Source organism: Ornithorhynchus anatinus, chromosome 7 (assembly GCF_004115215.2).
Source record: "Ornithorhynchus anatinus isolate Pmale09 chromosome 7, mOrnAna1.pri.v4, whole genome shotgun sequence".
NCBI classification, from domain to species: Eukaryota; Metazoa; Chordata; class Mammalia; order Monotremata; family Ornithorhynchidae; genus Ornithorhynchus; species Ornithorhynchus anatinus.
This window is the reverse complement of record NC_041734.1, coordinates 65,945,832-66,204,906: the sequence shown is the minus strand read 5'-3', so window position 1 is coordinate 66,204,906 and position 259,075 is coordinate 65,945,832. Positions and strand designations below refer to the sequence as shown.

The 259,075-nt window shown below is 53.0% G+C and overlaps 7 protein-coding genes and 2 non-coding genes across 27 annotated transcripts; 5 read left to right on the top strand and 4 right to left on the bottom strand.

The window, feature by feature from the left end:
- The first annotated feature begins 45,815 nt into the window (after positions 1 to 45,815).
- On the top strand, positions 45,816 to 51,239 carry CCND3 (cyclin D3). Its single transcript, XM_029069506.1, has 5 exons — positions 45,816 to 46,100; positions 46,282 to 46,497; positions 49,356 to 49,515; positions 49,793 to 49,929; positions 50,367 to 51,239. Exons 1-5 carry the CDS (start codon positions 45,900 to 45,902, stop codon positions 50,520 to 50,522), a joined length of 870 nt encoding a protein of 289 aa, XP_028925339.1. The 5' UTR covers positions 45,816 to 45,899; the 3' UTR covers positions 50,523 to 51,239.
- Positions 51,240 to 51,344: 105 nt separating this feature from the next.
- BYSL (bystin like) lies at positions 51,345 to 56,743 on the bottom strand. Of its 2 annotated transcripts, XM_029069504.2 has the most exons (8): positions 56,422 to 56,743; positions 55,427 to 55,601; positions 54,077 to 54,215; positions 53,808 to 53,941; positions 53,185 to 53,345; positions 52,704 to 52,806; positions 51,641 to 51,986; positions 51,345 to 51,600 (listed from the first exon to the last, which is right to left on the bottom strand). In XM_029069504.2, the coding sequence occupies exons 1-8, from the start codon at positions 56,693 to 56,695 to the stop codon at positions 51,550 to 51,552; spliced, it is 1,383 nt and encodes a 460-aa protein (XP_028925337.1). In that variant the 5' UTR covers positions 56,696 to 56,743; the 3' UTR covers positions 51,345 to 51,549. The 2 variants fall into 2 exon arrangements, with proteins under 2 accessions (XP_028925337.1, XP_028925338.1); XM_029069505.2 differs by having other exon boundaries at positions 51,345 to 51,986.
- Positions 56,744 to 61,018: 4,275 nt separating this feature from the next.
- Positions 61,019 to 70,561, top strand: MED20 (mediator complex subunit 20). Of its 4 annotated transcripts, none has more exons than XM_029069909.2 (4): positions 61,019 to 61,156; positions 68,181 to 68,335; positions 68,712 to 68,965; positions 70,037 to 70,561. In XM_029069909.2, exons 1-4 carry the CDS (start codon positions 61,143 to 61,145, stop codon positions 70,271 to 70,273), a joined length of 660 nt encoding a protein of 219 aa, XP_028925742.1. In that variant the 5' UTR covers positions 61,019 to 61,142; the 3' UTR covers positions 70,274 to 70,561. The 4 variants fall into 4 exon arrangements, with proteins under 4 accessions (XP_028925742.1, XP_028925743.1, XP_028925745.1 ...); XM_029069910.2 differs by having other exon boundaries at positions 61,022 to 61,156; positions 69,924 to 70,270; XM_029069912.2 differs by lacking the exon at positions 61,019 to 61,156 and adding an exon at positions 64,633 to 65,074.
- Positions 70,562 to 75,898: 5,337 nt separating this feature from the next.
- On the top strand, positions 75,899 to 163,323 carry USP49 (ubiquitin specific peptidase 49). Of its 12 annotated transcripts, none has more exons than XM_039912574.1 (8): positions 75,903 to 75,953; positions 77,207 to 77,298; positions 138,320 to 138,469; positions 145,617 to 146,970; positions 155,146 to 155,350; positions 158,196 to 158,304; positions 160,971 to 161,176; positions 163,075 to 163,323. In XM_039912574.1, the coding sequence occupies exons 4-8, from the start codon at positions 145,645 to 145,647 to the stop codon at positions 163,290 to 163,292; spliced, it is 2,064 nt and encodes a 687-aa protein (XP_039768508.1). In that variant the 5' UTR covers positions 75,903 to 75,953; positions 77,207 to 77,298; positions 138,320 to 138,469; positions 145,617 to 145,644; the 3' UTR covers positions 163,293 to 163,323. The 12 variants fall into 12 exon arrangements, with proteins under 12 accessions (XP_039768510.1, XP_039768508.1, XP_039768507.1 ...); XM_039912573.1 differs by lacking the exon at positions 75,903 to 75,953 and adding an exon at positions 76,005 to 76,072; XM_039912576.1 differs by lacking the exon at positions 77,207 to 77,298 and having other exon boundaries at positions 75,899 to 75,953.
- On the bottom strand, positions 126,614 to 126,751 carry LOC114813523. The gene has a single exon (XR_003761240.1). It is a non-coding gene; the product is annotated as a small nucleolar RNA SNORA7 (small nucleolar RNA).
- Positions 163,324 to 170,524: 7,201 nt separating the features above from the next.
- TOMM6 (translocase of outer mitochondrial membrane 6) lies at positions 170,525 to 175,640 on the bottom strand. Its single transcript, XM_029069660.1, has 3 exons — positions 175,498 to 175,640; positions 172,054 to 172,162; positions 170,525 to 170,878 (listed from the first exon to the last, which is right to left on the bottom strand). Exons 1-2 carry the CDS (start codon positions 175,638 to 175,640, stop codon positions 172,066 to 172,068), a joined length of 240 nt encoding a protein of 79 aa, XP_028925493.1. The 3' UTR covers positions 170,525 to 170,878; positions 172,054 to 172,065.
- A 2,871-nt stretch (positions 175,641 to 178,511) lies between these two features.
- Positions 178,512 to 186,446, top strand: FRS3 (fibroblast growth factor receptor substrate 3). Of its 2 annotated transcripts, none has more exons than XM_029068357.1 (8): positions 178,512 to 178,571; positions 179,346 to 179,419; positions 179,577 to 179,798; positions 180,180 to 180,259; positions 181,340 to 181,526; positions 183,972 to 184,139; positions 184,518 to 184,678; positions 184,925 to 186,446. In XM_029068357.1, exons 4-8 carry the CDS (start codon positions 180,194 to 180,196, stop codon positions 185,918 to 185,920), a joined length of 1,578 nt encoding a protein of 525 aa, XP_028924190.1. In that variant the 5' UTR covers positions 178,512 to 178,571; positions 179,346 to 179,419; positions 179,577 to 179,798; positions 180,180 to 180,193; the 3' UTR covers positions 185,921 to 186,446. The 2 variants fall into 2 exon arrangements, with proteins under 2 accessions (XP_028924190.1, XP_028924188.1); XM_029068355.1 differs by having other exon boundaries at positions 179,346 to 179,466.
- A 9,730-nt stretch (positions 186,447 to 196,176) lies between these two features.
- Positions 196,177 to 196,314, bottom strand: LOC114813427. The gene has a single exon (XR_003761147.1). It is a non-coding gene; the product is annotated as a small nucleolar RNA SNORA7 (small nucleolar RNA).
- Positions 196,315 to 206,012: 9,698 nt separating this feature from the next.
- On the top strand, positions 206,013 to 255,452 carry TFEB (transcription factor EB). Of its 3 annotated transcripts, none has more exons than XM_029069837.2 (9): positions 206,013 to 206,177; positions 249,636 to 249,865; positions 249,961 to 250,218; positions 250,516 to 250,596; positions 251,744 to 251,864; positions 252,267 to 252,323; positions 252,827 to 252,902; positions 253,475 to 253,622; positions 253,917 to 255,452. In XM_029069837.2, the coding sequence occupies exons 2-9, from the start codon at positions 249,662 to 249,664 to the stop codon at positions 254,358 to 254,360; spliced, it is 1,389 nt and encodes a 462-aa protein (XP_028925670.1). In that variant the 5' UTR covers positions 206,013 to 206,177; positions 249,636 to 249,661; the 3' UTR covers positions 254,361 to 255,452. The 3 variants fall into 3 exon arrangements, with proteins under 3 accessions (XP_028925670.1, XP_028925671.1, XP_028925669.1); XM_029069838.2 differs by lacking the exon at positions 206,013 to 206,177 and adding an exon at positions 219,623 to 219,812; XM_029069836.2 differs by lacking the exon at positions 206,013 to 206,177 and adding an exon at positions 246,735 to 246,856.
- Positions 255,453 to 259,075: the final 3,623 nt, after the last annotated feature.

The following is a 259,075-nucleotide window of genomic DNA, read 5'->3' as shown; positions in this document are numbered from 1 at the left end:
GCCTAGGGCCGGTTGGGAATAAGGTCTGGGGTCCGGTGGGAATGGGGCCTAGGACCAAGTGGAAATAAGGGCTGGGCAGGTGAACTCGGGCAAGTCACTTTGCGTCTCTGGGCCTCAGTTCCCTCCTCTGTAAAATGGGGATGAAGACCGTGAGCCCCTGTGGGACGGGGGCCGTGTCCAACCTGATTATCTGGTATCTACCACAGTGCCGGACACATAGAAAGCACTTAACGAGTGTTAAGAAGCAGCGTGGCTTACTGGAAAGAGCCCGGTCTTGGGAGTCAGAGGTCGTGGGTTCTGATCCCGGATCTGCCACTAATCAGCCTCGTCACTTTGGGCAAGTCATTTAACTTCTCTGTACCACGGTTCCCTCGTCTGTAAAATGGGGATTAAGGGGAGTGCCCCACGTGGGGCAACCTGCTTACCTTGGATCTACCCCCGCTTGGCACATAGTAAGCGCTCAACAAATACCACTGTTACGATCATTATATTATTGAGCCCGCCGTCTCCGCTGCCAGTTGGGTTGCCGGCGGCCCGGGGGAGATGATGACCGCGACGTGATGACCTCCCTCCAGTCCGCGGGCTCGTCGTGGGCGGGGGACATCTCTCTTTATTGTTGTGCCGTACCCTCCCAAGCGCTTAGTACGCAGGAAGCAAACGGTAGGCGCCCAATAAATACGATCGAGCGGATGAATGAACGGGTCACACCACTGGGCCCGGTGAGATTGATGGACACGAACTGCTCTCGGAAGGTCCGGATTGGCCCGGGTGGTATCGCCCTCGGGCTAGATATGGCCAGAAGCCTAGATGGTGGCGAGAGAGTAGAGATGGGGGGAGTGTGGGGGGTGGAAAGACCGACCCCCCTATCTCCCCTGCCCAGGAATGCCCTGAGACACAGGGAGGAGATAGGGCGCTGACTCGGGACCCCGAGATAAAAGGAACCGCCCCACCCCAAGAAGAATTATGTCCATACTCCCCTCTCGGAGTCCTCAAGTCCCCTTCGTCCCCCAAGGCGCACGTATAGCTGTACACGTCTATCCCCTCCCATCCGCAGCTTTCTCTCCTACAACCTCACACGTCTATACCCCCCGATTTACGAATACATGATGTATTCAAGGGCACGATTTATATATATATATATCATTACATGCATATATAGATGAATGGTCACATCCGGCAATAATAATAATAATAATACCGTGGGTATCTGTAAAGCGCTTACTATGTGCCGAGCGCCTTTCTAAGCGCTGGGGGGAGACACAGGGGAATCGGGTTGTCCCACGTGGGGCTCCCAGTCTTCATCCCCATTTTACAGATGAGGTCGCTGAGGCACGGAGAAGTGAAGTGACTTGCCCAAGGTCACCCACCTGACAAGTGGCCGAGCCGGGATTCGAACCCATGACCTCTGACTTCAAAGCCCGGGCTCTTTCCACTGAGCCACGCTGCTTCACGATCATCATAATAATGATGATGGCATTTGTTAAGCGCTTACTATTTGCCAAGCACTGTTCTAAGCGCCGGGGGGGATACAAGGTCATCGGATTGTCCCCCGTGGGCCTCACAGGCTTCATCCCCATTTGTCAGAGGAGGCAACTGAGGCCCAGAGAAGTGAAGCGAATTGGCCAAAGTCACACAGCTGACAAGCGGCGGAGCCGGGATTAGAACCCACGACCTCTGACTCCCAAGACCGGGCACTTGTCAGCTGTGTGGCTTTGGGCAAGTCACTTCACTTCTCTGGGCCTCAGTGACCTCATCTGGAAAATAATAATAATAATAATAATAATAATGTCGGTATTTGTTAAGCGCTTACTATGTGCAGAGCACTGTTCTAAGCACCGGGGCAGATACAGGGTCATCAGGTCGTCCCACCTGGGGCTCACGGTTTTAATCCCCATTTTACAGGTGAGGGAACTGAGGCACAGAGAAGTGAAGTGACTCGCCCACAGTCGCCCAGCAGACAAGGGGCAGATCCGGGATTCGAACCCATGACCTCTGACTCCCAAGCCCGGGCTCTTTCCACTGAGCCACGCTGCTTCTCCGTGAGTCCCACCTGGGACAACCTGATTACCTTGTATCCACCCCGGTGCTTAGAACAGCGCTCGGCGCATAGTCAGCGCTTAACAAATGCCTTTATTATTATTAATGCCCCCTGTGTGACCTGGGGTGAATCACTTGACAGCCCCGTGCCTCAGTTTCCTCATCTGTAAAATGGAGATTAAATACCAATTCTCCCTCCCCCTGAAACTGGGAGGCCCATGTGGGAGAAGCACCGATGATAAGGAGGTTGATATTTGTTAAGCGCTAACTGGGTGCCAGGGACTGTACTAAGTGCTGGGGTAGATACAAGATAATCAGGTTGGACACAGTCCCCGTCCCACATGGGGCTCACAGCCTAAGCGATAAGGAAATTTTGTATCAAATCCCCATTTAGGGCCAGAGAAATTGTGCGTTGCCTGTGGTCACACAGCAGACCAGTGGCGGAATCAGGATTAGAATCGTCCATTCCAAGCGCTTAGTACAGTGCTCTGCACATAGTAAGCGCTCCATAAATACGATTGAATGAATTAGAACCCAGGTCCTTCGACTCCCTGCTCTGTGCCTTTTCCCCCAGGGCACCCTGCTCCCCAGATCTGATCATAGTAATAATAATAATAGCGTTGGGATTTGTTAAGCGCTTACTATGTGCCGAGCACCGTTCTAAGCGTTGGGGTAGACACAGGGGAGTCGGGTCGTCCCACGTGGGGGGGGGGGGGGCTGTCACAGTCTTCATCCCCATTTTACAGATGAGGTAACTGAGGCACCGAGAAGTGAAGTGACTCGCCCACAGTCACCCAGCTGACAAGTGGCCGAGCCGGGATTCGAACCCATGACCTCGGACTCCGAAGCCCGCGCTCTTTCCACTGAGCCACGCTGTTCCTCTATCTACTCCAGCGTTTAGCAAAGTGTTGGGCACATAGTAAGAGCTACCTGGTGTAGTGGATAGAACCCGGGCCCGGGAGTCAAAAGGACCTCGGTTCTAGTTCCGGCTCCTCCACAGCGTGGCTCAGTGGAAAGAGCCCGGGCTTGGGAGTCAGAGGTCATGGGTTCGAATTCCGACTCGGCCACTTGTCAGCTGGGTGACTGTGGGTGAGTCACTTCACTTCTCTGTGCCTCAGTGACCTCATCTGTAAAATGGGGGTGAAGACTGTGAGCCCCACGTGGGACAACCTGATTCCCCTGTGTCTACCCCAGCGCTTAGAACGGTGCTCGGCACATAGTAAGCGCTTAACAAATACCGACATTATTATTATTGGCTGCTTTATAACCTTGGGCAACTCACTTGACTTCTCTGGGTCTCAGTTACCTCAGCTATAAAATGGGGATTAAGCCCGTGAGCCTCATGGGGGACAGGGACCGTATCTACAACCTCATTACCCCATATATTCATTCATTCATTCATTCAAATCATTCATTCAATAGTATTTATTGAGCGCTTACTGTGCGCAGAGCACCGTACTAAGCGCTTGGAATGGACAATTCGGCAACAGATAGAGACAATCCCCGCCACTGACGGGCTTACAGTCTAATAATAATGACGGTATTTGGTAAGCGCTTACTATGTGCCCAGCACTGTTCTAAACGCTGGGGTAATAATGACAATAATAATCATAATAATCATGATGGTGTTTGTTAAGCACTTACTATGTGCCAGACACTGTACTAAGTGCTGAATAATGATGGCATTTGTTAAGTGCCTACTATATAATAATAATGTTGGTATTTGTTAAGCGCTTCCTATGTGCAGAGCACCGTTCTAAGCGCTGGGGGAGATACAAGGTCAGCAGGTTGTCCCACGTGGGGCTTACAGTCTTTACTCCCCATTTTGCAGATGAGGTCACTGAGGCCCAGTGAAGTGACTTGCCCAAAGTGGTAGAGCCGGGATTCAAACCCACGCCCTCCGACTTCCAAGCCCGGGCTCTTTCCACTAAGCCACGCTGCTTCTCACCGCAGCGCTCAGAACGGTGCCTGACACATAGTAAGCGACTAACAGATGCCATTTTTAAAAAGTGCTAAACCCATACCTCGGTTATTCTCATCATCATCTTCCCTTCGTCGGGATAATAAGAGGTTGAGGCCCAGATAAGTCCTCTGAACTGCCCGGAACTGGGGAATCCGAGAACCTCGGGAGAAGAGAAGCAGCATGGCCTAGTGGACAGAGCCCGGGCCCGGGAGTCAGAGGTCTTGGGTTCTAATCCCGGCTCGGCCGCTTGTCTGCTTTGTGACCTTGGGTAAGTCACTTAACTTCTCTGTGCCTCAGTTACCAGCGTGGCTCAGTGGAAAGAGCCCGGGCTTGGGAGTCAGAGGTCATGAGTTCGAATCCCAGCTCTGCCACTTGTCAGCTGGGTGACCGGGGGCGAGTCACTTCACTTCTCTGGGCCTCAGTTCCCTCATCTGTAAAATGGGGATGAAGCCTGTGAGCCCCACGTGGGACCACCTGATTCCCCTGTGTCTACCCCGGCGCTCTGCACATAGTAAGCGCTTAACAAACACCAACGTTATTAGCATTATTATCATTATTATTCTCTGGGCCTCAGTCGCCTCATCTGAAAAATGGGGATTGAGACTGTGAGCCCCACGTGAGACGGGGAACTGTCTTCAACCCCATTTGCTTGGATCCATCCCAGCGCTTGGTACAGTGCTTGGCACAGAGCAAGCGCTTAACCAATACCGTAATTATCATTACTATTAGTATTTAGCGCTCGGTTCATAGTAAGAGCTTAACACGTACCCTCATTATTATTAAGAGGTGAGGCTGTGGGGTTTCAAGGTCTTCACAGGGTCATCAACAGTCTGTTTTCTCCTCTTCTTGTAAAACAGGACAAACTGTTGTTGGGGCACACCCATGTAGTCTAACCCACATTCACACAAACTCACACGCACACAAACCCCTCCCCGCCCCGTTCTCTCTGAGGACAGCCCCCGTCTCTGCAGCAAAAATGGATAATAGAAATGATGGTATGTGTTATAAACACTTACTCTGCGTCGGGCACTGTACTAAGCGCTGGGGTGGATACAAGCAAATCGGGCTGGACACTGTCCTTGTCCCAGGTGGGGCTCAGTCTCAATCCCCATTTTCCAGCTGAGGCGACTGAGGCCCAGGGAAGTGAAGTGACTTGCCCTAGGTCACACAACAAATGATGGAGGCGGCATTAGAACCCACGACTTTCTGACTCCCAGGCCCGCGCCGTCTCTATTACGCCATGCCGCTTGTCTAAGAGAGGCCCTTAGAGAAGTAGCGTGGCTCAGAGAAGCAGGGTGGCTCAACGGAAAGAGCCCGGGCTGGGGAGTCAGAGGTCATGGGTTCGAATTCCCACTCTGCCACCTGTCGGCTGTGTGACCGTGGGCAAGTCGCTTCACTTCTCAGTTCCCACATCTGGAAAATGGGGATTAAGACTGTGAGCCTCACGTGGGAGCACCTGACTACCCTGCATATCCCAGCGCTTAGAGCAGTGCTCTGCACGTAGTAAGCGCTTAACAAATGCCAACATTATTATTATTATTATTATTACTGAGTTTCCCCCAACCGTCCGGCAGCACCTGACCCCACCGCTGGCTCCAGCGCCCGGGTGCGGCCCTCCCCGACCCCTCTGAACAGGGACGTCACTTCTGAGCCACTCAATCCATCGCATTCGTTGAGCGCTTACTGCTAAAAATGGTGGTATCTATTAAGCACCTACTAGGTGTCCATCCCCGTTCTAGGAGCTGGGGCAGATTCAAACTAATCAGGCCGGACGCAGTCCCCGTCCCACACACGGGGCTCCCAGTCTCAATCCTCATTTTACAGATGAGGTCACTGAGGCAGGGAGAAGTGACTCGCCCGGGGTCACGCAGCAGACAAGTCGTGGAGCCGGGAATAGAACTCAGGTCCTTCTGACCGCCAGGACCGTGTTCTTTCCCCAAGGCCACGCTGCTTGTGGGGCCCCCCAGGATTACCCCCGAACTTGTTCCCGGGCCTTCGCATTTCCTCCCCAGCTCCCCGGAAACACGAGGGCCACTGCCGAGTGGCGGAGAGGCGGAGGGAGGCCGGGCGCTCCAAATGAAGAGATGGGGCACCGAGGCGTCTGGTGCGGGGTAAGGCAAGGGATGGGCCAGCTGGAAAACCGGGTAAATGTTGGTATTCGTTAAGCGCTCACTCTGGGCAGAGCACTGTCCTAAGCGCTGGGGTAGATACGGGGGTCATCGGATTGTCCCACGCGAGGCTCCCAGTCTTCACCCCCATTTTCCAGATGAGGGAACTGAGGCAAAGCGAAGTGAAGCGACTCGCCCCCAGTCCCACAGCTGACAAGTGGCAGAGTGGGGATGCGAACCCACGACCTCTGACTCCCAAGCCCGGGCTTTCTCCACTGAGCTGCGCTGAGGATGAGGAGGATGGAGGAAGTCAGCAGTCTAGACAGACGTGCTCACCTCTGCCTCCCCATCTAGACTGTAAACTCGTTTGGGGCAGGGAGCAGGTCTTTTAATGCTGACGTATTGTCCTCTCCCAAGCACTTAGTACAGAGCCCGGCACATAGCAAGCACTCAGTGATTAAAGGATTAATGCGAGCCTTAGATGGGACAGAGACTGCGTCCCACCTGATTGTCTTGTATTTATCCTCCTGCTTAGTAAAGAGTTGGGCACCTCGCGGTAAACACTTAACAAATACCATTCATTCATTCATTCATTCAATCGTATTTATTGAGCGCTTACTGCGTGCAGAGCACTGTACTGAGCGCTTGGAATGGACAATTTGGCCACAGATGGAGACCATCCCTGCCCAACAACGGGCTCACAGTCTAAAAGGGGGAGACAGACAACAAACAAAATAAGTAGCCAGGCATCAATACCATCAAGATAAATAGAATCATAGATATATGCACATCATTAATAAAATAGAGTAATAAATCCAGCGCCATCCCCCCGCCATCTCCTCTTTTCTCCTCTGTCTTCACCACTCCCCTCCTGAGCTTGTGCTCTCTATTTCTCTCTTTTTCTCTTTCTCGCTCTTTCTCTCTCTCCCCCTTTCTCTTTCTCTTTCACTCTTTCTGTTTCTCTTTCTGTTTCTCTCTCTTTCTTTCCAGAAGCAGCAGCAACTTTTTTTGAAGAAGCAACATGGCCTAGTGGATAGAGCAGGGACCCGGGAGTCATTAGGTCATGGGTTCTAATCCCGGCTCCGCCACTGGTCTGCTGTGTGACCTTGGGCAAGTCACTTCCCTTCCCTGGGCCTCAGTTCCCTCGTCTGTAAAATGGGGATTGAGACTGTGAGCCCCACGTGGGACGGGGACTGTGTCCAACCCCATTTGCTGGCATCCACCCGAGTGCTTAGTGCAGTAAAGCGTTTAGTAAGTGCTTAACCAGTACCACAATAATAATAATAATTATAATTATTATTTTCTCTCTTTCTTTCTTCCGGGCTGGTTTCCTCCCTTTCTCCCGTCCTCTTCCCCACAGAGCGGGAGGGGTCCAGTTCAGGTTCCACTTTTGCCTCTGGCTACTCCTTCCTTGGCAGGAGGGAGGGTTTTGGGGTCCTGGATGGGGTGGGGTCGGTCAGATTGTACAGAAGCGGCATGGTTTAGTGGCAAATCAAGTTGGACACAATCCCTGTCCCACATGGAGCTCACAGTCTGAATCCCCATTTCACAGTTGAGATAACTGAGGCCCACAGAAGTGAAGAGACTCGCCCAAGATCACCCAGCAGACAGGAGGCGGAGCCGGGATTAGAACCCAGGTCCTTCCGAGTCCCAGGCCCGCGCTCTATCCGCTAAGCCGCGCTGGCTGCCGCTTCTCGGGAGGAACCCATCCGTGCCTTGCCGAGGGGTGATAACGATGAGAATGATAACGATGATGGTATTTGTCAAGCACCTCCTATGTGCCGGACACTGTACCAAGCCCTGGGGTGGATTCAAGCGTATTGGGTCGGACGCGGTCCCAGTCCCCTGTGGGGGCTCACGGTCTCGATTCCCATTTTCCAGATGAGGTAACTGAGGCCCAGAGAAGGGAAGTGACCTTCCCGAGGCGGAGCCGGGATTAGAACTCCCGACCTTCCGACTCCCAGGCCGGGCCTCTGTCCGCTAGGCCCCGCTGCTTCTCCGAGGCCCCGGGGAGGAGTCGGGGACCCGGGGCCCAGAGGTGCGAGATGCCCGACGAGGCCGGGCATCCTGCCCGGATGGCATTTCCCGGAGCCTTGGGTTCCCGGTCCTCGACGGGCCCCACCGGCTCCCCTCGCCCTCAAACTGCCCCCCTCCCAGCCCTCGGCGCCATCTCCCACTCGGGCCCGCGCATCCCCGTGACCGTCTGAGCCGGGGGCCGGCTTTCCCACGCCTTCTGGGGGCTGGCTGGCGGAGGGCCGGGGAGGGCGAGGGGGGCGCGTTGCGGTTTGGGGGCCGAGGAGAGATGCTCACCTGGGAATAACTGTCACCTCCTCGCTCTTGGGTGCCGGGACACCTCCCCCACCCATCCTGTCGCCCCCTTCGCCCGCCTCGTCCCAGCCCCCGAAGCCGAAATGGGGGCAGCGCGAGTCAGGACGCACCTCTGCACCCCGTCCCTACCTCCCTCCCACTCCCGGGGAGGAGAATAATAAAAACTGTGGTATTTGATAAGCGTTCCCTATGTGCCAGGCACCGTATCAAGCGCTGGGGCGGATACGAGGAACTCGGGTTGGACGCAGTCCCCCTCCCACGCGGAGCTCACGGTCTCGATCCCCATTTCACAGATGAGGGAACTGAGGCCTAGAGGAGAGAAGTGACTTGCCTAGAGTCCCACAGCGGACAAGTGGAAGGGCCGGGATTAGAACCCAGGCCCGTCCGAGTCCCAGGCCCGCGCTCTAGCTACAGTGAGCCTCACGTGGGACACCTGATGACTCTGTATCTACCCCAGCGCTTAGAACAGTGCTCTGCACATAGTAAGCGCTTAACAAATACCAACATTATTATTATGATTATGATTATGATTATTACGTCGTGCTGAGGAGGCTCATCTCTGGGGATCTCAGCCCTCCCTAGCCCTCCTTCCCCCGGCCCCCACGGCCCGAGCAGGAGGCTGAAGGGCACGTGAGGCTCCCAGAAGAGAAGCCTTGGTGCCCGCCCGTTCCTGAGCGGAGCCCACGTTAGCCCGGGGTCGCTGATCACCTAATGATAATCAGAACTGTGGTATTTGTTAAGCGCTTACTCTGTGCCAGGCACTGTACTAAGCACCTGGGTGGACACGAGCCCGGCTCTGCCGCTTGTCAGCTGTGTGACTGTGGGCAAGTCACTTCACTTCTCTGTGCCTCAGTTCCCTCAGCTGCAAAATGGGGATGAAGACTGGGGAGCCTCACGTGGGACAACCCGATGACCCTGTATCTCCCCCAGCGCTTAGAACAGTGCTCGGCACATAGTAAGCGCTTAACAGATACCAACATTATTATTATTATTATTTTCTTTCGACACCTACTGTGTGCTGAGCACTGTACTGAGCAGTGGGAGGAGTACGACAGAATGAGCGGATGAGAACCCGGCCCTCTAGGAGCTTGGAGGTTACCGTGTGCAGAGCTCTGTACTGAGCGCTTGGGAGAGGACAGTAAGCGCTTAACAGATACCAACATTATTATTCGATTAGACTGTAAGCCCGTCAAAGGGCAGGAACTGTCTCTCTCTGTTACCGATTTGTCCATTCCAAGCGCTTAGTACAGTGCTCTGCACATAGTAAGCGCTCAGTAAATACTATTGAACGAATGAACGAATGATTATTATTACAAGCAAATGGGGTCGGCTACAGTCCCTGTCCCACGCGGAGCTCACACTCTCGATCCCCGTTTTCTGTATGAGGTCACTGAGGCCCAGAGAAGTGAAATGACTTGCCCGAGGTCACACAGCAGACACGCGGAGAAGCCGGGATTAGAATCCAGGCCCTTCTGACTCCCGGGCCCGGGCTCTAGCCGCTCGGCCGTGCGGCTTCGTTTCGTTGTCCGTCTCCCCCCTTCTAGACTGCGAGCCCCTTGTTGGGTAGGGATCGTCTCCGTCCGTCGCCGAATCGTACTTTCCGAGCGCTTAGGGCAGTGCTCCGCACAGCAGCGAGCGCTCGATAGGTGCGATCGAATGAATGAACGCTCCTTCGACCATCCCTCGGCCCTCCGCCCGCCACCGTGGCCTAGTCTTGCAACTGGAGGATCCAGAGATCCCAGCGGGCCAGGCAGGACCACGAGGGACAGGTCGGAAGGTCCTCGGGGCCGGGCCGTGGGGGTCAGAGATCACGAAGCCAACGGGAGACCCCAGGCCTCGCGGGGAACAGGATGGGCGCGGAGGGGAGGAGAGGGGAGGGGAGGGCCAGTCTAGGCTGCTTGGCATCTCAGTTTCGCTTCTCTGTCACCAGAAATGGAATTAGACTTTTTTTTGGTTTCCTCCTGGGCAGTGAGGTTTAGTGAGTTCCGATCTGAGAGTGGGGGTGAGGTCCCCGTAGTCATTTCCCACCTTGTTGACGGTGGGACGGGGAGGGGGAGGAGGAGGCAGCCGTGGGTAGCCTTTGTGGATCCCGGCAGTGGACACGCACGGGATGTCCCGGCTGCCATTTCACTATTATTATTATTATCATCATTATTATCATCACCATCATAATTATTTGCGGAAGAACACTGACTTGGTGGGAACCCCTGAACCCACATTAGCTCCAGAACCTCTGGGTTCCCCGGTCAGTGAGATCTCTGGCACCGCGTCCCATCCAAAGGACTCTGACGGAAAGCGCAGCAGAAGCAGTGTGGCCTATTGGAAAGCGCACGGGTCCGGGAGTCAGAGGACCCGGGTTCTAATCCCCGCTCTGCCACTTGTCTACTGTGAGGCCTTGGGCAAGTCACTTCACCTCTCTGGGCCTCAGTTCTCTCCCCTGTAAAATGGGGATTAAGACTGTGAGCTCTAATGGAACAGAGACTGTGTCTGACCCTTTCTGATCTCCTTTTTTGATCCGATTTCCTTTCTGATCTCTCATCCTCCCGTCTCTCCCCGCTTCGGTCTATACCTCACTCCGCCACCCGGATTATCTTTCTACAGAAACGCTCTGGGCATGTCACTCTCCTCCTCAAAAACCTCCAGTGGTTGCCTGTCGACCTTCGCATGAAACAAAAACTCCTCACTCTGGGCTCCGAGGCTCTCCATCCCCTCGCCCCCTCCTACCTCACCTCCCTTCTCTCTCTCTCCTGCCCACCCCGCACGCTCCGCTCCTCCGCCGCCCACCTCCTCGCCGTCCCCCGGTCTCGCCTATCCCGTCGCCGACTCCCGGGCCACGTCCTCCCGCGGTCCCGGGACGCCCTCCCTCCTCACCTCCGCCAAACTGATTCTCTTCCCCTCTTCAGAACCCTACTTAGAGCTCACCTCCTCCAGGAGGCCTTCCCAGACTGAGCCCCCCCTTTTTCCTCTGCCCCTCCTCCCCTCCCCATTCCCCCTACTCCCTCCCTCTGCTCTTCCCCCTTCTCCTTCCCACAGCACTTGTGCATATTTGTATATATTATTTATTACTCTCTTTTACTAATGATGCATCTATATCAATGATTCTATTTATCTTGATGGTATTGACACCGGACTACTTGTTTTGTTTTTGTCGTCTGTCTCCCCCTTCTAGACTGTGAGCCTGTTGTTGGGGAGGGATTGTCTCCATTTGTTGCTGTATTGTACTTTCCAAGCGCTTAGTACAGTGCTCTGCACACAGTAAGCGCTCAATAAATACAATTGAATGAATGAATGACCCAATTATTTTGTATCCACCCCAGCACTTAATACAGTGCCCGGCTCATAGTAAGCACTTAACAAATACCACAGTTTTTATTATTATTATTACTAAAACTATATCGGACCAGCATCCATTCCTCTCCCAGACTGGGATCCAGCCGCAGACCGGACCAGCATCTGGTCCCATAGCGGATCAACGTCCAGTTCCAGAACAGTCCGGCAACCAACCCCATACCGTGGCTTCGTCCAAAGAGCCCGGGCTTGGAGTCAAAGGACGTGGGTTCTAATCCCCCCTCCGCCAGTTGTCTGCTCTGTGACCTTGGGCAAGCCACTGAACTGCTCTGTGCCTCTGTTACCTCGTCGGTAAAATGGGGATGAAGACTATGGGCTTGTCCCACCTGGGACAACTTGATTACCTTGTGCCTACTTTAGCACTCAGAACAGTGCTTGGCACATAGTAAGGACTTAACAAATACCATCATCATTATTATTATCATGTGTCCAGCATCTGGTCCCATACCAGACCGGTGACCAGCTCTGTATCTCATTGGCATCCAGCCCCATATGGGTCCAGCATCCAGTCCTGCACTAGACTGTCAAACAGCTCCTTAATAATAATAATGATAATAGTAATAATTGTGGTATTTGTTAAGTGCTTATTGTGTACCAGGCACTGTACTAAGCACTGGGGTGAACACAAGCAGAGCAGGTTGGACCCTTTCCCCGCCCCACATGGAGCTCACATCTCAATCCCCATTTTGCAGATGAGGTAACTGAGGCACAGTGAAGTGCAGTGTCTTGCCCAAGGTCACACAGCAGACAGGTGGCAGAGCAGGGATTAGAACCCATGACCTTCTGACTCCCAGGCCCGTGCTATGTCCACAGCGTCGTGCCGCTTCTACCTTATTGGCATCCGGCCTCGTACCGGATGAGGGTCTAGCCTCGTATGGGCCCAGCATTCAGTCCTGAACCAGACTGGCGACCAGCTCTGTAGCATACTGGCATCCAGCCCTTTACCGGACGAGAGTCCAGCCCCCTAAAGGGCTGACATCTAGCTCATTTTTGCACCGGCGTCCAACCCAGTATTGCGCCGACGTTCAGCCCTATTCTGGCCCGGCACCCAACCCCCGGCACCTCAGCCCAGCGTCCAGCCCCGTGCCGGACCGGCGACCGGCCCCATATCACGCCCCTGTCCCGCCCCCACCGGACGGACGTCCAGCTCGGTATCGTACCGGCGTCCAGCCACGGAAGGCATCGGCATCCGGCCCCCTAACAGACCGGAGTCTGGCTCCGTTTCGAACGGGCGTCTAGCTCAGTATTGTACCAACGTCCGGCTCTGTGCTGGCCCGACACCCAGCCCCCCGTCAGCTCGGCCCAGCATCCAGACCTAAGCCTGGGCATCCAGGCCCATAGAGGACAGGCATCCGGTGCCATATCATATCCACGTCCGACGCGGTATTGTCCCAGCGTCCAGCCCCAGGCCGGATCGGCATCCAGTCCCGGACGGGGCCGGCATCCGGCCCCGTATGGGACCAGACGGGGGAAAAGCTAGCTGAAGGCCAGACTGTCTAGCACGAAACCAGTTGACGGGTCACCCTAATGGGGTGGTCCCTAGAGGACCGGTGTCCAGTTTGGACCACAACCTGGGCAGGCTCTGGTTTCAATCTGGACCACACGAATGAGTTAGTCCCTTTGGAGAAGTCCCCTCCCCCAGGATTCTGATAATATTAAATAGTGATGGTATTTGTTAAGCGCTTACTGTGTGCCAAGCACTGTTCTAAGCACCGGGGTAGATACAAGCTAATCAGGCTGGATTAGCTCGGACACAACCCCTGTCCCACGTGGGGCTCACAGTCTTCATCCCCATTCTACAGATGAGGTAACCGAGGCCCAGAGCATAATAATAATAACTGTGATATTTGCCGAGAGCTCACTACGTGCCGGGCACCGTACGAAGCACTGGGGCGGATTCAAGCAGATGGGGTCGGTCGCCGTCCCTGTCCCGTGTGGGGCTCACAGTCTCAATACCCATTTTAAGATGAGGGAACTGAGGCCCAGAGAAGCGAAGCGACTTGCCCGACGTCGCACGGCGGACAAGCGGCGGGGCCCGGATTAGAACCCATGACCTTCTGACGCCCGGGCCCAGGCTCTGTCCACCACGCCATGCCGCTTCTCAATAAATTCGATCCGCCGGTCGACCGGCCGAGCGATCGACCGACTGATTACGCCTCCTCTCCCGGTCTCTGTTCCCTTGCCGCTCGGCAGCTCGGTGTCCCTACCAGCTCACCGGAAAGGGCGAGGCTTGGCAAGAGGCTCTTGACCTTAAAATGCTCTCGGTTCTTGGGCCAGGGCCCAGGCATCCTCTTGTGAAGTTCCGATACACCAGCTGGGCAGATAAGCCCAGACCCCGGGATAGAGAGAAATCAGGCTGCGGGTGGGGGAGAGGTGAACGCCCTGGGCAGCCCCGTTCTCGGCCCTATCCTCCCGAGGCCTCTGACAAGGAGGGGAGCCCGGCTGGGGAGGCATTGTGTGGGCCGATAGATGGTTTTATCGGCCTGCGAGGCGGCGATAAAGGGCCCTGGGGAGTTCTCTGGGGCCGGAGGGGCCGGGGAGCCATCTGGATGCTACGGGGAAGGCCCTGCCCTGCCTAGGGAGGGGTAGGTGGCAGTGGGGGGAAGGGACGGAAGGACTTCAGAAGAGAAAATGACCCGAGGCTCTAAAAGGCAGAACGCCCTCGGGCCTGCAGTGGTGGCCGACCAGCCTGGAAGAGGGGCCCCGGCACGGAGGATGGGCCGGATTCGACCCCCGGGGTCTCCCTCGGCCCCAGGAGCCATTCACGCCGTGCGGGAGACGGACGGACGTATCGGCCTCCTCGCCGACCTCCCAGCCTCCCGTCTCTCCGGTCCATTCTTCACTCTGCTGCCTGGGTCGTTTTTCTACAAGGACGTTCGGGACGTTCAGTCTTATTTGTTGAGCGCTTACTGCGGGCAGAGCACTGTACTAAGCACTTGGGAGAGTACACTAAAATAAACAGATACGTCTCCTGCTCACAACGAGCTTACAGTCTAGAGGAGGGGAGACAGACGGTAATATAAATAAATAAGTTACAGACACCTTCCCCCCCTCCACAAGAAACTCCAGTGGTTGCCCATCCACCTCTGCATCAAACGGACCACTCCTCGCCATTGGCTTTAAAACAGTCGATCCCACTGCCCCCTCGTACCTCACCTCTCACCTTTCCTACCGCAACGCGGCCCAGACGCTTCGATCCTCCGCTGCTAACCTTCTCGCTGCACCCGGATCTCATCTCTCCGGCCATCAACCCCTCACCCGTGTCCTACCTTTAGCCAAGAGCGCCCTCCCTCCTCATCTTCAACTTACAATGACTTTCCCCACCTCCAAAGCCTTATGGAAGGCACATTTCCTCCAAAAGACCTTCTGATGCTGATTAATCATCAGCAGGACTTAATCAGAATCAATTAATTCCTCTTCACCCACTCCCTTCTGTGTCGCCCTGACTTCCTCTCTTTCTTCACCCTCCCCCGCCCAGCCCCACAGCACTTAGGTCCATATCTGTAATTTCTTTATTTTTATTCATGTCTGTCTCCCCCTCTAGGCTTTAAGCTCATAGTGGGGAGGGACGGTGTCCGTTTAACGTTATACCGTCACTCTCCCAAGCGCTTAGTACTGTGTTCTGCACACAGTCGGTGCTCAATGCATACGATGGAATGAACGAATGACCACCGAGGCAGGATTTCCCCCCCGACCCGCCCCAGCTCGCCTCTCCGGGGTCCCTCTGAGGCGGGGAGCGGGAAGACCGAATCAGGATGAGTGTGTGTCTCTGTGTGTCTGTGTGTGGGAGGTCGAGGGAAGCGGGGGACGCGAGCTGGTCTCCCTCACCCACTACCCAATTTCCTTCCGGGCCTGTGCTCCGCGCTCGCCTGGTCAGCCCCACTCCACAAACCGAGGCCCGACCCGAGTTCTGCCTGTGCGTCCGTCCGTCCGCGATCCTCAGCCTCTGGGCCCGAACGTGGAGTCCGAGTCCCCCCCCAGGCCCTCCGCTCCCCATCCCAACACCCCTTCCCCTCCCTCGGCTCTACCCCTTGCAGGAGAGAGGAGGTCGACAGCGAGCCCCCTCCCCAGGGGTGGGCGTCCAGACCCACCTCGCTTCCATTACGGTGGGCAACTCGGAGTAGAATTCTTGTGTCCCCAGAGAGGCGATAGCTAATCAATCAGTGATACTTACTGAGCGCTTTCTATGCGCAGAGCACCGTACTGAGGCCTCAACAGTCCAGACCCACTGAACAAACCAACCTTCAGAGTCTTCTCTTTCATTCGTTCCTTCGATTCGTTCGATCGTATTTATTGAGCGCCTACTGGGTGCATGGGAAAGTACGATATCTGCCCCCACTGCGGCAAGTTTGCCCCCGACCCGGGTTCGGGGGGGGGGGACCCCCGTGGGACCCCGGAGTCCCGGAGGGGCGTTGCGGAGAGATGGGGGGATCGGCGAGGGTCCGGCCGGTCCCCCTCCCCACCAGGCCTCCCCGCTTGTCCCCCACCCCAGGCTGAGACCCTGAGCTCCTGACTCAACTGCTGCTGGCCCTTCCCCCCTTCCCTCGGAGAGCCCGACCTGCACGTGTCGGGCAGGGGAGGGGGCCGGGGGGGAAGCCAAGCCGGTGGCCACCTGGCTGCCTCTGCCCCCCCGGATGCTGAGCCGGCACCGGGGGGACCTGAGCGGTTTGGGGGAGTCTGTTTTTGGATGCTCTTTCTTTACCCCTCACAGGAAGTATATAAATAGCCCAGTGTGAGTGTGTGCGTGTTTGTGTGGGGGGTGGGGGGGTGCGTGCACCGTTACAAACGGTGACCTAGACCCTGGGACGGGTTGGGGGTGACAGAACGAACGGCCGGCCCCCATCCGTCCCCAACTGCTTCCCCCACCGGCTCTCCGGGGGCTTCTCGGCCCCGGCGCCCCGGGCGGAGCGTTTCCCCGAGGAAGCCCCCTCCCCATCCTGACCCCCTCGTACCAGTGGCGGTGGGGGAAGGCAGAGGCCCGGGGTCCCAGTCCACCTTGAGAAAGCCGTCCCCGGCCCAAAGCCGCTCAAGGCCCAGTCTCCTTCCTGGGGGTTGTTGGGGCCTGGTCAGCCAGGTCCAGCCAGGGGGCCTTCCCCCTGCCCGTGCGGTGGGTTTTCCCTCTCTTTTTAGGCTGCACAGTCTAGAGAGGCAGCGTAGCGGAAGCGACGAACGTATCTGTTAAGCGCTTACGATGTGCCAGGCACTGTCATTATAATAATAAGGATGGCATTTAAGTGCTTAGTGTGTGCAAAGCACTGTTCTGAGCGCTGGGGGAGATACAAGGTCACCAGGTTGTCCCGCGTGGGGCTCACAGTCTTAATTCCCATTTTACAGTTGAGGGAACTGAGGCACAGAGAAGTGAAGTGACCGTACTAAGCGCCGGGGTGGATACAAGCAAATCGGGTTGGACGCGGTCCCCGTCCCATGTGGGGCTCTCAGTCTCAATCCTCATTTTAGAGACGAGATGACGGAGGCCCAGGGAAGTGAGGCGATTGGCCCAAGGTCACGCAGTTGACAAGTGGCGGAGCTGGGATTAGAACCCATGACCCTCTGACTCCAAGACCTGTGCTCTATCCACTAGGCCGCGCCGCTTCTCATAAAGAGCCCGGGCCTGGGAGTCAGAAGATCTGGGCTCTAATCCCGGCTCCGCTATTTGTCTGGCGTGTGACCTTGGACAAGTCATTTCACTTCTCTGGGCCTTAGTTTACTTTTCTGCGAAATGGGGATTCAATACCCGTTCTCCCTCAGCCGATCAATCAATGGTATTTGTTGAGCGTGCAGTGTACTAAGTGCTCGGGAGAGCACAAGACGGGGAGCTCCACGCGGAACGGGGACCCTGTCCAACCTGATTGACTTGTATCTACCCCAGGGTTTAGAACAGTGCTTGGCGTATACTAAACGCTTAACAAGTACCATTAATAGGAGAGAAGCAGCATGGCTTAGTGGCAAGAGCAGGGGCTTGGGAGTCAGAGGACGTGGGTTCTAATCCCGCCTCCGCCACTTGTCTGCTGTGTGACCTTGGGCAAGGCACTTCACTTCTCTGGGCCTCAGTTACGTCATCTGGAAAATGGGGATGAAGAGTGTGAACCCCAAGTGGGACAACCTGATTACTTGTATCTATCTTAGCGCTTAGAACGGTGCTTGGTACATAGTAAGCGCTTAACAAATACCATCATTATTCTTTTTGTTGTTCTTACGGTACAACAGAGTTGGTAAGCACATTCCCTGCCCACACCAAGCTTACAGTCTAGCTGGCTCTCCCTTAGTGTTGGAGCATCATGAGGGCCTGACACTGTCTCTGATGTGGTGATCTTGTATCTACCCCAGCACTTAGGGTAGTGTCTAGCACATAGTACACAGCTAACGAATACCAAGATCGTGATTATTTTCTGCCGGCGTGTCCCTTGTCGATACGGATATGACACCGGGCACCTTTCTTTTTTTTTTTTCTCCGCTGTTTTGGAGTTTGGACTAGTGCGGACGGCAACTGTGAGCTGGGGTCTTCACGGGATCCACCTTCAGTCCGCCTTCTCCATTCTGGGTGAGACCCTGGGCCGCCCACTTAATAATAATAATACTAGTAATAATAATGATGGCATTTGTTAAGCGCTTACTATGTGCCAAGCACTGATCTAAGCACTGGGGTAGATACAAGGTAATCAGGATGTCACGTCGGGCTCGCAGGCTTCACCTCCATATTCCAGATGAGGGGACTGGGGCCCAGAGAAGTTAAGTGACTTGCCTAAAGTCACACAGCTGACAAGTGGGAGAAGCGGGATTAGAACTCACGACCTCTGACTCCCTAGCCCAGGCTCTTTCCACTAACCACGCTGCTTCTCACAGCCACGCTGCTTTTAAGCGCTTACTACGTACCGGGCACTGTACTAAGCCCACCACCACCTCCAGGGGCACGGTTCTCTGGAGTAAATGTACTGGGCCTCAGACCATCGCTGGATAATAATCATTTGGTATTTGTTAAGCGCTTACTATGTGCCAAGCACTGGCGCTGGCTAGATGGAAGGTAATCGGGTTGTCCCACGTGGGGCTCACAGTTTTAATCCCCATTTTCCGGGCGAGGTAACTGAGGCCCGGAGAAGTGAAGCGCCGCCCAAAGTCACACAGCTGGTGAGTGGCGGATCGGGATTAGAACCCACGCCCTCCGACTCCCAAGCCCGGGCTCTTGCCACTGAGCCACGCTGCTTCTCTGCTGGAGGAAGGAGGTCCGGGCTACCGTGGGTGGGGCAGACTGGAGGGGGTCAAGGGTTCCTCCCTGATTAAGCCCCCTTTTTCCCCGGTTCCCTCTCCGTCCTGTGACATCTATGCACTCGGATCTAGGAGCTGTGGGCGTTTGGTATTCGCCGCGCCCTCAGACCCGCAGCTGTTATGTACATATCTGTAAATCGTAAGTTATACATGATTTATTTTTATTAATATTTTATCTCCCACTCTAGAATATAAGCTCATTATGGGCAAGGATATACCAGCTGTCATATCATACCCTCCCAAGCACTTAGTGCAGTGCTCTGTACACAGAAAGCGCTCAATAAATACCACCGATTGTTTTTTTATGGTGCTGAGTGCTTACTCTGTGCCAGGCACCGTAACAAGCGCTGGAGTGGATAGAAGCAAATCAGGTTGGAAGCAGTCTCTGCCCCTCATGGGGCTCACAGTCTTAATCCCCATTTTACAGATGAGTAACTGAGTCACGGAGAAGTGAGGTGACTTGCCCGAGGTCAGAGAGCGGACAGGCGGTGGAGCTGGGATTAGAACCCAAGTCCTTCTGACTCCCAGGCCCGGGCTCTAACCAATAGGCCATGATGCTCCTCATTCTTGCCTCTCTCCTCTTGCTCCCACCCTCCCCGTTTCACATCCGCCAGACTTCAGCTCTCCCCCGCTTCAGAGCTCTTCTGAAATCACCCCTCCTCCAGGAAACCTTCCCTGATTAATAACTAATCTCCCCCAGGTTTTATCCCCCCACAGTGGCATTTCAGAGAAGCAGCGCGGCTCAGTGGAAAGAGCAGGGGCTTGGGAGTCAGAGGTCATGGGTTCAAATCTCGGCTCCGCCGCTTGTCAGCTGTGTGAGTTTGGGCAGATCACTTAAGTCCTCTGTGCCTCGGTTCCCTCACCTGTAAAACGGGGATTAAGACTGTGAGCCCCACGTGGGACGACCTGATCACCTTGTACCCTCTCCAGCGCTTAGAACGGTGCTTCGCACAGAGTAAGCGCTTAGCAGATGCCATCATTAATTCATTTCAGGACCGCCTAAGTACTGGAGTCCTCGCAACACCCGTAAACGTTACGTATGCATTTTACAAACCCTATTGAGAAGCAGTGTGGCCTAGTGGATAGAGTCCGAAGGACCTGGGTTCGGTTCTAATCCCAGCTCTACTACTTATCTGCTGGGAGACCTTGGGCTAATCACTTCACTTCTCTGTAAAATGGGGAAAAAGATGGTGAGCCCCATGTGGGACATGGACTATATCCAACCTGATTAGCTCATATCTACCCCAGTGCTTAGTACAGTGCCTGGCCCACAGTAAGCGCTTAACGAGAAACAAAACAAAAAATCCTATTACTTAAGCACAAACTCATATACTCACCCCCTTTTCCTTTTTCTACCCATCTGTAAACCATTTTAATAGCTGTCTCCTCCTCTGGAGGGCAAACTCAGTGAGGGTAGAGAATTTGCCTACTAATGCTGTTTGCTCTCCCAAGTGTTTAGTACAGTGCTCGGCCTAAAGAGATGATCAATCAATAAATAAGTGCTTAGGAGAGTACGACAATAAACAGACGCATTCCCTGAACATGTATATAAATTATTGGTATGTACATGAGTTATAATTGATTAGCTTGTCTCTACCCAGCACTTAGAACAGTGTTTGACACAAAGTAAGTGCTTAACAGATGCCATTATTATTACTATTATTATTATTATTATTATTAGGTCCAGGGAGTAGGCTCACTGGAGAGGATTGTGCATGGTCCCCATGGAAATGGCTATGGGAGTAATAATAATGTTGGTATTTGTTAAGCGCTTACTATGTGTAGAGCACTGTTCTAAGCGCTGGGGCAGATACAGGGTAATCAGTTTGTCCCACGTGAGGTTCACAGATAATCCCCATTTTACAGACGAGGTAACTGAGGCACAGAGAAGTGAAGCGACTTGCCCACAGTCACACAGCTGACAAGTGGCAGAGCCGGGAGTCGAACCCATGGCCTCTGATTCTGAAGCCCGCGCTCTTTTCACTGAGCCACACTGAGTAATAATAATAATTATTATTATTATGGTATTTATTAAGTGCTTACTATATGCCAAGCACTGTTCTAAGCACCGGGGCAGATACAAGGTAATCAGGTTGTCCCATGAGAAGCTCACAGTCTTAATCCCCATTTTACAGATGAGGTAACTGAGGCACGGAGAAGTTAAGTGGCTTGCCCAAGGTCATACAGCAGACAAGTGGTGGAGCCGGGATCAGAACCCACGTCCTCTGACTCCCAAGCCTGTACAATTTCCACTAAGCCATGCCGCTTCCCTTAGTAGCTGCGCTCGTGTGTGTCCCCAGTGATTAGTACAGTGCCTGACACCTAGTAAGTGCCTAACAAGTGCCACAATTATTATTATTATGTATGGTCCCAGGGTCTCCCCTGGAATGGAGAAGGGGGGACTGAAGGTGGATGAGGTGGCACGAGCCCTCGTAGTCCAGTCCGGGCTGCTGGGAGGAGCCCTGCCCGCCCACCCCAGACCCTGGAATCCTTGGGGAGCCGGTCACTCCCGGTCACCTCTTCCGGGGGCCCAGACCCCCCCGCCCCAAGAACGACGACCCTAGGGAGGCCCCAGGACTATTCACCTCCCGGGTTCTGATCCCGGTTCCGTCCGACACTTGTCTGCTGCGTGATCTTGGGCAAGTCACTTCACTTCTCTGTGCCTCAGTTCCCTCATCTGTAAAACGGTGATGAAGGCTGTGAGCCCCACGTGGGACAGGGACTGCGTCCAAACCAATTACCTTGGGAGGTTATAATATAACAATAAACAGACACATTCCCTGCCCACTACGAGCTTACAGTCCCACAGCCTACACACTGCGCTCCTCCTACACAAACTACTCTCTGTTCCTCCATCTTGTCTGTCTCGCGGCAGCCCCCCTTCCCCCATCCTCCCTCCGGCCTGGAATTCTCTTTCCCTTCATATATTTCAGGCCACCACTCTGCCCACCTTTGAGGTCTTACGAACATCACATCTCCTGCACGGGGCCTTCCCTGACTAAACCCTCAGCAACCTCATCCGTCAAATGGGGATTGAGACTGTGAGCCCCGTGTGGGACAGGGACCGTGTCCAACCTGATTAGCGCGCATCTAAATCTAACCCGGTGCTTAGAACGGTGCCCGGCACAGAGTAAGCACTTAAATACCGTAAAATAGATGAGAAAGGTGACCCTGGAGTCCGCAGGGAGCCGGGCGGGGATGGCAAAAGAGGCCGGGGGGAGTAGAGAGGCCGGGGGGGGTCCTCCCGACGGAGAGAGGTTGTAGGTGCAGGAGGCCCTGGATGGACTTCTCCCAAATCGGGTGAGTGCCATCATCACGTTGCACCGTAATCCTGGCAGATGCTCCTGGCAGAAGCGTGAGGTCGAGGGTCCAGCTGGCTGGCTGCTAGTTGTAGAGGCTTTCGGGGACCACCCTGTTTTCGCCCCAGCAATGGAAGCGGGAGGCCACCGACCCCTCACCCACGTCCTGCCTCTGCCCCGGAACGCCCTCCCTCCTCAAAACCGACGGACGATTACTCTTCCCCGCTTCAAAGCCTTATTCGAAGCCGTTCACATCTCCTCCAAGAGGCCTTCCCTGATTTAGCCTCCCTTTCCTCTTCTCCCTCTCCCTTCTGCTTCACCCTGACTTGCTCTCTTTTTCATCCCCCCCTCCCGGTCCCACGGCACTTTATGTCCGTAACTGTAATTTTAAAATTTTTTTTATATTGATGTCTGCCTCCCCGACTCTAATTAATTAATGTTAGTATTTGTTAAGCGCTTACTATGTGCAGAGCACTGTTCTAAGTGCTGGAGTCGATACAGGGTAATCAGGTGTCCCTCGTGAGGCTCACAGTCTTAATCCCATTTTGCAGATGAGGTAACTGAGGCCCGGAGAAGTGAAGTGACTTCCCCGCAGTCACCCAGCCGACACGCGGCGGAGCCGGGATTTGAACCCATGACCTCTGACTCCCAAACCCGGGCTCCTTCCACTGAGCCACGCTGCTTCGGGATACTGGGGCTGAATAAAAGGAGCTAGTCGGGGCGACACAGAAGCGAGTGGGAGAAGAGGAAAGGAGGGTTTTAGTCAGGGAAAGCCTAGACTGTAAGCTCACTGGGGGGAGGGAATGAGTCTGTTTATTGTTGTATTGGGCTCTCCCGAGCGCTCAGTAGAGTGCTGTGCGCACAATAAGCGTTCAATAAATATGATCGACTGAATGAATGAATGAATTCAGGACCCGCGGGGCTAGGAAGGATGGAGAAGTTTCCATCATTGCCCTTCTGCTCCCTAAGGCGACCTCCAGAATCCTCTGCTCTCACCGTGCCCTTCTGGAAGACCACCTGAGCTACCGATCGATCAATCAGTGGTATTTATCAAGTGTTTGCTCTGTGCAGAGCACTGTACTAAGCGCTTGGGAGGGTACAATACAAGAGAATTAGGAGACACACATTCCCTGCTCATAATGAGCTTGCAAGCTGGAGGGCCTCCCACGATCTGGAGGCCTTGCCCTCAATTTCCTGAGCAGAGAGACTTCCACTGGGGCAGAGCGGACGGGGCAAGGTCAGGCTGCCTCCGGGGTCCAGTACGTTCCGCGTGGCCGCCCTCGGACACGTAGCAGGGCGCTCTTCCCCACTGCTGTGGCACCGTCGGGGGGAAGGGCTCATTCCAGCCGCCCTGCCCTGTCCTGGGCATTCTGCCACTCAGTGGGGCAGTGCCAGACTGAAAAAGGCCAGGGAAGCCTGAGTGTTGAAGGGGCAGCGTGGCCTAGTGGATAGAGCACGGGGCTGGGAGGCAGAAGGACCTGGGTTTTTAATCCCAGCTCCGACGCTTGTCTGTTGGGTGACCTTGAGCATGTCACTTGACTTCTCCGGGCCTCCGTTAACTCATCCGTAAAGGGGGGATTGAGACCGTGAGCCCCGTGTGACACCCGGACTCCGTCCAAGCTGATTAACTTGTTTCGACTCAGTGCTTAGTACGATGCCTGGCACGGAGTAAGCGCTTAACAAAAAACTATAAAAAAAAAAGGGGGACAGGGGTTCATCCGTAAGCACCTTAAACAGCAACCAGGGAGGCAGATACTTGGTAGGGTGACCTCCCACGAAAGCCCTCGAGGATCCTAGATGCTCCTTTGCTGACAGGAAAGTAGCAGACACATGGAAAGTTACCGCACGTGTCAGGCAAGTCAGCCGGTCAGTCATTTATTGAGGGCTTATTATGTGCAGAGCACTATACTAAGCGCTGGGGAGAATACGGTATGACAATATAACACATTCCCTAGCCCCAGTGAGCTGACAGTCTAGAAGGGGAGAAAGACATTAATATAAAGAAATAAATGACAGGTATGCACATAAATGCTGTGGGCTGGGAGGAGGAATAAAGGGAGCAAGTGAGGGTGATGCAGAAGGGAGTTGAAGAAAAGGAAAAGAGGGCTTAGCCAGGGAAGGCCCTCTTGGAGGAGATGTGCCTTCGATGCTAATAATAATGATGGTATTTGTTAAGCGCCTACTATGTGCCAGACATAAGCACCGGGGTAGATACAATTAATCAGGATGGACGGAGTCTCTGTCCCTCGTGGGCCTCACGGTCTTCATCCCCACTTTACAGATGAGGTAAGTGAGGCCCAGAGAACTGAAATGAATTGCCCAAGGTCACACAGCAGACAAGTGGCAGAGCGGAGATTTGAACCCAAGTCCTTCCAGCTACCAGGCCCGTGCTCTATCAACTACGCCGAGGCTTGGAAGAGGGGGAGAGTAATTGTCGGACCACTGTGAGTGCAACTGCAAATTCATTCATTCATTCAATAGTATTTATTGAGCTCTTACTATGTGCAGAGCACTGGACTAAGCGCTTGGAATGGACAATCCGTGCAAGTGGCATATGATGATGTCATATGGAGCCTTTTCCAGAGAGTCTCAGAACGCTCAGCGTGTCCCCGGGAGACCCCCGACTCCCCCCCGCCCGCCCCCAGCTTGCCTCGGAGCCCCGGCCAACAGCAGTTCAGGACCTTCAAACGAAAACTAGCGGACATCGTGACATCTGATACCGTAGCCATCTGGGGCAGGGAACGGGTCTGCCGACTAGCTTGCATCGTACTCCCCCGAGCATTTAGTACAGTGCTCGTTACGTAGTAAGAACTCGATAAATAATAATAATAGTAATTGGGGTATTCGTCAAGCGCTTACTATGTGCCAGGCACTCCACTAAGCACCGAGATGGACACAAGTCAATCATTTGTGTCCCACACGGGGGTCCCAATCTCAATCCCCCTTTTATAGATGAGGTAACTGAGGCCCAGAGAAGTGAAGTGACTTGCCCACGCTCCCACAGTAGACGAGTGTAGAACTCGGAGTAGAACCCACGACCATCTGACTCCCAGCCCGGTGCTCCATCCACTCTGCCATGCTGCTCCTCATAACATTGACACCTTGGATAAGTCACTTCTCTGTGCCTCAGTTCCCTCAACTGCAAAATGGGGATTAAGACTGCGAGCCCCACGTGGGACAGGGACCGCGTCCATTCTGATTAGCTTGTATCTATCCCAGTGCGCAGAACAGTGCTTGGCACATAGTAAGCGCTTAACAAATACTCCTGATGGTGAAGATGATGATGATAGCCGTTAACAAATACCCCTGACGATGATGATGATGATAGCCGTTCTGGACAGGGGACGGACCAGCTAAAAACCGGACCAATGGCCACTTTGGGGCTTAGCGTGGGGGAGGCGCTCATTAAGCAGCCCATCGTGGGCCACGCAGTTCACCCTCTAAACGCGCCTTCGCGAACCACTAGGAGTCTGGGAAGTCAGAAGTCTGCCCGTCTGGCCTCGGCTCTACCGCAGCCCCCATCTTTTTGGCCTAGTGGAAAGAGCCCGGGCCTGGGAGTCAGAGGTCGTGGGTTCTAATCCTGGCTCCGCCACGTGTCTGCTGTGTGACCTTGGGCAAGTCACTTAACTTCTCTGTGCCGCAGTGACCTCATCTGTAAAAATGGGGATTAAAAAACGTGAGCCCCGCGTGGGACAACCTGATTACCCTGTATCTCCCACAGCGCTTAGAACAGTGCTCAGCAAATAGTGAGCGCATAACAAATACCATCATTATTATTATTATCTTTTACTGCCTCAAGGTCAGGACTAAAGGACCTTGGTGGGTCCATCCCTGCAGTCCCCCTTCTTTGCTCAGTGGTGGGGCTCCAGTGCTCGGCGATTCTACCCCCAGAAGAGACGGTGGCTCTTCTCTTCTTCTCCTTCCTTCTGCATTAGACAGTCAATCCGCTGTGGCCTAATGGTTAGAGCACAGGCCTGGGAGTTAGAAGGACCTGGGTTCTAATGCCAGCTCTGCCAACTGCTTGCTGTGTGACCCTGGGCAAGTCCCTTCGCTTCTCTGTGCCTCAGTGTCCTCGACTGTAAAATGGGGCGACCTGTCCTCCCTCCTAGTTAAATTGCGAGCCCCACGTGGGACAGGGACTGGGTCCGACCTAATTAACTTGTCATCATAATTATAATAATATTTGCGGTATCCGTTAAGTGCTTACTGTGTGTCAGGCACTGTACTAAGCACTGGGGGGTGGATACAAGCAAAGCAGCTCAGTGGAAAGAGCCCGCGCTTGGGAGTCAGAGGTTGTGGGTTCTAATCCGGGCTCCGCCACTTGTCAGCTGTGTGACTTTGGGCAAGACACTTTGCTTCTCTGTGCCTCAGTTACCTCATCTGTAAGATAGAGATTAAGACTGTGAGCCCCACGTGGGACAACCTGATCGGCTTGTATCTATCCTAGCACTTAGAACAGTGCTTGGCACATAGTAAGCACTTAACATGTGGTTCAGTGGAAGCAGCACAGCCTTAGGAGTCAGGGGTCATGGGTTCTAATCCTGCCTCTGCCACCTGTCAGCTGGGTGACTTTGGGCAAGTCACTTCACTTCTCAGTGCCTCAGTCACCTCATCCGTACAATGGAGATGAAGACTGTGAGCCTCACGTGGAACGACCCGATTACCCTGTAGCTACCCCAGTGCTTAGAACAGTGCTCGGCACATAGTAAGCGCTTAACAAATACCAACATTATTATTATTAAGTGTGATGGGAACAAGGTCCGGGGGCATCAGGTTGCCGGTTTGTCCAGGCAGCCGGGGGTCGTTCCCTCTGCCCCCTGAGCCCCAGTTTCCCTTTATCGCCCTACTCGCCGCCCTGGCACGGGACGGGGCCGGGCGCAGAGCGGCGGGTCCGGAGTCCGGATCCCGGCCCCGTGCTAAGCTGAACTGGAGCCAAGGAACTGGGAGTTGGAACATCCTGGTTCCATCCAGGAGGAGCAGCACGGCCTAGTGACAACGGCCCGGGCTCGGGAGTCAGAGGACCTGAGTCCTCAGCCCGGCTCCGCCACCTGTCTGCCGTGTGACCTTGGGCAAGTCACTTCGTTTCCCTGTGCCTCAGTGACCTCTTTTGTAAAAATGGGGCTGAAGACTGTGAGCCCCTTCTGGGGCAAACTGATTACCTCGTATCTACCCCCGCGTTTAGAGCAGTGCTCGGCACATAGGAAGCACTTAACAAGCACCGTTTTTGTGATTATCATCATTATCCCTTGCCCGGTCGCGGCCCCTGGTTTCGGGCCTCTTTCAAAGACTTCTTTCGCTGCTTGGGGCGATGGCTGGGGCCTCCAGACCCCCCTCCTTTCCCTCGGACCCCTCAACGGAGACCCCCAGAGGGACCTTGGCGTAGAAGGTCCCCGTCCGGCCCCGGGGGCAGGCTTCCCGCTGAGGATTTCTCCCGGTTCTCGGGGTCCAGGGAGCCGGCTAGGCCCAGACCCGGGCCCATATCCAGACCCAGACCCGAGCCGGTGCCCCCATCCCCTCCCCCCGGCACCCAAGAGCCACCAGCTGCCCTGCCGGCCTCCGGCTGGGAAGGGGTTTCCTGTCGGTTACATAGATGTAGACGGGGCAGGGAGGGGGGCCTCCCCTGGGGGGCCGGGGGGATGGAGGCTGTGGTGAGCGGGGGTTGGCGGGGGGGACGGCGGGCGGCGGGGAGGGAGAGGAATTCATTCACATACTTCGAACTGAGCAGGTGCCTGGTTCAGCTGGGTGAAATGAGGACATCCCTCCCTGCCCCCTTCTCTTTGCTCGGAGGCCGCGAGGGCCACAGGGGTGGGGCCTTGGCAGGACGGGACAGGGCAGGGCAGGGCAGGGAGGGTGGCGGAAAAGTGAAAGCCCCGACTGGTGCCCGGGCAGCAGGGATGGGGGAGGAGGGAGGAAACGGGGCACCTCGGTGTCTCCCAACCCTCAGAGGCAGGATGTTTCTTCCTCATCATCAGCGGTGGTATTTTTTGAGCAGTTACTGCGTGCAGAGCACCAGACTAAACGCTTGGGAGAGTACAATATGACAGTTGGTGGACACGTGCCTTGCGCACAGAGAGCTTCCAGTCTACAGGGTGTTTAGAACCTCCATCACTTGAGGTGATTTCTGCCCAGGTCTTTCCCAGCCCGACCCCGCTTCAAGAGAAGCAGCCTGGTCTAGTGGTAAGAGCCCGGGCTTGGGAGTCAAAGGATGTGGGTTCTCATCCTGGCTCCGCCACTTGTCTTCTGAGTGACCCTGGGCAAGTCACTTCACTTCTCTGTGCCTCAGTCCCCTCACCTGTAAAATGGGGATTAAGACCGAGAGCCCAGCGTGGGACAACTTGATTACCTTGTGCCTACCCCAGGGCTTACACAGTGCTTGGCACATAGTAAGCACCCGAATACTATAATTGTTATTATTATTGTTATTAGTGAGTACTCAGGTCCCCGAGGCACTCATAGGTCAATCGTATTTACTGAGTGCTTCCTGTGTGCAGAGCACTGTACTAAGCACTAGAGAGAGTACAATATAACAGACACATTCCTAATGCCTTCATTTTTAAACCTATTGGTTCCTTCTGTCGGCAATAATAATAACAATAATAATGTTGGTATTTGTTAAGTGCTTACTATGTGCCAAGCGCCGTTCTAAGCGCTGGGGTAGATACACGGTAATCAGGTTGTTCCACGTAGGGCTCACAGTCTTCATTCCCATTTTACAGATGAGGGAACTGAGGCACAGAGAAGCTAAGTGACTTGCCCAAGGTCACACAGCTGGCAAGCGGTGGAGTGGGAATTAGAACCCATGACCTCTGACTCCCAAGCCCGTGCTCTTTCCACTGAGCCACGCTGCTTCTTCAGGGTCCCCCTCCCTCTGCTAGATGGGATGCTCCTTGAGGGCAGGGATTTTGTCTTTTTGTATTGTATTCTCCCAAGCCCTTAGTACAGTGTCCTGCACAGGGCAGGTGCTCAGTCAATACAACTGATTGACTGATTGCTTCACCTGCAGTTCCACCATGCACTCTCACTGCCCCAGCAGCTAATTCTGTAAGTCTGTGTCTATTTCTAGCTTTTGCATTTTTCGGTTTTATGCCCTCGGCAGTGGTCCTTTTTTTAAAAAAAAAAAAAATCTAATTGGGCATTCATAAATTTTTCGTCTGCTCTGGTTCCGTCTTCCCCCTTGAGACCGTCGGCACCTCAAGAGCGCGGGGACCGTGTCTTCTTCCTCAGCCTCTCCCTCAGGTGCCCAGTACTCTGAGTGTGTGTGTCTGTGTCCGGTCTCCCCCGGCAGTCCGTCAGCCCAAGGATAAGACTATGTATTCTCCTTCTTCTTTCCTCTTTTCCTCCAAGACCTAGTGGAGAGAGAGAGGAGAAAGACAGAGAGAGACAGACAGAGTTGTTTTATTTTCCCACCACAGACTGTCAGCCCAAGGGCGAGACTGGGTATTCTCCTTCCTCTTCCCTCTTTTCCTCCAGGGCCTAGTGGAGAGAGAGGAGAGAAAGAGAGAGAAGAGAAGAAAGAGAGAATGTCCTGTTCTTCCCCTTCAGACTGTCAGCCCAAGGGCAAGACTGTATTTTCTCCTTCTTTCCTCTTTTCCTCCAGAGCCTAGTGGAGAGAGGAGAGAGAATGTCCTGTTCTCCCCGTCAGCCCAAGGGCAAGACTGTATATTCTCCTTCTTCTTTCCTCTTTTCCTCTAATACCTAGTGGAGGGAGAGGGGGAGAGAGAGAGAGAGAAGAGAAGGAGAGGAGAGGGTCCTGTTTCCCCCACTGAGACTCTCAGGCCAAGAGCAAGACTGTGTATTTTCCATCCTCCTTCCTCTTTGCATACAGTTCCTAATGGGGGGAGAGAAAGACAGAGGGAGAGAGAAATAAAGAGAGATGGTATGTGTGTGTGTGTCCTTTTTCCCCCCTTCAGACTCTCAGCCCAAGGGCAAGACTGTGTATTCTCCTTCTTCTTTCCTCTTTTCCTCCGGTGCCTCGTGGAGGGAGAGGGGGAGAGAGAGAGAAGAGGAAAGGAGAGTGTCCTGTTTTTCCCACTCAGACTCTCAGGCCAAGGGCAAGACTGTATTTTCCATCCTCTTTCCTCTTTGCATACCGTTCCTAGCGGGGGCAGAGAAAGACAGAGAGAGTGAGAAATAAAGAGAGATGGTATGTGTGTGTGTGTCCTCTTTCCCCCCTTCAGACTGTCAGCCCAAGGACAAGACTGTGTAATCTCCTTCTTCTTTCCTCTTTTCCTCCAGTGCCTAGTGGAGGGAGAGGGGGAGAGAGAGAGAAGAGAAGGAGAGGAGAGTTTTCCCCGCTCAGACTCTCAGGCCAAGGGCAAGACTGTGTATTTTCCATCCTCTTTCCTCTTTGCATGCAGTTCCTAGTGGGGGAGAGAAAGACAGAGAGAGAGGAAAAAAAAGAGAGATAGTGTGTGTGTGTGTGTGCCCTTTTTCCCCCCTTCAGACTCTGAACCCAAGGGCAAGACTGTGTATTCTCGCCTTCTTCTTTCCTCTTTTCCTCCGGTGCCTAGTGGAGAGAGGAGAGCGAGAAGAGAAAGGAAGAGAGAGGGAGAGACAGAGTGTTGCGTGTGTATACGTGCATGTGTTCTGCTTCGCCCCTTCAGGTTGTCAACTCCCGAAGGTCACGAACTCTGCCGCCTCCCTCTCAAGGAATCCCACAGGACCCAGCCCAGGATCTGCGTGTCCAGGGAGCTCAGCCCAGGAGCCCAGGGTCTGAGGCTCCAGGGAGCTCAGCGTGGGCTGCCGCCTGTGATGTTCATCATCATGACGTTCACGATCGTGATGTTCACGACGGTGGTGTTGGGTTAACGGTGGGAGTGTCAGTATGGACACTACCTCGGCGGAGGGGCCGAGCAGTTGGGTCAGGAAACCGGGGCAGCCTTCCTGGAGGCTGTGGGTCCGGGGGAGGGGGCTGCAGAGCTGGGGAGCTTGGGGCTTCCCGGACCACAGTGAGGGAACGGGCACCCGTCGGCCACCGGGGCCGCAGGAGGGGCGGCCGACCCCGTCTCTTGCAGCCGAGCTGTTGGCTGTGTGACATCTGCCCTCTGGGCTGACGGGACCCGGCAGGCCCCGTCCGAGCCCGTGGCGGGGAGAGGACACCTCCAGGGGCGGCCACTGGCCCCACCATTATGGCCCGGGCAGGGAAAACCCAGCTCTCAAGCGGGGACCAGAAGGAGGGAGTCGACCGCCAGCCCAGGCTTGGGACGGGGCGGCCCTTGTCTCAGATGAACCGTGGCCTGGCTCGTCGTGAGAACTCCCCAGAGGCAGCCAGCCCCGGAGACCTAACGGCGGCTGCTCGGGGAGAGAAGGAGAGGCTCACGGGAGAAGGGAAGGAAGAGGAAAGCACACAAGGACGACAGGAAAATTCGTAAAGAGCTCCATGTTTTCCCCCCCTCTAGACTGTAAGCTCCTTGTGGGCAGAGAACGTGTCCACCAACTCTGCTGAATTGAACTCAGCCTGTCAGTGAGCAGGGATGGTCTCTATTTGTTGCCGAATTGTACATTTCAAGCGCTTAGTACGGTGCTCTGCACATAGTAAGCGCTCAATAAATACTATTGAATGAATGAATGAAGTCTACCAGGCACTTAGTACAGTGCTCTGCACACGATCTGTCGAGCGCTTACTCGGTGCAGAGCACCGTATTAAGTGCTTGGGAGAGAATAATAGGACAGAACCAGCGGACGTGTTTCCTGCCCCTAAGGGGCTCACGGCGTAGAGGATAAAGCACTCGGTAGATACCCTTGATTAATGGATTGATCGAAAGTGAGAGGTAAGAGAGAGGAGAGCAGACTGAAAGGGAAAGGGAAAAAAAGGGCAGAAGAGCAAACAACAGAGGGAGGGAATGTGCAAGAAAAATCAACAGGACACACAGAAATCGAGACAGGTGACATAGATCCAGAGCCATTGTCAGACTGAAACATACAGGAAGACACGGGGCTCTTCCAAGGTGGACGTTCGGACATTCGGACCTTCCGAAATACACCAACACAGAGACACGTGAACACATTCGTCGAGAGTCACTGACACAGAAACAGCCAACGGACACAACAGAAAGAAGCGGCGCGGCCTAATGGAAAGACCAAAGGACTGGGGAGTCAGAGGGCTTAGGTTATAACCCCGGCTTCGCCACTTGCCCGCTCTGTGACCTTAGGCAAGTCACTTAACTTCTCTGGGCCTCGGTTTCCTCATCTGGAAAATGGGGGTTCAGTACCCATTCTTTAGACTGTGATTGATTGAAGTGGGCACTCGACACACGCGGCGGCTGCTGCTATTAGTCCTGTTACTAGAAGCAGCGTGGCTTAGTGGCAAGGGCCCGGGCTTGGGAGTCAGAGGTCGTGGGTTCTAATCCCGGCTCCACCACTTATCAGCTGTGTGACTTTGGGTCAGTCACTTAACTGCTCTGTGCCTCAGTTACTTCATCTCTAAAATGGGGATGAAGACTGTGAGCCCCACGTGGAACAACCTGATGACCTTGTATCTACTCCAGCGCTTAGAACAGTGCTTGGCACATAGTAAGTGCTTAACAAATACCATCAGTATTATTCATTCATTCAGTCGTATTTGCTGAGCACTTACTGCATGCAAAATTCTGTACTAAGCGCTTGAGAGAGTACAATATAACAATAAACAGACCCATTCCTTATTACTGCTACATCTAATAATAATAATAATAATAACAACAGAGCACTGTTCTAAGCGCTGGGGTAAACACAGGGGAATCAGGTTGTCCCACGTGGGGCTCACAGTCTTAATCCCCATTTTACAGATGAGGGAACTGAGGCACAGAGAAGTTAAGTGACTTGCCCACAGTCACACAACTGACAAGTGGCAGAGCTGGGATTCGAACTCATAAGCCCTGACTCCAAAGCCCGGTCTCTTTCCACTGCGCCACGCTGCTTCTCAAATCTACACCAAATCCTAATGCTAAAACCACCAAACCCCTCCCTTCCCATATCAATCTAAGCCCCCCTTTTCTTCTGTTCCCCCTCCCCACCCCATCGCTCCCACTCCCTCCCTCTGCTCTCTCCCCCTCCCCCCCACAGCACTTGTGTATATACGTACATATTTATAATTCTATTTATTTATATTAATGACGTGTATATGCCTATAATTTTATTTATATTATGTGTGTATATCTATAATTCTATTTATTTATATTGATGCTATTGATGCCCGTTTACTTGTTTTAATGCCTGTCTCCCCCCACTAGACTGTGAACCCGTTGTGGGCGGGGATTGTCTCTCTTTGTTGCCGAATTGGACTTTCCAAGAGCTTAGTACAGTGCTCTGCACACAGTAAGTGCTCAATAAATACGATTGAATGAATAAATGAATGAAAACTGAGTGTCTGAGCCCTTTCCGCCCCCAAGGAGGGTGGGATTAATGTATAGTAGTAGGAGAAGGAGGAGGAGGAGAAGGCTGTAGACTGTTTGCTCCTTGTGGGCAGGAATCAGGGCTACCAACTCTATAGTACTGTACTCTCCTAAGCGCTTAGCACAGCCTTCTGTATATAGTAAACGCTCAATAAATACCACCGATTGATCACGTGAAGGGACCGTGTCTACAAACTCTATATTGTACTTTCCTAAGTGCTTAGTACCGTACTCTGCACACAGTAAGCACTCAATAAATACCACTGATTAACTGACAGAGGGCAGGGACTGACTCTATTATATTGTACTTTTCTAAGTGCTTTAGTACAGTGCTCTGTAGACTATAAGTCTCATGAGGGATGGGAACTGAGTCCAACCTGATTAACTTGTATCTACACCAGTGCTTAGAACAGTGCTTGGCACATAGTAAGCTTTCACAAATATGATAATCATAATCATAATAAGGGCTCAATAAATACCATCGATTGATCATAGGCAGGGATTCTCCCAAGCACGTAGTACAGCGCTCTGCACACAGTAAGTGTTCAATAAATGCCATTGATTGATAATAATAATAATATAATAATAATATTTGTTAAGGGCTTACTATGTGCCAAGCACTGTTCTAAGCACTGGGGTAGATACAAGCTAATGAGGTTGTCTCACGTGGGGTTCACAGTCTTAATCCCCATTTTAATAATAATAATGTTGGTATTTGTTAAGCACTTACTATGTGTCAAGCACTGTTCTAAGCACTGGGGGAGATACAAGGTAAATTAATTCAATCATTCATCCATTCATTCAATAGCATTTATTGAGCACTTACTCTGTGCAGAGCACTGTACTAAGCACTTGGAATGTACAATTCGGCAACAGATGGAGACAATCCCTGCCCACTGCCGGGCTTACAGTCTATTCGGGGGAGACGGACGGACAAAAACAAGACGATTTATTCAAGATAAATAGAATCAAGGAGATGGACACCTCATTAACAAAACAAATAGGGTAATAAAAGTATATACAAATGAGCACAGTGCTGAGGGGAGGGGAAGGGAGAGGGGGAGGAGCAGAGGGGAAAGGGGTTTAGCTGAGGGGAGGTGAAGGGGGGGCAGAGAGAGAGCAGAGGAAGCAGAGGGAAAAGGGGGTAGCTCAGTGTGGGAAGGCCTCTTGGAAGAGGTGAGCTCTCAGTAGGGCTTTGAAGAGGGGAAGAGAGTTTGGTGGAGGTGAGGAGGGAGGGCATTCCGGGACAGAGGTAGGATGTGGGCCAGGGGTCGACGGCGGGACAGGCGAAAACGGGGGACGGCGAGGAGGTGGGCGGCGGAGGAGCGGAGCGTGCGGGGTGGGCAGGAGAGAGAGAGAAGGGAGGAGAGGTAGGAGGGGGCGAGGGGATGGAGAGCCTCGAGGCCTAGAGTGAGAAGTTTTTGTTTCAGGTGAAGGTTGATAGGCAACCACTGGAGGCTTTTAAGAAGGGGAGTGACATGCCCACAGCGTTTCTGCAGGAAGATGATCCAGGCAGCGGAATGGAGAATAGACCTGAGAGGGGAGAGACAGGAAGAAAGGAGATCGGAGAGCAGGCTGACACAATAATCCAGCCGGGATATTACGAGAGCCTGTACCAGTAAAATAGCCCTTTGGGTGGAGAGGAGAGGGCGGATCTGGGCGATATTGTAAAGGTGAGACCGGCAGGCCTTGGTGGCACATTGGGTGTGTGGGGTGAATGAGACAGCTGAGTCAAGAATGACACCGAGGTTGTGGGCTTGAGAGACGGAAAGGACGGTCGTACCATCCGCGGGGGCTCACAGTCTTAATCTCCATTTTACAGGTGAGGTAACTGAGGCACAGAGAAGTTAAGTGATTTGCCCCAAGTCACACGGCTGACGAGCGGTGGGGCCGGGATTAGAACCCACAGCCTCTGACTCCTGACATAAAGTCCGGGCTCCTTCCACTAAGCCGTGCTGCCTCTCTGTATGTAACCATCCTCCATGCCTACTAAACACAGAACAAGAAAAATGGGCTTATATTAGCCGAGGAGGATGGAGGTTAGACATTAGGAAGAACTTTATGACCGTCACAGCTGTGGCTACAAGGTGTGAACAAGGGAGGCCGCTCTGAGCAACAGGGTTGCGGCTCTTTAGACTGCAGAGCACTGTACTAAACGCTTGGGAGAGTACGATATGATAGAATTAGCACTGTACTAAGCGCTTGGGAAAGTAGGGATTGTCTCTGCGGCTGAATTGTACTTTCCAAGCGCTTAGTACAGTGCTCTGCACACGGTAAGCGCTCGATAAATGCGATCGAATGAATGAATAGAATCACACTCCCTGCCCGGAACGAGCTTAAAGTCTAGAGGCAGACATTCAGATAAATAAATCATTTATAATTTAAAGATATGTCCATAAGTGCTGTGGGGTTGGGGGCAGTCATGGCTGGAGGCAGTAATGATAATACTGGTATCTGTTGAGCGCTTACAAGGTGCCAGGCTCTGTACTAAGCACTGGGGTGGACAGAAGCAAATCAGTCCCTGTCCCAAGTTGGGTTCGAAGTCTCAATCCCCATTTTACCGATGAGGGGACCGAGGCAGAGAGAAGTGAAGGGACTTGCCCAAGGTCTCCCAGCAGTCCAGGGGCAGAGCTGGGATTAGAATCCGTGACCTTCTGACTCCCAAGCCTGTGCTCTTTCCACTACTCCAAGCTGCTTCTGCTTCTGCTGCTGCTGCTAGCCAGTGGGGAGGGCTAGTGGCCTCCAGGAATATCTTCCAGACCTTGGATTGGGGGATTCTTGATGGTGAGGGGTGCAAGGGGAACTGAGTTTTTTACAGAGTGTCCATCTCTGAGGGGGTCTTCCCATTCCAGTCGCCCGACCTCCCGGGCCCCCTCACTCAACATAATCCATCCCTGCTGGGTGAAATCTGGGAATGCAAAAAGCCCTCCAAAGCGTTTGATTTTCCCAGAGGAATTTCCTTTAACGTGCTTCGTTTCTCTGCCAAGGAATTCAGAAATCTGCCCTGCCTGGGCCAGAGGTGAACTGTAGTTTGATTTCCCTGGAACTCTTCCGTTTCCTCCTCTGCGTAGCCTTCTCAACCTCTCCTCCCTCTTCCTGCTACTCCTCGCTCACCCCACCATCCCTCCCAGGAAGGCTGGAAAGGTTGGGATCGTTCGGATCTAGGACGGCTCTGTGAGAGAAGCTCAGGGATTAGCCCTTCCTAGGAATTAGACGGGACTGATAATGATAAGAATAATTGCGATGATGATAAGTGGAGTATTTATTAAGGACTTTCTAAAATAGTAAGAATTGCGGCATTTGCTCAGTGCTTTTATCTGTTAACCACTTATTATGTTTCAGGCATTGTTTTAAGTGCTGGGGTAGATACAAAATAATCAGGTTGGACACAGTCCATGTCCCACATGGGGCTCCCAATCATAATCCCCATTTTACAGATGAGGTAACTGAGGCCCAGAGAGTGAAGTCTTCTGCCCACGGTCACACAACAGACAAGTGACAGAGCCATGATTAGAACACAGATCTTTCTGACTCTCAGATCCGGGCTCTATCCACCAGGCCACCCTGCCTCTTAATGTCAGACACTGGATTAACGCTGGGGTAGAGACGGGATAATCCCACGTGGGGTTCACCGTCTAAGTACAAGGGAGAACAGGTATCGACTCCCCATTTTGCAGATGAGGGAACTGAGGCATAGGGAAGTGAAGCGATTTGCCCAAGGTCACACAGCAGACAATTGGAACTGGAACCCAGTTTCTCTGACTCTCAAGCCCGTGCTCCTTCTGTTCTATGTGCCAAGCATTGCACTGAATGCCGGGGATGATACAAAGTAATCAGGTTGGACACAGTCCATGTCCCACGTGGGGCTCCCAAACATAATCCCCGTTTTACAGATGAGGTACCTGAGGCCCAGAGAAGTGAAGTCTTCCACCCGAGGTCACACAGCAGACAAGTGGCAGAGCCACGATTAGAACACAGATCCGTCTGACTCACAGAAGAATATGAGTCCAGACACAGTGCCTGTCCTATGTGGGACTCGCAATCCATTTACTTATTTTTGCCGTTGTTGTTTTTCTGTATTTTCACCGTTCTTTTCCCATTTGCCCGTGGTCCGCCCCACCCCCTCCCCCGCCACCCTGAGACTGTAAACTCACTGTGGGCAGGGAATGTGTCTGCTTACGGTTATATCGTATTTTCCCCAGCACTTAGTTCAATCTTGCGCACCCAGTAAGCACTCAGTAAATCCGATCGACTGACAGACTGCGGTGCATGTTAAGCACTCACTGTGTGTGCTGAGATAATCTGGTTTAGTGGAAAGAGCCCAGGTTTGGGAGTCATAGGTCATGGGTTCTAATCCCAGCTCTGCCACTTGTCAGCTGTGTGACTTTGGGCAACTCACTTCACTTCTCTGTGCCTCAGTTACCTCATCTGTAAAATGGAGATGAAGACTGTGAGCCCCATGTGGGACAACCTGATTACCTTGTATCTATCCCAGGGCTAGAACAATGTTTGGCACATAATAAGTGCTTAACAAATACCAACATCATTAGTATTATTGTGGGCAGGGAATGTGTCCGCTTATAGTCATATTGTATTTTCCCCAGAGCTTAGTTCAATTTCGTGCACACAGTAAGCACTCAATAAATATGACTGACTGACAGATTGTGGCATTTGTGGTATTGACTGACAGACCGTGTGGCTCACAGTCTACGGGGAGGGAGATCGGGCACTGTATCCCCATTTTACAGACGAGGGAACCGAGGCCCAGAGAAGTTAAGTCACTTGCCCAAGATCACACAGCAGAAAGCGGTGGCGCTGAGATTAGGCTTCCAGGCCCATGGTCTTTCCACTATGGCAACGCTGCCTCTTTCAGCCTCCCGAAGGCTAGGGACCCTGTCTGAATGATCAGTCAATCAATCGATGGTATTTATTGAGTGCTTACTACTTGCAGAGCACTGTGCTAAGCGCTTGGGAGAGTACAATACAATGGAATTAACAGTCACGCTTCCTGTCCGCAACAAATTGACTATCTAGAGGGGAGGCGGACATTAATATAAATAAATAACTTATAGAATTTAAAGTTACACACATAAGTGCTGTGGGGTTAGGGGTGGGGCGACTAGCAAATGCCCAAAGGTCACAAATCCAAGTGCACAGACGACACAGAGGGAGAGGGAGCCGACCTCCAGAGGCCCCATCCTTTGGGTCTCACCACCCCCTGTGGAGAGGCCGATTTCCTGGTGTGACCGGTGGGGAAACCGAGGTAACCGGGGCCACAATACTAGACAGATAGGAAGCTTGGAATGGAGCCCTATTGTGCATACATCTATAATTCTATTTATTTATATTGATGCTATTGACAAGCCTGTCTACTTGTTTTGTTTTCTTGTCCAGCTCCCCCCTTGTAGACTGTGAGCCCGTTGTTGGGTTTGGATTGTCTCTATCTGTCGCTGAATTGTACTTTCCAAGCACTTAGTACAGTGCTCTGCACACAGTAAGCGCTCAATCAAGGCCACTGAATGGATGAATGAAAAGAGGGCTTCATCGGAGAAGCCCTCTTGGAGATGGGCCCTTAATAACGCTGTGAAGGTGGAGACAATGGTGGTCTGGCATATACGGGAGGTGAGGGACACGGGAAGGGGGTCGGCGGCAAAATGGATGAGATCGGGGCCCGGTGAGTAAGCTGGCACTAGGGGAGCGGAGTGTGTGGCATGGATTGTAGCAGGAGATCAGCGAGGTGAGGTAGGAAGGGGTGAGATGACCGAGTGCTTTAAAGCCGATGGTGAGAAGTTATTTAATGATGTAGAGGTGGATGGTCAGCCATAAAAGGTTCCTGAAGAGTGAGAAGACATGGATTGAAGGTTTTGCTATCTTAAACTCTCTCCCCCATGCTTAGGGCAGCGCTTCACACAGAGTAAGCAAGAAGTGACTGTCAAAAATAATCATAAAAATAAATCTGGAAGGAGACTGGTCAGTCGCTGAGTGGATCCAGTCCCGTGACCCGTCCCTAGGAGTGGGAGACCCTCAGGATGTGTGGTCAGGTCACTTCCAGATACCCCTGGACAGTTGACTGAACAGGGAAGCAGCATGGCCTAGTGGAAAGAGCACGGGTCTGGAAATCAGGGGACCTGAGTTCCGATCCCCGCTCTGCCACTTGTGTGGAGTGTGATCTTGGGCGAATCATTTCACTTTTCTGGACCTTGTTTACTTCATCAATAAAATGGGTATCAAGATGGTGAGCCCTATGTCTGTGTTCAACCCGATTATCTCGCATCTTCCCTAGCACTTAATACAGTGCCTGGCACGTAGGAAGCACTTAAGCGATACCATTTTTCTTAAAAAAAACAAACATCCGTAACCCATCTGGAGGGGGTCTCCACTTGTTTGGGTGTCAGCGTCCCACCTCACAATGTAGAGATAATGCCCCCCCACCCCAGCAAACACATCTTGGCACTTCCATTGAGATCTAACATCCGAGGAGAGAGAGGAAAAGTGGGGGCAGGGTATGGCTGAGTAGGTTATCCGTTCATTCGATCATATTTATTGAGCGCTTACTGTGTGCAGAGCACTGTACTAAGCGCTTGGAAGGTACAATTCGGCAACAGAGACGATCCCTACCCAACAACGGGCTCACAGTCTAGAACGGGGAGACAGACAACAAAGCAAAACAAGTAGACGGGCATCACTACCATCAAAATAGAGAAATAGAGCCATAGATAAATGCACATCACTAATAAAAGAAATAGAGCAATAAATATGTACAAATATACAGAAGTGCTGTGGGGAGGGGAAAGAGGTAGAGCAGGGGGAGGGAGTAGGGGCGATGGGGAGGGGAGGAGGAGCAGAGGTTATCTTCCCACCCAAACCCTGCCCTCTCTCAGACTTTTCCATCACTGTAGACGGCACCGCCGTCCTTCCTGTCTCCCAAGCCCATAACCTTGGCGTTATCCTTGACTCCTCTCTCTCATTCAAACCCACATATTCAATCCGTCACCAAATCTTTTCGGTCCCACTTTCACGACATCGCTAAAGTCCACCCTTTCCTCTTCATCCAAACCGCTGCCACGTTAACACGATCACTCATCCAATCCCCCCTAGATGACTGCATCAGCCTCCATGCTGACCTCCAACCTCCTGCCTCTCCCCACTCCGGTCCGTACTTCACTCCGCCGCGCTGATCATCTTCTACAGAAACATTCAGGACGTCAGGCCCCTCCTCAAAAATCTCCAGTGCTTGCCTATCCACCTCTGTATCAAACAAAAACTCCTCACCATTGGCTTTAAAGCTCTCCATCACCTTGCCCCGTCCTACCTCACCTCACTTCCAGCCCTCACATTCCCCTCCTCTGGTGCTAACCTTCTCCCGGGCCTCCATCTCGCCCGTCCCACCGACGGCCCCCGGCCCCCGTCCTACCTCTAGGCCTGGGATGCCCTCCCTCCTCAAATCCAACAGACGATTATTCTCCCCGCCTTCAAATCCTTACTGAAGGCCCATCTCCTCCAAAAGGCCTTCCCAGACTAAGCCCCACTTTTCCGCATCTCCCACTGCTTTCTGCGTCTCTCTTTCTCCCTTTGCTCTTCCTCCCTCTTCCAATCCCACAGCACTTATGTATATATATAATCTGTCATTTTACTTATTTGTATTGATGTCTGTTTATTTGTATTGATGTCTGGCTCCCCGGCCCCCCACCCCCAGGCTGTGAGCTCACTGTGGGCAGGGAATGTCACTCTTTATTGTTGTATTGTACTTTCCCAAGCACTTAGTACAGTGCTCTGCCCAAAGTGCTTAATGAATACGATCGATTGAATGAATGAATGGACCACACGGTCATAATCCCACCCGCCCAGAGCTACTGCCTCTGACCAAAAAGGGGAAGCCCCTCCCCTCCCCACCTGCCCCCCTTCCCCCAGACCTCCTTCTCCTCGCCCCTCAGCCCGCTCCCCGGCGGTTCATAAAAACCACCTGCAACATTTCTCAAAGGTGATGCAAATGCGGTTGTCTTGGCTTATTAAACTTGTTTATCCACCCATGTGTGAAGAATGGCCCGAATCTCCTCGTCCGAAGCATCATCGTTCACACTGCTGTCGACCCCCGGGGCGGACTGGAACTCCCAGGGGGCGGGACAACGGTAATAATAATTGTGGCATTTGTTCAGTGCTTACTGTAAGCCAAGCCCCGTACTGAGTGCTGAGGGTAGACTCGAGATCATCAGGTCCTAAGTGGGGCTCAGAGTCTAAGTAAGAGGGAGAAGAGGGATTGAATCCCCTCAGATGAGGGAACTGAGGTAGAGAGAAGTGAAGTGACTCGCCCAAGGTCACACAGCAGATAAGATCCAGGCCTGGGCTCTGTCCACTGTCCGTTGTTTCTCAGGGCTCAAGGCTGTATGTCCTTACAGGAGCTGAAGACGAAGACGATGGCATTTCTGACTCTTCCGCTCTACCGGTCAGGATCCTTTCCCGGCGGAGATCCTGCAGTGCAAATACCGGAGACAATCTGATGAACAGCTCAGAATCCAAACTTTTGCATCGGAGGTCCGGCCACACGTCCTAAGGGAGTCAGGCAGAGAGTCCTTATCTCTTCAGCCTTCCCGGACCCCTCAGTGGAAAACTGGATTACAGAGGATTTTCTTTTCTCAGAAAACTCATCACTTTCTTTAGAAATCTGGGTTTAAGCAGAATGCCTTTTCCACTCTTGCTCAAGACTTTTTTGACTGTTTCTGTTTGGGTTAAACTTTAAGGGAAATATTGTCACTGGGTTTGGGATGAATCACCAAAAAACCCCTCTGAGAAAAATTATTCAGGTATGAAACTCCTTGAATTATTTGTTTATATTAATGTCAGTCTCCCACTCTAGAATGTCAGCTCACTGAGGGCAGGGAAAGTGTCTACCAACTCTGTTGTACTGTACTCTCCCAAGTGGTTAGTACAGTGCCCTGCACACAGAGAACGTTCAATAAATATTACTGATAATAATGATGATGATGATGATGGAGAAAGCAGAGTGGCCTAGTGGAAAGAGCCAGGGTCTGGGAATCAGAAAGACCTTGTTTCTATTCTGCCACTTGTCTGCTGTGTGACCTTGGGCAAGTCATTTCACTTCTCTGGGCCTCAGTTCCCTCATCTGTAAAATGGGGATTAAGACTGTGAGGCCCATGTGAGACAGGAACCGTGTCTAACCTGATTTGCTTGTATCCCTTAGTACAGTGCCTGGCACATAGTAAGCGCTTAACAAATACCAGGGGTGATGATGATGATGATGATGATGATGATGATGATGATGATGATGATGTGATTTACCCTATTTGAGCTAACTCCCAACAGGCCCACTCCTGGCCTTCTACAGATCTCTTTCTTGCCTCAGGACAGGAGGAGCGCCAGGTCAGTTAATGATAACCGTGCTATTTGTTGAGCGCTTACTATGTGCCAGGTACTAAGTACTGGGGTAGATACAAGCTACTCAGGTTGGACACAGTCCCTTTCCCCCATGGGGCTCGCAGTCTTCATCCCCATTTTACAGATGAGGGAACTGAGGCCCAGAGAAGTGAAGTGACTTGCCCAAGGTCACCCAACAGACAAGTGGCAGAGCCAACAATAGAACCCAGGTCCTTCTGATTCCCGGGCCCATGCTCTTTCCACCAGGATGCTTACTCCGTCATCATCGTCACCATCATCAAGAACATTTATTGAACGCTTTCTAATAATAATAACGATGATGGTATTTATCAAGCGCTGACTATGTGCCAAGTACTGTTCTAAACATTGGGATAGACACAAAGTCATCAGGTTGTCCCACGTGGGGCTCACAGTCTTCATGCCCATTTTACAGATGAGGGAACGGTGGCACCCAGAAGTTAAGTGACTTGTCCAGAATCACCCAGCTGACAAGTGGCGGACCTGGGATTAGAAGCCACAACCTCTGACTCCCAAGCCCGGGCTCTTTCCAGTAAATCACATTCCCTCCAAAGCTAAGAGTAGTAGCTGTGTTATTAATAATAATAATGATAATAACGGCATTTCTTAAGTGCTTACTGTGCGCCAGGCACTGTAGGATGGATGCAAGCAAATTGTGTTGCACACAGGCCCTGTTCCACATGGGGCTCACAGTCTCAATCCCCATTTTACAGATGAGGGAACTGAGGCCCAGGGAAGTGAAATGAGTTACCCAAGCTCACACAGCAGAGAAGTGGTGCAAAGTGGGCACCGCACTACCCACTTGGGAGAGTACAATTTACTTGTTTCGAGGCCCGTGTCCCCCCTTCTAGACTGGGAGCCCGCGGTGGGCTGGGATCGTCTCCGTTACCGAACCGTGCTTCCCGAGCGCTCGGCTCAGTGCTCTGCACACAGCGAGCGCTCGAGTAAATACGACCGATGGAATGAACGAACGAGACCGAGAGTTGGTAGGCGACTTCTCCGCCCACAGCGGGCTTAGGGTATAGAGCGGGAGATGGACGTTAATGGGAATAATTATATTATAACGAGAGCCAGAGAAGTGAAGCGACTTCTCCAAGGTCACCCGGGGGACAGGGGCGGCGCTGGGATCAGAACCCGGATCCTCGCGACCCTCGGGCCCGACTCCCGGGCCCGGGCTCTCTCCGCTAGGCCACGGCCGCTCTCCCGGCCGAAGTCGAAGCTTCCCGGATTGGGGTGGTCCCGGGCCCCCTGGAGCCCCCAGACCCCCAACTCCAATTCTTCCTCCCTGCATTCGTCCGATCGTATCGATTCATTGATCAGTTAACGTTGGTGTCTGAAGCAGCGTGGCTCAGTGGAAAGAGCCCGGGCTTCGGAGTCAGAGGTCATGAGTTCGACTCCCGGCTCTGCCACCTGTCAGCTGTGTGACCGTGGGCGAGTCCCTTCGCTTCTCTGTGCCTCGGTTACCTCATCTGGAAAATGGGGATTAACTGTGAGGCTCAAGTGGGACCACCTGATTCCCCTGTATCTCCCCCAGCGCTTGGAACAGTGCTCTGCACAGAGGAAGCGCTTAACAAATACAAACACCAACTAAGCGCTTCCTCTGTGCAGAGCTGGGGGAGATACAGGGGAATGAGGTTGTCCCCATTCTCAGTCTTCCTCCAGATGAAGCCAGCTCTGCCACTTGTCAGCTGTGTGACTGGGGGCGAGTCACTTCACTTCTCCGGGCCTCAGTTCCCTCATCTGTAAAATGGGGATGAAGACTGGGCGCCCCACGTGGGACAACCTCATTCCCCTGTATCCACCCCAGCGCTTAGGACAGTGCTCTGCACATAGTAAGCGCTTACCAAATACCAACATCTATCTATCTATCTATCTAGGAGGGAACCCGAGGCCCAGAGAAGCGAAGTGACTCGCCCCCCCAGTCACACCGCTGCCAGGCGGCGGAGCCGGGATTCGAACCCGTGACCTCTGACTCCCCAGCCCGGGCTCTTGAGCGTTTCCCGTGCGCCCGGCCCTGTTCCCAGCGCGGGGAAAGTGCGATTCGGCAGCAGAGTGGCCGGGCCCGGGGGCGAGGGGGCCCGAGGCGGGCCAGGCCCGCCCCCCGCCCCCCGCCCCCGTGGGGGGCCGCCCCACGGGAGAGGGCCCGGGGGTTGGGGTGGGGCGGAGGCCCGCCTTCTTCCGCGGGGGCCATGGGAGGGATCGGGGGCGGAGCAGCTGCCAGGGCCAGGCGGGACGCCCCGGAGCCGGGGCCGGCGGCACGGGGGGACGGCCACCGGCCGGGGAAACGGTCGGAGACCAGCCGGGAAGACAGCCGGGGGACCGGCCGGGGACCAAACGGGAGACCATCCGAGGGACCGGCCGGGGGGCCATCCGGGGGACCCCTCAGGGACCGGCCGGGGCCCCTCCAAGACACTCTCGGGGGGCCGTCCGGGGGACTCGTCGGGGACCATCCGAGGGGCCATCCGGGGGACTCTCCGGGGGACCGGCCGGGGGGCCGTCCGGGGGACTCGTCGGGGACCATCCGGGGGACCAGCCGGGGGGCCGGCCGGGGGGCCATCCGGGGGGCCGTCCGGGGGACTCGTCAGGGGCCATCCGGGGGACCAGCCGGGGACCATCCGGGGGACCAGCCGGGGGCCAGCCGGGGGGCCAGCCGGGGGGCCATCCGGGGGACTCGTCAGGGGCCATCCGGGGGACCAGCCGGGGACCATCCGGGGGTCCACCCGGGGGACGATCGTCGTCCCGGGCCCCGGCCCCCTGCTCCCCCCGGGCCATGGAGCTGCTGTGCCCCGAGGGTGGGCGGCGGTGGCCGCCCCGGGCCGGGCCGGACCCCCGCCTGCTGGAGGACCGGCGCGTTTTGCAGAGCCTGCTGCGCCTGGAGGAGCGCTACGCGCCCCGCGCCTCCTACTTCCAGTGCGTGCAGCGGGACCTGCAGCCGCACATGCGGAAGATGCTGGCCTACTGGATGCTCGAGGTACCGCCAACCGGGACCGGATCCCCCCTCCCCACCCCCCAGCCCCCGGACCCGGGCGGCGGGGACCTCCCCACCCCGCCAAACCCCCAGGCCCGACCCCCGGCGGCGGGAGGGCCTCTCCTCCCCGGGCCCGGAGGGTGGGGAGGGGTGACCGCCGCCTCCCCCCCCCCCGGCCCCGCAGGTGTGCGAGGAGCAGCGGTGCGAGGAGGAGGTCTTCCCCCTGGCCATGAACTACCTGGACCGCTACCTGTCCTGCGTCCCCACCTGCAAGAGCCACTTGCAGCTGCTGGGCGCCGTCTGCATGCTGCTCGCCTCCAAGCTGCGGGAGACCACGCCGCTGACCGTGGAGAAGCTCTGCATCTACACCGACCACTCCATCACACCCCACCAGCTCCGGGTAAGCCCCTCCGGCCTCTCTTCCCGGCCTGGAGGAAACCTCTCCCCCCCCTCCCCCTCTCTCCCCCTCTCTTCGCACCTCGCACACCCCTTGGGACCGTCAACCTCACCGACCGCCCCTTCCCCAGAGGGGCGGGGTGGCAGGGAGGGAGAAACTCTGGGCGGGGGGCGAGGAAGGTCAAACCGAGGCCTGCCCTCCTTTCTTTCGTCTTCTAAAATACGTGGGAACGCTTCCCACCTCCTCGAAGTGACCCGGCCACCGCGATTAAGGCCGAAGCCTCCCCGAACCGATTGGCGGTCGGTGCCGTCCCCGGTAGGCTCTGCCCGTCTCCGAGATGCCAATCGGCCGATCGTATCTACCGGGCGCCGACCGGGTGCGGAGCACTGCGCTAGGCGCTCGGGAGAGCGCGACGTAACGGAGTCGGCGGAGGGGTTCCCCGCCCGCCACCAATTTAGTCACCGGGCAGCGGGTCTGGAAGTTGGCGAGGTGGTGGATGAGATCACGAGAGCAGGGCAGAATCCCCGATTCCCCACCAGACTCCCCGGAAATGGGCAAAAGGGGCGGCTTTTTCCCCCCCTCCACCCCGGCCTGGCACAAGCGCCCGAATGCCCGACGAGGTATGTGCGTGTTCTGGTGCCATCTGTCTCGTCACCTGATTTCCCCGCTCCCCCCGGCAGGCTCGTGCTGATGATGATGCTATTGGTACGTGGAGCGCTTTACTAGGTGCCAAGCGCTTTTCTAAGCGCTGGAAGCACTGATGGGAGACGACCCCCCCCCCCCACCCCCCACCCCAGGAGAGTCGGGGTGGGATCGAGGCCAGGGACCAGATACGATTCCCAGGGCCCGAGGAGAAAAGAACGGGGCCCAGGAAATCCAGAAGTGCCACCGCAGTCTCTCTTCTGCTTTGTGTGTTGGCCCAGGCCACGCCCAGGGGGAACGGGCAGTCGAGAGGTCATTGAGGAGCGGGGAGGTCCAGGGGGTCCAGCTCTGGCACCCAGTGGGTGGACGGGATTTATCCTCCCCTCATCCTTCTCCGAAAGCTCCAGCTTCTAGACCTAGGGGTCGGGTACAATCCCCGTGGCAGATGAAATCTGGGCTGGGTTGTGGAGGCGGGAAACCTTCCCCCTGAGATCTCGGGGAGCTAGGGCACCCCCTCCCCCCCATCCTGCAGCCGATCCCGGCACCTGCGTCTCTGTAAGGGGTGGGGAGGGGAATTCCCCTCCCGTGGGGGAAGAGAAGCCGGTCTGAGCCGAGCCGGAGAGATGGGCGGATGCCTCGCTGAAGGATACTGTCCCATCCGGGAGGAGAGTTGGTTGGGTTAATCTTTTCTACGAGGCAGAAAGGCAGATGGATCAACTCTTCATTGCTGGGGAGGCGGGGCTGCAGCTGCTTCCGATGTGATAATGCGCTACCCCCTTCCCCCCCCACCGGGCTTTCACAATCCCATGAGGTCGGGCAGACGAGTTGGCCTTGCGGCTCGGGAGACCACACCCCACCTCTCCTCTTCCACCCTCCCCCCCCCCCCCCCGACTCAAGGATCTGGGCTGGCAGGTCCGTTCGGGCCCCCTCCCCCGGCCCGGCGGTCAGAGTCAGGAGGGGAGGCCGCTCCGGCCAGCTGGCCGTCGGCCGGGATGCCCGCCACTTTCCCGGGGGAGGGGTAAGGAGGGGCAGCATCTCTGAGCCCGTGACCCTCGTGGCCCACGATGGTTGGAGGAAGTACAGAGCGGGGGGAAACGGGAGGTCTGGCGGGAAAGGCAGGCCGGGGGACGGCCGGGCGACGGCCGGGCCTACCTCTCACGATGCACTCGGAATTCCTGCTCTGAGGCTGAGCTGTAGGCGGGTGGTGGGCACCCGGGCCCGGACCCGCCGGGGAGAGGGGATGCCCAGACCCGGCCTCAGGCTCCTCGAGCCGAAGGGGCCCGGGGCTGAGGCCGCCTGGACCACCAGGGCGGAGACCCGTCGGCAGCCGCCCAGCCCCTAGCAAGAGGTCCGGCCTGCGGCGCTCGCCGGGCTAGGAAGGAGGGAGAAATGGACGGGTGTGCTCCGGAGCCGGAGGGGTGAAGAGTGGGAGAACCTGGGGGAGAGCAGAGGTGAGAAGGGAGTTGCCAACTTGGATCGGTGCAGAAGGGACCCCCGGCCGGGCTCCAGGAAGAAAGTGCCGACGGGAGGCCTACCGCGTGGGCCTCGGCCGAGGGTCGGGCCTACGGGCTCCTTCCCCCGATGGGTGCGATTTAGAAATCCTCGTGTGCAACTCGGAAACGGAGCCCGGCCTGGAAGTGCAAGACGAGAACGCGGGGGAAGGTGTGGGAGAAGCCGGCGGGCCGTGGGTCCGTCCCGACAGGACCGGGACGGGGAGGGGGACGCGCCCGGATCCAAATTGTCGTACGGGGCCCGCTCCGGCCTCTCTTCCGGTCTCCGACCCTTTCCCCTCGACGACCCCGTCCCGCTCTCCATCCTGGGCGGTGAGCGGGTCACATTGGTGGGGCAGGGGCAGAGTGTGTTGGGCAACTCTACCCCTTTGAGCAACTTTGGGGTGGGAGGGAGGGGCTGTGGCGAGATACGCCGGCAGTCCCACTTCCCCAAGCCCCGGGGGGGGGGGGGGGGGGGCGGGTGTATTTCCTCCCACCGGGCCTCTCCCCTGATCCCCACCCCAGGCCTGGGGCAGCAGAGGGTGGGGCCGCCCTCTCACCCCCCCCCCCACCCGACAAGCTTCTGCATTTTGGGGTCGGAGGGCACCGGAGAGCTGAGAGGTTTGAGGGGGGGGGGGCGCCGACGTGGTGCGCGTGCGTGGGAAGGCAAGGTGAAGCACGGTGGACGGCTGACCGCCTCCGGCCCCGACCGCTTCGCTCCTCACGCAGGACTGGGAGGTGCTGGTCCTGGGGAAGCTCAAGTGGGACCTGGCAGCAGTGATTGCCCACGACTTCCTGGCCCTGATCCTGCACTGGTTGCCCCTGCCCGCCGACCGGACTGCCCTGGTAAAGAAGCACGCCCAGACCTTCCTGGCCCTGTGTGCCACAGGTGAGCGCCCCCTCGGACTTGCCCGGGCCCTTATCCTTCTCCCATCTCTAGCTGGGACGACCTCCCATACCGGGCTCATCGGGAATCTCTCCCCCTCTTAGCTGGCCAGGGCTGGAAGGGGATGCACAGGCACCTTGCAGGGGCACTTAAGCGACCTCATCCGCTCTCATCCCCATCCCACCTGCCGCTTCCAGTTCTGGCGGCAGGGAGGGTGCCAGATTGGCGCCGAACCGGCACCTCCCGGATCCCGCTCTCAACCACCCCGTCCTCCCTCCAGATTACACCTTCGCCATGTACCCGCCCTCCATGATCGCCACCGGCAGCATAGGGGCCGCCGTGCACGGGCTGTCGGCCTCCCTCACGTCGGAGGACAAGCTGATGGAGCTGTTGGCCGGGATCACGGGCACCGAGGTGGTGAGTGGAGGGCCCGGGCGGCCCCCGGACGTGCCGGGGGGGGAGCAGTTCTCAGGGCGACCCACCCAAGGGGACGTTTTTGCCCACTGGAAGCTGAGTCCGTGCGTGTGTGTCTGTGGATTGGGTTTCCCGACCACACCCCTTGGAAGATGAGGTGGGATTTGGGTGGGGGAGAGGAAGAGGGGAAGGAGGAGAAGGGAAGGGCGGCCCTTAAGGACCCCTCCCTGGGAGGGAGGTGAAGCGGAGGGGAAGGGCGCAGTGCTCCTCTTCCTCACCACATCCTCTGCCTTTCTGAGAACCGCCGGTGGATTTCTGGGGAGGGCCTGGGGCCGGAGCCTCCCAACCCCCGTGGCCAGATAGGAGGGTGCGGCCAGGAGCCCGGCGGAGGCTCCCTCGCTTCCCCCAGCTGACGGACCCTCTCTCCCCGCCCCCGCCAGGACTGTCTAAGGGCGTGCCGGGAGCAGATCGAGGCCACGCTGAGGGAAAGCCTGAGAGAAGCCGTCCGGGACGAGCCCGACGCCGGCCCCAAGGCCGCGCCCCAAGAGCCCAGCCAGACCACCACCCCGACAGAGGTCACCGCCGTCCACCTGTGACCCCGGGGCCCCGCTCTCCAGCTTCTCCCTACCGAGGACGTGGCTGACTGCGGACTCTGCGAGAGCGGCGGAGGAGGGCGGGGCCCGAGCCGGCCGCATCGGCTCCAGGACGGGGCAAGCTGGCAGAAGCGGGGGTGGGCACGGACCCTCCCCCCACGCTCGCCCTCCCGGCCCCGGGGCCGCCTCCCTCGGTTGGGACCCGGGCGGGGGATGACTAAAAGTTCTAGCACCCGCTCGGCGGGGCGGTGGTGGGAGAATAATTTATTGCAGTGGATCGCTCTGGGTGCAGCTGGGGGGTGAGCTTGCGGGGACGGGGTGCTCCCGCCTGCTTGGAGGCTGCCGCCTCCCCCTCGGGGGAAGACTCCGCGTCTGCTCGGATGCTGCTAGAAGCCAGGAGCCGAGCCCTCTCCGTTTCCCACTCGTCGCCGCTCCGGACCGGGGTCGGGTCCCGGCCTCACGGAGGAGGACCGGGACCCGGGCTCCCTCCGGGATGGGGGGGCGGGCCGCCGTCGGAAGAAGCGACTCTGGCGGGGGTTGGGGAGGGGGGAGGCTGCGCTTCCTTCCGCGCTCTGGGAGGGGGCCCCGACTGACCGCCCCGCCTCAGCTTTGCCAGTTGATGGCAGGCCTAAGCGAACCAGAGGTCCGCCGGGCCCCCGGCACCGGTTTCCGGACTGGTCGCGGGGCCTGGCGCCGCTCTAATAAAGGTTCTGGGCCGACTCTGGGCTTCGGCTCCTTCCTGGTTAGGAATCGGGGGGGAGGAGGAGTCACGGCCGGCACCCCCCGGCCCACCGACGCGCCACACTCAGAGCCACACGCGGGGCGGTGGAGATGAACACACGGCTTTGTTCCGGGGCCCCCGGCCTCGACCGTCCACCTCGCGCGGGGTCACGACTCCCCGCTCCTACCTGGGTCCCCAGGCCAGGCTCCGCTCCCCGGTCAGGCGACGGCGTACGAACCGGGGCCGGCCGGCCCCCGGCCCCCAAGTCGAGTCTGCGGGCCAGGGCCCAGATCCTCCTCCTCCGCTCCCCTAACGGGCTCCGGGTTGCCCCGGCTGGCGGCCGGGAGCCCGCGCCCCTCCCCGGCTCGGGGGAGCCCGGCCTCGGGCCCACGTCCCCTCAGGACACGTCTGTCCCGGAGGGCGCCTCCACGTCCCGAGCCGTGGCGCTGAGCAGCTCCCGGCGGATTTCGGGGCTCAGCTGGGGATGGGACTGCAGGCGGAGCAACTCCAGCAGCGCCTCTTTCTGCTCGGTGGCCAAGTCCGCTTTGTAGCGCTGCGCCAAGGTCAGGAGGCTCTGGTGCCACAGGACGGGCAGGCGGCGCCGCTCCGAGCGGAAGGACAGGAAGTGGAAGACCAGGGCGTCCAGCACCCGGAAGGGCAGGGCGTATTTCTTGTCCAGCAGCAGCCGCAGGAAGATGCTGTTGGCGCCGCTGTACTCCATCTCGGCGATCTTCAGCATGGCGGCGCTGAGGGAGGCAAGCAGAGACGATGGCGACGACTGTACCTGTTAAGCGCTTACTGTGGGCTGAGCACTATTCTAAGCACTGGGGTAGATGATAATAATAGTAATGCTAATGATACTAATAATAATGATGCCGTACGTGCCAAGCACTGTTCTGAGCACTGGGGTAGACCCCAGGTCATCAAGATGTCCCACGTGGGGCTCACGGTCTCAATCCTCATTTTACAGATGAGGTAACTGAGGCCCAGAGAAGTGAAGGGACTTGCCCAAAGTCACACAGCTGACAAGCGGCGGAACCGGGATTAGAACCCACAACCTCTGACTCCCAAGCCCGGGCTCTTGCCACTAAGCCACCCTTCTCTGTGATCCAAGGTTATCGGGATGGATGCAGTCCCTGTCCCACGTGGGGCTCACAGTCTCAATCCTCATTTCACAGATGAGGTAACGGAAGCGTAGAGAAGGCCGGTGACTCGCCCAAGGTCACAGAGCGGACGAGTGGGGGAGTCGGGATCGGAACCCAAGCCCCGCCGGCTCCCTGGCCCGGGCTCTCTCCACTAACGCCACGCAGGGGAGGGGGCCGGAGGTCACCGGGAATCCGGTTCCGCCCTGGGCTCCTCGAGTCCCCACGGTCCTTCCCGGGGGGCCGGAGGCCCAGGGCCCCGTCCCCGCTCCGCTCCCCCCGGAGCGCGAGCGCCAGCCCGGCTCCTCCCAGCCCAGCTACCTGGAGTGCAGCACGGGGATGGAGCACTTGGTGAGGATGCTGCCCACGATGATGGCCTCTCGCAGCGTGCAGGTGCCCGACTCACACAGCGGGATCAGGATCCCTGGAGGGGCGCGGGACCAGGGGAGAGAGGACAGCGATCACCACGATCCCTGTGACGCTTGTTTAGTGCACGCTACGGGTCCGACGTTGTTAGGTACAAGTTCGACGGTCCCCACCTTCACCGACGAGGCCCGTAAGCTAAGTGGGAGGGAGGACAGACGTGGAATCCTCCTTTTCCAGTAAGGAAACTGAGGCCCAGAGAAGTGAAGCGACTTGCCCAAGGTCACGCAGCAGGCGAGTGGCAGAGCCAGAATCAGAAGCCGGGTCCTCCGACTCCCAGGCCCGGGCTCTTTCCGCTAGGCCACGCTGCTCGGGGTCAGCCCCGACCACTCTCCCGCATCAGATGGGGCCCCTTGGGTCAGCCCTCGCCCCCACGGACCTTTAAACCAGGCGCCTGGCTTGAACAGGGCCTTCTTGAGAGCCATGTAGAGGTGAAAGTTGAGCCTCTTGTACTCGGCAATGTCATCCCGGATGCGTGGCAGCAGCACCAGATTATAAAAACGCTGGGCCATGCGCTCCTTCAAGTTGGAGGAGAAGATCCTGGCACGGAGAGAAGTGAGACCCACCAAACCGGCTCGGAACAGGCCCGTCTTCCCCTCCACCCTGGGGACCCTTCCCCTTGAAACGTTCGACGAGCTGCCCGCTCCGCACAGAGGTCAGCACAAGAAACCCCCCGCCCCACCCGCCACCCCCGCGGAAGTCCCCAGGTGCTAACCCGTGCCTCGCACCTCCCGTTCCTCCAGGACCCCCGAGTTTGCAGGGTGGCCCCAAGGCTGGTGAGGTGGCTGAGCAGGAGAGGGAGACGGACGAATAAAGCCGGGGGGGGGGGGGGGGGGAGAATGGATGACGAGGGCTCGGCCGTGCGAACGGCAGGGATGGGGCAACCCGGGCGCCTCCTAGACGTGCCAAAATCTCAAACGGGGACGGGGGGGCCGTCTGGAGAGAGGGGGCGACGTGGCCGTGCCCTGGTTAATAGCTCCCCGGCCGCTCACGTCCCCTCACCTGGTGGCCTGGTACATGGCAGCCGCGGTCCAGGTCTCGGGCTCTGTGATGTAGAGAATCTGCTCCCAGTTGGAGAGAGCCGGGATGATCTTAAATGCCTTGGGCAGTTTTCCGCTCCGGTACTTGGACAGCACCTGAGGTTGGGGAGAACAGGGGCGGAAGAGGTTAGAAACAGCAGGGAAAGGTCGAGGCCAGGGAACTGGGGCCGAAAGCACTTGGGGCCCCGTTGGCTCCCCCCGCCCTCCCGGCGCGGGCCTCGTCACCCTGACCTCCTTGACGCCCTTGTAGACTTCCAGCACCCGGGGGTCCAGCTGGGGCATGGGGCAGCCCGAGATCTCTGACATCACCGTCTCCACTTCCGTCTGCTTCTCCGTCAGCTTCTCCATGATGATGTCGGCCAGCGTGCGCCTGGGCGGAGAGGGGTTGGCGGGGAGGGGCCGGGAATCGTGAGGCTTTGCGAGCTCCGGCCGCAGACCGGCCCCGACCTGAGCCGGCTCCCCGGAGCGTAAACCCCTCCGGACCCACCCCTGGAAGGGAGGAGATGGCCGGGATCCGCGGCGGCCCGACGCTCCCGGCGACTCAGTGGGCCCGGTGTCACTTCAGCCAGGACAAGGAGATGTCTGCCTCCAGACTGTAAGCTTGTTTGTGGGCAGGGAATATGTCTGTTATATTGTACTCGATGCTTAGTACAGCGCTCTGCACACGGTAAGTGCTCAGTAAGTATGATGGACTACCGTAAGGAGGCCCAAGTCCACTCCACCTGATTCCATGCCTTTTTTGGGGGGCCCATCGCTCGCACTTTCAGCCTCATGAATCATCCATCCATTCGTATTTACCGAGCGCTTACTGTCTGCAGAGCACTGTACTAAGCGCTTGGAAGCTACGGTTCGGCAACAGAGACGATCCTTACCCAACAACAGGCTCAAATCCCGTTGTGGCAAGCCCACAGAGTAGAAGGAGTTCGCGAAACACTCTTAATTAATGATCCCTCCGGGCCCCCAACTCCAAGAGATACTCAGAAGCTCATGACATTGATGCCCTGATCATGGAAATGTTAGTCCCGGGAAACTGAGAGACGGTTGTGATGTCCCTCCCTCACCCCCACAAATCTAAGAGTTCAGTCCTCTCTGGGGTTGGCTCCACCCCTTGGCTGCTGTGGGAGCTCGGGCAAGTCACTCAACTGGTCTGCGCCTCCCTTATTATCCCATCTGTAAAATGGGGACGGAGACATGTGGGACACGGGCTGCGTCCAACCCGACTGACTTGCATCTTCCCCAGCGTTTAGTTCGGTCCCTGGTTCTCCCATTAAATAAAAAAGTCCTGTCTCTATCCGTCGATGACATCTGTGGCCGAACTGTACTCCCCAAGTGCTTAGTACAGTGTTCGGCACACGGTAGGCGCTCAATAGAGACAATTGAACGAATGAATGAACGCAGGCCCCAGGGTCTGCCCGGAACAGATCCGAACGCTTCCCTAGGTTCAGACCCAATCTGCCTTTGGAGTTTGGAGGAGCCCCCGGGGAGGAGGGGAGAAAGAAGAGGCCGAGGGGCGGCTCGCTCTCCTCCTCGGAGAGACCCCCCCCCCCCCCCCGAGGTCCGGCCTCCCCAGCCTGACCCTACCTGAGCGGGGGGTTGTCGTTCATGAACATCTCGATGGCCTTCTCGTCGTCGGGGTCCACGAGCACCTGCCCTCCGCACTCGGGCCCCTCCAACGCCGCCGCCCTCTCCAACGAGGGCCACTCGTCGTCGTCATCCTCCTTCTCGCCGTCGCTCTCGCCCTCCGGGCCGCCGGGTCCTGGGGAGGGGGGACCGGGTCAGTTGGCGGTGGGGGGAGGGGTGGCAAACCGCTCCTGTCCTGGGCCTCCCCGGGCCCCCTCCTCCCCCAGACCCTGGGGGTCTGCCCCCTTTTCCCCCAGACCTCGGGGTCCTACCCCTGCACCCCCACCCCTGGACCTCCTCTTTCCCCGGACCCCGGTGTCCTGCCCCCCACTCCCTAACCCTGGGCCCTCTTTTCCCCCAGGCCCCGGGGTCCTGCCCCCGGCCCCTCTTTTCCTCCAGACCCCAGGATCCTGCCCCCAGCTCCCCTTTCCCCAGACCCGGGGTTCTGCCCCCCGCCCCACTTTTCCCCTAGGCCCCGGGGTCCTGCCCCCACCCCTGGACCCTCTTTTCCTCCAGACCCCGGGGTCCTGCCCCCGCCCCTATTTCCCCCAGACTCCAGGGTCTTGTCCCCACCCCCTACCCTGGACCCTCTTTTCCCCCAAACTCCAGGGTCCTGCCCCCGGCCCCTACCCCTGGGCCCCCTCTTTTCCCCCAGGCCCCGGGGTCCTGCCCCCCGACCCCCACCCCTGCCCCCCTTTTCCCCCAGCCCCTGGGGTCCTGCCCCCCACCCCCTACCCTTGGGCCCTCATTTCCCCCACCCCCCACCCCTGGACCCTCTTTTCCCCCCCACCCCCGGACCCCCTTTTCCTCCCGCCCCCCGCCCCTAATACTGACGCCACTTGCAAGCCCTCACTATGTGCCAGGCACCGTTCTAAGCGCTGGGGGGAGGCGACAGGTGGAAGGTGATGGGGGGGGGGGTCCCCCGTGCGGCCGCCGGGCCGGTCCCTGCCGCTTACCGAGGCGGGTGTGGGGGGGCTTGGGCGGCGTGGGGCGGGGTCCGGGCCCCTGCTCGGCCTCCAGCTCCTCCTGCTGCCGGCGGGCCTGCTGCAGGATCCTGCGGCTCAGCCGAGGCCCCACCAAGCCGTCGTCCTCCTCCTCCTGCTCCCCCTGCTCCGCCCTGCCCCGGCCCCGCCGCCTCTCCCGCCCGCCGGCCATCTGCTCGGCCAGGGGCACGTGGGGCGCCGGACGCCGGGCTCCCCCGGCCCCGCGGGACGCTCGCACCTTGGGCATAACGCTGCTCACACGAGGCCCCGCACCCCAAGCGCCCCACGTGGCCGCCCCGCCCCGCCCCACGGCGCCTGCGCGCTGCGGGACCCGCCGCCGCCGCCGTCGCCGCCCACACTGCGCCTGCGTCGGAGGAAAAGCGCTCCTCCCTCCCTCCGTCCCTCCCTCCCTCCCTTCGGAGGCCCTTCGGGCCTTCGTTCGTTCGTTCGGGCCTTCGGGCTTTCGTGCGTTCGGGCGTTCGGGCCTTCGTTCGTTCGTTCGGGCCGTCGTTCGTTCGTTCGGGCCTTCGTGCCTTCGTACCTTCGTGCGTTCGTTCGTGCCTTCCTTCGTTCCTTCACTCCTTTCTATTCATTCATTCATTCATGCATTGATTCATTCATGCATGCATGCATGCATTGATTCATTCATTGATTCATTCATTGATTCATTGATTCATTCATGCATTCATTGATTCATTGATTCATTCATGCATTGATTCATTCATTGATTCATTGATTCATTGATTATTCATCCATCCATCCATTCATTCATTCATTCATCATTGATTCATCATCCATTCATTCATTCATTGATTCATCATCCATCCATCCATTCATTCATTCGTATTTACTGAGCGCTGACTATGTGCAGAACACTGTACTAAGCGCTTGGAATGGGCCATTCGGCAACAGATAGCGAGCATCCCCGCCCAGTGACGGGCTCACAGACTAAACGGGGGAGACAGACGGCATTCATTCATTCAATAGTATTTACTGAGCGCCATGTGCAGAGCACTGGACTGAGCGCTTGGAATGGACAATTGAGCAAGAGATAGAGAGCATCCCCGTCCAGTGACGGGCTCACGGTCTAAACGGGGGAGACAGACTGAGCGCTGACTATGTGCAGAACACTGTACTAAGCGCTTGGAAGGACAATTGGGCAACAGATAAAGATCATCCCTGCCCAGTGACGGGCTCACAGTCTAAATGGGGGAGACAGACAGCAATCACTCATTCATTCAATAGTATTTATTGAGCGCTGACTATAATAATAATAATAATAATGGCATCTGTTAAGCGCTTACTATGTGCCGAGCACTGTCCTAAGCGCTGTGGGGGGATACAAGGTGAGCAGGTTGTCCCACCTGGGGCTCACAGTTTTCATCTCCATTGCACAGATGAGGGAACTGAGGCCCAGAGAAGTGAAGTGACTTGCCCAAGGTCACTCAGCTGACAAGTGATAATAATAATGTTGGTATTTGTTAAGTGCTTACTCTGTGCAGAGCACTGTTCTAAGCGCTGGGGGAGATACAGGGTCATCAGGTTGTCCCACTTGAGGCTCACAGTTAATCCCCATTTGGCAGATGAGGTCACTGAGGCCCAGAGAAGGGAAGTGACTTGCCCACAGTCACACAACTGACAAGTGGCAGAGCCGGGATTCGAACCCATGACCTCCGACTCCCAAGCCCGGGCTCTTTCCACCGAGCCACGCTTCTTCTCCTTTTAGTATTTATTGAGAGCTTACTATGTGCAGAGCACTGTACTAAGCACTCGGAATGGACAATTGGGCAACAGAGAGAGACAATCCCTGCCCCATGACAGACTCACAGTCTAAACCGGGGAGACGAACGGCAAAGCAAAAGAGAACAAAACAAAGACAACATCCTCAAGATAAAGAGAATTAAGGGGATGTACATATCGTTAACTAAATAAATAGGTTAATAAACAATATATGCCAATAAGGACAGTGCTGAGGGGAAGGGAGAGGAGCAGAGGGTGGGCGAAGGGGAAGGAAGGGGGAGCAGAGGGAAAGCGGGGCTCACTGTGGGCACGGCACTGTACTAAGCGCTTGGAAAGGACAATACAACAATTATGATTCATTCAATAGTATTTACTGAGCGATTACTATGTGCAGAGAATAGAGAAGCAGCGTGGCTCAGTGGAAAGAGCACGGGTTTGGGAGTCAGAAGTCGTGGGTTCAAATCCCGCTTCAGCCGCTTGTCAGCTACGTGACTTGGGGCAACTCACTTGACTTCTCTGGGCCTCAGTGACCTCTTCTGGAAAATGGGGATGAAGACTGGGAGCCCCACGTGGGACAACCTGATCACCTTGTCTCCTCCCCAGCGCTTAGAACAGTGCTTGGCACATAGTAAGCGCTTAACAAATGCCATCATTATCACTGTGCAATTCGGCAACAGATAGAGACCATCCCTGCCCAACAACGGGCTCACAGTCTTGATGTGTACGATGACGAATGATATAAAGAGGATGATATTAATGATGCGCATATGTCTGTAATTCTATTCATTTAGATCGATGCTATCGATGCCTGTTGACTTGTCACGGGTCATGGGTTCTAATCCCGCCTAAGCCACTTGTCAGCTGCGTGAACTTGGGCAAGTCCTTAAGTTCTCTGGGCCTCAGGTACCTCATCTGGAAAATGGGGATGAAGACCGGGAGCTCCACGTGGGACAACCTGATAACAATAATAATAATGTTGGTATTTGTTAAGCGCTTACTATGTGCCGAGCACCGTTCTAAGCGCTGGGGTAGATACAGGGTCCGCTTAGAAGAGGGCTGGGCACATAGTTCTTTTATTCTTGATTCTATTTATTCTTGATTCTATTTATTGCCATTGTTCTTGTCTGTCTCCCCCGATTAGACTGTAAGCCCGTCAAAGGGCAGGGACTGTCTCTATCTGCTACTGATTTCATTCAATAGTATTTATTGAGCGCTTACTATGTGCAGAGCACTGTACTAAGCGCTTGGAATGGACAAATCGGTAACAGATAGAGACAGTCCCTGCCCTTTGATGGGCTTACAGTCTAATTGGGGGAGACGGACAGACAAGAACAGTGCCAATAAATAGAATCGAGTGGAAGAGCATCTCATTAAAACAATAGCAAATAAATAGAATCAGGGTGATGTACATCTCATTAACACATTTGTCCATTCCAAGCGCTTAGTCGAATGCTCTGCGCATAGTAAGCGCTCAATAAATGCTATTGAATGAATTTGTCCATTCCAAGCGCTTAGTCGAGTGCTCTGCGCATAGTAAGCGCTCAATAAATACTATTGAGTGAATTTGTCCATTCCAAGCGTTTAATAGCGTGGTCTACACATAGTAAGCGCTCAATAAATACTATGGAGTGAATTTGTCCATTCCAAGCGCTTAGTCGAGTGCTCTGCACATAGTAAGCGCTCAATAAATACTATGGAATGAATTTGTCCATTCCAAGCGCTTAGTCGAGTGCTCTGCGCATAGTAAGCGCTCAATAAATACTATGGAATGAATTTGTCCATTCCAAGCGCTTAGTCGAGTGCTCTGCGCATAGTAAGCGCTCAATAAATACTATTGAGTGAATTTGTCCATTCCAAGCGTTTAATAGAGTGGTCTACACATAGTAAGCGCTCAATAAATACTATGGAGTGAATTTGTCCATTCCAAGCGCTTAGTCGAGTGCTCTGCACATAGTAAGCGCTCAATAAATACTATGGAATGAATTTGTCCATTCCAAGCGCTTAGTCGAGTGCTCTGCGCATAGTAAGCGCTCAATAAATACTATGGAATGAATTTGTCCATTCCAAGCGCTTAGTCGAGTGCTCTGCGCATAGTAAGCGCTCAATAAATACTATTGAGTGAATTTGTCCATTCCAAGCGTTTAATAGCGTGGTCTACACATAGTAAGCGCTCAATAAAGTAGACTGTAAGCCCGTCAAACGGCAGGGACTGTTGCCGACTTGTTCATTCCAAGCGCTTAGTCCAGTGCTCTGCACATAGTCAGCGCTCAATAAATACTATTGAATGAATGAAGAGTAAGCGCTTAAGAAATGGCATCATTCTAGAGAAGCAGCGTGGCTCAGTGGAAAGAGCATGGGCTTTGGAGTCAGGGCTCATGAGTTCGAATCCCAGCTCTGCCACTTGTCGGCTGTGTGACTGTGGGCAAGTCACTTAACTTCTCTGTGCCTCAGTTCCCTCATCTGTAAAAGGGGGATGAAGACTGTGAGCCCCACGTGGGACCACCTGATTCCCCTATGTCTACCCCAGCGCTTAGAACAGTGCTCGGCACATAGTAAGCGCTTAACAAATACCAACATTATTATTAGCGAATGAATGACGTGAGCAAGGGAGGGCGAGGCAGGAGGGAAGAGGCCGCTGAGGGGCGGGGCGGGGACCGGAAGTGAGGGACGGGGGGGGGCGGGAAAAGCTCCCGCCCCGCGGCTTCGCCCGTCAGTCCGGAGCGCCAGCGCGTGTGGCGGCCAATCAGAGGCGGCGGGGCCGTCTGCAGGTCCCGCCCCCCGGAAGTCCCGCCCCCGCCCCGCCAGGACTGGCGTCACTTCCGGCGTCAGCTGCCCACCTTCCCCGCCGCCGCCCTGAGGGGAAGGCTGAGGGACGAGGGCGGGCGGACGGGCCGACGGACCGACCGACCGACCCCGGACCCCCCGGACCCCCCCCCCCCCGGACCCCAACAATTATGGGGGTCACTTGGTAGGCTCGCGGGGAGGCGGTTTGGGCTTCCGGGGGGCGGGGGGAGGGGAGGGAGCCTTCCCTGAGGACCGACGCCGCCTCCTCCTCCTCCTCCTCCTCCTCCTCCTCCTCCTCCTCCTCCTTCTCCTTATTACTATTATATTAAGGGCTTAAGAAATACCATCACTATTATTCATTATTATAGTATGGGCTTGAGAAATACCATCACTATCATCACCACTATTATTTATTAATAATAATAATAATTTATTATTATTATTATAGTAAGGGCTTAAGAAATACCACCGCTATTATCAGTATTTATTATTTGTTATTATAGTAAGAGCTTGAGAAATACCATCACTATTATTCATTATTATAGTATGGGCCTGAGAAATACCATCACTATTATCACTACTATTATTTATTATTATTATTATAGTAAGGGCTTAAGAAATACCACCGCTATTATCAGTATTTATTATTATTTGTTGTTATTACTATAGTAAGAGCTTGAGAAATACCATCACTATTATTCATTATTATAGTATGGGCTTGAGAAATACCATCACTATTATCACTATTATTATTTATTATTATTATTATAGTAAGGGCTTAAGAAATACCACCGCTATTATCACTATTTATTATTATTTGTTATTATAGTAAGGGCTTGAGAAATACCATCACTATTATTGCTATTTATTATTATTATAGTAAGGGCTTAAGAAACGCCATCACTATTACTACTATTTATTATTATTTATTGTTATTATTATAGTAAGGGCTTAAGAAACACCATCACTATTACTACTATTTATTATTATTTATTATTATTATAGTAAGGGCTTAAGAAATACGATCACTATTACTACTATTTATTATTATTTATTGCTATTATAGTAAGGGCTTAAGATATACCATCACTATTACTACTATTTATTATTATTTATTGTTACTGTTATAGTAAGGGCTTAAGAAACACCATCACTATTATTACTATTATTTATTATTATTATTATTATTATTATAGTAAGTGCTTGAGAAATACCATCACTATTATTACTATTTATTATTATTTATTGTTATTATAGTAAGGGCTTAAGAAATACCATCACTATTATTACTATTTATTATTCATTATTATTATAGTAAGGGCTTAGGAAATACCATCACTATTATCACTATTTAAGTATAATGATTTAATAATGGTATTTTTAAAACCCTTTCTATGTGCCAAGCACTCTTCTAAGCACTGACAGAGCAATAATAATGATGCTATTTGTTAAGCCCTTACTATGTGCTAAGCGCTGGGGGAACAATAGTAATGATGCTATTTATTAAGCCCTTACTGTGTGCAAAGCACCGTTCTAAGCTTTGGGGGAACAGTAATAACGATGCTATTTGCTAAGCCTTTACTAGGTGCTAAGCACTGGGGGAATAGTAATAGTGATGCTATTTGTTAAGCCCTTACTATGTGCCAAGCACTGTGCTAAGCGCTGGGGGAACAGTGACAATGATGGTATTTGTTAAGCGCTTACTGTGTGCCAAGCACTGAGGGAACAATAATAATAATAATGTTGGTATTTGTTAAGCGCTTACTATGTGCCGAGCACTGTTCTAAGCGCTGGGGTACACACAGGGAATGAGGTTGTCCCACGTGGGGCTCCCAGTCTTCATCCCCATTTTACAGATGAGGGAACTGAGGTACCGAGAAGTGAAGTGACTTGCCCAAAGTCACACAGCTGACAATAATAATGATGGCATTTAAGTGCTTACTGTGTGCCAAGCACTGTTCTAAACGCTGGAGGGGGATACAAGGTCATCAGGTTGTTCATTTCATTCAATCGTTTTGATTGATAATAACAACAGTGATGGTGTTTGTTAAGCGCTTACTTTGTGCAAAGCGCTGTTCTAAGCAGTGGGGGGATTCAAGGTGATCAGATTGTCCCACGCGGGGCTCACAGCCTTCATCCCCATTTTACAGATGAGGTCACTGAGGCCCAGAGAAGTGATTTGCCCAAGGTCCCAAAGCTGACAAGCGGCGGAGTCGGGATTAGAACCCGTGACCTCTGACTCCCAAGCCCGGGCTCTTTCCACTGAGCCACGCTGCTTCTCATAATAAATTTGTACCTGTATATACCCAAGTGCTGTGGGGCGGGGAGGGAGGGAGTGGATAAGTGGCAGAGCCGGGACTAGAACCCATGACCTTCCGGCTGCCAGGCCCGGGCTCTGTCCACCAGCTCATGTTGCTCCTCAAGCGGGTTCCGATCCCGGTTCGGCCCGATTCGCCTCCCCGAGGGCCTGTAGGTTTCCCGCCCCGGCTGCCCCGCAGAAACCCTCCGCCGTCTCCCACCGAGCGAGCGGCAAAATATGAGAAGCAGCGCGGCTCAGTGGCAAGAGCCCGGCCTGGGGAGTCAGAGGTCGTGGGTTCGAATCCCGGCTCCGCCCCTTGTCGGCTGGGTGACTGTGGGCAAGTCACTTCACTTCTCTGGGCCTCAGTGACCTCATCTGGAAAATGGGGATGAAGACTGGGAGCCTCATGTGGGACAACCTGATGACCCGGTATCTACCCCAGTGCTTAGAACAGTGCTCTGCACATAGTAAGCACTTAACGAATACCAACATCATTATTGTTATTAAAACATTATGGAAAGGTGGAAGCCTGGGGGAGAAACGCCCTCCCTCCTCTAAACTTACGGACGACCGTGCTATTCATTCATTCAGTAGTATTTATTGAGCGCTTACTATGTGCAGAGCACTGGACTAAGCGCTTGGAATGTACATTTGGGCAACTCTAGACTCTGAGCTTGTCTTAGGCAGGAATTGCCACTCTTTATTACCGTATTGCACTTTAAACCAAGCGCTTACTACAGTGCTCTGAACTCAGCAAGGGCTTAATACATAAAATTGAATGAATGAACCACTCTCCCCCTCTTCAAAGCCTTATTGAAAGCCCGTCTCCTCCGAGAGGCCTTCCCAGACTAAGCCCCACTTTTCCTCATCTCCCACTCCCTTCTACGTCGCCCTGCCTCGCTCCCTTTCCTCTTTCCCCCTCCCAGCGCCACAGCACGTACGTACGTGGCTGTAATTTTATTTATCCCTTTGCCCTCCCCGCGGCCCCAGCCCCAGAGCACTTATGTATCTGTCTGTAATTTTATTTACTTGAATTGATGTCTGTCTCCCCCACTCTAGACTGTATAAGCTCGTTGTAGGCGGGGAATGTCACTGTTTATTGTTGTGAGGTACTTTCCCAAGCGCTCATGTGCGCATAGTAAGTGCTCGATAAATACGTTTGAGTGAATGAATTTTTTTTAAAAAAAACCTCGGACATTTGGGGAAAATGGAAATATCTGAAGCAGTCAATCAGCGGTATTTATTAAGCGCTTACTATCGATCATTCAATAGTATTTATTGACCGCTTACTATGTGCAGAGCACTGTACTAAGCGCTTGGAATGGACAGATCGGCAACAGATAGATCATTCGCATTTATTGGGCACATACTGTGTGCAGAGCACTGTGTTAAGCACCCACTAGGTACACGATAATTTACCAGAGTGGGGAAAATGGAAATTTCTGAAGCACGGTGTTTATTTTCCGTACCGGATGCGTTCATTTTTCGGCTTTAGGAACTCTATTTCGCGTAATACCTGAATTAGTGGCGGTCGGTGGGCTCTCCGTGAAACTTAAAAAAGTCTCGGTGTATTTAAAAAGTCATCCGGCGATTCCTTGGCGGTTGAGGTGCCCCATCCTAAGGGGCCTAAGCACGTCAGTAAACAAAAGGAGCCGTTAATCACCTGGACGTAGAGAGTCGTCTGCACTGTCTTCAGCCGGAATTCAGGAGGGAAAATCTCATTAAAAATCTCGATCTCAAGGAAAAATCTCAAGAAGCCACACCGCTGACTGGGCATCCCTCCAGTTTGTGCGGCCTCTTTAGGTGGGGAAAGTGGCAGGACTCTGTTGGGGGGTACCCGGGTTGGCAGCGAGGTGACCGAAGCTTACGGAGGCGGCAGACGGAAGAGCGTGAATCCATACATGGGTGGCTTGTCCCGCTTCATATCCGACAATGACCCTCCCCCTCCTAAAAGCCTCACCGAAGGCACGTCTCCTCCAAGAGGCCTTCCCTGACTAAGCCCTCTTTTCCTTTCCTTCAGCTCTCTTTCTGCACACCCCCTCCCCCAGCCCTTCAGCACTTACGTACATATTCACAATTTATTCATATTAATGTCCGTCCGTCCCCCCCACCCCCAGACTGTAAGCTCATTGTGGGCAGGGGATGTGTCCGTTATATTGTACTCTCACAAGTGTTTAGTACAGTGGTCTGCACACTCAGGAAATACGATTGGTGGTCTGCACACTCAGTAAATTTGATTGACTGCTTGCCTTGTGCTAAGCACTGTACGGAGTGCTCGGGAGGGTATACCGGCGTCTAAAGAGATGGTCCTTGCCCCCAAGTAGCTTTTTTTCTTCTTTTTTAAATGGTATTTGTTAAGCCCTTACTATGTGCCAGGTAATGTACTAAGTACTGGGATAGGCAAACTAATAATTTGCGTGGACACGGTCCTTGTCCCATATGGGGCTCCCGGTATTCATTGTCGTATTTATTGACATTTTGCTGTGTGCAGAGCACTCTACTAAGCGCTTGGGAGCGTACAGAACAGCAATAAACGGCCACATTCCCTGCCCATAACGAGTTTACAGTCTGTAACGGGGAGACAGACATTAATAGAAATAAATAAATGACAGATATGTACATAAGTGGGGCTGGGAGAGAGGAGAACCGAAGGAGCAAGTCCGGGCGCTGCAGAAGGGAGTAGGAGAAGAGGAAAGGACAGTAGTAATCCCCCTTTTACAGATGAGGTGAATGAGGTAGAGAGAGGTGAAGTGACCTGCCCCAGGTCACACGGCAGCTTTCGAGCTACCGAAGGTGATAGAAGCGATTTACAAGGAGTAGAGCGAAGACCAAGGATACTCACTGGTAGGGACAAGAGCGGAAAGATGAAATAGATGAATTAGTAGCAAAAGGTGGATCGAAGCGTACCTAAGTATGCAGGATGATGGAGGGCGTCTCTGTCTCCCGAGACTTCCCAACACTTGAGGTCGAGAGAATCCCCACGATTTATGAGAAGCAGCATGGCTCAGTGGAAAGAGCACGGGCCGGGGAGTCGGAGGTCATGGGTTCGAATCCCAGCTCTGCCACTTGTCAGCTGTGTGGCTGTGGGCAAGTCACTTAACATCTCGGTGCCTCCGTTACCTCGTCTCTAAAATGGGGATTAAAAGTGGGAGCCCCACGTGGGACAACCTGATCATCTTGTATCCCCCAGTGCTTAGAGCAGTGCTTTGCACATAGTCAGCGCTTAACAGATATCACCATTTTTTTTTATGTGGCATCACCGGTGCTGAGGTTCCCTGACACCGCTCTGTCATTTTAAATCTCCCGAGGAGAAGAACAGCCTCGAGCTGGAAAGGGATTTACCGCAGACGGGATCGTCGCGTCAGCGCTGTGAGCGCCGGGGGGGGGGGGGGTAGAACGGACCCTGCCGTGCCCCTTTTAGGGAGTTCCCAAGTCCTCGAGGAGGGTGGGGACCAGGGAGAGGGCAGAACCCCAACCCTTTTTTGACATCTGGAGCCTCTGGCCAATTTTGAGCGAATCAGAGTTAGTGGACCCAGGCCGAAGAAGAAGAACTGCGGTGTTTGTCAAGCGCTTACTACGTGCCAAGTGCCGTACTAAACACTGAGCGCTGGCTGTGGGCAGAGCACTGTACTAAGCGCTTGGAAAGTACAGTTCAGCAACAGGTAGAGACAATCCCTCCCCAACAACGGGCTCACAGTCTAGAAGGGGGAGACAGACAACAAAACAAGTAGACAGGCGTCAGTAGCATCAAAGAAGATGATCGGGTCCCACGTGGGGCTCACAGTGTAAGGAGGGAGGACGGGTTCTGCAGATGAGGGAACTGAGGCACAAAGAAGTGATGTGACTTTTTTGTTTTAAAAGGTATTTATTGAGCATTGTTCTGCTGGGGTAGATACAATCCAGGTTCTAGGTTGGACACAATCCATGTCCCACATGGATCTTACAGTCTTAACCCCCGTATTGCAGGTGAGGTGACCTAGGCCCAGAAAAGTGAAGCGACTTCCCCAAGATTCATTCATTCATTCAATAGTATTCATTGAGCGCTTCCTCTGTGCAGAGCACTGTACTAAGCACTTGGAATGTACAATTCGGCAACAGATAGAGACAGTCCCTGCCCAATGATGGGCTCCCAGTCTAATCGGGGGAGACAGCAGAGCAAAGCAGAAGGAGTGATAACTCTATTTCCTTTCAGTTTTATTTTGTTTGTAGTCCCAAGAGAAAACTTAAGATTTTTTTCATCCCGGAAGGAACCCAGCAGACAAGTGGCGGAGCTGGGATTAGACCCCCAGGTCCTCTGATTACTACGAACGATAATCAGAATAATCGTTGTGGTATTCAACTGAGTGCTTGCTGTGTGCCAGGCACTGTATTAAGCGCTGGGGTAGATAGAAGGAAGTTGGGTTGGACACCGTCCCTGTCCCACATTTTCCAGATAAGGTAACGGAGGCCCCGAGAAGGGGAGTGATTCGTCCAAAATCACACGGCAGATGTGGCGAAACTGGGGTTAGGGACTGACTCCCAGGCCTGTGCTCTCTCCACTAAGCCACGCTGCTTCTCATAGCCTCAGGAGTCCAGATTTGTAGTCCAAAAGCCATCCCCTGAGGGGCCAGAGGGACAGAGGGAGGCCGTCGGCCGCTCCCTTGGAAGCCGTTGTGGTACCGAGGTCACACCGCCTCTACCTCTCTTCTGCTTTTTCCGCCCCCCCGCTCTCGGACCGTTAGGGCAGATGGTCGTATGGCTATTAAAGACGGGCCGAGGCAACCTCACGGTGGTCTTTTGTGAGAGGTCTGCCCTATTTCCTGAGCGTGAGCGGGGTGGTCGAAAAGGGAACCCGGTGGGGAAATAAATACCATTGCTTGGTTGATGGATTGAAAGAACTCTGGGGCCGCGGACCCCCTGTACCCAACAGCGTGTCCCAGATGCCCGTGGCCGAGGGCAAGAGCGTCCAGCAGACGGTGGAGAGCCTGACCAAGAAGCTGGAGCTGCTGGGGGCCGAGAAGCAGGGGACGTTTTGTGTGGACTGCGAGACCTACCACACCGCGGCCTCCACCATGGGCAGCCAAGGTCAGTGTCCAGGCGGCGGAATGGCCGGCACGGCCCCGCTGAGAGCCGGCAGCTGTCTCGTGGCAGAGGGTCGTCCGGGGAGTTCTTCGGCTGTTCTCCCGGGAAGCAAACCAGGGTGAGGGGCAAGAGGACTTGGGCAGAAAAGGAGAAACTGGGCAGCAGGGCCTGAGCGGGGGCTGGGACCCGGGAGATCTGCTCCCAGCCTTCTGCCCCATTTGCGTTTGGCTCTGCTGGGTCTGAGGCTGGACCCCTTAGCCACACCGCTCATGTGGATTCGGGTTTGTGGGGGTGGGGGAGAGATTAGGGTTCACGATGTGCTTCTGTTTCTCTTTCTCTCTCCGTCTCTCCCTCACATCCCCTCCCTCCCCCGACCCAGGCCAGACGGGGAAGCTGATGTATGTGATGCACAATTCCGAGTTCCCACTGAGCTGCTTTGCTCTCTTCGAAAGCGGCCCCTGCCTCATCGCCGATGCCAATTTCGACGTCCTCATGGTGAAGCTCAGGGGCTTCTTCCAGAATGCCAAGGCCAGCAAAATTGAAACCCGCGGGACCCGCTACCAGCTCTGTGACTTCCTGGTGAAGGTGGGCACGGTCACCATGGGGCCCAGCGCCCGTGGCATCTCAGTGGAGGTAATCTCCCGACGGGGAGAGGGGGGAAGGTGCTGAGGGGGGTGACCGGAGAACGGACGGAACGTCCTGCTGGCCAGGAACTCGGCAGGCACCTCCGTCTCTTGGGGTGGGAGAGGGTGGCGATCAACAGCAACCAGCGTTTTTGCAACCTTAGGGTCATCCGGGCCCCTTCCTCCCCATCCCCCGACTGCCAGATACCATCCGTTCGGAAGCTCTAGGGACCAGGGAGGCTGCGAGAGAGGAGAAGGATCTGGTGGCATGGGGAGGGACTTGGGATCTGGGGCACTTTTGCAGAAGAGAAATCACAATCTCCTCGGCCTCCTCTTCCCCAGCCCCTTCTGCTTCTAGTAGCGATCGGCGGTATTTATTGAGCACGCACTGTGTGCGGAGCACTGTACGAGGCACTTGGGAGAGTACGATGCCACAGAGTCGGTCGACGTGTTGTAACGCCAATAATAACTGTGGTGTTTGTTAAGGACTCGCGGGGTGCCCGGCACTATTCTAAGCACTGGGGTGGATTCGAGCTGATTTGGTCAGACCTGGTCCCCGCTCTTCCCCATCTCCCCCCGACTCCCCCCAGGGACTGGCCGGTCCCCGAACAGAGCAGGCTGGAGGAAAGGGGAGCTGCGCGGGCCACCGTGAGTCTCGTGACCGTTGCCCACGACTAGTCCCCGGGCGAGCGGGGCCAGGGCGACAGGCTGGCGGTCTCGCTCCACCCCCCTCCCCCCTTGGCTTGCCCCGGAGGGGTCGGAGCGGGGGAGGCGAAGGGTCAGGAGGCTCCAGAGGAGCTCCCCGGCCTAGGAAACCGCTGGCGGTCGGGGCCCCGGCCCGCGTCTCCCCATGCTCGGCGCTGCCCGGAACCCCTCGGCCTCGGTCGCCGGCTCGGGGGGGGCCGGCCGCGGAGCGGGGGGCCCTCGGGCCGCCCGGACCCTCACCCCTCCGTCCCCGTGGCTGCCAGGTGGAGTACGGCCCGTGCGTGGTGGCCGGCGACTGCTGGAACCTGCTGCACGAGTTCCTGCAGAGTTTCCTGGGCGGCCACACCCCGGGGGTGCCCGCGGTGTTTACCAACAGGCACGACGCCGTCTACGGCCCCGCCGACACCATGGTCCAGTACATGGAACTTTTCAACAAAATCCGCAAGCAGCAGCAGGTGCCCGTGGCTGGGATCCGATAGCAAGCGGCGGCCCCGGGACGTCGAGGAGGGAGAGGAGGAGGACGGCTGAAGAGGAAGAAGCCCTTCATCGCCCTCGGGAGCAGCCGGAGGCAGGGCTCTGGTCTCTGCCTCCTCCTCCGAACCGAGAACTGTGACTTCTGTTGGGTGCGTTGCCCCCCACCCTGCTGTCTCCCCCACTCTCCTCCCGAGGCCGCAGCCACTCCGGGATCAGCCCCCCCCCCCCCTTTTTGGGGGCCGTTCTTGGGGTCGGGCCCCGGCGGGGACGTGGTGACAGACACGCCTGGACGGCCGCCGAAAGCCGAAGAGGGGAGCCGGGTGGCCAGAGAGGGACATCGTTAGCTGCCCCTCTTCTGACTTGGAGTCAGTGGCTCGTGTCACTGACTACGCAACAATAAAAGCCTTTTTGTTTTCTCTAATGAAAACGATTGTGGTGTTTGCTCGGCGCTTGCTCTGTGCCAAGCACTGCACTGAGCGTTGGCTTCGGGTCACGCGGCAGGCAGATGGCCGGGCTGGGATCGGAATCCAGGTCCCCCGAATCCCAGGCCCGTGCTTTTTCCCGCTAGGCCACACTGCTTTTCTTTGACTATCAATATGGCAAGGGGCTCCCTGCGTGGGGCAAATGATATTTTAAGAGGTTTTGCTCTTCTTGTTGGTATTATTATACTCATTATTGTTGCTGTGGGATTCGGTAAGCGTTTACTACGTGTCAAGCACTGTTCTACGCGCTGGGGTAAATACAAGTGAATCGGGTCGGAAACAGGGTGCTTTTCCGTCTCTCCATTGCGGAAAGGACTCGTGAGTGGACTGATCTGGATTGACTCAACTGACCCTCTCCCCGCCCCGGCTCAGAAAGGTTTCTCCCCTGGCGCGGGAGACCCTTCCGAGGGCGTCGTTTGCTTCTGGGTTACGGTTCCCTCCGCCGCTTTTGTGTTTGAAGAGAAAGAGTTGAGGGAGTCTTAACCCCAAAGAAAATCTGGCCTGCCAATCCCGGCATCTCAAATCAAATCTTCATCGGGAAAACTAGCCAATCCCCTCTCCCTCCCATCCCTTCTCCCCCATCCTCCTCCTCCTCCTCTTTTAGACTGTGAGCCCGTCACTGGGCAGCGATGATCTCTATCTGTTGCCGAATTGTCCATTCCAAGCGCTTAGTCCGGTGCTCTGCACATAGTAAGCGCTCAATAAATACTGACTGAATGAATGAAGGTCAGTTCCTGGCCTAGGGCATTCACCCAGCTCCCCAGGTGGCCTTGCCCCCCGACCGGCTCATCCTTTGCTTCTTCTGTCCTCTGCGTATTGGGCCCCAGGGAAGTAAAACTGAGCTAGGAGGGAGGGGCGTGTGTGCCGTCGTTGCTGGGGATTGGGCCAGCTCCTCCTCCCCGTGGAAAGGCCAGGGAGCTGGCGGTCCTCTTCCCAAACCCGTCCAGCGTGTCCGAAGAAGGTGAATGTGGATAACGAGAGAAAAAGGAAGAGGTGTAGACAGGCAGGTGGAGGGCAAGGGCGGGAAAAGACGTTTCCTTGCGGGAAGCTCCCTGCTGTCCGGCTCGCAGGATGGGCGTCTCTAGCAGGAGGTGAACGGCGTGGGCCTTCCCACCCAGACTTCAGTGTTGGGACCACGCGTCCTTGCCCTACCCAACTCGTGCCCCTCGGAGATTCAGAACTTATCACGGTGTCGTGACGAGCTCCAACAACCCCTGCGGGGGGGCTGGAAACTCACTCCCCGAGGAAGTGGGCGAGGAGCGGATCCAGACGTTGGGGCTCCGATCGACGTAGGACCCCCCCCCCCCCCCCCCGAGAAGGATCAACCTGTCTTGTTCGCTGCCTCTCCGTCTCTTCCACTCCCGTCCTTCCCTTCCTCCTCGTCACGGCCTTCTCGCTGCTTCTCTTTTTCCCCCTCCGCTGTCGGTTTCAATCGGGGTTAAAGACTTGGAGAATGTGAACAAAACTCATAGTCTTCCAACCGGGAATGAAACGGGAGGCTGGGACTCCCCTCACCTTTCGTTCATTCAGTCGTATTTATTGAGCCGCCCCCTCTGCGCGGAGCGCTGTGTGAAGCGCCCCTGCGAGGTTGGTTTGGTCTCGAAGGCTTGTATGTGCAGGCAGTTTTCCAGCTATATAATAATAGTAAAAGTTGCATTTGAAGACCTATCTGATGCCGTGCCCAGAACAGCGGGACGGTGCAAGAAAGTAGGAAGGTGAAAAGAGGCAGGAGTTAAGTCACTTCACTTCTCTGGGCCTCGGTGACCTCGTCTGTAAAATGGGGTTTAAGAGACTGTGAGCCCCACGTGGGACAACCTGATCACCTTCTGCCTACCCCACCGCTTAGAACTCGGAAGGAAACCGAGGCCCAGAGAAGTGAAGGGAGTTGCCCAAGGTCACACAGCCGCCAAGTGGCGGAGCTGGGATCGGCGTAATGATGATGTTGGTATTTGTGAAGCGCTTATTATGGGCCAAGCGCTTTTCTAAGCGCCGCGGGGGGATGCAAGGCGATCACGTCGTCCAGTCCCACCTTGCATTTGGCCCTTGTGAGCAGAGCGGCCGTGGGGAGGGAGGGACTCTGCTAGGGTCCCCGTGGGTTTGGGATGTAGGGATCCACTCGGCTGGCCCCAGCGCTCAGTACAGTGCCTGGCACGTAGTAAACACTTAAATACCATTATTATATAGTTCCGGTTGGGGCACCCCATCCGAGCCAGTCAGCCGCACTCTGACCCGCCGGGCGCCGTGGAATCTGTCGGGCGGCTCCCGGGAACCTTTCTTGGAAATAATTCCCGGAAGGCCTAGGCCCACAGGGAACAAGCCGAGGATAATAATGTTGGTATTTGTTATGCGCTTACTATGTGCCGAGCACTGTTCTAAGCGCTGGGGTAGACATAGGGGAATCAGGTTGTCCCACGTGGGGCTCACAGTCTTAATCCCCATTTTACAGATGAGGTAACTGAGGCACCGAGAAGTCAAGTGACTTGCCCAGAGTCACACAGCTGACAAGTGGCGGAGCTGGGATTTGAACTCATGACCTCTGACTCCAAAGCCCGTGCTCTTTCCACTGAGCCACGCTGCCGGGAAATTATCGAACGACCCTCGCCCACCAGCCCCCTCTGGGCCTTGGCAGGAGGGGTTGGAGGGCAGGAAGGGGCAGAAACGAAGCATTCCCTCGCCCCCAGACCCTTATGCCGACGCCTGGGACCCCCGGCCTGCGACCCCAAACCGCCCGTGTGGGTGATGAGCGCCTTTTCTTCGCGGGATTTTGGGGGCCGACGCCCCTCGGCTGCAGCAGACGTGGGAAGCAGCGTGGCTCGGTGGAAAGAGCGGAGGCTTTGGAGTCAGGGTTCATGAGTTCGAATCCCAGCTCTGCCACTTGTCGGCTGGGTGACTGGGCAAGTCACTTCACGTCTCTGGGCCTCAGTTCCCTCATCTGTCAAATGGGGATGAAGCCGGTGAGCCCCACGTGGGCCAACCTGATTCCCCTGTGTCTCCCCCAGCGCTTAGAACGGTGCTCGGCACATAGTAAGCGCTTAACAAATACCAACATTACTTCACTTCTCTGGGCCTCAGTGACCTCATCTGTCAAATGGGGATTAACTGTGAGCCTCACGGGGGACAACCTGATGACCCTGGATCTCCCCCAGCGCTTAGAACAGTGCTCTGCACAGAGGAAGCGCTTAAATACCGACACCAACCAGCAGATAGGAGGGGGAGGCGATGCTGGCCACCACAGACTGGGGGCGAGGACGAAAAGCGGGGAGCCCTGCCTCCTCGCCCTCCCTCCCCGGTGCCCCCCGGGAGGCTCCGCGTCCCAATTTCGGCCTCGCCCCCTTCCTGCCCCCCACATCTGGGCCCGGGCCAGCAGTGTGCCTCAGTACCCGGGCTGGAGAGTCAGAGGTCATGGGTTCAAATCCCGCCTCAGCTGCGTGACCTTGGGCAAGTCACTTCACTTCTCTGGGCCTCAGTGACCTCATCTGGAAAATGGGGGTGAAGACGGTGAGCCCCACGTGGGACCACCTGATCACCTTGTATCCTCTCCGGCGCTTAGAACGGTGCTTCGCATATAGTAAGCGCTTAACAAATGCCACCATCGTCATCGTGGCTCAGTGGAAAGAGGCCCGGGCTGGGGAGCCAGAGGTCATGGGTTCAAATCCCCACTCAGCTGCGTGACTTGGGGCAAGTCACTTGACTTCTCTGGGCCTCAGTGACCTCATCTGGAAAATGGGGATGAAGACTGGGAGCTCCACATGGACCGCCTCATCACCTTGTATCTTCTCCAGCGCTTAGGACAGTGCGTCGCACATAGTCAGCGCTTAACAAATGCCATCATCATCATCATCATGGCACAGTGGAAAGAGCCCGGGCTGGGGAGTCCGAGGTCGTGGGTTCGAATGTCGGCTCTGCCCCTCTTCAGCTGTGTGACTGTGGGCAAGTCACTGTGCTTCTCTGGGCCTCAGTGACCTCATCTGTAAAATGGGGATTAACTGGGAGCCCCACGTGGAGCAACCTGATCACCTTCTGTCTCCCCCAGTGCTTAGAACGGTGCTTAGCACATAGTAAGGGCTTAACAAATACTAATATTGTTGTTGTTATTACAGATGAGCGAACTGAGGCCTAGTGAAGTGAAGCGACTTGCCCACAGTCACACAGCTGACAAGTGGCCGAGCCGGGATTCGAACTCATGACCTCTGACTCCAAAGCCCGGGCTCTTTCCACTGAGCCACGCTGCTTCTCTATTATTATTAATAATAATAATAATAATAATAATGTCGGTATTTAAGCGCTCACTCTGTGCAGAGCACTGTTCTAAGCGCTGGGGGAGATACGGGGTCATCAGCTGGTCCCACGTGAGGCTCCCAGGCTTCATCCCCATTTTCCAGATGAGGGAACTGAGGCCCAGAGAAGTGAAGTGACTTGCCCACAGCCACCCAGCCGAAAAGGGGCGGAGGTGGGATCCATTCATTCATTCATTCATCCATTCATTCATTCATTCATTCATTCTTATTGGTTGAGCGCCGACTGTGTGCAGAGCGCTGTACTAAGCGCTTGGAATGGACAATCGGGGAGCACTTGGAGACCCGCCCGGCCCGAGCACGGCCTGTCTCTTTAAGAAGGGCGTCGGGGGGAGCCTGGCCCTTTAAGAGTCTCTTTGTCCTCCGGCCCCCCCCTCCCCGCCCCTCCCCCCTCTCCTCCTGTGACTCAACCAAACTTGGGGCCGCCGGTCACGTGGCCCCGCCAGACGCCCGCCTGACGTCAGCGGCGCGAACGGCCGCGGAGCCCGCAGGCGGCCCGGGGGCGGGGCCCAGGGCAGGGGCGAGGGGGCGGAGCCAATCAGCGGGGAGGAGAGGGGGAGGGGGCGGAGCCAGTGGGAGGGGAGGGGCGGGGAGGAGCCAATGCGAGGGGAGGGGAAGGGGGCGGGGCCTATGATCGGGGAGGGGAGGGGAAAGGGGGCGGAGCCAATGGTAGAGAGGGGGCGGAGCCAATGGGAGCGGAGGGGGGCAGGGGGCGGAGCCAATGGGTGCGGAGGGGCTGGGGGCGGAGCCAAGGGGAGAGGAGGGGGCAGGGGGCGGAGCCAAGGGGAGAGGAGGGGGCAGGAGGCGGAGCCAATGGGAGAGGAGGGGAGGGGTAAGGGGGCGGAGCCAATGATCGGGGAGGAGAGGGAAAGGGGGCGGAGCCAATGGCGGTGGAGGGGCGTGTCCCGGGAGGAGCCAATGAGCGGGGAGAGGAGGAGAAAGGGGGCGGAGCCAGTGGTCGGGGAGGGGGCGGGGGGGGGCGGGTCCCGGCCGTTCGGTTGTCTCGCGCTCCGGTGACAGCTCGCGCGTGCTGATGATGGCGGTAAATAGAGGGGAGGGGGCCGGGGGACGGGAGGGGGGAGGGGGACACGGAGCGGCCCCACAGGCCCGGGCCGCCGGGGGGTCCGGGGGGCAGAGCCTTCTCTCCCGTCCACTCGCACGGTGAGGGGCCGCCAAGGCCACGGCGGGGACGGGGGAGGGGAAGGGGGCTCCAGGGGAACGGGGGGGGGGGTCCCTCTTCTTAGGGATCCCTCCCTGGGGGGGTCTCTCCCTGGGGGACCTCTTTGGGGGGGTCTCTCCCTGGGGGTCCCTCCTTGGGGATCCCTTTCCCGGAGTCCCTTCTTGGGGGTCCCCTCTTTGGGGGTCTCTCTCTGGGGGACCCTCCTTGGGACTCCCTCTATGGGGGGGGGTCTCTCCCTGGGGGTCCCCTGCTTGGGGATCCCTCTCCGAGAATCCCTCTTCGGGGGGGCGGGGGGCCCTCCCGGGCCGTCCCTACTTGGGGGGGTCCCCTTCGTGGGAACCTCTCCCTGGGGGACCCTCCTTGGGGATCCCTTTCCCGGGCCCCCTCCTTGGGGGGTCCTCTTCTTGGAGGTGTCTCCCAAGGGGTCCCTCCTTGGGGGGTCCCTCCTTAGCTCATCCTCTCCTTGGGGGTCTCTCCCTGGGGGGGATCCCTTTCCCGGGGTCCCTCCCTGGGGGGTCCCCTGCTTGGGGGGGGTCCCCCTCATGGGGGTCTCTCCCTAGGAGTCCCTCCTTGGGGACCCCTTTCCATGGGTCCCTCCTTGGGAGTCCCTCCCTGGGGGTCCCCTTCTTTTGGGGGGGGGGGTCCCTCTCTGAGGATCCCTTTCCGGGGGAGTCCCTCCCTGGGGCTCCCTCCCTGGGGGACCCCCCCTGGGGGAATCCCCGTCTGGGGGTCCCTTTCCAGGGGTCCCTCTCCGGCGGTCCCTCCTTGGCCTGGCGCCGAGGGCGGGAGGACGGACAGTGGGCGGCGAGGACCATCTTGGGGGGTCCCGAGAGGGGACCCCGGGCTGTGGGGTGGGTACAAGTGCGGAGCACATTCCAAGCGCTTAGCACAGTGCTCTGCACATAGTAAGCGCTCAATAAATACTATTGAATGAATGAATGAATGAATGAGCAGGTCGCCCCTAGTCCGTCCTCAACCCCGTCTGTCGTTGAATTTCGGGGCTGTGGGTTGGGGAGGGATGAGAATCCCAGGTCCCGGCCCCAGCAAGGACCTGCTTGGGTGGACAGATTTCCGGGAACTTGGGATAAAATGCTTTTCATCTCCTCTCGCCCCAGAACGTTTCAAAACTTGGATGAGGAGGGAAGAGATCCCGAGGGTTGGACGCATCCTTGAGCATATGCTCCGAGTCTGAGCAGTCCCATCCCTGGTGAGAGATCCTTGCCACCTGAGCCAACTGGGCCGCTTTCTCCAACTTCGCCACCCGCCGCTGCCCTTCTTTCCTCCCCGCCTCCTTTGGATGAGGAAAAAGAGACCAGATTGGGTTTTGGTTTGGTTTTTTAAAAACATTCGGGAGAGGCGAGATAAGGTGGGTGGGAGAGGCTAGCGTGTTTTAGGCAAATTGGGAGGAACATATTGTTTCTATCCACTTTGACATCTGTAGATTTCCCTTTCCTGTTGAGAGTCTCCCCAGATTTCTCATCGTCCTCTAAGAGATTTGAAAATTTCCGAAATCTGGTGCGTGTGGGTTTGTGTGGAAAAATCAACTTGGAGTCTGCTTAAGGGGCGTTGCTAGATTCATTCGGTGGAATTCATGGAGCGCTTACCGTGTGCAGAGCGCTGTACCGGTCCGCACCTTGTTTCCAAGGTTTCTGAGTCACGTACGTTTGTTCTATTTAACGCTGGGGCTGCCGTTCGGACGCCGAAAAGAAGTTCTTGAAACGTGAGTCAAGGGAATGTTTCCGGGCTTTTTAATGAGAGATCCGCTAGACAATAATACCTTAGGACACAAGCTTGCTTATAGGATTCTCGTTCTGCCTTGTTTTTTTGGTGTTTGTTTTTTGTTCTTTAAAATGCCAGATGTCTTTGATGGGGAATCCCGTATTTTGTTCAGATTTGTGCCCGGACTAAGTATGTATTTCGGGTGATTAGATGCCCCTCGTAGGTCTGGGGGACTCTCTCTTTGTTAGTTCTTGAGAGGAATAATTTTGGAGGACCTTCAGCCTGAACCTGAACTTCAGGTGTGAAGCAACTTTGCCAGAGAAATTTTTCAGAACCGACGTCAGGAGAAGCAGCGTGGCCGAGAGGAACGAGCCCGGGCTTGGGAGTCAGAGGTGGTGGGTTCTAATCCGGGCTCCGCCGCCTGTCAGCTCCGTGACTCTGGGCAAGTCACTTTTCTTCTCTGGGCCTCGGTTGCCTCGTCTGGAAAATGGGGATTGGGACTGCGAGCCCCACGGGGGACAACCTGATCGCCTTGTATTCATTCATTCATTCAATAGTATTTATTGAGCGCTTACTATGTGCAGAGCACTGGACTAAGCGCTTGGAATGGACAAATGGGTAACAGATAGAGACAGTCCCTGCCCTTTGACGGGCTTACGGTCTAATCGGGGGAGACGGACAGACGAGAACAATGGCAGTAAATAGAATCGAGGGAAAGAACATCTCATTAAAACAGTAGCAAATAAATATCTAAGCAATAATAATAATAGCAAATAAGTATCTACCCCAGCTCTCAGAACGGTGCTAGGAACATAGTGAGCACTTAAATACCATTATTATTCACCAGGCTATGCCTTTTCTTGACAGAAAAATCTGTTTGGGGGCCGAAAGCAGTAGCCTAACGTTGAGCGCCGACCTAAACGTTAGCCGTCAAGCCAAGAAGGCATAGGTCATTAGACCTGACTGAGTTTGGACTGACCCCCTTGACGTCAACACGTCCGGCCGACTGACAGAATTTCAGGGGTCCCCCGTTCTCCCGCGCCGTGGCCATCCGGAGTAGCCCTCGGCGGTTTTGGGGGGTCAGTAGGACTCGTGATGGGGTGAGGGGAGGCACTGCAGAGCCTCCAACCCTTCTCGCCTTAGGCATCAGCCGTCAATCTCCTAGAAAACCCCCCCCAAACCTCCTCTTCATGTTTTTCGGCCCTACCGTGCCGCAACAGATGTCGGGTGCTGAATTGGGACCCCAAATACTAGTAGCAGACCTGCGTGGAGTTAGCTGACAAAGAGTCAGCCTTCGCGGCACCGTGGAGACCCAGATGGAATCCATGGAGTTATTTTCAACCTGCTATTAGGTGTGCCCTGTGCCGACAGGCTTCCCGGACGATTGTCCTGCAATCTTAGATTTCAAAGGGCAGAGCTGACTCTCACGTAACATTTAAAGGTTCTTACCCAGATGAAGTCTGGAAACAGGAAGATTAAAAAAAACAGCGGTTAGATGGTGGGGGAAAACCGGACGTTTTCAGTCGATTCGAGCGGTTTTCGTGGAACCCAGAGTCTCCGTCCCGAGAGCGATTTTTTGAGTTGGGATGTCAAAGCGAGTTCGGTCTTTAAAAAATCAGTTGCTAAAAATCTGACAGCCAGTTCAAACGCTGATCCTGTCGAGCGGTTCAATTATGATCGCTCAGCGATATTTCTGATTTTTATATTCGGTTTTCTTTCTCATCCCACACTTTGGTGTCTTTAAGAGATGGTATTAAAATCGATTTGCCCGAGTTTGACTGAGGAGTGTACATTTCGATGTTTCTTTGGTCGGAGATCAAATATTAGGATTGGACAGGTACAAGGCTCAACTAATGTTGACTTTAGGTTTTTTTTGTTTTGGAGGTTTTTTGATGCTCTCTCCTGGAGTCGGGGTGTGTGTGTTTCTCCGCTGTCTCTTCTCAAAACCGCTCTGCCCCTTCTTTCCGAATCTGCTTCTTTACTATAGAATTAAGGTGTAGATATATTCTGTAGTTATAGAATACATACCGTAGATATAGAATATGTTCTCTTGTTACTATAATTATAGACTATATTCTATAGGTGCGGAATCTAGTCTAATTCTCTAATTAATATACTTTTCTATAGAATCAGTGGAGCAGGCTCTTCTGTATGTCGGTCATTTCTTTTTTCCCCACTTTTAAGTGATGAACAGATGAGTTGTGGCTGTCTAGTCTGTCTCTTTGCCCTCAAGCAACCCAAAAGGATGTCGTTCGATTCCAGTTCTCCTCCCTTCTCTCTGTCCACTCTTCCCACTCCTTCCCTCAGGCAAACCCAAAAGGATCTGGTCCGATTCTATTTCTCCTCCTTTCTCTCTGACCACTTTTTCCACCCCGCTCGGTTCTGAGCCCTTCGCTCTTCTCACTGTCTGCTCACCTGCCCGTATGTTTTTTAACTTCCCACCTCTTAGTTTCTCCAATCTACAGCTGTAGCCCTGACCTCCTCTAAGGTGGGACAAGGGACTGTGTTCAACCTTATTTGCTTGTATCTACCCCTTGTCTGCCGTGTGACCGTGGGCAAGTCACTGCGCTTCTCTGGGCCTCGGTTACCTCATCTCTAAAATGCGGATTGAGATTACGAGGCCCACGTGGGACAACCTGATTACCTTACGTCTACCCCAGTGCTTAGGACAGTGCTTGACACGTAGTAAGCGCTTAACAAATACTATCATTATCATTATTATTGTTGTTACCCCAGCGCTTAGTACAGTGCCTGGCACATAGTAGGTGCTTAACAAATACCACAATTGTTATTATTAGCCATTAATTCCTTAGTTAGTGCCTTTGGGATGTGCTGCTGCTGTCGTCTTCTTAAACTTAATTGAACCTTTCTCCTTCCCTCCTAAAATCTCACCTGCGTTCTCATTATCGTCAGCAAACGGGACCCATCCCGGAGCGGAGCTTCCCCTCCCCGTCCCCCTCCATCTGATGTGATCTCAACCAGCTCTGATGATGGGATTGTGGCCCAGGAAGAGTCCTCCTTATCCTGGAAGACCATTTTGGAACCGAGATGCGGCGTGACTTAGTGGAAAGAGCCCCGGCTTGGGAGTCAGAGGAAGTGGGTTCTAATCCTGCCTCCGCCACTTGTCTGCTGTGTGACCTTGGGCAAGACACTTAACTTCTCAGGGCCTCAGTTACCTCATCTGGAAAATAGGGATTATGGCTGGGAGCCCCACGTGGGACAACCTGATCACCTTGTATCCCCCCCCCCCAGTGCTTAGAACAGTGCTTGGCACAGAGTAAGCGCTTAACAGATGCCATCATCGTCATCATCATTTGGGAATTGCCCATCGTTCCGTTTAACCTTTCCTCGGGGATCTCATTCTCCATCCCTCTGGACGAGGATTAGGATGATGAAGATAGAGTCTGCCGTCTGCCCCTTCCCAGTTTTCCCTGACCCTCCTTAGCTGAATAGCCGAGGACGGGACGCTTGATCGTGGTTTGATCGACTGAGCCCCTCACGGGCTGGGGCCTTCTGGCCAGGGCTGCGATCACGGGCCGGGGGTGGGGTGGTAATAATAATAATTGATAATGATGGAATTTGTTAAGCGCTTACTATGTGCCAAGCACTGTTCTAAGCGCCGGGGTAGATACAGGGTAATCAGGTTGTCCCACATGGGGCTCACACTTTTAATCCCCATTTTCCAGATGAGGTAAATGAGGCCTAGAGAAGTAAAGTGACTTGACCAAGGTCACACAGCAGACAGGCGGCGGAGCCCGGATTAGAACCCAGGTCCTCTGACTCCCAAGCCCATGCTCTTTCCCCTAAGCCACGCTGCTTCTCTGTACCCAGACAGACCCACTGGGCTTGGGCCGGGGCGGACGGCTGTCTCTCGCTTCCACCGCCGTTTGTTTCGGGGGGCGCGGGGGCCAGAAGCGAGGCCCCTAATAATAATAATAATAATAATAATAATGATGGTATTTGTTAAGCGCTTACTATGTGCAAAGCACTGTTCTAAGCTCTGGGGGATACAAGGTGATCACTTGAGGCTCACAGTCTTCATCCCCGTTTTCCAGATGAGGTAACTGAGGCCCAGAGAAGTGAAGTGACTTGCCCAAAGTCACACAGCTGCCAAGCGGCAGAGCCGGGATCAGAACCCACGACCTCTGACTCCCAAGGCCGGGCTCTTTCCACTGAGCCACGCTGCTTCTCTATGAGGCAGAGGTGGCCCCGGGCCGACCCGGAAGCGGCTCCGGGCTGGTACGATGCTCGTCCGGGCTGCCGGGGCGGCTCAGCTCAGGGGCCCGGAGGCGTCTGCCTCACGGGCAACAACCTTCTGCCTTGGCCCAGCGAGGTGCTGCCCCTTGTCTCTGCTGGGTGACCTCGGCCAAGTCGCTTCACTTCTCTGGGCCTCAGTTCCCTCATCTGCAAAATGGGGATGGAGACTGTGAGCCCCACCCGGGACAGGGCCGGTGTCCAGTCCAGTTTGCTCCTACCCACCGCAGCACTTAGTACAGCGCCTGGCACGTACTATAGGTGCTTAACAAACACCACAGAGAAGCAGCATGGCGTAGTGGACGGAACACGGGCCTGGGAGAGAGAAGGTGATGGGTTCTAATCCCGGCTCCACCATTCGTCTGCTGTGTGACTTGGGGCAAGTCGCTTCTCTGGGCCTCAGTGACCTCATCTGGAAAATGGGGATTGAGACCGCGAGCCTCACGTGGGACGGGGACCGCGTCCGACCCGATCTATCAACCCCAGCCCTCACTGCAGTGCCTGGCACATAGTAAGCGCTTAACAAATAGCTCTGATTATTATTATTATTATGAGCCAGACTAGTACCGACCAAGGGACTGGTCTCTGGGTCTCCAGCCTAAGCGGGGCCGCACCTCACCTCACCTCACCTCAGTTCCTAAGTACTTGACTCCCCCGGGGCTATCGTTGGGACGCAGAGCGCAGCCTCCCGGTCCGCTCTGACCCTCGGGTCATTTTCCTCTGACCCGGCTCACCCCTTCCCCATCTCGTATGGCCGCGGTACAAAATGTACTCGTCCTCGCCGGACCTGGCCGTGAGTTATGAGCAGGGGGATGTGGAAACACTTTGGAAAAGAGAGCGCTGTGAAAACACAAGGCGTTTCTCAAAAATCGGATTTACCGAGGCTGTGCCGGCCGACCCAAACCGGTTGACGGGTATCAGGGCCCTTCACGCAGTAAGTGCCGTCGACTTAACCCGTTCTCTAGTGATTCGTGGAAGTCCTTGAGGAAAATAGTAAACAACACAGGGTCCTGTGAAAGGCCAATGTGGGTTCTCCCTTTCACTTCCTCTCTTCCCATCCCGGTCCCCCGCCACTCTCCGAATTGACACCGATCCAGCCTGACTCTCCTTTCGACCGTGAGCTCGTTGTGGGCCGGGGGTGTGACTGTTTGCTGTCGTATTGTTTGTTTAATATTTATTTCGTTAATGAAATGTACATCGCCCCGATTCTATTTAGTTGCCACTGTTTTTACGAGATATTCTTCCCCTCGACTCTATTTATTGCCATCGTTCTCGTCCGCCCGTCTCCCCCGATCAGACCGTAAGCCCGTCAGAGGGCAGGGACCGTCTCTATCTGTTGCCGATTTGTCCATTCCAAGCGCTTAGTCCAGTGCTCTGCACATAGTAAGCGCTCAATAAATACTATTGAATGAATTATGATTATTTGCCCAAGAGTTGTACGGTCCAGAGTTGGATTGTGTTTTCTCAGATGAGGTAACTGAGGCACAGAGAAGTTAAGTGACTTGCCCACAGTCACACAGCGAAGTTAAGTGACTTGCCCAAGGTCACACAGCAGACAGGTGTCGGAGCCAGGATTAGAACTCACGACCGCTGGCTCCCAAGCCCGGGCTCTTTCTACTCAGCCACGCTGCTTCTCTAAGCACTTAGACTGTGAGCCCGTTTTTGTGCAGGGATGGTCTCTATCTGTTGCCAGACTGTCCATTCCAAGCACTTAGTACAGTGCTCTGCACATAGTAAGCGCTCAATAAATATTATTGAATGAATGAATGTGCCTGGCACTGTACCAAACGCTCGGGCAGGTACAGGATAATCAGGTTGGACCCAATCCGGGTCCCAGCATGAGGCTCACAGCTTTACCAATCAAACAATGGCATTGATTGAGCGCTTACCACGTGCAGAGCACTGTACTAAGCCCTCGCACTCTACTAATTACAGTATTGGCTTTTTTTCTCCATTTCACAGATGAGCTAACCGAGGCCCAGAGAAGTGAAGTGAGTTGCCCAAAGTCATAAAGCAGGGAAGCAACGTGGCTCAGTGGAAAGAGCCCGGGCTTGGGAGTCAGAGGTCATGGGTTTGAATCCCGGGTCAGCCGTGTGACTGTGGGCAAGTCACTTCACTTCTCTGGGCCTCCGTTACCTCATCTGTAAGCTGGGGACGAAGACTGTGAGCCTCACGTGGGACAACCTGATGACCCTGTATCTCCCCCAGCGCTTAGAAAAGTGCTCTGCACATAGTAAGCGCTTAACAGATACCAACATTGTTATTATCATAGGGCAGACAAGTGGCGGAACCGGGATTAGAATCCAGGTCGTCCGACTTCCAGGCCCGGGCTCTGTCCCCTGGGCCATGCCGCTTCTCCCTGGTCTTTATAAAGCCAGGCATGCGTGCTGTTTTTCAGTACTTGTTCTCTTTCAGCTGTTTATAAATGGCTTTGGGGAGGCTTTTGCTTTCATCTGGAGAAGTTTCGAATACTAGGTTCTAATTTCCAGGGTCATCTATCTCTTTTTCACTTTTTCTTCAAACTGAGTTGTCTTTTCCACGCTTCAGACCGTTCCCTAATCCCCGTGACAACGAGAAGGCCTTGAATTCATTAGTTCTCCGCCATGCCAGTTAACAGACTTTGTTTTTGATTTGGGGTAACTCCAGAGTGCTTATTTTTAAACTTCGGGCCTGGCATTTGAACACCGATTATGCAGTTTGAGATTGGTGTGAGAACAAATGTTTTTCTACGTCTTTACAGATGGTTTCAAGTGTTTACATTCATTCAGTCGTATTTATTGAGCGCTGACTGTGTGCAGAGCTAAGCGCTTGGGAAACTCCGATACAACAATAAACGGTGACATCTTGCCAAACTATCCATAAAACAGGGGGCAATCTTGCTGTGTGCATGGTGTAGTCAAGGTTGTCAGTCTCACATCAGTCTTTTTGGGGACACATACACACACATAACAATAATAATAATGTTGGTATTTGTTAAGCGCTTACTATGTGCAGAGCACTGTTCTAAGCGCTGGGGGAGATACAGGGTCATCGGGTTGTCCCACGTGAGGCTCACAGTCTTCGTCCCCAGTTTACAGATGAGGTAACTGAGGCCCAGAGAAGTGAAGTGACTTGCCCACAGTCACACGGCTGACTCGGGATTCAAACCCATGACCTCTGACTCCCAAGCCCGGGCTCTTTCCACTGAGCCACGCTGCTTCAGTAGTATCATTTTTGGTTTCAAAGGACAATGTGAATATGTGTGTGTTTGTGTGTGAATGTGTGTTAGGTGAAGTATTAAATATTTACTCTCCAATGTATTTGCTTTTTCTTTACTCCTAAATTAAATCAGCTTTAGATTTTAAAAGATCCCAACAGATTTTGCAGCGTGAGTTTGGAGGTCAACATTTTCAGCCTGAGGTCATGCATTTTCCTTGATGATGATGATGATGGTATTTGTTAAGCACTTACAAACACTGTTCTAAGCGCTGGGATAAAGACACAAGGTCATCAGGTTGCCCCACGTGCGGCTTGCCGTCTTAATCCCCATTTTACAGATGAGGTAACTGAGACACAGAGAAGTTAAGTGGCTTGCCCAAGGTCACACAGCAGACAAGTGACCATCTTTTTCACTTGGGCACCGGGAGTCAGCGATCTGTTTTTTATTTTGAGACTGTGAGCCCCACGTGAGACAGGGATTGTGTTCAACCCGATTTCCTCGTATCCATCCCGGCGCTTAGTACAGTGCCTGGCACATAGTAAGCGCTTAACAAATACCACTATTATTAGTATTTTTTCAGAACACAGAATTTCTCTAGGTCGAGCTCTTTGGAATTCCCATTCGAGGCAGCCATTCTCCCCCCCTTCTCCCCCCCCAATTTTGAGTTTTTCCTCTCGCAGTCATTGTAAGGGGATCCTTTCTAATTATAATAATAATTGGAGTATTCGTTAAGCACTTACTATATAAAAAGCACTGTACTAAGCGCTGGAGTTGAAACGAGATAATCAGGTCGGACCCGGTGCTCTCAGTCTAAGGGAGAGGGAGGACGGGTACTGAAGCCCCATTGAGGAAACTGAGGCATAGAGGAAGGGAAATGACTTGTGCAAGAACACACAGCAGCCAAATGCCAGGATCCTGAATTAGAATCCAGATCCTCTGACTCCCAGGCCTGGGCTCTTAAACTAGGCCAGGCCCGGAACAGCTCCTGCCTCAAAACCGGATGGGTGTGGCCAGGTACAATCATCGATCAGTCAGTCGATCAATGATATTTATTGAGCACTTACTGTTTGCAGAGCAGTGTGCTAAGCGCTTGGGCGAGGACGATATAACGGAGTCAGTAGGATCCTTTCTCTGTCCTCAGGGAGTTGACAGCCTAGAAGGGGAGACAGGCATCAGCGCTTAGAACAGTGCTCTGCACATAGTAAGCGCTTAACAGATACCAACATTATTAATATAGGTAAATTAGGGATACGTCCGTGAGCTGTGTGAGACCACTCCCGGCTTCCGCCACCCCTCATCATCACCAGTCTCAAGTCACACCTAGTTTGGACAGAGAAAATTCCAGGTGATTGATGACCCACGAAGCCCCAGAGACAATAATAATAACAATGTTGGTATTTGTTAAGCGGTTACGATGTGCAGAGCACTGTTCTAAGCGCTGGGGGAGATCCAGGGTCATCAGGTTGTCCCCCGTGAGGCTCACGGTCTTCATCCCCATTTGACAGATGAGGGGACTGAGGCACAGAGAAGTGAAGTGACTTGTCCACAGTCACACAGCTGACGAGTGGCGGAGCCGGGAGAAGACCTCTACCAACGTTGCTTTTTTTTCTTTTTTTAGTCTTTGTTAAGCACTTACTGGGTGCCAGGCGCTGTACTAAGCGCTGGGGTAGATACAAGCTACCTGGAGCTTTAGTGTGGTATTCGTTAAGCGCTTACTACGTACCAGGCACTTTACCAAGCGAATGGGGTTGGACACAGTCCCCGTCCCGTGTAGGGCTCACAGTTTTAATCCCAATTTTACAGGTGAGGTGACTGAGGCCCCGAGGATCATAATAATAATAATAATAATGTTGATATTTGTTAAGCGCTTACTATGTGCCGAGCACTGTTCTAAGCGCTGGGGTAGACACAGGGTAATCAGGTTGCCCCGTGTGAGGCTCACGGTTAATCCCCATTTTACAGACGAGGTAACTGAGGCCCAGAGAAGTGAAGTGACTTGCCCACGGTCACACAGCTGACAAGTGGCAGAGCCGGGGTTCGAACCCACGACCTCTGACTCCCAAGCCCGGGCTCGTTCCACTGAGCCACGCTGAGGAGTGAAGTGACTCGCCCAAGGCCACACAGGAGACAAGCGGTGGTGCGGGGATTAGAACCCAGGACCTCCTGGCTCCCAGGCCCGGCTCTATCCACTCGGCCATCCTGCTTCTCAGCTCCTCGCCTGGCCGTTGTCACCCTTCCACGGCTGCTTCCCTGAGAAGCTTGCGTGTCCTAATGGGCAGAGCGGGGGCCTGGGAGTCGCAGGACCTGAGTTCTAATTCCGGCCCCGCCACTTGGCTGCTGCGCAACCGCGGGCAAGTCATTTGACTTCTCTGGTTCTCAGCCACCTCATAATAATATTAGTAATTACGGGATTTGTTAAGTGCTTACTGTGTGCCAGGCACTGTACTAAGCGCTGGGGTGGGTAGAAGCAAATCGGATAGGACACAGACCCTGTTCCACGTGGGACTCACAATCTCAATCCCCATTTTACAGATGAGGTCACTGAGGCACAGAGCAGGGAAGTGACTTGCCCAAGGTCACACAGCAGGCAAGTGGCGGAGGTAGGATTAGAACCCATGACTTTCTGACTCCCAGTCCTTGATCTCTCCTTTATGCCATACATGGACTGCGTCCAATCTGATTAGCTTTAATGTGCCCCAGTGCTTAATACAGTGCTTGGCACATAATAAGCGCTTAACAAATGCCATTATTATGATTGTGATTAATAATATATTTGCCAACTCTGTTATATGGGAAGCAGCATGGCTCAGCGGACCGAGCCCGGGCTTGGGAGTCAGAGGTCATGGGTTCGAATTCCGGCTCTGCCACTTGTCAGCCGGGTGACTGTGGGCAAGTCACTTCCCTTCTCTGGGCCTCAGTTACCTCCTCTGTAAAATGGGGATGAAGACTGTGAGTCTCACGTGGGACAACCTGATTGCCCCATATCTCCCCCAGCGCTTAGAACAGTGCTCTGCACATAGTAAGCGCTTAACCAATACCAACATTATTATTATTATGCTGCACTTTCCCAGGCACTTAGTTCAGCGCTCTGCACATAATAAGCGCTCAGTAAATATCACCGATTGATTGTCCTCCTGTGAGCCCCATGTGGGACAGGGACTGTGTCCAACCTGATTGATTTGTATTTTACCCCAGTGCTTAGAATAGTGCTTGACACGCAGAGAAGCCAGGTGCCCCAGGGGAAAGAGCACAGATCTGGAAGTCAGAGGACCTGGGTTCTAATCCCGGCTTTGCCACTTATCTGCTGGGTGACCTTGGGGAAGTCACTTCACTCCTCTGAGTCTCAGTTGCTTTATCTGCAAAACGAGGGTTCAATACTTGCGCTCCCTCCTTCTTAGAACGTGAGCCCCATGTGGGACCTGATTATTTTGCATCTACCCCAGCATGTCGGACAGTGCTTGGATCATTTAAGCACCCAGCATGAGCTCAATAAGTACCACTGGTCGATTGATGGGGGAGAGGGAGAAGGGAAGGAAGTCAGGGATTCATTTGCTCAATAAATACCATTGATGGATTAATGGAGGAGAGGGAGAAGGGAAGAAGGGAGGGATGTCAGGGATTCATTTGCTCAAAAAATACCATTGATTGATGGATGGGAGAAAAGGAGCAGGGAAGAAGAGGGAGGGAAGTGAGGGTTTAATTTGGAAAAGCTACGTACGGGAGTTAGGATATCATTCATCTCTCCATGGAGGGGACGGGTGTCACTGGGACCTGCAGAAAGGGAAGGGCATTCCAGGAAGGGGAATAACCTGCGTAAATTCACGAGCCAAGGGGGATGATGAGAGTGTTTGGGAAAAGCAGAGGGCGGTGGGAGAAGAATTCAGTTTGGTGTGTGGAGAGCCTTGAAGTTGAAGGTCAAGGGCCTTTAGCTTGATGAGAAGTGGTGATTGGGAGACCCGGAGAGCACCGGATTAGTGGGAGTGACGTGCTCGGAACAGCAGGTCCTAAAGATCCGTCCCGGCTGCCGCTGCGTGCCCTAGACTTCAAGCTCGTTGTGGCCAGGTAACGCGTCTGTTTATTGCTGTATTGTCCTCTCCCGAACGCTTAGTACGGGGCTCTGCACCCAGGCAGCGCTCAATAAATAGGATCGAGTGAATGAAGGACCGGAGAGAGGTCGGAGGCCGGGAGACCAACAAGGAGGCCGTTCGGGTCCACAGCCCGGGTAGGAGGGGATGAGGTAGGGCAGGCTGCCGCTGAAGGAGTGGGAGAAGTAGGAGAGAGAGGGCTCTCAGCGACAGATTGGATGTGGCCTTTTCAATCCTTTCAAACCCTCTAATCTCCTTTGCCTTGAAAAATAGGCTGAACGGAATAAGGACCAGCCCTGGAGGTGGCTCTCGGAGGAGAAGAGAACCCGGGAAACCTCACAGATCTTTCGTGCATCATATAAAGACTGTTATTAACTAGCAAAGCGGGTCCTTTTTCAGTTCTTTCGGTCGCCCGACGGAGTTGCGCGTTGCAGAGGTCTCTGGTTCAGTTTGGCTCGGAGGTAGATCTTTCAGAATGCGATAATCCCGTATTTACTGTTCGTTCACGAGGAATCCGGTCTGCGTGTAATCCTGCATGGGGTTGCCAGGTTTGCAGATGTCGTCTGGGGGGCTCATGCCAGAATGCGTTTGCACCCTGGCCGCTTTTAGCGTGACTCTAACAGAGGTGGAGGGGATTGGTGGTTGAGGGCTGGTTGGAGAGGGTCGGCAGGGGAAAATAAGGCACATATATTGGGCAATCGTATTTGCTAAGCGCTTACTGTGTGCAGAGCACTGTTCTAAGCGCTGAGGTAGATCCAGGGTAATCAGGTTGTCCCACGCGAGGCTCACGGTCTTCATCCCGTTTTACAGATGAGGGAACTGAGGCCCAGAGAAGTGAAGTGACTTTCCCACAGTCACCCAGCTGACAAGGGGCAGAGCCGGGATTCGAACCCGTGACCTCTGACTCCCAAGTCCGGGCTCTTTCCACTGAGCCACGCTGCCATTATGTCCCTGCGGGAAGCAGCGTGATCTCCCGGAAAGAGCCCGGCTCCTGTGCAACCTTGGACAAGTCCTCTAGACTGTAAGCTCGTTGTGGGCAGGGGAAGTGTCCGTTTAGCATTGCGTTTGACTCTACCGAGCGTTAGTACAGTGCTCTGCGCACAGTAAGCGCTCCATAGATACGACTGAATGAATGAGCATCACTTCCCTGTGCCTCGGTTGCCTCATCTGTAAAATGGGGATTGAAACCACGTGCTCTGTGGGACGGGGATTGGGTCCAACCCGATTATCTTGTATCTATCCAAGCGCTTAGTAGAGTGCCTGGCACATAGTAAGCGCTCAATGAATACCAGAAAAAACAAGCTATGCCACGGCTGGAGGGGAGGGCGATTTTGAAGTGGCTAAGAAAAGTCTTCAAGAGGTCTGAATGATTTCAGAGTACCTCCCTATTCTGTGGTTTTATTGAATAAATTCAGTGGCTCGTGTTTTATCAGAGCTACTCCTCTTGGGCTGAAATTATCCCATCTCTGTCTTGTCATCGAAGATGAATTGTGGTGCTTTTCAATTATCTCATTCCTGCTTAGAAACGTAGTTGCTTGCGGATTCTGTGTGTGGTGGGGCGCGGGCAGTCAAAATATTACTCCCCTGGATTTTCTAAGACAACTCAAAAAGCGATCGACTGAGATCGGTGCAGTCGAAATGCAAGGATTTTAATTGCTGCCAACGGAAAGCGTGCCGGCGGGCTTCGTGGGGCAAAGAAGCCTAGTTAAAAAATAAGCAGAAACATTGCACTGGGGGGTGGTGATTGCTGTGGGAAGGAAGGGTGTGGTAGTTGTCATCTGGGCTCAAAGATGCCGTTTTTGAAAGTGTCGCCTCAGAAGCGTCCAGGATTGGCCAAGGTGTTTTTTCAAAGCCTCGTGCCGGAGCAGGGGACGATGCCCCAGTCGTTTCATTCCTCTTTCTTAGGCCATTCACGTAGAGATCTTTAAAGAACAGGATACCCTGTAAGCTTGCTATATGAACAGTATTAATAATAATAATAATGATGTTGGTATTTGTTAAGCGCTTACTATGTGCAGAGCACTGTTCTAAGCGCTGGGGGAGATACAGGGTCATCAGGTTGTCCCACGTGAAGCTCACAGTTGTTGCCCATTTTACAGATGAGGTAACGGAGGCCCAGAGAAGTGAAGTGACTTGCCCACAGTCACACAGCTGACAAGTGGCAGAGCTGGGATTCGAACTCATGACCGCTGACTCCCAAGCCCACGCTCTTTCCACTGAACCACGCTGCTTCTCATTATTATTGCCCGGGCTGTTTATTTGCTGTGGGTGGAATAGCCTATGTGCAGTTTCAGTTGCAAAGGTAGGCCAGAGTTATTGGAGATTTGTGTGACTTATCTGAAAGTGGGGAGTTGAGGAATTTCACGAAATCCCAGCCCAAACCTTCCATTAGCACTGGGAGTCAGAAGGTCATGGGTTCTAATCCCGGATCCCCCGCCCCCGCCTGCTGTGGGGCCTCGGGCAAGTCGCTTCACTTCTCTGGGCCTCAGCGACCTCCTCTGGAAAATGGGGATGAAGGCGGTGAGCCCCGTGCGAGACAGGGACTCACCGATTTGCTTGCGTCCCCAGCGCTTAGTACGGTGCCTGTCACATAGTGAACGCTTAACAGATACCATAATTAGTATTACTTGCCATATTTGTTAGATATTTAGGGACCGCTTGACTTCTGAGATGAGGTTGCCAATTGAGAAAAACAGAACTCGGGTTGCAGTGGGAGGTGCCTCTAAGCAAAATCTATTTATTTTAGTTCTTGCTATTGTCTCACCATCTTTTTGAGGAGCGGGCCGGAGAGTACCGGGTATACTCATTTTGTTTGTAGGTCAAACCAAAAGGTCCCTTTTGACCAAAGACACTAAAAAAAAAATGCCCTACTCCTAAAAAAGCTAAAGAACACTGTTGAGTATGCATTTTTTTTGCCTTATTCAAGATTTCAGTCACAGGCAATTAAAGAAGCTGAGTTCTCACGTGTAACTAGACATCTAGACATTGTTTAAATCTGTGGTCTTTGGTGAGTTATGAAGAATCATCTCACTGAGAGAGCATGTGAAGGAAGCAGTTGTTTCAGGGGCCTTGAAAGAGTGACTAATTTAGGATTGCTCATTCACGCTGCTCTAAGGGGAAATGTGTTCTTATTCTGTTGTCCTGAGGAATCCGCCTCCGAGATTCTTCCTCAGGTTATTCGAAGAGACGTGCTTATGCAACTTTCAGGGAGTAAATCTGAATAGAAACGGAAGCAACGTGGCCTTGTAGAAAGAGCACAGGCCTGGGCATCAGAGGACCTAAGTTCTAATGCTGCCTCTTCCATCTGGCTCAGTTTCCTCATCTGTAAAATGGGGATTAAATCCTACTCCCTCCCACCTAGACTGTGAGCCCCGTGCGGGACGGGGACTTTGTCCAACCCGATAACCTTGTTTCTAGCGACTCGATGACCTTTACTCAAAACTGAAGGACCGTTGCATCCGCACCATTTTTGGGTTGTCTTTGTTATCTTTGTCGGGTGGTAAACAGTATTCTCTGACAAGGGTTTTATCTCTTTGTCTCCAGTTGGCTAATTCGTGATTTATATTTTTAGTTGCGGATCTTTCCGCTGCGTTTGTGAAAATGTCTGATCCCTAGAGGCCTTCTCCGACTAGGCCCTCGTTTCCTCTTCTCCCACTCCTTTCTGGGTCATCTTTGCACTAGGATTTGCACCCTTTTATCCACCCTTTCCTCAGCACTCAAATCCCTACCTGTAACATTATCTATGCGAATGTCGGTCTCCTCCCCTAGACCGTTAGCTCCTTGTGGGCAGGGGAACGTGCCTACCAACTGTATTATATTGTACTCTCCCAAGCCTCTCCTCTGCTGCTGACCTTCTCACTGGACCTTGTTCTCGCCTGTCCCGCCGTCATCCCCTGGCCCACGTCCTACCTCTGGCCTGGAATGCCCTCCCTCCTCACATAATAATAATGGTGGTATTTGTTAAGCGCTTACTTTATGCAAAGCACTGTTGTAAGCGCTGGAGGGATACAAGGTGATCGGGTTGTCCCACGTGGGGCTCAAAGTTTGAATCCCCATTTTACAGATGAGGTAACTGAGGCACAGAGAAGCTAAGTGACTTGCCCAAAGTCACACAGCCGGCAAGCGGCGGAGCCGGGATTAGAACCCACGACCTCTGACTCCCAGACCCGGGCTCTTTCCACTGAGTCACGACATCCGCCAAACTAGGTTTCTTCCCCCGCTTCCAAAGCCCTCCTGAGAGCTCACCTCCTCCGGGAGGCCTTCCCAGACTGAGCCCCCTTTCCCTCTGCTCCTCCTCCCCTCCCCATCGCCCCAACTCCATCTCTCTGCTCTACCCCCTTCCCCGCCCCACAGCTCTTGTATATATTTGTACGTATTTATTATTCTATTTATTTTAATAATGTATATGCACCTATAATTTATCTATTTTGATGCTACTGATGCCTGTCTACTTGTTTTGGTTTTTTGTCTGTCTCCCCCCTTCTGGACAGTGAGCCCGTTGGTGGATAGGGAATATCTCTATCTGTTGCTGAATTGCACTTTCCAAGCGCTTAGTACAGTGCTCTGCCCCCAGCTCAGTAAATATGATTGAACGAACGAATGAATGAAGCGCTTCCCTTCCCTGCTACTTGACGTTCGGTATTTTTCTACAAAAATACTGAGGACATGTTTCCCCACCCCTCTAGAAACTCCAGTGGTAGCCCATCCATCTCCATATCAAACAGAAACTCCTTATCCTTAGCTTCAAAGCCCTCGATCCCCTCGCCCCCTTCTACCTCACCTCGCTCCTCTCCTATTCCAGTCCAGCCCACAAACTTCACTCCTTTAATGCCAACCTAATCACTGTTCTTCGATCTCATCTATCTCACCTCCGACCCCTCGCCCACATCCCGCCTCTGGCCCGGAACGCCCTCCCTCCTCATATCCGACCGACAATTCCTCTCCCCCCTTCAAAGCCTTCTTGAAGGCCCATCTCCTCCAAGAAGCCTTCCCTGGCTAAACCCCCCTTTCCTCTTCTCCCACTCCCTTCTGCGCTTCCCTGACTTGCTCCCTTTATTCATCCCCCCTCCCCGCCCCACAGCATTTATGTTCGTACCTGTAATATCGTATTTATCGAGCGCTTACTGTGTGCACAGCACTGTACCGAGTGCTTGGGAGAATACAGTGTTTGTCTCCCCCTCTAGACCGTAAGCTCGTTGTGGGCAGGGAATGTGCTTGTCGTTTCATTGTATTCTCCCAAAAGCTTAATACTGTGCTCTGCACACAGTAAGCGCTTAATAAATACGATCGAATGAATGACTTTTTCTGCCGGGATTGGGGGATGGATTTTGGAAGGGTTTCGACAGGCGGGTAAATATAAATGGGAAGTTGGAAGAGAAAACGAGATAAGCTTTGGAGTAGTTCGGTGAGGGAAGAGTGACGCGAAACAGATAAAGACACGAGAGAAGAAAACAAGAAACGGTAAAGAATGGGACATAGGTGGAACATCAATCAGTGGTATTTATTGAGCGTTTAATATGTGCAGAGCACTGTAATAAGTGATAATAATAATAATGTTGGTATTTGTTAAGCGCTTACTATGTGCAGAGCACTGTTCTAAGCGCTGGGGTAGACACAGGGGAATCAGGTTGTCCCACGTGGGGCTCACAGTCTTAATCCCCATTTTACAGATGAGGGAACTGAGGCACAGAGAAGTTAAGTGACTCGCCCACAGTCACACAGCTGACAAGTGGCAGAGCTGGGATTCGAACTCATGAGCCCTGACTCCAAAGCCCGTGCTCTTTCCACTGCGACACGCTGCTTCTCTAGGAGTAGAGAAGTGCTTAGGAGTAGACCTATCACAGTGTGTTGTGTAATGTTTTTCCATCCTGGAATGTGTTTTTCCTTAATGGAATGTGCTGGGTTTTCCTGATGTTGGAAAGTCGCATCGGCCCAAAGACCCAACTACCCCTTCTCAACCTACAGCCTCCCTATTCTATGCCTTTTTTTTACTGGTATTTAAGCACTTACTATGTGCCAGACACTGTACAAAGCTCTGGGGTAGATTCAAGATAATCAGGTTGGATGCAGCCCGTGTCCCTCGTGGGGCTCACAGTCTTAATTCCCTTTTTACAGGTGAAGTAACCGAGGCACAGAGCGGTAGACTGACTCGCCCTAAGTCACACAGAAGACAAGTGGCGGAGCCGGGATTAGAACCCAGCTCCTTCTAACTCCCAGGCCCGGGCTCTATCCACTGGGCCACACCGTTTATCACTTTGTGTGGAGTCGCCCTATTGAAATCCCACCAGAGTCCTGCTCTATTTTATAAAGAGCTTCTGCATTCTCTAGGATGGAAGAAGCTGGAGGGGTAATGTGAACGGTTTTGAAGCCTGAAGCAAAACGATCTGTACCCCCCTGCCGTTCTGTGCGCTTCTGCAGGGAATTGAGAAGTAAGGCACGTACGGACCATAGTGGAGTCAGAAAGTTTCATTTGAGCAAAGTGACCGCCCCCCGACCCGGAGTGTTGGGGTGACGGTGGGGATGGGGTGGGGTGGCGGGCAGGGGTGGAAGACTTGCATTTGAGAAGCAGCATGGCCTAGTGGAAAGAACACGGGCCTGGAAGTCAGAATAATAATAATAATAATAATAATAATAATGTTGGTATTTGTTAAGCGCTTACTATGTGCAGAGCACTGTTCTAAGCGCTGGGGTAGATGCAGGGTAATCAGGTTGTCCCATATGAGGCTCACAGTCTTCATCCCGATTTTACAGATGACGTAACTGAGGCACAGAGAAGTGAAATGACTTGCCCACCGTCACACAGCTGACAAGCGGTGGAGCCGGGTTTCATTCATTCATTCATTCAATAGTATTTATTGAGCGCTTACTATGTGCAGAGCACTGGACTAAGCGCTTGGGATGAACAAGTCGGCAACAGATAGAGACGGTCCCCGCCGTTTGACGGGCTTACGGTCTGATCGGGGGAGACGGACAGACGAGAACGATGGCGATAAATAGAGTCGAGGGGAAGAACGTCTCGTAAAAACGATGGCGACCAAATAGAATCGAGGCGATGTACAATTCATTAACAAAATAAATAGGGTGACGAAAATATATACAGTCGAGCGGACGAGTACGGTGCTGTGGGGATGGGAAGGGAGAGGTGGAGGAGCAGAGGGAAAAGGGGAAAAAGAGGGTTAAGCTGCGGAGAGGTGAAGGGGGGGTGGCAGAGGGAGTAGAGGGAGAAGAGGAGCTCAGTCTGGGAAGGCCTCTCGGAGGAGGTGAGTTTTAAGTAGGGTTTCGAAGAGGGAAAGAGAATCGGTTTGGCGGAGGTGAGGAGGGAGGGCGTTCCGGGACCGCGGGAGGACGTGACCCGGGGGTCGATGGCGGGACGGGCGAGACCGAGGGACGGCGAGGAGGTGGGCGGCGGAGGAGCGGAGCGTGCGGGGTGGGCGGTAGAAAGGAGGGAGGAGAGGTAGGAAGGGGCAAGGTGATGGAGAGCCTTGAAGCCTAGAGTGAGGAGTTTTTGTTTTCGAATCCATGACCTCTGACTCCCAAGCCCGTGCTAGTTCCACTGAGACACGAGTTGTAGTCCCAGCTCCAGCACCTGTCTGCTGTGTGACCTAGGGCAAGTCACTTTACTTCTTTGAGCCTCAGTTACCTCCTCTGTAAAATGGGTATTGAGACTGCGAGCCCTATGTGGGATTGGGACTGTGTCCAACCTGATTTGCTTGTATCCACCCCAGCGCATAGTACAGTGCCAGACACATAGTAAGCGCTTAACAAATACCATGATTATTATTACTAATACAATTATTCAAATGGGGAGTAACTTTGTCCGACCTGATGACCTCGTATCTACCCCAGTGCTTAGAACAGTGCTTGGCACCCAGTAAGTGCTTAGCAAATGCTATACTATTATTATTTGGGCAATCAGGCCCGCTGTCAGCCTGAAATGTCCACCTCCCTGCCCGTTTGGAAGCTCTGACGGCGTTTCCCCCACCACTTTCCGGCTCCTGCTGGATTTTCTAGGAAGTTTTAGCCACCTCTCCCGGCCTGGCTAGCCCTGCCCCGGGCCCGGGGAGGACGACATGGACCGAGGGGTCAAACCCAACCTCCGGGGGCCGTCTGTGAAAGTCTGGCGAGCTGCGTGAGCCGCGACGGGCTAGGGACACCTGGAGCCCAGAGCCAGCGAGGCAGAGAGGGGGCAGGAGTAGGCAGCTGCTGGGAAACAGGAGGTCGTACCCCAAAAGGCAGTTCTTCTCCCAGTCTCACAGGCAGCCTGGAGCTCCCGTGGAAAGGATACGGGCCTGACAGTCAAAGGACGTGGGTTCCGATCCTGCTCGCTTGCTGTGTGACCTCGGGCAAGTCACTTTACTTCTCTGGGCCTCAGTTCCCTCATCTGGAAAATGGGGATGAAGACTGTGAGCCCCATGTGGTTCGGGGACCGTGACTTGTATTTGCCCCAGCGCTGAGAACAGTGCTCAACCCACAGTTAGCGCTAAACAAGTACCATAAAACGAACAGACCAGACTTCCCCCATCTGGGAGCCCCGGCTCCAGGAGTAGCGATTTCGCCGGCCTTGCTAGTAAAGCGCCGTCCTCAAGACCGTAAGGGCGTCGTGGGCAGGGAACGTGTTATATTGTAGTCTTCCAAGTGCTTAGTACAGTGCTCTGCACAGAGTAAGGGCTCAATAAATATGATTGATTGATTGATCAACCCCACCCCAAAAGGAGACTCAGAGAAGGGATTGCAGTGGCAAGGTCTGGACCAGTAACGCCGGACACGAAGAGAGGAGCTGGGAAGGGAAGGGGGTCCTATGGGTGGTGGGACCCTCTGTGGCGGGCTGGCCTCAGGAAAGGTGAGCCTCCCCAATGACCGGCCAGTGCAGACCCATCCATCAATCAATCAATCAGGGAAGGTGAGGTTTCCCCAACCACCAGCTGGTCCAAACCAATCAATCAATCAGGGAAAGTGAACTTCCCCAGCGACCAGCTGCTCCAACCGATCAATGAGGGAAGGTGAGCCTCCCCAACATCAGCTGGTCCAAACCAATCAATCAGGCAGGGAAGGTGAGCTTCCCCAGTGTCCAGCTGGTCCAAGCCGATCACTCCATCCATCACTCAGGGAAGGTGAGCTTCCCCAATCACGGGCTGATCTAAACCAATCAATCAATCAGGGAAAGGGAGCTTCCCCAACAACCCACCTGTCCAAACCAATCACTCAATCCATCAGGGGAGGTGAGTTTCCCCAACAGTTCCAAACCAGTCCATCAGTCAGTCGTGTTTATTGAGCTCTTTCTGTTTGCGGAGCGCTCTCCTAAGCACTTGGGATAGCACAGTATAGCAATATAACCGACTTGATAGACACATTCCCTGCCCACAACGGGCTGACAGTCTAAGGGGGGCGGACAGACATTCATAGAAATAAGTAAACCTTGACATCAGCTCCTGCCACACATGGCAAACCTTCAGACCAGGAATTGCCTCTTTGGCGAGAAAGGAGCCTGGCCAGTGGAAGAGGATAATGAACATGGCAAGGGGTAGTGTACTGTGGAGGGAGGTGGTGTATGTGTGTGTGTATAAATATCTCTTTCCTGCCTTTTTCTCTCCCTTTTTTATTTTACGGTATTCATTAAGCGCTTACTGTGTGTCAAGCACCGGTTCTAAGCACTGGGGTAGATCCAAATGAATTGGGTCGGACACCATCCCTGGCCCACATGGGGCTCGCGGTCTAAGTAGGAGGGAGAACTGGAGAACCGAGGCACGGAGAAGTGCCCGAGGTCACCCAGCGAGCATTTGGCAGAGCCGGGATTAGAACGCGGGTCCTCTGAGTCCCGGGCCCGTGCTCTTTCCACTAGGCCACGTCGTTTCTCTTCCTATTCCATTCCTTCCTCTGGCCATGTTGTGGTCACCGGCTCCCGGCCCTGGAAACTCCGCCTCCCGGATGGGCTGTTCCACTTTCACGTGAGAAATCTGAGCCCTGACCTCTTCACTCTGAGCTTGTCCTTTAAGGCTTGTAACAGTCTGCAAGAGGACGGTTTCCTCTTCCTCCCTCAGCCTTGAAAATATCCTCGCCCGGTTAGGGAGCATTGCATTTCACTACCTTGGGAAAAACAAGCACGTGTCCCGAAGTGAAGTTTATTTTTCTAAACTGCCGTAAGTGGATTAGTTGATTAGATTTATCACTTTCCACTCAGGGCTATTAATCTGCTAACAAAAACTAGGCTGTGTCCAGAAATCAGTGTGGGAAATCTTTGAGAGAGCAGAAAGTGGTTCAGGGGTGTTCCTTAACACTGGGGACAGTTTGAGAGAAAACATATTGGATAAAGAGAGTAAACAATAGGCTCTTAAAGTAGTTATTTCATTCCTTTGAGATTTGGGGAATGGTTTGTCCCATTATAAACTTATTTGGTGAAGCAATCTTAGATTTCAAGAAGATATTTCAACAGGTGAAAACCTTTTCTTCCTCTTTTTTTTTTTACTTTTGAAAGTTCCAATGTGAAACCTTTAAAAAAAGAGACAGAAAATTAAAGTGCCAGCTGTTGTCTTAGAGATAATGTTTTCTGTTTTACTTTTTGTCATGCCATTTTCTTGTCCAACTCTGCCCCTCTAAGGGGGACAGTTTTTCAAGTAGAACAAAGCACTGACTGACAGGGCAAAAAAACCTCCAAACCCAAACCCCGTGTGTGTAGTTAAGCAATTATATCTGAAAATTGCTTAATAGATTAAAAAAAATCCCTTTTGATCTCCTTTTTACAGTCCTGCGGAGGGTTTAAAATATATGTGGGAAGCTTCTAACCCGTCTGAATTATCCTTATAAAAAGACATCATCATCTGGTAAAATTTCCTGAAATTCCGTACTTAGATTAGAACTGTCTTGACGTTGTGGGTTCGATTTTTAAATGAGAGAATTCCTTAGAAATCCAGAGAGAGTGAAACCGTCTCCACTTTTGATGTGAAATGAAAGCTTCCCTCTCAACTGTTCACCCTATTTAGCTGGAAGAGCCCAGGGCAGATCTTTTAGAAAAAGCAGCAGGTTGAATGGAAGACTACTTTAGTGACCCCTCATCTTCTCTCCCCTTCTCCTGGAATCAGCGCAGTGGAAGATCAAATGGAGAAACCCGGGCCCCGGGTGATTTTCCTCCCGTTTCCGAATTGTAAGAGCAACGGGGACTCCTGCCCCGTTTTCTCGTTTCCTTTAAAAGCAGGATCGTCACGGTGATGGAAAATGCCGCCTCAGAACCGCACTCGCCCCTCTCATCCATATCCAGGGGTGGAATCGGATCCGATTCTGAAATACCGTCCTCCGGCCGAGCGGTAGCAAACGTGCTCGTTTAATTTTTGGAGCGGTGAGGAATTGGGGACGGGGACCCCCTTCTGCTTGTCGTCCTTTCTAACCAGGATGGAGATGACTGCTTAGAAAGGCTTCCCGGTTCCTTGGAGAAAAGGCAGGCCAATTGGAGGAGCGTTCATGCGGCTCTGCATTTGTGGCCTTTATCGCATTGTTCCCCAGGCTCTCGGGGAGGGCCGGGCATGCGTGCGTGTGACTGCCTTTTTCTCTCCCCCCACTCACCCCCTCCCCAGTCTTCTGATGAACTTGCAGGAGAGTAAGAGCACATGCTACGTTTTTGCTTTTAAAGCTTTCGTTTCTGGCCACAAAAGTGTTGAAACCAAGTTGGCCTCTCGACACCGCTCCACTAGCTCAGTTTAGAGAGGAATTTGAAGCCGAGTTCTGTTCAGCCTTTGATTCGGCCACAGACCTGTAACTGATTCCGGTGAATTATCCCAATGCGAGATGCCAAACTGGAGCTCATTTGGGAGTTCTGATTTCTGACTAGCTGGCTGAATGTTAAATGACGGCCTTTCAGAATCAATCACTATCTGGGCTTGCACCTGCCTCAAACGGTACCACTGTCTATTACAAGGAGGAGACTCTTTTTTTTTTCCAATTCTATTTTCTAAAGCGAAAACGTTTCACATGATTTCTGTTTCACAGGTGGTTTTCGGTTTCTTGCCGGCGGGGACACTGTCTTGTTAAGACTCTCTCGTCAGTGGTAGTTTTCTTTACCTGTGCTAATCCCTGCTTTTGTAGTTATCTCTTTCCTATTTCTCCACAAATTCCCGGGATTTTAACAAGGCGGTTGTTTATAGTGTGGCTCCCAAAGATCGGCGGTGGATAGTTGAATCGAAATCTGGTCCGAGTTCCCTTGTCATTTCTCCCCTACCACACCCCTCTTTGATCATCTTCAGCTTCATCGTGGCAGCAGCATCACCATTCATTCATTCATTCAATAGTATTTATTGAGCGCTTACTATGTGCAGAGCACTGTACTAAGCACTTGGAATGTACAATTGGGCAACAGGTAGAGACCATCCCTGCCCAGTGACGGGCTCACAGTCTAAACCGGGGAGACAGCAGAGCAAAACAGAACAAAACAAGAACAACATCACCAAGATAAAGCAGCGTGGTATAGTGGATAGAGCACGGGCCCGGGAGTGGGAAGGTCACAGGTTCTAATCCCGGCTCTGACACTTGCCTGCTGTGTGGCCTTGGGGGAGTCACTTCACTTCTCTGGGCCTCAGTTACCTCATCCGTAAAATAATAATGTTGGTATTTGCTAAGCGCTTACTATGGGCAGAGCACTGTTCTAAGCGCTGGGGGAGATACAGGGTCATCGGGTCGGCCCACGTGAGGCTCACAGTTAATCCCCATTTGACAGATGAGGGAACTGAGGCCCAGAGAAGTGAAGTGACTTGCCCACAGTCACACAGCTGACAAGTGGTGGAGCCGGGAGTCGAACTCATGACCTCAGACTCTAAAGCCCACGCTCTTTCCACTGAGCCACGCTGCTACCCCCCAATGGGGGGTAAAATGGGGATTGAGACTGTGAGCCCCATGTGGGACAGAGACTGTGTCCTACCCAATTTGCTGTATCCACCCCAGCGCTCAGTAGAGTGCCTTGCATGTATTAAGCATTTAACAAATACCATAATTATTATTATTATCATCAAAATTTATGGAGCACCTACATTTGGCCAAGCACAGTACTAGGTATCTCAAGATATTTGGAACTGAGAAAAATTACTTACACCCACTATCTGTCCTCAAGTTGCTCACAGGCAAAGGGAGGAGACAGACAATCAATACTACTTATTGAGTACTTATAGTTTGTAGAGCACTGTACTGAGCATTTGAGAGAGTACAATACAACAGACTTGGTAGACAGATTCATTGCCTAAAGTCTGGACATTTAAATGAAATTTGGAAATGGACATAAGTGCTGTGGACTGATGTTGGGGTGAGTAGCAAGTGCTCAAAGGGCTCTGCACACGGTAAGCGCTCAATAAATACAATTGAATGAATGAATCTAAGTGCATTCAGAAGAGAGTAGCGTGGCCTAATGAAGAGAGCCCGAGCCTGGGAGTCAGAAGGACCTGGCTTCTAATCCCGGCTCCACCACTTGTCTGCTGGATGACCTTGGGCAAGTCACTTCACTTCTCTGTGCCTCATTGACCTCATCTGGAAAATGGGGTTTAAATCCTCCTCCCTCCCACTTAGGCTGTGGACCCCATGGGCGACAGGGGCCGTATCCCACCTGATTAGCTTGTGTCTACCCCAGAGTTTAGTAGAGTGCCTGGCACTTAGTAAGCGCTTAACAGGCACCATTTTTTTAAAAAAAAGGAGATGGAGTTAGGGGAAATGAGAAGTTATTTGGGGAAGGCCTCTTAGAGGAGATGTGATCTTAATAAGGCTTTGAAAGTTTGAGAGTGGTGATCTGTCAAATATGAATGAGAACTTAGAGAAAAAGCAGAAGCAGCATGGCCTAGTGGATAGAGCACGGGCCTGGGAGTCAGAAGGTTATGGGTTTTAATCCCGGCTCAGCCACTTGTCCGCTGTGTGATCTTGGGCCAGCCACTTCACTTCTCTGGGCCTCAGTTACCTCATCTGTAAGATGGGGATTAAGACTGTGATCTCCACGTGGGACAGGGACTGTGGCCAACCCAATTTGCTCGTATCCGCCCCAGCGTTTCGGACAGTGCCTGGCACACAGTAAGCGCTTATCTAATGCCATAATAATAAATAAGTGAATGGGGAGGGAATTCCCGGCCAGAGGGCGTGGGCAAGGGGTTAGCGGCGAGGTAGACGAGATGGAGTTAGAGTGAGGAGGTTGGTGTTGGAGAGGCGAAGCATGCGGGCTGGGCTGTAGTAGGAAATCTGGGAGGTAAGGTGGGAGGGGGCAGGTTGATGGAACACTTTTAAGCTGATGATAAGGAGTTTCTCTTGGATGCGGAGGTGACTAGGTAACCATTGGAAGTCTGTGAGGAATCCAGAGATGTGAACAGAATTTATTTGAGAAAAATCAAGCGGGCGGCAGAAGGAAATGCGAACTGGAGGGGGAAGAGACGGGAGGCAGGGAAGTCAGCGAAGAGACTAGAGAAGCAGTGCGGCCTAGCGGATGGAGCACGGGCCTCGGAGTCGGAGGGACTTGGGTTCTGATTCCGACTCCGCCACTTGCCTGCTGTGTGACCTTGGGCAAGTCACTTTGCTGTGCCCAAGTTTCTTCGTCTGGAAAATGGGGATTAAGACCGTGAGCCCCACGTGGAGCATGGACTGTGTCCAAGCTCATTAGCTTGTATCTATCCCAGCGTGTAGAACGGTGCCTGGGACGTAGTAAGCGCTTAACAAATACCGTTAAAAAAAATACTGTGATTCCCCACATGGGGCAGCGACTGTGTCCAACCTGGTGATTTTGTATCTACTCCTGCGCTTAGCACAGTGCCTGGCATGAAGTAAGCGCTTAACAGATACCACAAAAAAAACTAAGAGAGACTCTAAAAACCTACACTACTTCCTCTTCTCCTTCTCTTCCTTCCTTTCCCACTTTCTTTTCTGTCTTCTCTCCCCCACATCTCTTCAGTTCCTTTCCCCATTTCTCCCTCTCTCTGTCCTGCACTCGCAGCCCTTCACCCCAAGTTCACCCACCCCAACTCAAAGTGAAAAGCTGGGCTGTCCCAGACAGTTATGATGAGCTTATCAAGTGATCCTTAACTTTTAAAGGTGGGACCTTTTCAGGTTTTATCATATGCAGACCAGAAAGTGTTGGTGAATTTGTAAACTAGCTTACGCTAAGGTTAAATTCTACTCGGTAAACTAGGCTATAGACTCTGCTAGGTTTTTATAGGTTATCTATAAATGCTGTGGGTTTTCAAGAAGTTTTTTTATGGTATCTGTTAAACGCTTACTATGTGTTGGGCACTATAGTAAGCGTTGAGGTAGATAGAAGATAACGAGGTTGGCACAGTCCTTGTCCCACATAGGGCTCACAGTCTTAATCTCCATTTTACAGATGAGGGAACTGAGGTACGCAGTTCTTTTGTTCCTGTATTTTAAATAATAAACCTGCACCCTCCTTTTCTTTTAACAGATGGTTAAACCCACAGCAAACTCTCTGATTTAACCGGAAGCATAGGAAGATTAAATTAGGGCATGATTATGATTTCTAATTTGTTCATTTAAAGAGTTAAATTTATTTGGGCTTTTTTGCCCTAAAATTTTTGTTTCGTGTCTTCGTAAATCTCACTCATTAAAAACCTTGAGAAATATTAGCGAGACCTTGGATTTCCATCGCACTTTGATTCTTATTACATCTTATCGTCACAGTGATCCTCCCTGTGATATTGGGAATGGTGTGGGCATTTTTTTCCTTCATTTTATAAAATGGAGAAAGCAGAGGCTCAGAGCAGTAATAATAATAATAATGGTATTTGTTAAGCGCTTACTATATGCCAAGCACTGTTCTGAGCGCTGGGATAGGTACAAGATAATCAGGTTGTCCCGCGTGGGGCTCCCAGTCTTCATCCCTATTTTACAGATCAGGTAACTGAGGCAGAGAGAAGTGAAGTGACTTACCCAAAGTCACCCAGCTGACAAGTGGCAGAGCCGGGATTAGAACCCTCGACCACTGACTCCCAAGCCCGGGTTCTTTCCACTAAGCCATGCCGCTTCTACTTAGTACAGTCCTCTGCACGCAGCAAGCGCTCAATAAATACACTGAACGAACGAATGAATGAATGAGGCATCACCTTCTCCAAGATATCCCGCTAGACCAAACCTTTTACCTTTCCGGCCCTCCAAAAGTGGCATTTTTTTAACCAGCCTTTCCGAGAGAAAGGGATTCCTGTTCTTGTCCTCCTTGATAACACAACGATAAACGACCGCCTGCCATCGCCGTCTATCAATGTTGTGTTTTAAGCATTACCCGGTAACAATTTGGGGGCAGTCATCAACACAATAATCAGCGTCTCATGAATAATTTTATTTTTAGATAAGTAAAAAAAAAAAACCCTACAACCCTATCATTTTAGCTACGGCAAACTATTCTTTGAGAACTACTGATTTAAAAGTGTGCCAGAGCTGCTCGGCAATCAGTTCTGATGGCGAAGAAAGAGAATCGCTCCTAGACGTCGGCCCCCGCCGCTACCGGGCTTGGGCTGGAAATCGGGGGTGTGGGCTGGAAATCCGGGGGGCTTGGGTGGGTTTGGACCCTTTCCTACCCAAACTGTACCTACCCGCTAGGGACCGATACCCATTCTGGTCCTGGGAATCTCAGGGAGCAGCATGGCCTAATAATAATGTTGGTATTTGTTAAGCGCTTACTATGTGCAGAGCACTGTTCTAAGCGCTGGGGTAGATACAGGGTCATCAGGTTGTCCCACGTGAGGCTCACAGTTGTTCCCCATTTTACAGAGGAGGTAACTGAGGCACAGAGAAGTGAAGTGACTTGCCCACAGTCACACAGCTGACAAGTGGCAGAGCCGGGAATCGAACCCATGACCTCTGACTTCAAAGCCCAGGCTCTTTCCACTGAATCAAGAGCTCAGGCCTGGGAGTCAGGGGGCCTGGGTTCTAAACCCTGCTCTGCCACTTATTTGCTCTGTGACCTCGGGCAAGTCACTTCACTTCTCTGCACCTTCATTCAAGAGAAGCAGCGTGGCTCAGTGGAAAGAGCACGGGCTGCAGAGTCAGAGGTCATGGGTTCAAATCCCGGCCCTGCCGCTTGTCAGCTGTGTGACTTTGGGCAGTTCACTTCACTTCTCTGTGCCTCAGTTACCTCATCTGTAAAATGGGCATTAAGACTGTGAGCCTCACGTGGGACAACCTGATCGCCTTGTATCCTCCCCAGGGCTTACAACAGTGCTTTGAACATAGTAAGCGTTTAACAAATGCCATCATTATTATTCATTCATTCGATCGTATTTATCGAGCCCTTACTGTGTGCAGAGCACTGTACTAAGCGCTTGGGAGAGTGCATTACAGCAATAAACAGTCACATTCCCTGCCCACAGCGGATTTACAGTCTAGAGTAGGGGAGACAGACATCAATACAAATAAATAAAATGATGTAAGTGTGGGGGGCCTCAGTGACCTCATTCTGTATAAAGGAGAATCAGTCGTCCTCCTTCCGAATTAAACTGTGAGCCCCGTGTGGGACAGGGAGAATGCCCACCTGCTAAATTTGTAAGAATAATAATTAATAATTAAGTTATTTGTTAAAGAAATGGGATCAGAAGCACAGGTGGAGGGGGTGGATTTTGAGAGAAGGCAGATTTCCTCTAGAGATCCTGCTAAGATGGGAGAAAGCCTCTCAGTTGTCTGAAGTTAGATTGCCTAAGTTGCGGGGGTCTTTTTGTGGCATTTGTTAAGTGCTTACTATGTGACAAGCACTGTTCTAAGCCCTGGGGTAGATGCAAGGTAATCAGGCCGGATACGGTCCCCGTTCCACGTGGGACTCGCAGAAAAGGAGGAGGGGGAACAGGTATTGAATCCCCATTTTGCAGTTGAGGAGATTGAAGCCCACACAAGTGAAATGACTTGCCCAAGGTCACACAGCAGGCACGTGGCAGAGCCCGGATTAGAAACCTGGTCCTCTGGCTCCCAGGCCAGTGCTTTATCCATTAGGCCCCGCTGCTTTCCACTAGGCCACGCCGCTTCTTGGAAGAAGCCGCTAAGATTTCTCAGAATTTAGGTCAAAAAAGGACTCGTCACCTGCCAGCAGTCCTGCTGTTTCTGAGACAGGGGAAATACACCGGTCATGAACATTAACAGCGTTTCAAACAATAGAGAAGCAGCGTGGCCTTGTGGATAGAGCACGGGCCTGCAAGACAGAAGGATCTGCGTTCTAATTCTGGCTCCGCTCCTTCCCCGCTGTGTGACCTCGGGCAAGTCCCTTCACCTCTCTATGCCTCAGTTTCCTCATCTGTAATTGAGGATTAAGACCGAGAGCCCTATGTGGGACACCGACTCTGCCCAGCCCGATTAGCTCGTATCTCCCCCAGCGCTTAGTACTGATTATTATTGTTAGACAATATATTATTATTATTAGGCAAGCAGCGTGGCTCAGTGGAAAGAGCACGGGCTTCGGAGTCAGAGGTCATGGGTTCGACTCCCGGCTCTGCCACTTGTCAGCTGTGTGACTGTGGGCAAGTCACTTCACTTCTCTGGGCCTCAGTTACCTCATCTGGAAAATGGGGATTAACGTGGGACAACCTGATTACCCTGTATCTCCCCCAGTGCTTAGAAGAGTGCTCTGCACATAGTAAGCGCTTAACAAATACCAACATTATTATTATTGTTATTATAGTATTGTTAAGCGCTTTCTGTGTGCCAGGCACTGTACTAAGCGCTGGGGTAGATATAAGCAAATCGGGCTGAACATGGTCCCTGTCCCACATTGGGCTTACAGTTTCAATTCCCATTTTACAGATGAGGTAACCGAGGCAGAGAGAAGTAAAGTGACTCGTCCAAGGTCACGCAGCAGACACGTAGAGGAGCCGGGATTAGAACCCATGACCTTCTGACTCCCAGACCCGTGTTCTATCCACTGCACCATGCTGCTTCTCTAGTATGTTCCCTCATTTGTAAAATGGGGATTAAGACCGTGAGCCCTACGTTGGGACACAGACTGTGTCCAACCTTATTAGCTTGTATTCACCCCTGTGTTTAGTACAGTGCCTGCGTAGAGTAAGCACTTAAAAATACCATTAAAAATGGTATTTTTTGAGCACCTACTGTTTGCCGAGCACTGTGCTCGGTGCTTGGGAGGGGACAGTAAAGTTGGTAGACATAACTCCTACCCTAAAGTAGGCTCACTCTGGACAAGGAATGTGTCTGTTTATTGTTATATTGTCCTCTCCCAAGCACTTAGTACAGTGCTCTGCACACAGTAAGCGCTCAATAAATACGGCTGAAGGAATGAATGAGTAAACGAAGTAGTTTAGAGTCTAGCCGGGGAGGCAGACAGTGAGGCCAGTTTTAGAAGGGAGGAAGCTTTGGAGTCGCAAGTAAGTGCACAGAAAGCGCTTATTAAATACGGTTGAATGAATGAGTGATTTATTTGCAGCTTCTTTAGCCAGGATGGCCCCCTGAGCTAGTCTGGAAGATAAGGCAAAAAGCAAACTGGTGTTCAGCAAAAGAAAGTGTCGGTCCCCTCCGGCCCTCGAACTCTGCAGCCTAAAAAGGTGTCGTTGCCCTCGTGAGAACGTGTGTGTATTTCTCTCGATCATTCAAACTGACTTGCGGGTTTCTCTTTTTAGAAAAAGGTCACGCATCCTTCGAACTCGCTGACGTTCGCCTCGAGGTTTACGATAAAGCGTTCAGTGGCCTGGTGGGGAGAGCAGAGGACTGGGTGGGAGGAGGCCTGGGTTCCAGTGCTGCACCACCACCTGCCTCCCGTGTGACCTCGGGCGGGTCGCTTCACTTCTCTGGGCCTCCATTTCTTCATCTGTAAATTTGGGGATTCAGTGCCTGGTCTCCTGACTCCTCAAGCTGTGAGCCCCGTGTGGGACTGTGTCGGAGCTGCCCCGGTGCTTAGCCCAGTGCTTGGCACTTAGTGAGTGCCTCCCCCTCTGGACCGTAAGCTCGTTGTGGGCAGGGAATGTGTCCGTTTATTGTTATATTGTACTCTCCCAAAAGGTTGGTACAGTGCTCTGCACACAGTAAGTGCTCAAGAAATAATTATGATATTTGTTAAACGCTTACTACGGGCCAGGCACTGTACTAAGCACTGGAGCGGGAACAAGCGGATCAGGTTGGACACAGTCCCTGTCACGTGTGGGGCTCACAGTCTCAATCCTCAATGTACAGGTGAGGTAACTGAGGCACAGAGAAGTGAAGCGACTTGCCCAAGGTCGCCCAGCAGACAAGTGGCGGAGCCGGGATTAGAACCTATGAACTTCTGACTCCCAGGCCTGTGCTCCACTACGCCATGCTGCGTAAATAAATAAAGATGAATGAATGCTTAACGAAAACCACAAACAGTAGTAGTATTCTTTTCTCTGAGGGGATTCAGATGTACCTTCACTGGAAAAATAAAGCTCATACCCCAATCTTATATTTGGGCGCGGGCGTGGTGGCCCAGTTTGGATCATCCTCCTGCCCCTCTCCTCTTTCTGATTCCAGATCCAGGTTTCACTTCTCCCAAGAGGTTCGGCTCACCTGTCTTTTCTGAGGAAGGTTTGACCGAGGGGGTGGCATTTTCCTTTGAAATATGAAGTCGCTCTTTGGTTTTCTATAAAGTGGCTCTGTTTATCCTCCACTTACTGCCTCGGGGATCCCGGGGCAGCCAACTGCAATTCTTTATCTCTAAAATGGATCTTTGAGCAAACATTTTTAAGTTTCGTAGGGCTGAAAGGGTAAAGAGTTATGGATTCCTTTTGGCCACGTTCTCTAAGACACCCTTCACGTGCCCGGGAAAAATGCATCCGATCAACGCAACTGACCGATTGGGAAAAGTCAGGTTCTAAAAGCACCCCGTTTCCTGCTGTGCCGGCAAGCATTCACTGGATTGATTCTCCTCCTTTATTCCACTAAGAATCTATCGCGCGGAGTGGGTAAGTTGGATGCATTTTGGTAGACCTTTCTTCATGGACTCTAGTCTTTCCTCCACGTTTCTCTATTATCCGGCATTATTAGCTCCATATGTGCGGTGGGTGTCCTGCTTTTCATTCATTCTATCGTATTTATTGAGTGCTTACTGTGTGCAGAGCACTGTACTAAGCACTCGGAAAGTACAATTCAGCAACAAAGAGAGTAGTGGTGAAATTCAGAGAGTAGAGAAATAGAGAAGCAGCGTGGCGTAGTGAATAGAGCACGGGCCCGGGACACGGAAGGTCATGGTTTCTAATTCCGGCTCCTCCATTTGTCTGCTGTGTGACGTTGGGCGAGTCACTTCACTTCTCTGGGCCTCAGTTACCTCACCTGGAAAACGGGGATTGAGACTGTGAGCCCCATGAGGGATAGAGACTGTGTCTAACCTGATTTGCTTGAATCCACCCTAGCACTTAATACAGTGCCTGGCACATAGTAAGTGCTTAAAAAATGACATTATTATTATTATTATTATTATTATTTTTCTCAGGCTCTTTGGGTGGGTGGGGGGGGGGGAGGATTAAGGGCTTCAGAGCCGCCAGACTGCAGTTATTCAATTTTAGAATGCTGATTTTTGCCTTTGCCATTTTCCACGCAGGTTTGTGTTTTTGTCATTTCACCGATCAGTCTTGGTCTCTTCTATACCCCTCTGGCACCTCAGAGTTGTGTGTTAGAAAACCTCTCTTCCTCTCACCCTCCCCCCCAACCCCAACCCCATGCAAAAGAAAAAAGGGTTTTTTTAACCCGAATGTCGAGCCGAGCATTTTCACACCCTTTTGAGAGCCAGGGTTTGTCACTGTTACTTAACCCTCTGAGCCATATATTAAGGATGTGGGGGCGCCCCTTTTCACCTCCGCCTCCCTTTCGAACGTCGGCCTTGGGAGAGGGAGATCTCTCCTTTGCCCCCTTGAATCAATCAATCAATGAATCAATCAATCAATCGTTTTTATTGAGCACTTCCTGTGTGCAGGGGACTGTACTAAGCGCTTGGGAGAGTATAACACGACATTATAATAGATAACAGAAAACCACAGCCTGGGCCGAACTGGTCTCATTCTGATTTCCAGCCGTAAACCAGCTTTTTTAAGGAGTTAAGGACTTGGCATCCGGTCGTCAATGATCTATCTTAAATTAAAGTTCAAAGCATCTCACTGTAATGGTTCTTCGGTGTGCAGAAGGGTCATAGATTTAGTTTTTATCTGCTTTTGGCTTCGACGTGGTAAACCCCGCCTCCCAGATAGGATTCACGCGAGTTCCTCGTTTAGGAGTTTTTTAGCTTTTAATCAATCAGTCGTTCATTCAAGCGTATTTATTGAGTGCTATCTGCGTGCAGGGTGCTGTACTAAGCACTTGGGAGAGTACCACACAATGAGTCCAGAGGGGGAGATGGACATTAATATAAATAAATTACAGTTACGTACGTCAGTGCTGTGGGACTAGGAGGGAGGATGAATAAGGGGAGCAAGTCAAGGCGTTGAAGAAGGGAGTGGGGAAAGAAGAAATGAGGGCTTAGTCGGGGAAGGTCTCTTGGAGGAGTAAGACCTTTATCCCAAATTCCTTGGCTTTAAGGGCTTTCGGTACCGCGTTAGCTGTCAGATTTAGTATACCATTATTTTTCCCTTCCGAGCTCTACTTGTTCAGTTTGCCCTTTGCAGAGGAACGATTAATTCCTCGAATGATGCTCTCTGGATCTGAGTGAACAGCATTTAGGGAAATTTCATTTGGCTGCCAGTGAGATGAAACAGAAGCTAGCTCGTCTCTGGACTGTAAGCTCATGGTGGACAGGGAGTGTGTCTACCAGTTCTGTAATAATAATAATAATAATGTTGGCATTTGTTAAGCGCTTACTATGTGCAGAGCACTATTCTAAGCGCTGGGGGAGATACAGGGTCATCAGGTTGTCCCACGTGAGGCTCATAGTTAATCCCCATTTTACAGATGAGGTCCGCACGTCCTCCCCCAGGGACTTCACCCCAGGTATTCGTTAGGTGCTTACTATGTGCCAGGCACTGTTCTAAACGCCAGGGCAGATACTAGGCAATCAGGTTGGACACAGTCCTTGTCCCACATAGGGTTTACAATCACATTGTAAGCGCCTAACACACCATAAAAGAACGGCGTCATAGAAGGAGCATAGGAGAGCATAATAATGGCATTTTAGAAATCCCAAGTTGCTGCCCCATGTTTAAATAGAGCTGGCTTTTTTTGTCCCAGCCGGCACCCTGAGAGTTAACATGAATGGATGATCAGAAACACATTTTTAGATGAAGCCTTGGGCGTTAGTGGCGGTCAGGTTTGGGGATAGGTTTTGTGTTCTTTTATTCCTTGTCAGTGAAAGGAGCTGTCATATTGGGCCTCAACTCGTCTTAAGTATTATTAGTGTTATGAAAATAATTTGCATTTGTCAAGTGCTTACTGAGATCGATACAGTGCAAAAATATTAGACACAGTCTCTCTACTAAAGGGGGCTCACAAGTCTAAAGAGGAGGGAGAATGGGGATTAAAGCTCCATTTTACAGATGAGGAAACTGAAGCACTTGCCCAAACACACGGCAGGCAAATGACAGAGTCGGGATTAGAACCCAGGTCCCCGATCCTCAGGGCTCTTGCCATTATTTAGTCAATCATATTAGTCATTAGTCATATTTATTGACCACTTACTGTGTGCAGAGCACTGTGTTTAAGTACTTGGGAGCGTACGGTACAACGGAGTTGGGAGACACGTTTCCCACCCGTAACAGCTCAGGAGCCGTTGGGCATATACACTTCCCATCTATTATGACATCGACTTAAAGCGGCTTAGAGGAAATTTGTTTCAGACACTGTGCAGCGATGGTGTGAGAATCAACCCTTCAGTGCGTGGCCTAGGGGACAGAGCACGGGCCTGAGAGTCAGAAGGACATGGGTTCCAATCCCGGCTCCGCCACTTGCAGCCATGTGACTTTGGGCAAGTCGCTTCACTTCTCTGGGCCTCAGTTACCTCATCTGTAAGATGGGGATTGAGACTGTGAGCCCCACGTGGGACAACTTGATAACCTCGTATCTACCCCAGCGCTTAGAACAGTGCTTGGCGCCTAGTAAGCGCTGAACAAATACCATTATTATTATTATTACTTCTCTGTGCCTCAGTTACCTCATCTGTGAAAGGGGGATTAAGACCGTGAGCCCAACGTGGGACAGGGACCGTGTCCAACCCGATTTGCTTGTCTCTACCCCAGCGCTTAAAACAGTGCTTGACACATCCTAAGTCCTTAACAAATACCATCATTATTATTATTTATTGAGCGCTGTTTGCAGAGCACTATGCTAAGCACTAGGAGAGGATGTTATAACAGAGTTGAAGGTGAGGGACGGCCGTTCCGCCCCTTCGCTCCCTTTCCTTCCCCGTACCACCCACAAACCACCCTCCGCTCCGAGGAAGCCCAAACCTCCTCCCCGCATCCCTACCAAGTGGCCTCCAGGCACCCGCCCTCATCTCTCCACGCGTCGTCCCTCACATCCTCCCCCGGAGAATGTAAAGGCCAACGCCAGACTGACAGAGCAGCTTTCAAGCTGATCAGCTGTTCATCTTTCTGCTCGTTATTTATAAAACTGCTCTTTATTTCTGCATACGCCACATACCTAGGCTTTGTTTCAGCCATATCTAAGCCACGGCTGCCCTCGAGGGAAGGTGAGATATAAGCTCAGTGTGTCGAATAAATAAATAAATGTCGGTATTTATTAAGCGCTTACTATGTGCACTGTTCTAAGCGCTGGGGTAGATACAGGGTAATCAGGTTGTCCCACATGAAGCTCACAGTCTTAATCCCCATTTTCCAGATGAGGGAACTGAGGCCCAGAGAAGTGAAGTGACTTTGCCCACGGTCCCACAGCTGCCAAGTGGCAGAGCCGGAATTCGAACCCATGACCTCTGACTCCCAAGCCCGGGCTCTTTCCACTGAGCCAATTCGAATGACCGTGGCTTAGTTTGAAACCTGGCAGAGCAGGCTACTGGCTGACGGGCGATGGCCGCTGGAAACGTAGACTTCCGCCGGCTTCTGGAGTGCTTATAGTTGGCTGAATTTTCTAACATCCCACCGCTAACTATTATTCTGTCAGTCAATCATGTTTATTGAGCGCTTCCTGTGTGCAGAGCACCGTACTGAGCGCTTGGGAGAATACAGAAGCAGCGTGGCTCAGTGGAAAGAGCATGGGCTTGGGAGTCAGAGGTCATGAGTTCGAATCCCGGCTCCGCCACTTGTCAGCTGTGTGACTGTGGGCAAGTCACTTAACTTCTCTGTGCCTCAGTTCCCCCATCTGTAAAATGGGGATTAACTGTGAGCCTCACGTGGGACAACCTGATTACCCTGTATCTATCCCAGCGCTTAGAACAGTGCTCGGCACATAGTAAGAGCTTAACAAATACCAACATTATTATTATTATTAATGTGCCTCTGCACACAATAAGTGCTCAGCACACAATATGAGATCAATAAACGCTATTGAAGGAATGAATAAAAAGATGCATTCCCTGCCCACGATGAGCTCAGAGTCTAGAGTCGGGGAAGGATTCCCAGGAGCGGGGTCCGATCCGTAGCGGACGGAGGCGTCCTGATGAATTCGGCCACCCGGTTAGGTTCCTGCCGGAGGGGCCGCCGACGAAAGACAATCACATCTCCTTGGTGACCGCAGCTCTCATTATTTTGTAATAATGAGCAGAAGTTGGGTAAATGCGTCCCGCCGAGCGGTCTTCTACCTGCGTGGCCCTCGAAGACCATGTGAAGCTTTTGTAAGGTGGCTTGAACAAAGTGGAGAGAGCCGGGTGGCTCGACCTATCGTCAACGAGGCCTCTCCTTGGGGTGAGTCTTTACTCTTCCGCAAACGGAAGTGTTCGGTCAGGATAAATTCTCCATTTTTGTCCACGTCGACCGTAAGCTCGCGGTGGGCAGGGGACGTGTCTACCAGCCCTGTTGTAGTGTATTCTCTGAAGCGTTTAGTACAGTGCTCCGCACACTGTAAGCGCTCGGTAAATACCGCTGATGGATCGGTTCCGCTCCGAGTCGTCCGGTGTTAGGTTTTTGGCTGCGGAAGTCTCGTCTCGTTCGCGGATGTGAGGGCGGGGTCTTCGTACCTTTTGGCTTTAGTTTTTGGAGGCTCAACCGGAGGGGGGCCGTCAAAATCTAAATACTGAGTCTAAAGCTGGCTCGTGTGGTGGGACATCTCAGTTTGGGAGCGGTTAGACCTGGAAATCCTGGATTCTCCTTTCCTGGCATTTGGTATGTTGAAAGTGGTGTCATTTGGAATAGTCCATGCTCTCTAGTTTGAGAATTTGGATCATCTTGTTTTGGATTAGAAGCATATTTACAGGCAGGCTGCGTCTCCCTTCCCGAGGTAAAATTCACTCTGTCATTGAGATTTAATCAATCAATCAATCCGCAATATTTACTGAGCTTTGTAGCTGTTTATTTTAGTCATCCACACTGGAATTTGATTTTGGCATGACAGTCCACCAAACTAGAATCAGGAGCCCCTGGGGGTCAATAGAGAATTCCACGGGTGCCATGGAAACCGGGCCAGTGGAGCTCCGAAGTATTTGTTTGCTGGTTTGTGGCACCACTTGGCTCATTCCCAATCAATCGATCAATCAATCAGTGATATTTATTGTACACTTATTACGTGGAGAGCACTGAACTAAGCACTTCAGCCTCCTCCTTCTGGAATCTTCTTCCTTGCCATCTTTTCCGCTTCTCCTTCTTCACACCCCACCCTCCACGATCCCTTCCCCCACCTGCCTTTCCCTCCGGAGCCTCTCCTTTCCAGGGCAAAACAAGAAAATATCATTGATTTTCTCCCCTTCTCGACCACGAGGTGATCCTGCCCCCAGTTTTCCGAGTTTGTGGAGGGGTGATTTGCAGTTTGGGGAGGTCGGGGGAAGGAGTTGGATCTGGGCATCTTCGGAATGAGAGGGGACTTGGAGGCGGGGGTGCCAGCTTTGCGGTGTGAACAGAGGGGCGGCCTTGGAGCGGGACACTGAGGGAACAGGTCCAGGTCAAAAATCGAAAGGATGGATTCATTCAAGTTCAGAGAGGTGGGCACACACCGCACGCAGCCAGGGAAGTGGACATGCAACCAAGCACGTACCTAATGATAATATTTGTGGTATTTGTTAAGCGATTACTTTGTGCTAGGCATTGTACTAAATGCTGAGGTGGATACAAGTTAATTGGGTTGGATACAGTCTCTGTCCCACATAGGGCTCCCAATCTACACCTACAGGAACACATACACGCACACACACACAGCAGGGAGGAGAAGATGCACGGAATTAAGGGGTCACGGAGGAAATGGGGTCAGGTCTTGGCTGGGGTAGGTAAAAGATAATCAGATGGGATGCAGTCCTTGTCCCACACGGAGCTTACGGTCTTAATCTCCATTTTATAGGTGAGAGAACTGAGATGCAGAGAAATTAAAGTGACTTACCCAAGGTCACGCAGTAAAAAAAGTGATAGAGGTGGGATTAGAACTCAGGTCCTCTGACGCCTAGGCCTGTCTTCTTTCCACTAGGCCATGCTGCTTCCCTTTTATTTATTTATATTAATGTCTGTCTCCCCCTCTAGACTATGAGCTCATTGTGGGCTCTCCCAAGCACTTAGTACAGTGCTTTGCACACAGTAAGCGCTCAATAAATCCGATCGAACGAATGAATTGATTGATCGAAAGATCTAGTAACGGATCGTTACGGTATTCAGCTCTCTGCCAGTGCAGTCTCACAAAGCCCAAGCTCCATATACTTCCTGACAACAGCACAGAACACTTAACAGAACATGATAATAGCTAGGAAACCCGGCCTCGTGAGCATGACTCGAGACTGGAAACGCCTTGTGGGCAGGGAACCGCCTAAAAATAATAATAATAGTGGTATTTGTTAGGCACTTTAAACCAAGTGGTATTTGTTAAGCCAAGCACTGCTCTAAGCACTGGGGTCGATTCAAAGTGATCAAATCTTGATCCCCGTTTTACAGATGAGGTAAATGAGGCACAGAGAAGTCAAGTGTCTTGCCCAAGGTCACACAGCAGACACGTGGCAGAGCCGGGATTAGTACCCAAGTCCTCTAAGTCCCAGACCCATGCTCTTTCCACTGGGCCATGCTGCTTCTAGCCTACCAACTATCTCTGTTGTATTATACTCTCCCAAGCGCTTAGTACAGTGCTCTGTACCCAGTAAGCGCTCAATAAATTGTATGGATTGGAGGACTCCCCACCTGCCTCTAGACTGTGAGCCCGTCGTGGGCAGGAATTGTCTCTCTTCGCTGTATTGTATTTTCCAAGCACTTAGTACAGTGCTCTGCACGTAGTCAGCGCCCAATAAATACGTTTGATTGAAAGAGTCCTGTAGGATTCCTTAAGATATAAGGGGAATCCATGAATGTGTTTCAAGCTATCGTTAGGTTTGTCCTTCATGGATTCGTCCAAGGTGACCGAAGAGGTTTAGAGATCAAGACGGCCCTCTTTATTTTGTAGAAAATGTGTCGATTGGCTTAATAATAATGATGGCATTTGTTAAGCGCTTAACTATGTGCAAAGCACTGTTCTAAGCGCTGTGGGGGGGGGGGATACAAGGTCATGAGGTTGTCCCACGTGGGGCTCACAGTTTTAATCCCCATTTTCCAGATGAGGGAACTGGGGCACTGAGAAGTGAAGTGACTTGCCCAAAGCCACACAGCTGACAAGTGGCGGAGCCGGGATTAGAACCCATGTCCTCTGACTCCGAAGCCCGGCCTCTTTCCACTGAGCCACGCTGCTTCACTTCTGAAATTCTGGCAGTAATGACAGCGAAACTACCATTTCTTTAATGGGCTTTTTTCCCCTCCGGTTCACACGATTTTTTATTATTGTTGCTTGCTGTGTAGGTTATTGACTGGCTGTTGGAGCCGTTGTATAAACTGCGATGTTATTTTAGGAGATTAGTTAATAAAGTATGCTAAGGTTCTGCCAGCATGAATGTGAATTCAAACCAGGAGAGAAAATCGGAAGTCTCCTGAAGAAGTGACTGTAATTTGCCCAGTTTTCTCTTTCTTGAATGGGTTGGAAATCCATCAGTGGTATTTCTTGAGGGCTTACTATGTGCAGAGCACTGTACTAAGCGCTTGGGAGAGTGCAATACAGCAGAATTAGCAGATGATTTCCTTTCCCTTAAGGAGGGGACAGTCTAGATGGGGAGAAGACCATTGGAAGGAGAAGAGCTGCTCATTAAAGGAAGGATGCTGAATTGATCAAGTTTTGGCAGGTCTATATTTTTGAAGCAGACATGGTTAACTACAGCATGGATGCCTAGAAGGCATCTTTGTGCCTTACCATTCGTAGTAGGTAAAGAATGAGGAAATGTCTGACGCGGGTCCTACGGTGCATTTTTTAAAATTTCATAAAATATTAACCGCTATTTGTGGAAGCATGCAGCCGGAAAGATTGTAGCGTGCCAGAGTTTCAAACTGATTAGTAATAATAAATGACTTCACAGTCCTATTCAGTCTTCGATCGTGAGCCCCGCGTGGGACAGAGAGTGGGTTCTGATCAGATTATCTTGTGTCTACTCCAGTGCTTAGCCCAATGCTTTGGCACAGTAGCCACTTAATAAATACCATAATTATCATTTTTTTGTCATTAAGTTTGAATGTCAAATAAGGTAATGTTTCATCTGTAACTGAAAAGCGGGGGGAAACGTGACTTGAAAATCTTTCGGAACATCCTGGCTCCGCCACCTGTCTGCTGTGTGACCTTGGGCAAGTCACATCACATCTGGGCCTCGGTTACCTCATCTGTAAATTGGGGATTAAGACTGTGGGCCCCAAGTGGGACAGGGACTGTGTCCATTCTGATTTGCCAGTACCTACCCCCAGTGCTTAGTACAGTGCCTGGCACATAGTAAGCGCTTAACAAATACCACAATTATTATTATCGCTAGTTGTAAATGCACATGTACCACTGAAGTATTGAATAAGAGCTTGAAGGGGAGGTGGTCACACCTCAATATATGTTGTTGGTTCCTTCTGGAAAACCAGCTTGCAAATTGATATCGTGTAAGAGGACGACGCAGGATTATGGGAAATAAAGGTTTAGACTCCGAGCTTGCAAACTGACCTGCCTAATTTATCTAGTAAAGCTAATATTTCTCTTTTCCCATAGGCCTATAGTAGTTCTGAGTTGAGCTTTAGCTGCTGGCTCTCTGTCTCCTCTCCTACTGCATTTTCCTCCGAAATTAGATCGAAAGCTCCTCAAGGTCTGAGAAAGTGAGTCCTCTTCTGCTGTTCAATATTTTTTGCACTCAGTGAGTGTTCAATATACACCTTTGAGTGATCGATATCTGAGGAGGTGGTCTTGTGAAATCTGGAGTAGATATGCCTTATATCTTTGGGTAGAAAGGTTCTCCTTGGCATTATTTTCTAAAACTAACCAGTCTCACCTGTGTTTAAAAAAAAAGCTCCTCCCAAATATCATTAGTATTATCAGTAGTAGTAATAATATGGTTTCTGTTATGTCAAGCCCTGTTCCGAAGCTGAGGGAGGTAGAAGTTTTTGTTTCATTTTGTTCTAATGGGATTTGTTAAGCACTTACTCTGTGCCAGGCACTGTACTAAGAACTAGGGTAGATACACACTGATTAGGTTGAATACCGTCCATGTATGGAGCTCACGATCAATCCCCATTTTACAGATGAGGCAACTGAGACACAGAGAAGTGAAGCGATTTGCCCAAGGTCATGCAACAGACAAGTGGAGGAGCCCGAATTAGAATCCAGGTCCTTCTGACTCCCGGGCCCGTGCTCCATCCACTAGGCCACGCTGCTTCTCAGTCAATCAGGCTGGGCACAGTCCGTGTCCCACAAGGGGCTCACGGTCTAAGGGGGAAAAATGGAAAAAATGTGATGTCTAATGAATCAGGTCAGTTTGGATCATCATCATAATAATAATGGTTCTTGTTACACCCTTACTGTGTGCCCAACAACATTCTAAGTGCTGGGGTGGATGCAAATTAATCAGGTTAGACACTGTCCCTGTCCCACATGGGGCTCGCACTCTTCACCCCCATTTTAAAGATGAGGGAATTGAGGCCCAGAGAAGTGAAGTGACGTACCCAAGGTCCCCCAGCAGACACGTGGCAGAGCTGGGATGAGAACCCAGATCCTTCTGATTCCCAGTTCCGGGCCCATTCTCTATCCACGAAGCCATGCTGCTTCTTATCATCATCATCAGTGGTAGTTATGGAGTACCTACTGTGCGCAGAGCATTGCACTAAGCATTTGGGAGAGTACGGCGCAACAGAGTTGGCAGACACGTTTCCCACCCGCAGGTTTGGATGGAAACCTTGCAGCTGTTTCTCACGTGCAGATGCCGCTCCGATGGCAGCGTAGCTTCATGTAACTCAGACCTAACTTCTAATTTCTCAAACCAACCCCCGTGGCTATATAAGTCGATTCCTTGGCTACAAGACTTTTCCCCAAAGGCGCAGCCACAGACTGTTTACTATCCAACCCTTTAGCTTTCCATCAATGAAACTCTTGCTGCATTTGTTCTTCTGTTCACTCGTTCAGCCCTCTGTCCATCTTGTCTGTTAGAGCATGAGAACGAATAACGTTTGGGAAGCCGCGTGGCCTAATGGCTAGAGCACAGGCCTGGGAGGCAGAGGACCTGGGTTCTAATCCCGGCTCCTCCACTTGTCTGCTCCGTGATCTTGGGCGAGTCACCTCACTTCTCTCCGTCTCAGCTACCTCACCTGTAAAATGGAGATTGATCGGGAGTCGCTTTGCTTCTCTGTACCTCAGCTTCTTCAACTGTAAAATGGGGATTTTTTTATAAAAATAATAATGATTGTGGTATTTATTAAACACTTACCTGGGCCAGGCAACGAACTAAGGACTCTACTAAGGTACAGTCCTTATCCTACAAGGGTCTCACAGTCTAAGTAGGAGAGGGTAGGATTTAAAATGGAGATTAAAACTGCGAGCCCTACACGGAACAGGGGACTGTGTCCAACCTGATTTGCCTGTACCCACCCCAGCACTTAGAACAATGATAATATTGTTATGACACATAATAAGCATTTAATAAATAGCATAGTAATGATAATAATAAGAATTTTAACACACGCTTGCTTAAATTTCTGCCTGTCTTCACTGTATACACTTGATTCATTATGCCCCAGCCACAGAAGATACGTCTTCATTCTTGGCAAACCTATCCAACATTTCCATGTTCTGGGGAATACTAAATACTAAACATACTTTAAAAATACTAATCACTGTTTTTGGCTACACATCTCAGGACGGAGCCACCTTTCTCTCAAATCCCCCTCAGAATTTGGGGCAAAGAAGAATCGAGGATGGTGAAGATGGAAAATTTTAACGTTTCAAACACTATGTTATCACACACTAGGAGCAGTGTGGTGGCGGAGATGGGGTAGGACGTGACCAACGGACTTTAGACACATCTGTGTCTTGGCGATTGTGAAGCATTGTGCAAAAGTGAATCCATACCACGCGCAAGAATAAAGGGTCACAATTAAATGACCGTGCATAGTTGAAATCATGCAAGAAAACACCTTGTAAATCAAATCCCAACTGTTTAGTGGTCCGGGTTTTGTTCCAGAGCTACTTGATAAAGAGGAGGGTTGCTCTCTCTGTTCTTCACGCAGCAATCCATTTCCTGTTGAAATGTAATAAACCTTGAAGTGTAGGCCACATTTTAGATGAGAAGAGGTAGGTTGAAGAAATGTCATGTTTTCCACTCCGTAGTGAACCGAGCTAAAATAAACCCGGCTGTTGGGGACCATTGCTAGCTTATCTTCTTTCATCTTTTTAAAAATATTCCCCAAACCCTTTTGTTAGGCGAACAGGGGAATCAAACAATTACTTTCCCCGCCTTCAAAGCCTTATTGAAGGTACATCTCCTTCAAGAGGCCTTCCCTGACTAAGCCCTCCTTTCCTCTTCTCCTAATCCCTGTTGTGTCACCTTGACTTGCTTCCTTTATTCACCCCCACTCCCCCACCCCCAACCCACAGCACTTAAATACAGATTTGTAATTTACTTATTTATTTCTATTAATGTCTGTCTCCCCTTCTAGACTATAAGCTCATTGTGGGCAGGGAATATGTCTCTTTATTGTTACATTGTACTCTCCCAAGTGCTTAGTACAGTTTCTCGCACTGTCAGTGCTCGATGAATACGACTGATTGAATGAATGAACACTAAGGCGTCTGAATAAATAAAAATTTGGGGTTGAAGCTCAGGGATGGGAATATTTTCAGGCAGAAGGTAGAAAATATTTTTTGGATTCGTCCCTCATGACGGAGCCATCTTCGTCTCAAATCCCCCTCTGAATTCAGAACTAAGACAAATCCAAGGGTGGTAAAGATGGCAGAAAAACATGGCGTTTGAGACCTTGTGGGATCACGCACTAAGAGCTCTCGATATCGTCGAGACTTTCTGGGGACAGGTAGTCACAGTTTTGTGTGTCTGAAGAGCCCAGCCTGTTAGCTGTAAGGGGGTATTTCCTGCAGCTCCTCTAAGACTCTCTATCAGCTTGCAAATAGCCCCTTTCTCATAGTCAAGAATGATTTATGGCTAAGAAGAGGGAAGGAATGCTAATTCCATGGATTTTACTGCTCCTGGACCTTCCTGAGGAGGATCTTCAAGAAACAGAAGTGGCCCATTAACATTTTGTATTTTATTTGCAGGGATTAATCTTTTCCAAATGGAGGAAACATTAAAGGTTTGGGGGAGCCCAGTGTAATAATAATAATTATTATATGGTTATTATTATTATTATGATGGTATTTGTTTTTACTGAGTTTACTGTGTGCCAGGCACTGTTCTAAGCACTGGGGTGGATACAAGTTAATCGGGTTGGACAAGGTCCCTGTCCCATGTGGGGCTCACAGTCTCAATCCCCATTTTACAGATGAGGTAATAACTGAGGCACAGAGAAGTTAAGCGACTTGCCCAAGGTCACACAGCAGACAAATGGTTCAGCCGGAATTAGAACCCATGACCTTCCGACTCCCAGGCCCGTGCTCTATCCACTACACCATGCTGCCTCTCAGTGTAGTAAGGTGTTAGTCTAATGATAATAATAACGATAATAATTGGGGCATTTGTTAGACGCTTACTAAGGGCTCAGCACTGTAACTAAACCCTGGCCTGGATTCAAGATAACTAGGTCAGTCACAGTTCCTGTTGCCCACAGGACTCACAGACTAAGAGGGAGGAGGGACAGGTATTTTAAGTCCCTTTTTTTCAGAGGAGGAAACCCAGTCCCCGAGAAGTTAAGGGAATCGACCAAGGTCAAGCAGCAGGCAAGTCACAAGAGCTGGCATTAGGACCCGGGTCCCCTGACTCCCAGGCCCGTGCTCTTTCCACAAGGCCACACTGCTTCTCTTCTCTCGTCGGTCGCACACGGTTACATGACTTAAGATATTTCAAATGGAGAGGAAACGGCATTGACAACATTTGTCGTTGTATACCACGTTTCATTCATTCAATTGTATTTATTGAGTGCTTACTGGTGCAGAGCGCTGTACTAAGCGTTTGGAAAGTACAATCCAGCAATAAAGAGAGACAATCCCTGCCCACAACGGACTCTCTAATAATAATAATAATGTTGGTATTTGTTAAGCGCTTACTATGTGCCGAGCACTGTTCTAAGCGCTGGGGGAGATACAGGGTAATCAGGTTGTCCCACGTGAGGCTCACAGTTAATCCCCATTTTCCAGATGAGGGAACTGAGGCCCAGAGAAGTGAAGTGACTTGCCCACAGTCACACAGCTGACAAGTGGCAGAGCCGGGAGTCGAACTCATGATCTCTGACTCCAAAGCCCAGGCTCTTTTCCACTGAGCCACGCTGCTTCCCTCTCTGTCTAGAGGGCGGGGAGACAGACATCAATACAAATCTACCGGCATTTATTTCTTTATTTTTCTTTATTTCTATGAATGTAGGATTTAATCCCCATTTTACAGATGAGGAAACACATGCAATTTATTTATTTCTGTGAATGTCTGTCTCCCCCTCTAGACTGTAAGCTCGTCTGTGGGCAGGGATTGTCTCTATCTGTTGCCGAATTGTACATTCCAAGCGCTTAGTACAGTGCTCTGCACATAATGAGTGCTCAATTGATACTACTGAATGAATAAGCTCATTGTTGCCAGGAAATGTGTCTTTCTATTGTTACGTTGATCTCTCCCAAGTGCTTAATGCAGCGCCCAATAGATATGATTGAATGAATGAATGAATGAGGCACAGGGAAGTGAAGTGACTCACCCAAGGTCAAACAGCAGGCAAGCGGTGAAGTCAGAAAGCGTACTTGTGTTTGTACTTATTTATACCCATCTACAGATATCTCCTTCCAGTTGTAATGTTGAGCGAAAGGGGGTTTGCCATGAGAAGCAGCGTGGCTTATTGGCAAGAGCCCGGGCTTGGGAGTCAGAGGTTGTGGGTTCTAATTCCGACTCCGCCTCTTATCAACTGTGTGACTTTGGACAAGTCACTTAACTTTTCTGTGCTTCAGTTACCTCATCTGTAAAATGGGGATTAAGACTGGGAGCCCCACGTGGGACACCCTGAATCTACCCCGTCCTAGATACCCCATGTGAGCCTCGTGTGGGACATGGACCGAATACAACCTGATTAGCTTGTATCGACCCCAGCGCTTCCCCTCTCAGGGTTGCACCTGGAGAGTTCCTCCTTCTCCAGGTGCTACTCTACCGGTCTCAATCCCGGCTAGACTACTGTGTCGGCCTTCTCTCTGACCTCCCTTCCTCTTCTCTCGCCCCGCTCCGGTCTATTCTTCACTCCGCCGCCCGGCTCATCTTCCCGCAGAAACGATCCGGGCATGTCACTCCCCTTCTTAAACAACTCCAGTGGTTGCCTATCGACCTCCGCTCCGAACAAAAACTCCTCACTCTAGGCTTCGAGGCTCTCCATCACCTCGCCCCTTCCTACCTCTCCTCCCTTCTCTCTTTCTACCGCCCACCCCGCACGCTCCGCTCCTCCGCCGCCCACCTCCTCGCCGTCCCTCGGTCTCGCCCGTCCCGCCGTCGACCCCCGGGTCACGTCCTCCCGCGGTCCCGGAACGCCCTCCCTCCTCACCTCCGCCAAACCGATTCTCTTTCCCTCTTCAAAACCCTACTTAAAACTCACCTCCTCCGAGAGGCCTTCCCAGACTGAGCTCCTCTTCTCCCTCTACTCCCTCTGCCACCCCCCCTTCACCTCTCCGCAGCTTAACCCTCTTTTTCTCCTTTTCCCTCCACTCCTCCACCTCTCCCTCCCCATCCCCACAGCACTGTACTCGTCCGCTCGACTGTATATATTTCCATTACCCTATTTATTTTGTTAATGAATTGTACATCGCCTCGATTCTATTTAGTCGCCATCGTTTTTACGAGACGTTCTTCCCCTCGACTCTATTTATCGCCGTCGTTCTCGTCTGTCCGTCTCCCCCGATCAGACCGTAAGCCCGTCAGACGGCAGGGACCGTCTCTATCTGTTGCCGACTTGTTCATCCCAAGCGCTTAGTACAGTGCTCTGCACATAGTAAGCGCTCAATAAATACTATTGAATGAATGAATGAAAGAGTCAAGCAGAGGCCTGTTCATTCCATTCCTAGCTTGGGCAGCGGCTAGCGTATCTATCCCTGCCCTTAGAACAGTGCTTGGCATGTAGTACCATCATTAATACGAATACCATCATTATTATTATTATTCCACTCTAGAGAAGTGGGTTTGAAGAGAAGAGTGTGTTTGGCCTCCTGGTTTATCTTGCCAACCTGGGCAATCTCCCATATCTTCCCAGCCCCGGAGAGCAGGTGGAACCATTAAAAGTGGCGGTGTTTCCCCACTGCTGAGAGTTCGTATTTTGGCCCTTTCTGTTTGCCTCCTGCCTCTCATCAGACTTCACGTGGTGTTTGTCTGTGGCAGAGAAATCTTCTTTTTCCCCATTCCGTTGGCCTCCTGCCTTTCATCAGCAGCGAGTCCAGACCCCGCTTTGGAATTCCGGGATTAAACCTTCTCTCAGGAGCTGAGGGGTAGAGGAAATAGTTTCCTACCGTTTAAAAAAAAATGGTATTGGTTAAGCACTCGCTATGTGCCAGGCACTGTACTAAGCCCTGGGGTCTTGTCTTATGCTGTCGAGTTGTTTCCCATAGTGACACCATGGACACATCTCGCCCAAAACGCCCCGCTGTCCATCTCCAACTGTTCTGGTAGTGGCTCCATAGGGTTTTCTTGGTTAAAAACCCAGAATTGGTTTACCATTGCCTTCTTCTGCACAGTAAACTCGAGTCTCCACCCTCAACTCTGTCCCATTCCACTGCTGCCCATCGGGTGAGTTTTGCCTTGTAGGAGATGGCCTTCCACTCGCTAGCCGCTGCCCAAACTAGGAATGGAATGAACAGGCTTCTGCTTGACTCTCCCTCCCGTAGCCGAGGCCGGTAGAGTATTAGGAACTCTCCGGGTGCAACCCTGAGAGGGGAAGCGCTGGGGTTAATCAGGTTGTATTCGGTCCACGCCCCACACGAGGCTCACAGTCTTAACCCTCGTTGTACAGATGAGGTGCCCGAGGCACAGAGAAGCGAAGCAAGTTGCCCAAGGTTACACAGCAGTCAAGTGGCGGGGCTGGGATTAGAAGCCGGGTCCTTCTGGCTCCCAGGCCCGGGCCCTGTTCACTAGGCCTCGCTGCTCAAACTGACCCGAAAATGGATGATATTCCTACAGGTCCTGGGCTTCCATCCGTCCGGAAATGTCCTTCCCCGGGAATCTAAACCATCTTCAGGATGCCCAATATGTTTCCTTTTTGGCCAAGAAGCGTCTGCACCCAGATGCTTCACTTCTCTGTGCCTCAATTCCATCATCTGTAAAATGGGGAGTAGGACTGTGAACCCCATGCAGGACCGGGGCTGCGTCCAACCCGATTCGGTCATATCCACTACAGTGCTTAGTACAGTGCCTGGCACATAGTAAGCGCTTAACTAATACCATAATTATTATTATCATGTAGTTCACCCCCTTCTACTATGCACCTGGGCTAGACTAAGACTACACAACACCACGCAAGCGTCCGCCGGCCGCACGCAGTTTCCCCAGCGCCTCATTGTCCCCTGAAAACCTAGCGGGATGACTACAAAGGAGAGCCAGAATTAAGTCCGTCTCCCCAAGCCCCCCGCCCTATTCATCGGGCCCCGTGCCAACGTACCCGCTGGCAGATTTGAAGCTCGATGCCCCAGTGGCACTTGCCGGCCTGCCAAAGTCTTTCGCGGCTCTAGGCAAGTTGTTCAGTTCCGTGTTGGTTAGAGCAACGTCGGCTGCCTGGTGCCAAGGGAGCAGAGTTCAGTAACGTTTGTTAAGATGGCATTGCCAGGGGAGACGTGGGGCCAACTGCTGCCTGGCCTTAGGCTGATTGAGTACCGGTGTCTCGTTCTCCTCAGCCATCCCCGATAGGGGCCGTGGACTTTCACTATTGCTGTTATTATTATCCTCATTATTATTGTATTTGTTAAGCACTTATGTCTCAAGCACGTCGTAAAGCACTAGGGAAGATACAAGGAAATCAGGTTGGTCACAGAAGGAAGAGCAGTGGGGCCTACGGGATAGAGGCTGGGCCCGAGAGTCAGAAGGACCTGGGCTCTAGTGTCGGCTCCGCCACTTTTCTGCTGTTCGGCCGTGGGCACGTCACTTCTCTGGGTCTCGGTGACTTCGTCTGTACAGTGGGGATTAAGACTGTGAGCCCTTTGTAGGACAGGGATTGTGTCCAAACTGATTAGCTCATAGCTACCTCATGCTTAGAACAGTGCCTGGCACAGAGTAAGTGCTTACCAAATACCATAAATAAAAAAAGTCCCTGTCCCCCCAGGGGGCTTAGAGTCTAAGTAGGTGGGAGGAGGATTAATCTCCATTTTACAGATGAGGAAATTGAGGAACAGACAAGTGACTTGACTGAGGTCACACAGCAGGCAAGTGGCTAAGCCGGAATTGGAACCCCGGTCCTTCGACTCCCCAGGCCCGGGCTCTTTCCATTAGGCCATGCTGCTTTTCAAGTTGCTTTTCATTATACTACTACTAATAATAATGGTATTTAAGCACTTACTATGTGCCAGGCATTGTACTAAGCGCTGGGTTCGATTCAAGATAGGTTGGACACAGGCTCTGTCCCACACAGGGCTCTTCGTCTCAATCCCCATTGTACAGATGAGGGAGCTGAGGCACAGAGGTGTGAAGTGACTTGCTGGAGGTCACACAGCAGACAAATGGCAAATTACCTCTCTCTCAGGTCCATACTCTAGCCACTAGGCCAAGCTGCTTCTTTTCATGGCCGCTGCCTGCCTAGGTCTCGCCCCGGGCACTGCTGACCGTGGCGTCTCCCTTAATAATAATAAATCATAATAATGATGGTGTTTGTTAAGCACTTCCTATGGGCCAGGCTGGGGTGGGTACAGGTGAGAAGCAGCATGGCTCAGTGGAAAGAGCCCGGGCTTGGGAGTCAGAGGTCATGGGTTCTAATCCCGGCCCCCGCCGCCTGTCAGCTGTGTGACTGTAGGCAAGTCACCTCACTTCTCTGTGCCTCATTTACCTCATCTGTAAAATGGGGATGAAGACTGTGAGTCTCACGTGGGAGAACCTGATTACCCTGTATGTACCCCAGCGTTTAGAACAGTGCTCTGTACATAGTAAGCACTTAACAAATACCAACATTATTAGTATTATTATTATTACGAGTAAATCGGGTCGGACACAGTCCCTGTCCCCCGTGGGGCTCACAGTCTCAATCCCCATTTTCCAGATGAGGTAAATGAGGTCCAGAGAAGTGAAGTGACATGCCCGAGGTCACCCGGCAGGCAGGTGGCGGAGCCGGAATTAGAATCCGTGACCTTCCGACTCCAGACTTCCCCACCTGCAAACGGAGGGCGGGAAGAGGTTAGACGGGGCTCGGCCTGGACAGTTCAACACGGACGCCACCCTGTCATCCCTGTCCCTCCCGTGCCCACGGAGGCGTGGAGTGCTACGAGCCTGCCAGCGGGCAGGGATGCCACACGCCGGGAAGGGCGGGACCGATCTCTGCCCATGTGAGCCAGCTACAGGGAGGACCGGGAGTAGAACCCAGGTCTCCCGATTCCCAGCAGACAAGTGGCAGAGCCAGGATTAGACACCAGGTCCTTCTGACCCGGGAGAAGCACGGTCTAGTGGATAGAACACCGGCCTGGGAGTCAGAAGGTCATGGGTTCTAATCCCAGCTCCGCCACTCGTGCGCTGTGTGACTTTGGGCAAGTCACTTCACTTCTCCAGGCCTCACTTACCTCATCTGTAAAATGGGGATTAAGACTGTGAACCCCACGTGGGGCGGGGACCGTGTCCCACCTGATTTGCCGGTGTCCTACAGTGCCTGTCACATAGTAAGCGCTTAACAAATACCACAGTTATTATTATTATTCTGACTCCCAGGCCCGGGCTCTATCCACTAGGCCACACCGCTTCACTTAGGACGCGGGCAAGCAGGCGAGTGACGGAGCTGGGATGAGAATCCCAGTTGCCATTAGACCTCACTCGGTATTCTGGAATGTCGGATTTTCAAATGCTGCACATCTCCTTAGGTATCCGTCAAAATGATCGCACCCTTATCGAGCCAACCGAAAATCTCATTTGCACTGTTACGCTCAAGTCTACCAATAAATCGCTGGTATTTATGGACAGTAATTCATCACGCGGGCTAGTTTCGAGAGTCTCTCTCCATGGGCACTGTTGCCAACATCTTTCCGCTAGGGGAAAATAGTAGGATAATAATAGTTTTCATAATCAGATTTTTCACACTTCCTTTTGTCATTAAGAGAGCAAATTACAAGACTGTGGCCTTTTAGAAATGCATGTTTCCTGAGGACTTAATTTTGCATCTGGATTCAAGTATCCCATCAGTTTTCTGAAGCTGTGGTTTCCTTTTTTTTTTTATGGTATTTAATGATAATTGTGGTGTTTGTTAAGCACTTACTATGTGCCGGGGACTGTACTAAGCGCTGGGGCGGATACAAGCAAAGCTGGTTGTACACGGTTCCTGTCCCATGTGGTGTTCACAGTCTCAATCCCCATTTTATAGCTGAGATAACTGAGGCCCAGAGAAGTGAAATGACTTGCCCAAGTTCACACCGCAGACAAGTGGTGGAGCCGGGATTGGCGCTCGCTATGCGTCAAACACTGTTCTAAGGGCCGGGGTCGGTACAAGTGAGTTAGGTCGGGCACAGTCCCTGTCTCATATGGGGCTCACTACTGAGGTAGGAGGGAGAACAGGTATTGAACCTCCATTTTGCAGTTGAGGAAACCCAGACACAGAGAAGTTGAGTGACCTGCCCAGGGTCACACAGCAAGAAGTTGGCAGAGCATTCATTCATTCTTTCATTCATTCAATCGTATTTATTGGGCACTTGCGGTTTGCAGAACACTGTACTAAGCTCTTGGCAAAGTACAACACGACAATAAACAGTGACATCCCCTGACCAGACCGAGCTCACAGCCTACAGTCGGTCGGCAGAGCCAGGATTAGAACCCAGGTCCTCTGACTCCCAGCTTCTCTTCGACTGGGGTGCCGACCCCTCCGAGAATGCCAGCTACAAATGGCAGATGAGGCAGATTTCCCACGCATGTCCCTATCTATCCCTGCTATAGAGAAAGACAAAAGGCTCTTCCCCACACACCTCCTGCTAGATTAATTTCTATGATGGAACGATTGGCACCAGAAAGGAAACGATGCCACGTAATAGTGATAATAATGATATTCGTTAAGCGCATAGTGTGTGCCAGGCCCTGAACTAAGTGCTGGGATGGATACCAGCAAATTGAGTTGGACACACAGTCCCTGTCCCATGCGGGGCTCACCGTCTCAATCCCCATTTTACAGATGAGATAACTGAGGCCAAGAGAAGTGAAGCGACTTGGCCAAGGTCATACAGCCGAGGCGCGGCAGAGCCGGGATTAGAACCCATGACCTTCTGCCTCCCAGGCCCGTGCTCTAGCCGCTACGCCGTGCTGCTTCCCCGTGCGGGAGGCTGGCACCTCCCAGGAGTGCGGTCAGCGTGGGCGGTGTTTAGAGTTTCCGGAGGAAAAGGAGCAGACGGAGGAAGCCACTGGGTCGGACTCCATCCCAAAGGACAGCGTGGCTGCCCACGTCTCGCCTCTCCGCGGTCAGCACGGTCGATGGCGAAGCAGCCCGACCGATCAGCTCTCTGCCTCTGAGGGTCCGCGAGCCCAAGTGGGCCTGGAGGAGCGCCAGCCGGTTTCCCGTAGGGGCTTGGGGATCCAGGGAAGCGGGCTAGGGTAAGCCAAAGAGAAGCAGCAGGGCTTAGTGGAGAGAACCCGGGCCAGCGAGTCAGAAGGTCATGAGTTCTAATCCCGGCTTTGCCACTTGTCTGCTGTGAGGCCTTGAGCAAGTCACTTCACTTCTGCGTGCCTCAGTTTCCCTCATCTGCAAAATAGGGACCTGTTCTGCCTCCTCCTTAGTCTGTGAGACCTGATTTTTGAAATGATTTTTTTCTATAGTATTGGTTAAGCACTCGCTACGTTTCAGGCATTGTACTAAACGCTGGGGGAGATACGAGCTAATAAGGTTGGCCACGGTCTATGTCCCACATGGGGCTCACAGTCTTGATGCCCATTTTGCAGATGAGGGAACCGAGGCACAGAAAAGCTGAGTGATTTGCCCGAGGCTAAAGATCAGACAAGTGGTGGAGCTGGAGTTAGAACCCGGAGCCTTCTGACTACACCTAGAGAAGCAGCATGGCTCAGTGGAAAGAGCCCGGGCTTGGGAGTCAGAGGTCATGGGCTCGAATTCCGACTCTGCCCCTTGTCAGCTGTGTGACTGTGGGCAAGTCACTTCACTTCTCTGTGCCTCAGTTCCCTCATCTGTAAAATGGGGATGAAGACTGTGAGCCTCACGTGGGACAACCTCATTCCCCTGTATCTCCCCCAGCGCTTAGAACAGTGCTCTGCACGAAGTAAGCATTTAACAAATACCAACACTAGGCCATGCTGCTTCTGATTACCTTGCATTCACCCTAGCATTTATTATAGTGCTTGGCACATAGTAAGTGCTTTCCAAATGCTGTTATTATTATTATTATTATTATTTATTAATAATTCCTTTAGACTGCAGCACATCCTCTTGACTGTAAGCTTATCGGGGGTTTGGGAATGCATCTAACTCATTTAATGTTAGTATTTGTTAAGCGCTTACTATGTGCAGACCACTGTTCTAAGCGCTGGGGTAGACACAGGGGAATCAGGTTGTCCCACGTGGGGCTCACAGTCTTAATCCCCCTTTTACAGATGAGGGAACTGAGGCCCAGAGAAGTGAAGTGTAACAGTAATAGTGATGGTATTTGTTAAGCGCTTACTCTGTGCCAAGCACTGAGGGAACAATAATAATAATGTTGGTATTTGTTAAGCGCTTACTATGTGCCGAGCACTGTTCTAAGCGCTGGGGTAGACACAGGGGAATGAGGTTGTCCCACGTGGGGCTCACAGTCTTCATCCCCATTTTACAGATGAGGTCACTGAGGCACCGAGAAGTGAAGTGACTTGCCCACAGTCACACAGCTGACAAGTGGCAGAGCTGGGATTCGAACTCGTGACCTCTGACTCCAAAGCCCATGCTCATTTGTACGGTACTCTCCCAAGGGCTTAGTACAGTGCTCTGCACAGAGTAAGCGCTCACTAAATAGCATTAATGATGATGATAATCATTGTTACTGTTATCATTACTACTATTATTATTATTACTTCACACCCGACCACTCCGGTCCCTCTCCTCCTAGACCTACGACTTTGCCAGGATTCCTCTCCCACCTGACGGAGAATACCTCTTTCCCCCGGACCTGACTTTAATGCGGTAGATGATTCTAGGTGACCTTAAACGGGGCCCTTTAGCCTAATGGCTAGTCGATCATTATCTCCTCCTTTGCTGAAGCAGCATGGCCTAGGGAGTCAGAGGTCGTGGGTTCTAATCCCGCCTCCGCCACTGGTCTGCTGTGCAACCTCGGGTGAGTCGCTTCACTTCTCTGCGCCTCATCTGGAAAATGGGGATTGAGACCGTGAGCTCCATGTGGGACATCTGGCTCAGTGGAAAAGAGCCTGGGCTTCGGAGTCAGAGGTCATGAGTTTGACTCCCGGCTCTGCCACTTGTCAGCTGTGTGACTGTGGGCAAGTCACTTAACTCCTCTGTGCCTCAGTTCCCTCATCTGTAAAATGGGGATTAAGACTGTGAGCCTCACGTGGGACAACCTGATTACCCTGTATCTCCCCCAGCGCTTCGAACGGCGCTCTGCACATAGTAAGCGCTTAACAAATTCCAACATTATTATTACATCCTGCTGACCTTGTATCTACCCCAGTGCTTAGAATAGTGCTTGGCACATAGTAAGCACTTAACAAATACCATAATTATTATTATTATCATTAAGCTCCCACGGGTATCGCCCCTGCCCTCCCCTGACCCACCGAGGTAGAACACAAAGATCTGGCCTTTTGTCTCCCACTGTCTAGCCGAGATCTCCCTCTCACATCGCAGCTTCTTCCCTCACTAAGATTCCAGGCGGGCCGTTTGCCGGGCTGCTGTGACCCCCTTGTCCGCGGCTGTCCACCACACCGCACCCTTATCCCCGCGAGTCTTTCTACCCTGTCCTCTAGCCCCCCGGCCTGGATCCTTCCCAGCTACTATGCAGTTGGATGACACCCCTTAAGGCCAGTCTTTAGGGGAGGATAATAATAATACTAATACTGATGATGGTATTTGTTTAGCGCTTACTATGTGCCAAGCACTGTTCTAAGCACTGGAGTAAATGCAAGGTAATCGGGTTGGACAAAGTCCCTGTACCACATGGGGCTCACAGTCTTAATCCTCGTTTTACAGAGGAGGTAACTGAGGCACAGACAAGAATAAGGTCACACAGCAGACCTTATTGAAGGCTCATCTCCTCCAAGAAGCCTTCCCCGACTAAGCCCTCCTCTTCTCCCACTCCCTTCTGCGCCGCTCTTACTTGCTCCATCATTCATCCTCCCTCCCATCCCCACAGCACATATATGTCTGTAGTGTATTTATGAATTCATTAATCTTTTTATGTATATTAGTGTCAGTCTCCCTTTCTAGACCGTGAGCTCATTGTTGGCAGAAATGTGTCTGTTTGTTGTTATATCGTACACTCCCAAGCATTTAGTACAGTACTTTGCACACAAGAAGCGCTCAATAAATGTGAATGACTGAGTGAGTGAATGACAAGCGGCAGAGCCGGCCATGGCCTTCTGACTTCCAGGTCCGTGCTCTATTCACTATTCACACTATTTGGTGGGGTGCCCTAGCAAGGAGGGATTTTCTGTCGCGATTGAGCTCTGGGGGCTACGGGAGGCTGGAGGCTTTTCCGAATAAGCCGGTCGGCCTCCCATCTAGCCGGCGAGGAGGGGGTGGGGGTTGACGGTGGGAGAGAGACTTGGAGGCTCCTGTGATTCTGTGTCATTGAATTACCTTGGGCTATTTATTGGATTATAGCCCGCCTTCCTCCTCGAGAATGCTTCCCTCTCCGCCTTTGCCTGGGCCAGAAATCGAGTGTGGATTCCCCAGCCCTGCAGCGCTTTAAAGTCGTTGGCTTTTCGGGGGTGCAGTGCCCGGGAAATGATCTGGGGGGTTGATTCGTTTGCCAATCGATCAGCCTACCCCGCTCCCCAGAAATAGAAACTGAGCTTTATTCCCAAGTGTTCCCATGGTCCTTTGAAGGGCTTAGTTCCCCTTCTCCTCCTGTCCTCGCCTCTCCTCTCATCCCTTCCCTCCAGGTGTGTTCAGAAAAAACGGATTCCCAAACTCTACCTGGACCGCTTTGGCAGTAGTGTCAGGTGCCAGGTTTCTGTGGCCGATCTCTGGCACTCGGATCTGCACGGTTTTTTCACCCCACCCTCGGCCGCACAGCACGTACGTCCGTACCCGTCATTTATTTAAATTTAGGTTGTTCTCCCCCCTAGACTGTAAGCTCCTTGTAGGCAGGGAACGAGTCTACCAACTCGGTTATATTGGCCTCTCCCAAATGCTTAGGACAGTGCTCTGCACACAGTAAGCGCTCAATAAATAGGATCGATTGACCGTCCATTTGATTTGGACCATTTCCCCAAGACATCTGTAACTTTGGAGTCCAACTCTACCGCTCAAATTAATGAAAATCCAGGAAACATATTTTTCACATCAGGTCCAGAAACCAGTGCTGTATAACTCGACCTTGGATGAGTAAGAGAGAAGGCACGGACTCCAGAGTTTTGTTTCACAAAAAGCTTCTCTATTCAGATGAGAATGAAGAAGCAGCATGGCCCAGTGGATAGAGCACGGGCCTGGGGGTGAAAAGGACCTGGGTTCTAATCCTGGTTCCGCTATTTGTTTGCTGGGTGACCGTGGGAAAGTCATTTCACTTCTCTGGGCCTCAGTTACCTCATCTGTAAAATGGGGATCAAGACTGGGAGCCCCATGTGGGGCTGGGACTGTGTCCAACCTGATTATGTTGTATCTACACCAGCACTTGAAACCATGTCTGTCACATAGTTAGTGCTTGACAAATACCATTAAAAAAACCAATTCCACAGATCACAGAGTTCACTCTCGATGCCTTAATATTTGGACAGTGCTAGCGGGCATTCAAACAGAGCATCGGTGAAGAAGCCGGCTTCTTGCGCCGTGATCTGGTGGAAAGAATCCGGACCTGGGTGTCAGAGGATCTGGGTTCCAATCTCACCTCTGCCACTTACCTGCTGTGTAAATTTAGGCAAGTCACTTAACTTCTCTGGGACTCAGTTACCTCATCTGTAACATGGGGATTCAGTACCTGTTCTCCCTCCTACTTACAGTGTGAGCCCCGTGTCGAACCTGACGGTCTCCTATCTACAGACCAGTTAGTACAGCGTTTGGCCCACAGTAAATGCTACAGAAATACCACAGTTATTAGGTGATTCAAGGAATTGTCACCTCCCTGTCACTTAGGTTATTTACTGATGCTAATATTTTAACGAGCACCAATAAATAAGCTATTAATGACACAAACGATACCTGCCCAGTTCCCGAAGGGAAAAAACCGATTGATCCCTGGATACTTTTTAGGTCCCATTTGGTCTCTTGGGGCTGATTCGTAATGTTCCTTTTCCTCCGGTTCAAAATAGATAGCTGTACCGATACGTGAAAAGGTCCTTTCTCCACTACCTAGAAATAACACGTTAACAAATACCAGGGCTTCGCCGGCATTTCAGTTTCCACGCAACCCCCGTGGGGTTCTGTGGTCGGAGAAATCCTGAGTGCGTTCGGTAGAAGAAAGGGTTAAAACACCCAACCCTGTCGCATATGGCAGTGAGCAGAATCACAGATGTTGATGATACCGCGTAATTAGTATTCTTTTATGTAAATGAAGGCTGTCAGAATGTTACCACAGTGACTACTCCCTTTCAAGCTACAATGTATGCCATTTGGTCTCCCCAAGATCAGACAAGAATATTCCACATTCCCTAGTTAAGAATGGAGAAGAAACCAATGAGGAGAAAAGGGGAAAAACACAGACCACCTATAAACAGATTCCCTCCTTTCGATCATTTTTTTTTCTCTTTCTTCTCCTCTTTGCTCTTTTCAGATTTTTGTTTCTCAGGGAATAGTTAAACCGAACAGCTCTGCTAAGAAATTGGTTGTGGGAGGGGATCGAAACTCCCCCGGTAAAAGGCACTTTGAGATGTTTGAACTTGGATTTTTGGGAAACGGAGAGACCGCTCCGATAGATCGAGAGCCTTTTATGGATAGGACAAATCTAGCAGTCTTCAGTCAAAAAAAAAAAAGAAAGAAAAAGGAAAGCAAATGAAAGAGTTGGAAAGGTTTAATTTTTTTTCTGAAAAATATTCAGGCTTTAGGCTAAGTATTGCCTAATTGGAGGTGATTGGAAATTTTTAAAATTAGGCTTTCATAACTGTAGAAAAGCAATCTGTTGGGTTCCCCCCCTCTTCCCCTCCCGCCACCTCCCAGTTTGGTTCTGGGGACATTATCAGACCTCATTTTTAGTTGTTTTGCTGTTCTCCTCCCCTGGCCCCCCACCAACTCCGTGCCCGCTTTTCCCCTTCATAGAAGGATGGAAAAGCTGGAAACCGTCGGATCCTTTTCTGATTTTATTGCTGGTGCGCCCCTCCTTCCCCCCCCCCATTGATTAGCATTTGGCTTTCAGGCTTTTGGTTGGCCGTGGTGTCTAAACCGGTACGTTCGTTTTCATCGTGGATGGTGGCCCCTTGTAGCGTCCGAGACTCTGTCTAGGAAAAGCTCCGTGTTTCGCCTTTTCAAGTGAGAACACCTCTTTCTGTCAGTGAAGATGGATTTCAGCCTGTTGGGCCATATTTTGAGACCCCGTAGTCAGAGCCAGTGTGAGGTGAGTAAGCCCCGTTCCTAGATTACAGGGCAGAGCGACCCGTTCCCATTCCGGCCGGATCGAGGGCAGCTGACATTCTCTTCTGGCTTCCCCCCCTGCCCGCCCCCCGATTTCTCCGAGCCTCGTTTATTTCACTGAACGGTAGATTTCCCCTCGAGGGCTCTTCATCGTCACAAATCGTATTCTGAAATCAGAGAGCAGATACAATGCTTGATTTGGCAAATTGATTTCCTCCCCTCTCCCCCCTCCCGCCTTCAAGAAACTGCTTTAGCCTAACTCGGATCTGAGGGGTGAGATGCAGGATTTTGTCGAGTTTTCCTGTTTGGATTTTACCGTGCCATACGGTTAGGTCAGCCAGGGACCACGACAGACTTATAATGGGAGAGGATGCACGTGATCTGCAGACTGATGGATCGGGAAAGGGAATTCCAGGGTGGACTTCTCATCCGATAGTGCTTCCTGGCAAAGTCCGGGGGTCAAGAGGTGGGCGGATGGGACCGTCTTTCAGATGTTCAGTTCCCCTCTCGGTGTGGGGGAGGATATACTTTTTCGGTGAGAAGATGTACTCCGCACGCAGCCCCGGTCAGGGTATTTTGTTTGCGCGTTCCTAACCCAGAAATGCTCTTCCTTTTTTCTAGGGCGTCGAAACGGGGCTCTGTTTCATGTGGTGAAGATCTCGGTAGCAATTAAATTCCCGAAGACCTGCCAAGGCACCCATTGGCTGAAATGGGGATATTCCAGCCACTGGTTTTTGAGTTGCGAAGAAGAGGCTGTTCAAATATGACTCAGTGAGTATTGAAACGTCTTTAAATAATGACAGAACTGAAGGGGTGGAGTTGGTTTTTCACCCCGAACGGGCCAGGTGGGAGAATTTTACAGGAGATATGCCGTGTGGGCTTTCTGCGAGAATTTCCTCCCCTCCTCTGAAAGACCAGATAGAGCAGATTCGGTGTCCGGAACGTGGCGTTAGAAGGAGCAGTAATAATTTAGCGGCTTGTTTCTTGGAAGCGCCGTAATACATCTCCCGATGCTTTGTCTTCATTTCCGGTTTTTGAAAGAACAGCAAATTAAAGACTTTTTCTCTGATGTGCCAATCAGATTACCGCGGGCAGTGTGCCAGGCTTGAGGGGGCACTAATCTCTCTCGAACCTGCCCTATTGGTTGGTGCCGGAGTGGTGCTTGAGCCAAAAACTCTTCTCTCTATTGTGCCTTTTGTTCCGCGTGTGTGTCAGCGGAGTTTGAGACAAGACAATCGTGCGGTCTGCGTGTTAACGGGGAGGACGCTCCTGGGCCCCGGGGATGGAGGGGAGGTCGGCTCTCAGAGCTGTCAAGGCACGAGACCTGGCCCCGGCGGGCCCCGGCGGGCCCGTCCGTCTCGGGTATTTATTGAGCGCTCACTACGTGCGGAGCACTGTCCTCGGCGCTTGGGTGAGTACAATTGAGTGGGGAGGCCCGCTCCCTGCCCTCAGAGAGTTTACAATCCAAGGGGGGAGGCAGACGCTAAAAGAAATTACAGATAGGGGAAGTGGATCCGTACATAAGGACGGCGGGGTGGGGCGACTATCAAAGCGCTTAGGAGATTCAGGCCCAACGTGGAGAAGCGGCGTGGCCTAGTGGAGAGAGCACGGGCCTGGGAGTCAGAGGACCTGGGTTCTAATCCCGGTTCTGCCGTTTGTCTGCTGTGTGACTTTGGGCAAGTCGCTTCACTGATCTGTGCCTCAGTTACCTCATCTGTGAAATGGGGATTGAGACTTTGAGCCCCGTGAGGGAGAGTGACTGTGTCCAACCTAATTATAATGGTAATAATAATGTTGGTATTTGTTGAGTGCTTACTTTGAGCCAAGCCCTGGTCTAAACACTGGGATAGACACGGGGTTATTAAGTTGTCCCATTTGGGGCTCACAGTCTTGATCGCCGTTTTACAGATGAGGTCACTGAGGCAAAGAGATGTCAAGTGACTTGCCCAAAGTCACACGGCTGAGAAGCGGCGGAGCTGGGATTAAAACCCGTGACCTCGGACTCTCAAACCCGTGCTCTTTCCGCTGAGCCACGCTGCTCTTATCTAGCGTCTACCCCAGCGCTTAGTACAGTGCCTGGTACATAGTAAGCACTTAACAAATACCATGAAAAAGTGTGCATAGGAAGCACAGAAAGAAGGGAGAATAGAGCGAGATGAGAGGTTTGTCGGGGAAGGCTTCCCGGAGGATCTGTGATTTTAGAAGAAAGGGAGAGTCAGGGCCTGTCGGATACGAAGCGGGGGGGAGGTCCAGGAAGGGGCGGGGAGGTGAGCAAGGGGTCCGATAGAGAGATGTGATCAAGGCACAGTTAAATTAGTTGGTGTCAGAGGAGCGAGGTGTGTGGAATGGGTTGTAAAGGGAGAGGAACGGGGTTCTTTAGGAGAGAGAAAGCCGTTTTGAGTACCTTAAAGCCAATGGTGAGGAGTTTCTGATGGATGCCGAGGCGGATGGGCAACGATTGGAGGGTCTGGAACCGTTTTTCAGAAGATCGTTAGGAGCAACAGGGTGAAATATGGACCGGAGAGGGGAGAGGGTGGAAGCAGGGCGGTCAGCCAGGAAGCCGAGGCAGTAGTCGAGGCAGGATATGACAAGTGTTTGGACCAGCGGGGAAGCATTTACGATGGAGAGGAAAGCACGGATCCTAGAGGTGTCGCGAAGGTGAAACCGACGGGATTTGGTGACAGACTGGGAACGGGCGGGCTAATTCAGTTGTATCGTACTCTCCCAACAGTGCTCTGCACATCGTAAGTGCTCGATAAATACCACTGATGGATTGAATAAGAGCGACAAATCAAGATAATCCCCAAGCCGCAGGCTTGGGAGGAAATGTGAAATCGTAGAGAAGGAGAGAGGTTTGGGCTGGAAAGGTAGAATTAGGAGTCATCTTTGTGGAAGTGGGAGTTGAAGTCATGGGAGCAACCGAATTTTCCAAGCGGGTGTAGATGGAGAGAGAAGGGGACACAGGCTCGAGCCATGAGAGAGCCCTTTACCCCTCCCGCCCCTCATAGTTAGAGAGCGGAAGGCAGAGGAGGAGCTGACGAGAAAGACTGAGAAGGAGAGGCCAGAACGGTAGGAAGAGAGCCGGGACAGGGCAGTGTCACCGAAAACAAGGTTGGCTGGTGTTTGTGTTTAACAAGCAGCAGTACAGCTGTTAGCTTAGTACAGTGCTTCGCACGCAGTAAGCGCTCAATAAATGCGATTGGATCGGATTGGATCGGACTGGTGTTTTTAGGACAAGGGGCAGTATCAAAGGCTGATGAGAGGTCGAAGAGGTTCATTCATTCAGTAGTATTTATTGAGCACTTACTATGTGCTAAGCGCTTGGAATGGACAATTCGGCAACAGATAGAGACAATCCCTGCCCAATGACGGGCTCACAGTCTAATCGGGGGAGACGGCGGACAAAAACAAGACAACATAATCGCGATGAATAGAATCAAGGGGATGTGCACCTCATTAACACAATAAATAGGGTAATAGAAATGTAGGTTTAGGATGGAGTAGCGGCCGTTGGTTTTGGCAAGACGGAGGTCACTGATGACCTCCGAGATGGCAGTTTCAGCGCAGTAGAGCGGAGGGGGCAGAAGCCAGAGAGCAGGGGGTCGAGGCGACAGTTGGAGGAGGGGAAGTGGAGGCAGCCAGGGTCCGCAACTCTCTCGAGGAGTTGGGAAAGGAATGGTAGGAGGGAGATGGAAGATGGGGTGATAGTTGATCCATTACCGTTCGGAGGTACATTCGGCGCATTTCATGGTTTAGAGGTAAGGGAACTAATATGGTCTCAACAAACTCCTGGGGAGTATGGGGGGCCCAGGGGAAGGAGAGCAGCAAAGATGAAGGTGGGGAGTGAGACGTTGGGACCACGAAGGGTGTCCTTGCTGCTCTGGGAGTTCAGTGACAAGGTGAGTCTCCGTCAGGAAGCCGGAAAGGAGTCCACTCCAGTTTTTCCCCAGTGCTTCCAGTCTTTTCATTCATTCATTCAATTGTAGTTATTGAGCGCTTACTGTGTGCAGAGCGCAGTACTAAGCTCTTGGAAAGTACGATTCAGCAATAGAGACAATCCCTGCCCACACCGGACTGAAGCAGCGTGGCCTAGTGGGAAGAGCACAGGCCTGGAAGTCAAAGAACCTGGGTTCTAATCCCAGCTCCTCTACTTGTCAGTTGTGTGACCTTGGGCAAGGCACTTCACTTCACTTCTCAATACCTGTTCTCCTCCCAGCTTAGACTGTGAACCCTCCTCACTCACTCACCTCCTCCAAGAGGCCTTCCCAGACTGATCTCTCCCCTTTTTCCCTCTGCTCCCTCTACCCCCCCTTCACCTCTCCGCAGCCAAACCCTCTTCTCCCCCATTTCCCTCTCCTCCTCCCCCTCTCCCCTCCCACCCCCTCAGCACTGTGCTCGCCCGCTCGACTGTATATATCTTCATCACCCTATTTATATTGTTTATTTTGTTTAGTGAGATGTACATCACCCTGATTCTATTTAGTTGCCATTGTTTTCATGAGATGTTCTTCCCCTCGACTCTATTTATTGCCATCGTTCTCGTCTGCCCGTCTCCCCCGATGAGACTGTAAGCCCGTCAAAGGGCAGGGACTGTCTCTATCTGTTGCCGACTTGTACATTCCAAGCGCTTAGTACAGTGCTATGCACATAGTAAGCGCTCAATAAATACTATTGAATGAATGAATGAACCCTGTGCAGGACAGGGACTGTATCCAGCCTTGTTATCCTGTATTATCCTGATTAGCTTGTTTATCCTGATTAGCTTGTATAATAATAAAAATGATAATAATAATAGTAATCATGATATTTAAGCGCTTAGTATGTGCCAGGCACTGTTCTAAGACGTGGGGTAGATATACGCTATTCAGTTTGGACACGGTCTCTGTCCCACATGGGGCTCCCAGTCTTGATCCTCATATTACAGATGAGGTAACTGAGGCACAGAGAAGTGAAGTGATTGCCCAAGGTTGCACAGCAGGCAAGTGGCAGAGCAGGGATTAGAACCCAGGTCCTTCTGACTCCCAAGCCCATGCTCTATCCACTAGGGCCTGCTGCTTCCCATGGGGTAGCTTGTATCTGCCCCAGCACTTAGTACAGTAGTGAGTGCTTAACAAATATTATTGTTATTATTTTTTTTATTATTAGATGTTCTCTGCCCTGAGACACTTTCTAAGTTAGTGGGACTGAGACCCCCTCCAGCCAAACTCCTTCAGATCAATCCGTCATTGTGAGCCTTGGCATCCCTGGGACATGAGATCTTTTCTTTTTTAATCATTTGGATTGAACCACAAGTTTGATGCCTCCAAATGATTTCCACCCACTGATAAATTCCTGATTTTGTTTTCCCCTTTTTCACTTACTCCTATTATCTGCTTCTGGGAAGTACATTTAGAGTGGCATAAATGAGCCTTTTTTCTGGCACTAAGCTTCCCTCCAGTAACTTACGTGAGAAATGTTTTCTGAGTCCTTCAATCAATCAGTGGTAATTATTGAACGCTTGATGTGTGCCAGAGCTCTGTACTAGGTGCTTGGGAAAGTACAATACAATAGAGTTGGTAGACTAGACAAGAGACCATTAATTAATTGATTAATTCAATCGTGTTTATTGAACACATACTGTGTGCAATACACCATACTGAGGGCTTGGGAGAGTATAATAAAACAATAAACAGTCCCATTCCCTGCCCACAACGGGCTTACAGTCTTCAGGGGGAGGCAGACATTCAAATAAATAATGGAGCGGGGACGGGGAAATAGAATGTCAGGATATTTACATTAGTCTCATGGGGTTGAGGTGAGTGTCAAAGTACTTTTGAAGTACATCGTCAAATGCAGAGTCGACACAGGGGGGAAGCGAATAGGGGAAGCAAGGGCTTAATTAGGACAGGCCCCTTGGAGGAGGTGTGATTTTAGGAGGGTTTTGAAGAGAGGAGAGAGAGGCGGACTCTCCGATATGAAAAGAGGGGGAGTTCCAGGTTCAAGAGAGGATGTGGGCAAGGGGATGGAGGCTGATAGAAGAGATGGAGGTGTGGAGAGTAGGTTGTTGTTAAGAGGAGTGGATTGCACAGATTAGTTTGCTGTTAGAAGAGAAGAACGTGCAGATTAAGTTGTTGTAGAAGTCAGGTAGAAGGGAGAGAGCTGATCTAGTGCCTTAAAGGCAATAATAATAATAATACTTATGGTATTCGTTAAGCAGTTACTATGTGCCAGGCACTCTACTAAGCTTGGGGTGAATTCCAGCAAATCGAGTCATACACAACCCCTGTCCTGCAAAGGGCTCGCAATCTTCATCCCCGTTTTACAGATGAGGTAACTGAGACATAGAGAAGTGAAGTCTCAGACAAATGGCCAAGCTGGGATTAGAGCCCATGACCTTCTGACTGCCGGGCGTGTGCTCTATCCACTACGCTATGCCGCTCCTCTAATTATGGTATCTGTGAAGGACTTACTATGCGCCAAGACCCATTCTAAGCGCTGGGGTAGTTACAGGTCAATCACGGCAGACGCGGTCCCTGTCCCACACGGGTCTCACGGTCTAAGGGAGCTGAGGCGGATGGGCAACGATCGGAGGTTATTGAGGAGTGGGGAGATAGGGACTGAATGGTTTTCCAGAAAAATGATCCGGGCAACAGAATCAACTGGGAGAGGCGAGAGGCATGGAGGTCAAGCGAGAGGCATGGAGGTCAACGAGGTGGTTGATGTAAGAGTCAAGGCGGGAAATAAGTGCTTGGCTCAGGGTGGTAGCAATTTGGGAGGAGGGGAGGCGAGGAAAGGACAGATTCTAGAGATTCCTTCCACTTTCCCACGCCCTCTCTCTTCCGGAACCACCCATCCAAGGGTCCCGGAATGAAATGTGGAGACCCTTGTGTCTGTCAGCTCCCAAAGCAGCCCAGGTTGGTAGAACTCAAAGGAACTAATAATAATAATAATAATTGCGATATTTGTTAAGCCCTTACTATGCGCCTGGCACTGTACTAAGCACTGGGTGGGAAGGGCCGGCAGAATACAAGCAAATCGGGCTGGACGCGTTCCTTGTCCCACACAGGGCTCACGGTCCTAATCCCCATTTCACAGATGAGTTAACTGAGACCCAGAGAAGTGAAGTGACTTGCCCAAGGTCACTCAGCAGATGAGTGGTGGAGAAGGGATTGGAAGCCATGATCTTCCAACTCCCAGGCTCAGGCGATCCCTCAAGTGGGGTCCCTGGGGGCAGGGGTGAGGGCGGAGAGCTCCCACACTTTTTCCTGAACAGATTGAACCAACCGCCATTGGGTGGTGGGGTTGGAGGGCCCCTGGAATCCCAAGGAAATTCAACATTCCCCAGTGGATAGAGCACAGGCCTGGGAATCAGAGGGACACGGGTTCTAGTCCCGGCTCCGCCACTTGTCCGCCGTGAGACCCCGGGCAAGTCGCTTCAGTTCTCTGGGCCCGAGTTCCCTCATCCGTCAAATGGGGATTATGACTGGGAGCCCCGTGTGGGACATGGCCCGTGTCCAAACTGATTAGCTTGTATCTACCCCAGTACTTAGTAGAATGCCTGGTACATAGTAGGTGCTTAACAGAAACGGTGGAAAAAAAGCAAATAAGTACACTCCGGTTTCAGCCTGAGCCTAGGGGAAATATAGGGGAAAAATCACCGTCTCGTCTCAGGTGATTTCTTATCCGGGGACGGAGGGAGCTCGGTCTCTGCGCATCGGCGTTCTGGGAACCTCGGGTGGTATGGTCACTCAGCGGCGTCCTCCGAGGGCCGAGGAACCAAATTTTAGACTGGGGATTCCGGGCCCGAAGATGTCTTAGAAAAAAGAGGTAAAGGGGCAAAGCGGGGTCCCCTTGGAACGGTAGAAGGGCTCTGCGGTCGCCTTTTCTTCTTTCTTTTTACCCCTTCAGAAAGACCCGACTTTTGGCTTGGTCTCGGCAGGTTAGAGGAGCGGAGCCGTCTGTGAGACATGGATAGATGTAAGCACGTGGGGCGGTTACGACTCGCCCAGGACCACTCCATCCTGAACCCCCAGAAGTGGCAGTGCATCGACTGTAACACCACGGAGTCCATCTGGGCCTGCCTCAAGTGCTCCCACGTGGCTTGCGGGCGGTACATCGAGGAGCACGCGCTCAAGCACTTCGAGGAGACCAGGCACCCGCTGGCGATGGAGGTGAACGACCTGTACGTGTTCTGCTACCTCTGCGAGGACTACGTCCTGAACGACAACCCCGAGGGCGACCTGAAGCTGCTCCGGAGCGCCCTCTCCGCCATCCGGAGCCCCAGGGCCGACCCGGCGGGCCGGAGCGGGCGGACGCTGCGCTCGACGGCCTCGGGGGAGGCCGCGCCCCGCTCCCGCCGGGCCCCCCAGGGCCGGCCGCAGATGCTGACGGCCCTCTGGCACCGGCGGCAGTGCCTGCTCGCCAAGGCCCTGAGGGTCTGGTTCCAGAAGAGCTCCCGGGGCCGGCTGAAGCTGGAACAGAAGAGGCGGACCGAGGAGCTGGAGAGGAAGAAGGAAGCCACGAGGCAGCGGAGGCGCGAGCTGAAACGACGCCTCCTGGAGGAGCTGGCCAACACCCCCCCGAGGAAGAGCGCCCGGCTGCTGGCCCCCCGGGAGGGCTCGCCCCCGGGCTCCTTCCCGGGGGGCGCCGCCACTTCTTCTACCTCAAGGACGCGGGCGGCGGCGGGCGGCGGCCCCTACGGCCAGCTCTACGCCGTCCGGCGCAAGCCGGCCATGACCCCGGGGGTCACGGGCCTGAGGAACCTGGGCAACACCTGCTACATGAACTCCATCCTCCAGGTGCTCAGCCACCTCCAGAAGTTCCGAGAGTGCTTCCTGACCCTGGACCTCTCCGACACCGAAGACCTCTTCGCCAGGGCGCCCGGCGGGCCGGCGGCCGGGGCCCGGGGGCGGCCGGGCCCGCCGGGCGGCCTCAACGGCGGGGCGGCCTCCGGCCAGAGCCTGGAGCTGATCCAGCCCAAGGAGCCCAGCTCCAAGCACATCTCCCTCTGCCACGAACTGCACACCCTCTTCCGCGTCATGTGGTCCGGGAAGTGGGCCCTGGTGTCCCCGTTCGCCATGCTGCACTCCGTGTGGAGCCTGATCCCGGCCTTCCGCGGCTACGACCAGCAGGACGCGCAGGAGTTCCTCTGCGAGCTGCTGGACAAGGTGCAGCAGGAGCTGGAGTCGGAGGGCACCAAGCGCAGGATCCTCATCCCCTTCTCCCAGAGGAAGCTCACCAAGCAGGTGCTCAAAGTGGTCAACACCATATTTCACGGCCAGCTGCTCAGCCAGGTAGGTCTTCCCGCTCCCTCCGGCCTCCCCGTCGGCTCCCCCCGTCTCGGCCCGGGCGCTCCGCCCGGCACGCTCGCTCCTCCGGTCGGATCTGTTGAGCGCTCGGGAGAGTGCCCGACGTAACAGAGAAGGGCTCCCCGCCTACGGGGAGGGCGGCGTGGCCCAGAGGAGAGAGCCCGGGGCCCGGGGGGCGGAGGACCCCTGGGTGCTAATCCTGACCCTGGCACGGGTCCGCCGTGGGACCTCGGCCCAGTCGCTTCGCCTCTCTGGGCCTCGGTTACCTCACCCGTAAAATGGGGATTAAATCCTGCTCCCTCCTACTAGCCGCACCCCCAAAGGAACCTTCATTCATTCGTTCGCTCATTCAGTGGTGTTTATTGAGCGCTTACTGGGGGCAGAGCACTGTTCTGAGCGCTTGGAATGGACAGTTGGGCAACAGATAGAGACCATCCCGGCCCGACGACGGGCTCACGGTCTAAAGGGGGGAGGGAGACAGCGAAACAAAACGGGACCGCTCCTCTGGGAGCTTCTAAGCTTGCAGACTGACCCAGGGTGGGGTACAAAGACTCCACGTTGAGCCCCACGTCGGGCAGGGACTGTGTCCAATCCGATTTGCTTATATCCACCCCCGTGCTTAATACGGTGCCCGGCACATAGTAAGTGCTTAACGAATACCATGATTATTATTATTATTATCGAATGAACATCACCCTGGGCCACTGGGCTGAACTTGCTGATTGTATGGTCTCTGTTGCTCCTGCAGGGCAAGCTGTGAGGTGCCAACCAGGGGCTGGGAATGGAGGTTGGGCAGGGAGACCACCCCCCTTTATCACCCGCCGGGACTCCCGTCCCTGCTCATTTATAATTATAATAATAGTGACGGTATTTGTTAAGCGCTTACTATGTGCCAAGCGTTCTAAGCCCCGGGGTAGATACAAGGCAATCAGGTTGTCCCAAATGGGGCTCAGAGTCTCAATCCCCATTTTACAGATGAGGTAACTGAGGCACAGAGAAGTGCCCAAAGTCACACGGCTGACAAGAGGCGGAGCTGGGATTAGAACCCGTGACCTCTGACTCCCAAGCCCGGGCTCTTTCCACTGAGCTGCGCTGCTTTTCTGGGAGCCCCCTAGGAGAGGAGAAGGGCCCACGGAGAGGTTTTTCCCAGGACCCAGTGCTTTCAATCGATCAATCGATCAATCAGTGGTATTCATTACCTGTGAGCCCCACGTGGGACAGGGACCGTGTCCAGCCCGATTTGCTTGTATCCACCCCAGCCCTTGCTAAATTACCCGTCACACAGTAAGCGCTTCACAGATACCACAGTTATCATTATTAGGTCTGCTGGGTGACCTTGGGCAAGTCACTGCACTTCTCCGGGCCTCAGTTCCCTCATCTGTAAAATGGGGATTAAGACTCGGAGCCCCACGTGGGACAGGGACTGTGTCCGACCCGATTTGCTTGTATCTACCCCAGTGCTTAGTACAGTGCCTGGCACATAGTAAGAGCTTAACAGATACCATAAAAACCACAACAAGGAGCTTAACTTTCTACAGGGGGTGACAAATTATTATAAATAAAATCCTCTTTTTGGGGACTGGTGGAGGGGTTGCCTGCTACATCTGCAGTTGAGTCAGAGCTTGGCAGGATCGGGCCTGTGGGATGGATGTGATCTCTTGGCGGGCCACAGAGGAGCAGGAAACGTGTCTGCTAATTCTCTTGGATTGGACTCTCCCAAGCGCTTGGTATAGTGCTCTGCACATAGTAAGCGCTCAATAAATACCACTGATTGATTGATTGATCTAGGCTGTAAGCTCATTGGGGGCAGCGAATGTGTCTGTTTAGAGTTGGATTGTAATAATAATAATAATGGCATTTGTTTAAGTGCTTACTGTATGCCAGGCACTGTACTGAGTGCTGGGCTGGATATGGGCGAATCAGGTCGGACCCAGCCCCTGTCCCCTGTGGGGCTCACAGTTTCAATCCCCATTTTACAGGTGAGGGAACTGAGGCCCAGAGAAGTGAAGTGACTTGCCCAAGATAACAGAGCAGACGAGTGGTGGAGTCAGGATTAGAACCCCTGATCTTCTGACTCCTAGACCCATGTTCTGCCCACTATGTCATGTACTCCCCCAAGCGCTTAGTAGAGTGCTCTGCACACAGTATGCGCTCAATGAATACCATGGAATGAATGAATGGATGAATGAATAAAACAAAGAATGAATGAGTGATTGTTGGAGCCCTAGGCCTTGTTTTGCCCACCTCTGTTCTCTATGGCGAAGCAGAGAAGCAGTGTGGCTCAGTGGAAAGAGCCCGGGCCTGGGAGTCAGAGGTCATGGGTTCGAATCCCAGCTCCGCCACTTATCTGCTATGTGACTTTGGGCAAGTCACTACACTTCTCTGGGCCTCGGTTACCTCACCCGGAAAATGGCGATGACGACTGTGAGCCCCACGTGGGACAACCTGATGACCTTGTATCTACCCCAGTGCTTAGAACAGTGCTTGGCACATAGTGAGCGCTTAACAAATGCCATCATCCTTATTATTATTATTACAGCATCGAGACCTGGCTTTAGAGACACAGTTTTTCACCCATTTTCCAGAGTAATCCCATCAGTGCCACCTCCACGTCATACTTATATATACGTCATACTTACATATACATCATATATACATATCTATCCTTAGGTCCGCATCTGTAATTTCTTTATTTCTATTAACGTCTGTCTCCCCCTCTAGACTGTAAGCTCGTTGTGGGCAGGGAACGTATCTGTTTATTGTTCTGTCGTACTCTCCCGTGCACTTAGCACAGTGCTTTGCACACAGTAAGCGCTCAATAAATACAGCTGAATAAACGCACGAATGAATACGTCACATCAACCGGCCAGAAAGAACCACCAGGGATGAATGGGTTCTTCCTAGGCCCCAAGCCTCAAATGAATGAATCAATCAGTCAATCAGTCGTATTTATTGAGTGCTTACTCTGTGCAGTCAGAGGACGTGGGTTCTAATCCCAGATCCACCACTTGCCTGCTGTGTGACCTCATGCAAGTCCTTAACTTCTCTGGGCCTCGTTTACCTCACCTGTAAAATGGGGATTAAGACTGTGAGCCCCACGTGGGACAGGGACCGCGTCCGTCCCGATTATCTTGTGTCCGTAAGCTCGTGCCTCTAGGCCGTAAACTCGTTGTGGGCAGGGAACGTGTCCGCCGACTCCGTTATTTTGTACTCTCCCAAGCGTTTGGAACAGCGATTTGCACACAGAGCTCGAAAAATACAAATGATCCAATTAATTGATTTATCTACTACCTCAGCGCTTAGTACAGTGCCTGGCACATAGGAAGCGCTGAACAAAGACCATAAAAAAAATAAAGACGGTATTACGGAATCGGCGGCCACGTTCCCTGCCCACAGGGAGCTTTGAGTCTAGAGGAAAGCAGTGTTCAGCGCATCACCCTGCCAACGGGCGGGACTTCAGAGAAGCAGTGTGGCTTCGCGGATCGAGCACGGGCCTGGGAGTCCGAAGGACCCGGCCTCTAATCCCGGCTCCGCCGGATTGGGCAAGTCACTTCACTGCTCTGGGCCTCCGTCCCCTCGTCTGTAAAATGGGGATTAAGAGTGTGTGCCCCACGTGGGAGAGCTTAACTTGTATCTACCCCAGCGCTTAACAAGTACCTTTATTATTATCATTATGATTATTATGTGGAGAACGGATGACGATAGGGTACTTAAACAGCGATGGCATATGGAGCTGGACCTGAGATATGCTCTCCAGAGACAACGAAGCAGAAATCTCAGATCAGTGGGCGTAGCTGGGGCAGCTGGGGGGATGCCGAAGCCAGACCCGGTTGGGAAAGAGCCGTTGGAAAAGGAGCCGCTCGCCCTCAGAACCCAAACCCGGGGGAGGGAGAGGCAAAGACGTACAGCGGTACCACAAGGGGACCGTCTCTCCGTGCATTCAACCTGGGAGAGAGATCGCCGATCACACGTCGGTTTGATTAACCACACTCGCGCCCGCTGATAAGATCTCACCCTCAGCGTCATCTTCCAACCTCAGGAGACAGTTATGTAGTGTAAAGCAGAAAGCCAAAGATGACTGGAGACCGCCTCACCGAAATCCAGTCGTTGATTCTTTGTAGCTCCACCCGAAGAGTGCATTTCCTCTGTTCTACTGGACTCTCCCAAGTGCTCTGCCCACAGTAAGCGCTCAATAAGTACCACTGATTGATTAACTTGCTCTTCCCAGTCACGGTAATATCTCTCCACTGAGGGAGAACATAGGATTCCCCATACGATTTGCTTCGATAATAATAATGATAATGATGATGATGATGTTATTTATTCAGCGCTTACTTTGTGCCAAACACTGTTCTAAGCGCTGGGGTAGATACAAGGTCATCAGGTTGTCCCACACGGGGCTCACAGTCATAATCCCCATTATACAGACGAGGTAACTGAGGCACAGAGAAGTTAAGTGACTTACCCAAAGTCATACAGCTGACAAGTGGCAGAGCTGGGATTAGAACCCACAACCTCTGACTCCCAAGCCCGGGCTCTTTCCACTAAGCCATGCTGCTTCTCTATGGATCTACAGAAGATGACCATGCTCTAGACTGTAAGCCTGTTGCGGGCAGAGAATGTGTCTACCAACCCTGTTTTGTGGTATTCTCCCAAGCTCAATGCTCTGCACAAAGTAAGCGCTCAGTAAATACCACCGATCCCTCTAGACTGTAAGCTTGTTTTGGGCAGGGAATGTGTCTGCTAATCCTGCTGCATTGTACTCTCCCAAGCCGGTCAATCAGTCAGTCAGTCGGATTTATTGAGCGCTTGCCGTGTGCAGAGCACTGTACTAAGCGCTTGGGAGACTACAATATAACAGTCAGTGAACATTCCCTGCCCACGACTAGCTTACGGTCTAGAGGGGAAGACAGTCATGAGTACAAATAAATTTCAGATATAGATGTAAGTGCGGTGGGGTTGGTAAGGGGAGATGAATATTCATTCATTCAATAGTATTTATTGAGCGCTTACTATGTGCAGAGCACTGTACTAAGCGCTTGGGATGAACAAGTCGGCAACAGATAGAGACGGTCCCTGCCGTCTGACGGGCTTACAGTCTAATCGGGGGAGACGGACGGACGAGAACGATGGCAATAAACAGAGTCGAGGGGAAGAACATCTCGTAAAAACAATGGCGACTAAATAGAATCGAGGCGATGTACATTTCGTTAACAAAATAAATAGGGTAACGATAATATATACAGTCGAGCGGACGAGTACGGTGCTGTGGGGATGGGAAGGGAGAGGTGGAGGAGCAGAGGGAAAAGGGGAAAATGAGGGTTTAGCTGCGGAGAGGTAAAGGGGGGATGGCAGAGGGAGTAGAGGGAGAAGAGGAGCTCAGTCTGGGAAGGCCTCTCGGAGGAGGTGAGTTTTAAGTAGGGTTTCGAAGAGGGAAAGAGAATCAGTTTGGCGGAGGTGAGGAGGGAGGGCGTTCCGGGACCGCGGGAGGACGCGACCCGGGGGTCGACGGCGGGACAGGCGAGACCGAGGGACGGCGAGGAGGTGGGCGGCGGAGGAGCGGAGCGTGCGGGGTGGGCGGTAGAAAGAGAGAAGGGAGGAGAGGTAGGAAGGGGCAAGGTGACGGAGAGCCTCGAAGCCTAGAGTGAGGAGTTTTTGTTTGGAGCGGAGGTCGATAGGCAACCACCGGAGTCGTTTAAGAAGGGGAGTGACACGCCCAGATCGTTTCCGCGGGAAGATGAGCCGGGCGGCGGAGTGAAGAATAGACCGGAGCGGGGCGAGAGAGGAGGAAGGGAGGTCAGAGAGAAGGCCGACACAGTAGTCTAGCCGGGATATGACGAGAGCCCGTAACGGTAAGGTAGCCGTCTGGGTGGAGAGGAAAGGGCGGATCTTGGAGATATCGTAGAGGTGAAACCGGCAGGTCTCGGTAACGGATAGGATGTGTGGGGTGAACGAGAGAGACGAGTCAAGGACGACACCGAGATCGCGGGCCCGAGAGACGGGAAGGACGGTCACGCCATCCACGGTGATAGAGAAGTCCGGGAGAGGACCGGGTTCGGGAGGGAAGATGAGGAGCTCGGTCTCGCTCACGTTGAGTTTTAGGCGGCGGGCCGACATCCAGGTGGAGACGTCCCGGAGGCAGGAGGAGACGTGAGCCTGAAGGGAGGGGGAGAGGACGGGGGCGGAGATGTAGATCTGCGTGTCATCTGCGTAGAGATGGCAGTCGAAGCCGTGAGAGCGAATGAGTTCACCGAGGGAGTGAGTGTAAATGGAGAACAGAATGAAGACAGTTATTCCGTCAGATGAATAACGGAAGCAAGTCAGGGCGATGCAGAAGGGAGTGGGAGAAGAGGAAAGGACTTAGTCAGGAAGGCCTCTTGGAGAAGGTGGGCCTTCAATAAGGCTTTGAAGGCAGGGGGAGAGTCATGGTTTATCGCTTACCAAGCACTTAATACAGTGCTCTGCACAGAGTAAGCACTCAATAAATAATTCAGTTCATTTCAGTCATGTTTGTAGAGCACTTACTGTGTGTAAAGCACTGTACTAAGCACTTGAGAGAGGACAATATCACAATAAACAGACACATTCCCTGCCCCAAATGAGCTTATAGTATAGAGAAGCAGTGTGGCCTAGCGGATAGAGCATGGGCCTGAGAGTCAGAAGGACCCGGTTCTAATCCCTGCTCTGCCACTTATCTGCTGTGTGACTTTGGACAAGTCACTTCACTTCTCTGTGTCTCAGTTACCTCATCTGCAAAATGGGGATTAAGACTGTGAGCCCCATGTGGGACAGGGACTGCATCCAAACTGATTACCTTATATCCACCCCAAGGCTTAATACAGTATCTGGAACACAGTAAGCATTGAACAAATGCTACAGTTATTATTATTATTAGAGGGAGATTACAGTCTATAGGGAGTTTACTGTCTACTATTGATTGATTGATTGATTGATGGATTTATCACCACTCTGCCTGACTTTAGTCTTTGCTCGGAAACTTCAACCCAGTCCCGCTAAGTTTTATATGTCCGAAACATCCCGGGCTCGCCTACTATGAGTTCCCGAAAGAACCTGTCGCTTCTTTTTTTATTCCTGCAGCCTCTCCCCAGGTAAACGTTTAAAAGAGAGCAATTCTGTTCCAAGTGTTTATGGAGCCATTTCCTACCAGTTGGCTTTCAGTGCATGATTCAGAACCAGAAAATAGGATTTCCCAAACCAACTCTGCTTGGGGTATTTTGTTTTTGAATATCTCCTCTACTAAAACCAACCCCTAATACGTCCCCCGACTTCTTGTTAATTTGGGAATCAATCAGTCACTCTGTGGTACATATTGAGCCCTTGCTGTGGGCAGAGCACTGTACTAAGCTCTCGGGAGGCACGTTCCCTGCCCTCGAGGATGTGCGTTTTCTAATAATAATTACTGTGGTATTTGTTAAACGCTTACTACCTGCCAGGCACTGTATTAAGCACTGAGCAGATACAAGTGAATCCGGTTGGACACAGTCCCTGTCCCACATGGGGCTCACAGTCTCGATCCCCATTGTACAGATGAGGTAACAGAGGCCCAGAGAAGTTAAACGACTTGTCCAAGGTCACACAGCGGACAAGTGGCAGAACTGGGATTAGAACCCATGTCCTTCTGACTCCCAGGCCTGTGCTCTAGCCACTAGGCCATGCTGCTTCTCTGTCTCCCCCTCTAGACTGTAAGGGAATGTATCTGTTGTATTGTTATATTGTACTCTCCCAAGCGCTTAGTACAGTGCTCTGTACATAGTAAGCGCTCAATAAATACAATGGACTGACTGACTGTGTAATAATAATAATTATGGTAATTTGTTCAGTGCTTACTATGTGCCAAACACTGTTCTAAGCTCTGGGGTAGATAGAGGGTAATCAGGTTGTCCCACGTGGGGCTCCCAGTCTTCATCCCCATTTTCCAGATGAGGGAACTGAGGCCTAGAGAAGTGAAGCGACTTGCCCGAAGGCACCCAGCTGACAAGTGGCGGAGGCGGGATGAGAACCCACGACCTCTGACTCCCAAGTCCGGGCTCTTGCCACTGAGCCTCGCGCCTTCTCTGAGCCGGTGGAGCGGCCACCGTGTGCCGTTGGGGAGCCTGGCGGGGAGGGTCCCCGCCATGCCGACGCACCTTGTCGTCGTAGGTCACCTGCATCACCTGCAACTACAAATCCAACACCATCGAGCCCTTCTGGGATCTGTCCCTGGAGTTTCCCGAACGCTATCACTGCCTAGAGAAGGGCATCGTCCCTTGCAATCAGACCGAGTGCATGCTCACAGAGATGTTGGCCAAATTCACGGAAACGGAGGCTCTGGAAGGGAGGATCTACGCGTGCGACCAGTGTAACAGTAAGTGTACCTGGGGGAGCGGGATGCGGAGCGGGGCAGAAGCGGTCGCCCTGATGGACTCCTGGTCTCGGTGCCCTGGAGAAGGGGCAAGTGGAGCCTATTGGAGTCCAAGCCGCGGTTCCTCTCACTCTCTGAGGAGTCTCTTCCCACCGTGGTTTTTATTTAAAGGGGTGCGGGATCCTCTTTGAGCAGGAGAAGAATCTGGGGGCGGCCCCTGCGGCGAGAAATCCTAAGCGACGACCTCGGCTTGGGGCGGCTGAGGAGATGAAAAACAGGGTGGCCTGGTGGCTAGAGCACGGGTCTGGCAGTCAGGAGGACCTGGGTTCTAATCCCGGCTCCACCGCTTGTCTGCTGGGCGACCTCGGGCAAGTCACTTCGCGTCACTTCTCCGTTCCCTCATCTGAAAAAAGGGGGATTATGATGGTGCGCCCCGTGGGGGACATCAATCCGTCCATCGAATTGAGCACTTAAAGTGTGCAGAGCACTATACTAAGCACTTGGACATAGACTGTGTCCAACCTAATTAGCTTGTCTCTACCCTAGTCCTTAATACACATACTAAGTGCTTAACAAACTGGAGAAAGAAAAAAGAGAGAGACCCCCCCTCCCCTTAAGCTGCAGGAGTAGGATGGGCGGGCCAGGAGGTTGGCAATCTATGGTTGTTGTTAGTGGAATTTGTTGAGCGCTTACTAAGCACCAAGCACCGCTCTTCACTCTGGGGTAGATATAATTATTTTAATCAAAAATAAAGATGAGATGTCGTCCCCCTACCCCCCCCCCCCCCCCCCCCCCGGTTGGAACCCTAACTCTGCTCCTCCTGGGGCAAGGAATGCAGAAATCCAGCTGTTTAGTTCAGTTCTCAGCCCAAGGATGGTCACCCTCCCTCTCCCGCCCCCACCATTGCCTGTTTTCCAAGGCCTTGTCCAAACGCTCAACAAAGGCTGATGGGAATTTTCCTCTCGGTTTTGGTTTCGAAAAGCGAAACTCATTCGAAGCGGTTGTCTGCTTCCCTTAAGCCGGCCCGGTTCAACTCTGCCCCATCACTCTCCGCTCCTACCGAGGCTGCAAGCTAACGCTCTGCAAGCTCGCGATTGTCAGTCAGTCAGTTGTATTTATTGAGCACTTTCCACAAGCAGAGCACTGTACTAAGCGCTTGGGAGCGTAGCCCATAACAATAAGCAGATACATTCCCTGCCCTTGGCCTTTCTGAGTTGGGAAGGGTGGAGAAAACCAAACAGAGATGAGGCAGCGGGAAGGAAGCCTGAAATGATCTTGTAGCTGGCCCAGTTGGTTTTTAAAAACCTTCTAGCAATATTTCATTTTATTCCCCTTGACTCTAAACTCGTTATGGGCAAGGAACCTATCTGCTAATTCTGTTGTACTGTCTTCTCCCACGTGTTTAGTACGGTACTCTGCATGGATAAAGCACTCAATAAATAACAGTAATTGACTGACTGCTCGAAAGAATGTTTTTTATAAATCCAGCTACCAAAAAGGAGTTGCTGTTTGACGGAAGGGCACCCCTGTCGTAAATAATCCGAGGGCCCCTTTTTCAGCATATAACTCCTCGTGCCACCTCCAGGACTGCAGGCATCTCATTCTGGAGATGGACTCATAGCTGCTCTTTCCGCTCGGAGCTGGAGTCGCAGAGCAGATGAGTTCTAGGGTCTAGACCCGAAGCAGCTGCTCCTTCTGTTCTTTCAAAGCAGGCACATGCTAGGATTGGGTCCTGAAGGGGGAAGCAGAGAAGGAATGAGTCTGCCTGGAAGCTCCCTGTGGGCAGGGAACGGGTCTACCAACTCTGTCGTATTATACTCTCCCGAGTGCTTAGCACAGTGCTCTGCACACGGTAAGCGCTCAGTAAATACCATCGATTGATTGAAGAAATGAGCCTGACTGTAAACTTCCTGTGGGCAGGGAACGTGTCTACCAACTCTGTCATATTGTACTCTCCCGAGTGCTCAGTACGGTGCTTGACACATTAAAAATAAAAACACAAAAAACCCAGGAGCAGACCTTAGTGGAACAGTGCAACTGTGAAAATTAGGATTCTTTGTTCCATTCCCCACTCTCTTCCCCTTCCCTCAGGAATTTTTGCAGCTTGTTCCTCACCTCAGTCAATATGCTATTTGTTAAGAGCTTTTTATGTGTCAGACACTGTACTAAGCACTCGGATAAATACAAGCTAATCAGGTTGGACACAGTCCCCATCCCGCATAGGGCTCACAATCTTAATCCCCAATTTACAGATGAGACAACCGAGGAACAGCGAATCGAAGTGACTCGGCCGAGGTCACAGAGCAGACACACGGTGGAGCCGGGATTAGATCCAGGTCCTCTAACTCTCGGGCCCCTACGCTTTCTACTAGGCCACACTGCTTCATACGTTTGAAATCTGAAAATCCTTGTTCCCCAAAAAGGATTTATAATTATAATGATGACTTTGGTATTTGGTAAGTGCTTACTATGTGCCGAGCACCGTTCTAAGCACGGGGGTAGATACAAGGTGATCCAGGTTGTCCCCACGTGGGGCTCCCAGTCTTCATTCCTCATTTTACAGATGAGGTCACTGAGGCCCAGAGAAGTGAAGTGACTTGCCCCAAGTCACACGGCTGATGTGGCAGAGGTGGGATTAGAACCCACGACCTCTGATTCCTAAGCCCGGGCTCTGGCCCCTAAGCCACGCTGCCTCTCGGATTTATCCTAAGAAGCTGCTGGTAGCAGAGGACCAGAAATTGGGGGAACCAGGTATTAGTAGGTGGTAGTTCTAATAGTCCCCTCTGAAGTGCAGCCGGTGAAATTCAAGAATCAACCCGTCTCTTTCACATTTCCCCAAACCATCCAGGCAAAAGGCGCAAATCCTCTCCCAAACCTCTCCTCCTGAGTGAAGCTAAAAAGCAGTTAATGATCTACAGACTACCTCAGGTCCTCCGACTGCACCTTAAACGATTCAGGTGAGTCCTCCGCGCGGCGCCTCGGGGGCCGGGAACCAGTGGAAGTGGCCTGGGTTGAGCGGAGATCCGTCATCTTGGTGGGAGGGGGCTCTCCCCTGCGTCTCCCCAACACCCCCTTTCCCACCCCCGCCCCAGAGTGTCTGGCCCCCGAAAAGGTGCCCGGGGAATCAAACCCCCTGTTTAATTCACTAGTCTGCTTTCAATTTCTGTGTTGGCAGGGATACTTTACTCTCCCAAGTGCTTAGCATAGTGCTCTGCACACAGTAAGCACTCAGTAAATACGGTGGATCGATCGATTGAGGTGGGGAGGTTTCCCGGGAAAGCATCGGACCCCTAGACTAAGTTCAGGTGGACAGAGAACGCGTCTACCAATTTCTTTATATCGAACTCTCCCAAGCGCTTAGTGCAGTCCTCTGCACACAGTAAGCGCTCAATAAATACCATTGATTGATTGATTGAGAGCAAAGGAAGGCCGGTGTAAATTCCATCGCTAGACGGCAAGCCCCTTGAGGGAAAGGACAGTGTCTACTAGTTCTCTCCATCCAGGGCTATGTGTGCAGTGGACGCTCCCGTGAATACTAGTAGTTTTTATTTTGTTAAGGGATTTAAGCACTTACTAGCTGTCAAGCACTGTTCTAAACGCTGGGGCGACCCCTGGCCTACGTCCTATCGCTGGCCCGGAATGCCCTCCCTTCTCAAATCCACCAAACTATCACACTTCCCCCTTTCAAAGCCCTACTGAGAGCTCACCTCCTCCAGGAGGCCTTCCCAGACCGAGCCCTCCTTTTCCTCTGCTCCCTTTCCCTTCCCCATCGCCCCGACTCGTTCCTTTTGCTCCTTTCCCCTCCCCGCCCCACAGCATTTGTGTATATCTGTACATCTTTGTAATTATAATTCTATTTGTTTTTATTAATGATGTGCATATATTTATAATTGTATTTATTTATAATAATGCTACCGTTGCCCGTTTACTTGTTTTGATGTCTGTCTCCCCCATTCTAGACTGTGAGCCCGTTGTGGGCAGGGATTGTCTCTCTTTATTGCTGTATTGTACTTCCCAAGCGCTTAGTACAGTGCCCTGCACACAATAAGTGCTCAATTAATACGACTGAATGAATACAAAGTAATCAGGCCAGATACAGTCCCTGTCCCATATGGGGCTCACAGACTAAGTAGGAGTGAGACAGTCTTAAGTAGGAGGGAGTAGTTCATGAGAAAGGCATTTTGCTACCTGAAATGCTAATCAATAATAATAACTGTGGTATCTAAGTGCTTCCTATGTGTCAAACGCTGTTCTAAGTGCTGGGGTAGATGCAAGTTAAGCAGGCCGGGTACAGCCGCTGTCCCAGTGGAACTCACAGAGGAAGCAGGAGGAGAAAGAAGTATTGAATCCCTATTTTGCAGAAGAGGGAACTGAGGCCCAGAGAAGTGAAGTGACTTGCCCAAGGTCACCCAGCAGACAGGTGGCAGAGAATCCAGGGCTTCTGAGTCCCAGGCCCGTGCTCTTTCCACTAGGCCACACTGCTTATCGAAGCATTTACGGCCTTCGGTGAATCAACCCGTAGAGCCCACCTGTAAGGTGGTAAGGGAGAGGTCGTCACCCGAATTCAAGAGGGGACAGGGAGGTGGAAGAATTCAGGGCCAAGTCCCTCGTCCCATGCTAAAACCACCCCTCTTCCTCCTCCTCCTCGTCTCTTCCTCCTCCTCGGGCAGTAACTGTTTCTGTCACCATCCCCGTTGGGTGGCAGCGGGCTGATGTTTGGGAGGAAACCTAGGTCCCATGTGTCACCTCTCAAAGACTCAATCAATCAATGGTATTTATTGAGCGCTTACTATGTGCAGAACACTGTCCTAAGAGCTTGGGAGAGTACAATACAACAGAATTAGCAATAATAACAATAATAATTGTGGTATTTATTAATAATAATAATAATAATTATGGTATTTTTAAGCACTTATTATGTGCCAAGCACTGAGGTGGATACAGGTAATCAGGTTGTCTCACGTGGGGCTTACAGACCTAACCCTCATTTTACAGATGAGGTAACTGCGGCCCAGAGAAGTGAAATGACTTGCCCAAGGTCACACAGCAGACAAGTGGCGGAGCCGGGATTAGAACCCACGTCCTCTGACTCCCAAACCCGTGCTCTTGCCACTAGGCCATGCTGCTTATGTAAGCGCTTCCTATGTACCAGGGACCGTACTAAGCGCTGGGGTGGTCGCAGGCAAATCGGGTCGGACCCAGTCCCTGTCCCGGATGGGGCTCACGGCCTTCATCCCCATTTTACAGCTGAGGTGACTGAGGCCCAGAGGAGTGAAGTGACTTGCCCAAGGCCACACAGCAGACAAGTGGCAGATCCGGGATTAGAACTCATGCCCCCACTCTGAGCTCACTGTGGGCAGGGGATGTCACTGTTGATTGTCGTATTGTAGTTTCCCAAGCGCTCTGCACACAGCAAGGGCTCCGAAAGTACGAGTGAACGAGTGACCTTCCGACTCCCAGGTCCACGCTCAACCCGCTCCGCCGTGCCGCTTCCCCGGACGCGTTCTCTGCCCACGAAGAGCTTAGAGTCTAGAGGGGGAGACAGACGGGAATAGGAATTCAGACCTTCATGCAGGCATAATGAATCCAGACTCCCACCTGGGTGGCCGCTCTTGTGTTCCAGGTGGTCTGGACGGAATCACCGGGAGAAGATCGGGGTCCATGTCGTCTTTGAGCAGGTATTAACCATGGAACCTTACTGCTGCAGGGACACCCTCTCCTCTCTTGAGAAAGAGGCCTTTGCCTATGACCTCTCCGCGGTGGTGATGCATCACGGGAAAGGGTTTGGCTCAGGACACTACACAGCATATTGCTACAACACAGAGGGAGGTGCGTGTGCTTTTTTCCAGGGGTGGGGTACCGGCAGAGAGGGTCCGTCGGGGATTTCGCGCCTTAGACGGGGTGCGCGTGCGCCTACTCTCAGCCTGCCGAGCCGGCCTCTCCCCCGCCCCCGCCGTCTCCGCTCCGCGGGGGCGGCCCTCGCCCCCCGAGGTCTAGTGGAAAGAGCGCCAGGACTGAGACCCCCTCCCTTCCCGCCAGATGGGGGGCAGACGTGCTGTGAGCGCTCGGCCCCCGGCCCCCATCGCTGGGCTGCGGCGGACTCCGGGCGGGGATGGCCGGGGCGGGGGACGTTGCCTGACTTTTGGGAGTCGTCTTCCCAAATCTCCAGGTTTTTCTCCGCCGCTTTCCCCTCAGGACCGCCACTGGGCGGGCCTGCCCTCCCCCTGCCTTCCCTACCCCACCCACTCGAAGCAGGGGCCCTCAGAAAGCAGAGGGGCGGTGAGCGAGGGGAGGGGAGGAAGGCCAGCGGGCTAGTCGTTTCACCGGAAAAATACCCGAGATGCCATGAATTACATCCGGGAAAAGAAATGGCCAATGGTGCGGGCTTCAATCAAGAAATAATTCATTCATTCATTCAATAGTATTTATTGAGCGCTTACTGTGTGCAGAGCACTGTACTAAGCGCTTGGGATGAACAAGTCGGCAACAGATAGAGACAGTCCCTGCCGTTTGACGGGCTTACAGTCTAATCGGGGGAGACGGACAGACGAGAACAATGGCAATAAACAGCGTCAAGGGGAAGAACATCTCGTAAAAACAATGGCAAATAAGAGAGGGGCCTGGTGGGAATGTTATGTGGAAGCTCTGTGGGCTTCTGGCCCCTGGTTAGAGCATAGGAGGCCTCCCAGGCTATAATATTAACATGAATAATAATAACTAGTAGCGATGTTACGTGCTTACGGTGGGCCAAGCACTCTGCTAAGCACTGGGGTAAATACAGCGCAGTCAGACCGGACACAGTCCCTGTCCCCCACGGAGCTCACAGCCTAGCGGAGAGGGAGAACAGACATCTCATCCCCATTTTCCAGATGAAGAAAGAGGCCAAGAGAAGTGAAGCGACCCGCCCGAGGTCACACAGCGGGCAGGCGGCAGAGCCGGGGTGGGGACCCAGGTGCTCTGACTCCTAGCCCCGCGCTCTTTCCATTGGCCCGCGCTGCTTCTCTGTGTCACGAGGCGATGAGAGCCCAAATGGAATCATTTTCATTCCTTTTGATTTTTCACTTGCGGCAATCACAAACGCCATAATGTTAAACCGCTAAATGTAACATAAGCATAGTTGATCCCCAGCCCAAGAACCCAATCAGAACCCTACAGATCCTGGTGAAGAAGGCTCTTCCTGAATCCCGGGAGCCTGCGGCTACCGACTGCTAGGCTCCGGGGCCGGTGCTCTAGTTTAGGGTTGCGTCACGTGAGACGTTTAGCTAGTTCTTGTTCCCGTCCCCCTCCCTCCCAGCCCCCCACCCACATCCCCCTTCTGCCTCCCCCTCGCCTGGCCATTTCACTGCTAATCTCATCCCCTCTCACCAGAGCAGGCAAGGCAGACAGGCGAGTGAAATCCAGCCTCTCCGCTTTGCTCCTGAAAAGCGGCTCTGAGCGGGGAGAGTGAAGGAAATGGCTAAGAGGGCGGCATGGGATTGTAGGAGTCGCCTTATCCTCTCTTAGCCCAGACTCGGGGCCCCCCAGACCCCATCCTGTCCCCTTGGGGGCCCTGCCCGGGGTGCCGCCAGCATTCCGGAGGCACCCAGGTTGGGCTCGTCACTTTTGTTTTTCTTTCTCTCCCTCTTGGTTTCCTAGGTTTCTGGGTCCACTGTAACGACTCTAAGCTGAATGTATGTAGTGTGGAGGAAGTGTGCAAGACCCAGGCCTACATTCTTTTTTACACTCAGAGAACAGTGCAGGGCAGCGCGGACGTCTCAGCGAACCACCTCCGAGCTCAGGGGCCGTCCGGGAACTGCGAAGAGGACAGAGGACTGACCTTCCCCTGAAAGGGAAGCGCCTCGGCTCGTTCGGGACCACGTCGGGGTTCGCGACATTCCTCTCGGGAGGAACGGAGGCTGGATGTGGAAACGGATCTCCCGGTTTGCCACCGCAGGGCCTAGAATAGAAGATATCAGGTTTTTTCGATCTCGCCATAAGATTGTAGTCGGTTTCTTTGTCATGTCCGTGGCAATCTCCACCTTCCATTAAGCCGAAGCGAAGGAAACGAGCTTCCAGGCTGGTGAGCCTTGGCCGCCTTCTTTCAGCCCCGGGATGAGTGAGTTGGAGGAGAGGTAGGTGTGAGCCGTTGAGTTGAACCAGGAGAGAAAGCCATGCCGTCACTGTCCCGGTTTGGGCCTCTCCCCTCCTCGTCCCCTCGGACCGGGACCTCCGGCCCACGGTGACCGGGCCCAGGTGCCGGAGGGGCGGGGGGGATCCCGCCGCGCTCCCACCCTCGGAGGGTCGGCCGTGACCCCGGCGGGGAGAGCGCGGGGGGCGAGGGAGGCCCGCAGTGGTCTGAGGAAGGTTTGGGCTGTGTGACGGGCTCGCCGGCCCGGAGGAATGGGTTTGGATGGACGACAGGTGAAACGGTCTTCTCAGAGAAGCAGAGCCACGCAAACCCATAGTGCCTGTGGAATTTTTTTTTTCTTTTATTAATTCTCCAAACATTTCAACTTCGACTCCCGTCGGGTGGGGGAGAGGGGTAAACCCGGCTATTTCGGCTCAAAAGGCAGCCTCCCCTGGCCGTCCCCAGCCTTTCGCCACACTGGGCCTTTAATACCACCTTTCCGGGCTCGGGTGTCCGTTGCTTTGGGCGACTCCCAAAGGGGGCAGCTCCAAAGGGGGCGTGCCACGGGCCGGGGGAGGCCAGCGGAAGCCAGCCGGTCGGTGCCGGCCCCGGGGAGACGCTTGAGCCCCGCCCTGGCTCGAGAAGAGAGCCGGAGAGGCAGGCTAAGGCCGCCCCCGGAGGGCAGGACCGAGGCCAAGAGGGCCGGGCGTCTCCGGGACGGAGCCCTCCTACCCTGTCTTCACCTGCTTGGCCGTCACCGGGCAAAGCAGGCCCCGGTCCGGCACGCACGGTTGGGCACCGCCCCCACCCACTGGGCACCTTGGGGCTCTTCACCGGGCCGGGACAGGGAAGGAGGGAGGGAGGGCATTCAGGATCCTATTCTTTGCCCAGCTGAACAGGCCCGGCTCCACCCTTCCGCTCCCTGGAGAATCGGGGCGTTTGAAGACGGCCTTCTGCTATCCCGCCAGAGGCCCGCCGGCGGCCGGGTGGCCCGCGGGGAGGCCGGTCCCCCTGCCCCCGCACCCATGACCCACGGGAAATGAGATCGCCCGGTCCGGCCGGCTCCGGAAGCGAACCCGTCTACACCCCGGCCACCTTAGGGCGCAGCCCCGCGGAAGCGTCCTTCTTCGGGGACCCGGTGCCCAGGGGAACGGCGAACCACGTGGCGGCCTCGCTGCCGGGGCTGCCGGTGTATCCCTCCGAATGCTCAGCTTTGGACCGAGTGAATCGCTTTCAGGCCGGAGTGCAGGTAGGATGAAGGGGGTTGTGAGAGAGGGGGGCCAGGAGGACGGAAGAGGGGAAAGAGAGGCGGATGGATGGGGAGGGGCTTCGGCTGGGACCGTGGATTTGGCAGCGTCTCCCGGAGCCGATTCCTGAGCCGGCCTCTCCCTCGCGACCTGCCGACTAGCGTGGGGACACAGAGGAGCTGCCGACAGACTGCGGCTCGCCCCGGGACGGGAGAGGGAAGAACGGCGCTTGGAGTTGAACTGGCATTTTCCGACCCTGTGAGGTTTCTGTAATACTTAGCTTTGATTTGGAAGCGATAACGTATAGCATTTTTTAATGCTGTCTGGTTTATATTGTCTACTGCGGGCTTCTTTGAATAAGCTCCGCTCAGAGCTGCCTCTCTGCTGGACGCTGTTTTAGAGTGTCATAGCTAGCTGCCTTCCGCCGGAGGGTTGGACGGGAAGTCGATCTCTTTCGGTCCAGATCGTTGGTCGACGGGCTGGAGAACGGTGCTCGCACACCGTTTCCAGGAAGAGATGAGTTGAGTAATAATAATGATGATTCATAATAATCGTGGTATTTGTGAAGCGCTAACTTTGCGCCCCGCACCGTGCTAGGCGTTGGGGTGGGTGCAGTATAAACCGACGGAGACACGGTCTCCGTCCCACGTGGGGCTGACAGGCTAAGAGGGAGGGAGGACAGCTCATCGTATGCCCGTTTTACAGATGAGGAAGCTGAGGCACAAGAGAAATTAAGTTGACTTGCACAATAGTGCATGACAGGCAAGCAGCTGAGCCGGGATTGGAACCCAGGTTTACTGACCCAGTCCTGTGCCCTCTCCACTAGAAACCCCTGCCAAAGGAAAGAGGAATCGCGCCTCGCCTTTTATTAAATCCCCTCACGACTAGAGAATGAGATGATTGAGTGACCGAACTAATAGAGAGGCAGCATGGCAGAGTGGATAGAGCATGGGCCCGGGAGTCAGAAGGTCATGGGTTCTAATCCTGGCTCCGCCACTTGTCTGCTGTGTGACCCTGGGCAAGTCACTTTGCTTTACTGTGTCTCAGTTACTTCATCTGTAAAATGGGGATTGAGACTGTGAGCCCCAAGTGGGACAGGAGCTGCCGATTGGCTTGTATCCACCCCAGCGCTTAGTAGAGTATTATTATTATGACTATTAATAAGAGTCTCCATTCCATCCTTCTGGCCAGTCCGTCCACTAACACACCAACACACACACACACACAAATTGGCACCAAAATGGATTAGACCCATGCAAAACCCTCCCATTTAATTTAAGCATCAGTTTTCTACCAGCTATACAAAGATTTCAAGTTGACTGAGGGATTTTTAAAAAAACAAAAAACGAACGCTTAACTCTTCTGCGCACCAGCTTGTCCACTTTGACATATCCCCCTTTCAAACTTCAGCAGAAGACGAACCCTGAAAAGAACGGGCCAGCCACGCCGGGGGAGGGACCCGTCGAGCCCAAACCCGTACGGGTTAGAGGTGAAATCTAGTTGTCAGGGACGGCGGCGGCTTCCGAAGCCGGCGTGAGTTTAGAGCTGTAGTGACGATTAACCACCCGAGCCTTCCAGGGGGCTAACTGACCCCAGCCCGAGGCCCCGGCAAAGGGAGATCCTCCTCCGGGGGCATAGCTTCCTTAAAAAACCACTGATGTAAATCTTGGAGGTGACCCACCCAGGAGTAATTCTCCTGGTTTTGGACCGAGCAGGTAAGATTTGTAAAACAGGATTCTAGCAAGTGCCAGATCTGCTCATAGAACCTCATGGCCCACGCCGTCCCTTCAGGCAAGTGGTTGATTAGAATCCTACTCCGGGCACCTTACAGACGGCTAGGATATTCCTTCCGCGTGGTGCCTGCTCTTCGGATTGAAACCGTGCCCCGATCCGGAGGGGTTTTACCTCAGAATAGTCCAAGACCCTCGTATTTTTGGTTGCCTCCCAAGATAATGTGAGCGTGTGCGAGCGCGTGTGTGTCGTGAGCAGGGAATGGGCCTGTTTATTGTTATATCGTAGTGTCCCATGCGTTTAGTACAGTGCTCTGCACAATAAATACGATTGAATGAATGCGTGTACGCGCGCGTGCATCCGTGTGTATGTGCGAGATAAGAGGGATGCTGCTGGGGGAGGTAGAAGGTGGCCACCCCCTCCTCAGACTGGCAGAGACCCTGACGGCATATCATTCAGCCCGGGCCAGGGAGGAGGGGCGGTGGGACAACGGCGAGACCGTCTTGGAAAAATATCGTGAATGAAAGTGGAACCCGCAGAGCGTTAATGTGTCCTATGGACTCAAAAGCAGATGATTTCTCTTTTCGGTGTCAGCCTTCTAGGGTGAAAAAACCGTGATCGTGAAAAAATCCATGCTCTGACCTCAGAGCTCACCTCCGAGCTCAGAGGTGCTCACCTCTCCGAAGACAAGGGAAGGCTGAAGTTTGGGTCGGTTGGCCAGACGGGAGGGGAAACCCCAGGAGACGGAGATGGGGAATTGGAGAGGCCGGGGGGCGGGGGTGGGGGGCGCCGAGTTGAGGCGGGGAGAAAGGACGGGATTGGGTGCACCAACTGAGGAGACTTTTGGGAACTGATTTTGTAGGATTCGTGGAAACCGGTGCCTTGTACCCAGCGACAGTTTGCATGGGACAAAATGATTACGGGAAAGGATGTGTTCTCCTCTGGCTATTCGAGTGGCAGACGTTCGGTTGTCGAAGGGCATTCGGCGTCACCGACTCCGCCGCCCGTCGATCTGTGCAGATGCAAATCGTTCACCAGCAAACTCCCGGCTTGGCGCGTCGCGTCCGTGTCCAGGACCTTGGCGTTGGGATTACGGGATTGCGACGACTGCGTGTCCCAAAGGCAGATCCCTCTTTCCGTGTTCCGGACAGTAACTCAGGCCTTTTTGTTTTTTTAGCGATTCGGGAAATCCGTCTTAGGAGACTTCTGGAGCTCGGGCCGAAGTTGCCACCAGCTGCAGAACTCAGAGGTCCAGAACAGGTCTTTCAGGGCCCCGCGTTCCGGGACTGATTTTAAGCGAAATACGGGAGGCCTTGGTACCGCTGACCGTCCCCTCCCTGTGACCGGTTAAATTGTAATGCGTATTTGAGTATTCAGAACCCCTCCTCCCGCAGGTGCTACTAGCCAGACAGTCCTTAAGATTTTCTCTTCTTGGTCCCCGCTCCCGTGGGCACTGAGAAGGCGACAAAAGGCTCATCGTCGGGCCTGGGCGGGCAGGCTCTCCGCGGGGCCATTTCCGATCTGATCCTTTAAGCCCGGGGCCCTGGTGTTTTCAATCAGTCAGTGGTATCTATTGAGCGCTTACTTTGTGCAGAGCACTGTACCTCTTGGGAGACTGCAGTAGAACAAGAGTCGCTAGACTAGCTCACGGCCCAGAGGGAGCTTACGACGCACCGGAAACGAGAGCCCTACTAGAAAATCGCACAGCTCGGCCCCAAGGGGCCAGGCCAGGTCTAGCTGGCCCCATTTAGCTTACGGGGTGATTTTTGGTGAATCATTTTTCGGTAGATGGGCCGCAACTTTATGACTCATCGCCATTCTTCAGGAGCCGTTTAAAGCTAAAAGTGCCTCCCTCCAAAATCCGGGGGTTTATTCTACCAGCTCCACCAATTTAAGGCAGAGGCTTAATCTGCCCATACTCCAGAACTGCCCTAACAGTGGGAATTTTTGCCGCCTCTCACCGTGTCTCTTGAGGCTTCGGCACTGGAATGATGATGCTCCGTCCTTGGGAGACCCACCAACGCGGCCCGTTTTCGGAGTCTTCTGGAGCTTGGGCGGACGTTGTCACCAGCTGCGGACTCAGAGGTCCAGATCAGGTTTTTTGGGGGTCCCACGTTTCGGGACTGATTTTAAGCAAAATACGGAAGCCTCGGTGCAGCCCCCTCCCTAAGAAAGGAGGGGATAAGACCGATAAGATTATAATGCATATTTCAAGAGGCCACAGGATCACGGTCACCGCCCTGGGGCGAAACGATGAGCCCGTCGTTCAGAACCCCACCGGCGCTTAAACCTACGAGCCGATAGAACCTCATTGCCGGTGCCACCGCCCTGCTCCCTTCCACACCTGAAATTGCCCCCTACCACCCCCATCCCCACTCCGGGGCCTTGGAGTCGAGGGGCCTGGGCCAGGCCAGAGAGCACGTGGCAGAAGGAAGTGTTAAAAGTCACAGAAGCCCATGGGGTACCGCTAGATTTTAAGCTCCCAGAGGGTAGGGATCATGTCCACGTATTCTACCGATACGGTGCTCTGCCCACAGTAAGCGCTCAGTAAATATCAGTGAAGAATCGATCGACGCTCAAGCCACGATCTCTGCTCCTTTTTTGGAAACAGCAACACTGAAGCTACGCTGTCTTCAAACACCCTCCCCTTTCCCCACCTCCCATAAAGTCGTAACTCCGGGAGAGGTCTAGCTGGCAGAACTGCAAACCTCCCTTGCTGCCGGTTGAATATTCAGAGAGGGGACAGCAAGGACGGTGACCCACTGGCCGGTTAAAATCGGTCAACGGTCTGACCGACGCATGGGCGTCGGGGAATCGGAGGGAACCAACAGAGTGGAAACAGAAGACCGTAACAGCAGACAGCACAACCCGTGGGGTTTCCGGCAAAGGAGAGTTTGGACTGTGTCCAACCCGGTTTGCTTGTGTCCACCCCGGTGCTTAGTACAGTTCCGGGCACCTAGTAAGCGCTTAAATACCATAATTGAGTAAATGATGGGTTGTTCTAGGGGACGCGGGTCCCCTTCATGTCTAATTCAGGGGTAGACGCCTTTGGCTCAAAATAACTCAGTCTTAGGAATTTTGGGGTCCATTCCTGCCACTTTTTTCCCGGCTCCGTGCTCTCCCTCCCGTTTGCAGATAGAAGGCCAGAGCATCTTTTCACCCTGAAGACACCTGAATCTGTCAGACCGCATCCGACGGGCAATTAGAGAGCAATAGTGCCGCGCTCGTAGCTGCAACGGTCCTCCCTTTAGATTCCCAGCCAGAAGCAGAAGGGCTTGGTATTAGGGCTTCCCTTCTGCCGTTGAGGAATCTGTCCCTGTTCCAGAGAGGGACCTTGACCTAGCTCTTCGGAAGGGGGGGGGTCTCTTTCAAAGGATCAAGTGTGTGTGAGGAACCCAGCTGGTGTTACTGCTAACCCAGCAACTCCGCTTCCTGGAAGGATGATTTTTCGGTCCTATTAAGGACCCCACAGCTACGTTCTCATCCTAACCACTCAAAAGACGTGTTCTGGGGCGGGTCTCCGAGCCAACCGCCTCCTTGCTCATGTCGTTTCCAAAGAAGGTCGGCCCTGGCCCTCGGCGTTCAGGACGGAAAGGGTGGTTCCCGGTTGGAGTAGGAACCGTCGGTGACGGTCCTCTCCCCTCCCTCTCCCCCACCGGGCTAGATTGCGGGGACCCGGGCTGGACCAAGCCAGTCTTCTGCGTAAGGCTCCCGCCTTCATGGGTCCATCCTCTTATTTGCCACCAGCACCCCCTCCCCCTGCGACAGTGATTGTAAAATTGGACAGTGGAACCAGAACTCTATGCAACACCAGACAGCTTCTTCCCCTAAATCGGAATTTCTCCACCAGCCCCGCCCGCCTCGGTCTCCGGTGGCTCCCTTTCACCTCTCGCTGGGGTTTTCGTTTTCCTGTGGAGAGGACGCCCGCCACTCCCCGGCCCCCGTTCCAACCTGGCCCGAGGCGCAGCCTTCTTTCTTTGGGTGTGAAATACGAATCATGTTTTTATGATTTTTGTAAATCTCTTCTCTTTTTACACCTTGTTTTTGTAAGCCGATGTTTCCTATTAAAAGAAGAAAACGCCTGAGCCCGTGTGTGTACGCGCGCTGTCTTTATTTCAGTCATCCGGGAATAAACTTTAGCGTCTTTGCCCCGATACAGAAACCGAGGCCACTTCCCTCCAACTGCCACGGCGAGCCCCGGCCCCTCCCCTGAAGGAGTATGGAAATACGTTCAGTACGCCCATCGAAGAGCAACGTCTTTGCCTTCTGTGGCTCCTGCTGGCGGCCTGGATCGCTCGCTGGTAGGTTACCGAGCCAGGAAAGGGGTGTCTCCGCGTCCCGAGTTAACCTTGGGGTGGTCTGTCCGCAGCGGCTCCCCTGGCAGACGCTTGTTCGGCGGATCGGCGGGGCAGGCGTTAACCTGGGCTTCGCGCCGGCTCCGGGGGTCTGCGATCAGACGCCACAATGGGGCAGGACCGATCAGTCGATCAGCGGTCATTTATTGAGCGCACTCTCTACGCACAGCGCTGAACCGTGGTCGTCGGGGAATGGGAACGTGTCTCTATCAACTCTCTTATACGCTTCGTCAGGGCTTAGTACAACGCTCTGAACACACTGTAAACTCAGTGTGGGCAGGGAATGCGTCTATTATAGTGTACTCCCCCAAGCACTCAGTACAGTGCTCAATAAATGTGAGTGATTACTTGAGAGGGTACAACTCAGTTGATGGAAGGCTCCCTGCCCACAAGGAGTTACAGTCTTTAGGGGAAAACAGACACTACAGAGCATGGGTCTGGAAGTCAGAGGATGTGGGTTCTAATCCCGGCTCTGCCATCTGTCTGTGTGACCCTGGGCAAGTCACTTAACTTCCCCGTGCCTCAGTTGCCTCATCTGTAAAATAGGGATTAAGCCTATGAGCCCCACGTGGTACGGGTACTGGGTCCAACCCCATTTTCTTGTATCTACCCCAATGCTTAGAACAGTGCTTGGCACATAGTAAGCGCTTAACGAATACCACAATTATCATCACTATACGAACATAAGTGCTGTGGGGCTGAGGGTGGGGTGAATATCAAGTGCTTAAAAGGGTACAGAGCCAAGTGCGAGGGTGATGCAGAAGGGAGGGGGAGGCCTCTTGGAGATGTGATTTTATTATTGCAGAAGCAGCGTGGCGTAGTGGCTAGAACACGGGCCTGGGAGTCAAAAGGTCATGGGTTCTAATCCCAGCTCCGCCACTTGTCTGCTGTGTGACCTTGGGGAAGTCACTTCACTTCTCGGTGCCTCAGTTCCCTCATCTAGTAAAATGGGGATTAAGACTGTGAGCCCCACAAGGGACAGGGACCGTGTCCAACCTGATTTGCTTGTATCCACCCCAGCGCTTAGTACACTGCCTAGGACAAAGTAAGCATTTAATAAATACCAGAATTATTATTTATCGTTATTACGAGCCGAATCAGCAGGATGAGGATGCAAACGGGAGAGCGATTTCTGAGAGAAACTCCCCGGCAGACACTCATCTCGACTAATTCGGAACGCTACCGCGGGAAAGAGGAAAGCGGGATCCGCCGCTTCTCGCCACCTCCGGGGCGGATTGGCGGCCGCTCCCCGCCCGGGGAACTTACTTCCTCGCTCCATTACGCGGCCGGCTGAGGAGCCATCAGATCGATATCGCTCAAATTTCTGGCCAGCCACACGCCAGCGGCGAACAGTCCCAGGTTGACGATCAGGTTCCTGGGGGAAAGAGACCAAAATCCGTGGGTGCCGGGGCAGGGAAGGTCCCCCACCCTCTGGGGAGTTGGGGGCAGTTGGCCTCGTCTTTTCCCTGCCCGGCCCCCGACTCCCAGACCCCTTCGGTCCGGGCTGTCCAGCCCCCAGGCCAGGATCCCTGAACCAGCTCGGCGCTGGAGCAGGAGGGATCGCAACCAAGTGAGGGGGCTGCCCGAGTGAGAATGTGGATCCCGGGGAGAGGGGTTTTTTTCATTTTTTAATGGTATTTGTTAAGCGCTTACTACATGCCAGACACTGCAAGCAGAACCTACTGCCCTTAGGGGGGATTCTGTGGCACCCTCCACAGACAGGGGGCTGGACGAATTGATGTACTGAGCTCCCTTTCAACTCTCTGGGAGTGTGAGCTGGGCTCTGAGGGTGAGTGTAAGCACTCTGCGGCACGGCCTAGTGGATAAAGCCTGGGCCTGAGAGTCAGAAGGGCCTGGGTTCTAATTCTGGCTCCACCACTTGTCTGCTGTGGGACCTTGGGCAAACCATTTCACTTCTCTGTGCCTCAGTTACCTCATCTGCAAAAATGGGGATTAAGACTGTGAGCCCTATGGAGGACAGAGGATGTGTCCATCCCCATTAGCTTCTATCTACTCCAGGACTTACAAAAGTGCCTGGAACACAGCAAGCGCTTAACAAATACCACGATTATTATTATTCGCAAGGAGAAGGCCTACTGTGTGACCTTGGGCAAATCCCTTAACTTCTCTGTACCTCAGTACCCTCATCTGTAAAATGGGGATACCTAAAATTCTATTTATTTACACTGATGCCTGTTTACTTGTTTGGATGTCTGTCTCCCCTTCTAGACTGAGCCTGTTATGGGCAGGGATCTGTTGCTGAATTGTACTTCCCAAGCACTTAGTACAGTGCTCTGCGCACAGCACACACTCAATAGATACAATGGATGAATGACCTTGAGTTCCACATAGGACATGGACTATATCCAATTTAATAAATATGGTATTGTTAAGTGCTTACTACGTGCCAGACACTATACTAAACTCTGGGGCGGATATAAGGAAAACAGATTGGACACAGTCCCTGTCCCACGTGGGGCTCACGCTCTCATTGCCCCTTTTAAAAATGAGGTAAGTGAGGCCCAGAGAAGGGAAGTGACTTGTCGAAGGTCACCCAGCAGACCGGTGGTGGAGCCAGAATTAGAACCCATGACCTTCAGGTTCCCAGGCTTGGGCTCTATCCGCTATGCCACACTGCTTAACTTGCATAATAGTTTTGGCATTTACTAAGCCCTTGCTATGTGCCAAGCACTGTTCTAAGCACTGGGGTGGATACAAGGTCATCAGGTTGTCCCACGCGGGGCTCACAGTCCGAACTGTCCATTCCAAGCGCTTAGTACAGTGCTCTGCACAGAGTAAGCGCTCAATAAACACTACTGAATTAATGAATACTCCCCATTTTACAGATGAGGTAACTGAGGCCCAGAGAAGTAAAGTGACTTGCCTAATAATAATGTTGGTATTTGTTAAGCGCTTACTATGTGCAGAGCACTGTTCTAAGCCCTGGGGTAGATGCTGGGTAATCAGACTGTCCCACATGAGGCTCACAGTCTTCATCCCCATTTTACAGATGAGGTCAGTGAGGCCCAGAGAAGTGAAGTGACTTGCCTAAGGTCACCCAGCGGAAGAGAACGAGGACATGTGGCAGAGCTGGGATTAGAACTCATGTCCCCTGACTCCCAGACCTGTGCGCTCACCATCAGGCCACGTTGCTTCTTGGATCCACCTCAGTGCTTAGTACAGTACCTGGCACATAGTGAGCACTTAATAGATGCCATAAAAAGGGGGTAAATCAGGCGACTTCCCCGCCTCAGGGTCTGTGGGCCAGCTCAGCTCAGGCAGGCCTGGGGGATGGAAGCACGGCTCCTCGGGTGCCCTCCCGGTCCACCTCGGAATAATAATAATAACTGCGCTATTTGTTAAGCGCTTACTATGGGCTAAGCCCTGTACTTAGCTGGGTGGATGCAGGCAAATCGGGTTGGACCCAGTCCCCGTCCCACGTGGCGCTCACAGTCTCACTCCCCATTTTCCAGATGAGGGAACTGAGGTCCCAAGAAGTGACTTGCTCAAGGTCACCCGGCGGACACGTGGCGGAGGCGGGATTAGAACCCGTGACCTTCTGACCCCCAGGCCCGGGCTCTACCCACTGGGCTGCGCTGCTTAGCTAGGATCAAAGCTCAGCCTCTTGTCCCCTCTACACTGTGAGCTGCTTGTGGGCAGGGGTTCTCTCTCTTTATTCATTCAATCGTACTTACTGAGCGCTTACTGTGTGCAGAGCACTGGACTAAGCGCTTGGAATGCACAACTGGGCAACAGGTAGAAACCATCCCTGCCCAACCACGGGCTCACGGTCTTAAAGGGGGAGACAGACAGCAAAACAAAAAGGTAATAATAATAATGACGATGGTATTTATTAAGCGCTTACTATGTGCCAAGCACTGTTCTAAGCGCTGGGGGAGGGGCGGACAGAAAGTGATGAGGTTGCAATAATAATAATGTTGGTGTTTGTTAAGCGCTTACTATGTGCAGAGCACTGTTCTAAGCGCTGGGAGAGATACAGGGTCATCAGGTGGTCCCACGTGAGGCTCCCAGGCTTCATCCCCATTTTCCAGATGAGGAAACTGAGGCCCAGAGAAGGGAATAATAATAATGTCGGTATTTGTTAAGCGCTTGCTATGTGCAGGGCACTGTTCTAAGCGCTGGGGGAGATAGCGGGGAATCAGGTTGTCCCACGTGAGGCTCCCAGGCTTCATCCCCATTTTACAGATGAGGAAACTGAGGCCCAGGGAAGGAAATAATAAGAACAATGTTGGTATTTGTTAAGCGCGTACTATGTGCACGGCGTTGTTCTAAGCGCTGGGGGAGATACAGGGTCATCAGGTGGACCCACGTGAGGCTCCCAGGCTTCATCCCCATTTTCCAGATGAGGGAACTGAGGCCCAGCGAAGGGAAGTGACTTGCCCACAGCCACACAACTGACAAGTGGCAGAGCCGGGATTCGAACCCGTGACCTCTGACTCCACAGCCCGGGCTCTTTCCACGGGGCCACGCTGCTTCCACGTGGGGCTCCCAGTCTGCAGAGGAGGGAAGTGGGGCGCAGAGAAGAGCCTGACGGAGCTGTCCATTCCAAGCGCTTAGTCCGGTGCTGTGCACTCAGTAAGCGTTCAATAAATACGATTCAATCAATGAATGAATGAAGGAGGGAATGAATGAATGAATGAATGAATAAGTGCGCCACGCCGGGGGCGGGGGGGCGGACGGTCCCTTTACCTCCGGAAGTCGTTCCTGTCGGTGGCGAAGCGAAAGGCCCCGCGCAGCCACTGCCCGAAGCCCTCGGGGCCGGCTCCTCCTCCTCCTCCTCCTCCTCCGATAGACCCCCCGCCGCCGCCGCCGCCAAGGCCGCCCGCCGCCATGCCGCTCCCCCGCTCCGCCGCCCTCTGCCGCGGCGCGCGCCCATGCGTCACTTCCGGTCCCGCTCCCCTGCCCGCGGCGCGCACTCAGCGCGTCACTTCCGCCCCCCGGCCCGGCCCGGCTCGGCCCGGCCCGGCTCGCACCAGCAGGGGGCGCTCCGACGGCCGCGGCCCCGCCGGGGGCCTGGGGCCTGGGCCGGGCGCGACCAGCAGGGGGCGCTCCGACGGCGGCCCGGATGCGGCCTCCTTCTGCCCCTGCCCCATCCTTCTCCCCTCCCCCCCGTGCTCCTCCCCCCCGTCACCCTTTGCACCCCTGTGCCCCTGCCCCCCTGGGCTCCTCCCCCCGTCACCCTTTGCACCCCTGTGCCCCTATGCTCCAACACCCCTGTGACCCTGCCCTCCTGGGCTCCTCCCCCCCCCCATCACCCTTTGCACCCCTGTGCCCCTACGCTCCAACACCCCTGTGCCCCTGCCCCCCTGGGCTCCTCCCCCCCGTCACCCTTTGCACCCCTGTGCCCTGTGCTCCAACACCCCTGTGACCCTGCCCTCCTGGGCTCCTCCCCCCCCCATCACCCTTTGCACCCCTGTGCCCCTACGCTCCAACACCCCTGTGACCCTGCCCCCCTGTGCTCCTACCCCCGTCACCCTTTGCCCCTATGCCCCAACACCCCAGTGACCCTGCCCCCTGTGTTCCTACCCCTCTGCAACCCTGCCCCCCTGTGCCCCTATGCTCCCACCCCCCCCCCATGCCCCTAGAATAATAATGTTGGTATTTGTTAAGTGCTTACTATATGCAGAGCACTGTTCTAAGCACTGGAGGAGATATAGGGTCATCAGGTTGTCCCACATGGGGCTCACAGTCTTCATCCCCATTTTACAGATGAGGGAATTGAGGCACAAAGAAGTGGCTTGCCTACAGTCACACAGCTGACAAGTGGCAGAGCAGGGATTCGAACCCATGACTTCTGACTCCCAAGCCCGGGCTCTTTCCACTAAGCCACGCTGCTTCATAGGAGCACCCCTATGCCCCTGTGCTCCTACCCCCCCCAATGCTCCTGCCCCCCTGTGCCCCTGCCTCTGCCTCCATGGGTCCCTTCAGCCCAGGCTATTCAGCCCCAAGCCCCTACTACAGTGCTCTGCACCCAGTAAGTGCTCAATAAATACAATTGAATGAATGAATGTACCTCAATCTCATCTACTTCGCCGCCGACCTCTCGCCCGCATCCTGCCTCTGGCCTGGGACGCCCTCCCTCCTCATACCAGACAGACAGTTCCTCTGCCAGTCCCACAAGGGGCTCACAGTATTAGTAGTAGTCATTTTTATTATTAGTAATAGTGATTGTTATTTAGAAATAATTAGTAATCGTATTTATTGAGCACTTACTGTGTGCAGAGCTGTACTAAGCGCTTGGGAGAGTCCAATATAACATCAGACACATTCCCTGCCCTTAGTGAGCTCACAGTCTTTTGACAAATGAAGGAACTGAGGCCCAGAGAAGTGAAGGGACTTACTCAAGCTCACGCATTCATTCATTTGATCATATTTATTGAGCACTTATTGGGTGCAGAGCACTGTACTAAGTGCTTCGGTGAGTACATTAAACAGATACATATCGTGTAAGGCCACAAGGAGCTTACAGTCTAGAGGCAGGGGAGACAGACATCAGTATAAATAAGTGACAGATAAACACATTCAATCGTATTTATTGTGCAGTTACTGTGTTCAGAGCACTGTACTAAGCGCTTGGAAAGTACAATTCAGCAATAAAGAGAGACAATCCCTGTTTACAGTCTAGAAAAGGGGAGCCAGAAGACAAAACAAGTCAACAGACCTCAGTATAAATAAATAGAATTATATGGACATATAGACATAAGTACTGTGGGATGGGGAGTGGTGGGGGGGAGGGCAAAGGGAGCTAGTTGAGTTGACGGGGAAGGGAGGAGGAACAGAGGGAACGGGGGGGTGGGGGGCTCGGTCTGGGAAGGCCTCCTGGAGGAGGTGAGCTCTCAGTAGGGCTTTGAAGAGGGGAAGAGAGTTGGTTTGTAGGAGGTGAGGAGGGAGGGATTTCCAGGTCAGAGGGAGGACGTGGCCCAGGGGTCAGAAGGTGGGACAGGCAAGAATGAGGCCCAGAGAGGAGGTGAGCAGCCGAAGAAGAGCAGCGTGTGCGGGCTGGGCTGGAGAAAGAGAGAAGGGAGGAGAGGTAGGAGGGGGCAAGGGGATGGAGAGCCTCGAAGCTCAGGGTGAGGAGTTCTTGTTTCGGGCGAAGGTTGATGGGCAACCACTGGAGCCTTTCGAGGAGGGGGGTGACGGGTCCCGCCCCGCATTTATTGTGCGAGCTCAGACCAACCTCTGTGAGGGCCGCGGGCCTGGGGCGCCGCCTGGCGCCCGCGGTGCCGTATTGCGCCCGCGGCGGCCCTCCTGGGGCGCCCCCTGGCGTCCGCGATGCCGAATTGCGCCCGCGGCGGCGGCGGCGGTCCCGGGGCGCCCCCTGGCGTCTGCAGTACCTAATTGCACCCGCGGCGGCGGCCGTCCCGGGGCGCCCCCTGGCGTCTGCAGTACCTAATTGCACCCGCGGCGGCGGCGGCGTTCCCGGGGCGCCCCCTGGCGTCTATAGTACCTAATTGCACCCGCGGCGGCGGCGGCGGCGGCGGTCCTGGGGCGCCCCCTGGCGTCCGCGGCGCCGTGTTGCGGCGGCGGTCCTGGGGCGCCCGCCCACTTTCTAGGCGGTGCCTCTCTCTCTGCCCCCCGCCCCCCTCTGTCGCTCTCTGTGTCTCTGTGTGTCTCCGTGTGTCTCCGCCGCGTCTGGCTGGTGCGGCGGCCGCGTGACCTCTGACCCCGGCGGCCGGGCGGAGCCGCGGGGAGGGGAGGGGAGGGGAGGGACGGAGGCCCCCGGCCCGTCCTGTCCTGTCCTGTCCTGCCCGGTCCGGCGCGATGTGAGTGCCCACGGGACCCCCGGCCGGACCCCGCCCCTCCTGCCATCCCTGCCACCCTCCCTGCCAATCCTCCTGCCACCCTCCCTGCCAACCCCCCTGCCACCTTCCCTGCCACCCCACCCCTTGCCCGCCCCGGGGGGCGGGTCACCCCCTCGCCCCGGTCCTAACCCCAACCCCCTCCGATGCCCCCTCGTTGCCCCCTTCCTCCCCTCCCGCCCTCTCCATGTCGGACAGCCCGGGGTCCAGCCGAGCTGTGCCCTGCGGGTGTCCTCCCCCGGCCCAGAGCCGGGAGTCCGGGCCCTCCTCCGCCCTCCTGCCCTCTCTCTGCCCTCCCCCTGTGCCCCCCCAGTGCCCCCTTCCCCTGCCCTCCTGCCCTCCTGCCCGCCGCCCGCCTCGGCGCAGTGGTCTGGAGCTGGGAGGAAAGGGGCTAGCAGAGCCGGACCTTGGTCCCCCGGCTGCCCTTTGCCGGCTTTTCCCTCTCCCTTCCATCCGTCCAGTCCCCACCGTCGAGCCCCTCCGGCCCCACGGTCAGGAGCGGACCAGGCCGTCCAGGCCTCCCAGCGGGGCCCTGCACTCTTGCCCCTAGAATCCCTTCGGGATGCCCTCCGACCCAGGGACGGCGGGCCTGGTCCATTTCCCTGCCCGGTTAGTCAGCCCCTCCAACCCGATTCCTGGAGCCCCGCCCGGTCCCTGGGAGAGTAAGGGCCTCTCTCTGCTGACCGGCGGCCTCCTCCTCCTCTTCTTCCTTCTCCTCGCCCTTCCCTTCCCTGTCAGGTGAAGGCCGGCCAGCTGGTCCTCCGGTCCTCAATGGTGTCTTCGCCACCTGGTTACCATGACGCCGAGCCCAGGTACGTGGGGATGAAGAGGGAGACGGGTCCCCCCTCCCGCCGCCGAGGTAAGAGCCGAGGGTCCGGGGGCGCGGGGGGGGTCTGCCAGGCTCCCCCCTGGGTGAGCAGGTTGGCCCCGACCCCCTGCACTGTTGAGCCGGCGACCCCTCGTTTCCAGCTGGAGACCGGTCCTCAGACAGCCCTTCCTCCCTCCCTCCATTTGGCTCCCACGTCTTTTTCCCGGCCTGGAGCCCGGCTCTCCCCGAGATGCCCGAGCCCGGCTCCCGGGTGGGCGCCCCGGCCCCTCCCCGGCCTGCCCCGGGCGGCCCCCATCCCCACCAGCAGCGGGTGTGACAGCCCCGGAGCGTGACCCGAGCGGACCCGGAGCCGCCGGCTCAAGGTGAGCACGTGGGGTCCCCCTCGCCCCCCACCGCCCGCCCAGCCGGGGTCGGGAACTGAGGGCCCCCCCGGAACCCAGATGGGGGGCAAGGCCCGGAGAGGGGCGTGCCAGGCGGAGCGGGTTGGCGCCAGGCCCGGGGTCGGGAGGGGGGGGAGAAGAAGGGCCAGAGCTGGAGATGAGAAGCCGGGCATCCCGTCCCTCAAGAAGCGGGAGGAGAGGAAGGGGAGTGGGGCTTGGTGGGGTGAACCCCACTCTCCGTTTTCCTCGGTGACCCTTGACCGCGAAGGGCTGGAGGAAGGCGGGCCGGGGTCCGGGAGCCCGGACCGCGCTGGCTGCCAGCCCTTCCATGTCCTGCTCTGTTTGTCCCCTGCCCCCCGCCAGGCTGGTGTGACATCATGGGGAGCTGCTGCAGCTGCCTGGACAAAGATGGCATCCCAGATGACCACCCTACCAAGTTCAAGGTCCTCACCACTGGCTTCTTGCTCCTTCCCACCCGGGCGGGGGCTGGGAGTCATTGCCACCCGGGGCCTGGCCTCTCGGGTCAGCTCTATTTGTTTGTTTGTTCGTTCTGTGGTACTTGTTAAGCACTTACTGTGTGTCGAATGCTGTTCTAAGTGCTGGGGTAGGCACAGGTCAATTAGGTTGGACACGGTCCCTGTCGTGCATGGGGATCACAGCCCAAAGTAGGAGGGAGAACCGGTATCGGATCCCCAGTTTATAGTTGAGGAAACTGAGACACGGAGAAGTTAAGTGACTTGCCCAAGGTCACGCAGAAAGCAATTGACAGAGCGGTTGGCGGAGCCGGGGTGATAGTAATAATGATAATTGTGGTATTTGTTAAGCGCTTACTATGTGACAGACACCGTAGTAAGCTCTGGGGATACAAGCAAATTGAGTTGGGCACAGTCCCCGTCCCACGTGGGGCTCAGTCTCACTCCCCATTTTGCAAGTAAGGTAACTGAGCCCAGAGAAGTGAGGCGACTTGCCCAAGGTCATACAGCAGACAAGTGGTGGAACAGGGTTTAGAACCCATGACCTACTGACTCCTGAGACCACTGACTCCCAGGCCCGGGCTTTTCCCCCAAGGCCACGGTGCTTCATCGGCTCTGCTATGGGTTCGGTTCTGGCTGAAACCCACCCCCTAAAGCCCACCCCCGACTCCCCTAGGGTCTGTGGGGGCCCAGGGCAAGTTAGAAGGATTCTGCCACAAGGATGTGGGTGGCCTTGGCTCCCTTCAGTTCTGGCCCGGAGGGCTCCTGAGTTTCCGGACCACATGCCTGGCAATGGGCGTAGCCGGGCCCTGCAGAGTTCGTGGGGTGGCCAGGGTGAGAATGGGGGGAGACAGGCCCCCGGTCGGCATCACTCTGCCCTCCCCCGAGGCTCATCTAGGGCCCAGTGTTTTGGCTGCCCATTTCCCATCGCCTTGGTTTGCTCCCAAAGGGCCGAGAGCCTTCCAACCAGTCTCTTGATCCAACAAGGCAGCATCTGCCAAGAGCTGGACCAACGGAGTGACCTCAGTTTCCCCTCCCCCACCCCCACAGGTGTCGAACGTGGACGACGCGGGCACGGAGCTGGGCACCGGGGTCATGGAGTTGACTCGCCAGGAGCTGGTGCTGCACATGCCCGGGCGCGAAGCTGTCCGCTGGCCTTACCTCTGCCTGCGCCGCTACGGCTACGATGCCAGCCTCTTCTCCTTCGAGAGCGGACGCCGCTGCCAGACCGGCCAGGGTGAGGCCCGGGCCCCACCCCGGCTGCCCGCAAATAGCCATGGGGACGGGGCGGGGGGCGGTTCTCTGGCCGGCCCAAGAGGGAGCAGGAGGACCAGGAGGACGGAATCGGAGTCAGCGTACTGAGCGGGCAGCAGGGAAGGTGTCCTGCACCGGGGTCGGGACTTTGGCCTGGGCAGGCAGGGTCCCGTTCAGGATGTGGGAGACGAGTGGGAGGCAGGCGGAACTAGAAAAGCCCATTCTAACTATCCCCCCTTGTCCTCGTTCCCTTCTCGCTCCTCTCTCGTGGAGACGGCAAGATGGAGACACAGAGAGACGGTGAGGAGGAGGCGAGAGACGGAGAGACTGCCAGACAGAGGCACAGAGTCAGAGATGGAGAGACAGAGCTATAGAGACAGAGAGATGGCAAAAGAGGCAAAGAGAGAGAGATGGTGAGAAAGGCACAGAGACAGAGAGATGGCAAGATGGAGGCACAGTGACAGAAAGACAGCGAGACTGAGGCACAGAGACGGAAATGGCAGGAAGGAAGCACAGAGACAGAGACGGCAAGAAGGAGGCACAAGGTAGAGAGATGGGAGATGGAGAGACAGAGGTCCAGGGATGACTGTCCCTCTAGATTGTAAACTCATTGTGGGCAGGGAACACATCTGCCAACTATGTTGTATTGTACTCTCCTAAGTGCTTACTACAGTGCTCTGCCCATAGTGAGGGCTCAATAAATGCCACTGATAATGATTGATGATGATGAGATGAACCCAGGGAAACATGAAGAGACAGGGGCATGGAGAGAAGATGGAGATGGAGAGACAGAGCACACGTACCAGACAGGCAAGCAGACACGTGTGCGTAAAACGTGTGTGTGCATCACGAGGTCCAGTCAATCAGTGATATTTATTGAGCGCTTAAGGAGTACAGAGCACTGTAATAACGTAATAATAATTATGGTATTTGTTATGCGCTTTCTATGGGCCAAGCACTGTTCAAAGCGCTGGGATAGATCCAAGGTCAGCAGGTTGTCCCATGTGGGGCTCACAGTCTTAATCCCCATTTTCCAGATGAAGTAACTGAAGCGCAGAGAAGCTAAGTGACCTGCCCAAAGTCACACAGCTGACAAGTGGCGGAGCCGGGTTTAGAACCCACGACCTCCGACTCCCAAGCCCGGGCTTTTTCCACTGAGCCACGTTGCTTCTCATACTAAGCGCTTGGGAGAGTACATTTCAGCAGAGGAGATATAGTCAGTCAATCCCTGCCCGGGAGGATCTTAGAAGCCTGAAGGGTTGAAGAGAGATTCCAGTGAATTCTAAGAAGTGGAAGCAGAGACCCAGACTCAGAGGCAGAAAAAAAGCAGACCCGAGTGGAGCTGGGGGGAGAAGTCGGAGCCGCTGACACGTCGGAGCCGCCGGGATCTGGTCCTTCCATTTCCTCCCGGGGCTGGACCGGGTCCAGAGGGCCGGGGGAGAGCCCCATCCAACACCCCCGTCCTGGCTGCGGCTTCTGTCCCGGCTGCGGCTTCTGGCCAGTCAGGGCCGGCCGCCCCCCGACCTCGGAGCCGATTACGGCTCTGCTGCCGTCTCCCGTTCCCCTCCGTCCCCCCAGAGAGGAGACAGGGCTTGGCCAGCAGTGTGGCCTAGTGGAAAGAGCCTGGACCTGGAAGTCAGAGGTCTTGGGGTTTTTTATTTTTTTTAAACGGTACATGTTAGCACTTACTACGTGCCGGGCACTGGACTAAGGTTGTCAGGTTGGATGCAGTCTATGCCCACATGGGGATTGCGGTCTTTATCCCCATTTTACAGAGGAGGTAACTGAGGCCCAGAGAAGGGACGTGACTAGCCCAAAGTTACACAGCAGTCAGGTGAAGGAGCCGGGCCTAGCACCCAGGTTCTTTTGACTCCCAGGCCCGTGCTCTATCCGCTAGGCCACGCTGGGCTCTAATCCCACCTCCGCCACTTCTCTGCTGTGCGCCCTTGGCGCTTAGGCGCTTAGTACGTTGCTCTGCACATAGTAAGCGCTCAGTAAATATGATTGAATGAATCCTGTTAGTTGCCTCATCTGTTAATTGGGGACTCAATCCATTCCCTCCTACTCAGATGGCTCTCCTGGGCCATACCCCCGCCCCGGGGGAAAGGTGTCCAGAGACCCGTAGTCAGCGCTCAGGAGAGGCTGGGATGGAGGTGGTGCTTCTCCTTCATTCATTCATTCATTCAGTCAGTCAGTCATATTTATTAAGCACTTACTGTGTGCAGATCACTGTACTAAGCGCTTGAGAACGTACAATACAGCGCTGCGCCCGGGGGCTGGTTCTAGGAGAGACTTTCCCACCGGGTGCCGCCGCAGCCGCTCTCCGGATCTCCGGGGTGGGTAAGGCCGCGGCTGGGCTGACGGACGGCCCCCGATCCCGGCCACCCCGGTCACCCCGGCCACCCCGGCCATCCCTTCTTTTCCACAGGGATTTTTGCTTTCAAGTGCTCCCGGGCAGAGGAGATCTTCAATCTGCTGCAGGAACTCATGCAGTGTAACAGCATCAATGTGATGGAAGAGCCGGTAATCCTTCCCAGGACCAGCCACCCGGCCCAGCTGCACCTGCCCCTCCCCCGGGCCTCCCACGGTCCCAGCGGTAAGTCCCGGGACTTTTGCCCCCTCCCGACAGGGGCACCTAAACATAGAAACGTTTCCCTCTTCCGAGCTACCTGAGGGAGAGGCCAGAGGTTGGGAAAGGAGGGAGGGGCTGCTCTTGATTCTTAGGGCCCACCCCGGGGTCGTCGGGATCACCGGGGTGGGGGTCCCTTCCGGTGAGCATCGCCCCCAGTGGGGCCAGGCCATGGGTGGGAGAAGCTCACGGGCCGAAAACAGCCATCCCACCCCCATGAAAAAGGTCAGCGGAGGGCAGCGCCGTGCCCGCTCCGGCCCCCAATCCACACCACCCCCTCCCTCCGCCCGCCCGGCCTGCCTTGGGTACCGGCTCTGAGCCGGTCGGGGCCGTGTCTCCTCCCAGCTCTGGGCTACACCGTGCACAGCTGCTTCCCCGGCGGCTTCCCGAGGCTCCCCGGGGACGGGCCCCCCTACTCGGCCCCCCGGCCCCCGTCGGCGGGCAGCCTGCGCCACTCGTCGCTCGGGGAGGAGTCCACGCATGCCCTCATAGGGCCCGAGGAGCAGGTGGGGGCCGGCGGCACACCCGGGGCCTGGCACGTGCTGGGGCAGGCAGGGCGGGAGGGAGGGACGGAGGCTGGCTGCGGGGACGGGGTAGGGTGAGGGATGACGCTCTCTTCCCCGACCCGGGGACGGGGACGAGGGGAGAGAGGGGACGCCCGAGGGAGGGTCCCGGGCGAGGCGGTTCTCCATCCGTTCCCGCCTGGGGCGGGGGCTGGCTCCGGTGTAAACCCAGCGGCCTCGCCCTCACAGTTGCACACCTACATCAATGCACCCGGCGGCGAGGAGGGCGCGAAGAGCCATCTGGGGGTGCCCGTGGGCACGACGCTCTTCTCCCCGCTGCGGCCCGGCACCCCCCTGGAGGAGCGGGGCCCCCAGGTCTTCCTGCAGCCGGGTCAGGTGAAGTTCGTGCTGGGTCCGACGCCCCCCTACCGGTCCGTGGAGCGCTGCGGGAGCTTCTGCGGGGCGGCCCCCGCCTGTCCCGACCCGCGAGACCCCCACCCCCTGTACACCAACGACGACGAGGATGAGGACGTCGAGGACGAGTGCCCGGCCGGGTCCGGCTGGGCTTACGAGAACGTGACCGGGCCCCCGGGGCGCGGGGCCGGCTGGAGGCTGAGCCAGGAGGAGCTGAGCTGGGCCGGGAGCCAGCGCCGGGCCCCGCTGCTCCACTACGAGAACCTGCCCGCACTGCCGCCCGTCTGGGAGCGCCCGGCCCTCTGGCCGGGCCCTGGTGCCGGGGAGGGGTGGACCCCGGCCCTGAACGGCTGCCCCCCCGGAGCTGGGGGCCAAGACCCCCTGCGGAACTATGTGAACAACCCCTGTGCCCGGGACCGGGCCTGGGAGCGGGACGCCGGCCTGCCCTCGCCCTGCCTGCCCTCGCCCCGCCCGCTCTCGCCCTGCCAACCCTCGCCCCGCCCGCTCTCGCCCCGCCAGCCCGCCCCGGCCCGCGTCTTTAGCTTCGACTTGCGTGGGGCGGGCCCCGGCCAGCCTCGCCAGCTCAATTACGTCCAAGTGGAGCTGAAGGGCCGGGGCGGCGATGCCCCCAGAGCTGGGCTCCAGAGCCCTGGGGTGCCCTGGGCCCTAGGGCCCGCCCCCACTGCCCCCACCCCCGCCCGCAGGGTGGACTCCTATGCCGTGATCGACCTCAAAAAGACTGCGGCCATGTCCAGCTTGCAGAGGGCCCTGCCCCGCGATGACGGCACAGCCAGGAAGACCCGGCACAACAGCACCGATCTGCCTCTTTAGGGGGAGCGACCGAGGGCCTCCCCACACCCGGCCAACCCCTGGCCGCTCCTCCTCCTTGCACCTCCTCCTCATGTTCGCTTCCCCCTCCTCCTCTTCCTCCTCCTCCTCTTTGGTTTCTATTCTGGTACCGTTTGGCTGCTGCCCCCAATGTATGTATGTGTGTGAGCGAATATGTGTGGGGGTGGGGGTGTTTTTCCATCCCAGGTGTTGGTCACCTCCTTCCCTCCCCCTGACACACACACAGGGTGGGCTGTGCATCTCCCCTGAGCCCCAGTGGGTTCACCTACAGCCAACGTCTCGGCTGGGTGTTCTCAAGAACCCCCGCCCTGTGCTTTGTGGGGGGTCCCCAGCTCGAGCCCTCATGGACAGAGTGAGCAGTGGAGAGAGAAAAGCTGGACACCGCCGAGGGTTCAAGCTGGGGGTTGAGCTGCCCCCTGGTCTGTCAGACCAACCGTCCGTCCGTCCGTTCTTCTCGTGTTGGGGGTTTTTTTGTTGCTCTTTGGAAACGTTTTGTATTTGTTTATTTATCGGGTTATTTTTCTATTTATTGGTTTAAATGTTATTTAACAGAATTATTAATATAATTTATTTGTTTATTTTAATACCGGCTCTGTGTCCTCAGAGGTTCTACTGAGAACTGCTCTCTGGGGTCCTTCACGGAGCTTTCCTGGGATGGACAAGGAGGTCTGGAAGCGTCCCGGACCAACTAAGCGAATTCCCGACCCAGGACATCAGGAAGAGGGGCCGCTGGCAGGCGGGAGGCCTGGGATCTGGGCAAGGGGGTCCGAGAGAGGCTGCTCCCCCTAGGAAACTGCCATAAAGGGGTCTGAGAGAGGCTGCTCCCCCTAGGAAACTGCCATCCCTCATTGGGCTTCCCCTGCACCAGGTGCCGGGACCCCAGCGTGGCCCGGGCGGGGGGCTCATTTTTGATGCCCCAGCCCCACCCCCTCAGAAGGGCCTCAGACCCCAGGCATTCATTCATTCACTCATATTTATCAAGCGCTTACTGTGTGCAGAGCACTGTACTAAGCACTTGGGAAAGTATAATACAACAATAAACAGTGACATTTTAGACTGTGAGCCTGTTGAGGGCAGGGATCGTCTCTATTTGTTGCTGATTTGTACTTTCCAAGCACGTAGTACAGTGCTCTGCACAAAGTAAATGCTCAGTAAATGCAATTGAATGAATTCCCTACCCACAGTGAGCTCACAGTCTGGCGGGGGAGGTAGACATCAGTACAAATAAATAAAATTATATATAAGTACTGTGAGGCTGGGTGGTGGAGAGGAGAGCAAAGGGAGTGAGTCAGGGCAATGCAGAAGGGAGTAGGGGATGAGGAAAAGTGGGGCTTAATCTGGGAAGGCCTGTTGGAGGAGATGGGCCTTCAATAAAGCATCTTCCTCCAGCCTCACTGGGAACAGTTTGCCAGCAGGAGGAAAAGTGCCCTCTGGGGAGGGTTTGGATCCAGGTTTGGGAGCTGAGAAGCCGGAGGAGGGTCAGTTAGCCAAAACCCTCCTAGCAGAGGGTGGTCTCTCCTCCAGGTCTCGGGCCTGGGTTGGGCATGGAGAGCTGTAGCCAAGGCCACCGCAAAGAGCATCATTGGGAAAGAAAGGAAACAAGAGGTGGAGTTATTTTTGCTCACTCTGTAAGGCTGTGGAGGGTCCGCCCCTCCCAGGGGGGAGAGTGCCATATGAACCTGGTGGCGCTGGACCCCGGACAAAGAAGGCCAGAGGAGGAGGCCGGGGGGATGGAGAAGCTTCTGTGAGAGGCTGGGGGGGGAGGGGAGGGGGGAGGGTCAGGACTCCAGTCTGGAGAGCTGCACGCCAGAGAATCCAGAGGACTGGGTAGGGGGATGTGAAATGTGGTCTGCTGGACCAGATGATGTTTTTGAAGTGGGAAGATGGAAGGTGGGAAATAAAACCAAAGGAAACATCTTCACCTGGTTGAGAAGTAGCACATTCTAGTGGAAAGAGAGGACCTGGGCTCTGCCGCCCATCTGCTGAGGGACCTGGGACAAGATCTTCTCTGTGCCTCAATTCCCTCATCCGCACAATGGGAATTCAGTACCTGTTCTCCCTCCTACTTAGATGGTGAGCCCCATGTGGACCTGATGATCTTGTATCGACCCCAGCAATTTAAAATATGCTTGGCACAAAGTAAACATTTAACAAAAAACACAATTATTATCGTTGTTGGGCAGAGAGGGACTGGGGGTGGTGATGGAATTGATTCCCCAGGAAGTTGGGAAGGGGAAAATATGAGGGTGTTTTGGTGGACCCCGATGGAGGTGGCTCCGGCTGGCTCCTGGCCCCCTACCCCCAGTCAGAGCTCTGCCCTCCTCCCTCTGGCCCCACCTGCCCTGACCTCAAATGGGCCTGAAATTAAAGCGGTTGCGGGCACCTTTCCCACCCATCTCTCCCATTTCTCCCCCAATCCCATCTCACCCCACAGGCCGGATCTCTGAGGATTTGGCTTTCCTGCTCCCTCCTCACCTCCAGCACCCTCGTGGTTCTTGAGAAGCCTGGGCCTGGCTTCTCCCACCGCAGGGCAGAGAGGAAGGGGTCAGGGAGCAGCCACTCAGTTTGTTTTCTGATTTGGGGAACGATCCTGATTCCCACCCACGGCTTAACCGATTTCCGTGCAGGTTGGAGTCGGCTTCGAGGTGGGGACCATGACTGTGGCCGAGGTGGGGCCAAGTGCCGGCCGAGTCTGGCTAACCTTCCCCTGCCCCTTCCCCGATGCCCCCTGCCTCTTTCCGTCACCCTCCTGTACCCAGATCTGGGAAAAGCAGACAACCCCAGAGCAGGGGATGCTGCCGGCCCTGCCGCAGAGGTAGAGGGCAGTGGGAGTGAGGAATCCTGTCAGTCAATCAATCATATTTATTGAGCACTTACTGTGTTCCCAGCACTGCAATAAGCAGTTGGGAGAGGCCAATATAACAATAAACAGACACATTCCTGCCATTATAGAGCTTACTGTCTAGAGGTAATCGTGGGCAGAGCCTCTGGCCAAGTCCTGCATCCTTTTATGCTGGAGCCTGGGAGAGACCAACATTTCCAGAAAAGAGGAGTCAGAGAAGATTGGGTGGGAAAAAAATCTCCTGGAGAGTGTGGAGGAATGGGGGGCAGGCCGGGAGGGTGTCTCTTCATGTTTGCAAATCAGCACTGTTTCTGACCTTCCGAGTGAAAAGCTGTGTATTGAATGGTATTTAAGTGCTACTCTACCAATTCACCCCTCAGAGTTGTTCCTGGAGAGTTCCTAGTCCTCTACCAGTCTTGACTACGGGAGGGAGAGTCAAGTAGAGACCTATTCATTGCATTCCAAGCTTGGCCAGAGGCTAGCGAATGGAAGGCAAGCTACTACAAGCCAAAATTCACCTGTGCTGGGCAGCAGCTGCCCGGGAGAGAGTCGAGGGCAGAGACTCAAGTTTACTGCTTGGAAGGAGCAATGGTAAACCATTTCTGTACTTTTAACAAGAAAACTCTTTGCATACGCTGCCAGAATGATCGCAGAAGGAGATGAGATGTTCTGGGAGAGATGTGTCCCTGGCATCGCTATGGGTCGGAGACGACTTGACAGCACAAGACAAGACTCTTCCAATAATCGTGGTCTTTAAGTCCTTTCTGTAAGCAGAACAGTATTAAGTGGTGGGGTAGAGATGAGGTAATTGGGCCAGACACAACCCTGTCATACATGGACGGCTTGGTCAAAGAGAGAGGAAGAACAAGTATTAAGTCCCCATTTTACAAAACTTAGGCCCAGAGAAGTAAAGTGATTAGCACAAGATCACAGAGAAGGCAGGTGGCTGAGTCGGAATTAGAACCCAGGTCCTCTGACTCTCCTTAGGCCACGCTGCTTCTCTAAATGCTTACTTGAGAGAGTACACCAGAAGGGAGGCATATATTCCCTGGTCACTGAAAGTGTTGCTGTGGAGCAGAAAGATTCCAGGCTGGGCCCCTGGGTCAATCAGAGCTAGAAGCGGGAGAAGAGTGCGGGTGTTAAAAGCCTGAGAGAGGGTGGGCTGTCCTGGGGCCGGGAGCCATGAGAACCCAGATATGCCCTCCACTCCGGTGCCCCTGACCCCCCAGTAACCCCAACCGGGGTCTCATTGCCAGGGGGCTGCTGGATCCGGGCAGCCGGAGCGGGGCAGCGGCTTTACAAGCTGGATCCTGGAGTCCCCTGCAGCTCCAACTGCCGCCCGATGGAAGCCGGAGCCTCCAGGAGCCGCTTGGGGAAGAGGATGCCTGCCAGGGATGAAGTGATTCACTGTCCCCCTCATCTACCTCCACCTCTCCCAGAGGCTGGTCAGGTGAGAGATGCCCAGGCCCGGGGCCGGTCCACCCACCAGGCAGCCATGGAGGCGAGGAGGGCAGGAGGCTGGAGCAGGGCATCTCATTGGGAGGCGTGGGGGATGGAGAGGAGGAAAGAAGAAGAAGATGAAGAACTGTGATATCGATTAAGCTTACTAGGTGCCCAGCACTGTGCTAAGCACTAGGGTAGATCAATCAATGGTATTTATTGAATGCTTACTATGTGCCAAGCACTGAATGTGCAATGCAGACAGGTTGGACATGGTCTCTGTCCCTCCAAGAGGCTATCCCTGACTAAGCCCTCCTTTCCTCTTCTCCCACTCCCTTCTGCATCTCCCTGACTTGCTCCCTTTATTCATCCCCCTCGTCAGCCCCACAACACTATTGTAAATATCTGTAATTTATTTATTTACATTAATGCCTGTCACCCCCTCTAGACTTAAAGCTCACTGTGGGCAGGGAATGTGTCTGTTATATTGTTCTATTGTCCTCTCCCAAGTGCTTAGTAAAGTGCTCTACACACAATAAGTGCTCAATGAATACAGTTGACTGACTGACTCAGGCAGGATTCACAGTCTGAGGGGAGGAAGAGGGAGGGGGAAGTGAGGGATGGAGATATTTGTCTTATTGAGCCTGTGGAATAATAATAATCATAGTATTTGTTAAGCACTTGCTATGTGCCAAGCACTGTTCTAAGCGCTGGGTTAGATACAAGGTATTCAGATTGTCCCACATGGGGTTTACAGTCTTAATCCCCATTTTACAGATGAGGTACCTGAGGCACAGAGAAGTGAAGTGGCTTGCCCAAGGTCACACAGCAGCAAGTGGCAATTTATTTTTTGTAAATGTTTTTTGTGAAATGCTTATTACCTGTCAATCACTGTTCTAACTGCTGGGGTAGATTCAAGATAATCAAGTTGGACACAGTCCCTGTCGCACATATGGCTCACAGTCTAAATCAGAGGGAGAAGGATTTAGTCCCCATTTTAGAGATGAAGTCACTGAGGCCCAGAGAAGTTAAATGCCAAGATCACACCGCATTCAAGTGGCAGGACAGGAATGTTAACCGTGTCCTCTGAATCCCAAGCCTGTGCTCTTTCCACTAAGGCATGTGTTGCTTTTTCAGCGTGGGGTGGGGTGAGTATTAACGTGCTTTGGAAAGAAACAAGATTGGGTCTAAAAGGAATCAGGCTGGGGGCTAGAATGTTCCCCTGTAGCAAGAAGTCAGTGGGCTTGAACCCTGAACAAGGGGCAGAGCCGATGAGGGGTTAAGGTGGATGCAGCAGCAGGTTTCCCCTTAATCAGCCTCCCCGGGCGCCCCAGATTGAGCCCTGGAGGCTGGCTTTGCCTCCGTTACCTCGTCTATAAAATGGGGATGAAGACTGTGTCCAACCTGATTACCTTGTATGTACCCCAGCATTTAGAACAGTGCTTTGCATGTAGTAAGCGCTTAACAAATACCATAATTATTATTATTATAGTTCTGTCCAGGGAACCAGCACGAGGCCGGGCACAACCATCATCATCATCATCATCATCATCACAGTCTGAAGAGGGGTCAGTGGAGGAATGAACCAGGAAAGGGGGGCAGAAGGGCCACCCCTTGCCTGGACTATCCCAGGCCGCAAGTCACCAGTGTTTGGGGCCTAGGAGAGAGGCAGGGAATCTCTGGGGAATTTTTTGAAGGCACTGAAAATAGCTTTGGGACACAAGCTTGAAAGTCGAAAGGAGATTTTTGTCCTTGTCCACTTCAGCCCTGACCTCCTACAGTCAGAAAATGCAGGGGAGTAACATCGCCCAGTGGGAAGAGCACTGAACTGTGGGTGTCAGAAGTCCCAGGGTTCTTGTCCCAGCTCTGCCGCTTTCCTGCTGTGTCACCTTGGGCCAGTCACTTCACTTCTCCAGCCCTCTGTTCCCTCATCCGTAAAATAGGGATTAAATGCCCGATCTCCCTCACTTCGACTGCGAGCCCCATGGGAGACAGGAACTGGGTCTGATCTGAATGTATCCTCCCCAGTACGTAGCACACTGCTTGACACACGGTAAGAACTTAACAAAGAAGTAGTGTGGCTTAGTGGACAGAGCACAGGCCTGGAAGTCATGGGTTTGAATCTTGGCTTCGCCACTTGTCTTGGGCAAGTCACTTCATTCTCTGTGCCTCAGTTCCCTCATCTTTAAAATGGGGATTAAGACTCTGTGGGACAGAGACTGTTGTGGCAGGGAATTTGTCTGTTTATTGTTGCACTGTACTCTCAAGTGCTTAGTACAGTGCTCTGCACACAGTAAGAGCTTAACAAATACCATTATGATCATTATTATCATTAGCGGGCCAGAAGGTGAGAATTCAGTCCCTTAGCAGCTCCTCAGCCTTAGTTCCCATTTCCCTCCCACCGGGAGGACTCCACTGCCTTAGCGGCTTGTTGTTCCCAGATCGCATAATGGGGAGAGAAGCAGCGTGGCTTAGTGGATAGAGCATGGGCCTGGAAGTCAGAAGGACCTGGGTTCTAATTCCAGCTCCACCACATGTCTGCTGTGTGACCTTGAGCAAGTCACTTCACCTCTCTGGGTGGTGATCACTCAGTGATCTCATCTGTAAAATGAGGATTAAGAATGTGAGCCCCATGTAGTTCAGGGACTATGTCCAACCTAACTTGTTCCTATTCATTCAGTCGTATTTATTAAGCACTTACTATGTGCAGAGCACTGTACTAAGTGCTTCAAGCTCTTACTATGGCACGTACTATGGCACATAGTAAGCACTTAAGTACCATAATAATAATAATTATTATTTTCATTATTTTCATTATCGGGACCCTTGATTCTATTTAGTTGCCATTGTTTTTACGAGATGTTCTTCCCCTTGACTCTATTTATTGCCATTTTTCTCGTCTGTCCGTCTCCCCCGATTAGACTGTAAGCCCGTCAAACGGCAAGGACTGTCTCTATCTGTTGCCGACTTGTTCATTCCAAGCACTTAGTACAGTGCTCTGCACATAGTAAGCGCTCAATAAATACTATTGAATGAACTATTGAATGAACCCTGGCCTAGAACTTCCTGATCCTCTACAGTCTAGAGGTGGGGAGACAGACATCAATACAAATAAATAAAATTACTCATATGTACATAAGTGTTAACCTTCTCACTGTGCCTCGTTCTTGCCTGTCCCGCCGTCGGCCCCTGGCCCATGTCCTATATCTGGTCTAGAATGCCCTCCCTCTTCATATCTGTCAATCACACTTCCCCCCTTCAAAGCCCTACTGAAGGCTCACCTCCTCCAGGAGGCCTTCCCAGACTAAACCCCCCTTTTCCTCAGCTCCCCTCCCCATAGCCCTGACTCGCTCCCTTTGCTCTACCCCCCCACCCCACAACATTTGTGTATATATGTACATATCTATAATTCTATTTATATTATCTATTTACTGGTTTTGATATATATATATGTATATATATATCTATAATTTTATTTATTTATATTGATGCTACCAATGCCAGTTTACTTGTTTTGGTGTCTGTCTCCCCCCTTCTAGACTGTGAGCCCACTGTGGGCAGGGATTCTCTCTCTTTGTTGCTGAATTTTACTTTCCAAGCGCTTAGTACAGTGCTCAGCACACAGTAAGTGCTCAGTAAATATGAATGAATGAATCAATAAGTGCTGTGGGGCTGGGAGGAGGGAAGGGCAAAGGGAGATGGCCCTCATTCTCAGTGTCCTTCAGAGGCTCCTTCTCTGCTTCCCACTCCTAACTGTGAGAGTCGGCCAGGGTTCATTTCTGGTCGTCCTCCTGGTTCTCCTCCTGTCTCGTTGGCTGCTCATTCCTGTCTCTTTCACAGGCCCTGGAGGTTCGGGACAGGGTCAGAGCCCCATTCCTTGCCCCAGAGTCCTCGGCTCTGAAGCAGCCTCCAAGGAAGAAGAGGCACCTTTTGGAAAAAGGCCCAGCTCTCTGCCCCTTGGGACTGGGGTCGGAATGGACTCTGTTAGTCTGGACCTCTTGTGGGGCTGGAGCATTGACGGTTGTGGTTCTGTCATAACTGAGTTGGGTAGGGGTCGTGGCTGTTCACCTACCTTGGGGATTGAACCCACCTTGGGGCTAGAGCTGAACCTGGGTTTCTGCTGGGTCTAGGTCGGGGTTGAGTCCCATTCGGTTTTTTTTTCCGGTTTCGTTTTGTTTTATGGTATTCGTTAAATGCTTGTTATGTGCCAGAGTACTGTTCTAAGCGCTGGAGTAGATACAAAGTAATCGGGTTGGACACAGTTCCTGTCCCACATGGGGTTCACAATCTTCATCCCCGTTTTATCGATGAGGTAAATGAGGCCCAGAGAAGTGACACGTCTTGCCCAAGGTCACGCAGCAGACCCGTGACAGAGCCAGAATTGTAATCCAGGTCCTTCTGACTCCCAGGCCCATGCTCTAACCACTAGACCACACCGCTTTGTTGACATAGGGGTCATGAGGCGAAGCCGAGACTGGGACCTAAACGCCCCCTCCTTTGGGGTGGAGAGGATTGGGGGTGGGGCCGGGACAGAGAGGCTTGGGCTTTTTCAGTGGTTTCTCAAAAATTTTACTATCTCAGAAGATTTCCGTTTTGTTGTCTTAAAAGATCTGAGGTTTTCCTGAACTGGAACAAATCTCTGGGTGATATGCACAAGCCCTGGTGCTGCAGCGTCCTGGATAACCCTCGGCAGCAAGTTCTCAGGCTCCAACCACCTGCCCGGGGCAGATAAGAGACCGGGCAGGAACCTTGCAGACCCCTGCAGGGGCTACTCCCTGGTGACGTCCCAGGAGACGGAGCCAACCCTGGCTCAGGAATTTGGCCTGGGGTGGGGACCAGAGAAAGATTGAACCAGGAGATAAGTGGGAAGTTTTTTTTTTAAGGGTATTTGTTAATCAGTGTTATTTATTAAGTGCTTATTAGGTGCCGTCATTCATTAATTTCACTGAATCATATTTATTGAGCACTTACTGTGTGCAGAGCACTGTTCTAAGCACTTGGGAAAGTATAACACAACAAAAAGCGATGACATTCCCTGCCCACAGTGAGCTTACAGTCTAGTTGCCGGAGAGACAGACATCAATACAAATCAATAAAATTACAGATATGGACATAAGTGCCGTGGGGCTGGGAGGGGGGAAGAACAAAAGGAGCAAGTCAGGGCGACACATCATTCTGGGTAGGGAATATTTCTGCTCACTGTTATATCATACTCTCCCAAGCACTTAGTATAGTGCTTTACACCCAGTAAACACTCAGTGAATGTGGTTGAATGAATGCATCAGACACTGTACTAAGCGCTGGGGTGGATATAAGCTAATCAGGTTGGACACAGTCTCTGTCCCATAGGGGGCTCACAGGCTTAATTCCCATTTTACAGTTGAGGTAACTGAGGCCCAGAGAAGTGAAGTGACTTGCCCAAGGTCATATAGCAGACAAGTGATGGAGGCAGGATTAGAACCCAAGTCCTTCTGACAGTCAGGCCCTTGCTCTACCTACTAGGCCACGCAGATTCTCAGGTCTTTTTTGGCTGGGTGTGTCCTGCTGCTGGGGGGCAACGGGGAAGCCCACGGTGCCTTGGGGGACTCGGCCTAGATGGGCTGAGCCAACCCCAAGGAACACAAGAGCCCAGGAGAAGGACCAGGGCCCAGGGAAGGACAAGGCTGTGCTCTGTGGCCGATTTTATTTGCAGCTCTTTGCAGGTGGAGCTGCTAGAATCATCTTGTCTTGTCTAGTCTTACGCTGTCGAGTCGTTTCCGACCCATAGCGACACCATGGACACATCTCTCCCAGAACGCCCCCCTCTCCAACTGCAATCGTTCTGGTAGTGGGTCCATAGAGTTTCCTTGGTAAAAATGCAGAAGTGGTTTACCATTGCTGACTTCCGAGCAGTAAACTCGAGTCTCCGCCCTCGACTCTCTCCCATGCCGCTGCTGCCCAGCATGCGTGACTTTTGATCTGTAGCAGATTGCCTTCCACTTGCTAGCCACTGCCCAAACTAGGAATGGAATGGGCAGGCCTCTGCTTGACTTTCCCTCCCGTAGTCGAGACTGGTAGAGTACTGGAACCTCTCCAGGTGCAACCCTGAGAAGGACTAGAATCATCAGGCACTGCTTAATAAGAAATTGTATTTGTCGCTGTTTGCCCTTGCCTTGTGTTCAAAGCTAGTTTACACTTAATTTCTCAACCTCTCTAGACTGTGAGCTCTTTGTGGGCAGGAAATGTGTCTACTAACTCTGTTGTACTTACCCAAGTGCTTAGTACACTGCTCTGCACACAGTAAGCACTCAATAAATACGACTGATTGATTAAATCATTCATTCAGAAAAATATCCCCTTCTACTCCTCATTAAGCAGAAACTTCTGATCCTTGGCTTGGAGGCTCTCCATCAACTCTCTGACTGGAAGCCCCAGAAAGGGCAGGGATCATGTCTAATTCCCACCTATGTATTCATTCAATAGTATTTATTGAGTGCTTACTATGTGCAGAGCACTGTACTAAGCGCTTGGAATGAACAAGTCGGATTCTATGTATTCTATGTATTCTTTAGAGAAGCAGTTTGTCCTAGTGGAAAGAGCACAGGCCCGGACATCAAAGGACGTAGGTTCTAATCCTGCCTCGGCCACATGTCTGCTGTGTGACCTTGGGCAAGTCACTTCACTTCTCTGGGCTTCATTCACCTCATCTGTAAAATGGGGGGTTAAGACTTTGAGCCCCGCGTGGGACAACTTGATTACCTTGTATCTCCCTCAGTGCTTGGAACAGTGGTTGGCACCTAGTAAACTCATAAAAATACCAGCATTATTATTATTAAAATGGGGATTAAGACTGGAAGCCACATGAGGGACAGGGACTATGTCCAGCCAGATTACCTTGTATCTACCCCATCGCTTAGAGCAGTGTTTGGCACATAGTAAGTGCTTAACAAATACCACGGTTATTATTATTTCCCAGTCCTTAGGACAGTGCTCTGCACACAGTAAGCACTTTATAAATACTACTATTCCCTTTCCTCGTTCATCTCACACTGCAACCCAGCCCACACGCTTTGCTCCTCTGAAGGCAACCTACTCCCTATTCCTGGCTTTCACTCTCTCTCTTGCTGCGGGCCTTTCGTTGAAGCTTTTCCTCTTGTCTGGAACTCCCTCCCACTTCTCGTCTGGCAGGCTACTGCTCTCTCCGGATCTTCAAAATCCTTCTGACATCACATCACCTCCAGAGGACCTTCCCTGAAAAATCTCTCATCTCCCCACCCACTGCTTCTTCAGCACTTTTGCATTACCTAATTATCCCAGTGCCCCACCCCCCACACTTGTGGATATATTTTTAAACTCTGTAGCTTCCACCCTATCAGTCAATTACTTTAGTGTCTTACTACCCCTCTAGTTTGTCAACTCACTGAGTGCAGGGATCATGTCTACTAGGAATAATGTGGCCCCTCGAGTGTTTAGTTTCACACCCTGCACAGATTAAGCGTTCAATCAATCCAGTTGATTGATTAGATTATACTTTATCTTTAATAGGCCTTGGCACAGAGAAAGCACCTAATACCTACCGTAAATGTGTAAAAATGGATTCAGAAAGTGATCCTTTACCTTAGTAGACTCCGTGTATATTCAGGGTGTTATGGGAAAATTGCCTAATACCAACAATAGAAGCAGAGGCAACATTTATTGAGTGCTAACTTGGTGTGATTATGCACTGGGCTAGGTGCTTGAGAAGCAGAGAAGCCTAATGTTCTTGTCTGTCCGTCTCCCCCGATTAGACTGTAAGCCCGTCAAACGGCATGAACTGTCTCTATCTGTTGCCGACTTGTTCATCCCAAGCGCTTAGTACAGTGCTCTGCACATAGTAAGCGCTCAATAAATACTATTGAATGAATGAATGAAGAATGGGAAAGGGCAGGGGAGTGGGAGTCAGAGGACCTGGGTCCCAGTTCCGCCCCTTGCCTACTGTGTGACCTTGTGCGAGTCACTTTTCTTTGCTATGCCTCAGTTTCCTCATTTGTAGAAAGGAGATTCAATACCCTGTGTGGTTCAGTGGAAAGAGCCCGGGCTTGGGAGTCAGAGGTCATGGGTTCGAAGTCCGGCTCTGCCACTTGTCAGCTGTGTGACTGAGGGCAAGTCACTTCACTTCTCGGTGCCTCAGTTACCTCATCTGTAAAATGGGGATTAACTGTGAGCCTCACGTGGGACAACCTGATTACCCTGTATCTACTCCAGCGCTTAAAACAGTGCTCTGCACATAGTAAATGCTTAACAAATACCATCATTATTATTATTACCCATTCTCCCTCCTATTTAGACTGTGGGACAGGGACTGTGTCTGATCTGATTATCTTGTATCTACTCTGGCGCTCAGTACAGCACTTCATTCATTCACTTGTATTTATTGAGCGCTTTCTGTCTGCAGAGCACTGTACTAGGTGTTTGGAAGAGTACAATACAACAATAACACATTCCCTACCCACAACGAGTTTACAGTCTAGAGCAGGGAGAGAGACATTGGTACATAGCAAGAGCTTAACTCCCTCTCAGAATGATGATGATGGTGGTATTTATTAAGCACTTACTATGTGCCAAGCACTGTTCCGGCACCTGGAGAGTTTGCAGTACTCTACCGGTCTTGGCTGGCTACCAAAGGGAGAGTCAAGCAGAGGACTACCCATTTCATTCGTAGCCATCTGCTACGAGTCAAAACTCCCCTGTGCTGGGCAGCAGTGACGTGGGAGAGAGTCAAAGGTGGAGACAAGTTTTCTGTGCAGAAGAAGGCAATGATAAGCCACTTCCCTATTTTTACCAAGAAAACTGTATGGATCCACTACCAGAACGATTGCAGATGGAGGTGGGGCGTTCTGGGAGCGATGTATCCACGGAGTCGCAATGGGTCGGAGACAAATCGACGGCATAAGACAAGACCTTAACAAATATCGCCATGATTATTACTATTGTTACGGAATAACACAGTGACACTTTTCCAGGTCACGTGGGTCTTTCATTATCAACCAATGGTATTTATTGAGCACTTTACTAAGAACATGGGAGAGTGTCATGCGATCGAATTGGCAGACTCGATCCTCGCCAGCTGAAGAGTCCAGGCTGGGGAGAGGACTGCGGGTTGAAGCTCAGACACAGCGAAGTCCTGAAGGGGCTGGCAAAACCAAAGATTAGCCCCGTGGATTGAAGTACTGTCTCAGGGCCTGAGACTGAATCGGGGCTGGGCCAGGTAGGGGCCCGGGCCAGCCGGAGCTGGCTGGGAGCAGAGCCCTAATAACTGTTGGGTTTGACCTCGGGCTGGATTGGGGTTAGACCAGGCTGGGGTGGGGTCTGTGGCTGGGAGATCTCAGCCTGAGGTTAGGATTGAGGGTCCACTCTTCAGGCTGGGGCTGGGCTTGGAAGAGAGGGGGTGGGTTGGGCCTGGAGCAGAGGTGGGGGGGTGGGCTGTGGAACGCTGGACCTCTTCCATAAGGGCTGCAAAACCCCTCTGGCCCCTTGATATCTCAGTCCAATCTGCTTTCAGGCTCATCCATATCAGGGTGTAACACACACACACACCACACACACACACCCCCCCCCCCCCCAATCTTCTTCTCCTTGGTTACGATGAATGCTTCCTTCCTGAGCTCAGGCCTCGGAGACAGAAGGCCATGGGTTCCATTCCTGATCCGCCACTTGTTTGCCGTGTGACCTCTGGAAAGTCACTTCACTTTTTTGTGCCTCAGTTACCTCATCTGCAAAATGGGGATTGAGAATGTGAGCCCCACCTGGGACAGGGACTGTGTCTAACTTGATTTACTTGAATCCACCCCAGTGCTTAGTACAGAGCCTGGAATGTAGTAAGCACTTAACAAATACTATTATTTTGATGATTATTAATTATTATTATCAAGTATTATTCCCACCACTTCAGTCTCCCCAATTGCCACCCCACAGAATCCTAATAGAGTCCTCCAAACTTCTCTGTTTCCCCTCCCAGCCTCCTAACACTCCCACCTCCCAACACACACACATCTTTAACCTCCTGGCATTTTTAGCTCCCACATTTCACAGAGGTGTTTCTTCGGGAAAAACTCCAAGAGAACTTCCTACCCCTAGACTGAGCAGAAAGAAAAGGGAACCAAGCCTCCCTGTGTGCTTCCAGGTTTCCCTCTTTGCTTCCAGGCTGCCTGAGGCTCCGGGAAGGAGGCCTTCCCCGACTAACCCCTCCTTTCTTCCTCTCCCTGACTTGCTCCCTTTATTCATCCCACCTACCAGCCTCACAGCACTTATGTACATGTCTGTAATTTATTTATTTGTATTAACGTCTGTCTCCCCCTCTAAATTGTAAGCTCCATGTGGAAAGGGAACATATCTGTTATATTGTTCTATAGTACTCTCGCAAGCGCTCAGTACAGTGCTCTGCGCACAGTAAGCCCTCAATAAATACGATTCATTCATTAATTCAATAGTATTTATTGAGGGCTTACTATGTGCAGAGCACTGTACTAAGCGCTTGGAACGTACAATTCGGCAACAGAGACAATCCCTGCCCAATAACGGGCTCACAGTCTAAACGGGGGAGACAGATAGCAAAGCACAACAGAACAAAACAAGACCACATCATCAAGATAAACAGAGTCAAGGAAATATACACCTCATTAACAAAATAAATAGGGTAATAAATAATATATACAAAGAAGCACAGTGCTGAGGGGAGAGGAAAGGGGAAGAGGAGAGGGTGGGAGGGGAGGGGGAGCAGAGGGAAAGGGTGGCTCAGTCTGGGAAGGTTTCCTGGAGGAGGTGAGCTCTCACTAGGCCTGACTGCTACGTGTACAGTAAGCACTCACTAAGTTTCAGTGACTGATCGATTATTATTTACTGAGCATTTATTGTGCTTGGGAGAGCAGAGAATAGGTTGAAGACATGATCCCTACCTCAAGGATTACAATCTAACAGGGGAGACAGACCCAAAATAATTTACAGGTAAGAGGAAAAAGTGCTTAAACAGCAGGGTACAAAAATTGATAGGTACAAAAGGAGGTTGTCTACTACAGAGGTTGTGTTGCATAAGGGCCGAGGTCAGGCCAAAGTGCTGAGTTTCTGCAAAACTATTGCACAATTGGTGATAAGTGGGAAGGTGTGATCTGGGAGAAGAGAAACGAATGGGGGAAAGCCTCCTGGAGGAGATGGGATTTCCAAAGGGTTTCGAAGATGGGGAGAGCTGGGGTCTGGTGGATTTGAAGAGGGAGGCAGTTCCAGTCCATGAGTATGAGGCTGGGGAAGGGAGGAATGAGAGCAAGTCCAAGTGAAGAGGTTGGCTTGGAAGGAACAAAGAGGGTGAGCTGGGATGCAGTGGGAGAAGAGAAGAAGAGAGTAGATAACTATGAGGGGGAGAGCCCTAAAGCTAATTGATCAGGAGTCTTTGCTTATCGCGGAGAGAGAAATAGGTCACCACTGGAGGTTTCTGAGGTATGGAGAACAGAACACTCTATTAGGAAAGACCATCTGGGCAGCAGGGTGAAGTACGGACCAGAGAGGGGGGAGACACTGGAGTCAGGGAAACCAATCGTATTTATCGAGCATTGTACTAAGCGTTTGGGAGAGTACAACATATAGTAATTCAACAGACACATTCCCTGCCCACAGTGAGTTTGCAGTCTAGAAGGGGGAGAAACCAGGGAGGAACCTCATCTATCATCCAATCAGGATATAATAAATGCCTGGACAAGCACTTAGTGCAGGGTTTTGAACATAGTAAGTGCTCAATAATATGACTGAATGCATGAATGGACCAGGCTGTGCCCACAGTGCTCTGCACACAGTAAGCGCTCAATAAATACTAGTGAATGAATTTGGAGGGAGAGGAAAGGGAGGATGGACATGATCTCCTGGAACGAGCATGGGTCTGGGAGTATGGGGACCTAGATTCTAATCCCAGCTCCAGCACTTGTCTGCTGACCTTGGGCCGTCACTTAACTTCTCTGGGCCTGTACATGTAAACTTGGCATAGGTACATGGGTACCAATGCCCGCACACAAAAATGCTCAGATATACAGATACTCCCACCCAGGTCAGGACTCTGAACAGAGCAGGGGGCGATCAGTAAATGATGTTATGGAATGCAAAAGTGACTGAGGAAAGGAAACTTCAAGTACAGGGAGTCGCCGACCATTTAGTCCATCAAAGACCCGGCTTAAGCAGCCTGGCCTACTGGACAGAGCGGGGGCCTGAAGGTCATGGGTTCTAATGCCGACTCTGCCATGAGACCTTGAGCAAGTCACTCCACTTCTTTGTACCTTAGTTACTGCATCTGCAAAATGGGGAATTAAAGCTGTGAGCCTGATAATAATAATAATAATTGATAATTATGGCATTTGCCAAGCGCTTACTATATGCCAGTCACTGTACTAAGCACTGGGTGGGACGGGGATTGTGTCCAAGCTGATTTGCTTGTATTTCCCCCAGTTCTCATCTAACCAGGTTACCTTGTAACTACCCCAGAGCTTAGTACAGTGCCTGGCACCAAGTAAGTGCTTAACAAATACCACAACTATTATTATTATTATTACAGTGCCTGGCACCAAATAAGCGCTTAAACATCACAACTGTTATTATTATCATTATTACATTGTCTGGCCCAAAGTAAGCGCTTAACAAATATCAAAACTATTATTATTATTATTATTACAGTGCCTGGCACAAAGTTTAAGTGCTTAAATATCACAACTATTATTATTATTATTGTTATCATTCTTACAGTGTCTGGCACAAAGTAAGCACTTAACAACTATCACAACTATTATTATTATTATCATTATTACAGTGCCTGGCTCAAAGTAAGCACTTCACAAATACCACAACTATTATTAGTATTATCATTATTACAGTGCCTGGCACAAAGTAAGCACTTAACAAATATCACAGCTATTATTATTATTTTTATTATTACAGTGCCTGGCACAAAGTAAGCGCTTAACAAATATCATAGCTATTATTATTATTTTCATTATTACAGTGCCTGGCACAAAGTAAGGGCTTAACAAATATCACAGCTATTATTATTATTTTCATTATTACAGTGCCTGGCACAAAGTAAGCGCTTAACAAATATCATAGCTATTATTATTATTTTCATTATTACAGTGCCTGGCACAAAGTAAGGGCTTAAAAAATATCAGAACTATTATTATTACCACTATTATTATTACAGTGACTGGCACGCAATAAGCGCTTACACGTGGCTCAGTAATAATGTTGGTATTTGTTAAGCGCTTACTATGTGCCGAGGACTGTTCTAAGCACTGGGGTAGATACAGGGTCATCAGATTGTCCCATGTGAGGCTCACAGTTAATCCCCGTTTTCCAGATGAGGTAACTGAGGCACAGAGAAGTTAAGTGACGTGCCCATGCTCACACAGCTGACAGGTAGTAGAGCCGGGATTCGAACCCATGACCTCTGGCTCCCAAGCCCGGGCTCTTTCCACTGAGCCACGCTGCTTCTCAGTGGAAAGAGCCCGGGCTTGGGAGTCAGAGGTCATGACTCCGCCACTTGCCAACTGTGTGACCTTGGGCAAATCACTTCACTTCTCTGTGCCTCAGTACTCTCATCTGTAAAATGGGGATGAAGACTATCTGACTGTCTGTAAGCCCCACATAGGACACCCTGATCACCTTGTATGGTGGCTTAGTGGAAAGAGCCTGGACTTGGGAGTCAGAGGTGGTGAGTTCTAATCCTGACTCTGCCACTTGTCAGCTGGGTGACTATGGGCAAGTCACTTCACTGTGCCTCAGTGACTTCATCTGTAAAATGGGGATTAAGACTTTGAGCCCCTCATGGGACAACCTCATTACCTTGTAACAACCCCAGCTCTTAGAACAGTGCTTTGCACATAGTAAGGACTTAAATGCCATAATTATTATTATTATTACCCCAGCGCTTAGAACAGTGCTTGGCACATAGTAAACGCTTAACAAATACCGTCATTATTATTATAATAACCCCAGTGCTTAGAACAATGCTTGCCACTTAATAAGCGGTTAATAATGTTGGTAATAAGTGACTTGCCCACAGTCACCCAGCTGACAAGTGGCAGAGTCAGGATTCGAACTCATGACCTCTGACTCCCAAGCCCTGGCTCTTGCCACTGAGCCGCGCTGCTTCACAAATACCATCATCATTATTATTACAACCCCAGCGCTTAGCACAGTGCTTGGCGCATGGTAAGCGCTTAACAAATACCATCATCATTATTATTATAACCCCAGCGCTTAGAACAGTGCTTGGCGCATAGTAAGCGCTTAACAAATACCGTCATCATTATTATAACCCCAGCGCTTAGCACAGTGCTTGGCGCATAGTAAGCGCTTAACAAATACCATCATCATTATTATTATAACCCCAGCGCTTAGCACAGTGCTTGGCGCATGGTAAGCGCTTAACAAATACCATCATCATTATTATTATAACCCCAGCGCTTAGAACAGTACTTGGCGCATGGTAAGCGCTTAACAAATACCATCATCATGATTATTATAACCCCAGCGCTTAGCACAGTGCTTGGCGCATAGTAAGCGCTTAACAAATACCATCATTATTATTATTTTAACCCCAGCGCTTAGCACAGTGCTTGGCGCATGGTAAGCGTTTAACAAATGCCATCATCATGATTATTATAACCCCAGCGCTTAGCACAGTGCTTGGCGCATGGTAAGCGCTTAACAAATACCATCATCATGATTATTATAACTCCAGCGCTTAGCACAGTGCTTGGCGCATGGTAAGCGCTTAACAAATACCCTCATCATTATTATTATAACCCCAGCGCTTAGAACAGTACTTGGCGCATGGTAAGCGCTTAACAAATACCATCATCATGATTATTATAACCCCAGCGCTTAGCACAGTGCTTGGCGCATAGTAAGCGCTTAACAAATACCATCATTATTATTATTATAACCCCAGCGCTTAGCACAGTGCTTGGCGCATGGTAAGCGTTTAACAAATGCCATCATCATGATTATTATAACCCCAGCGCTTAGCACAGTGCTTGGCGCATGGTAAGCGCTTAACAAATACCATCATCATGATTATTATAACTCCAGCGCTTAGCACAGTGCTTGGCGCATGGTAAGCGCTTAACAAATACCATCATCATCATGATTATTACAACCCCAGCGCTTAGCACAGTGCTTGGCGCATGGTAAGCGCTTAACAAATACCATCATCATGATTATTATTACAACCCCAGCGCTTAGCACAGTGCTTGGCGCATGGTAAGCGTTTAACAAATACCATCATCATCATTATTATTATAACCCCAGCTCTTGGAACAGCGACTTGTCCATTCCAAGCGCTTAGTACAGTGCTTGGCGCATAGTAAGCGTTTAACCAATACCATCATCATTATTACTGTTATCACCCCAGCGCTTAGAACAGTGACTTGTCCATCCCAAGCGCTTAGTCCTGTGCTCTGCACAGGGTAGGCGCTCAATAAATACTATTGAATGAAAAAATGCTTGGCACGCAGGAAGCCCTTAACAAATACCGTCAGTATCATGATGGTTATCATTATTATTACTTTGCAATGCCATTATTATGAGCGGGCGGCCAGGGGCCGTTGGGCTCAGCAGGAGGACTACAAGTCCCAGGGTGCCTCGCGCGGGGACGGACTCCGCCGGAGGACTACGACTCCCAAGCTGCCCCGCGCCGGCGGGCGGGGAGGGGGGAGGAGGGGGGAGGAGGGAGCGTGCTGCCCCCTGCTGGTGGCGGCGGGCAGCGAGCCGGACGGTGACAGCGGGCGGCGGGGGGCGTCCGGAGCGGGGGTGACCGCCGCGGGGGGTGACCGCAGCCGGGCCGGGCCCGGGGGGCCGCGCCGATCGCAGCGGACAGGCGGCCGAACTCCCCGGGACGGACGGACCGACCCCCCTCAAGTCGCCCGACTCGTCGGAGCGGCCGGACTGCCTGACCTTCACGGGGAGGTGAGCGGGTCGGGGGGCCGGGCTCGCTCCGGACGTCCCGGACAGGTGGGGACCCCCTCCCCCTCCCCCCCCTTCGCCCGGTCCTGTCCTGTCCGGTCCTGTCCTGTGCGGCCCGGTCCTGTCCTGTCCGGTCCGGGCAGCCCGGACGGGGGGCGGAGGCTCCGGGAACTTATGTAAGCGCGCGGGCGGGGCCGGACCCCGGACCCCGGACCTCGGACCCCGGACCCCGGACCCCGGACCCCGGACCCCGGACAGCGGGCAGGGGACGAGCTGGGGGTCTGGGCGCAGCGCTTCTGCTGGGGGCAGGGCCGGTCTGCGGAGCCAAGGGGGGAGGGGAGCGGGAGGAGGGGAGGGGTCCCACCCGTCCGGACCTCTCGGCCCCCGGACAGAGTGAGCCCCCCTTCTGGAGATGACCCCTTCCCCGTCCCCCCCGTTCCGCGGACTGTCCCGTCCCCCTCTCTCCTGTCCTTCTTCCGTCCGTCCCCATCGTCCGCCCCCTCTTCTCCCGGACCCCCTGCTCCTGCCCCTTCCTCCCCTTCCCCCGTCCCTCCCTTCCCCGCCCTCCTGACTGGTCCCGTGTCCCCCCTCCCGACTGTCCCCCGTCCCCGTCCCCTGCTCCTGCCCGCACCCCAAAGTAGCGCCTTGTGGCGACCCCTCCCCAGCCCCTCTCCCTATCCCCCGCCCCCCAGTGTCCCCAAGCTCCTGTCCCTGTCCCAGCCCCCCAGCCCCTCCAGCTCCAGCTCCCCAGTGTCCCCCAGCCCCTCTCCCCGTCACCAGCCCCCCAGCGCCTCCAGCCCCAGCTCCTCAGTGTCCCCCAGGTCCTCTCCCCATCCTCCGCCCCCCAGTCCCTCCATCCCCTGCCCCTCAGTGTCCTCCAGGCCCTCTCTCCATCCTCCGCCCCAGCCCCTCCAGCCCCAGCCCCTCTCCCCGTCCCCAGCCCAGCAGTGTCCCCCAGCCCCTCTCCCCGTCCCCAGCCCCCCAGGGTCCCCCAGCCCCAGCCCCTCCAAGTCCCTAGCTGCCCCCAGCCCCTCTCCCAGTCCCCAACCCCCCAGCACCTCCAGCCCCAGCCCCCCGGTATGGCCCAGCCCCAGCCCCTCTCCCAATCCCCAGCTCCCCCCAGGCCCCCGCCCCCAAGTATAATACTACTACTACTACTAATAGTGATAGTATTTGTTAAGCGTTTACTATGTGCAAAGTGCTGTTCTAAGCACCGACCCCAACCCCCCGACCCCAGCATCCTCCAGCCCCGTCCCCTCTCCCCGTCCCCAGCCTCCCACCCCCTCCCCGCGCGGGTGTCGCCTCGGCCCGGCCTGGCCTGGCCCTGCCCGGCCCGGCCCGGTTGTTTGGCTTCACGCTCGGCTGCGCCAGGGCCACTCCAGGGTCGCTCCGGGGCTGCCACACCAGGTTCCCGCCGCTGCCACCCGGGCCCGCACCACCCTGCACCGCCCCGAGCTCCCGGGATGAGCGGCCCGGCCCCCTGTTCCCCTCCCTCAACCCCACACCCCTTGTCAACCCCCCCCCCCCCCGCAACCATCACACCTGGCAGACAGGTGCTTATTTGACCCCCCCGGGTTCCCTGGACCAACCTTCCACCCCCCCCATCCCCCACCCAGGCCTCACTCTGGCCCTTCTCCCCCAGCCCACCCCTCACTGGACCCCCGTCGGCTCCAAGCCTCTCCCCTAAGGAGAAGACGGACCCCTCTTGCCTCTCTTGTCCCCCTCATCCCCCTTGCCCCCCACCCCCACCTGGCCCTGGCCCAGAGGGGAGGCTTTGGGACTGCGGGCCCAGCCTCCGACCCGGTTCCGCTCCAGGTCGAGGAGGTCCATCGAGGAGACCCCTGTGGCCAGCGGGCACCGAGTCGGCCTCTATGTGCCCAGAGGCTCGGAGGAGGGCAAAATGGGAGTCCAGCCCGGGTGGCCCGGCCCGGGAGGGGGACCTAAGCCACTCTCCCTGGGCTGTGACCTTAACAGCAGCAGGAGGAGGAGGAGGAGGAAGCAGTGGCCTCAGGTCCCAAGGGACTCTCCTCCTCCTCTCTCTACCCAGCGGGGGAGACATCCTGTAACTGGGGGAGCCGGAGGCCCGCCGGGAGACTCAGACTGGGGGTGTGACAGCCACTACCGCCTCCCACCTTACTCCCTCCCCCCACTGGGCCACACTGAGCCTCATCTGGATGTGGATGGCTCTGTCATTGTGAACTCGCCTTCCCCCTTGGCTCCAGAAACTGCAAGGAAAGGGACAGCGTTGCCCAGTGAGCGGGGCAAGGGCACTGTTTTGGGCTTTAAGACTCCTGGGATGTTTGTCTGGGTTTGTTGTGGACTTGCTATGTGATGATAGGGCCAGTTCCTTACCCTTTCTAGGCTTGTTTTGCCATCTTCCTTGCAGAAAGAATGGTGTGCTCCCCTCCGGGCCCCAAGGCCGCTGGGTACCCTGGGTGCCCGAGCCCACCTGTTGCCTACCAGAGGGCAGTTGGCCCCTCGGCGGGGGTGGAGGGCCTGCAAGACTGTTTGCTGACCTCCCCGGGAGCTGTCTTCCACAGCCGTGGGGTGGGGGGACTCTGTGATAGGCAGGTGGACAGCGAGGCTGTTGGGGCTGGGACAGTCCTCTGGTTTGGAGTGAAAGGACCCTGGGGATGGGGGTTGCTAACTGGGCAAGGTTTAATCCAGACCGGGCAAGGTTGCCGAGGACAGATTGACTGGAGGGAGGAGGAGTAGGCAGAGCCACAGGCCCTGTCTTGGACAGGTGGAGATCCTGGTTGGAAGGGGGCGGGGGAGGGGTCTGAGTCAGGGGTGCAGTGTCAGGGCAACAGTTTGAAGGTCACTCAAATGGTGGGGGTAGGGATTCTGTCTGGGGCAATGCCTGGGGGGAGCCCAGTTGGGGTTCATGGACTCCTTTCCTTGGAGCCCATTTGCCTGCTTGCTGGGTATCCAAGAACTGCTTGGGGGAGTGGCAGGGTCTGGCCAAGGGGGAACTTTTCCTGGGGCTCGCGTCAGTCCCGCTTCGAGGGAGGGAGATAAAGTGTTTTTTTGGCGGGGGTGGGAGGGACCCTCGCTCCTTGGACTTTTTCTGAAATGACTTTGTTATCGCTAGAAAGGCCAAAACTGTTCGAGTTCAGAGATTGAGGAGAAGCTGTGTGGCTTAGTGGAAAGAGTACTGGCCTGGGTTCTAATCCTGCCTCCACCAATTGTCTGATGTGTGATCTTGGGCAAGTCACTTCACTTCTCTATGTCTCAGTTCCCTCCAGTGTAAAATGGGGATTACAACTGTGAACCCTATGTGAGGCAAGGACAGTGTTCAACCTAATTAGCCTGTATCTACCCCACCACTTAGAACAGTGCTTGGTGCAAAGTGCTTCACAAATACCATTAAAAAAATCGTTTAGCCGCTGCACCTGGACCCGTCCAGACACCTGCCGTAGCACCGACTTCTGTCTTTCCTTGAAAAACCCAAATCCCTTTTTGGTTGGAAAAAGAACTTGGGACGCTGCAAGGAGGCAGATCGGGTTTGGGTTCCTTTTCATTCAGTCGTATTTATTGAGCACTTACTATGTGCAGAGCCTAGTCGTCCAACTCCAAGAAGGGCCCCGCATAGGCCTCCTTGCTGGGTGTAGAGATGACAGAGGGCCCAGATCTGGGGCCCGTTCAATGTGATTGGCCTCTGGGCAACTCCCAGAAGCTCTGGGCTGGCTGCACATCCGCAGCAGAGTCCCTGCAAGGCAAAGCCTGGGCCACTTGCAGTCTCCTTCCCTGTCTCCCTCCTCTCTTCCCAGACTCTCAGAGGCCCTGGTAGCCAGAAGCCCAGCTTATCTCTTTTCAGTGGGCGACTCAGGGGCTTGTATGGGGCCGCCGGAGCCCCTCCACAACAGACCGGCATGATGCTTTTCTGGAGGGGCTGACATTGGAGTATGACTCCAGAATCCCCCATCAGTTTGGCAAACCTCAGGCCCTTAGTGCTTTCGGGAGATCAGGAGGGACTGGTCGCTGTCTGATTTCTGGGCACTGGAGTTCTGTGGGCCCAGGGTCCTGGGGCAGATGGGATTCCTAGGCACCCCCTAGGCCTTTGGGAGCATCCTCCAAACTGCCCCTCACCCGAGAGTTCCAGGAGGTCTCGTTGGGACCACTGCGGTCTGGGAAGACCCAGGCCAGGTCAGACCTTCCCAGAGTGCCTGGGCCAGGCTGATTGAAACCCAATCTGGCTGTCGATGTGGCATCAGAGGCAGAACAGCCGCTATCCTCCCCGCACGCCCCACCCGCCCAGGCTGTAAGCTCGATGTGGGCAGGGAATGTGTCTGTTTATTGTTGTATTGTACTCTCCCAAGCATTTAGTACAGTGCTCTGCACACGGTGAGCGCTCAATAAATGCAATGGAATGAATGCTCCATGCAGAGCCAGGCCGGGCCCCCATTGGGCTGCCTCCTCTCCCAGGATTGGAGGATTGGCCCTGGCAGGGATTCTGGTTTCTCCACCAGCGGCTGCTGCCGGTCCCCCGGTGCTGGCTGGCCACGCCGGGGGTGTCCTGCAACCGGGGGGACCCTGGGCTGGGGGAACCCTGAGGCCGAGAGGCTGGTTCCTTGGGGATGATGCTTTCCAGCGACCTGAGCTGACTCAGGCTGACTCACGACTGCCTCATGCAGACGGCGCCTCCGCCTCCCCGGCTGGGCCCTGGGACATTTATGAGGAACTTTGTAACTCTGAAAGTCAGTTTGCTCAGGATTTTACGGTACCGCCAAGCAGACGACCTGGCTGAGGCTGCCTGAACACCAGGGTCTGGCTGACAGTGTCCCCAGTGTCCCCCCCGTATTTTCCCCCGCTCCAGTTCTGCAATGTTCTTTCAGTGGGTGCATTGCTCGACCAAAGAGTCTGAGCAGGACTTTCCTCCCACCCTGAGAGCAAGGCTTCCAGGCCCTGCTTGACTTGGGAACAGGCCCTTTCTCTGAGACTGACAGATCACTCTCCTCCGGGATGGGGCGGGCGAGGGGGTGGGTGTTGGAGGGTGAATTTCTTCTGGGGCCGTGGGTGGTCAGAAGTCTCCTTTGAAGACAGCTTTCCGCTCCCCTTAGAACCAGTCACCCGGAGGCCAGCAGGGCCCCTCCCACCCTTGGCATCCGGGGCCTAGGACCTGGGCAACCAGGCTGCCCTCTGCCCCTCCTCCTCGCCCCCCTCGGGCCTTTCCCGCTGCCCCATGGGAGATGCCAATCCCCTGAGCTGCAGGCAGCTGAGGGGGAGGAAGATAAAGCTGCCATGGAGCAGGAGCCCTGGACTGTGGGTCTTATCTTGCCAACAGGAAGTGCATTGTGTGGGGTGGGAGGGGGAGTAGGGCTAGAGATTCCTCCCTGGGGGGGAGATTCAGGGGAGGCAGGAACATATCCTGCTTCCTGCCCGTTTTCTCTCTGTGGGGCTTGAATTGAGCGAGCGTATTTTGGGGTCTCAAGGTGGAATTTGGGGATGGAGACTCCGGGGGGGGGGTCAAAAAGAGGAAAGAGGTTCAGGGAGGGGGCAGATGGAGGGAGAAAGAGTGGGAGCAGAAGTGCTAGGAGGGTGCTACCTGTTATGTGACCTTGGGCAAGTAACTTAGTTTCCTCATTTGTAAAATGGGGATAAACTATCTTATTAATTTTTAAAATGGTATTTGTTAAACGCTTACTCTGGACCAAGCACTGTACTAAGGACTGGGTAGATTCCAGGTAATCATATGGGGTTTACAGTCTAGAGAAGAGGGAGAATAGGTATTGAATCCCCATTTTTCAAATGAGGATACAGGGGTACAGTTGAATGACTTGCCAGTCGCTCCCTTTATTCATCCCTCCTCCCAGCCCCATGGCACTTATACATATATATATATATGTATATATATATATATCTGTGGTTTATTTATTTATATTAATGTCTGTCTCCCCTCTAGGCCATAAGCTCGTTGTGGCAGGGAATGTGTCTGTTATATTGTCAATCATATTTATGGAGCGATTACTGTGTGCAGAGCACTCTACTAATCACTTGGGAGACTACATTGTAATAATGTAACAGGCACATTCCCTGTACACAAGGAGCTTACAGTCTAGACGAGAAGGCGGATATTAATGTAAATAAAATACAGATAAATATCTAAGTGCTGAGGGCCTGGGAGAGGGGATGAATAAAGCGAGCAAGTCTGGGCGACCCAGAAGGGAGTTGAAGAAAGGGAAAAGAGGGCTTAGACAGGGAAGGCCTCTTGAGGAGATGTGCCTTTAATAAGGCTTTGAAGCAGAAGGAAGAGTAATTGTCTGTTGGATATGAGGAGGGAGGGTGTTGCAGGCCAGAGGCAGGACATGGGTGAGAGGTCAGTGATGAGATAGACGAGATCAGGGTACAGCGAGAAGGTTAGCATTAGAGGAATGAAGTATGTGGGCTCTTTTATATTGTACTCTCTCATGCACTTAGTACAGTGCTCTGCACATAGTAAGTGCTCAATAAATATGATTGTTTGATTGATTGCCTAAGGTCACTCAGGAGGCAAGGGATTAGAACCCAAGTCCCCTGACTCTCAAGTCTATTCTCTTTCCACTAGACCACATTGCTTCTCAGACCTTTTCATACCTGTTTTCCTGACTTAGACAGTAAGCTCTTTGTGGAACAGGGACTGCTTCAGACCTGATTATCTTATTTTTGCCCCTGTGCTTAGCACGGTGCTGAGTACCTAGTAAGTGCTTCACAAGTACCATTACTATTATTATTGTTATCATCAGAGAGAGGGGAAGAGGAGTTCAGAGGGGACAAAAAAGAAAGGACATTCATCCATCTAGCCAGCACTAGATCCTCCTTTATCTGCTGCCATCACAGCCACAGCCCAGACAATCAATCGCATCTATTGAGCGCTTACAGTGTGCAGAGCATTGTACTAAGAGCTTGGGAGAGGACAATATTATAGGCCACAACACAGCTGTGACCACAACTCACTAACCCCAGCGGGGCAGAGTGAGAGTTGAGAAGAGTAGAGAGTCCTGGTGATGGCGGGGGTGACCCAGTGGAGTTGGGGGCTGCAAGCCTTCAGTGGGTGGGCATTTGCCTCCTCACCTTGGCTCAGCCCCAGGGTCTGGAGAGGCAGGGGGGCCACACCCTGGCCCTCGAACTCAAGACTGGCACAATCAATCAATCACTGATATCTACTGAGCACTTATTGCATTAAGCACTTGGGAGAGTCCAAGATAACAGAGTTGGTAATAATAGTAATTGTGGTATTTGTTAAGCACTTACTATGTGCCAGGTACTCTTCTAAGCAATGGGGTAGACACAAGCTAATCAGGTTGGACACAGTCCCCGTCCCACGTAGGGCTCAAAGTCAGTCCCATTTTATGGATGAGGTTAACTGAGGCCTAGTGCAGTGACTTGCCCAGGGTCACACAGCAGACAACTGGCAGAACCAACATTAGAACCCAGGTCCTTCTGACTCCCAGGCCCATGCTTTATCCACAAGGCCATGCTGGTATGTATTATGGTATTCATTAAGCACTTACTATGTGCCAGGCACTGTACTAAGCACTGGGATGGATTTCAGGAAATCAGGTTGGACCTAGTCCCTGTCCCAGGTGGGGCTCACAGTCCCAATCCCCATTTTACAGATGAGATACCTGAGGCCCAGAGAAGTGAAATGACTTGCCCAAGGTCACAGAGCAGACATTGGCAGAGCTGGGATTGGAACCCATGACCCTCTGACTCCCAGGCCCGTGCTCTATTCACTCCGTTTCCCTGCGCACAAGGAGCAGCCAGTCTCTGGGAGAGCTGGAAATAGCCGGGACCAGCTGGCAGAAGAAAGGACGAGTGCTCGGGTGTACAGGCTGGGGCCTGGGCCACTGCAAGCTGAAGCTGGACTGGGCACCAGGACCTGGCAGCACCCAGAGGGCATGTAGGGCTGACACACCTGAAGGAGCCCCCATGGGGCATTGGCTGGGTGAATGTGTTCCTGTGCCCTCGATGACAGAAAGCTTCAACTTGCCCCCCTGTTGGGTGTGTGTCTGGCCTCTGTCGGGCAGGGAAGGCCAGTTGGGTCCACTGAGGTTCATTTGAGGGACAGGGACCCTCCCTGTCCCAGTCGCGCTGGACCTCGCCGCTGCCTGGGCTCGGTCCCTCAGCTGGCCGTCGGGCTGCTCCTTCGGGGACTCCCGCCACAGAGCCTCATGGCTCTGCTGGCTGCCACTGTCAGTCTTGGAGTGACAGTAAGCCTGCCCACCCACTCGGCTGGCACCCGTGTCTGGCCCTGAGAGTGGGGGGCTGGGGCTGCCAGGGGTGGGGGACCCTACAGGACAGGGTGGTGGTCTGTGGGGCTTGGGCAGGGCCGAGGGGAGGGGGGGGAGGTTGCTTTCCCCTGTTGGAAGAGGGGAAGTCTCAGTCTGTCCTTTGCTTGTTTATTATTGGGTCTGAGCAACAGCTGCAGCTCTCCTCACACTGCATGAACCCACCCCTGGCCTGACACCCTGCAGGGGGGAGGCGGGAGTTCTCCCGCTCCCTCTTCCTCAGAAGGAGGCAGAGGGGACCCCATTTCTGGAGGGAGGGGCTCGGTCCTCCATGGGTTCGATTCCAACCTGCCCTCACTGCCCTTGGTATGGAGGAGAAGCAGAGAGAGCGTCAGTCCCGGGATGGGGAGGGGGTGGGCTGCAGGATGCTCTCCCCTCCCCCTTCTCTACCCCTCTCACCTCCTCACCCGGCTCCACCTCTTGGATCCTGGGGGCATCGATGCCTGACGGTAGCGGGGGGCTTGTGGTTCCCATGGCCCCGTAGGAAATCCCCATGTGATCCCATCTCCTTGGCACCAGTGGTGACCTCCAGAAAGGAGGCACCTGCCCAAGCCCCAACCGGAGCGGAGGGCTGACAGAGATGGGTCAGAGGCCTGGGTGGGGGAGCCTTTTCAGGTGCCCAGAGATTCCAGGGGCTAAAGGCGAAGCTCGTGGCCTCTGACCTGGCTGCCTGGCAGCAGCGAGCGGCCCGCGGATCTGGGATGCCTGTGCTAAATCAGTCCCGGTGACTCAGGGCTCACTGGCACTGCCCGCTGCCCGGTTCCTGCCTTCCTCTTGGGCCCTAATTTGCCCAGCTCTCTGCCTCAACCGCTATGTAAGGAACTAGCTTTCTCCAACTACCCCAGGAAGTCCCTGCTGCTGCCCTCCCTGGGCCGATGGACAACCCTTTGGCCTCTGCAACAGGGAGGGTGAGCAACTCGGGTAGGAGGCGAGACGGAAAAGGTGAGGGTTCTTCCGTCTGGGAAGGCGAAGGCTGAGAGAGAGGGGATATGATTGATGAGTCAGAAGAACCTGGGTTCTAATCCTGGCTTTGCCACTTGCCTTCAGTGTGACCTAGGGCAAGTCACTTCACTTTTCTGGGCCTCAGTTACCTCATCTGTTAAATGGGGATTAAGACTGTGAGCCCCATGCGAGACTTGGACTGTGTCTAACCTGATTAGCATGTGTCTATCCTAGCACTTAGAACGTTGTCTGGTTCATAGTAAGCCCCTAAAATATACCATTAAAAAAAAATAGTCACTGTGGTAATAATAATAGTTGTGGTATTTGTTAAGCGCTTACTGTGTGCCAGGCACTCAAATAAGCTTATAACTCAAATAAGGTAGTTATAGGGTACTTGAGTTGGACACAGTGACAGTCCCACAGTGATCTTAATCCCTATTATATATTTGAGGTAACTGAGGCACAGAGAAGTGAAGTGAGTTGCCCAAGGTCACACAGCAGACAAGTGGCAGAACTAGGATTAGAACCCAGGTCCTTTTGACACCCAGACTGGTGCTCTGTCCACTAGGCCATGGAGGTGCCAGGCAGGTGGGGGCACCTGGAATTTATGGGCCTGGGAAGCAGTCCCCGCCAGAAATATCCATGTGTTCAGGAATGGGCTGGATGAGAAGTCACCGTTGGTTTACTACAGTGAAGGGGGAGGGGTGTTTGAAGGCTCAAAAAGTTTTTAAATAGACAAGTAGATGATAAGTCCTTGTTGGGCCAATAGAGGGAAATATGATAATTGTGGTATTTGTTATGTACTTATTACGTGTTAAGCACTGTACTAAGCACTGAGATAGGTACAAGACACAGTCCCTGTCTCACCTAAGGTTTAGAATCTAAGGGGGACGGAAAAGAGGTATTTAATCCCCATTGTACAAATGACGCCCAGAGAGGTTAAGTGGATGGCCCAAGGTCACACAGCAGGCAAGCGGCAGAGCCAGGATTAGAACTTGGGTCCTCTGACTCAGTCCCACTCTCTTTCCTCTAGGCCACCCCAGGAAAAGTTGAGGATTTGGGTGGTCCATCCAAAACCATGAGGATGGCCATTTAGGGGGGGCAACTGCCACTCTGTCCCTCCTAATACCCTCTGATGCCTCAGTTAAAAATAATAATAATAATAACGATTATTATTATCATAGTATTTGTTAAGTGCTTACTATGTGCCAGGCACTGTACTAAGCGCTGGGGTGGATACAAGCAAATTGGATTGGACCCAGTCCCTGTCCCACATGGGACTCATGGTCTCAATCGCCATTTTACAGATGAGGTAACTGAGGCCCAGAGAAGTGAAGTGACTTGTCCAAGGTCACACAACAGACATATGGCAAAACCAGGATTAGAACACATGGCCTCCTGACTGGCAGGCCCGTGCTCTATCCACTACACCATGCTGCTTTCCAAATCTGAGCTGGTTGGACTAGGGGTCCGACCCATTGTGGCCCTACTAATGGGCTGATGTCTATAGTGGCCTGGGATCGCTCCTCTCCCTCTCTTGCCCCTGTGGACTTTCAGCTTCTGATTCAGGAGGGTCTAGGGGACCCTCCCCAAGCACCTGACAGTGTCAGTTCGGAGCACCCGTGATGGAGACAAGGTGGTCCGAGCAACTTTTAAGAGACAGTTGTGGGGGTCAAATCAGAACCCCCAGGTGGGTGGGGTGGCATGGTGGGACGGAGAGGGCTGACCAGTGGCTGGGGGTGAGAGGCACACAGTCTCGCCACACCCCTCTCTACTTTGGTTCTGTGGGTTCACAGAGCTCAAGAGGGTGCCTAGCTATGGAGTTCCAGTTTGATAATAATTGTGTTCAGTCACTTAATCGTATTTATTGAGTGCTTACTGGGTGCAGAACACTGTACTATGGGCTTGGGAAAGTACAACGTAATAAACAGTGACATTCCCTGCCCACAGTGAGCTTATGGTCTAAAGCGGGGGAGACAGTCATCAATACAAATAAATAAAATTACAGATATATATATAAGTGCTGTGGGGCGGAGCGAGGAGGGAAGAGCAAAGGGAACGAGTCAGGAAGACGCCGAAGGGAATGGGAGATGAGGAAAAGTGGGACTTAGTCTGGGAAGGCCTCTTAGAGGAGATGTGTCTTCAATAAGACTTTGAATGGGGAGAGAGTAACTGTCTGTTGGATTTGAGGAGGGAGGACAATCCCGGCCAGAGGCAGGATGTGGGCTAGGGGTCAGCAGCAAGACAGGTGAAATTGAGGCACCATTGAAATTGAGTGTCAATGTTAATATTTATTGTGTGCTAACTGTGCTTACTAAGTGCTCGGGAGAGTGCAATACAAGAGTTGGTAGGCATGTAACCTGCCTACAAGTTCACAGTCTGAAGGAGGAGGAGACGGCATTAATAGAAATAAATATATTATGGATATGTTCATTAGTGGTGTGGGGGCTGAGGGTGGGGTGACTATCAAGTTCCTGAAGGGTCCAGATCTAGCTGCATAGGCAAGTCAGAAGGGAGAGGGAGTAGGAGAGAAAAGGGCTTAATCATTCCTTCAATCACACTTGTCGAGTGCTTACTGAATGCATAGCACTGAACTAATCGGGGAAGGCCTCTTGTTAAACCTCTACTATGTGCTGAGCACTATGACAGGTACAAGATAATCAGATCAGACTTAGTCCCTGTCCCACATGGGGCTTGCAGTCTAAGGTGGCGGGGTGAGGAGAACAGGCATCGAATCCCCATTTTGCAGATGAAGAAATTGAGGCATATGAAGTAAAGTGACTCATCCAAAATCACACAGCAAGCAAGCGGCAGAGCTGGGATTAGAACGTGGGTCTCCTGACACCCCATCCTGTGCTTTTAACCACCAGTTCACGCGGTGGCAGGCTGCACCCAATGGGGAACTAGCACTCCAGGGCCTTAGTCAATCGCTTACTACAGTGCTGTGCACACAGTAAGCACTTAATAAATACGATGGAATGAATAGTCAACCCTTGTTCCCAAGGGCGAGTGGGCCCCTTCCAAGCAAGATGCCAGAGCTATTGGGGAAGAGCCGCTGGCCAAGGGGGGAGGCGGTGGGCTACGACCTTTGCTGTGTGTCATTGTGTTCCTTGGACTAAAGGAAGTCCCAGCTGTGAGCGGAGCCAATGGCACTTATTTACCTTCATTCATTCCCTGAAATGTATTTATTGAGCGTTTACTGCGTGCAGCACACTGTACTAAGCCCTGGGAGAATACAATATGAAACAGACAGACACGTTCCCTGCCCACAAGAAATTTACCTGAGCCTCACCTGAGGATTCCAAGGGGGTGGGAACGTCGGGGCTGCCTGCCTTGGGTTCAAGGATGGGGAGCCACAGCTTTGAGAGCCCGGGAGACCCTCACATAGGGATGGGTGCAAGTCCCAGGAGCTGGGAGGAGGGTGAGCCCTGAGGGAAAGTCTTGGGTGCTGGGAGCAGAACAAGCACTAGGTGCAAATCCTGGTACTGGGAGAAGGATGAGCATTGAGGGAAAGTCCAGGGAGGAGGATGAGCACTAGATGGAAGTCTTGGATGCTGGGAAAAGGACAACTGTGAGCTCTGATTGACAATAATAATAACTGTGCTATTTGTTAAGTGCTTACTTCTTGCCAGACACTGTACTAAGCGCTGGGGTTGGACACAGTCCTTGTCCCATGTGGGGCTCAGTCACAATCCCCATTTTAGAGATGAGGTAACTCAGGTGAAGTGAAGTGACTTGCTCAAGGCCACACAGCAGACAAGTGGAGGAGCTGGGCTTAGAACCCGTGACCTTCTGACTCTCAGGCCCCTGCTCTATCCACTAGACCGTGCTGCTGCTTACTGGCAGGGAACGTTTCTACCAACTGTGTTGTATCGTACTCTCCCGAGCCCTTGGTACAGTGCTCTGTACCCAGTAAGAGCTCAATAAATACCACTGATTGATTGATTGAGCACTGAAGGAAAGTCCTGGGTGCTGGGAGCAGGATGAGCCCTGAGAAGGGCCCTGTAGGAGGGTTGGGCCTGGCTGGGCCAGGCCAGGTTTGAGCGGAACTGCCCTCAGGGCCAGGGCTGGCAGTCATGCCGGGTGGCCAAGCTGGGTGGCCGCCAGAGGAGTGTGTGGGACGAGGCCCGAGGCGGAGGACCCCGCTCCTGTGAGCACGGGGGCCCTCTGGGCCCGTGGTTTATTCTGGGCCATTAGTAATCCCCGGTCACATTTGCAGCTCGGAGCAGCTTGTGCAACTTCCTCTCCCAGGGCCGCTGGTGCTGGGCCGGGCCTGGGCCGGAGTCGAGAGAATGAGGAAACTGGAGGGCGGCCGGAGGGGCTGTGGGTGCTGCCCGGGCACCGAGGAGGGGCCGCGGCCCCCCGTGCCCACCCCCCGTAGGATCTGAATTCCCGCACCCCCATTGACCGGCTTGGGACAGACTCTCAGGTAGGGAGGGGGGCCTGGAGCGGGCTGCAGGCGGAGGACTTTGGGGGACCCTGGGGGTCGGTGGTGGAGGGGTGGGGTGGGAAAGGGCAAAGGACCAAGAAGAGACTGGTGGGTGTGGGTGAGGGGTAGTGTCAGACAAAACCCTCTGGGATTGAGATCTCTTTGTGGGCAGGGTATGTGTCTGTTTTTTGTCACATTGCACTCCCAAGCACTTAGTACAGTGCTCTGCATACTGTAAGCGCTCAATGAGTACGACTGACTGAGATAGAGCTTGGGCTTGGGGAGGGGATGGCTTCTGACCCCCTGGGAACCATCTTTGGAGGGAGCATCGGCTGTGGAGCTGGGACGGAGGTGGGCCAGGGTTCTGGATCCCATCTTGTGGTGGGAACATCGAGGGTGATGTCGGATGGGGCCCATCCCTTCAGCCCACCCCACTGGAACTCCTGGTTGGGGATTTGCTGAAGGGTGTGAGAAGCAGCTTCATGCGTTCCCTGGACACTCTTTCTTCCCCTTCCCTCTTCTGGGCTACTTAGGCCTCTCCAAGTTTCCTGCGGGTTGCTTCTCTGCCTGGGTTCCTTGTCCCTCTCAGCTCCGGAGGGGTCTGGGCTGGCCAGACTGGGCTGGTTCCTGCCGGTGTGGATTGGTTTCTCACCTGGGCTGGTGCCTCTGCCTCCCCAGAGAGCCCGAGCTGGCCCCTTTAGAGCGAGAGGTGGAAATGAAAGGGCTGGGGTGGGTCATAAGGAGATTAAATGTGGGGCTGGGGGAGGGGAGGGGGAGATACAGGGCTCTGGACTAATGGGCAATAGAGAGGGGTGTTAGTCCTGTCCCTAACCCTTTGGATTCTCTTGGAATTAATAGTAATAATAATAATGATGGCATTTGTTAAGCACTTATTATGTGCCAAGCACTGCACTAAGCTTTGAGGTGGATACAAGCAAATCGGGCTGGAGACAATTCCTGTCCCACATGGGGCTCACAGTTTCGATCCCCATTTTCAGATGAGGTAACTGAGGCCCAGAGAGGTTAAGTGACTTGCCTAAGGTCTCACAGCAGACAAGTGGCAGAGCTGGGATTAGAACCCATGACCTCCTGACTCCCAAACCCGTGCTTTATCTACTATACCATGCTGCTTCTCCGTCAGGGTGCAGGCTCTTGGAGGGGTCAGGACGCTGGAGCAAGGTGGGGGGCTCAATGCGGGCCTGAGCCTAAGCCTTTGTCCTCAGGCTTGGCTGACCACCAAGGGGGATCCGCTGCTGGGCTGGGAGGGCAGCGGAGGGCTGGGTCGGGGGGGACACCATTGCCTGGGGGGTCTGTTTTCAGTTAGTCGTATTTATTGAGCACTTACTGTGTGCAGAGCGCTGTACTAAGTGCTTGGGAGAGTACAATACAACAATAAACAGATACATTCCCTGCCCACAACGAGCTTCCAGTGTAGAGTCCAACTGGGTCTGGCTCTCACCCCAGAACTGGGGCCTCAGTGGCGGGACACCCCCAACCTGCCGACCTCCCTCAGTCCCGTAGCTCTTTTGCTCCCTCTTTGTTGTAGTCTGGGTTTGGCCAGAGAGAGGGTTCCAACTTTCTGTGCCCTTTTTGCTTGCTTCCCGCTCCCTTGAGCGAGCCACCCAGGAGGCCACACCTGGAACAATTCCGAGAGCAAGTTCAGGTGTTACCAGGAGAGAGCTGTCCTAGAGCTGTCCCGGCAGGAGATGACACTGTCTGGGATGAATGCGGAAGAATGGAAGGGTTGACCCCTAGAACCTTGATCAGCTCAGACAGAGTCATTCAGTGATACGCCGGAACTCTGGGTTGCAGTTCTGATTCTTGAGAGTCTGAGGGTCTGTGTTCTAATCCCGTCATGACCTGGGCAAGGCACCAAACTTCCCCAGGTTCAGTTTCTTCATCTGTAAAACAGGGGTTCAATACCTGTTCTCCCTCCCACTTAAACTGTGTCCCTAGGAGCCCTATGTGGGCTGATTATCTTGTATTAACCACAGTGTTCAGTGCAGTCCTTGCCCCACAGTAAATGTTTCACAAATACAAGTGTTATTATTATTATCATCATTACTGTTACTATTCAGATTTGCTCTGTGCCTCAGTTTCCCTTTCTCTAAAGTGCAAAGGGTCTAGTGACCCTGAGGAAAAGCTGGGGTTTGGGACTGTGGTTCCAGAAATAATAATAATAATAATAGCAATAATAATTATAATAGGAAGAGCAGCATGGCTTAGTGGATAGAACACAGTCCTGGGAGTCAGGAGGACCTGGGTTCTAATGTCGATTCTGCCACATGTATGCTGTGTGACCTTGTGCAGGTCACTTCACTTCTCTGGTCCTCAGTTGCCTCATCTGTAAAATGGGGATTAAGAGTGAGAGCCCCATGTGGAACAGGGACTGTGTCCAACCTGAATATCTACCCTAGCACTTAGAACAGTGCTTGGCACATAATAAGTGCTTAACAAATACCAAAATTATTATTATTAATAATAATATTTCTGGTACTTGCTAAGTGCTTACTATGTGCCAGGCACTGTACTAAACTCTGGGGTAGACACAAGATAATCAGGTGAGGCCAAGATGGGGAAAAGTAATGATCATGGGGGCCCCCTGAGGGCCCGCCTGTGGTTAGAGTCAGAGCAGGGGGCAGAACCCAGATACCCCCTCCCCCAACCAGTCTATGGGGGGGAGATCTATGGGGGGGAGAGGAGACTCTCCCATGGGTGTGCCTGTTCTCACCCTCTCTCCCCTTGGCGGCCTGGCTCCTGTGGCAGGAATGCCTGCCACCTTTGGGGCTCGTGGGCGTTACTCTGGACATACATCCCCTGGGTATGAATACCCTGTGCACTCCGGAGTGGGAAAGGTTCAGAACGATCCCAGGGTGTGGATGGAGATGAGAGGGCAAGGGGCCAGGATCTCATTGACAAGGAGGCGTTGACTTCAGCTATTCAAGGGCAACTTTCTTCTATTTTTAAACCCCATTTAAAATATTTGCCAGCACCTGGCCCGGGGCTCATTTGAAGCGGGATTGGGAAGGGAGCAGGGGGAGGGGAAAGATTTCAGGGAAGACGGGGGCTGCACTAGATTTGGAGCTCTGATGGAGGAGGATTAGAGCAGAAGCCCCAGGTGGGTCCCCTGTCTGTCGGCAGGACAGGAAGGACATGGGGCCACTCTGGGCAAGTCTCTGAGTTGGGTGCGTCTGGGAGCCAGCTGCTGATGACGAGGCAGGTCCCCCCTCTGAGCTTCTTGGTTCCCCCTGGCCCCTCCACCTTCCGACCAGCTAAATCCACTTCACGCTCACCGCTCAGAGCTTGCAGTGCTTGACAGCTTTGGGTGAGGAGCAAGACCCCTTGATGCCCAAGCTCCTAGACACCCAGGCTCTGGGCAGATTCAGCAAACACTCTCGCCTCCGACATGGAGCCAGTTGACCCTGCTGGGCTGGCTTTGGCCGTCCCACTGGGAGCAGCTGACAGCTGGCAAGGGGTCCAGGTCCCATCTTTGAAAGCAGGCAGCAGGAGTGGCCAGGGCATTTTCTGGTAGCCGGCATTCAACAGGAACTTTGGGGAGTTGTTGTATCCTTATACTCTCCCGGTCTGCTATGTTAGCTCCAAGACCACGGAGAACAGCAATAATGTGACTTGCATCAATCAATCGTATTTATTGAGTACTTACTATGTGCAGAGCACCGCACTAAGCACTTGGGAGAGCACAATACAACAGAATTAGCAGAAACGTTTCCTGCCCAAGACAAGCTTACAGTCTAGAGGGGGAGACAGACATTAATATGAATAATAATATTAGTGAATATTAATAACCAGCGTGGCTCAGTGGAAAGAGCCCGGGCTTGGGAGTCAGAGGTCATGGGTTTGAATCCTGCCTCTGCCACTTGTCAGCTGTGTGACTGTGGGCAAGTCACTTAACTTCTTTGTACCTCAGTTACTTCATCTGTAAAATGGGGATGAAGACTGTGAGCCTCACGTGGGACAACCTGATTACCCTGTATCTACCCCAGCGCTTAGAACAGTGCTATGCACATAGTAGGTGCTTAACAAATGCCAACATTATTATTATTATAACCAATCAGTGGTATTTGAGTTCTTATTATATACAGAGCACTAAGTGCTTGGGAGAATACAATAGAGTTGCTAGAAATGATCCCTGCCCACCAGAAGCTTACAGTCTAGTTGGAAAGGCAACCCTGAAATAAGTAAATAAATTATCAATAGGGAAAGCTACTGAATTAAAAGATATATACATAAATAATGAGTGGGTTGGACAGTATCAAGTGCTTAGTGGGTTCAGACCCAAATGTTTAGGTAATACAGAAGAGAGGGAGAAAAATGTGGGGGAGATGAGAGATTATGAGGAAAGGCTTCCTGAAGGAGATCTTATTTTAGTTGAGCTTTGAAGAGTTCTGGTCTTTTGGATATTAACTATAGATGATAAGCTCATCATGGGCAGGGAACATGTCTGCTAATTCTGTTATATTGTACTTTCCCAAGTGTCCTGCACTTGGACAATGAAGTGCTCAATGAAAACCATTGTTTGATTGATTGAGTGAGCTCCACGAAGGAGGTTGTGGGCAAGGGGTCGACAGTGAGAGTGATGAGGTAAATAGTAGTAGTAATAATGATTATGGTATTTATTAAGCACTTACTATCTGTCAAGTGCTCTTCTAAGCACTGGAGTAGATATATGATAATCAGGTCTGACAGAGTCCTTGTCCCAGGTGTGGCTCACAGTTTTAGTAGGTGGGGGAACAGGTTTTGGAATCCCCATTATATTGTTGAGGAAACTAAGGAACAGACAAGTTAAGTAACTTGCCCAAAGTCACACAGCAAGCAAGTGGCAGAGTAGGGTTTAGAACCCAGGTCTCCCTGGTCCAGGCTCTTTCCACTGGGCCAAGCTATTTTCCGTAAGGTGATATTATATGAGAGAAGTGTGTGGGATGGGTTTTGGTGGCAAAGTTTGTGGTAAGGATAGGTAGAAGGGGGAGAGTGGATTGAGTATCTTAAAGCCAATGGTAAAGAGTTTCTGTTTGACGTGGAGATGGACGGTTACCATTGGAAGTACTTGTAAAGTGAGGAGATGTACCAGAACAGTTTTTTTTTTTTTTTTTTTTAGAAAACTAATCTGGGCAATAGAGTGAAGTAGGGATTGGAGTGGGGAAAGACAGGAGGCAGGGAGGTCAGTGAAGAGGCTGATTCAGTAGTCGAGGTGGGATATGACAAGCTCTTGGATCAGTATAGTAGCAGTTTGGATGGAGAAGAAGGGGCAGATTCTAGAAATGCAAAGGTAGACACAATAGGCTCTGGTGACAGACTCATTAAATGAGTTGAATGAAGGAGATGAGTTAGAGATAATACCAAGGTTGTGGGCTTGTGAGACAGGGAAGATGGTGGTGTCATCAGTGATGGGAAAGTTGAAGAAGGGAAGTTGTAGATGGAGCCCATTATCCTCCAGGACCTCCTCTGAAGGTATCTAAGAGTAGACCGCTTTCTCTCTCCCGGAGTTTGGGTTCAGTCTGATTTGGAGGCGGAGGGTTGGACTAGCTGACTTTCTGAGGCCCCGTCATGCACCATGATTCTTTGATTGGGTGGGGAAGGGGTAAAGAAATGAGCTGGCAGGCTTGTGTGTGTGAATCCGGGACCCGCAGGTATAAGGAGAACACTGCTACTTTGGTTACCAAAGCACTTACCTTTCAAGCCTAGATTCTTTTTGGTGTCCTGGCCTGAGACTGAGAGCAACTCTGTGGATGATGATGATAATGACAATGGCATTTGTTTAAGTGCTTACTATGTGCCAAGCACTGTTCTAAGTGCTGGGGTAGATACAAGATTATCAGGTCCTCCCACTTGGGGCTCACAGTCTTTAATCCACATTTTACAGATGAGGGGACTGAAGCACAGAGAAGTTAAGTGAGTTGGCCAAAGTCACACTGCTGACGAGTGGTGGAGCTGGGATTTAGAACCCACGACCTCTGAATCCCAAGCCCCGGGCTCTTTCTACTAAGCCACGCTGTGTGAGGCTCTTTGAGGCTATGTGTATAAACGCTCATTCAGTTCATTCAGTCATATTTATTGAGAGCTTACTGTGCGCAAAGCACTGTACTAAATGCTTGACTTAATGGCTGAACAACTTTGTGGTTTATGGTGTGTGTTTCTGTGAATGGCTGTGCTGGGTACTTAACCCTTCATATGTTTGTGTGTGAACTTGACTCTGTGTATGTGCGCGCGTATGCGTATGCATGTGTGAGTGAAATTGAGAGTGAGGTGGTTCTCCTATTGTCTTTGCTGTTTGGGGTCAGTTGGAGTGATTTCGGCTACACTGTGGGTTTCCTCTCACCCTGCCTGTTTTGGAACGTGGGAACTGTTCCCCTGCCTCCCCGTTGACCTCCACGATCTGGGACCAAGAAATGGTGGCCAGGCGGCAATAGCTGCAGATCCGGGTGTCCCTACTCTCCCCATAAAAAGGCCAGCAGCCTTCAGGGAGAGATAAGGAAGGGCACCCCTGCCCCCTCCACCTGCCTCTTCTTAGTCCAGGCCAGACCCTGCTCTTTCCAGAGGGTCACTGGAGTGGGGGCAAATGCCCAGGTTCAGCCCAGTTTCCCTCAACCACCTAGGGCTCAATTTCCCTCAGTCACCTAGGGCCGTGACTCCTGAAGCAGCCAGGCAGAGAGTGAGAGCTTCATTTAGGGAGAGAGAGGTCCAAGCAGGCTGCAGCCTGGGGATCCCTGGGCCCGTTATTCTTAGGGCTGGGGGTTCTGGGGAGAGAGACAGGCAGGCCATCCTCCCACCCCTAACTCCCTTTTTGCAGACTCCTCAGAGATCTCTCAGCTCCCCTCCCGTCAGCATTTGCGGCTGGGGTAGGGCCGTGGCCAAGGAAGGTTATGTAATGTGGCCAAAACCACAGAGGCAACATGAAGCAGAGCTGGGAACAGAATCTAGGCGTTCTGATTTCCCCGCCACCCAGTGACCTCAGCCTGGGGATGGGAGAAGCTGGGTGCAGGCTGGGACGCCTTCTGAATGGGGACAGTGGGGTATGGGCCGGCCTGGGCTTGGTGGGAGGAGGCGGGCTCCTCTGACGGGAATCTGGTTGTTGGTACCTCTCTAGCTGTGTGTTTGTGGGGAGGGGATTTAGGGTCTGGTCTGAGTGAGCACTGTCCTGGGGTTGTGGCGGGAGGAGGCCCGAAGGGCTTCGCTCTCTGATCTGATTTGATCCCAGGTGTCCGGCTACGTGGAAGCCGAGCCCGTTTCTCTGTGCGTAGGCTGACTTCCTGCCACAGAGCGGCCTGAACACTTCCCTGTTCTCCTGGCTGGGGGCGGAGGCCAGGGGCCCGTGCTGGCCCGAGAAGGGCCTGGTGACATTCTGATTTTCCCAGGGCAGTGGGAGGACAACCCCCAGGGGAGCAGCTTTTGCTCTGGGTTGTGGGGGACAGTGTTCTGCATGTAGTAAATACTCAATAAATGCCACTGCTTGATTGAGGTAATTTCTGCCACAGTGGGGCTTGGTGGAGTCTAGCAGGGCATTGGACAGGCTCCCTTAGACCAAGTCTGGGGCAGCCAGAATTAGCCACCTCCATTCCAGGCAGGGTGACTCCTTGGATTCCGGTCTCATTGTCCAGTTAATCAGCCAATCAATGCTATTGATTGAGCACTTAATGGGTGCAGAACTCTGTACTAGATGGTTGGGAGAGGACAATACAATAGAGTTGGTAGACACCCCTCCCTCTAAGAGTTTACAATCTAGTGTCCTTTGCTACCCTCTGCTTCCTCCCACCCATCTTTCTCCTCCAGGCCTCAGTTTCTCCACTATTAGAAAGAGGACTATCTTCCTCCCCAACTTTCCCAGTTGGGTGTGGAGGGAAGGGACTAGTTCCCATTCTCTGATCTATCCATCTAGGCCCAGCCTCCTGGCTTCCCTCCCTTACTGGCCCCCTCTTGGAAGAAACAAAGGGAAGGGTGGGCTTTCCTTGTTCTCTGTCCTGGGCGATGCTGGTTCCTCAGAGGTGAAGGCTAAAGCCCACTATCATTAGTATCTTTGATGCCATCTCAATTCCTAGTGGACCTCGTTTTGGTAAGCCCGTCAAACGGCAGGGACTGTCTCTATCTGTTGCCGACTTGTTCATCCCAAGCGCTTAGTACAGTGCTCTGCACATAGTAAGCGCTCAATAAATACTATTGAATGAATGAATGAATGGTTGCTAGAGAAGCAGTGTGGCTTAGTGGAAAAAGCACCGGCTTGGGAGTCAGAGGTTGTGGGTTCTAATTGCAGCTCTGCCACTTGTCTGCTGTGTGATCTTGGGCAAATCACTTCACTTCTCTGTGCCTCAGCTCATCTGTAAATGGGGATTAAGACTGTGAGCCCCACCTCAGACAACCTGATTACCTTGTATCTACCCCAGCGCTTAGAACAGTGCTTGGCACATAGTAAGCACTTAACAAATATTATTATTATTATTATTTTATGTCAGAAGCAGTCTTGCTTGGGGATCCCGCCCCCCGACCTGCCCTGTGGGAGCCAGGCCCGAGGCTCCCTAGGAGGAGCAGGTTGATTTTAGTCTCACATCCTCCATCCCCCTCCCCACCCCCACGGGGGACATCCAGAACCAACTGACCACCCCCGGGGCCCACATGAGCAGACCGTCAGACCCGTGAGAAGCTCTGGGCCAGACTTCACCCAAGGGTGGAAGTGGATGTGAGCAAACCCAACTGAAGCTTGTTGCCTTCAGCTTGCTGGAGCGGGGCCTCCGGGGGGTGGGGGGGAAGACTAGAGGCCCCAGGGGACCCAAGCTGCCCTGTCGCTTCTCCAGTCTCCTCCCCTCAACGCCCATCCCCTTGGTGACACCCTTCCCCCCAAGCATCCCCCTGGAGACTTCTCACAGATAGGAGTCAAGGGGGAGCTGCAGACAGAACTGCAACTTACAAGACACATGGTAGACACACTGCTGCTGGCTTCAGGGCTCCAAATGCCGAGCCAGGGAGGAGACCCCTCCTCTGCCCCATCCTGCCCTGCCCTGTTCCCCTCCAGCCTTGCTTTAAAGCACCCCCATCCTCACCTGATCCAGTCTCCCATTCCAGCTATGAAAGTTTGTCACCTCAGGCCCCAGACCAGCCCCTTTGGCTACTCCCCACTCAGAAGCACTGCTAGCCAGAGAGACCCCTACCCCCCAACCCCCTTGAGGCCCACCCGTTATCTCCTCATGCCAAGCTTGAGTCAGCACTGAGCCCCACCTCTCCCAGGGTTTGTTTGTTTATTGTTTTTTATAATGGTACTTGTAAGCCCTTACTATGTGACAGGTACTGATTAAGCACTAGGATAGATACAAGGTAATCAGGTTGGATGCACTCCCCATTCCACATGGGGCTCACAGTCTAAGTCAGTGGGGGTAGGATTTACTCCCCATTTTACAGATGGTGAGGCACAGAGAAGTTAAATAATGTGCCCAAAGTCACACAGCAGACAAGTGGCAAAGCTGGGATTAGAACCCAGGTCCTCTGACTTCCAGGCCCAGGCTCTTTCTACTAGGCCATGCCGGCCTTCAGCTCCCACATTCTCATCTGGCTCACTGGGAAGGGCATTCTTTGCCATGGTCACAGCCCCTGCTTGCCTCTGCCAAATGGGCTTTGGCCAGGGGCTGCCCATCCTTCCTGCCTGCCGGGTGCCACCTCCCTCCTTCCTTGGCCGCCTTGACCCCGGGCATCCTGACTTGCATCTGGGCTCCAGGGGGATGGGCAACACCCCAGGGGCAGAGGTTATGGAGCTTCCTAAAACAGCCTGCCCCGAGCTAGCTCTGCCACAGCTCCTTCCCACTGCAGTCCCAGTCCAGGCATCAGCTGGGACCCTCCGGCCTCCCCGTGGAGACCCAGCCCTGGTTGAATGCCGAGAGAGCCCAGGAACTGTGAAGCCCTGGGGCCGATCCAGCCCAACACCAGATGTCTCTTTCTCTCATTCATTCAATGTCGACAGCAGTAAACAGATACATTCCCTGCCCAAAACCAATTTACAGCCTAGACAAGTGGTAGAGCTGGGATTAGAACCCAGGTCCTCTGACTCCCAGGCCCAGGCTCTTTCCACAAGGTCATGCCAGCTTTCAGTTCCCACCTCCTCATCCAGCCCACCGGGACTCATCAGAAGGGCATTCTTTGATGTGGTCGCAGCCACTACTTGTTGCTGCCGAGTGGGCTTTGGCCAGGGCCTGCCCAGCCTTCCTGTCTGCTGGGTACTACCTTCCCCCTTCCTTGGCCGCCTTGACCGTGGGCAGCCTGACTTGCATCTGAGCTCCTGGGGGATGCACAGCACCCTAGGGGCAGGGGTTTTGGAGCTTCCTGAAGCAGCCTGCCCTGAGCTGGCTCTGCCACGGCTCCTTCTCACTGCGGTACCAGGCCACAAGGCAGCTGGGACCTTCAGGCCTCCCCCCGGAGACCACCGTCCAGCCCTGGTCGAATGCTGAGTCTGAGGCCAGGGAGCCCAGGAACTGTGGAGCCCTTCAGTCTACCCAGCCCTACACCAGATGTCTCTCCATCTCTCATTCATAAATTCAATCATATTTATTGAGCATTTACTGCGTGCAGCGCATTGTGCTAAGCGCTTGGGAGAGTAAAATGTAACAATAAACAGACACATTCCCTGCCCACAACAAGCTTATGGTTTAAAGGGGGAGACAGACATGAATATAAATAAATAAATTACAGCTATATATATATATATATATCTTCATTACCCTATTTATTTTGTTAATGAGATGTATATCACCCTGATTCTATTTATTTGCTATTGCTTTAATGAGATGTTCTTCCCCTTGATTCTATTTATTGCCATTCTTCTTGTCTGTCTGTCTCCCCCGATTAGACTGTAAGCCCGTCAAAGGGCAGGGACTGTCTCTATCTGTTACCCATTTGTACATTCCAAGCGCTTAGTACAGTGCTCTGCATATAGTAACTGCTCAAAAAATACTATTGAATGAATGAATATACATAAGGACTGTGGGGCTGGGGTTGGGGGGTTGAATAAAGGGATCAAGTCAGGGTGACACAGAAGGGAGTGGGAGCCAGCAGAGGAGGCGATAGGGCTTCTGGGTGGCCCAGGGCTAGTGGTATCCTCACTCAGGAATTCATCCATACTGCAACCCTTGCTCAGTAATGAGCTGAGGAGGCCTGGCCTGGGAGGGACCTGGATTGCACTGCCCAGGTCTGACACACTTTTTTTTTTTTAATGGTATTTGTTGAGCACTTACTATGTGCCAGGCACTTACACTAGAAGCAACGTGGCTCACTGGAAAGAGCACGGGCTTTGGAGTCAGAGGTCATGGGTTTGAACCCCGGCTCTACCACTTGTCAGCTGTGTGACTTTGGGCAAGTCACTTAACTTCTCGGTGCCTCAGTTACCTCATCTGTAAAATGGGGATTAAGACTGTGAGCCCCACGTGGGACAACCTGATTCCCCTGTGTCTACCCCAGCGCTTAGAACAGTGCTCGGCACATAGTAAGCGCTTAACAAATACCAACATTATTATTATTATTATTACACTGCCTCTCCACTTGTATCTGTACCCCTTAAGCAATGGATACTCACTCCACCTTCAGCCTCACAGCACTTTTGTACATATCCCTATTCTCTGCCATTTACCCTATATGTAATTTATCAGAATGGCTGACTCCCATTTAGTCCATAAACTCCTTGTGGGTAGGGATTGCATCTACTAAATCTAGTGTATTGTACTCTCCCAACTGCTTAATACGGTGCTCTGCACTCAGCTAAGCACTCAATAAATACTACTGATTGAGTGACTCTGACCTGGCTGGAGCAGCCACATTTGAGTTGCACTGGATCCATGCAGGACCCTGCTGGCAGGTCCCCAGTTTCAGCTCAGCCTCCCCAATTCCTGGGCTCTTAGCTGAGAACAGACCCAAGCAAAAGTGGAGCAGAGCAGCCTTCCCCTCCCACCTTCCCTCCCTTCCTCCCCTTCTGGTCTTTCTCCCTCCCTCCTGCCCTCCTTATTTCTCTTCTGCCCTCCTTCCCTCCCTGCTTTTGCCCCCGGCTGGCCTTCCGGAGGTAGGAATCAGGACTTCCCAGTTCTCTGATCCCTTCCACTCCTGCCCTTCTGATTCCCTCTCTTTCTCTCTCCCTCTCTTTCTCCCTGATTGCCTCGGATTCCTCCCTTTCCACTCCGATCCCTTCTTTTATTCCTACTCCGGCTTCAGATTTTGCCCCTCAGAGCTGTTCATGCTCTCTCTCTTTCTCTTCCCCCTCTCCCCGTTCTCTTGGTCCCCTCTGGGACTCTCACTATCTCAGAGTACTTCCTCCTTGCTTCAACCCCAACACCTGGCTTTCAATCACTCCTTCCTTTCCCCTTACACCCTCCTGACATTCCACCCTCTTCCCCCACCCCGTCCCTCCTGTCGCCCAAGGAGATGTCAGCCTGGCTCAGTCCCGGAAAAGGCCTTGCAGGTGATCAGAGTGGATAACTCATTCTCCTTGTCAGCAGAGAGTCTGTCTTCCAATTCTGTTGTATTATACTCTTCCAAATGTTTAGTACAGTGCTCTGCACACAGTAAGCACTCAGTAAATGCCAATATGGATTGATGGATTGATGCCTGGACAGGTGCCCTGTTGCATCCTGGGAGGAAAGCAGAGCCAGAATTGTGCAGTAAGTGATTCAGTCGATCAGTTGTATTTATTGAGCGCTTACTGGGTTCAAGCACTGTACAGAGTGCTAAGGAGAGTACTATATAGCAATAAGCAGACTCATTCCCTGCCCACAGCGAGATTACAGTTTAGAGGGAGAAGTGACAGGTGCATGATGGGCTTCCGCTCCCAAAGATGATTCTTGGATTTCCCATATGGACACCCCAATCTCAACTACCCCCACCCTCCATCCCTCCCTCTCACCCTTGGGTTTCTGTGTCTCCTCTCCACCGGGACTCCTAGCTCCCTATGCTTCCTGAAGTAGAGAGAGATGCCACTGGAGAAAAAGGATGTTTGGGTGATGGGGTGGGCTGGGGAGGGAGACCGGGATCAGCTCAGAAGCAACCCAAGCCTACTCCAGCCAGGTCCTGGGCTAGGAATGAATCCTTGTGCCCACGGGAGCCTGAGGGACCTCCTTGAATTTTTTTAAAGCGGCATTTTCTAAGTGCTTACTATGAACCAGCCACTACACTAGGCGCTGGGGTAGATACAAGCTAATCAGGTTGGACACAATCTATATCCCAAATGGGGCTCCCAGTCTTAATCCCCATTTTACAGACGAGGTGAGGCCCAGAGAAGTTAAGTAACTTGCCCAAGGTCACACAGCAGACAAGTGGCAGCGGGATTTTTTTTTATGGTGCTTGTTAAGCACTTACTATATGCCCAGCATTCATTCAATCATATTTATTGAACACTTACTATGTGCAAAGCACTGTATTAAGTGCTTGGAAATTACAGTTCAGCAGTAGAACTGTTCTAAGCGCTGGAGTAGATTCAAGCGCTTAGTTCTTTCAATAGTATTTATTGAGCGCTTACTATGTGCAGAGCACTATACTAAGTGCTTGGAATGTACAAATCGGTAATTTAGTTCAGGGCACTGCGCACAGTAAGCGCTCAGTAAATACGATAGAATGAATACAAGGTCATCAGGTTGTCCCAGGTGGGGCTCACAGTCTTCATCCCCATTTTGAGGATGAGGAAACTGAGGCACAGAGAAATGAAGTGGCTGGCCCAAGGTCACCCAGCAGACGAGTGGCGGAGGCGGGATTAGAACCCACGTCCTCTGACTTCCAAGACCGGGCTTGCCCTTTGCTGCAGGGTCTTACCCTGCTGAGACACAGGTCCCCCACGGGAAGTTTGGAAGGGAGTCGTTTAGACTGTGAGCCCGTCATTGGGCAGGGATTGTCTCTATCTGTTGCCGAATTGTACCTTCCAAGCGTTTAGTACAGTGCTCTGCACCTAGTAAGCGCTCAATAAATACTACTGAATCTGGCCTGGCAGGAAGAACGCCCTCTGCTGCTCCATCCGGAAACTGCAGAGCTTTCGTTTGGGTGGGGGGCCGGGAGTGGAAGGGGCTATGGGCAACGCACCCTCCCACTCCCACCCCTGCTCTGATTTGGCCTTGCAGTCTGGCACTGGGTTTGGGGGCGGGGGTTTGGTCTTGAGAGTCGGGAGCGCTCGGCCAAGCCGGGGTGGGGTGGGCGGGGGTCTCCCAGCTGGAGCTAGGTGGTCTCCTCCTCCTCCCCACCCCAGGCCCGGGGTGAGTCAGACTGAAAGCAGAAGCTGCTTGATGTTGCACAGGGTGAAACGAAGCAGAACCGTCGGGGCTATTTTAGAAGCCGGTGAATTCCTCCTCCCTCGCCCCAACGCCACCCAGGGCCCCTCCCTCCCTCTCCCCTCCCTCCCTCCCTCCCTCTCCCCTCCCTCCCTCTCCCCTCCCTTCTCCTCTCTCTAGCTGTCTCTCTCTTTCTCTCTCCCTCCATGCCGAGAAGAGCCAGCTTCAGTTTTCCTGGTGTCTGCCCTGCAGGGTCCTCAGGCCTGAGTCCTTCAATCGGTCAATCGTATTTATTGAGCGCTCATTGCATGCAGAGCACTGTCGGCTTGGCTTAATGGAAAGAGCACTGGTTTGGGAGTGGATTCTAATCCCGACTCTGCCACTCGTCTGCTGGGTGACCTTGGGGAAGCCACTTAACTTCTCTGTGTCTCAGTTAACTCATCTGGAAAATGGGGATTAAGATTGTGAGTCCCGTGAGAGACCACCTGATTACCTTGTATCCCCCCACAGTGTTTACAACAGTGCTTGGCACATAGTAATCGCTTAAATACCACCATAGTTATTATTATTAAGCGCTTGGGAGGGTACTACAGATCATAAACAGATACATTCTCTGCCCACACCGAGCTTACAGTCTAGAGGGGGAGACAGAAATTAATATGAGTAAATAAATTACAGATATGGACATAAGTGCAGTGGGGCTGGGAGGGAGAAGAACAAAGAAAGCAAGACAGGGTGACAGGAGTTGAAGAAAAAGAAAAAAGGTCTCAATCAGAGAAGGCCTCTTGGAGGAGATGTACCTTCAATAAGGCTTTGAAGGAGGGGAGAGTAACTGTCTGTTGGATATGAGGAGGAAGGGTGTTCTTGTCCAGAGCCCGGACGTGGACGAGAGATCGGCGGTGTGATAGACGAGATCCAGGTACAATGACAAGGTGAGAATTAGAGGAGTAAAGTGTGCGGGCTGGGTTGTCGTAGGAGAGGAGTGAGGAGAGGTAGGAGGGGGCAAGGGGATTGAGAGCTTTAAAAGCCGATGGTGCCGAGTTTCTGGTTGATGTGGCGAGTTGGATGGGCAGCCATTGGAGTTTCTTGAGGAGTGGGGAAATGTGGCCTGAATGTTTTTGTAGAAAAATGATCCGGGCAGTATGGACTGGAGTGGAGAGGGACTGTAAACCCTCTGTGGTCTAGGAATGTGTCTTTTTATTGTTATATCGTACTCTCCCAACTGGTTAGTACAGTGCTCTGCACACAATAAGTGCTCAGTAAGTACAATTGAATGAATAATCAAGGTGGGATACGAGGCAGCTCGGTGGGACCAGGAAGACTTGTCTGAGGTTGAACCCAGAGGGGGTGGAAACGGGTCTGTGCTGAGCTGTTGCAGCCGGGCAAGGAGACCCCTGGGAGTTATGTCCCCGAGCTGAGGGAGGGAGGGAGACTGTGGAAGAGAGAAGGGCAGGGGGAAGGATAAAATGGCAGGGGAATTTGTTCTCCTTGTGAACGGAGCAGACCCCAGATCCAACTCCACAGTCATTTAGGCTGTGAGCCCATTGTTGGGCAGGGATTGTCTCTATCTGTTGCCGAATTATACATTCCAAGTGCTTAGTACAGTGCTCTGCACATAGTAAATACGATTGAAAGAATGAACTCCACTCCTAGGCCTGCAGCCACTGAGACACTGGCAGACTGTGGGGGAGGGAAGAGTGGGTTCTCCAACCGGTGGCCACGCTAACCTACATGATGCGTGAAGACGCCCCCATCTTTCTCCTTCTGGGCCCCTCTAGACTGAAGGTTCTTTCCTTTCTTTAATGGTATTTGTTAGCGCTTTCGATGTGCCAGGCAATATACCAAACACTGGGGTAGATGCAAGCTAATCAGGTTGGACACAGCCCCTGTCCCACACAGGGCTCCCAGTTTTAATCCCCTTTTGAAGTAACTGAGATGCAAAGAAGGGAAATGACTTGTGACTTGCCCAAGGTCTCACAGCAGACAAGTGATGGAGCCATGTTTATAACCCAGGTCTTCTGACGCCCAGGCTCATGTACCCTCAGCACCCTCCCTTTCCCTGGTTGTCAGCACTGGGATCCCTAATGTGGAAAACTGAGGGGAACCCCAAGCCCTTATCTCTGGCCTATCTCCCTCTCCCCTTATAGAAGTTGGTAGAGACTTGTTTGTAGGCAAGAGGCCTAGTGGATAGAGCACAGGCCTGGGAGTCAGAAGGACCTGGGTTCTAATCCCTGCTCTGCCACTTCTCTGCTGTGTGACCTTGTGTAAGTCACTTCATTTCTCTGTGCCTCAGTTCCCTCATCTGTGAAATGGGGATTGACTTTAAGTCCCACGTGAGACAGGAACTATGAACAAACTGATTAGATTGTATGTACCCCAGTGCTTTGATGAGTGTTTACACATAGTAAGCGCTTGAAGAAGCAGCATGGTGTAGCGGATAGAGCTGGGAGTCAGAAGGTCATGGGTTCTAATTCCTACTCTGACACTTGTGTGTGATCTGCTGCTGTGTGATCTTGGGCCAGTCACTTCACTTCTCTGGGCCTCCGTGACCTCATCTGTAAAATGGGGATGGAGACTGTGAGTCCCACGTGGGACAGGGACTGTGTTCAAACTGATTTGCTTGTATCCACCCCAGCACTTACAACAGTGCCTGGCTCATAGCAAGTGCTTAACAAATACCATAATTGCTATTATTATTTTTACTATTATTATTATTAGCAAATACCATAAAAATGGTGTGTGTGGGGGTGCCCAGCCTGTTTTGCATCAGCTAACTAGGCATGTTTCCAGACACAACACCCTCCCCCTGAGAGGACACTGAATAAGCAGGCCTCAGCTGTCCTCCATGTGAGTCCCAGAACTACCCCTCCTGTTGGTCATTGACCAGTGGAGAATGAGGGACTCCCGGGGGGCGGTGGGGAGGGAGACTGGAGCAGGGCTTTGGAGTGACCTTAGATGTCCAGGAGCCAACGGGGCTTGGAGGTATCCACGGCAGAGATGGAAATAGAGAGGAGGGCAGAGGCCAGGGTCCATGAATTGACCCCAGAGACCCCTTCTCCTCATCCACTTAGTAGGGTCTAGGCACCATGGTTTCTGCCAGGCTGCTGGTCTGGCTGCCCCCCACTGCACAAGGAAGAAGCATTGTGGTCTAGTGGAAAGACCATAGGCCAGGGAGTTAAAAGACTCCCAGGAGGTTCTAATCCCTGGTCCACCATTTGTCTGCTGTATGACCTTGGGCAAGTTGTGTCACTTCTCTGTGCCTCAGTTACCTCAATTGTAAAATGGGGATTAAGACTGTGAGCCCATCATGGGTCAGGGACTCTGTCCAACCAGAGTATTTTGTATCTACCCCAGCTCATCTACGCTAGAACAGTGCCTGATACATAGTAAACATTTAACAAATACCATAAAAGAATAAAGAAGAAGAAAGTCAATGGCCCAAGGCCCTCTAGGAGCCCCATTGGGTATCCTGCCCATCTTCGTCTCTAGACTGTAAGCTCATTGTGGGTGGGGAATATGTCTACCCATTCTGTTACATTGTACTCTCCCAAGCGTTTCCTCTCCCAAGCGTTTCCTACAGTGCTGTGTCCACTGTAAGCATTCCATAAATATGATTGATTGATTGGCTGTGGGCTGAGTTGGTTCTCCTGCGGTTCTGATGGCTACTGCATGTGGGGCTGCAGAGCTGGGGGCGGACAGGTGCTCTGGTCTAGGTCCTCCCCCTGGGCATTCTGATCCACACAGGCCGCTGGGTCTTCATCTTCATCTCATCAGACTCAGCTGGGGCTGAGGATCAGCCTTGCATTTTGGTCTCTGGCCCTGGGCTTCACCACCCCAAATGGGGATAGGGCCTCCGTTGGACCTGCTAGAGTATGAAAAAATGGAGTGGGTGAAAACACTGGGGGCTACTGGGGAATGATGGGGGTCCCCTTGGCAGGTGGGAAAGTCTTTCAGCCGGACTGTGGAGAGTCCATGGGACTTCTTGGGGTCAGGGCAGCCCCTTTTCTCCTTCTTGCGGCTAACTTGGGGTCTGGGTAGCTGCCGCTACATAGCGGCACATAGCATCTGGTCTTTATTAATACTATTACTACTAATAATAGTATTTGTTAAGCACTTACTACATGCCAGACACTGTACTAAGCGCTGGGGTGGATGCAAGCAAATCGGGTTGGACACGGTCTCTGTCCCACTGGGGCTCATATTCTTAATGCCCATTTTATAGATGAGGTAACTGAAGCACAGAGAAGTGACTTGTCCAAGGCCACACAGCTGACAAGAAGTGGGGCCGGGAATAGAACCCATGACCTTCTGACTCCCAAGACCCATGTTTTATCCACTGTGCTGTGCTGTTCCCCCCCTACACCATTTAGCTTCCCTCGATGGAGGTCTGGGAGCCCGACTGTGACACCTCAGTCAATCCAGACTAATCAGTCAATGGTATTTATTAAACCGTGACCTCTCCGATTCTGTTGACATTGATTTCCTTTTTGAAAGAGGCCACAGACTTGTCCGTATCTCTGAGGTTCTCAGGAGAAGAGAGAGTGCCTTGGGGTCACTGGGAGGGGAGGGGAAAGGAGGGGATGGAGAAAGAAGGGGAGGAGAGGAAAGAGGAGGAAGCAGCAGGATTGCCAGGGGGCCTCTCTGGAGCGGATGGGGAAGGATAACTGCTGGCCTTCTGTTCTGAGGGTTTAATGGAGAACTAGCTGGCCAGCAAAGCCAAACACCCAGAATCCTCCTCCCATATCTCCCCAACTCGTGGTGATTTATTTTCCTCACATTCCTTAGCAAAGTTGGGCTGGGCTGGGCTGGGCTGAGCTCGGATGGACTCTGATCAGGGAAGCAGATGGCTCACAGGGTCCAGTTCCCTTAACCTCTATTTCCTCATCTATGAATCGAGGATTCTGAAAGTGACCTTCCTCCCTGCCAGCCTTCCCGTCCCCCCTCTCCTTCCCCCTTCCTCCCTCATCCTCCTCTGTCTTCCTTTGTCCTCCACCTGCTGCCCTGCCCTCCTCCCATCCTCCCATTCTGACCCATTCTTCCCTCCCCTCCACTATCCTCCCTATCCTCCCACATCCTCCTTCATCCTTCTCCTCCTTCCCCATTCTTGTCTGCCTTCTTCCCTTTCCTCTCTATTTTTCCTGCCCTCCCCCATTCTCCCCTACTCTCTCCCATCTTCCCCTGCTGTTCCCTATCCTCTCCCATACTCCTCTGCCCCTTCTCGCTTTCTTTTACCTCCCCTCCCTGCCTTCCTGCCTCCCTTATTTCTTTTCTCCCTTCCTCCCATCCACCCAGAGACTCTGAAGCAGGGACACCCTTCAGTGTTGGGAGGCTGACCGATCCCAATACTCTTCCAAGCGATTAGTACAGTGTTCTGCACATAGTAAGTGCTCAATAAATATGAATGATTGATTGATTGCAGGAACTGACCCTCAGGTTTCAGGTACTGACTGTGGTGGATCAGCGATCCATCCTGTCCCTTTAAGAATAGTAATAATAATAATTGTGGTATTTGTTAAGCACTTTCTATCATAGTGTAGTGGATAGAGCACGGGCCTAGAAGTCAGAGTTCATGGGTTTTAATGCTGGCCCCACTGTTTGTCTGCTGTGTGACCTTGGGCAAGTCACTTCACTTCTCTGGGCCTCAATTACCTCATCTGTAAAATGGGGATTAAGACTGTGAGCCCCACATGGGACAGGGACTGTGTCCAACCCAATTCGCTTGTATCCACTCCAATGCTTAGTACAGCGCCTGGCACATAGTAAGCATTTAACAAATACCATAATTATTATTACTATTATGTGCCAGACACTGTACTAAGCACTGGGGTGGAAACAAGTCAATTGGGTTGGACACAGTCCCTGTCCCATGTGGGGCTCACAGTCTCAATCCCCATTTTACAGATGAGGGAACTGAGGCACAGAGAAACTAAGCGATTTGCTCAAGGTCACACAGCAGACAAGTGGCAGAGCCGGGATTAGAGGAGCAAGACATGCCGACACTGAAGGGGATGGGAGGCCTGGGATTGGGGAGTGGGAATGGGGGTGAGAGAGAGAGAGAGAGAAAGAGTGTGTGTGTATGTATGGTGCATCAATCAGGAGCTGGGGATGGGGAGGGGACAGGGTTTGCCTTTGTGACCAGATCACCATGCTCCAGTCTGCCTTCCATCCTTGGTCCTGGGCTCCTCACTGTAAAGTCCTTTAGACTCTAAGCTTGTTGTGAGCAGGGATTATGTCTACCAACTCTGTTGTACTGTACTCTCCCAAGTGCTTAGTACAGTGCCTTGCACATGATAAGCACTCAATAAATATCACTGATTGATTGATCTATTCTGGGAACCTAGACCCTCCCCAGATCCATTGCCAAATCAGGATTTTTCAGGAGGAGAAAGTTGGTTCTCAGAAGCACTGGTGTGGTGACTTACTGACACTGAACTCAGTAGATGACCGGACCCAATTAATCAATCAATCAATCAATCAATCAATACATCCATCAATGGTAATGTCACATCTCTTCCAAGAGGCCTTCCCTAATTAAGCCCACTTTTTCCTGCCTCCGTTTCCTTTCTTTGTCTTTTATGCACTGGGATCTGTGACCTTTGGATGTTTGATATCCCCCCTACAACCCCCAGCCCCATGGCACTTATGTAAGCATCTTTAAATGATCTATTATAAATGACATATTAATGTCTGTAGCCCCCTCTAGACTGTAAGCTCATTGTGGGCAGGAAACATATCTGCCAACTCTATTGTATTGTACTCTCCCAAGCACTTAATACTGTGCTCTGCATATAGTAAGCGCTCAATAAATACCATACTATTGATGGTGTTGATTTATTGAGTGCTTACCATGTGTAGAGCACTGTACTAAGCACTTGGGAGCCCACAACAGTCGAGTAGATAGGCAAGATCCCTGCCCTCAAGGAGCTTAAAATCTTATGGGGGAGACAGACATTAAAATAAACTACAGGTAGGGGAAGGGATGGTGTATAAAGATGTGTACTTATGTGCTGTGGTTGGGTGGGTTTGGGGTTAGTACCTAAGTGCTTAGGGGGTTTGGGCTGGGACTAAAAACATAGGTGACTCAGAAGTGAGATTAAGATGGGGAGATGGGAGGTTATTCAGGAATGGCTTCCTGGAGGAAATATTTTAGTAAAGCTTTGAAGATAGGGAGAGTGGTAGTCTGTCATATAGGAAAGGGGAAGGAGTCCAAAGCAGGAGGGAGGGCATCTACAAGGGGTCGATGGTGAGAGAGAAGAAGTGAAGGCTCAGTCATTAGCCTGGTTTTACAGGAGCAAAATGTGGGCTGGATTTAAGTGGGAGAGGAGTAAGGGTAGGTAGGAGAGGGAAAGAGTCCAGGAATGGGAATTAGGGAACTCAGGTTCTAGTCCTGGCTCTGTCACTCACCTGCTGCATGACCTTGGGCAAGGCACTGAATCTCTCGAGTCCTCAGTTTCTTGAACTGTATTATGGGGATTCAATACCTGCTGTCCCTCCCCCTCAGTTTGTGAGCCCCATGTGGGACAGGGACTGTGTCCACCCTGATTATCTTGAATTTAGGCTGGTGTTCAATAAAGTGTTTGGCAAATAGTGAGTGCTTTTTTATAAGGTACTTGTCAGTACTTACTATGTGCCAGGCATTGCACAAAGTGATACATAGTAAGCACTTAACAAATATCATTTTAAAAAAATGATAATTAGGTTGGACACAGTCTCAGCCCCAAATGGGACTCACATTTTAAGTCGGGAGGAGGAGAATTTAATCTTCATTTTACAGATGATGTAACTGCGACACAGAGGAGTGACGTGACCTGCTCAAAGTCACAAAGACAAGTAACAGAGCTGAGATTAGAACTCAGGTCCTCTGACTCCCAGACTCACGCTCCATCCATTAGGCCACGGAGCTTCAGCCTACTTCCACCGGCGACCTGCTGAGTACCGGCATGCTCTGCTCTGCCCCCGTCTCTCCTGCCCCTTCTTCAACTCTTAATAATAATAATAATGTTGGTATTTGTTAAGCGCTTACTATGTGCCGAGCACTGTTCTAAGCACTGGGGTAGACACAGGGGAATCAGGATGTCCCACGTGGCGCTCACAGTCTTAATCCCCATTTTACAGATGAGGTAACTGAGGCACAGAGAAGTTAAGTGACTTGCCCACAGTCACACAGCTGACAAGTGGCCGAGCTGGGATTCGAACTCATGACCTCTGACTCCAAAGCCCGTGCTCTTTCAACTCTTCCATCTTTCCCAGCAGTATCTCAGGAGGAGATCTCCCACCTCCTCTAAAAATCCACCCTCTGCACCTGCGCTTCTGACCTCATTCTTCTGCACCTTACTGAAACACTTGTCCCCTCCCCTCTTCCCTCCCTGACCACCATCTTCCACTCTTCTCTTTCCAATGGTTCCTTCTCTACTGCTTTCAGACATACTCATGCCTTCCCTATCTTTAACTCCTTGACTCCCTTGACTCCTTAGCTCTCTCCAGTAATCGCCCCATCTCCCTTCTACCATTCCTCTCCAAACTCCTTGAGTGGATTGTCTACATCCGCTACCTCCACTTCCCCTCGTCCAATTCTCTCCTCGCCCCCGCCCCGTAATATGGCTTCTGTCCCCTTCACTCCATAGAAACAGCCCTCTTTAAAGTCACCAATGACCTCTTTCTTGCCAAATCCAGTGGCCCCTACTCCATCCTAATCCTCCTCAACCTCTCAGCTGCCTTTGTCCCCGTGGACCACCCCCTTTTCCTGGAAACACGATCTAACTTTGGCTTCACTGACACTCTCCTCGCCTGGTTCCCCTCCTATCTCTCTGGCAGTTTATTCTCCGTCCCTTTCACGGGCTCCTCCTCTGCCTCCTACCCCTGAGCTGCGGGAACCCCTCAAGGCTCAGTTCTGGGTCCTCTTCTACACCCCCCTACACCCACTCCCTTGGAGAATGCATTCACTCCATGGCTTCAAACTACCATCTCTGCGCAGATGATTCTTAAATCTACCTCTCCAGCCCTGACCTCTCTCCTTCTCTGCAGTCTCACATTTCCTCCTGCCTTTGAGACATCTACTTGGATGTCGTGCCGACCCCTCAAACTTAATATGTCTGTAATAGAATTCCTCATCTTCCCACCCAAACCTGTCCTCTCCCAGATTTTCCCATTAATGTAGACAACACCTCTATCCTTCGTGACTCACAAGCCTGTAACTTCGGTATTATTCTTGATTCTCTCGTTCAACCCACATATTCAATCTGTCACCAAATCCTGTCGCTTCTACCTTCCCAGAATTGCTAAAATTCACCCTTTCCTCTCCATCAGTATTGGTACTATGCTGATCCAAGCAGTTATTTCCCACCAGGACTACTACATCAGCCTCCTCGCTGACCTCCGTGTCTCCTGTCTCTCTTCACTCCAATCCTTACTTCACTCTGTTGCCTAGATCATCTTTCTAAAAAAAGTTTAGTCGATGTTTCCCCACTCTTCAAGAACTTCCAGTGGTTGCCCATCCACCTCTTAGACTTCTTTTTTCCAAGCTAAATGCCCGCCCCCCCCAATTCCTCCTACTTTACTCCAGGGACTAATATTCCATTCTTTAATCATTCTTGTTAGTCTCCTCAGGGCCTTCCAGGGTCTCTGCATCCATGTTAGAATTGAGCAGCCCACATGGGACCCAGAACTCTAATAAGATTTGAGCAGAGCCAGAGAAGAAGGATGTCTTCTTGACTCTTCAGTCCATCATTCAATCAACCAATGGTATTTATTGAAGCGATATTTATTGAGAAGCAGCATGGTCTAGTGGAAATTACACAGACCTGGGAGCCAGAGGCCCTGGGTTCTAATCCTGGCTCTGCCACTTGTCTGCTGTGTAACCTTGGGCAAGTCACTTCATTTTTCTATGCCCCAGTTACCTCATCTGTAAGATGGGGATTAAGACTATGAGCCCTATGTGGGACAGGGACTGTGTCCCACCCGATTACCTCTGTACAGTATCTGGCACATAGTAAGCACTTAACAGATACCATTAAAAAATTCTGAGGTCTTACTGTGTGCAGAGCACTATTCTAAGCACTTGGAAGTACAATATAATAGAGTTGGTGGACATATTCCCACAAGGAGTTCATAGTTTAGAGCGGGAGACAGGCATTAAAATAAATTATGGATCTGAACATAAATGCTGTGGGGCTGAGGGTGGGGTGAATGAAAGAGTCATGGACTCTTGCGTTCATGACGTCGGATGAGACATCCCATTTCCATGTTGGCATTTTAGAATCAGAGCCCTCCACTGATGGCTCCGATTCACATTACAGCCAACAGTCTTGAAGTGGGTGGAGAAGACCAACAACAAAGTGTTTGTCTCATTCCACCAGATCCCTCCGGAGTTGGGGGACATGCTCTAAAGCTCGCAGACGGGAGTTCAAGACAAAACCAAGGGAATGTTTCTTGGCCCAGCTGGCAGGAAGCAATTGCAGTCTGTCAGCACGGGAAGCTGTTCAGGCAGGAGGAGTGTTGGGGACCAGCGGATTCTGAGTAAATTCAAGGGTCAGTGGCCCTGATTGGGATTTGGGTGGAAAAAGCTAGGACAAGTTCTGACTTCCGGGGAGCAGTGGGGCTTCCCTTCCCAGCCTCCCAAATTCAGCTTCCTGCTGGATTCACCCCAGGGCAGTAATAATAATAATAATAATAATAAAAGTGGTATTTGTTAAGCATTTACTATGTGCCAGGCACTGTACTAAGTGCTGGGGTAAATGCAAGGTAATAGGGTTGGACACAGTCCCTGTCTCACATGGGGCTTATAGTCTTCCTCCCCGTTTTACAGATGAGGTAACTGAGGCACGGAGAAATTAAGTGAATTGCCTAAGGTCATACAACAACAAGTGGCAGAGCTGGGATTAGAACCCAGATCTTTCTGACTCCCAGGCCCATGCTCTTTCCACTAAACCATGCTGTTTCTCAACCTAAACCACCAGGTTGAGCCCATCCATCTTCACAACTGTCCCCTTACCCAAGACCCTCCCAGCTGTCCCTTACTATGGACTGTCTCCTACCTCTGATCCATTGCTCAAACCCCCTCCCCCTAAAGACACCTCCCCTCCAACAGTTTTACCAAACTCCTTCCCTTCCCTCCTTTGAGGTCATTCTCAAAGCCCACGCCCTCCTAGAGGCTTTCCCTGATTATTCTCCACCTTCCTCTCAGACATGTCTTCCCCTTAGCCACCTCAGTACTCCTTAATCTTATTCTGTTTGTTTATTTGTCACTGATTTATTTACTCCACAGTGTTTATCATTTATATCCACCCACAGACTCTATGAATGCTTTTAATTTATAAGCCCTTACCTCAGAGAAGCAGCGTGGCTCAGTGGAAAGAGCCTGGGCTTGGGAGTCAGAGTTCATGGGTTTGAATCCCGGCTCTGCTACTTATCAGCTGTGTGACTGGGCAAGTCACTTAACTTCTCTGTGCCTCAGTTACCTCATCTGTAAAATGGGGATTAACTGTGAGCCTCACGTGGGACAACCTGATTACCCTGTATCTACCCCACGCTTAGAACAGTGCTCTGCACATAGTAAGTGCTTAACAAATACCAACATTATTTATATTTATTTATTTATTCTCTAAATGGACTGAAAGCTCCATGAAACAGATTTTGCTTCTCTGTGTTCTCACTCCCCCAAGTGCCTAGGACAGTGTTCTACACCCTGTAAGTGTTCATTAAATACCACGAATAGTTTTCTCTGGTCCTCACTGCTCCAGGGTCTAAGAGGTAGGAGCAGAGCTGGGAGTCCCAGGCACACTGAATAAAGGGAAAACAAGTAAGGGAGAGACAGAGTCCCAGAAAGAGAGGGAGATAGGGCTCAAAAGAGAGAGAGAGAGAGAGGGAGAGTGAAAGAGAGAAGATATAGAGCAAGAGAGAAGGGAGAGAGCAAAGAGAGGATAGAGGGAGAAAGAACAAGGAAAAGGATAGACAGCAAGGGAGAGGAGAGTGAGAACAAGAGAGAGTGAGAGAGAGAGTGAGAGGGAGAGAAAAAGAGAAGGAGCTAGAGGGAAAGAAGGTGAGAGACGAGAAGGTATCTGAGCTGAGTGTGGAAGGGTCAGTAGGACTGGAACTCCTCAACACCATTTCTATTTCTGTGGGCTCTTAATAATAATAATAATAATAATAATAATGATAATGACATTTAGCAAGTACTTACTATATGCCAAGCTTTGTACTAAGTGCTAGTCTGGATACAGATCAGATCATTGTATCCCACACAATCTCTCAATCTACTAGGGAGGGAAGGAGAACATATCTTATCCCCCATTTTTACAGTTGAGGAAACTAAAGCACAAAGAAGTGAAGCGACTTGCCCAAGGTCACATAGCAAGCAAGTGGTGAAGCCAGGATTAGAACCCAGGTACTCTGTCTCCCAGGCCCAGGCTTGTTCCGCCGGGCACGGCTCTGGGTTCGGCACCCAGACCTCTGGCCCCAGGTTGGAGGAGATGAGGGGCAGGCCTTCCACAGACAGGAGGAAGAGCAGGCGGGGTCTCCCGTGTCCGTGCCCAGGGGCGGGAGCCAAGGCGGGCCGGACCCCAAGGGCCTGGCCTGGCGGCTGCTCTGCCTTCTCTCCCGCAGTGGGCGCCTGGCCCCTTTGTGATGAGGAACAAGGACCCTGTGTGTGTGTTCCTGAGTTGCTTCTGCCCACGGGGCCGGGGCCAGGGCCGGGGCCGGGGCCGGGCCTGGCCAGCTTCCTCCACAGAAGCCAGATTGTTCCTGTGGGAAGCGTCTCCCTCTCGCCACCACTGGAGCTGATTGCACCGTGGTGGGAGGGCGGATCTCAGTCAGGTGCGCCGGGGTGGGGGGCAGGGACACGGCAAAGGGGCCCGGGGGGGCTCGGGGTCTGGGCAAAGCCTGGGAGACGGGCAAAAGCCTGGTAGGGTAGTGGTGGAACTGGAACTGGGTGGTGGAACTGGTAGGGTGGTGGTTCAGATGCAAAGTGGGGCTCTGGGGGAGGGTTGCAGAGGCGAGGGGCTGGGGGTGGGCCTCTGTTGGACAGCCCAACTGGCCAGCAGGGGACCGGGATCTGGGTCCAGGCCGGAGCAGGTGTAGCTTTCACTGGGCCACGTTTGCGGGCTGGCATGGGGCATGCTTCAGTGCAGAGCTGGGCATTTCTAGCTCGTGCCAGCTCTGCCCACCGAGCAGAGGCAGCCTGTCCAGGTTTCCCGGGGGTGAGCAGGGAGGCTTCTGCCTGCTGGCACTGGTCTTAACAGAGTGTTCCCCCAGGCGTGAGAGGGTGCGGAGCGGGTATTAGCAATTATGGTCCTCTAGACTGTAAACTCCCTGTGGGCGGTGAATGTGTCTACCAACTCTGTTGTATTGGACTCTCCCAAACAGTACAGTGCTCTGCACAATAAATACCATTAATTGATTGAATACGACAGTGTTCCCTGCTCTCAGATGTGCACCTGCCAACGAGATTATACTCTCCCAAGCACTTAATTCAGTGTTCTGAACAGAGTAAGAGAAGCAGCGTTGGAGAAGCAGAGATAGAGAGGCAGATTGGCCTAGTGGCCTGGGAGTCAGAAGGACCTGGGTTCTAATTCCAGCTCTGCCAATTGTATGCTCTGTGACCTGGGGCAAGTCACTTCACTTCTCTGTGCTTCAGTTACCTCATCTACAAAATGGGAATTGGAACTGTGAGCCCAGTGGAACATGGACTGTGTCCTATCCAGTTTGTTTGCATCCACCCCGGCACTTAGTACAGTGGCTGACACATAGTAAGCGCTTAACAAATGTCACAATTATTATTGATAGTAGTAAGTGCTCAGTAAAAATGATGTGTTGATTGATTGATCCCGTGGCAGTGTTTTTTTTGTGTGTTTATTGGGGAGCGGTGGTGGGGGGCGGCTATTTATTAAGTGCTTACTGTGCGCCAGGCAATGTGCTAAGTACTAAGACAGATACAAGATAATCAGTTTGGATACAGTCCATATCCCACCCAGGGTTCATAGTCTTAATCCCCATTTTATAGATGAGGTAACTGAGGCACAGAAAAGTTGGGTGACTTCCAAAATCACACAGCAGGCAAATGGCAGAGCCGGGATTAGAACCCAGGTCCTTCTGACTCCCAGGCCTGTGTTCTTTCCATGAGGCTACACTGCTTCTCAAGTTTACCTGGGTCATCCCACCAGCCCTGTTTGGTGGGGAGAACTATGTGTGGAGCCAGCAGGCTGGGTAGGAGCTTCCCAAAATTAGCAGAATTGTACTAATGAAGGTCTTTATTAAGCACCAACTCTGGACCAAAGCACAGTGCTAAACATTAGTGGGGATACCTTTTTAATGGTATTTGTTAAGTGTTTATTATGTTCCAGGCACTGTTCTCAGCACTGGGGTAGGTACAAGATAATCGAGTCGGAAAACAACCTCTGTCCCACATGGGGCTCACAGTCGTAATCCTCATTTTACAGATGAGATAACTGAGGCACAGAGAAGTGAAATGATTTGTGCAAGGTCCCATAGCAGACAAGTGGCAGAACCACGACTAGAACCCGGCTCCTTCTGACTCCCAGTCCTGTGGTCCATCCACTTGGCCACGCTGCTTCTTTAAGGCTCATAGTCTAAGAGGGAGAGAGAACAGATATCCACCCCAGTGCTTAGCACAGTGCTTTGACATATAAGTAAGCATTTAATGAATTCCACTGTTATTATTCAAGATAATCACACTGGATTTAGTCTGGTTACAAATGGGGCCAGAGTCTAAGAGGATAGGTGAGCAGGTAAAATCACTTTTTTACACAGGAGGAAACAGAGGTAGAGAGAGGTTAAATGATTCGTCCAAGGTCCCTCAGAAGACGGGAGTAGAGCAGGGATTAGAGTCCCAGAGTAGAGCTGGGACGAGAAGCAGCATGGCTTAGTGGAAAGAGCCCGGGCTTGGGAGTCAGAGGTCATGGGTTCAAATCCTGGCTCCTCCACTTGTCAGCTTTGTGACTTTGGGCAAGTCACGTAACTTCTCTCTGCTTCAGTTACCTCATCTGTAAAATGGGGACTAAGACTGTGAGCCCCACGTGGGACATCCTGATTACCTTGTATCTCCCCCAGTCCTTAGAACAGTACTTGGCACGTAGGAAGCACTTAACAAATACCATTATTATTATTATTATTATTAGAACCTGGGTCTCCTGACTCCCAGAGCCTCTGCTCTTTCCACAAGACCACGCTGCCTCCCTATTTCAATAGAGCAGAGGAAGCTGGCTCCCAAGACTTCTCTGTCATTGCTCTGGTCTTAGAGTGGGGTTGTTGTTGCCTCTTCCCTTCCTCAACTGTAAAATGGGGTTTAAGACAGAGAGCCCCATATGGAGCAGGGTCTCTGTCCAACCTGTGTCTACCCCGGCGCTTAGAATAGTACCTGGCACATAGTAAATGCTTAATGAATACCATCAATTGTCATCATGTTGGACCCAGTCCTGGGTGGGACCTCACCCACATGGAGAGCTACTGCCTAAATGGGGAGGGGGGCAGCCTTGGGGGACAGGATGGGGGTGGTCCCAGGGGAGTGTGAAGAGGGCCACGACGGCTGTGGATTTCCTTGGTTCTGAGCTTCGGCGGGGCCTCTTTTCCCTCTCAGGACGCAGAGAGCCACCGGCCGCCGTCATGGCGTCCCGCATTGGCCTGCGCATGCAGCTCATGCGGGAGCAGGCCCAGCAGGAGGAGCAGCGGGAGCGGATGCAGCAGCAGGCCGTGATGCACTACATGCAGCAGCAGCAGCAGCAGGGGATGCCCGTGGCCAGCACGCCCGCCATCAACACGCCCGTCCACTTCCAGTCCCCTCCGCCCGTGCCCGGGGAGGTGCTCAAGGTACCATTAGCCCTCCTCCCCACTCGGCCCCTCGCGACCATCACCCCCACCGGGACCCCCCGTGACCACGGCTCTCCTCCTCTCCCCGATGGCAGGTGCAGTCGTACCTGGAGAACCCCACCTCCTACCACCTGCAGCAGTCACGGGACAAGAAGGTGCGCGAGTACCTGTCCGAGACCTACGGGAACAAGTTTGCTGCACACCTCAGCCCCGGGCAGGGTTCCCCCAAGCCTCCCCCCGCAGCCTCCCCGGGGGGCCGGCCTGGGCCCGTGCTACCTTCCTCCTCTGCAGGAAACAGCACCCCCAACAGCCCCATGGCCATGCTCCACATCGGCTCCAACACGGACAGAGAGGTGAGCGGGGGAGGCCGGACCCTGGGGAGGGGAGGCCGGCAGGGAGGAGTGCCCAGATCTAGGCCGCTGACTCTGGGCTCTACCCCTCCCCGCAGGGTGGGCTCTGGTTGCCTACCTGAGCCCCCATAGAGTGTGGAGAGAAGGAGCTGTGGGGAGGATGGGAGGGTGGGGCAGGTCAAACGGGTCCTGGGTTTCCCACCCAGACAGGGCTCTGACCCTGGTCCCAACCCTGCCTCCTGCCTCCTCATGCTTAGTCTGGCCTGGTCAGCCAGAATATCTGCCCCTTTGCTCTTCCAGTTTGATGATGTCATCGATAATATCATGCGCCTAGATGACGTCCTGGGATACATCAACCCGGAGAGCCAGATGCCCAATACGGTAGGCCCCTGGGCTGCAGCTGAGGGTCTGGCTCTGGCGGAGAGGGACGGGGAGAGCAGGTGGTCTTTGTCTGGGTGCAGTGTGGCCAATGGAGTGGAGTGGATTGCTTGGCTCCGGGTCCTGGCCTCCTCCTCCTCCTTCACTCCCTCCTCCTCTCCCTCCTTCCCCTCTTCCTCCTACCCATCCTTCTCCGACTCCTCCTGCTCCTCATCCTCCTTCTCTTCCAATTCATCTTCCTCACTCTCCTCCTCCTTGCCCTCTTTCTCCTCCTCTTCCCCCTTTTCCTTCTCCTCTTTCTCTTTCCTTCTCCTTCTCCTCCCTGAGCTCTCACTTTTATCTGCCATTGGCTCCCTGCTGTGGGGTGGGGGGCAGAGGGAAGAGGGAGCCCAAGGTCCTGGAGATTAGGGTACCATTTCCCTTGGGTCTTAAAACTCTTTACAGCCCATAGGACTGGTTTTGAGGGCTAAGGAAATTTTTTGCTCTGTGTGTGTGTGTGTGTGTGTGTGTATACATTCTGGCCCTGAGCATGACACATGAGGGGCACTCTGATTCTGGGCATGCTATGTGGGCCTTTTTGTGGGTATGCTGGGTTGGTTTTTGTATGGGGACACTGGGTCTGTGTTGTGTGTGAGCTTTGTGTGACTGCTGTCTGTGTGTGCAGTGGGCTTTTGTGTTTGGGTGTATATATTATGCACTTTGGGTCTCTGCATATATTTATGTTTGCTCTAGGTATGGGTGAACTGTAGATGGGCAAATGTGCTAGGAGGGGATTGTGCGTGTGCATGCTTTTTATGTGTGTGTGTGTGTTATGTAAGGATTCTATGTGTGCATGTGCTAGAAAGTGAGAAGGCTGGGAGTAGAGGAGAGCTAATACAGAGCATTGGATTCAGTTAGTCAATTAATTAATCACTGGTATATATTGAACACTTCCTGTATGCAGAGAACTGTACTGAGCAGAGCTGGGAGTGTGGTTGGTAACTAAGTCCTAGTTTTCTGCCTAGGATTCCGTTGCCCCACCTCTTGGCCAGCTCCTTTAGGTGAAGTAGCCAGCCCCTTCCCTCCACCTCCCATTTCTATTCCTTCCCTCCTCCTCCCAGAGGGGGGATCTTCCTGCAAGGGTCTGACATTTCCTTCCCTTGTTGCCTAGTTGCCCATGTCTAGTAGCCACCTCAGCGTGTACAGCGGGGACCCTCAGGTCACAGCCTCTCTGGTCGGGGTGACCAGCAGCTCCTGCCCAGCTGACCTGACCCAGAAACGAGAGCTCACAGGTAACAGCTCTGAAACAACTTCTTCTCTGCCCTCATCCTGGTGCCTCCCCTTTGTCCTCCTTTCCTCTGGTGCTCCCCGTCCCCCAGGCTCCTGGGCTCCTGGTTCTCTCTCCCCCTCTCTCAGGACTGGATACCGAGAAGCAGTGTGGCATAATGGATAGACCACGGGCCTGGGAGTCTATTCCCGGCTTCTCCACTTCTCTGCTGTGTGACCTTGGGCAAATCACTTTACTTCTCTGTTCCTCAGTTCCCTCATCTGGAAAATGGGGATCGAGACTGTGAGCCCCATGTGGGACAGGGGCTGTGTCCAACCCAGGGGCTTATACCTACCCCAGCACTTATTACAGTGCCTGACACACAGTAAGCACTTGACGAATACCATAATTATTATTATTTATACAGATGCTGAGAGCAGGGCCCTAGCCAAGGAGCGCCAGAAGAAGGACAATCACAACCTCAGTGAGTAGATCCAGTCCTGTCCCTCCCCCCAGCACTGCCAGCCCTCCCTCCCTCGCCCCCAGAGGTATGGCCTGGCCCTGGTCAGCTCATAATGGGCCTGGGGCTGGGTTAAGGAGCAAAGTGAGTCCCCCTGGGTTCGGCTTCCCTCAGGCCTGGCTGGAATGAAGTCTCTGCCAACCCTCTTCTCAACCCCGCCCAGGCCACCCACTGCCCTTTCTGCCTTCCCCAGTTTCTCCTGATCCCTCTCAGAAACTTGAAAATTTCCCAGGCACCTGTTACCAGTCATCCGCTGAGGAATGGGGGCGGGGTAGGGCACAGGGCCAGATGTGGGGCAGGGGGTGGTGAGTGGAGGCTGAAATTAGCTTTAGGGAAGTGTGTGTAGTGGAGGTCCCCTCTGTCCAGATTTCAGCCAGACCCTGTTCCCCGAGAGATTGACCCTGGCACCAGCCACCCCACCAATACTTGTCTGTTTGCCCGTCTGTCTGTCTGTCCGCCTGCCTCAGTTGAGAGGAGAAGGAGATTCAACATCAATGACCGTATCAAGGAGCTGGGCATGCTGATCCCCAAGGCCAACGACCTGTAAGGACCTTGCTGGGGATGGGTCTTGTGCAGCGAGGGGTGGGTGCTTCTTCCAGGAGGAGGACCACTGATGGGACAGAGGAGGGGAAGCAGGGAAGAGGGAGGACAGGAATCAGTGGGGTGGGGAGGAGGGTGGCCTGTCAGCCAGGAATACTCTCCCCGCCACCCGCCCCCATCAAGGGAGTTGACCTCTCAATGGGAAACAAACCCAGTCCCGTTTCTCAGCTGGCCTCCCTCCTGCACTGTGCTTGTGTACCCACGCACGTGCCCACCCCCTCACACATGCACACACACACACACAGAGGCTCTGGCTGGGCCCACTGCCCTCTGCGGTCCCCTTGGGGTGTTTCCTGCCAGACCCGAGCTTCCCCAAGGCCTTGCTGCCATGGTTTCCCCCCAGAAAGCTGGACTGGCGACAGCTGGAGCCTTGGTCCGGCCAGCCTCTGGGCTTGGGGTTCCACCTTGCTGACCCTCTTGCCCTCCAGAGGCAGGCAAGAGTGGAGGCCCAGACCTTCTGGGGCCACTGCCAGCCAGGTCCTGACCCTCCCAACCTCTCCCTGCCACCCATCCAGAGACGTGCGCTGGAACAAAGGGACGATCCTGAAGGCCTCAGTGGACTACATCCGCAGGATGCAGAAGGACCTGCAGCGATCGCGGGACCTGGAGACTCACTCCCGGCGCCTCGAGATGACCAACAAGCAGCTATGGCTCCGCATCCAGGTCTGACCTCTGACCTGCTAACTCCCGATCTTGGGGCCCCAGGTCCGGGACCCTCGGAGTGGAGGGAATGCAGGAGGCCGGGCGGCCCTGGACTTCCTGGAGTGGCTTTTGCTGAGCGGGGAGGGGAGGCGGGGGTCCCAGGGCAGGGAACTGCGGGTGAGGTCAGGGGGCGGATCAGGGGTCTTTCCCTCTCCCAGGCTAAGGGTGGGTGGGGGAGGTGCCCGGGTCAGGGAGCGTGCTCAGCAAGGGGGCTCCCCGCGACCAAGCGGCACCTCTGCCCAATCCCTCCCACAGGAGCTGGAGATGCAGGCCCGCCTGCACGGTCTTCCCACGGCCTCGCCTTCCGGGGTCAACGTGGCCGAGCTGGCCCAGCAGCTGGTGAAGCAGGAGCTGCAGCTGCCGGGGGACGAGGGGGTGGGAGAGCCCCCACGCCCCTCTGGGCTCGCCGACCAGGAGCTGCCCCAGCCTCTGCTGCCCCCGCCATCCCCCTTCCACCAACTGGACTTCAGCCCCGGCCTGAACATCGGCGACGGGCCCCCGGGCTTCCTGGACCCCCTGGGGCCTGACCCCGGCTCCTCCTTCCCCGCACTGTCCAAGCGGGAGCTGGACTTGATGCTCCTGGACGAGTCCGTGCTGCCCCTGGCCCCCGACCCCCTGTTCCCGGCCATGTCCCCCGAGGCGTCTAAGGCCAGCAGCCGCCGCAGCAGCTTCAGCGTGGAGGAGGGGGACATGCTGTGACCTGCGGCCCTCCCGGGCCCGGCTGGGGAAGGACCGGCCGGAGGGGGCCGGCCCGAGGAGGGGCGGGGGGGCCCCTCTGTCTGGCACTTGTGTGTGAAGAGACCTGTGGGCCCCCCGGGACTCATGGCCTCCCAATAGCTGGCTCTCCCAAGGGTCCGGGGGCCCAGAGGAGGATCCCGGCCTCGCCCAATCTGGCCCTCGGAGGATCCCCAGATGTTGGAATAGGGTGGGGAGGAGCAGGGCTAACAGTTTTTGGGCTGGGCTGGGGCTGGGGCTTGTTGGGGGAGGGAGGCCGAGAGGAGGAGAGGGGACTGGAGGGGTTGGATGTGGGCAGCTTCACCAACATGACTGGCTTTGGCAGCTCACCAAGGAGCTCCGCTTGGAAAATCTACCCCTCCTGGCCCGCTACCACCTCGAGGGAGGGTGGGACGGTGTGGGTTGGGAACCCCACAGTCTCAGCCTCTAAGCCCTGACCCCTGAGAAGGGGCTGAACCCACAGGGAAGCTTATTCTAGGTACCCCACAGAGAGGGACCGCCTCCCCTCTCCCTTTGGTGCTACACACCTGTCCTACAGGTTGCCAGTGGCCTTCTCGGGGGTGGACAGGCCGGGGCTGGTTGTGAGGCTCTGCCTGGGCACAGCTGGGGATCTGGCTGGAGGGGAGCGGAGGAGCCCACCCTGGCTGGGGTTCCTCGGGGCGGAGGGACTCGTCCTCCATTCTGGGGTTCAGGGAGCCAAGGCCCCAGCCTCGATCTCGGGCCGTGGGAAGCTGGCTCCAGCCTTCCCCCTGCCCCGACCCCCGACCCCCCGGGCTCCCTCGCCTCTTGTCCGAAGGCTAGAACCCCCTTCCCACCTGCTGGAGCCGGCTGGCCTGCCTGGGCGGCCTGTCTGTGTGTCCTACTCCCTGCAACCCACTCCCGGGCCCCTGCCTCCCCAGTTTAAGAGCTGCCTTCAGGGAGAAGCTTGCGGGTGTGGCAAGCGGGGATGGGGGGGGGCGCCCCTCTGGTCCCGGGGAGGGGAAGGGGCTCCTCCCACCCGCAAGGGAATGCCGGGGGGTCCATATCTGGTGGCCTTAGTAAACACTTTGCTTTGTATCTCCCCCATGTGCTGTGTTTGTGTGGGGAAGGGTGGGGTGGGGGTTCCTGTTGTCCCAGGGAACTGGGCTTCAGCCTGGAGCTTCTGCCCAGATGGCCAAGGTGCTGGGGCCAACGGCTGGTCTGGAATAAGCCCTTGGGCCCCTTCCACCGGCCACCCCTTATGGTGACCGGACAGCTGACCGGAGCCTGTCCCGCCTCCATGCTCTGACCTGAGGCTCTTGCTCGGGGGCACTGCTCTGAGACCAGAAACAGACTAATCTTCAGGACCAGATCCCCTCTCCGACCCCTCGCCAACCCCTCTCCGACTCCTCTCCAGCTGGTAGAACCCACTAGTGTGAGGTTCAGGGATTCTCCCAGGCTCAGTCTTGTTAAGACCCTTCATCCTTTGCTGAAATCGGAGCAGAGGAGAGAGCAGAGTACCCTAGGGAGACAAGCTGATGTGGTGTAGCATGGGCCCGGGAGTCAGAGAGTCCTGGGTTCTAATCCCAGCTCCACCACTTGTCTGTCGTAGTTGTGCGAATCACTTCACTTCTTTGTGTCTCTGTTACGTCATCTGGAAAATGGAGATTAAGACTGTGAGCCAGCCCCTTGTGGTACAGGGACTGGGTCCAACCCGATTTGCCTGTATCCACCCTAGCGCTTAATACAATGCCTGGCACATAGTAAGCGCTTAACAAACACTACAATTATTATTATTATTATGCCCAACTCTCCACCCATCCGATCTCCCAGTTGTCCCAGGTCCCGGGGCTCCTGAATGTAGCTTGGGTCCGACGCTGCCCGGACCTGGTGTCCTTTGCAGTAAACGGGGTTCATTCAGTAGTATTTATTGAGCGCTTACTATGTGCAGAGCACTGTACTGAGCGCTTGGAATGTACGTTTGAGTAAGATCGGGGAAGAGAACATGTTCTTCTCTAATTGGCCACAAGATGGTACCACCAGCTCATGCTCCTGGTCAGTGGGCAGGAAGGGACACCGACACGGGCTTCCTCCCCATCCAGCATCTGAAACTGACCCTCACCCTCAGACTGACCACCGGGACCTGCCCCTCACACAGAAAGTCTCCCTACCCGCCCTCAGCCTTAACTGTACAGGGGCCGGGTGAGGAAGTTGAGAGTGTTGTCTGCTGGAGGTCTCTGTGGCAGGCTGGGCCGGACAGCTGCTTAAATGCCCCCCTGGGGCTTTCCTCTCGAGCACGGGCAGCCGCCTTGCCCGCTCCGCCACCCTGGCCAGAGGCAGGGAAGTGTGGGCCGGGCCAAGGCAGGAAGAGGGGAGCTGAGAGGGGAGGGAGGGGGAGAGGTGAGGTGGTCGCAGGACTAGGTTTGGGGTGGAATCATCTTGGCCATGGCTTACCATTGGCAAAGTGACTGTAGCTACTTTTCATTCAGTCATGGAAACAACAGTAATAATAATAGTTATTATTATTAAGCACTTACTGTGTGTCAAGCACTGTAGTAAGAGGAGGGGTAAAGACAATATGAGTGCAAGAGAATAAAGTTCCTCCCACCTGGGCTCACTCACTCATTGCAGCAGATTAACCACCCCCTGGCCTGCACCTACTGCTAATTACTGGGCCAGAACCTACAGATTGACTGGAGGGTGCCCATGGGAGGCCATGGAACCTATTAGGAAGGGGCACTAGACCCTCGACTGCCCACCCTCACCCCTCCCAGCAGCCTGGGCAGGGGTCCCACGCCGCCCTGTGGAGCATGGGGCTCCCTGGCTCATCCTCTGGGTTTGGCTCCAATCAGGCCCCAGGTCAGCCCGTCCTGGCCTTCCGTGGCCCCAATCCTGCTGGCAGCTCCACCCACAGGACCCCAGAAGTCTCAGCTTTGGGGAGGGTAGGATGGGCAGCTCAAAACAATGGCAAGGAGGCAGGTTCAGTCTGGAGTCTGGCCCGATGACCATGCGCAGGAACTGGAGAAGATGGCCCGACCGCATGGGGCCGGTGTCCGTCCTCGGCCCAGCTGCTGGAAGACAAGAGAAGACAAGGAGAGGTTGGTAGAACATGGGGAGATGAGAAGAGTCATGGTGAGGTGGAGAAGCACGGGGAGTCGCCGGGAAGCCATGAGGAGGCCGGATTCCGGCTTTGCCTCTTGGGATCTATCCGTCTGAGGACCGGATGGAGCCGGAGGGGGGCTGGTGGAGTCTGGTACTGTCCCAGGGTGGTCCGGGCAGAGTGGCCCGGCACTCTGGGCTTATTGGCCCTCTCGGAGCCTGTCTGGCTGCCTGCTGGCCCAGTAGCCCGGATGGAGCTGGGGGCCGGAGAAGTGAACCAGGGACGCCTGAGTTCCTGCTCCAAACTGGGGGCCTTGGGGACTGGTAAGAGGACTGGTAAGTGAATAGCAGTGGAGCTGCGGCTGATGGCCGGGGGGCTTTAAAAATAATAATTGTGGTATTTGTTCGGTGCTTACTATATGCCAGTCACTGTACTAAGTGCTGTGGTGGACACAAGCAAATCGGGTTGGACACAATCCCTGTCCCAAGTCTCCATCCCCATTTTACAGATGAGGTAACCGAGGCCCAGAGAAGTGAAGTAACTTGGCACATAGTAAGTGCTTAACAAATACCATCATTATTATTATTAAAATCTGTAAAATGCAGCGGAGAAGCCAACTGCAGAGAAGCAGTATGGCTTAGTGGAAAGAGTGTGGGTTTGGGAGTCAGAGGACGTGGGTTCTAATCCAGACTCCGCCATTCGTCTGCTGTGTGACCTTGGGCAAGCCACTTAACTTCTCTGTGCCTCAGTTACCTCATCTTTAAAATGGAGATTGACTGTGAGCCCCATCTGGGACAACCTGTTTACCTCGTATCTTCCCCAGCGCTTAGAACAGTGTTTGGCACATAGTAAGTGCTTAACAAATACCATTATTAAAATGGGGAATAAGACTGTGAGCCCCAGATGGGATATGGACTGTGTTCAACCTGATTATCTCATGTCTAACCCAGTGCTTAGTACAGTGCTTGGCACATAATAAGCACTTAACAATTACCACTAAAAATAATGGGGTGGGAGAGAGGGGAAGAAGGATTGTGGGGCCTGGGCTTGGCCGTGCGCTGTGAGGCTCAGCAGGGGAGGCTACTAGTGCTGGACAACTGAATATTTCTTTCTCCCCATAGACCAAGGCCTAGGGTGCACAGTCTCTTGGAAGGAAGAGCAGTGATCCAAACTTGCCTGCAGCTGCCCATTCCAGATCAGGAGTTACTAGGGGCTGCTCCTCTCCAACTCCCCCTCCTTCCCTCTCCTTCCCCCTTTGTCCCTTCCCTGCCCTCTTCCTCCACCACCCTGCTCTTTCCCCTTCTCTTTTCCCTTTTTCCCTTCACCTCCCCCTTCTCCCTCCCCGACCCTCTTTTCTTTTCTCGCTCTTTCTATCCTAGGGGGCAGTGGAATTTCTACAATATTTGAACAGCAGAGCCGTTCAGAGCCCGGGTCGGGCAGATATTATTAATGTAAAAAGGACAGGCCGAGGCCGTGAAGGCACTTGAACCTGGTTACAATTAGAGACGATTTTTCTAAAGGTCAATGAATTCAGATAATATCCACAGGGGGAGAGATTTAATACCTTTTTAGTGAATTAATTAATTATAATATTATATCGGCTTGGGGTTCTTTTCCAGAG

Coding starts and splice junctions, on each gene's coding strand:
- CCND3 (XM_029069506.1), top strand. CDS start 45,900: ATGGAGCTGCTGTGCCCCGAGGGTGGGCGGCGGTGGCCGCCCCGGGCC. Junction 46,498..49,355: donor TCACACCCCACCAGCTCCGG/GTAAGCCCCTCC, acceptor CTCCTCACGCAG/GACTGGGAGGTGCTGGTCCT. Junction 49,516..49,792: donor CCTGGCCCTGTGTGCCACAG/GTGAGCGCCCCC, acceptor TCCTCCCTCCAG/ATTACACCTTCGCCATGTAC.
- MED20 (XM_029069909.2), top strand. Junction 68,336..68,711: donor CTCCACCATGGGCAGCCAAG/GTCAGTGTCCAG, acceptor CCCCCGACCCAG/GCCAGACGGGGAAGCTGATG. Junction 68,966..70,036: donor CCCGTGGCATCTCAGTGGAG/GTAATCTCCCGA, acceptor GTTTACCAACAG/GCACGACGCCGTCTACGGCC.
- BYSL (XM_029069504.2), bottom strand. CDS start 56,695: ATGCCCAAGGTGCGAGCGTCCCGCGGGGCCGGGGGAGCCCGGCGTCCG. Junction 53,942..54,076: donor TCTACAAGGGCGTCAAGGAG/GTCAGGGTGACG, acceptor CCCCAACCTCAG/GTGCTGTCCAAGTACCGGAG. Junction 51,601..51,640: donor CCTCCGGGACAGACGTGTCC/TGAGGGGACGTG, acceptor CCCCCGAGCCGG/GGAGGGGCGCGGGCTCCCGG.
- USP49 (XM_039912576.1), top strand. CDS start 145,645: ATGGATAGATGTAAGCACGTGGGGCGGTTACGACTCGCCCAGGACCAC. Junction 158,305..160,970: donor CTGCACCTTAAACGATTCAG/GTGAGTCCTCCG, acceptor CTTGTGTTCCAG/GTGGTCTGGACGGAATCACC. Junction 161,177..163,074: donor TTGCTACAACACAGAGGGAG/GTGCGTGTGCTT, acceptor TTTTACACTCAG/AGAACAGTGCAGGGCAGCGC.
- TFEB (XM_029069837.2), top strand. CDS start 249,662: ATGGCGTCCCGCATTGGCCTGCGCATGCAGCTCATGCGGGAGCAGGCC. Junction 250,219..250,515: donor GCTCCAACACGGACAGAGAG/GTGAGCGGGGGA, acceptor TTGCTCTTCCAG/TTTGATGATGTCATCGATAA. Junction 252,903..253,474: donor ATCCCCAAGGCCAACGACCT/GTAAGGACCTTG, acceptor CCACCCATCCAG/AGACGTGCGCTGGAACAAAG.
- TOMM6 (XM_029069660.1), bottom strand. CDS start 175,640: ATGGCGGCGGGCGGCCTTGGCGGCGGCGGCGGCGGGGGGTCTATCGGA. Junction 172,163..175,497: donor GACAGGAACGACTTCCGGAG/GTAAAGGGACCG, acceptor TCTTTCCCCCAG/GAACCTGATCGTCAACCTGG.
- FRS3 (XM_029068357.1), top strand. CDS start 180,194: ATGGGGAGCTGCTGCAGCTGCCTGGACAAAGATGGCATCCCAGATGAC. Junction 181,527..183,971: donor CCGCTGCCAGACCGGCCAGG/GTGAGGCCCGGG, acceptor TCTTTTCCACAG/GGATTTTTGCTTTCAAGTGC. Junction 184,140..184,517: donor GGCCTCCCACGGTCCCAGCG/GTAAGTCCCGGG, acceptor GTCTCCTCCCAG/CTCTGGGCTACACCGTGCAC.